A 207,395-nucleotide genomic window follows, 5' to 3' on the forward strand; every position below is an offset into this window, starting at 1 on the left:
CAGTCTTAGAGCAGTGCTTCGCAAAGTGCTGAAATGCACATTCTCGGGCCCCACCTCAGACCTACTGAATCAGAAACTCTAGAATTGGAGCACTGAAATCTATACTCTACTCTAAAAAGATCTCCAGGAAAAGCATAGGCACATTAAAATTTAAGAAGTATTGTTTTAGAGCTTGTGAAAATGCAGGCTCTGATTCTGTTGGTCTGGGGTGGCCAGAGATTCTGCATCTCCCAGCTGATGCCTATGTTGCTGGTTCTTGGACCTAACAAGGCTCTAGATTGTTCTATAAAGTCAGGGATTCTCACATGAAGGGAAGCAACCCTTTAACAGCCAACACTTTAGTTGAGAGTCGTGCACAAGGCCTTTCAGGAATGGGTTGCAGAAAAGACTGAGGAATTCTGGGGACAAGAGAAACACAGGGCAGCAAAGAGAAAGAGGTCTTAAGAAAAAAAGAGGAGGTAGGAGGTGCTAAAAGAAAACTAAATTGCCTTTGTAGAATGTGGCCCGAGCAGGTCTGGGCATCAATTTATCCTTTTACTCGCCAAGTGCCGGCTATGTGTTAGGCACTGTGATACGTTCTTTACGTTCATCGGCTCAATTAATCCACAAAACAACCCCATGAGTTTGGTACAGAGGAATAAACTGAGGAACCCAAGTCACTTACCCAAGTCACTCAGCTAATAAGTGGTGGAGCCGGGATTTAGAACTCAGGCAGCCTGACTCATTAGCACTAATTCCACCTCAAATTTGACCTCTGCCCTCAGGAAGCTTACAGTCCCATGAGGAATATGGGCGAGGACTGATAATGGCCCACACTTGGATAATGCCCGTCACATGCCATATTCCGAGCACCTTACATACAGCTGCTGTTTTAGCTCTTGTAGCAGTTCTACAAGATGGGGGCAGGGCGCTGCTGCATGGGCCTGGCTGTGTGTGGAAGTGCGTAAGACAGGTCTCTCTGTTCCTGTTGGTTTATGTATGGAGGTACTCATATCGCCCAGTGTTCCGTGTCCTAAGCAGGAAAGCTTCAGTCCAGAAATAGCCTCCGCAAAGGGGCCTCCAGAACCGGGTCCAAGCCCCACTTTGTGTCCTCAGCTTCCCACCCCCTCACCACTTCCCAACCCCGCCTCCAGGATGGCCTCCCTGTGCTGAAGAGCAGGGGCACTGCTCTCTTCTGCCCACCTTGGCTCCTATAGCCAGACCCAAGTTCATGCAACAGAAGGCCCTGTCTGCCCCAGGCAGGCCTGGAAGACCAGGCTGTTGCCCCTCCAGACAGGCGCTGGATGAGGGCCCTGCTGAGCTGGCTGGTCACTACTGCTGCTGCTGCTGCGGGCCCTGACCCACCAGAGGCAGCAGCTCTGACCTGCACCCACTCCCCTGCCATTTCTAGCACATGCCCTCCCAACCTCTCTCCTCCACATACCAGAAATCACTACCTTGGCACGGGGGATTCAGAAAGTTGCCTAACAGATGAAAACTGACCTCACATCTTTGCAAACCTATTTGACAATACATTTCAGGAGCCAAAATATGTTTATATCCCTTGATCCGGTAATCCTCCTCCTGATGGATTATTTATATAAATTCTCAAAAGCAGAGGGGGCAGGGAAGTTCATACACAAAGATCTTCTCTGCAGGATTAATGATTTATTCAGTAAATATTTATTGAGTTCCTTCTATATGCCAGACACAGTTCTAGATGGTGTAATCAAGATAAACAGGGTCCCTGCTCTCCTAGGGATTATGGGCAGAAAGATGATAAATATCTACATAAATGAGAAAAATTATCTATTTACTAAATTCTCTGCAGGGAATTAAAATAAAGGTCTGCAACTGAGAATAACTGGGTGACTGCTCTTGATGGGGTGGTCAGGGAAGGTCTCTCAGATGTCACTAAATAACATGACATTTAAGCTGAGATGCTCAGGCAAGAAGGCGCAGCCATACCAAGGCCCAGAGGAGAGCATTCCAGAGGGGAGGCCAGTGGTTCAGGAAACTGCAAGCAGGCTGATGCGGCTAGATCAAAGAAAGCAAGTGATGGGAAATGAGGTCGGAGGAGTGGGAGGGGCCAGATCAATAAGATTTTGTAAACATGGATGAAATGTTTGGATTTGATTCAGTAGAGAGTACTAAGCAAGGCAGGTGAGACCACATTATAGATAAGAAAGGGGCAGGGAGACCAGTTGGGAGCTATTGCAGCTGTCTTGGCAAGAAGTGATTGTAGCTTGAACTAGAATGGTAGAAATGGAGACGAAGAGACATGAATGGATTCAGGATATTTTTGGAGGTAGGGCTGAAAGGGTTTGCTGAAGGAATTGGGATGGGGGTGATGAAGGCGAAGGACTCAAGGTTTACTCATGGATTCTTGGCTCGAGCTGCTGCAGGTGCTATTTATACGGCTGGGGAAAGCAGGAGAAGTTGCAAATTTAGGAAAATAAGAAAGGAAGATGTTATGGTTTAAACTGTGTTCCCCCTAAAAGATATGTTGAAATCCTACCCCCCAGCATCTCAGAATGTGACCTTATTTGGAAATAGGGTCGTTGCAGGTGTAATTGGTCAAGGTAAGATGAAGTCATACTGGAGTAGGGTGGGTCCTTACTCTAATGTCCTTATAAGAAGAGGGAAATTTAGACGCAGAGACAGAGACACACAGACTGGAGAACACAGACACATGAGAGAAGCCAGCCACGTGAAGAATCTGATTCACACAGGAACTAGCAGTAAAGGCACATGGATATTGAGTCCCTCGACCTGTGCATGTGAGGCTCCTTCAAATCCCCACCAGGTAGGGACCTGAAGCCTGAAGCACAGCTGAACGTTCGGGTGATGGTTAAGTGAGGGGAGCACAGGTACTTAATTGCTTTGGAGGAAGTGACAGAAGCAAACACCACAAATTGGAAAAATGTGATGGAAGACAACAACCCATTTTACAGTAGCAAATATAATCAATACACTGAGTAAATAAGACTTGAAGTGTATAATCATAAATCAACTTTACTTTGTCTCCCAACCCCCTCTAAAAATTTGTTCAGAGGACAGGGAGAGAAGCCCTTTTTCTGACCTTTGATGAAAACTCAAGCTTCCTATGACTTTTCTGATCATCTGATCATTCTCAGGACATAAAAACTCCTGTGACCACTTCAGTCACCAAACAAATTCTATTTTATAAATCGGTCCCACACAAAAGCAAAATCCAGGGACTTCCCTGGCGGTCCAATGGTTAAGACTCTTCGCTCTAACTACAGGGGACACGGGGTTCGATCCCTGATCGGGGTAAAATCCCACATGCCGCACAGCACAGCCCAAAAAAAAAAGCAAAATCCAGACTTGATTTAAAGTTCAATCTTTTCTCCCAACCAGGGCTTGCTGCAGGTGGAACCCCTATAGCTGGAAATGGGGGCATGGACAGCTGCTTTTCTTTCCCCAGACTGCCCTCCCCAGTTTGCTAACTGTGGCCTCTGACCTCTCCAGGGCTAAGGAGTTGGTAGTGAGGAGACAATAAAGGGGAGCAGGAGAACTCTTACTCAACAGCACTGTTGTAAGATGGCTTTAAAGCTTACTTTTGTGTGGGCACATCTATGGAATTTTCAGACACTGCTCCCAAGCTCTGAGGACCTCTCACCCTTACACAAGCATCACATTACCTTGTATCCCATTGGTCACCCCTTCTGCAGCCCGAGGAATCCAGCGGTACCTTCAGTTTGTCCCCCTGTTGGACAGACCGAAGAGGCCTTCACATCAGTTCTTCCAGTGTGTGGCCCACTTCTCGTCCATGGGAACAGCATCCTTTGCACAAACCAACTTTGGGAGTTCAGGCTGATCTGAGCAGTGCTATCTCTTCCTTGTCTTATTTGTCTAAGATGACACCCATCTCTCATCCTTTCGATTTCTCTGGTGGCTGTCAGATGAAAGTCTACTATGTCTCCCCATCTCAAACCATCGTAGACATGAATTATGCTCTCTAAGTAGACTCCATGAAGTTCTTTTCTCTTGGTTTCAGAAGGGGGAAGCACAGCAGCTCTCTCCAACACATTCAATCTTTATTCAACCCTAATCTCCTAATGACAGAGCAGAGGGTCTCGGGATCTTTCTATAGCACCCTACTGCCAGGTGGTATAAAGGATGCACACACACACACACACACACACACACACACATACACATGCATGTGTGCCCATATAGGGGGATCAATGATGAATCCAATGCTGTTTCTCAAGGGTCTCAGTCTGTTAGGGAGACTAACACCTGCATCCGTCAGCACAAGGCAGGATGGTTCCTTTTGGGCACAGTGGAGAATGCTCCATGGAGAAGGCAAGTTCTGAGCTGGGTCTTGAAGAATGACTAAGATTTGGACAAACTGAAATGAAGTCTTTTAAGAGAGAGGTAGTAATGAGAGCAAATGCCCAGCATGGGAACAGAGGGAGCTGTGTACAGAGACCCCTGGGTGGCTTATTTCAATGAGACGCGTAGAAGATAAGGCTAAGCCAGACCAAAGATGAACAACACCAGGGGTTTGGATTTTTTCCTGCAGGAAGTGAGAAGTTTTGAAGGTTTGGAAAGGGCAGCAGGATGGAGGGTTGGGGAGGGCAGTGACTAATTCTTGGTGAAATGTGTTCTTCATTTCCTTGAGTCACTAACCAGGGCCCCATTAAGAAGAAAAACAAAACAAAGACCTTCCAGGACCTGCTTTCTTTTCCAGGAAAACCCTTGCCCTTTGGAACCTCTCACAAGTTCAGCTTATAAAGACATCCAATCCTGTTTTTGCTGTTAGTTAAGGGGCCTTGGCACAGCTGCCAGGACCCTCCTCCAAGCTATGGGACCCTCAGCTTCAAGCTTGATGGGGCTGTTTGTCCCATCTCCCCATGGTCCCCAACACTGCCCTCTGGAAGGGGCTGAGGAGAGGGGCTTCCCTTTCTGAGCAGGAGGGCCATGGAAACCTTGCCTTTATGAGCCCAGCCACAGAGGCTCCGCCCTGGGCCCACTGGAGCCAAATGGGAAAAATCCAGGAGGCAGCAAAGCCAAGAAAACAGCAGGTTTGGATTCAATCCCAGCTCTCCCCTTCTTTTCTGATCTTGAGACCTCACTCAGCTTCTATGTCTTAATCTGTAAAATGGAAATAAAGTCATCTACCTCATAAGGTTGCTGTGAAGATTAAATGAGAGTTTGTGATCATAGCTAGCACATAGCAGATGCTCAATAAATATTCTCCCTCCTTCTTCCCCCAGCATCTCTCTATGTCTCAGTTTCTTTGCCTACTAAATGTGGTGGGGATTCAAGGATAAAGTTGAATCTGACGAAGTTCCCAAACCTCTGCCATCTGTCCCACAGGAGGTCCTGGGGAGAACAGAGGGCCTGTCTCTGCCATGTCTGAGCTCTGGGAGCTATTTCTTCTTTTATTATTTTCAACAATCAAAAAAAATCACAAAAGCACTTAGTAGTAGTGCACATTGGCACACACTTGGAATGAGCCCACACCCCCCAACCTCTCCCCAGTACCGCCACCTGACTCAGTTTCCCCATCTGTAAAGCAGTTGTGTCCCTTCCCCCTCTGCAACTGCCCACTAGGTCGGGAGGACGGTGCCCAGCAGAGGGCGCTCTGAGTGTGACCTCCTGGCCACCGCCCTGGGGAAAGGCACCCGGCCAAGGAAAATTCTAGTGAAAAAAACGAAGAAAGGATTCCAGGTTTATGAGTCCCAGACTTTGAAAAACAAAACTGCTGAGTTGTCTCCTGAGTTAGGGAAAAAGAACACCACAGCCGCCTCAAGATTTCCAGGAAACAATTTGTGAAGGCTTTGGGCAAGGCTGGCAGGGGGAGCTGGGGAGGCCTGGCTAGGGATGCTGTGGGAGGTGGGAGATGGGGGTGGGCGTGTGCCTGTGGGAGCTTGAGAGTTGGGATGTTCCTGGGCAGTTTTTGGGGTGGAGTTACGTGACTGTGTGGGTTTACATCTGTATGTGTGTTTGTGTGTCTGTGGGCAATCCCACAGGTATTTATTGAGCACCTTCTACATTCTGTTAGGTGATGGGGATGCAACAGCAAAGGAAACACAGCCCCTGAACTCAGGGAACTGAGTTTACTGAGAGATGCAGAGTAGCAGACATTTCAGTTCACAGTGCAGGCATCCCGGAGGTGAGTGGGGGGCAAATGCTGGCTTTGTGGCCAGGCAGCCTGGGATGTGAGTCCAGCCACCCACCAGCTACATGACCCTGGAAATCCCTGATACTCAGTCTCCTTAGCTGGAAAGTGAAAATATTAAAAGGACATCCTAGGAGATAGCAAGCGTGTGTAAATGTTTGATGACTGGTCTCTATCAGGTGCGCACAAGGTCTAAACCTGGATAAGCATATAAGGTGTGTGTAGTCCCAATGAGCTACGTGCAGGGCATTAGCTCACCTGCTTAGGTCATGTGTGTGACATGCCAGGCTCTACCAGAGGTTGTAAATCATGGCCCTCAGACACAGTTTGTGGGGATGCTTATTTGGTTAGGGTTTGTTTTTTGGAGCGTTCTAAAAATCAAGACATTGCACATAAAAATACAGATTTCCAGGTTCTCTTGAAACCTTGGAAGATGTGGCCATCCTGCAAGTATTTGCATGTGTGTGCCTGTATGCCACGGTCTCTGCTTCCCAGAGATGTGTCCTTTCCAGGAGCACCCTCCCTCCTGGCCGGCTTCCAGGCCTGTCCTTGGAGGGACTCCAAGGTGGCTTGGGAGGGCTCGTGTGCAAACACATTCTCTGTGAACAGAGAAGCAGGACCAGGCAGGGACTGATGCCAGGGCCCTGGCCTCCCCAGGCAGCTCTGGTTTCAGCAATCAGAGGCGATGGAGACCACTGTGGGCCCTCCCCAAGGCTCTCTGGCTGTGTAGCTGGACGCTGGTTACAGAAGATAGCAACCAAGGATGGCAGCCAGACAGACTAACTTTTCTTGTGTATTTGATTTTGCATTTTAAAAATTCCTGCATCCTAGCTCCAAAATGATTAAGGCAATGATCTCCCAGAAAAAGAAAAATTTTCTAGATGTCTATACTATGGTTCTTCTAAAAATGAGCAAATAGCCTCATGGTAGAAGCTAAAAATATAACTGTTAAACACATTTTGGGAACCTACAGATGTGAAAGGTAGGATGGATGTTTTCCTAACATTCCTGGATCCTCTTAAGATGGCAAATCAGTCTCTCTTAATAGATACTTACTAGTATGCGAGATGTAGGCTGGGCACGAGGGGACTACAAAGATGAATACACCCTGCTCCCTGGCTCTCAGGAAATTCAGTCTTGTAGAGAGATGTCCAAGGAGAAATGAATGCAGGAACAAGAAAGGACAGGGGTGTTATTAGGACATTTGGGGTCAAAAGACACCAGAACATAGAAGAAGATGCCTCTGGACCTCTGATTTACAGTGCAAGCTCTTTCCCCAATCGGAGCCCCCGTTTCCCCTTTTTTAGACAAGAAGCTCAGAAGAGATGAACAAACATCAACCCCACGTTCACAACCCCAGCCCCCAGCTTGGGTATTCTTTGAGGGAACACAGGCTGCAGCCCTTTGGTTCTTAGCCTCTTACTCCCTGCCCCACATTCTTGCTCCCAAGTCTTGGCTTGTGCTGGGAATTCATCTGGCTTGAGCTCTGAAAAAAATCCATCAGAGGAGGTTTTTCTCATTGCTTTTTCTTGAAAAAAAAAGTCTGGAGTCCAAAAAGACCAGGCATCTAGTGGAAGCTTCCAGCATCCATTATAGGGGTTCCTGGTCCAGGTGAGGAGAGCAGCCCCTCAACAGGTAGGAGACTTGTACCCCTTCCCCAGCACCAGGGTTTGAATGGTTAAAGAATTTGCCCTGAAGGATTGTTCTGAGGTCATTCTCCCACTTTGCAGATGGGAAAAAGGAGGCCCAAGGATGGGAGGGACTTTCCCCACAGTCCTGAAGTCAATGTCAGAGGCAGATCTCTTGATTCCTGAATAAGGGCTCTGTTCACTCACTGATTTTTCTCTCTCAGGCTGAGTCCTCAGGACGGAGGGAGAGGAGGACCCCCAGGATGCATTGCTCCTCAGGCAGATATCAACTGCTTTGGGGCTAGAACATCAAGATATTCTTGATCTGCTCCAGCAAAGAGCCCGGGAAACCCAACCTCACAAATGTAAGTGTGAAGGAAGAGCAATAATTCTGTAGCCCAGCAAAAGGCATTGGAGGTCCAGGCACCCACCTTCAGAAGAGACTTTATTGCCAGAGTCCATGAAAGCAGGAATTTGACACGTAGCAAAAGCAAACTTTTAGAACAAGGCACACGAGTGGCCAGAGATGGCAAAGAGAAGCAGCAGGTTGACTAGCATTGACCTAAAGTTGTCTGCCTTCCTCATTATTGGCCTCTTAAGAGCTTGTCTTTATCAAAGGGTCCATCTGCCAAGCTCTTTGCCTGGACTACTTTACCATCCCCGTGAGTGTCATTGGTACCCCCATCACGAAGTGAAATCCCCATGGCACTTTCAAAGTGGCCAGCCCCACAAATAATTGGAAAACCCCTAGGGACAGCTCTGGAGCCTACAATTCAAAAAACTTCTGAGGTGCTTTGTTTCTTTCCTTAAAATCTGGAAATCTACTGAGATAGGGAAAAATCACCAGACATAGAAACTCCCTTCAAAAAAGAACCCCAGATTTCTTTTCAAATTTTTGTTAGAATGCTATTTCTAACTTCACAACACCCTGAAAAGGGCCAGGCCAAAGATACTTAATAAACATTTTGTGACGATGGTGAAATCATCATTAATGATTATTACCTTAAGTAAAAATGATTATGGATAGTGTCTTGAGTATTAGTCATTCACTGAACAAATGTTTATTGACTGCCTCCTCTGTGCTAAGTCAGGGGAAAGAGCAATGAAGAAATCAGACACAGCTTTACTTTAACACCTTTAATTAACTTAATTTCTCATATTCATATAATTCACATAGTCTAGTGGGGCAGAAAAAAAGGTGTAAACAGGCACATTTTATAAATTGCCAGTTATAATAAGTATAGTAAAAACCAGATGGAGATTAACAGAAGGAAACTTGGGACATTTTAAATCATCACACCAAAGCGGAGAAGGTGTACTATAGGCTACAGCTTTTACAAGATCATTTGGTATATTTCTTTGTTTTATTGTTGATATCAGCTGTGTGTGAGTTACCACGGGGAGGTATTGAATTTGGGTTGAGGAACCCAGGACAATTTGGTCTTCTAATCTACTAGGTGACTGATAACATGTAATCATCTGTTTAATTAAATTTCCTGGTTCAGGAACCAGAAGTTTACAGAGGAGATTTAGATGATGCTAGCAGGAAAGCTGTTCACTAATTGTTTTTACTAAACACAAGCTGTGAATATGACAGGGACAAAGCCTGCAGCTGGCAATGAAAAGAAGGAATATAGGGGCAAAACGAGGAATGTTTGGTATTTATGAGTAGAGGAAGTAGTAGCCCATTATGGGCTCCACGTCTTAAGGGTTGCTGACAAACAGAAGCAGCCCAAATGGCTGGCATTAGCTGACTGGATATGCTCAGCTGGTGCATTCATATCTAGGAGGCAGCTGTCATGAGAACAGGAGCTCGGTCTGCCTCATTTACCGCTATAATCTGGGGTCTGGCTTTTGGAAAGGAGAAAAACAGTTTTCTCACCTCTTCTTGATGATCTAAGTAAATGGAGCAAGGCATGTGATGTGCTTCGATTAGGGCAGTGTCACTGTGACTGATATTAAATAAAGTGTAGCCACTATTACTGTCACTGTTATTTTTACCATGACCACTGACCTCAATCCTCTAGATGCTTAGGCTCCAATCTGGTCCTGCCCCCTCACCGCCTGGAAGGCTAATGACCCAGGCCAATGTAATCTTTCCCTCCTCCAATGCCCATCTGGACTATAACACATGGAAAGTCACAGTTATTGAAGAAAAGGTTGAATGGCTGGGACACTAGAGGCAAGCCAGCCCAGGAGAGAATCCCAGTTTCCACCTCTGGGACTTGGGAGCATCTCATTAGATCCATGATTTTTTAACCGTGTTCCTAGAGCCTAGAGGTCAGGATGGGGAGGAGAGAAGCCCAGCGCACAGGCTCCCAGCTGCCTGCTCCGCTTAATAGAAAATCCTTGATTCTAGCTGGTTTGTACGTTTGGGCTCTATGTGAAAAAGCATTTGAAGACACAGTCCCACAGCTAATACAAATTTTGAAAAAACCCAATGCATTCTATGATCTTTAAGGTCATTTTCCACTGAAAAACAAACAAACAAAAACAAAAAAACTATGGACTATTATTTCTTGAATTATTGCTTAAGCATTCATCTATTTATCTACCCCCCCCCAAATACTTTAGTAGCAGGGAGAAAAAAAAGAACACAAGTATCCTGACTCCTAGTCCAGTGCTCATTCCAAAATATAAATATGTCCTCCAAAATATCACTATGGATTTCAGATGGGGGCAGAGAAGGAAGACACAATTCCTTTCATTCCAGTACTGAACTGTCAGCGCCTTGTCAGTTTTCACCATTTTTCTCTTCTGCATCTTAGAAGGGATGAAAAATCTCTCCTCTAGGAAACAGGGCAGGCCAGGAGGTGGCCAGACACTTACGGGGCTTGTCACACGTGCTCTACCATCTTCAATGCAGAATGGCTCACCAAACTTTAATTTTCCATAGTCCTCCTAGCCACTCTGTCCCTAGTTCCTTGCAGGAGCCACAAGCTCAAAAGGCTACAAGGCTAGCAGGCAACTTCAACGTCAAGAGCCTGACAGCTGAAGGACTGGGGCAAAACTGGAGAATGGAAACCTTTTGGTGCTTCTTAGAACAAGCAGAGCAGATTATGGATGTGAGTGGGACCGCTGAGGCTCAAACATTCCCTACTTCCCTGTGTGTGCTTTCTTGTTCCCCAATCATGGCCCCAGGTTCATACCACCAGATCTTAGGCATTAGCCAGATGGACTACTTTTCTTCTTAAACTTATTTTTGGAAAAAAAATTTTTTTTTTCTACTGGGTAGAGATGAGTGGTCTCCAAAGGGTTTCGATTCCTCTCTGAGTCAGGTTAAGCCTCACTGGGCTCCGCTTTCAATTTCTGCAGGCTTGCCGCTTGCTGAGTGCTCAGAGGTCCTCTGGTGATGCCCCCTCTATTTCAAGAGCCCCCAAAAATAAGTCGAGTGACTACAGATAAGTTTTTGGTACTTTCCAAAATTAAACTATTTCCCTTGGTAAATTTCCACCAAATGAGTTCATTAATCTGAAAACAGGATGTGGCACATGAAGACAGTAAAGTCAGGTTGCCTGCTCACTTACACTGGCCCGAGGCAGAGAGGAAGGGGGTGGGTGGGAGAGAGGTGGGAGCAGAGAAGGGCTTTTAGAGGTCCCACTGCACTGAGAATCAATGAATTTTTAAATCAGAGACTCAAAGCTCTAAATCCTTTTCTCTTAGAATAGAACGTGACCACAGAGGCCACCTCTGGTCAGTGTCCCACAGATTGCCCGTCTTGGAGGCCCCTGAGACCCTCTGCTTGTCTGCAGGCAGGCGCCTCCCCTCCCGGTAGGACCGAGGCCCTCCTTTCTCCAGGAGGGGTCTGTCCTGCAGCATCAGCTCCTCAGGCAGAGGCTGGGACTTCTGCCCCAGGTGAGTGAGAGGCTTAAATACATCCCAGGTTAAAAACAAACAAAACCAAAGGAGTAAAACACAGTTCCCAACTCCAGTTGGGTGTCAAGACAAAAAATGGGACCCTAATACATCGAGAATGTAACGGGTGCCTCTGAGCAACAAAAAGGAAACAAAACCAACAAAATAGACAGGCTCGCTCCTTCCTCAGCTAACAGTCTTGCAGATGTTAGGTCTTGATGGAGAAGGAGCCTTTATCAAATTCGCAAAAATAAAGGTTGTTCGTAACTTTTAGACAAAAATTCTATCCCAGCACTAAGTACCGTAACTATTTTGATTGATATACACAAAATTCATAGGGAACAAGTGGCTGTGTGTGTGTTTAGACAAAATCAGAAACGGTTCCTGAAAACACCCAGTTTTGTGGAAGCGCTGCGCCTTCCGAACCGCTCTGTACATCTCTTCGCTGATTGCTCCAACCCAGTAAGCTTGGACGAGCCTGACACTGGGCTAGGATCTCTGCAGGAATCTCTGCACTGTGCTAGGATCTCTGCAGGAATCTAAGAGGTCTAAGACTCGGGTTTTGCTGCTGCTCGCCCCACCCCACGCGGGATTGCAGGCAGGCAGGGGACAGGATGGGGGTTCAAGTTCCAGGTCCGTGTTCGTTTAGTCTGCGAATACTTTGAGTACCACACACGTGCCAGGAACTCGCGCGGGGAGAAGGAGAACGGAAGGTCAGTCTTCAGTGGAAAAACAGAGCCTGCGACGCCGTGGATGCCGCCCCGGGCCTAGTTTCCCCATCCGGGGAGCGCTCGCCCCGCCCCCGAGGCCGCCTCGGAAGGCGGCTCGGGCTGCAGGAACCGGCCCCCGGCCCCGGGCCTGCCCTCCCCGGTTTCCGCCGCCTGGACCGAGTCCTCGCGCCACCGGAAGCTCCCGCCAGGCCGCTGGGAGGCGGCGGCGGCGGCGCCAAGGTTGGTTGCGCTGCACCCCGCCCCCACCCGCCCCGGGACTGCGGAGGCTCCCGGCCACCGCCCCAGCGCTCCCCGCCCGGGACAGCCCGGGTCCCGCTCTCTGGGGTGGGGGCTGCCCAAGTGCGGGCCGCCACCGCGCGCCTCCGGGACCTGGAAGCCCGGCTGCAGAGCCCTGCCCCGGACTCGCTGCCCCCGCCCTTCCTGCGGGCGCCCGGGGCAGCCCTGCGGTGGCTCATCCTTGAATAGTCGCGGGCGCCGCTCTGCTCCCATCGCTGCGCACGCATCCGGAGATGTGGCGGTGGCGAGACGGCCGTCACCAGCCCGCGGGGGGCGCACGAACGGGGCTGGGGGACACGGACAGGTCATCCGGCATCACTGAGCCGGGCGGGGGGGCATTGTTCTCCGGCTGCGGGACGCGGTGGGATCGCAAAGCTGGGAGCCCAACCTCATCCTGGGGCGGCCCACCGGGACTCCCAGGGAAAGTGGGGTCTGGTCCAGGTGCGCCCCGAAGGACAAGTGGAAGGCTGGGGAGATGCGGGTGTGCAGCGCAGAGACTCCGCGTCTTCGGGCCCCGCGGGTGGGGCCTCGGAGATGGGGCTGATGGCGGTTCAGAGTGGAAGAGAAGGGGGTCAAGGAGACACAAAGAGGAGCAGCCACAGAAGTGGGGGCGGGGGGAGCATGGAAGGGGTGCAGGAAGCCACAGCAAGGAAGGGAACTGGAAAGGAGGCGCCAAGAGGCATGTCAGGTGCTGGCCACAGGGCTGGTTGGATAGAAACTGGGACAAGCCCCGGGCATTTGGCAACCTCGACCTTGAGAACCTTGGGGAGATGGTTCCATGGAGATTGGAGTGAGGAAGCGGAGCACCCGTGTAGACAGTATTTTCTAGAAGTTATGTTAAAGTGAGAAGGTGTAGATGCTGGAGAGGAATGTGGAATGAGGGTAAAGGGCGTTTTAAAGCACCATGTGTGGTTAGAACACAGGCTCAGGGCTCCCGAGTCCCCACTCACTATCGGGGAGTCCTTGGGCATGTCACTGAACCTCTTGGTGCCTCAGTTCCCTTTTCCGTAAAATGGGGATGAAGATGACAATACCTGCCTCATAGGGTTCACGTGAAGATTAGATGAGATGGTGCCTGTAAAAGTACTTAACACAGCACTAAAAGTACCTGTTACTTTTCACTTTTAATTATTAGAGCGGCTTGCGCATATTTTGATGCTGATAGGAAGGAGCTGGGAGGCATTGAAGACAGAGTGGAGAGAAAAGGGAGCAGAGAGAAAGGGACCCAAGAACTTGGATGGAGAGAGAAATCTTGGGTTCCTGTGCCAAACCAAGGGAAGGAGGGAGCAGGTGGGGATGCAGGGAAGTTTGCAGGTTTGGGGTATGTGGTTAAGTGAGTGGCTTTCTGATAGTCTTTCTCTGAAGTAGGCCTCAAGGTCGTTTGCTGAGAGGACCAGGCCAGGGCTGGCCCAGGTGAGGGTGGAGGTCCTGATTTCCACTGCAGCAGTAGGGTAGGGTGCCATGCCCTCTTTGCCAGCAACCCCTGGCAGACTCAGCATCGCTCCTGGGAAGGTGGACAGTTGAATTTACTAGGGTCAGAGGACAACGTCTGACCTGCCTTGCCCACTTGTGAGGCTCAACTAAAGTTGATGGATGTGAAAACACTATATAAGCATAACTTACCATTTTAATCTTTCTTCGTGACCTTGAGGAGCTGGAAGGGCTGTGGCCATCATCAATATCAAAGCTTTTCGAGCACTTCACTTGGGCCGTGCACCATGCCATGCTTTCACCCATGATCTCATTTAGTTATTGCAAGTCAGGTGAAGTAGGTATTAATATTAATCCCATTTTGCAGATGCAGAAACTGAGGCGCAGAGAAGTTACCTTGTCCCAGGACCCACAACTAGTAAGTGATGGACTCAGGATCCCAACTCAGATCTGTCAGACCTCAAAGCCTGTGATTTGAAACTACTATGAAAGTTTGCAAAACCCCTAGTAGCAACCCAGCAGAATAGAAAGATGTGGAGGGATCATCTTTTCCATTTGATAGGTGAGAAAACAAAGGCTAGAAGCTCTGACCTCCATCCTGGGCTCTGTAGGCTCCACCAAGCTGCCTTGTTTTTGCCCCTCTTGAATGGGAGGAAGAACACAGAGCTTAGAGTCCCACAGACCTGGTGGTCATCGTGCTGTACCACCAGGTGCTGTGTGACTTTGGACCAGGCATCTTGCTCCTCTGTGCCTCCACATGCCTGCGGAATTCCTAACAGGTTGCTCTAAGGAATAAGAAGGAAAATGTTGCCTGGGGCATGGTAGATGTGCCAGGAGCCATGCTTCCCACATAACCATGGATCTGCGTCCCACTTGGCTGCTGAGACCAACTCCTCGTGACCTTGTATTTATTTAGACCTTTGTTCTCCTCAGGGCCAGGAAGTGGTGGCGCCTGATCCGAGTCTGTGGCCACCTATGACTTCCTGAGTGGGGCTGTGGAGGTAGGGCCCGGAGCAGTCCATGGTCCTGAGGCCTCGAACTTCAAAGGAGGGGAGGGCCAGGTGTCACATATACTGACGAAGAACGCCACCAGCAGGGCTGGGCCATCAGAAGCCTTCCTGCTGGCCTTGGCCATGGGGTCCCAGAATTTTAGACCCCAGAGAAGGCTTGGAGATAATCCTGTTGCAATTCCTTTTTTTTTTTTTTTTTTTTACAGATGGGGTAACCGAGACCCGCTGTGCAAAAGTGACTTTTACCTAAGATACTCTGGACAGGGCAGAGCTAATATGCATGGAACTTGCATTTTTGGACCTGACTCCAGAACCCTGGGGATTTCCACTGGGGCACTGAACACCCACACCCACACTAGGCTGCTCGGAGGTTCCAGGGAACATAGACAAGTCACCGACTGGGGCTCTCTCTGCCCCTGTCCCCTGGGGAGGAAGTGGAGGAAGCCAGTGGCAGCCTGAGGTCCTCCGACAGGGGAAACTCTAACTGTGGTTCCTGAAAGTCCGTGACACGGTTCTTTTTTCTCTCTGACTTGCTCTCCCCTCCCTCTTGCTCAAAAGAATGACTGGACACTCCTAGAGCCTGCAGTCACCATCCAGGGGATTTTTTTCACCACAAAGGGTAATTCCTGTCTCATCCCTGCTGTGACTCAGCTGTGACGTTGAACCACACAAGCCAGCGAGAAGATAAAATCATCAGACTCCTGCTCATCAGAGAGGGTGGCCCAGCCAGAACTCACCTCTTCTTCCAGCACAGACTCCACGGAGCTGGTCCCCTCCACAGAGGAGCTTGAACAGGGCCCCCCCACCAGCCAGCCTGGGACCCCGAGATGGCCTCTGGCTCGGCCAGCAGCCCCCGCCCGGCCCCTGATGAGAACGAGTTCCCCTTTGGGTGCCCCCCCACCGTCTGCCAGGACCCACCAGAGCCCAGGCCCCTCTGCTGCGCCGTCTGTCTCTCTGAGAACGTGAGGTGAGGGGTCGGAGGAGAAGAGGCGGGTGGGAAGGAGGTGCCAGGGAGGGACCCCTCACGGGAGGCAAGGGTGAGAGGAACTGTGGTTTTGGGCAGGTGACTTCATCTCTCTGGCCTCAGCTTCCACACCTGTTCCTCGCGGTCCCGGATACTGCCCCGTCTGACTGTTGGTAGAAGGAGAAGTAGCCACAGAAAGACGTCAGCTCCCTTAGCAGAAGGCCATCCGGGGTCGGGGGGAGAGCCTCTGGGTCCAGCTGGGCTACTTGCTGTGTGGCCTGTGCAAATTGCTTGATGTCTCGAAGACTCAGCCTCCTTGTCTGTAAAATGCCTGTAAAGTGATTTTCTACCTCCCAGGATTGTTACAAGGCCCAGTCAATAACATTCCAAAAAATTCTTGTAATAATGAATATAAACACCCTGGTAAATGACAAACTGCTGTACAAATATATCTTCTTCCACAGTATCACCCATCACCTCAGACTGTTTGCTGGGAATGCTTTTAAAGGGGACAAAAATATCTAGTATATTCATGTAATATATATTTATGTATGTATATATAAAATATGTATATATTTGCATATAAATATCTATATATAATGCACACATTTTGCATGTGTATAAAATATACGTATATAATTTACCTTGTATATTATATATTAAAATATGTGTATATTTATATTTAAAATACAAATAACTCAGAGAGGTGTGACATCAATATGATCATCAGTATCCCACCTTAAGCAGCTATTATGTACCAACTGTGTGCCAAGCACTCTTTCCTTGTGTCTTCAGAAGAGCCTTGGAAAGGTGGATACTATTATTACCCCATTTTACAAATGAGGACAATGAGGCCTAATGGACAGATGAGGTCAGTTTGCCCAGGTCAGTTTCCTGGCAAATGTGTTCTTAAACTGCCATGCACCCCCAGCATGACCTTTGTTTGGGACTTTACAGTTTAAGAAGGTGGGAAACTTCTCAGGCAAGCTTGAGGAGTTCCAATGCTTTCACAAAGGAGGAGGCTGAGAGAAGGAGGGGAGAGGTGGTGGTGAAAAGGGCAGGTGGGGGGGAGGAGCAAAGCTTGACTGGTTTTACCATCCTGGCTTCATCTCAGGCTTTTGCAATGGGTCTCTTGGCTTCCTTCGCTGTTCTTCCAAAACCTGGCAGAGGCGGGAGAGGGATCCAGGCCTGAGGCCTGAAGAGCTCTGCCCAGCTCTGCCCCTGCCTCACTCTACCTTGGTTGATCCATACATCCTCTGAGGCCTCATTCTCCTTCCTGTAAAATGGGCCTGACCAGTGGCTCTCACTGAGGATCAGATCGCTTGGGAGCTTTGTTAAAGCACATAGGCCCATGTGTCACCCCATTCAGAGTCTGGCACCCACTCCTGGTTAAGAACCTCAGGCTAGGTGTTCTCGGAGGCCCCTTCTTATTCTGAGAGGCCATGGTCATCTGTAATTACTAAAAATAAGACACCGAAATAAAACAGAGGAAGCTGAGAAGAACTAATATAGCTGCACATCCACAATCCTTTATCTGAACCCCTGGGGTCAGATGTATTTTGGAATGCAGAAGTTTTTCAGATTTTAGAAAAGCAAGTCAGTGCATTACTGTGTAATTCTTCCAGCGGGGATTGGGGATGCACCTTATAATCAAGCAATGAATATTTCTGCAAACATAAATATTCACACTAAGTGGGATAAGTAGGGGCTTTAATAGCCTCTAGTCACTTCAGATCAGGTTTGGCTGCCAGAGAAGCTCACTGCAAACTACAGGAAAACATTGGTTTGGTAATGGTGGGTCTGGGATTGTGGAGCTGCATGCTCATTGGTATCAGCTGCCATGCTGGGCAAGGCCTAGGCTTTTGGAGCTCTGGGGACGGAGGTTGGTGCCATGGAGTCGTGAATGCCTCACTCAGTGGCATTTGTTCATGTTTCCCCAGGAATGTTGAGGATCGGATCTGTCCCAAATGCAAAGGGGATGACACACCATCCGAAAGGCCAGGAAGCCTTCTGTCTCAGGAGCAGGTAAGTTGGCACTGCCAGGAAAGACTGTCTGTCAGTTGTCTCCGTTGGCAGGGGAGGAGGCCAAGTAGGCATCTGCCCACCTAGTCCCTGCCAGGTGGCTTCTTCCTTGTCTGAGTCTAGACTGAATTCATTTTGTCAGCAGTGAGGAGACTGACATTCACGGTGGGGAAGCGACTTGCCCCAAGCCACCTGGCCGACCTGTGACAGACTCAGGGTGAGACCAGCATCTAGACAGGGGTCAACACACCACAGCCTGCGGGCCCAACTCAGCCTGCCGCCTGTTTGTACAGCTTACGAGCAAAGAATGGTTTTTACACTTAAGAGGTTTCTAAAAATTGAAAGGAGAATGAGATTTTGTGACACATGAAAATTATAAGGAATTCAAACCTCCAGGTCCCTAAATAAAGTTATATTGGTTCACAGCCACAACTCACTCATGTATATATGTCTTGTGTGTGGCTGCTTTTTTATTTTTAATATTTATTTATTTATATTTATTTGGTTGTGCTGGGTCTTAGTTGCGGCAGGCAGGCTCCTGAGTTGTGTGGCATGCGAACTCTTAGTTGCGGCATGCGTGTGGGTTCTAGTTCCCTGACCAGGGATCAAACCTGGGCCCGTTGCATTGGGAGCGCGGAGTTTTATCCACTGTGCTACCGGGGAAGTCCCTGTAGCTGCTTCTGTCCTGAAACAGCAGAGGTGAATAGTTGCAACAGAGGCCTCACAGCCCCAAATATTCACTACCTGGCTCTTGACAGAAAAAGTTTACCAACTCTTGACCTAGGCAGTTCTTTCTGGCCCTGTTTGCCCTCAGACAGGGACAGGCCATCCTCATCTCATTTCTCCGGCTCTGCCAAACCGTGCTTCCAGGAATAAGATGCAACTTTGGTAGTGTGAGGGGCCAAAGAGATACCCTCAGGCATCAGTTTAGAACCCCAGCCCTTCTGAGCTGGAGAAGGACCCTCGCAGGTAATCTATCCAGCCCAGAGGTTCCCACATGTTGACCAGTACCGGTCCATTCCCACCAGTTCATGACAAAAATGATTTTAAAAAAATAAGGAAATTGTCATGAGTTTTTCTTATAAAACTAAATTCTTTCCATTCATAGAGTCAACCTTTACTCTGAGATGATGCCCTTCCTATTCATGTCTTTGTATAAAGGAAATGATCGTGATAGGTGATAGAATTCGGGGTAAAGCCTTTGTTTAGTAAAATTTTAAAATGGCAGTCTTTATGTTAATCTCCTAATTTAAAAAGCAAACAAACTGGTATTGGTCTGTGAATCCAAAGCTTTAAGAATCCCTGCTGTAAACCTAACCCCCTCTTACACATGGGCCCCGACACCCACAGGGGCGTCTCATTACAAAGCTCCCTCGTTACCAGGGTCTCGCCAGCTTGGCCACCAGCACTGTCCACACTGTGAGGCACTGGCTCCTTTCAACCAAAGCTCCACCCTTGCCCGAACCATAGCCCAGGGGTCAGGAGCCTGGTGTCTGAGGATGGCTCTATAATTCAGTGCATGGCTGAGATGACTCCCCTGTCTCCACCTGTAAAATGAAGATGCTGGGTTGACTGTGCAGGGTCTTTCCAGCACCTGCAATGTCCCATTGCCAGTCGGTGGCTGGCAGGGCGGCTCTCTCTCCCGCTGTGGAACCAGAGGCAGGCAGGTCTCCACGCCTCCTTACCCCTTCTCTGCTCTGGCCCCTCTCCTGCAGAGAGTTGGAGGAATTTCCTGTCCCACCAGAGCTGGTTTTGAGGGCTTTCCTGTCTTCTTGTCAGCAACCCTCTCCCCCGCAGGTCCTCAAGGGAATAATAGTAAGGATCCAGTGCATTTCCCCAGAACTTTATACTCTACAATGTGGTTAAGAGCTAATAGAATTAACACCCATGGGATAACTTTCCAAGCCTCCCTATTTGAGCATCTTTGTACTCCACCCTCGAAAGAGAGGACATGGGCTAGATGCTTTCTAAGGCACCTGCCTGCCCGAAGGCATCAGGACTATTGTTTTGACTTGTTTTATTCTTGCCTCTGAACAAAATGAATACAGATTCATTGTACAAATCTTAGATAACATAAAGATGAGATATTTTAATATCTCTCAACCCAGTAGTCTTAATTTTTTCATCTTTGTTAATGTGAAATCAGATGAAAGTAGAAGCGTTCTGATTAAAGGGGAGCCTGGAACCCTGTCCTTTTGGTTACCCCACTTCCTTCTCCTGTCCCAGCCCCTCAGAGACACTGGGGATTCCTAGGGCCCTGCAGAGCACAGTTTGAAACTTGCTGCCTTAAACCAAATGAAGTGACCCTAATGATGGAATTACAGGCACTGGAACAGGCTACAGAGTGGGAGGAGGGTACACCCCCAGTGGAAAGCTGGGGGGGTGGGGTGAGCCAGTGGTCTGACACCTGCACAAAGCCACAAGTGGAAAGACCAGGGACTCCTCCAGCTTCTGACCCAATGGGAACTTTGGGGGGACTTTTGACCAAAGGAAAGCAGCTGATTATAAATCAACACTTTGCGTACGTGGTGATTCTGCAGTTTGTGCATCTGGGGAAACCTGGGAAGTGAAGGTGGGGTGGACAGGCCGGGCCGGAGACCAGCTGAGCTAAGCCCCGAGGTGCCCATTCTTGCAACACTTTCCATGCCATCTGCTTATCAGTTTGTCCTCCTCCTCTGACTTCATTAGATTAATGTCTCTCTAAGAAGTGCTCAAAGCCCTATAGACTGATTAGCTCATGTAAGAAGCAGATATTAAAGGATTACTGTTGACCTGGTTAGAGTCTTGGTTCTTGCCTAGAATGACCTTCCTACAGAAGTGACAATGAAGTAGGGGACGACCCGGTGGCTGGGAAATAGCAGTCATTTCTGTCTGCCTGAGACCCTATGAATGGGATTGTTTCTCTCACTCTCTTCCCTCTGAGGTCACCCAGGAAGGTCAAAAGCAAGCTGGCATCTGCTGCCAGTGGCTTACAAGAGTGCCTTAAATTATTCTAGAATCAGAAAATGATAGGAGGTCAAGCTGTCTAGTCCAATTTCCGTTCTGTACTGGATTCCTGCCAAGTGGCTTTGTGTCCTTCCAGTGACGGGGAGCTCACTACTGCATGAAACCACCACTTCCGCCATGGGGAACTATTGTACCATTTTCCTCTTTGTTTGTACTGAGCTGAAGTCTGTCTCCCTTGGGGCCACAAAAAGCAAGTCAGTCAGCCTCCTGTCCCCTGAGGCGGTCCTGAGTCTGTGGAAGGACGCTGACCACGTCCCTCTTGAGTCTGTCCTCAGCCTCTGTGCATATCTGTGTCCTATGAAATGCAATGCCTGGAAATGAACCCCCTTACACTTCTGAGCTTGACAATTGCATCTGTAACCTTATTGATCCCGTGACATCCTGTGTCATGGGCAGTGGTGATACCCCTATTTCACCAGTGGGTAATATATCGAGGTTCAGTGAAGAGGTGTGCCTGCACCAGTCATACAGCAAAGGGGGGGCAGAGCCAGGCTCCCACCCTTGCCCCTTAGGCTGCTGACATCTTCTCTCTGCTGCCTCCAGATGGTGGATCACCCCCAAATGTTTTACACAGGTTTAAATACACAGTCAGCCTTAAGTGCTGGAATCCACCAAATGCTGTGGAAACAGGAATGGACAAGACTACTTTCAACTAGGGGAATCAGGCAGGACTTCCTGGAGGAGGTGGCAGTTGACCCAAGCAGAGGTTGCCAGAAAGGAAACTGACTCAGGTACAGAGGGGGGCAGGAAGTGGCGAGCGGACCGAGTCCACCCTGTCACTGTAGAGTGCCTCTCCCTCAGCACTAGCTGAGACCCAAGCAAAAACAGCCCCTCTAGGCATCCAAGACCTTGGCCAGCCTCAGTGCCCAGCATAGCAGCGTGGGAGGTGCCTGGCACATTGCAGACCCTCCGCTCTGTGCAGTAGCTTCACGGAGGCAGCTCTCATGCTCCCGGCACCCTCTTGACACACACATTCTTGGAGGCCCCCGGGTCCCCAAGTGGGGGCCCTTTGATGGAGCTCTCTGCTGACCCCGTCACAAAGGGCCTGGGTAAGCAGGGAAGCTGGGAACACCACACACCCCCAGACTTCTCGGACGTGGACAGAAGGACAAGTGTTCCTTCAGGGCTGGGATTTTGTTTTCTCTGTTTCCTCCTCAGAGGAAATTCCACTGCGAATTTTATTTTTAGCAGTTTGCAAGCAATGAGACCACTCACACAGGGGCCTCCTGTGGCACCAGACAGGCACAGGCTTGGCTCAGGACAGATGCCCCGTTCTTCCTCTGCGACCCCAGCCCCTTCCCTCTCCAGCCCCCTCGGTCCCTGGACTTCAGATGAGGCTACCCTTTAGTCAAGGTGAGGACTCCTGGTGGGGAGGAAGGACCCTGGACGTAGATTCCAGGCCCCTGGCCTCTACCACAGCTTTGCCCCAAACTTGCATCCTGCAAGTCACCGGCCATCTCTGAGCTTCAGCTTCTTCACCTACACGAGCGAGGCAGAACCTCAAAGCCTCAAAGCCACGACCTCCTCCTTGTGGCCCTGGGAGATCCGATGGGGCCGTGCTCCCACAGGTGTGGAGAGAGCAGCAAGCCCGGAAGGGCTCGTAACTGGGGGACAGAAGACCCGGATTCAGTCGGCTTCTCACACATGCAAGCTTGGTGTGACGTGGAACGAGCTGCTCGCCCAGGTTTCCCACCCTGTATTAAGGTGAAACTAATCCCCCCCTGCCTGCCTCAAAGGATTATTGTAAGGATCCTATGAGGTAACCTGCAAAAATGCTTTGGTCCTGTATAAATACAAATGTATTTAGGGATGTTCCTTACCTCTAGCCACCCCAAAGGAAATCTAATGGGAAAATAGGGTTTTACAGAATTAGTTATTAAGAGTTTTGAGATGTGAGGATTAAATGAGATGCATGTATGTGACAGCCATTAGCAAAAGGAAAAAGATGTCCCAAGGGCAGTGCTTAATCCATAGGAATAATTTTGCTAATAATAGTACTACTACTACTAATCATGGGTAACATTTATTGAGCACCGCATCAGGCAGAATGATGCTCCCCAAAGATGTCCATGTGTTAATCCCCGGAACCTGTGAATATGTTACCTCACATGTCCCTATTAGTCTGCTCGGGCTGCCGTAACAAAGTACCACAGACTGGATGGTGTGGACAACAGAAATTTGTTTTCTCACAGTTCTGGAGGCAAGAAGTTCTAGACAGAGTTGGTTTCTTCTGAGGCCTCTCTCCTTGGCTTGTGGATGCCCTCTTCTCCCAGCATCTTCCCATCATCTTCCCATCATCTTCCCTCTGGATGTCTGTGTCCTAATTTTCTCTTCTTATAAGGACACCAGTCATATTGGAGTAGGGCTCACCCTAATGACCTCATTTTAACTTAGTTACCTCTTTAAAGACTCTGTCTCCAAATACAGTCACGTTCATGGGGGCTAGGACTTCCCCGTATGAATTTGGGGTGGGGAGACACTACTCAGCCCATAACAATGGCAAAAGGGACTTTGAAGGTGTGATTAAATTAAGGATCTTGTGATGGGGAGATGACCCTGGCTTATCTGGTGAGCCTATTGTTATCACAAGGGTTCTCAAAAGAGGGAGACAAGAGAATCAGAATCAGAGCAAGATTGGAAGATGCTCTGCTGCTAGCTTTTAATATGGAGGGAGGGACCCTGAGCCAAGGAATGCGGGCAGCCTCCAGAAGCTGGAAAAACAAGAAAACAGGTGCTCACCTTGGGCCTCCAGAAGGGGCACGATCCTGCTCACTTGAGGTTAGGACTTCTGATCTCCAGGTCTGTAAGATAATATTGGGCTGGCCAAAAAATTCGTTCGGGTTTTTCCATAACATGAAAAACCAGAACGAACTTTTTGGCCAACCCAAAAAATGTGGGTTGGTTTTTTTTGTTGTTGTTTGTTTGTTTATTTATTTGGTTGCACCAGGTCTTAGTTGCGGCTCACTGGTTCCTTAGTTGTGGCTCGCTGGCTCCTTAGTTGCAGCACGTGGGTGGGCTCCTTAGTTGCGGCATGCATGGGGGATCTAGTTCCCTGGTGAGGGATCGAACCCAGGCTCCCTGCATTGGGAGCGCAGAGTCTTAACCACTGTGCCACCAGGGAAGTCTCAATGGGGGTTGTTTTAAGCCAATAAGTTTGTGGTATTTTGTTATAGCACAATAGGTCACTCATGTCAGAATTTACATGTATTATGGCATTTAATCCTCACCATAACTCTATAAGGGGGAGTTCTGTTATTATCCTCATTTTGCAGACTGGGAAACTGAGACATGGAGAAGTTAATAACTCTCCCAGGGCCACACAGCTAGTGTGTGAAGTGACAGAGATGCACTTTGCACCCCGACAGGCTGGCTCCAGAGCCCACCCCCTTAACCCTGGAAAGCATCCCAAGGAATGAGAGACTGAGTGACTGATGGTGGGACTCTGGGCAGCCTGGCTGGCCACCAGCAGCCTCTCAAGTTACCCCCTGCCCCTCCTCTGCCAGACGTGAGAGGCTGGTCCCAGCCCACTCCCATTGTACATGGTAATAAGGATGCCCGCTCCACCCATGTAGCACTTGCCAGCCTGCATGGGCTTTCATTGCACAGACACAACACCACAGGGCTCAGCTGCCAAAGGAACATGTGCCCCTCCACCTGTGGGCGATTCTGGACTCCCACCGTTAGTTTTATCACTTTCACCTTTTTACCTCCCTCGGACTCTCACATCAAGCATATACCCTTAGAACTGCAGAGGATTGGAATCATGGGCTTGTAGGGAGTTTCAGGGCCTGAGAGATGACCCCTCGTGCATTCGCCAGGTTCCTCACTGGCCTCAGGCCCTCCATCTTTCCCTCACGTCGGGAAGCTACCTGCTGGGAGAGGCTGCATCACAGGGCACTTTCCAAAGCCATTGCAGTCTCCCTGACAAGGCTACCCACCCCTCCCCAGTAAAACATCTGTTTTCTATTCTTTGTTGGGAACAACTTGTGCTTGAAGCCCAGGGCAATGGGGCAAAGTGGGGGGTGGCCTTTTGCTGGGCTCTGCTCTGTGTCCCAAACCAACTGTACTCATTAAGCCCACAGCTCTCACTTATTTTACTTTTAGAGAATAATAACTAGTGTGGCTTTGTACTTGCCCAGCCCCAAAGACCTCTGTCCTCCCCTCCTTTCATCCAAATCTCCCTTCACATCACCCCATGAGGTTATTCTTAAAAACAACAACAAAGCTCTTGGAAAATCAAGATATTATTTATATGTAATAAAATTCACTCATTTTAAGTGTACAGATTGATGAATGCCGGGAAATGTATACAATCGTGTGACCTGCAGTCAGGAGGGTGAATGTTTCTGCACCAGAAAAAGCTTCCTTGTTTCCTTGTTTAGTCAGTCTCCCCCAGCTGCAGCCCAGGAAGCCACTGGTCTATTTTCTGTCACTATAGTTTTGCCTTTTCTAGAATCTTGTAAGAATAGAATCCTAGTATGTAGTCTTTTATGTTTGACTCTTTACATTTAGCATATTTTGAGGTCCCTCCATGTTATTGCACATATTTGTAATTTAGTCCATCTGACTGCTGAGTAGTGTCCTGGAGTATGGATATACCACACTTTGTTCATCCATCCACCAGTTGATGGATACTTGGATTGCTGCCAGTGTGGGCCTATTATGAGTAAAGCTGCCGTGAACATTTACATACACCTGGACATATTTTCACTTTCTCTTGGGTAAATTCCTAGGAGTGGAATGTGTGGGTTGTCTGATAACTTGATAAGCACGGTCTGTAAGTAAGTTACTTTGTAAGTATGATTTAACTTTATGAGATACTTCCATAGATTTTCCCAAAGCGGTTGTACCATTTTGCATTCCCACTAGCAACCTGTGAGTGTTTCAGTTCTTCCACATCCTCACCAAAGCTCGATATTATCGTTCTTTGTAAATTTTAGCCATTTAGTGAGTGGACAGTGGCGTTTCGTTACAATTTGCATTTCTCTGATGACTGGTGATGTTGAACATCTTTACATAGGCTTGTCATTTGTATATCTCATTTTGTGAAGTATCTGTTCAGTATTTTACCCATTTTGTATTAAGTTGTTTGTCTTATTGAATTGTAAGAGTTCTTTATATATTCTGGATATAAGCCCTTTCCAGGTCTATGTTTTGGAAAAAATGTTCTCCCAGTCTCTCCTGGGCTTACTCTTGATAAGAGATAGAGATATGGGGTGGGAAGAGCCCTGGAGCTGTGCTGCTTCCTAGCTGTTCCTCCTTGAGTAAATCCCTGCCCCTCTAATCAAATGGGAACAAAAAACCTACCCTGCTATCCCCAAGTGTTGTTAGGGGCCCTAGAAAGAATTATGACTATGAAAGCATTTTGTAAACTCCTCAGACTTATACATAGGTTAACAGTATTGTCAAGTTGCTTGTTAGGGGCCCTCACAGAGCCCCCAGACCAGTGGAGGCAACCAAAGAGTAAATGATGATTACAGGGCTGAGTGGAACATGTCCCATCAGGAGAGGTAGCAGCGCTTCCCAGGATCACAGCAGGGGCCCTGCTCTTGTTTTGAAGGAGGGTTACAGGAGGGCTGAAGCAGAAGGAACAGCATGTGCAAAGTTTTGTGGCCCAGCCCAGCTCATGCCTGGTGGATGCTGGTGCTTTGCAGAGAGCCCCAGTGCCACTGGGAGCCCCATAACATCCAGTGACATGGTTCTTATTTCCAGGATCACCCCGAGGTGGCTGAGGCTGGAGTTGGGTGTCCCTTTGCAGGTGTTGGCTGCTCCTTCAAGGTAAGCATCTGAGTGTGAGAGAGGAGATCTGTACACTACAGTCTCAGACCTTCGCACTCAGCCCCTCCGGGATTTTCCCACAACATCAAGCTACGCCTCTGGATGTACCTTACATGACTTTCCCAAGCAACAAAATCACTAGTAAATCATCTTCGTACTCAGGGAAGTTCTTCTTAATGTCTCACCTGAGCATTGTAGCATCACAAAAATGACCACCGCCCGCACCCCCAAAAACCCCTTTGCCTCTCTCCATGGTCCTGAATCATCACTGCACTCAAGGGCATGGCAGAATTGTTGCTCTGGAGGCTGGGATGGACAGAGCTCACCATGGGCATGTCTGATGCCAGGGTCCTTCTCCGAATCCCTCTTGCTGTACACTTCCCTTGGCCGGGTGAATGGATATGACTTCCCTTGGCAACCTTTGGTGGCAGGACTCTCCACTGCTCCCTGGTCCTCCCTCCCCCTCTCTTTTCACTGATCAGCCCCACTCTCTTGGCAGGGGGGCCCAAAGTTCATGCAGGAGCATGAGGTCACCTCCCAGGCCACCCACCTGAACCTGCTGTTAGGGTTCATGAAACAGTGGAAGGCCCAGCTGGGCTCTGGCCTGGGGTCTGGGCCCATGGCCCTGGAGCGGAATCTGTCAGACCTGCAGCTGCAGGGGGCTGTGGAGGCAGCTGGGGACCTAGAGGTGGACTGCTACCGGGCCCCCTGCTCCGAGAGCCAGGAGGAGCTGGCCCTGCAGCACTTCATGAAGGAGAAGCTCCTGACGGAGCTGGAGGGGAAGCTGTGCGTGTTCGAGAACATCGTCGCCGTCCTCAACAAGGAGGTGGAGGCCTCCCACCTGGCCCTGGCCGCCTCCATCCACCAGAGCCAGCTGGACCGTGAGCACATCCTGAGCTTGGAACGGAGGGTGAGCATGGGAGGCACGTTTACCCTCAAGGCAGCTCAGACACGTTTACCCTCAAGGCAGCTCAGACACGTTTACCCTCAAGGCAGCTCAGACACGTTTACCCTCAAGGCAGCTCGGGGCCCGCCGCCCGCACCCCCCCCCCCCGCCCCATCTTGTCTCCAGAGCAGAGGACCAGCCTTCCTCCTAAGCATTCTCCCTGCACAGACCAGTCACTCCTCCTTCAAAATATCTCTCCTGCATCCCAAAACCTTCTAGGAAGAGGACTGAGTCAGAAGTTATAGTCAAGGTCAAACTCCCCCATCCATTGCTTCCTTTCCTTTGCTTGAACTTCTGCAATAGGCTATTCCCACCGCAAGCATCTCATTCCACAGCTGGACATTTTGCACCGCTAGAAAGTTCTCCCTCATACTTAACTAAAATCAGCCTCCTGTGTCTTCCCTGCCCCTCGGGGCCCCCAAAACATCTGACTTCTAGCCCCCATGGAAGCCCTTCAGAGATGAGCAGTCAGTAATAATATCCTGAGTGTTTCCTTCTTTAGGCTAAACACCCCCAGTGCCTTCACCCCTTCATCAGAGCACCTTGTTTCATGCTGTCCTCATATGTTCTGGCTCAGCCTCTAAAGGATTCCACACACTCAGAGTGGTGGTCCCAAACCACCAGATAATCCACTTATCTGACAGTTCTTGGTTGCGCCAGACTGTCCCCTCCTTTGTTCCAGAGCTTATGCTTTTCTTAATATAACCAGTCACAATGTTAATGTTGCTTTTTGGGGGGGGCAGCAACATTACCTCACCGTCTCATGTTGAGTTAGGCCTGGATTTTAGTTCCAGGTCCACCATTAACTTGCTGTCTAGATCTGAGCAAGTCACAGGACTGCAACTTTCCCATCCATAAAATTAGGGATTCAACTTTCTTTAAGGACACTCACTTCCATTCCTGACTTCCCCACCTGAGTACACCCAAGAATAAATTTGTATTCTTTCAAATGTCAGTGGAGGAACCTACCAGAAGAGCCAGGCACTGGGTTTGAGTGGCGAAGTAAAGGATTTATTTATGTAACTCTTGCCCCAGTTGGAAGGTGATGGCCTCCCCGAGGGCAGTGACTGTGTCTTCAGTTCATTAACGAATTTCCTGGCTCTACTCTCACGTGCCAGGCACTGTGCAAGGCGTGGACACAGATAAAATGAGCATGGGCCCAGCCGTTGATAGGGGAGACCATCTATCCTGTTGGAAAGGCAGAAAAATATATCTCAGATGGTTGTAAAGCCTCTATAAGGTCAAAGATGAAAGAGAGAAACCAGCTGAGCTAGGGAAGTGGTTAAGTGTTTCGCAGAGGAAGAACTCTGTGAGCCAGATTCCTGACGGACGAACAGGAGTTGGCCAGTGGAGAAGGAAGGGAAAGGAATCCCAGGCAGGAGGGACGACATGTACAAAGGCAGATGCACATGGCTGAGGGAGGCAAGGAAAGCAAATTCGGGGGCAGCTCTGTCTCTACATCCCGCCGTCCCCATCCCACTGCCAAGCTGGGTTCTGGTGCCCCTGGCTGAATGGGCTTCCCCGCCCCAGGTGGTGGAGCTGCAGCAGACCTTGGCCCAGAAAGACCAGGCCCTGGGCAAGCTGGAGCAGAGCTTCCGCCTCATGGAAGAGGCCTCCTACGACGGCACCTTCCTATGGAAGGTCACCAGTGTCACCAGGCGGTGCCATGAGTCAGCCTGCGGCAGGACCGTCAGCCTCTTCTCCCCAGGTAAGGCCTCCCCGGGGGCACAGACACCAGCTGGGGGAGGCAGGCGGGGGGGGGGGGGTGTTCCGCTCTGACAGGCGGGCTGCGTCCAGTTAGGCCAGTGTCCGCTTAGGCCCCCGGCCCTACCAGGCCCGCGGAGGTAGTAGGCCCCTCCCCGCTCAGCCGCGTGGAGCAGGGGCTGTTTGCACCAGGCATACCTCCCTGGACATCCGTCACGGTCTGCAACTAGGAATAAAATGATCTACATTGTGTGGCTAGCGGTTGTGAAAGAGAGTGCGCTGTGAACCAAAATTTGTGTAGATGCAAGGGAAGCCCAGGGTGACTTTCACAGGTAAATACCATGGGGCCCCGCCCTCAGAGACCCCGTGGTCTGAAATAAGACAAGTGGAGAACTCTCTGTGTACCACGGTGGGGAGAACGTGATTGAGTATTGTGTAAACTGGGGCTGTTCTGAGTCGATTCTGGGGCCCCTGGGCCTGGCACAGTGTCTTGCATAAAGTAGGCAGTTACTCTGTTGATGTTTCTCTTAATTAACTGATACCTGTTTATGTAACAATGTGTATATTTGTGCTCAGACCTGTGTGCTTTTCCCCTGGCCTCACTCCTGTGCATCTAAGTAAACGGGTGGGTCATTAAGGAGGATTTCTGCCGATGGCAGTTTTAACCACCACTCACATCTGCTCCAGCCTCATGCCTTTCCTGGCCATCTGCTCCTCTGACACACCCAAGGTCAACAGTGCTGGGATTAAGAGGGGCATGGGAGTTTGCCCCACACCACAGAGCAGGCTGGGTCCCGAAGCCAGCCCCCTTTCCTCAGGAACAGGGACAGCCCCTTCAGGGGGTGGCCTCGCCTCCTACACGTAAGCTTTTTTGTCCTGGCTTCTTTCCAAAGAGGGAAAAAGCAAGCAGTGTCTCTGGCTTCCTGTTCTACCAAAACACAAGGGGCACAGATGAGTCAGACTGTCAGCCTGTCCCTCCTCCACTCCTTCCTGCATGCCCTCCACACCCTGTCCCCGCTCAGCCCCTCCCAGAAGGGCCCTCATGGTGACGGCTACTGGAACCCACACTCAGATGGCTCTTTCAGCTGCCCAGGGAGAGAGCCCACAGGCCCCTGTGCCTAATCACCAGGGGAGGATTCATCCCGGGGGCCTTTGCCAGCGGTGGCCGGCAGAACTGTGCGCCACCCCACTCTCTCCCAGCCTCCAGGAGACCCCAACCGCTTGGCCTAGGGCAGCAGAAAGAAGTCCGTGTTGGGAGGTAGGAGGCCTGGCCCCTAATTCTGTCTCTGCCCCCAGTACACTGTGACACTGTGGCCAGCCACTTCCCCTTGCTGGGCTTGGGTTCCCGACTACAAAATGCAGGTTGGTTAAATCAGAAGTGTGATCCCAGGGCCAGCAGCATCTCTGTCCCCTGTTAGAAATGCCAATTCTCAGTCCTCACCCCAGCACTACTGAGTCAGAAGCTCCAGAGGCAATCTGTGATTCTGATGGCCTTTGACAGCCACCAGGCCAGATGATCTCCAAGATTTGATGCTCTATAACGGAGAAGGACGCTGAGCTCCATCCCCAGATTTCGTTTTTTTGTTTTTTGTTTTTTTTGGCTGCATTGGGTCTTCATTGCGGTGCGCAGGCTTTTCATTGCGGTGGCTTCTCTTGTTGCGGAACATGGGCTCTAGGCACGCAGGCTTCAGTAGTTGTGGTGCGCGGGCCCAGTAGTTGTGGCTCGCGGGCTTTAGAGCGCAGGCTCAGTAGTTGTGGCGCACGGGCTTAGTTGCTCCGCGGCATGTGGGGTCTTCCCGGACCAGGGCTCAAACCCGTGTGCCCTGCATTGGCGGGCAGATTCTTAACCACCACACCACCAGGGAAGCCCCGATTTTGTAGTTTTGAGCCATGACTTGGGCATGCCTAACTGCCAGTCCCAGTTTCCTCATCTGCAAAGTCCAGCACTCTCCAGCTGCCTCGGCGCTGACTCTGTCTTCCTCATTTCAGCTTTCTACACTGCCAAGTACGGATACAAGTTGTGCCTGCGGCTCTACCTGAATGGGGACGGGACGGGGAAGAGGACCCACCTGTCCCTCTTCATCGTGATCATGAGAGGGGAGTATGATGCTCTGCTGCCGTGGCCTTTCCGGAACAAGGTATGGGCCTGGGGGACAGTGGGGGTGGGGTGGAGGAAACCTGGGTCCTGGTCCTGATTTAGCCATGAACTTGCCTGTGTGACCTCGGCAGATCCTTTGCCCTCCGTGCTGTCAGTTTCCCCTCTTATAAAACAAGAGCCCGAGTTCACATCTAGTAGCCAAGGCTCTTTGCTGCATTCTGAGTCTAGGAGCTAAAATGTTTGGACCAGCAACCCTGAAAGACATGTAGAGATGAAGTTCACGTGGTGGGTGAATAAGGAAAACTTCTTGGAGGAGGTCCCGTGGGGCTAGCCTGAACTGACAGCATTCTCAGAAAAAGGGACGGAGGCGGCGGATGCCACTGCACACCTTTTAGAATGGCCAAAATCCCAAACGCTGACAACACCCAGTGTTGGCAAGGATGTGGAGCAACAGGAACTCTCACTCACTGCTGGTGGGACTATAAAATGGCAAAGCCACTTTGGAAGATAGTTTGGCGATTTCTCACAAAATTAAGCATACTCTTATCATGTGACCCAGAAATCACACTCCTTGGTATTTACCCAAATGCGTTGAAAACTCATGTCCACACAAAACCCCTGCAGACAGATATTTACAGCAACTTTATTCATAATCGCCAAACCTTGGAAGCAGCCAAGATGTCCTTCAGTAGGTGAATGGATAAATAAACTCTGGTAGATCTAGACAATGGAATATTATTCAATGCTGTAAAGAAATAAGCTACCAAGCCATGAAAACATATGGAGGAAGCTTAAATGCATATTACTGAGTGAAAGAAGCCCATCTGAAAAAGCTACATACTGTATGGTTCCAATTAGATGACATTCTGGAAAAGGCAAAACTGTGGAGATAGTAAAAAGATCAGTGGTTGCCAGGATTTCATGGAGGGGAGGAGAGATGAATAGGTGGAACGCAGAGGATTTTTAGGGCAGTGTAAATACTCTTAATGATATTATAATGATAAGATTCACATCCTTATACATTTGTCCAAACCCATAGAATGTACAATGCTAAGAATGAACCTTAAACTAGGGACTTTGGGTGAATATGATGCGTCAACATAGGTTCATCAACTGTAGCAAATGTACCGCTTTGATGGGGATGTTGACAGTGTAGGAGGTCGTGTGGGGATACTGTACTTGGAAATCTCTGTGTTTTCCATTCAATTTTGCTGTGCACCTAAAATTGCTCTAGAAAATAAAGTTTGTTAAAAATGCTTAAAAGGGCGGCCGGAGGTGGGAGTGTGGCAGGGATTCCCTGCAGGTGAACGGCAGCAGCAAGGGAGTGGGGGAGGGAAGGGGAGGGTGTGGACTCCACACCTCAGCTGGGGTGGAGGAAGATAAGGGCAAGAAGGTGGAGTGGGAGCGGTAGTGCCACAGTGGTCTGGGTATGAATCATTAGGTCAGTGGTTCCCATATGTGCTGGGGGGATTTTCAAAATACTAATGACTGGGTCTCACTACCGTAGGTGGTGAGGCCTGAGCATCGGGAATTTTCAAACCTTCCCAGGGAATTCTAAAGTGCAGCCAAGTTTGAGAACTGCTGCAGTGGGCGATGGGCATTTCAGTGACGAGTGTCGGGGAGGAGGCTGTGTGTCACTTTCAGATCATTGGCTTCTCGGAGGCACACAGGGCCCCTGTACAGACCAGAAGCTGGGTTCGTGTTTCAGGGTGTTGATTGCCATCTGCTCAGTGGAAGGCCTGTCTGCTCTTGGCTGGGAGGGTCCAGCTGTGTTTGAAGGATCAGACAGACATCTCAGTGCAGGAAGGGACATCTTGGGTTACGGAGTCCAGCCTCCTTGTCCGGGCTTAGTCCCACCTTTAGCCCCCAACAGCCAACCACAATTGACAGTGGCATCTGAATTCCCCCTTCCTGTTAGAACACCTGAGCTCTAATCATAGGACACCCCTGAAGCCTGCTCACAGTACCAGGTGCTTCCGTTTCCGGGCTCTTACTGTACGCCATGTGTGGTCCTTACGTGTTTCTTTGACTCCTGATCAGTGTGAGCTCAGGGTTAGAGGGGCTGCACGGGTGACGGGCACAGACCCGGCCCCTGACCTCCCACTGGCCCCTGCCCCGCAGGTCACTTTCATGCTGCTCGACCAGAACAACCGTGAGCACGCCATCGACGCCTTCCGGCCCGACCTGAACTCAGCATCCTTCCAGCGGCCCCAGAGCGAAACCAATGTGGCCAGCGGCTGCCCGCTCTTCTTCCCCCTCAACAAGCTGCAGTCGCCCAAGCATGCCTACGTGAAGGACGACACCATGTTCCTCAAGTGCATCGTGGAGACAAACGCTTAGGGCGGGAGGGGCCGAGCAAGCCGCACCCGGGTCCCGAGGGAGCACCCGCTCAGACGGGGGTTCAGCAAGATGACTGAGGTCCTGCGCTTGGCGCCCAAGATCCCAAGGCACAATGATGGGCCGGGGCTGGCATGATGTGAGCCGAGCTGACAGATTGACCGTGGCTAGCTGTCAGCTTAGTGTGGCAGGACCTTGGACTGGGCCCAGAAAGGCAGAGGGTCCCAAAGGAGGTGTTGCAGGACTGATCCCCCTGCACTGACCATGCAGCACTGGAGCCCTGAGAGCCACCCGGCCCTGAATGTTGAGATGGACTCCGGCCAAGATGGGGAGGGTGTGGGGACCAGGCTGGGGCGTGGATGGGGAGCTGGAGATGTGGGACCTCAGCAAAGAAGCTCCGGGGATGGGAAGACCTCTGCAGGCCGCCATGGAGAGTGAGCTTGCTCTCGTCCTGCTTGGGATCAGAACCAGGACCAGGGGGTGGAAGTGACAGGGTGCCAGTGCGAATTCAGTCTGTCCCAGCCTGGACCGAGTTCCCCAGCACTGGAGGTGAACAAGCAAAACCAGGGGGCTACGCTGCGGGGAGGGCATCAAATGGGGGGAGGGGTGGTTTTGAAGACCTTCATGGTTCCTTCCAACGCGGAGTCTCTGACTCTAGGCCTCCTGGGCCAGATGAGGCCTAGTGCCGCAGGGGGTCTGGAAACATTCAGGAGCCCGATGCCCTCCAGTTTCCTGACTCACCTTCAGTACCGCCAGGTGGGCTGAGCTGGCCCACACGGCACCTGCCACCCTGGGCCCGGCAGTCCGCTTGCCCTCCATGCAGAGCCACGCAGAGGCCCTGCGTCCTGCGCGTCCCCCAGCTGAGCGCCCCTCCACCTCCTCCAGGTGAAACCAGGTCCCTAGCTCCCAGAGGCAGCTGAAAGGAGCGTGGAGAAGGAGAGGGGCACAGACTCTCCACGCTACCTGCCTGGGGGCCCCACTCTCGGCCATTTCCAGAATCCCGTGTCACCCGATGAACGAAGGTAACCACATCTCTAGTTGATGGATCAGGACCGCCGAGCCACCTGCAGATGTTGTCCTTTTATATGTATAAAACCAAAGAAAGAATTTTTTTTAAATCTCTTTTGCACTTTTCATAAAGGGTATGGTTGTGGGAGTTGGTGGTGACTTGTGAGCTCTGGGTGGTGCTACCAGTTTTGCAGGTGGCATCCAAGGCTGGTGTGCTGGCAGGAACATGCCTCTCTGCCTCAGTCTTCTGTCTGTAATGGGGGAACCGCCCCGGCCTGCCTCCCTCGCTGAGTTCTGTGACCTCAAAGGAGATGCTACACAGGAGAGGCTAGAGTGAGAAAGGCCCAGGCACCACTGCCCACCTGGCCTGGCCTGGCTGCGGCCCATGCTTGTCTTCTCACCTTGGAGGTCCCTACACAACCAGTTCCTATAGGGACCCTCGCCCGTCTTTTCAGAGCCCTGAGGCTGCACGTTGCCGCTCAGAGATACAGGGCAGGCCCCCTGCTCCTCTCCCCACCAGCCTTCCCTGCAGCTTACTCTTCCTCTATTTGCCGAGGCTGTGATGGGCTTCACGCCTCACACCCTCAGGGTTCTCATCTGTGAAATGGGTCGGCAGCCCTGCCTGTCCTCTCTAGCCCAGCGTTTGTGAGGATGATGCTCACATAAGAGGTGACGGAGCAGCACGGCCCAGTGGGATCAGTATATCAGAAAACCCAGACCCACCCCTAGTCCAGACCTGGTATCCCATCATGCCTCAGCCTCTTCATTTACAAACACGGGGAAGCATCCTGCCTGGCCCTGCCCAGCTCACAAAGTTTTCACGAGGCCCAAATATGATACCCGAGCCCTAGTGCTTTGTAGTGTAATGGCATCTTGCCACACGTGATAGGCTACAAACGTGTCAGGGCTTCTTTTTCTCGTCCCCGCTGCTGACAACCTGTCATGAGGCTGACTTGCTTCCTTGATGTGTGTAGAAACAAAGGTCTGGCCCAGCAAGTGATGGGGACATCTGTCTCAAAGCTGGTGTCCTGGCCAAAAAAAAAAAAAAAATCATCCCTACTCACTAAGCTAACAAGCGATTTGTGGGACAAGCACTACTAGGGACAAATATCACTCTGTCCCTTTCATCGCTTGTATCTGATGGGAAAAGACACATACTCTCTTCAGACACTGTGAGCTGCAGCCATTCTTTCGGTAAAGCTTTATTGAGACCTACTGTGCTGGCCCCTAGGGTGTGGGGTAAGATGTGCACCCTACCCTCAAGAAACTCTTAGTGCAGTGGGTGAAACAGGTATAAGTAGCTCATTGAAACTGATACATAAGAGAGGCTCAGAGACAGCACAGGAACCCAGATCCGTTGGTTGAAGTACGGAGGGCTTCCTGGAAGAGGTGGCCTGTAAACTCACCCTTAAAATATTTTTGAGATGCAGAGGATAAGGCTGTGAGGGACAGTAAAGATCCAGAGATGGGATGCAGTCTTGCCCTCAGGTAAGGTCTGGGAGGTGGAACCGCGGAGGGGAAGGCAGGAAGGCAGGATGGCATCAGAGAAGCACAGAAGGCATCTAAGGTTGTCCCAACTGCCCGAAAGTAGCAGCACTGGGTGAGAGGTTCCCAAATCAACCTGCGTGTGACCTTTCCGGCTGTTAACAGCAGGATGAGACAATGATTTGAAACCGTTACTAATTTACCTTCCACCAAAGCCCTATGTTAAGTGCACCAAACACCTGATGTCTCACCTCTTACAGATGATTCAAGAAGAGGGGAGGCAAGACGCAGGCAAAGCTGCTGTTTCATTGGATCCTCACAAAACCCTTGTGAGGCAAGCATGGTGTAATCCCCTTTTAGAGACTGGGAAACTGAGGCCAGAGAGACCAGGTGCCCTGCCTAATGTCAGGTGGGAGAAAGGGAGGCAGTGGAATTAGAAGCCAGGTCTTTGCTTCTAGTTACTTTCCTTCTTTTAGATTGACGAATCTTCAGTTCCTTTTGTGTCTTCAGCCAAGATGAGGTCACATCTTCACGGGAATCCCTGGGAGGCAATGGGTACCTCTGCTCCCAGCCAGAGGGCCTGCCCGTGGGAACCACAATGTCACCCCGATGGTGCCCAGGAGGGGCACGTGAGCACAGTCAGCAAAGGGAACGTTTGCTGTCACCCGGCGGCTTACAGGCCACCTCGGGGGTGTCCACAGGTGATCCTTGGACCACCCTGAGCCATATGGACGACTATGCCTTTAATTGTTCATTTCTGATTGTAAGAGACACATACTCATGGTAGAAAAACTGGAAAACTACAAATGTAATATACAAAAAGAAGTAAAAATCAGTCATGAGCCCAGTGTCCAGAGAGTATGACTAGAAACATTTTAATAAATTTTCTATGTCTTTTTGAAACAGTAGATACAAGCACACACACACACACACACACACACACACACGGACTTTAAAAAATGCATTTAAATCATACTAATTACAGCTTTATGCTCTCCTTTGTTCACTTAACACCCCCTTATCCCATTCTTCCGTTAGCCCCCGTTCATAGGCGAAGCCACGGAAACTAAGAGGGAGATATGTGTTCAAGCCCAATCTGAATCAGTGGTGGGATCAGGATTCACACTTTTGATGTGATTCACACTCAGATGGAGAAACTGAGGCACCAAGAGGAGCAGCCTGTCTGAGATCACGTGACTGCAGGGCTCCTGGACTCTTCTCTGCCTTTCATCTGGTGTCTGGGCAGGGCTCCCGGAGATCTCAGGAGAGGATTCGCTCTGTGGGTCTGAAAGAGACCGTGGGTCCAGAAGCCAGTGGGCGGGACGCTGTGCCCACCTGGGCCGGGGAGAGTGATGCTTCCTCTGTTTTCAAGCAGCTGTACCCCAGCGGAGCAGACAGGACCCACTTCCCCTTACTGACCCCGGCTCCCCTACTGAGCTCCAGAGCAGAGACTTGCTAAGCCTCAGTTTCCACTTCTGCATGAAGGTGAAAATCCTAGCCTCACAGTGTTGCTATGAGGATGCCAAGGTTGTGGAAACCACTAGTTTTGGACACTGTGGGGTCCCAGTCTAATGATAACAGAAACAAGAATCCCAAACAGTCATGGAGTGCCGAGCCTACCGGTAGACACTGAGCTGAGGGCTCACAGGCATCATTGCATGAAACTTGCATAAAAACCCCAAGAGGAGGTGTGATTATTATCACCCCTATTTTATAGAGGAGGAAACCCAGGCTCTGAGGGGTAAAAATCACCCACCCAAGGTCACACAAGTGCTGGGAGCCAGGACTTGGACCCAGATCAGTCTATGCCAGATTCAAACCCTTATCCCATGACGTGATCAGCACAATGTTGTGGAAATGGTACAGAAAGGTGAGATCGGTTTTAGGTCTGCACAGACTGCGGGTTCATTTTTAAACAACCATAACAATGATGAGAACTACAGCTTATTGAGCACCTACTTTACTTGCATTACCTGCAAGTACCACCCTTAATATTGATAACTGACCTAGGAGGAAGGCACTGTTTTCCTCACTTTATAGATGAAGAAACAAGCTCAGAGAGGCCAGGCAACTTCCCCAAGGTTACACAGCTAATAGGCAGGTCTCTGCCTCCACAATGAGAGGTTTTACCCATGGTGGTGTCCTCTCCAGTGCTTTGGGGAGCAGGAGAGGGTCAGATGGATGTGATGTCCCTTCTGGACCCACCACCAGCCCTTCTCCTCCAGGGGAGATGTGCCTGCCTGGAGCACTCCACCTGGCGGGACCTCTTGGGTAGGATTGACACAGGCCACGGGGAAGGGGAAGGACGAAGTCAGGGGAGCTGCTGGTGGGCCACTGAGCCTTTGCCAGGAGCTGGATCTCATTTTCTGCCTTGGCATCTGGGACTTGTGTTCATTTAAGCAAAGCACATTCATGTGGCACAGAGTTTGGGGACCATTCCAGAGGGGCTGGGATATTACAGTCATCTGGCTGATGACATTTCTTCCTTTTCAGGTCCTTTCCTCAACTCCCACCTGTCTCAAGGCATTTCCTCCGTAGAAAATCCGGGGTGTATGGTGCGAATGTCATCATAGCTGTCCCAGCCAATCCTGGTAAGGCAGGGAGGTGAAGGTCACCCAGCAGGTCAGTGGCTCGGCTATGGTGGCCTGCGATTCCTCTCTGGTGGGAGGAGGTCAGCTGAGCCATCGTCCCTCCCCGCCTGTTGCTCTCACCCTACTGCCGCCCTCTGGGCAGTTAGATCTATTCTTCCAGCAGTAGGGCCCCTGTTCTCTTTGTACAGATGAAACACAGGAGCTCAGAGAAGAGCAACTACCTCAGGGCAGCCAGGTGCCTAGAGGCAGAGCCTCCTAGGACCTGGGTCTGCTCCACACACCCCTGCCCTTGGGCTGTACCCACTAACTTGTCAATTTCAATATTGAAGGTTCTCTTTATGGAAACAACTGATTTCTATCCCCGCTCCCTCTCACAAGCACAGCTTCATCTGGGGAGAAATCCCAGGGCCAGCCATGGAGTGGAATCCACCTGGGACACGGGTGTCTGGGACTGGGGGTGGTGGGAGAAAAGCTCCTCTCTGCTGCTACTGTGCCCCCTGGGGAGCTGCCTGCCCCTCGGATGTCTCCTGGGGGCAGGGTGGGGGTATGAGTGCACTCCCAACCCCCTAGACCATCAAGTGTCCGGTGTTCAGCCTGCCAGGGACTCCGTACTCTTGCTGTGGGACCTTGGGCCAGTCACCTGCCATCTCTGAGCTCACGTTCCCAGGACTTCCCTGGCAGTCCAGTGGTTAAGACTCCGCGCTCCCAATGCAGGGGACGCGGGTTCGATCCCTGGTCAGGGAAGATCCCACATGCTGCATGGTGCGGCAAAACAACAACAAAAAACCACACAAAGGCAAATCTGAGCTCACGTTCCCATCTGCATAGTGGACAGGTGGGTGGGGAAAGATACAGTGCTGACCATGTGGGATTCTGGGTGCAAAGAGTCAGACCGAAGGAGGCCCTCTTCCCCACGGCACGTGAGCAGCATGCCCTGGTCAGGGCATGCAGATCACTTCAGACTGTCTCCCCCAGCCTCGCACTTGCATTTGGTCAAGAGCAGGTGTTGGAGTCCGATAGTCCAGTTCAAGTCCCAGCTCTGTCACTTAGTAGCTGTGTGTCCTTGGGCAAGTTCTTTAACTTCTCTGTGCCTCCATTTCCCCAAGTGTAAAAAGGTGATAATAAATTCCTACCTTGTAGGGATGTGTGGGAATGAAGCAAGCCAACACATGGCAGGAACTTAGATGGAGCCCCTAGTGTGAGCGTCATGTAGTATTCCTGCTACAATTATTATCAAGGTCTTAACCCGCAAGCTCCAGCCCACTGAGGAGCCATGAGTCAAGGCCATACAGCTCTCTTCCCACTAGCCCTGGCTCTGTCTCCCGATCACTGACCCACCAGAGGCCAGCTCCTTACCCTCGTGGGGCCTCAGTGACCTCACGTAGAAAATGACACTTGGACTTCACTCTGGGTCGCGAGACACAGCACAGAGCTGGCACTTAGGAGACAATCACGAACAGATCTTCCACGGGCTGTGCACCTCTGAGGCTGTTTCTGCAAAGCCCAGCATCATCAGGACTTGAGGTGGAGGGGACATGCACCCCTTCCTCCCTCTGGCATGGAACCCGCCTAAACCGTGTGTTGGGTTCTTAAGATCCAGAGAGTTCCTTTTTGCATTGCAGTCAGGTGTTTTCAGAGCCTCACCACTCACTGATGCCGGCACCAGTTCCTTCCGGCCCAGAGGCCTCTTTGCGACTCCGCAGGACAGCCCTGCCCTCTGCCCAGGGTCCAGGGTGGAGCTGGAAGGCTGGCAGGGGGGTAGAGCCTGACACAGATGGAGGCCACCCTGCATCCCTGCTCTACTCCTGCCTCTCGCCCTGGCTCCCGCCAGCCCGCTGGCCCTGCCCACCAGTGCAGGTGAGAGTTTGAATCAGGAATAGTTTGTCTTTGGGCTTCTGTGAAGACAGTGAAGGGATCCCCAGAATCTTAGGTCTCAGGAGGCCGTGAGCATCTCTGGTCTAACCCCTGTCACCCACTGTGCAGATGGGCACAGGGAGGCCAAGGAACGTGCCCAGGTTTGCACGGCCAGCCAGCAGGGGAGCCAGGCTCCTGCACCCAGGCCTGGAAGAGCACTTACCTGTCCCCTGCCCTGACCAGAGCACAGTCCCCGCAGGAGGAGCAGAGTTTAGGGAGGGCCAAGCCTGGAGGAGGTCACTTTTCAGGAAAGGGCTAAGGGCCCCTTGTCAACAAGGGGAAGGCCTGCCTCCTGCTGCTCCGAGACTTGGTTCTAGAAGTGGGAAAGGGGAAAGATGGAAAGACAGGATTGACACCCTCCAAGGTACCCAGAGCACTGCAGGCCAGGGAGGTAGAGGGTGCAGCCAGCCTTCACCCTGGAGGGAGACCATAAACACCTGTGCCCAGGTGTCATCGTGACCTTCTTTTACACAACCCTCTAGCTGTTCACAGGGCACATTCACACGTAGGAGGTCCTTTGATCTTCATAACAGCCCTGATAATATGCCATCACTATTTGTATTTTATAAGTGAGGAAACTCAGACGGATGGGCAGCGTGATGTGGCAGGGAACAGTTTTCCCACTGGATCCCCTCCCTGGCTCAGCTACCAACTCACTGGGGACCTCTGGCAAGCCTCTTCTCCACTCTGGGCCTCAGTTTTCCCATCTGTAAAATGGGGCAGCTGAGAACCCAATGGCCTCTGAGAACCCGCCTGGTATTCAATTCTCCTACCACAGGGCAGCAGCCTCTCCTGCCAATTGAACTGCCCCTCATTTTACAGTTAAATAAGCATGGATGTGCCTCCTAGCTTGTTGCATTTTCCCAAGCTTGGGTTACTGTCAACCTCACTTTACACACAAGGTAAGTATGGACAACCAGGGACGTGAATTGACTTGCCTGAGATCCCACAGGGGCTTAGTGACTGAGCAGGAGGGTGAAGGTAGAAGCTCTAACTAGATGTTTCCCCTTACTTCCCTAGAGCAATACTGTCCAGTTCAGCAGCCGCTGACACGCGTGGCTGTAAAGCGTGTGTGGCCAGCTGAATAACGCTCTCCAAAGATGTCTACACCCTAATCCTCGGATCTGTGAGTATGCTACTTTACATGGCAAAAGGGACTTTGCAGATGTGATTAAGGATCTTGAGATGGGGAGGTTATCCTGGATTCTTTGGGCAGGCCCAATATCATCATAAGGGTCCTATAAGAGGGAGTCGAGGGTCAGAGTCAGAGAAGGCAAAGTGACAAGTAAAGCAAAGGGAGAGAAGATGTGACAACAGAAGCAGTTTGGGATATGCGCTTTGAAGATGGAGGAAGGGATGGATGGATGGGTGGGTGGGTGGGTGGATGGATGGATGGCTGGATGGATAGGTGGATGGATGGGTGGATGGGTGGATGGGTGGATGGATGGATGGATGGAAGGCGGGCTGGAGAAGACAAGGAACGAATTCTCCCCTGGAGTCTCCAGGACGAACACAGCCCTGCCAACATCTTGATTTTAGCCCGCTGAGACTCATTTCCAACTTTCTAACCTCCAGAACTGTAAGATAATAAATCCGTGCTGTTTCAAAGCACTAAGTGCTAATGTGTTACAGCAGCGGTCGAAAACTAATATGGCACTTGACGTGACCAGTCCAAATTGAGATGAGCCATGAGTCTAAAATACGTACCATATTTTTAAAAAATAAATGTATTTATTTATTTATTTTTGGCTGCATTGGGTCTTCGTTGCTGTGTGCGGGCTTTCTCTAGTTGCGGAGCACGGGGGTTCTACTCTTTTGTTGTGGTGCGCAGGCTTCTCATTGCGGTGGCTTCTCTTGTTGTGGAGCACGGACTCTAGGCGCGTGGGCTTCAGTAGTTGTGGCACGCAGGCTCAGTAGTTGTGGCTCACGGGCTCTAGAACTCAGGCTCAGTAGTTGTGGCGCACGGGCTTAGTTGCTTCGCGGCATGTGGGATCTTCCCGGACCAGGGCTCTAACCCGTGTCCCCTGTATTGGCAGGCGGATTCTTAACCACTGCACCACCAGGGAAGCCCTACATACCACATTTTGAAGACATAGTATGAAAAAGAGAATTTCATTGATTTCCTTAATATTTTTATATTGATGACATGTTGAAATGATCAACATTTCATTATATTAGATTAAATAAAATTTATTAAAATTAATTTCCCCTGATCTTTTTTTAATGTTTGTATTAGGAAATTGACAATTATATGTGTAGCTCACATTATATGTCTACTGAACATCCCTAGAGGACTTTTCTCGTTGTCCTGATGAAGGAGCAGTCTCCACCCCTCTGTTGTAGCTGGGGATGGGGCCTTGCACTGAGTAAGGGAATCACACACCCCCAACACACACACACACACACACACACACACACACACACTGCAGGTGAGGGGCCTTGGTGGTGGGCGAGTGTCCCGGCCCCCCCTCGCCACTCCCATCTGCCTGGGCTGAGCCCTGCCTCTGGGCCAACCCATGTCCCTGCTAGATGTGACTTCTATTTTTAGCAGCTGTACTCGCTGGCTCCGCATAGCTAGCTGTGAGGCTTGCTGGGTGGGGGCCAGCCCCAGGCCTGCCCTCTCCCTGCCAACGGAGTCTCAGGAGGAGCTGACACCCTGGGGCTGGGGCCTCTCAGGGCGCGTAAGTCAGCCTTGCAACATCCCTGGAAAGGAAATGCTATCATAATCCACACGTTTTCTGTGACGAGACCGAGGCTCAGAGGTCTCTCCAAGCAAGGAGGGGGCAGAGCTGAGTCTGAGTCTTCCTCCCCAAGGCCTGACCTCCTCAGGGACTCGAGGAAGTCACCAGTTCTTGGGTGGCATTTCTCTGGAGCGTTTTCTACCTTGGAAAGTATTCTAAGCCAGAGAAAAGGAGAGAATCCATTTGGAAGGAGGGAGGGAGGTGGATGAAGCTTCCAGGTGTACAGCTGACATCTCCTGATGCAGTGGGTCCCAGTCATGAAAGCACCCACACGTATGGAAAGGCAACACGACACGAAAACCAGGATTGCCCTGTGGTTAGAACTCAGGTGCCGGCCTCCAGAACACCCGGGTTTCGATGCTGCCTGTCTGCTGGAGCCCTCAGCCTTGGTCTCCTCCGCTGCACAATCGGCGTGGGGGGGGTCAGAGGACAAAGTGAGGTCATGAATATAAGTGCCCAGCCCCGAGCCAGGCACTGGGGAGCCCTCCTCAGTAAACAATCGCTATTGTTAGTGTTTACCAAGGGCTTACTGTGTCCTCTCAGCAAAACATCCCAACAACTCATGAGGTCACTGCTGTCATCATCCCCATTTAACAGATGAAGAAACTGAGGCTGAGGGAGGTGAGGTCACTTTTCAAGGTCACACGTCTGGTGAGAGGCAGAGCTAGGAAGTTTTTGGTAACAGCTTTAGGAAGGTATAATTAAGATATAACACACATACTGTACAATTCACCCATTTAAAGTGTACAATTCAATGGCATTTATATATTTTTTTCTCTTTCTTTGGTGGAACCCTAACTGATACAGTTGCAGTCTAGAAGACTTGTTTTTAGTTTTAAATACTGTTCTATTTTCCAAATATAAATCTGTTAGGGAATTCCCTGGTGGTCCAGTGGTTAGGACTCTGCGCTTCCACTGCAGGGGGCCAGGGTCCACTCCCTGGTCAGGGAACTAAGATCCCTCATGCCACCGTTGCAGCCAATAAATAAATAAATAAATAAATAAATAAATAAATAAATAAAAACAAAATAAAATAAATATAAATTTGTTTTTTTTTTTGGAAGGGAAGAATGGATTTTATTAGCTACATAACAGTTTATGCCATACACCTCAAAATTACATTAGCCTTCCTTAAAAAAACTCACATTTCTCATTTATTAGATCGCATTGAGTTTATAATAAATTATTTCTAAAAATGTTTTTGGTTTTGCATTGTCTTGGTATGGTTTATTCTCTCAAAAATTATGCAATTAATTTTACATAAAAATATTACATCAATTTATATCATTTCAAATTAGGTCCTGATTCTTCTAAAAATGTGCATTTCTATATTGCAGTCATTTTTATGTATCTTTCTCACTTAGCATTATTTCAGGGACACATTTTCTTCTAATTTTACAGCCCATATAGTTGCTCTTAATGCCATGTAATAGCACTCCATTATCTCTATGGCTGCATATTTCAAGCTATTAATTTGTTTCTTTTTGTAATTTTCCAGGTTCTTTCCCCCAATTCAAGCAAGTAGCCTGCACTCCCCTTGTGCCTCCAGGGAGGTATATATCAAGGCAGAAAGTAGAAGCCATGTATGTAGACTTCTGGATTTTGTTTCTCTAAGCCTAAACCCACAGTGGAACTTAGAATGTTTATTGAGGTGGTGTAAGGGCCAAGGAGATTTGCTAAGGAGAAAACAGAAAGTGCCTCTGAGGGTAGGATTTCCCAAGACCAAAAAGGAGTTTAGAGAGTAGGAGGGAGTATAAGAAAGAAGTATGTGTTCCTGAGTAGCGGGGATCCCATCCTACTGCTTGGCAGCAGAGCCAGGGAGGTGGAAAGTAGGGAGAGCTCGGGCACAGAGTCTTTGCAAAGACCCTATGGCCCAACAGTGCCTGGAGTGGCAGGGCTCCTGCGTCCATGCAGGTTGTGCAGGTAGATGACAGGGGACAGGTGGGGCCACCCTATTCCCCATGTCTCACCACTGTATATGTTTCCTTGAAACTTCCTGGGGTGGTAGAGAATCTTCAAGAATGACTTCGATTAAATTCTCTGCCTGCTTGGCAGATTGAGGTCTCCAGGTTAGAAGTTAAACTGAGTTATAGAAAATAACCAGACATTTCTTGCACATCTAAGTTTGGTGACTGACATTCATGTCTGCTGCACAAGTGTGATTTGCTTAATCATTCTTTGGCTGCATCCAGGCTTTTTCCATAAGCTAAGAAGAAAATGAAGCCCCCATTCTAAATTTATATTATTAAGTTTTAGGACTTAAATTCAGACTTTATATTAAATCCTACTAAGTTTAATCTTGTTGGTTTTGTGTCATTATTTCCATCTACTGGAAAAATTTTAAAGACTGATTTTGTCATCTGAAATATTATCTACCTCTACCAGTTTAGTGTTATCTTCAGAAATGATCAGCATGTTTTCCGTTTTCATTGAAACGGTTATTAGAAATGTTGAACAGTCCAGAAACAGGGGCAGAGCTATGTGGCATGCTATTATGGCCCGGTCTCCAGTTTTAACATTTATTAATTATTCCTTTCTGGGTTTTATTACTTATTCAGTTTTGATTCTACGTATCTGTATTCTTATCCAGTCTACAGTTCTTTATTTTGATCATGGACATTGTGAATGATGTTGTTTATTGCTTTGGTGGTAAATATCTGCTTATCCATCATCTGTTAATATTGAGCAAAACATGAGTGTTTGTGGTGGTGTAGGAAAGGAAATGTGAGTAAACAATGTACCAGTGTAATGGAAATGTCCTGAAGGGAGAACAGTTATTCTCATGAAATGCCAAAAATTCATGGAATAAGCCACATATGTAAAGTATGTGACACTGCCCAATAAAATTCACGTTGTAAGGGACAGTTAGAAAACTGCTGAAAATTATTTTCTCTGGGTGAGGTGGTGGTAGGATTATGGACAACTTTTACTTTATAAATTGCATATTTATGAAATATTTGAATTTTATACTTGAATTATATTTATCCATTCATTTATTTGTTCAAAAATTTAATGAAATATTGTATGTGCTAAGCACTCAGGATACAGTGGTGAGCAAAGTCAGATACTGTTTATTCCCTCATGGACTTTTGTGAAGTAATTAAGTTACTCTCACTGAGTTCTGGAATCAGAGTGCTTGGACTTAAATTCCAGTCTCTTCCTTATTAGCTATGGAATCTTGGTCAAGTCCCTTGACCACTTTATGCCCCAGTTTCATTTATAAAATAGGGATAATAATTGTACCTCTAAACCTTTATGCTTAGTTGGGTTGTGGTGAGGATTAAATGGAAAAAAATGTGAAACATTTAACGAAGCATGTGGAACATAGTAATTTATTGTGTATTTGTATTAGTGAGGGAGATAGATATTAATTACGTGTTCATACAAATAAACATAAAATGGTACTTGTAATAGGTACTTCGTGGAGAGGTACATGGTACCATAGAGTGTATGGTACTTCTTATGGGGATAAGATGGAGGATCTGATCAGATCAAGGAGGTGTTCCTGAAGAAGTGAAGAGTAAGCTGAGATATGAGTTAATCATCAAGAAAAACCAAAGATGTTATGATTCCTTCTAAAAAAAATCCCTGGATAAGATAGGGAGGGAGCAAGCCTGGATAACAGATTGTTTGACTGATTGCCTCTTTGCTAACATCTGCTGGATGTCTGAGCTCTTGTGTAGAGTGGTCTTTGGTGAATATTACACAGGATAGGAGAAGCAGATAACTCAGGAGAAGGAGTCAGAAGGAATAAAGGGAGAGGACCAGGGCCCCAGTCTGTTGTTTGCAGGAGGGTGGGTTCATTTCCATTTGGGCAGGTTGGACACACATCATGAGGTGATACAGAAGCTGCAGCTTGATGCTCTCAAATGGCCTCAGTGTGCTAATTCCAACATCAGGATATTAGATAAAGGCATGGGAACTGCAAATTATTTCTAGGCCATAAGTGTTACTGGGGAGGAAGCTTCTAACGTAGTTCTTGCCAAAGTGTGCTCCTAGATCACTAAGTAACTAGATTTAATAGGATTTTTTAAAAAAGTTTTCACAAAAGAAGTTATTAAACATGGTCAGATTTAAACAAGTTTCCTTATTGTAGGTATTGTCAAAACCTTTAATATGTGAATGGACATTATGAATCTCCTAAAGGGAGTTTCTCAAATTTTAAATAATCAAATCCCCTTGGCCATGGAATGTCATGGATGTCTTTCAGGGATGGTTATGAGAAGCGTGCATTGGGAAACATCCTACTATGTTGTCAGGGCTGGTTCTCAGTGGTCCATGTCAAATAGAGCTGTGACAGAAGGAGTGGGTTGGGGTAGACTAGACCACTGTTGAGACCGGAAAAGGCCAGTGGAGGGAGACTGCAGAATGCTGTGAGGACAGGGAGGAGTGCTGGGAAAAAAAGCTGGCTGGGGCGGGGGAGGGGTGGGCCGGGGACTGAACTTATGCCCCAACTCTCAGATGCCATCAATTATAAGTAGACTGCATTGAGACCCACAGACCACAGGGCTGGGGTCTGTGCGAGCACTGCGTCTTGTTTCTACTGGGTTTTGGTAACAGTCATGGGCAGGACAAAGCTCGTGTTTAGGTGAATGGTGAGCAGAAAAAGCTAAACCTCTTCCTTTTCTATCACCTTTTCCAGGATTTCAAAGCTATTGGGTCAAGATTTCTCCTGAGGTGGGCTTCCCTGGTGGCGCAGTGGTTGAGAATCTGCCTGCCAATGCAGGGGACATGGGTTCGAGCCCTGGTCTGGGAAGATCCCACGTGCCGCGGAGCAACTGGGCCCGTGAGCCACAACTACTGAGCCTGCGCGTCTGGAGCCTGTGCTCCGCAACGGGGGAGGCCGCGGTGGTGAGAGGCCCGCGCACCGCGATGAAGAGTGGCCCCCGCTTGCCGCAACTGGAGAGGGCCCTCGCGCAGAAACGAAGACCCAACACAGCCATAAATAAATAAATGAATTAATTAATTAATTAAAAAAAAAAAAAAGATTTCTCCTGAGATATTGTGCCCAAGGGTTTAAGGTTCTCATAATTTTGAAAACAAGAGCTTCCTGGCCTCTTACTTAATGTTTGTGAGTCCTCAAGTATTACTGATACTGATTCCCTCATTGCAACTCCTGGGCCTGGAATCTTGGCCTCATTTAATACTGGCTTGAAGCTGCTTTATAATAGCCTCAAGTATCTTGGGCTCCTGCTTTTGTGCTTCTTTTTGCTTTTATACTTCTATGTTCTGATTATAAAAGTAACAAATGTTTGTTGTTTGAAGGCTCATAAAAATATAGCATAGAAAAAAATACCCATAATCTTACCAATCAGAGGCAACCAGTGTTATTCTGGCATATAATCATCTGGTATTTTTTCTCTGATTTTATTTTTTCGTAAATCAAGATTATTTGTGATTCAATTTTGAATCCTGCTTTCCTCTCCACTTAATCTTATGCTGTGTTTTTTTTTCCATGCCATTAACAACTCTTCAGAAACATAATTTTTAGTGGCTTTCTAATATGCTAAAGATGGAAATAAATAAATAAATAAATAAATAAATAAAAACAAAATAAAATAAATATAAATTTCTTTTTAAATGAACAAAATACATAATCATTTAAAATAATGTAAAGGTAGGGTGCATTTTATGATAAGTAAATTATATTTCAATAAAGCCATTAAAATAATAATATAAAAGCAATAGCTGCTCATTATTTTTAAAAAGAAGGGAGAAATACAGAAGAGTATCCCACTACTCAGAGATAACTACTATTAACGTGGTGGTGTATTTCTTGCCATATATAGATATATAGATATATATACCAGATACATACACGCACACTCACAGTCTTCAAAATTGGTATCATATACATATACCAATCTTTATCTTTAATTTTCCATTTCATATTATTATTAACATTTTTCCAAGCCATTAAAAATCTATGAAAAAATATTGTCATGACAGTGTTATATTCCATTATGTGGAAGGGACAGAAGTAATTTAACCATTCCCTAACTGTCAGATAATTCAGCTTTTACCCACTGTGATGAATAATCTTTTTTTCTTTTAATTAATTAATTAATTTATTTATTTATTTTTGGCTGCGTTGGGTCTTCGTTGCTGTGCACGGACTTTCTCTCGTTGTGGCGAGCGTGGGCTTCTCATTGCTGTGGCCTCTCGTTGTGGAGCACGGTGTCTAGGTGCGCGGCCTTCAGTAGTTGTGGCACGCGGGCTCAGTAGTTGTGGCGCATGGGCTTAGTTGCTCTGCGACATGTGGGATCTTCCAGGACCAGGGCTCGAACCCGTGTCCCCTTCATTGGCAGGTGGATTCTTAACCACTGTGCCACCAGGGAAGTCCCTATGATGAACAATCTTGACAAGTCTTTGGTGTTACCTCTGATAACAGCCAGAGGAGAGATGTTTAGAAGTGCTATGCCTGGTTCGAAGATGTGAACAATTTTAAGGCTCTTGATACATATTGAAAAATGTTTTGCAGAAATGATGTACTAATTTAAATTTCCCCAAGTAGTGTATTGAAGTATATATCTCATCTCACTCAGTATTGCTATATTTTTAAAATATTTGTTAATTTACTAGATGAGAAATGGCATTTTAAATTTAACACAGTTGCCTTTGGTATCTAGGAAGGATGAACCGGTTTCACATGGTTAGTAACCATCTACATTTCGTTTTATGTGAATTGTCTACACATGCCCTGTGTCCAAATTTCTATATACATGTTAGTATTTTTCTTATTAACTTATCACAAAGCATGGTAATTACTATTCATCGGTCACACTTATTGCAAGTACTTTTCTCAATTTGTTATCTGCCCTTCTGATTTCTTTTATGATTTTTTTAATACACTAAAGATTTTAATTTTTTAAACGGAATTGTATTTCTTATTGTTTAAAATGTCCCCATCCAAATAAGGTCTGTAGTTTCTTTTTTATTTTTAATTTATTTTATTTATTTTGGCTGCCTCGGGTCTTAGTTGTGGCATGTGGGATCTTAGTTCCCCCACCAGGGGAACCCATGTCCGCTGCATTGGAAGGCGGATTCTTAACCACTGGACCACCAGGGAAGTCCCAGGTCAGTAGTTTCTTTTTTTTTAACATCTTTATTGGAGTATAATTGCTTTGCATCGTTGTGTTAGTTGCTGCTGTATAACAAAGTGAATCAGCTATATGTATACATATATCCCCATATCCCCTCCCTCTTGTGTCTCCCTCCCACCCTCCGTATCCCACCCCTCTAGGTGGTCACAAAGCACCAAGCTGATCTCCCTGCGCCATGCGGCTGCTTCCCACTAGCTAGCTATTTTACATTTGGTAGCGTATATATGTCAGTGCCACTCTCTCACTTCATCTCAGCTTACCCTTCCCCCTCCCCGTGTCCTCAAGTCCATTCTCTACATCTGCATCTTTATTCCTGTCCTGCCCCTAGGTTCTTCAGAGCCTTTTTTTTTTTTTTTAGATTCTATATATATGTGTTAGCATACGGTATTTGTTTTCCTCTTTCTGACTTACTTCACTCTGTATGACAGACTCTAGGTCCATCCACCTCACTACAAATAACTCAATTTCATTTCTTTTTATGGCTGAGTAATATTCCATTACATATATGTGCCAGGTCTGTAGTTTCTTAATAGCGTCATACCAGCTTCAATTCCTTGGTTTTGAAAATGCACTATGGTTATGTAAGAGGTTATGATTAGGGAAAACTATGTGATGGGGTACACAAGAATTCTGTACTATTTTTGCAACTTTATGTGAGTCAAATTATTTCCAAATACAAGGTTAAAAAAGTTTTGTTTTTAAGTTGAAAAATATTTATTTAGATTTTCTTCTAAGTTTTATGGACTCATATTTTAACTCTTTCCTCCATCAGAAATTTATTTGATATAAAGTGAGAGATGAGACTGACTTAATTCTTTTCCAGATGGCTGGCCAATTGTCTTAGCCTTGAGGTTGAATCATTCTTCCTTTACCTGGTGATTTGGTCACCACCTTTATTACACACTGAAGCCTGTAAATGATAAGGACTGTTTCTGGGCTATTTTTGTTCTTCTTATCCATTACCATTTCTTATATCCTTACCATGCTATTTTTGATTACTAAAGTTTCAGAGTATGTTTTAAAATGTGACATGACAGGTGTTGGTTTCCTTCACGCATCAAATTAACCCTTTTTTTGTATTACTTGTATTTTTCAACATTTTTTGACTTTTTATTCTTGCAGATGGAACAAACATGATAAAAAATATTTCAGAGACTTTTATGGGCGTCTCATTAAACTTGCAAATTACCTTGAGAAAAGTTGACATCTTTACAACATCCAGTTTTCCTATCCAAGGCCACAGTAGGAATGAAGCTTCATTTATTTATCTTTTTCTGTTTCTCAGTAAAGATGTGTGGTTGTCTTCTTATCAGTCTTTCACATTTCTTGTTAAGGTTAGTTATTGATATGTTATGACGGAAATTTTTTCAACTTATGCTTTCTAATTGGTTATGTTAGTATGTAGGGTGGTACAGATGTGACTGCCTTTTATATCCAATCACCTTGCTGAATTCTCTTATTTATTCTGGTAGCTTTTTCAGTTAATTTTACTGATGGTTTTCAAGATGGACAAACAAATCCTGTTTAAATCAGCATAATTTTGACTCCTTTACAAATAGCAGCAACACTCTGGAGCCACAAGGATCATTTGGTGGATAAACATAAGCAAGTTACTTATCATCTATGAACTTCAATTCCCTTATAAGGAAAAAAATGGAAACAATGCTAATACATAAAATAACTATCTATCTTGTTGAGGTGCTATGAGTATTCAGTAAAATAATATATTTAATATAAAATACATAAAATAACTATCTTGTTGAGGTGCTATGAGTATTCAGTAAAATAAGATATTTAATATAAACTCCAATTTCAGAATCCTTAAGAAGTGGTAGTCTTTTTCCTAAGTCACCTCCTTGCTTCACATTACAGCAATGGCTAAAACTTTCAGATCAATGTTGAATAATAGTATTGGGTTTTATTCTTTATTGAGTTCCTAATTTTGATTGGAGGACTTCCACGGTTTTACCCAAAGAGCCTATTAATCAAGCCACCATGCCTCTAGAGCTATTACATAAACACAACATGAAAATCACAGAATCCTCTTTAAGGCAATTGTTCTCCCTTAAATCTGAAAGCTCAAAACTTCTGTCAGGTTTGTTATTTATACATCAATAAAACTGGGGGAAACAATTTTCAGGTTGCTGGAGGTTTCTGTGCCTTGTTTTCTTAACGGGTCAGTTCCTTACTTTACGAGTCTGAGGAACTCTGGGATCTGAGTGAGGACAAACCCCAGGAAGTCAGGGTAGATTAAAGCTTCAGCAGGACTTCCCTCCCTCTGGAGCTTGGACAGAAAGGGCACTGGACCTGGAATCCTTTAACCTGCTTTCAGATCCTTACCCTTGCTGGCTGTGAGACCTTGGGCAAGTCACATCACCAGCTCTGAACCCAACTGACCTCATGGGCAAAGCTGGGTGACACAGTCCCCAACTGGTGGGGTTATGAGGGGCAGCTGGATGACACATGTGAGGTCTAGACACACAGAAGATTCCCAGGAACGTTAGCTGAAGCTGAGTGCTCTGGGGGATTGTGTGCTGGGCTTATTTAAGAGGAAGAATCCCTAAAGCCTTCTACGAATAAGTTGTTTATTAGGTGTTCACTCATCAAATCCTCCCAACATCTATGTTCCTGGCACCGGGCTAGTCTTGGCAATCAGTGTTCAACATCCCAGCACAGGACGGAGGGGAGACAGACAGTAAATGAGCACAAATAAATGTGCCTTCCTGCAGGGAGGGGCTGGCAAGGGCCTAATGGGGGAGCGGCTGATTGCCAGGGTCCGTCCCCCTCCCTCGGTCCCCTGGGTCGGGCCAGGCCGCCAGCACCCGCAGCCATATGGAATGCATTGAGCAGCTCCAGCATTCCAAACACGCGGTTCTGCTCTCCCAGGCGCCTTTTCCTGAACCGTGCCAGGCCTTCTGCAGGCAGCCAGGGCCTCAGTGCCTGATAAGAGGGCCTCCCGAGGCTGCCTTCCACCTGTGCAACGTCAAGGTCAGCGGGGGGGTGGTGCCGGGTATCCCCGATGCTCTGTAGCTGCTCCTCCACGGCCCTGGCAGGGACTGGGAGGTGGCCTGGAGAGAAGAGACCAAGTGGCCCCAGGGGCCGCTGGAATCACAGCATCCGGTTGCTTTGTTGTAGAAAAGTAATAGAAACATTTAAAATAAAAATTCTACTGTGTAGCACAGGGAACTATATTCAATATCCTGTGATAAACCATAATGGAAAAGAATATGAAAAATTATATATATATATATAAACTGAGCACTTTGCTGTACAGCAGTAATTAACACAACATTGTAAATCAACTATACTTCAATTTTTTAAAAAAAGAAATAATGAAATAAAATAATAAAATAAAATAAAAAATCCTAAATTGGGCATGCAGGTCCCCCACCAACCTTTCTAATCAGGTTTCCCGTAACTTTGTCTTACTTCCCCTCCTTGACAGAGTCAGGAGTCTTGGGGTTCATGATTGATTCTGGGCCTATCACAGAGCAGTGTCAGGTCATACTTGACCCTCAGTGGTTGGTTTGATGAACGACTGGGTGAGGGATGGCTGAGCACCAACCATGTGCGGGCATGAGTCCCACACTAATCTCACTTCCCTGACAGAAGGCCCCTGCCTTAAGCATGGTCCCTGTTTACAGAGGAGATAACTGAGGCTCAGAACTGGAATCCAGGCTTCGCCCTTCCCTCCACTCCAGAGGTCTGCAAACTGCCACTCAGCTGAACCAGGCTGAGGGCTTGTTAAACAGAGTGCTAGGGGAATTTCCTGGCGGTCCAGTGATTAGGAGTCTGAGCTTCCACTGCCAGGGGCCCGGGTTTGATCCCTAGTCAGGGAACTAAGATCCCACAAGCCGCGTGGCATGGCCAAAAAAATTAATTAATTAAAAAAAAATAACAGAGTGCTGGGTCTACCCCCAGATTTTTAAACTCAGTGGTTCTGGGGTGGAGCCAGAGAATTTGCATTTGTCACACGTTCCCAGTTAATGCTGATGCTCTTGGTCCAGGACCACACTTTGGGAAACTCTGCCTACACTATGGTGCCCCCTCTGAATAAATTTTCAGTGATTAGGGAGATGCGACATTCCATGGCAAGGATGTATGATGAGCTGCCTTCCCTATACCGATAGTAGAGGGTTGCATTCCTGACTGTCCCACCCTCAGGGGAATGCCCTGCTCCCCAATACTACGTTCAGTCGTCTGAGTGCTCCTCCTGGACACCACAGGGCACAGACTTCCTAAAGTGGAGGTGCGTCCATTGAGCAATGAGGGCAAGTGATTGTCGATGATGAATTTGCTTCCTTAAGTGATCATCAGGAGAGGGGACAGTCAGAGCTAAAGAAGGAGCTGGAAGGCTTGGAGAAAACTGCCAGCGGCTTCTAAGAAAGGGATGTACAGGACGGCTGGAGAGTTGAGTGATGTGGAAGGCAGGACAGGAGCTGAGCGTGCTGGGAAGAGAGTGATGGGGCAGCTGCAGACTTGGAGAGGAAGCTACCTGCATCACCACTGAAACCAGGGGTGCCCGGGGCCTGGTAAGCAGAGAGCTGGGACAGAGAGCTGAGGAAATCAAGGACTTCTCGGAATGCATTTCCATTTTATTCCGCCAGTGTTTACATGTGGCTTCTTTTTCAGCGTCTAGCCGACCTGAGCAGAGCAAGAGTACCCTTATCCATGGGGCACACCTTATTAATTAGGCTATTAAATAATGACATCGCCACACAAGGGGGTTTTCATAATTAATAATCACGGCTGCCATTTATTGTGTCTATTATGCACCAGGCCTTTTACATACAAAACTTCGTTCAGTCCTCCCAACAACCTCCAGAAAGTGGGTTCTGAGATTATCCCCATTTTTCAGATGAGGAAACTGAGGCTAAGGGAGCTTAAATAACTTGGCCAAGGTCCTAGTCACTAGGAAATGACAGGGCTACTGTCTCACCATCTCTAAACCGTCACTTTCCTCTCTATCACCCTGCCCTTCATTTCCTGAACACCTGCTCCGTGCACAGCCCTGGGAGGGACCGCAGATGAATCATTCAAGAAGTCACTGATTCAACAAGCTTTCTTTTTTTTCTTGTTGAGCACTTACTCTTTTGTATGGGCTTCTTTATTTATAGCATGCCTTACTCCAGAAAGCACTTAACATAACTTCTTGATGTACAAGAGAATAAAAATTTTAGAGGCGTGGTCATGTGACGGTTGCCAAATGGAAAACAGAAGCTGGAAAGGTCAGAGGAACCCGGGAATAAGACAGGCAGACAAAAGGCAGAGCTCGTGGTCCTCTGGGTTACAGGAGACCAGCCCCAAATTGTCCTCTGAGCTTTCTAGCAGCCAAAATCTAATCCCACGAGGTTCAGGGTCCATAAGATACCAACGAATCAGCGGCTGCAGGAAAACATGACTCTCCTGAGCCCTAAGACCAGAGAGGCCTTTTCCTAGGGAGTTGGCGTGAGGAGAACACGGTGGAACGTAGGGAGCAATGTCCCCAAACGGCGTACAGACTGCACGTACAGCACAGGCCCCAGGGGCTGTTTCCTGTGCTCCCCTCCATGCTGGCCCAAGTCCCAAAGCGGAAAGCAGCTCAGGGGAGAGAGCACAGCGCAGGACAGGCCTGCCGGTCTCCGTTCTCTGGTTTAATCCCCACGCAGCGTTTATAGGAAACATTTAGAACAAACTGGCAGGCTGCTAGCTACATGCAGTCCTCAGGTAAGCTCTGTTTGGCCTGAGAAGTATACTTAAACGGTTTGGATTCATTGCCAACTTTAAACTGTTAGGAAATTTCACCTAAAAAGCTAGATTTTGACGGTCTGTTTTAAAAAAAAAAAATGGATTTGACTACATGGGACCCACATTCCCTAAGGTTGAGAATTGGCTTGAGCTGAGTAGTTTTCCGATGATCCCTCCATGGTTCCCTGAGGCCCTTTTTGTTTTCAACTTCCCTACCTGGCTTTGCAAGTTGTCAGGAGCTTGCAGCCCTGGTTTAGGATATTTTGAGTTGTGTCACATTGGTGTGTGTGACAGCAGCAGTCAGTAACTGTTTACAGTGCGGGGTCCCAGGCTGGGCTCCTTGGATCTGGGGTGGGGCTCAGTCTTTCTAACAGGTATTGAGGTGCAGGTGTCTCTCCTGACAGGCTGGATGGCTGGCTGGGGCCCAAGAGTGATTGTATAGCTGCTCAGCACCACCGATCCAGGTAAATGGATGAATAGTGTTCCTTTCAACACAGCTTTTGGCAAGTACAGTGGGGCTGTGAGTTCAAGATCATGCTCCCTGACAGATGCCCAGAGTGTAGCTCCTCTGAGTCTCTGGGGGGAGTCCTGAGTCAGGTGCTGTCAATCACAGTGGTGCTCGCCCTTGGCTGCACGTTAGAACCACCTGGAGAATTTTTCAACCCATCCTCAGGCCCAGGCCACCTCCCAGACCAATAAAATCTGAATCTCTGAGGAGAACACAGGCATCAGCATTTTAAAGCTCCCCAGGTTATCCCAGAGGACTACCAGGTGTGAGGAGCAGGGCTTAAAAAGGACCATGTTCTCTGGGCCAGGTCTGGTATCAGCTGGAGAGATACTGAGATGAGGAGGGCTCCCGGGAGAGCAGAGAGGATGGAGGTAAGTGGACTGTCGGGGTAAGTGTGACGAGTACTCTGGGAACCCAAATGGAGACCCCTAAGCCAGCCTGGGGGACTCAAACTCTCCACCACCCCATCCTCTGGAGGAGAGCCCTGGGCTGAATTTTGGGAATAAATACCATCCAGCCACATAAAGAAGGAGAAGGAGAATCCCAGCCAAAGCAAGGGTACAGTCCAAGACTCTGAGGCCCGAACGGAGAGGGGGAAGAGATAGAGCGGAAGGTTGTCTGGTGCAGCTGAGTCAAGGGTAGGGGGAAGGAATATGAGAAGAGGCCACAGAGGCAGGAAGGGGCCAAATCACAAAAGGCCTTGCATGTCAAGCTAGGGAGATTGAATTTTGCCCTGAGGCTCAGAGGAACTTCTGGCGGGTTTTAAGTCCAAGAGTCATATGGATGAACAAATCCATAATGGGCTGGGGTTATCAAGGAGGGCTTCCTGGAGGAGGTCAGACTTGAGCTGAGGGAGGGGGAGGATTTGGAAAGCTGGCCGGGAGAGAGAGGTGTGGGTATTCTGATCAGCTTGCTACTGTTAAAGCTCTTCAAAACCCTTCCCTCCCCCACGCCCTTTGAAACCATTTGAATCACAAGCTGCCCCTGTTTAGAGATGTGTTTGTCGGTTATTTGAAAGCTGTGGTTTCTCTTTAGCAGATTCTGGGCCCCATCCTTTGACTAGGAACCAGGAAGGAATAAAGAACGCATCCTCTTGCCCAGAGAGCTAATTATTGAAATACTGTGGGCCTCACCAGGGTTTATGGCGTCACTGATCTCTGTCATCCAACAGCTCCTAAATTCTAACTGGTCAAAGTTTTCAGTACATTTTTATGGGCTGCCCCAAAGCCAGCTGGAAGCTTTTTTTCCATAAACTTTCCCTGAGACAAGTAGCCAGGTTTCACATATTAAAATGAAAATGTCAAAAGGGTTGTTGTTTAAAAAAAAAAAGAAAGAAAGAAAAGAAAAGAAAAAGATTCAGCTCAGCTCACAAAACTCACATCAGAGTCCAACAGCATCTGCCTGGGTTTTTCTGCAAAGCTGATGGTCAAGTTAGAACGATGATAATAATCCCATGATCACTTTATCCATTCACTCAACAAACACTTCCTGGGCATTTACTGGGTACCAGGCTTGAGCTGGGCACCAAGCTGAGAAGATGCCTTAGGCATGATTGCCCCATCCCCACTGCCCCCAAGGGCTCAAAATACTTTAGAGTTTACAAAGTGTTTTCACGTGTAATTTTGGGGGCTGTAGGTAATGTTATTATCCCCATTTTTCAGAGGAGGAAATTGTGGCTCGTAGAGGTTAGGTAACTTGCCCAGAGTCACAATAGTAATAAGGGGTAGAATTCAACCTTGGGTCATCCACGTTCAGAACCTACGTTCTGTCCACTCCACCCTGCTCCTTTTTAAGCAACACCATCTAACCGTTATTGGCTTAAGTTGAACAATAGCTCCAAGAGGTTTACCTGCAACTTATAATCTGTCTAGTATCTGCCCTCATCTTAGAACCTGATTTCTCTTTTGAGGGAGTTCCCCCATTGTGAGGAAGGAAAACTAGCACCCACCTCCCATGGCACCATCACCATGTAAGCCTAGTGAAACCCAGTGCTTCCCCAGCATCTCCTGCCCGGGCAGTGGATAGGCACATGTGAAATACAACCTCCGCCAATCAGATACTCCCTCCTGGGACTGACTCTTGAGTGAGTGGTGAGAGGACCCTTGGAGGTCAAAATCACTCTCAGCAGAGGGCCCCAGATCAGACTGCCTGCAGCATTCCCTTGGCTGGGGTTCCTGTGGCTCCCATGGCTGCGCCCTTGGTCCAGACCTCTCAGCCCTTCAAGCTGCTACCAAGCTTGCTCTTCTACGGGATTCCATTCTCATCTGGGTCCTTCTGGCCTTTTAACGGTCATGAGTGTAGAGAAGGAGGCTGAGGTAAAACCCATGGGTGTGGACTGCTGAAGGAGCAATGGGCTGGAGCACACGGACAGAGGGGCAGGAGGGAGAGGAATAAGGGGACCCGAATATGTGCCAGGAGATGGTCTGGGAAGGGTCTGATCAGTGATCTGTTCTCAAGGCTCTGAAAGAGGGATCATCAGTCAGGATTCTCCAGATAAACAGAACCGATGGAGATAGATAGATAGGTACATAGGTACATAGGTACATACATTGGTAGATACAAAGGTTCATAGATACAAAGATAGGTAGATTGATTGATAGATACAGAGAGGATAGATACAGACATAGATACATAGATGGACACATAGATAGATACGTAGATGGTAGATAGCTATAAAATAAATATGTATATACAGTTTTTAAAAGAAATACCTTTATTTTAAGAAACTGGCTCATGGGATGGGGGGACTGCCAAGTCCAGGGCAGGCTGACAGGCTCCAACGCAGGCACGAGGTGATGCTGTGCTCTAGAAACACCATTTCTTCTTCTCTGGGAAACATCAGTTTTCGCTCTTCAGGCCTCCAAGTGATTGGATGAGGCCCTCCCACAGACTACCAGGGTCATCTTCACTGCCTGTAGATGTTAATCACAACTACAAAATCCCTTCTCAGCCCCACCTAGATCCACATTTGATTAAATAACTGGGTGCTAAAATTAACCCTCATGGAAGGGTCATCCCAGGTTGGTACCTCCTGGGATTGTCAGAGGGGGGTGACTACGGACAGGACGGACCAGCGATTGGAGTGAGAAACACTCAAGTTGGCATTGGGTCATCTCCTGACTGCAGACGAGGACATGGCTCCTCAGTCTCACCAAGGGTTCATTGTCAAAGCCAGGTTGGCTGTGAAGGGTTTGCGAACAGATTACTCACGGTTTGAGCCTGTGCTCTCTCTGCTTCCGCTGCGACCTGCACAGACAAAACCCCTCGCTGCGGAGTCCTGTCCCTGCCTCTCCCTTTCCTGGTGGCCAGCCCCCGCCCCTGACCTTTTTATGTCCAGCTGCCGCAGCATCTCTCTTTCAGCTGAATGTTCATACAAACTGTGCCTACTGTTCCCACCAACCTAAGTCCCAGGACCTCTTTCCTGGATGCCCACCGCTCCGGATTCCCTCTCCCTTCCTCTAACTGCCCCCACCTCAGCCACCACACACACCCTGGGCCTGTCGAAGCCTCCCAGGTGGGATCCAGACCCCAGTGGTCTGAGCCGCATCTGAAGTGAACAGCTCTTGGCTCACAGGCTCCTACCCAGGGTGTCTCACAAATTGGGCTCCCTCCACGCAGCTCTGGCCCAGACGTTTCCTGTCCATGGCAGGAGATGTATGGGATCTTGAACTGTAATCTTGGAAGGGGCAGCTGTAAGACACAAATCCAAGTGGTCCCAGCTAAACCTCTCAAAGCCATCGCCCCAGTTTAGGCCCAAAGGTTAGGGAGCAGAACAGACCACAGAGAGAGACCAGCTTTGGGAGTTTCTTCTGAGAGCAGCAAAAGAGTGAAGATTCTCTTTAAATCGCTATAGACTCACGGCCTCTCCAAGTTGATTGTCACCTAGACATTCCCCCACCCAAGCAAGGACTCCCTCAGAAATTCAGGAGAATGTCATATATCACAGAACACTGAACAAAAAGGGTTTTAAAATAAATTTTGGCAGTAGGAAAACCCAAGAGGATTGCTGGAGATCTGACAAAAGCAACAGGGTGTAAATCTCTCAGCAGGGAGGCAGAAACCTTGATCAAACTATGGCTCATTTGCTGATTTACCACTTGACCTTGAACAAGTCTTTCCTGGATGACCTTGAGCAAGCCTCACCTGCTCTCCAGGTACCAGTTTGCCTATCTGAACATGAGGAGTTGGGTAACGTGACTTGGAAGGTCCTCTCCAGTTGTGACTACCTGACCCTGAGACTTGTGTCTAATAGCTTCTAGCTGCATGACCTTGGGTACCTCACTCAACCTCCTTAACCTCAGTTTCATCATCTACAAAATGGGGGATTCGTAATCCTAGCCTTGTTCATCTTGTAGCGTTGCTGTGGGGATGGAATGGGAGATGTGAAAATACCCTGTGTAAACTCCAAAGAGCCATTCATATATGAAGTATTAGTGCAAGATGAACTATCATTGTATGATGTATCTAGGGTGTCTTAATTGCATAAGAAGCTACAAGACCAAATAGCAGCATTCATAGGGGCAGAAGGGCATGGTGGTCAAAGGCTCTGGACCCAGCCTGCCTGAGTTTGTGGCTCAGCTCTCCCACCTTTACCAGTTTCCTCATGAGTAAAATGGGTTAAGAATAGCACATGTGAAACCCAGGGCAGTGCCTGGCATGTGGTGTGCTCTCTAGCAACGCTGATGATTATCATGATTATCTTCCTATCATGAAGCAAGGAGGCAGGGTGGGGCAGTGGGATGGCCATTGGTTTTTTTTTTTTAAACATCTTTATTGGAGTATAATTGCTTTACAATGGTGTGTTAGTTTCTGCTGTATAACAAAGTGAATCAGCTATACATATACATACATCCCCATATCTCCTCTCTCTTGTGTCTCCCTCCCACCCTCCCTATCCCACCCCTCTAGGTGGTCACAAAGCACCGAGCTGATCTCCCTGTGCTTTGCTGGCCATTGGCTTTTGAATACACCGACCTAACTGGGTTCAAACCTCCATTCTACTAGCTGAATCATACAAATGATCATGTGATATCCACTGTCTTCTTTTTTGCTCTCCTCTGATTATTTCTTGAGTAGTTAATAGTTTGTCTCCTTCATGAAATGCCCAGCAAGGGGTTGGCTCCTGGGGACCAGTTCTTGTCTGTTTCCTATCTGCTCAGCTTGGGGCTGGGCGCTCAGCCACCAAGTTGACAGACTCACGGGTTGCTTGATTCTAGAAAAGATGCCTTGTAAATACTGGAATTCACTAATAAAATTTTCCTCTGTATTTTAATATGGGGATAATTTGAAAGATATCTTTACTCTTCCCCAGAAGTATCTGTTGTACAATGGCATAGATTAACAAAAGACACAGTGCCCTTGCTTTGGGCTAGAATTCTATTTACTTATTCAATTTACTTATCTATTTATCTAATTCTATCTTTTATAATCACATTATTTGTATCATACCAATCAAAATCTCTGATTGAATATAATATATGGACCTAATTCATAAAAAAGAAGACAAAATAACTCTCAAATAATAAATGCGATGTTTGGTGGATCAAATCTCTTTTATGGCGGTGCCACGGCATGTGGAATCTCAGTTCCGCGACCAGGGATAGAACTCGTGCCCCGTGCAGTGGAAGCCTGGAGTCTTAACCACTGCACCGCCAGGGAAGTCCCTCAAATCTTTATATAAGATCCTTTGTGTAGCAAGATTAGAAACTACTCATTTGTTTAAACGTTATGCTTTGACCAGTGAGTAAATCTGAAGCCCAGACGGGAGAAGTGATTTATTCAAGGTTACCCAGTGAGGGAGAAACAAAGCTCAGATTAAGTTCATAAAATCGAACACTTTTGTAGTCAGAGGCACTTTAGAGATCATGGGTATTTACTCAGAACCAACCACTCCTTGCCTTGAGCCATTTCTTTTTTTTTTTTAATATATATGAAAAAATTTTAATAGTAATTACAGTAATAAAAATTAAAACACAATGAGAAATAACAATACAAAGTTTGTATTGGCAAAAAAATAAACTTTCTGACAATCCTGAGTGTTGGTTGATCCCATCTCTTAACAGACTATCACAGTGACCTGTTGATGTGTCTGTCTGCCAACCCTACTGCTGGATCTGGGCTTCTTGATGCCAAAGACTGGGATTTATTTATCTTTATGGCACATCTCCCTCTGCCCTGACCCTTATTCCTAGGGGTGCCTGCCCACAGCACATTGCCCTAACCAGCTGCTGAATGTTGCAAGTGTGAATAAAGCCGTACTTTATTTTTAACAGATGGGGAGACCAAATCAGAGAAGAGAAGGGACCCACCCCTGGTTCCATAGCAAGCTTGCGGGGAGGGTCAACAATGCAGGATCTCCTACATCCCAATTGAGGCGCTCCTGGACTCCCAAAGAGGACAGACACTTGATGTCTCTCATTTCCCCACAAAAGCCACAGGTAAAGGTGTTTATGGCTTGGCAGCCAACGAAGGCCACAAGCACTTCAATAGGCCACAGTCTGACCCTGTCAACTATTTCTTTTTTTTTTTTTTTAATTTTTAAATGGTGTTAACAGTCATCCTTTCTACTATAATTTGAAAGCTCTCAGCACCTCCATGCTGAGGCCATTATAAACTGACCCCCAATTTCAGGCAACAAAACACAGGCCAGCCTACCGGCCACCTACTTTCACAGATGAAATCTTAATTATTTCCAAATAATTATTAATGATTTCCAAAACCTTTATTATAATAATAATTATTCAAATTTGTGAAAAGCGTTTTCTTCTTTGTAGAGCACTTTCATATATACTAACTGGTCTAGGACTCAAACAAATATGTCCTCTAGAATTAAGGTACTGTTGCATGTTTAAAATAGGTGGATTTTTTTGTATGTAAATTACCTATACCTCAATAAAGCTGACTTAAAAAGTAAGACAGTGAAAACCACAAGTGACTTTTATTCTCTTCCTTGTGCTTTTCTATATTTTCCATGGTGTCCTTAATTGAAAGCAAAAATAGAAGAGGGCCGCAGATGGAAGAAGAGGGATTTTTGCAAGGTGGGAGACCTTCTCTCGACATTCCTTGGCCTTTGCTGGTCTCCCCTGAGACACAGCTGAGAGTAAGAGTACTCCTCCCTACTTTGCGTGGCCTTGGGGAAGTCACTCCACCTCTCCAAGCTTTTGTTCTCTCCCCTGTGAACAGATCTGATGCCTGCCATGCCTGGTTCACCCCGCCGTGACAAGTCTCAGGGAACAGACATGTTAGGACACTGTGAGGTGTGATGGCCCTGCACATGTGACAGGTTAGTGCTGTGACTAAACCTCCTTTGCTGTAATCTCCCAGCCCCCGCCCCCATCTTTAAAATTACCAAATATTTCAAACGTACAGAGGATAGAGAAAAAGTTTTGGACTTGAGAAGGAGAAGGATCATTGCGAAGAATTACAGACAAGACACCCAGCTTTGTCAAATCTTGACACCTTGCCATATATGCTTCAGATTTTTTTTTCTGAGAAATACAACATTACAGATAAAATTAAATCCCCTGTGTTCCTCTTTCTGATCTCATTTTCATCCCTCCCTTCCCAGAGGTAACTACTATTCTAAACTTAGTGTCTTTAATTTCCTATGCATGTTTTAACACTTTCACTATCTGACTGTATCCCTAAAAATACATATATAGCATAGTTTTGAATTTAAAAAAAAAACTTTTGGTATCACACTATTCTACCACTTGATGTTCCCTTTTTCTTTTTTTTTCTAGACTGTATCTATGTTGAGGCTACAGCCTCAGTTTATTTTCCCTCCCAGTATATTATTCCATTGCACAGATAGATCACAATTTATCTATCTGCACTGCTGTTGATGGACAATTAATCAGTTCCTCATTTTTCATAATTATGTGCTGAGTGAGTGAAGTCACTGAATTGTAGACAAGAGCATCTTCAATTTTACTAGATGTTGCCAAACCTCTTCTCCAGAGAAGTTGTACCAATTTACACCTCCATCAAGACCGTACAAGGGTTCCAAGGGTGCCAGCTCCTCACCCCCTCCACCCTTCTCCCAACATTGACAGAATGCTTACTCCTTGCCAGTCTGGAGGATGTGAAATGGCGTCTCACAGCTCTTTTCATTTGCATCTCTCCCATGACCCGTGAGGTTGAACATCTCTTTACATTTTTGGCCACCTAGGTTTCCTCTTTTGTGAATTGCCTGTTGATAGTCTTAACCCATTTTTTAAAAAAATGATTGTTTGTCTTTCTCTGGTTTGTCCATGCTTTCAACCTACTTCTGCCAGATCCCAAAGCAAACTCAGATCATGGCCCTTCTCAGTTCTAAACTCCCCGAGGCTCTCTAGGATACACATAACTTACAACCTTGCTCAGTGGCCCTGATTTGCTGTGGGCTGAAAACCAAGCTCAGCCCAGGACACTCAGCTCCACCTTCTCCTCCAGCCTTACCGTCTGCACCCTGAACTCCGGTCCAGCAGACACAACTCACTCCGTCCCAGGCCTCCTGCACACACCATGCCCTAGGCCTGGAATGCCTCCCTCCTATCTCCACATTCCCTCTGAATGCCACCTTTTCTGTGATAGTTCTCAATTCAAAGTTGGATTTGCCTCTAAACGGTCAGGTGAAACTATACCTTTCTAGTGGCATTTATCATTTATCCTTTTGTAGTATTTTAACCACTCCTCATCTTGCCCATCACTTTTTCACTGACAAAAACACCTGCCCCTGCATTATGCTATTTTGTCCTCATCTCTGCAATGGCCCTGTGAGATGGGGTAGTACCACTACCCACTTTGAACAGATAGGGAACGTGGCCTACAGGGGGACTAGTTCACCCAACATCTTACTCTGGCTCAGAGGCAGAGCTGGACTTGAAGCCAGGACTCCTCCAATTCCACGTCCAGCTCGCTGCACCACGCCCCTCATGTTTATATATGCATGTTGTTGCTGCTTGAGCCAACACCTGACTCCCCCATGAGACTGTGGGCCCCATAGCTCCCAGTTCTAGTCCTTCCCAGGGGGGCACTCAATGAATATATAATTTCTGGACAAAGTACGATAATCACTTACCGCATACCCACTGGCTGCCGAGGGCTTTGCATACATTCACCCTAACCTTCCCAACAACTCTATGAGGAGACTGGGTTTTAAGAGTTCAAGTGCTATGCTCAGGGTCCCACGGCCGGTAATCAGTGGAGTTGGCCTATGAGACCCAGAGGTAAGTGCTTCCAACTGTAATCTCTGCCCTGTGCATCCTACAGGTAGACCCAGCCAGCCGGAGAGATCACACCCCAAGGCCCAGAGGCAGGGGGCCAAGAGTGGGCAACCTGACAGTCAACAGGAAGGACCGGGGGCTGGGGGAGTATGGTCCACCTGCTACACCCATGATGTCCACACTCCACAGCCTCACGGGTGTCTGTGCAGTGTGATGCTAGCAGGTGAGAAGAGGGCTGAGGGGTAAGGAGAGGGGTTGGCAAGTATTCTCCAGCCCCCAACCCCCAAAGAGTAAGTCTGGATGGGGACATTTCTGCCCATTCTCCCCAGGGCAAGGACTGGATATGACTGGAGCCACGCCCCTTTCCTCAATCTGCTATTCCTATGACTCTGTATGATGTCTTTCATTGTGTGCCACTTATTTAAATGTTGTGTTTGTGTGTGTGGTATGTATTTGCAATTGTATCTTTGTGTTGTGTTTCCGTGCATTACGTTTGTGTGCGATTTGCTGTTGGTGTACTCTGTTTCTCTTGTGCGCCTGTGTTACTGTGTTGTGGCTCTATGCCGGTTTGTCTACTTTATGTGTATGTTTTGTTGTGTGTCCATGCTGTGTACGCGGTGTGTCTCTCCTATGTATCTATGTCCATACTCAGTAATTGCCTCTGTATTGTGTGTTGTGTCGTGTGTATCATGTGTTGTGAATTTGTGTTTGTGCCGTGCGCGTTGTGGATCTGTTTCTGTGTGTGCTCTCTACACCGCAAGTGCAGGATGTTTGTGTGTTTCTGTCGTGCGAATCCCGTTTGGGTTGTTCTAGGTCTGTGTCTACGCAGGGAGTCCGTGTGCATCTGCACCTCCCGCTGTGTGTCTGTGCCAGCTGACGTCTGTGCCCTGCGCGCAGAGTTGTGTTTCCTCAACAAGTGTGTGCCGGCTCGGAGTGCCGCGCGCGCCTCCTCGTGTGCCCGCGTTGTGCCTGCGCCTCCGCCGGGCGGTCGTGCCGGGGCGCAGGCTCCGCGTCCGTGTGCGCTCGCGCCGCTTGTCTGCGTCCGGCGCGCGGTGGCGGCGGAGGATGCGCGCCCGCGGGGGCGGGGGCGGGGCGGAGGCCGGGGCGCGGCGCGGGGGCGGCCCGGGGGCGGGAGCGGGCGAGCCGGCGGGCGGGCGGTGCTGCGGGGCCCCGCCGCCGCGGGCTCCAATGGCGAGGCCGGCGCGGCCCCCGCTAATTACATAAGCGGGACGTCAATAATTCGCGGGAAAACGCGAAAAAGATGGCGCCCCGCGCCCGGGGGGCCCCTTCCTGAGCGCCCCGGCCCCTCCCTCCTCCTCCGCCCCCCCTCCTCCCCGCGGCGCCCCCGCCCCGCCCCGCCCCCGCCGAGACCCCGACCCCGGCCCCACGGGCGGACACTCGGCCGGGCAGCCGCGGGCCGAGCGCAGCCACCTCCGCCGCCGATGCGCCTGGTGGCCAGACTCCAAGTGGGACCGGCGGACACGCAGCCTCGCGGTAAGTTCAGCGCTGCGGGCGGCCGGCCCGGGCCGGGGGACTCCCCGCCACACTCGCCTTTCCCTGCAATCATCCCTCTTTTGGAAATTTCCTGAACTTTGGCGGGTCAAACGCCTCCGGGGGCGTTGGAGTCCTGGGAAGCCACACGCCTGGGGGGTGGAGAGGGGTAAACGGTGTCCGCGGGGTGGCGGGAGCCCCGCCCGGGTCCCCGAGCCTTTGGGGGGGCGTGTGTGACAGGTCGCTAGTCCTGTGCCTAAAATCTTTATTTTTCCTGTTGTGTGTGTGTGTGGGGGGGGGGGTGGCTTGGAGACCGACGACGGGGGCGTTTGGGATTTTGCTCACGTCCGAAGTCAGGCTGCGGCAGGATTGGGATGGGGGAGGCTTGGCGTCGGAGCGACTAAGGAGAGGAGCGCTTGAACCCGAAGGGGGTACTTCTGCAAGCTTTTTCCCCTCCCAAACACCCTTTTTAAAAAGCCAACGGCCGCCCTGGGAGAGGCCCCTGCGCATGAATCATCCTCGCTTCCTGCCCCCGCCCGGCCCCGCGATCCGGGTGCCGCGGATTTGAACTGGACGCCGACGGGAACCCGCAAACAGGCATTTCTTTGCAGATGGGTTTGAATCAGCCAATCACAGCCCGCGGGGGCCCGCTCCGGGAGGATGGAGGCGCGGTTGGGGGGGCCGCCACCCGAGGGCCCCCGCCCCGCCAGGGGGGGTGCGGCGACCGGGCCTGCTCCCAACGGCGCGGCGGGGGAGGAAGTGTCAGTTTGTGAACCTGCCGCGGGCCCGGGCCCCAGGCCCGGCGGGCAGGGACCTTGCAGCGCCCGGGAGCCAGGTGGCAGGGAGAAGGCAGAGATTTGGACTGCACACCCTGCCCGGTGCCTGCGCGGTCTGCCCTGGAGAAAAGAGAGGAATGGGGGGGGAAGGGGCGGGGGGGGTGGGGAGGCAAGAGGGGACGTGGCCGCGCCACCATCTGGAGAGTGAAGACCCCAGCAAGGCCCTGCCTGCCCCAGGGCCCTTGACATGCACACACATGTATTCCATTTCATATGCTCACTGACATAAGGCTGCAGACATCAAACACAATCTCACAGGAGTACACACACACTTAGAGGGAAAAAGACAGGACTCTCTCCCTGTCTACAGGTAATCATAACACCAGATGCCCAGCGCCTTGGCAGAGGAGGAGGGGACCAGAGTAGCGGGTGCAGGGAACAGAGGGATGCTGTGTTTTGGGCTTAGTGGAGAGTGTGTGGAGGGGCCTGGAGCCAGGTGAGCCCAGATTGAGGAGGAGGGGGCCGTGGGGGGGGGGGCTTTGAATGCCACTGAAGGTACTGGGGAGCCACAGAAGGTTTCTGGGAGAATAAGAAGATGGGAATTGACGGCCCTGTGGAAGAGTCTGGTGGGGAGGCAGGAAACAGGGAGTGGCCTGTTTAGCACTGGGCGCTGGTGGTTCCATTCCGAATTCCAGGTGCCCAGCATAGGTGAGTGAACACAAGGCTCAGGAAACAGTTATTGATGAATGAATGGCCCAGGCAAGATGAGGCCTGAACTGAGAGCAGGACAGGGGGATGGAAAAGAGGAGTAGGGTGCCAGAAGTCACTGTGCTTGGCTGCTGTGGCAACTCATCGGTTGGAGAAAGCTAAGATGCTTGGGGGTCTGGGGACCATAGTAGTACCATTAGCAGGAAGAAGTGAAAGCAATGGGAGCGGCACATTTTGTAGGATGGTGAGAGACAGATGTGGAGAGGTTGGCATGGCAATGACTTCACTGCTTGGAGCCGGTTTGCATCTGAGTAAAAGCATAAGTGAGTTTAAATGTCCCAGAATTGGTTTCCATTAAATCATCCCATAATTGAGAACAGAAAAGGAGATTACAGAAGACACAGATGGCCAAGTCTATACCAGTTCACAAGCCACCCAGGAGTTTTCCTCTCCAGGTGAGTTTTCTCTGGCCAGCTCTCAGGGTAGGGGTCAGGGGTCTGAGAACTTCCCGCTGCTCCGCTGGAGAAGGTCCTCCACTCAGAGAACACGGAGTATGTTTGCTTTAGGGATAAAACCTCTGGCTGTGAAGCCAGGGAGTGAGGTTCAGGCCCCCCCTGGGCAGGGAGATTTTGCTCCCTGGTTGGTTGAGAGAGCCTTTCTATGTAGAAGGCTGCATGGTATGGGTGGGGAGAGAGCAGGACTTAGAATCAGCTCGCCTGATTATGGACCATGGCTCTGCCTCTGACCCCATACCCACTTCCCCTTGTCAAACCTCAGTTTCCTGACCAGTAAAATGGGAATAATAATGCCTCCCTCACAGTGTTGTCAGGAGGATCCAGTGAGGTGATAAAAGCATCTGGCACATAGCACAGGTTACATAAATGGTTGTTTCTTTCCTTCCTTCCCCTTCTCCTGAAGTAAGGAGTAAAAACCCCTTTCTCTTTCTCTTCCAGTGTCAGTGGAAGCTGATGGAGAATCGAGGTCTGGACCCAGGGACTCGGGACTCCTATGGTGCCACCAGCCACCTCCCCAACAAGGGGGCCCTGGCAAAAGCCAAGAACAACTTCAAAGACCTGATGTCCAAGCTGACAGAGGGCCAGTATGTGCTGTGCCGGTGGACAGATGGACTGTATTATCTCGGGAAGATCAAGAGGGTAAACCTTTCCTCCCTGGCCCCAGTTCCCAGGCTCAGCATCTCTCTGCTCATCCTCTGGTCTCGGCCTCAGACCAGTGATGGAGGGTGGGAGATTGCTGGGAAATTCCCACCTTGTCCTTATGCTCCAAAGCTGAAAGTGGAAGGAGGCGGAGCCTGCAAAAGCAGGTGCCATCCTTAGGGTCAACATCTTTAGAAAAGTGCTCTGTGAGCCTACAAAACAAAACAAAATCAGGTTGGAGAGGATCACAAACGATCACCTGGCCTGTTCTGTCCTCGGCGTTCCCGCCAAGTTGCCATCCCCCAGTCCCTGACTGCACAACTCCAGTGAGTGGGTGTGCACTACCTCCGGAACTGCCCTCCTCCTTCCCCTTCTAGCCTGGCTCTCCTTTTTGCAGCACAAGGAGAGGTCTAAACCCTCTGACCTGTGGGGACAGAAATGGGAGAGGAAGACCGTGTTCAAGTGGCTTTTCCCCAGCTACTGTCTCACACTGCCCCTCCCTCTCTCTGCCTCAGGTCAGCAGTTCTAAGCAGAGCTGCCTTGTAACTTTTGAAGATAACTCCAAATACTGGGTCTTGTGGAAGGACATACAGCATGGTGAGTATTCCTGTGATTTCAGGCACCCCCCAGCCCCCGCCCAACCCCCGATCCTCTCTCCGCCTCTCCCTCCATTTTTTCCTTCTCTCCTTCTGTCTCTGACTTCTGGCATCTGGCCTTGTGTTTGGAGCCCCAGGCGCACCTGAGATGCTGATCGGATTACCAGCTCTACATTTATGTGGAAACACACTTATGACATCTATCATCCCCTTGAGTACTCCTACCTCATGAGGGAGGCAGGCAGATGGAGAAAGTGGCTCGGGGAGGTACTGGGAGAGCAGGGTTGGGTCCCAGGCCTGTGTTTGCTTCCTTGCTGCCCAAAGCTCTGGGTCACTCTGGGGCTAGGGAACAGGGAAGGGCCCAGGCAATCAGAATTGTCACCTTTCGGTATAAGCACAGTGTCCCCTATCAGCATGGTAAGAAAACTAGGGAGGCAGCTCTCTCCATGGGGGCAAGACCAAACAAGCGGATATGAACCAGGCAGGGTGATGATGGACTTACCTGGATGGAGCTGGGCCAGCTCTCTCCGTGGGAGAAAGACCAAACAAGCAGATATGAACCAGGCAAGGTGATGATGGACTTACTGGGATGGAGCTGGGCCAGTTTTCAGAGTTGAAAGGGAGCTGGGTTGGGTACCATCCCTGCCCTCAGAGAGCTGACACTGTCTTACAGAGATGACAGATTGGGGGCATTCTTGCCACCTTTCTCCCTTGCCATGTACATGACAGACATCACTAATCAATCACAACACTTGTATATTTTCAACATGGAGCTCCAAGCAGCCACTACCAAACAGAGTTACCGTGAGAGAAGAGACTTTTTTTTTGCCATTTATGCTCTAACAGGAGAACCGACATGGCGGTATGTGGGGAAGAGGCAGGTTTTAGGGTCCAGTATTCCTCGGGCCAAGATATTCTAGCTCTGCCACTTACTGCTGCATATCTTTGGGTGAGTGACATAACCTCTGTGAGCCTGTTTCTTCATCTGAGAAAAAGGAGACTGAACGTACTGGCCTCACAGTGTGGTTAAAATGCTTAGCCCAGTGCTGCTGAGTTACAGGGAGGCTGTTTCTGAAGAATTTGTTACCGTAAGAGATGATTTCAAGAGCCTGCCAAGCAGAGGCACAGAACCCAGCCAGTTAGTCGAGCTTCCAAATTGCCTTTTTCTCCAAGATGTTGTGGCTAATGCAGGCTGATGCTTCTCCAAGCCCCTCTCCCCCTAAAGATATTATTTAAAAATCCAAAGCAACGAGGGTCTCCTCTCTGGGCTGCCTTCTTTTTGAAAGCAGAAGGAGCCAGCTGGTGAGGAAAGACAGTCCAAACCATGGATAGAAGTAGCACACCATGAATAGAAGGCCCACTGTGTGCCAGGCACCAAGGAGGTGCTGCAGTGCTCACCTGGGGAACCGTGTGGCTCCCCAGCCGGATCACTGCTCCTCACAGGTAGGAGAGCAGCCCTCTGGGGTCGCCCAAGATGAGAGCATAAGGCTGAGCACACTATAGTTACTGATCCATCACTTCATTACGCCAGTGAAGACTTAACTGCGACCCACAGTGGGTCCCGCCTTCCTGGGAGCATATTCAGGGATAAGAGGCAAGAGACCGTTTATTCAACAAACATGTCTTGAACACGTGTTATGTGCCACACCCCATAAGAGGTCCTGGGGACACAGAGATGAACAGATACCTTTTCTGCCCTTACAGAACTTTCCGTCTGCTAGGGAAAATGAGACAGAAACACACATCAAAATGTATCTTACTTTATTCACTCAAACCCTTTAGTCATAAGTACATATTTCTTCTTCAACAACGCCAAATTGCAAAGGAAAACAAAAGATGGAGAGGGAACCTGTAGATTAAAAGCAATTGACCAAACTTAAAATTGTTATGACTTTTTTGAGACAATTGGATATGTGAACACTAACTGAATTTGTTGATATTAAGAACTTATTTTTAATTTTTAGGTGCAATAAAGGCGCTGTAGTTATTTTTTTTTTTTTAGAGTCCTGAACTTTCAGCGATATGTACTGAAATCTTTAATACAGGAGGTGGGGAAGTGAGTGGGAATATAGTCAAAACAAGATTGGTCGTGAGTTCATGATTGTTGATAAGAACGTGGAGTTTCATTGTAACGTTCTGTTATTATTCCATAATAAAATTTTTTTTTAAATTATTTAACATAAAAAACTTTAACAAATCAAGTTAAATTAAGCAGGAGAGGCAGCATGACGTGGTAAAAAGGACAAATAATTTGATGTCAGATAGCTGCGGGTTTGAATTCTCCCCCTCCTACTTACCAGCTGAGCATGGGACTTAACCTCTCCGAGCCTCAATTTCCCCATCTTTAGAATGGGCTAATGGTAATAGGCAGCTCAGACTGGTTGGGGAGATTCAGTGAGTTGGCCTATGGGGCCCAGCACTCAGTAGAGGCTCAGCACCTGGAATGTAATTTTAAAACTGCTCTTTCCTGTGAGCCCGACCTGACCCTAGAGGGCCTCTTTCTTTCAGCTGGTGTTCCAGGAGAGGAACCCAAGTGCAACATCTGCCTGGGGAAGACATCAGGACCACTGAATGAGATCCTCATCTGTGGGAAGTGTGGCCTGGGTGAGTGTGATGAGCAGGGCGTGGAGAAGGCCCAGACCTGTGGGTCCCCATTCACCACTGGATCGAGACCTGCATCGCCTCAGACCACTGGGGCCTTAGCTGGCTTCCTCTTTCTTTTGGAGCTCCAGAGTGACAAGGGGCCAGTCTCTGGGAATGAGGGCCCAGGGAGGTGATCCTTGGGGAGAGCTGGGGCGTCTGGAAAGTGAGAGAAGTTATGCACTTTGGAGCCCCCGTGGGTGGAGAGGATGGGTAGGAGAGATGGGGCACAGAGGCTGAAGCCAGACCTTTGGTGCTTCCTGCACTGGGCCAATGCTGGCTCTTAGTGGCCTGCTTGGACACCAGCCTGGCTGCCTGGTGAGCATCACCAGCCAGTCCCCTGGCAGCTGGCAGGCACACAGCTCCTAGGACTTGCCACAGCCCTCCCCAGCCTGCCGCCTCTGGGCTGACTGGCCTCGGGCCACTGCTTCCTCGTGGGCACTCACCCCCTCTCCTTTGCCATAGGTTACCACCAGCAGTGCCACATCCCCATAGCGGGCAGTGCCGACCGGCCCCTGCTCACACCTTGGTTCTGCCGACGCTGCATCTTTGCGCTGGCTGTGCGGGTGAGCCCTCCATCCTTCCCACCCTGCTTCTCCCCATCCTCCAGTCTGGAAGCCCAGAGACTCCCTGGGCTCGGGCCTCACTCCCGGTCACAGAGCCTGGCTTTGGAGGCAGACAGCGACTGCCACTTAACCAGCTGTATGTCCTTGTGCAGGTTCCTTAGCCTCCCTGAGCCTGTTTCCTTGGCTGTTAAATGCATACAGGTTTGGGGACTTCCCTGGTGGTCCAGTGGTTAAGACTCCGCGCTTCTAATGCAGGGGGCGTGGGTTCGATCCCTGGTGGGGGAATTAAGGTGCCACATGCTGTGCGGCCAAAAAAAAAAAAAAAGTACTCTTTAAATGGATACAGGTTTGGTGTCAGGAGTAGGAGGCCCCCAACAAATAGTGCTTTACTATTAAGAGAGAAAATCCATGTAAGCGCCCACTCTCAATATGTGTTGGTTATTATTGTTACTTTTATTGTTGTGCTTATTACTATTAATATTACTGAAAATGCAGCTCCTTGGGGATAGAGAGGGGATGGATCTGGGATTGATGAGAAGAGGCTTTGTGTGTTTCTGACTACATTGGAATATCTTGTTCCACCTGGTCGGCACTAGCCTTGATAGGGAGCCACGTGTGGCCCAACCGGGACCCCGGCGGGTAACTCGGCCCTCATCTTCCCGCAGAAAGGCGGCGCGCTGAAGAAGGGCGCCATCGCCAGGACCCTGCAGGCTGTGAAGATGGTGCTGTCCTACCAGCCCGAGGAGCTGGAGTGGGACTCGCCCCACCGCACCAACCAGCAGCAATGCTACTGCTACTGCGGCGGGCCGGGAGAGTAAGGCCGCGGGGGCGGAGCGAGGCGGAGCGAGGCGGGGCCTCCCCGAGGGGCGGGGCGCGGGGCGGGGCCCCAGGGAAGCGGGGTGGGCGCGGCCGGCTGAGGGAGCCGGGCCCCCAGGGAAGAGCCCGTATCCTCCCTCAGGCCTCGGGGATGGCACCTGAGCGCGCGCGGGGCTCGAGAGCACAGGGCTAGCGCTCTCCGCAGGGGGGTGCGGGGGAGTGGAGGTGTTTTCTTTGGGCACCGTGGAAAAGAAGTCAGTATTGAAGAGTGGTTACCAGACTGGCCCCCAGTGTCCAAATTTTCCCAGCCCCTTAGAGCTGTGCTACCCCTGAGCCTCAGTTCTCATCGTAGTTTTCCCGTGACATGGTGGTTGTGAGCGGTGGGTGAATTAGGTCATTCAGGTGAAGCCTCACACAGTGCCTGGCACTTGGTAAGCCCTTTAACAAGTGTGAGCTGTTACTGTTGGTGCATGGACGTTGAGATAAACCTTTCCGTTGCCAGAGTCAGTGAGACAGGCTGCTGATGAGATAGGAAGGTCCTTTTCCCTGGAGGTGCGCAAGCAGGGGTTGGGGGGACTACCTTGGGGACGCTGTGGAGGGGGTTCTTACCCTGACTATATGTAGGATGGGAGTCTTTGATTGAGTCTTCCTTGTGGCCTGGGTCTCCATGCAGCCATGGCTGATTGAGCCTGTTCCCTTGGGCTGACTGCACCAACACTGTGGGAGGAACCACAGAAGTGAGAGATGGAACCTCTGCCCTCAGGAAACAGCCTACCCGACACCCTGAAGTCCTGAGTCTCATCCCCAAGTTCTGCTGACAAGCACTAGGGGTCTGGAGGCTGTGTTTACGACCTAGCTGGGTGATTTGGGCAAATCACTTGAAGTACTTCATCTCTCAAGTGGGATTAATAACCTTGGCCCCATCATCCTTCCGTGGGTGTTGAGGCCTTTGGGATAACAGATGGAGAAATGCTTATAGAGACCTTTGCAGCATTGAGGTGGTGGTTCTCAATGCTTACTGGGCAGAGTTGCTCAGGTGATTGTCAAAAGTGTGTCTCCCAGGGGCTACCCCAAAGATTGAGTAGGCCTGGAACGGGTCAAGGAATCTTCTGCATTTTAACCTGGACCCCAGGTGATTCTGATGCAGGTGGTCCAAGGACCACACCTGACAAGGTGTGAACAAAGCACTGACTGTTAATTAAGAAAACACCTTTTTGGTTTTCATTCTTATTCAATGCGTAGTTGTTGAATGGTTGTGATAGGGTAGATACATTACCAGGTGAGGGGCTTATAGGAGCCTTTATTCTCCCATGAAGTCTCCAGGGCAAACCTTTCCCCATCAGTAGTGTTTGGGAAGCAGTGTGTGAGGCACAGACCAGAGACGGGGGCTCCAGCGTGGCACAAAGAGCATGGGCTTTGAAGTCAGGGAGGCTAGGATTTGAGTCACCATCCACCACTTGCCTCCTGAGTGACCTTGAACAAGCTATTTAACCTCTGACTCACCTGTAAAATGTGGACAGCAGCCCGTGTTTGACCAGATGGTGAGATCAAATGATATAGCTTATGCCCTGCTGCCAGGGCTTCCCCTGGCACAGCCCAGTGCTCAGTAACTGTGAGTTCTCTTCCCTTTCCCCCGCTGGAGGGCGAGTTTGTGTTGGGAAAGGTTGCTGAGGCTGATCCCTGGCTGGGAGTGTGGGCCTGGCTGACCCTGGCTCCTCTGGCTCTCCAGATGGTACCTGCGGATGCTGCAGTGTTACCGGTGCAGGCAGTGGTTCCACGAGGCCTGCACCCAGTGTCTCAATGAGCCCATGATGTTCGGAGACCGGTAGGTGCTAATCTGGTCTGGCTCAGCCTTGGGGGTGAGGTGGGGGGATGGGGGCAGCAGCTGCAGCAACTCCTTCAGGTTGCCTGCCAGGCCCTAGACACCCAGTGGGGGGCTGGGACAGTGTGTCCCTGTCTACAGAGGCAGCTCAGGGTGAGGAGGCCTTCCCAGTAGAGGGACACGCTGGGCCACATCCCCAGTCGCAGCCCCACCTTCCCTAAGCCCCAGATGCTTCAAGTGTCTGGGGAAGGGGGAGAGACACAGGCCCTGCCCCAGCCCTGACCAGGGCTGTTGGAGGAGGCATGGGGGAAATGGATGACTTGATCTGGCTTCTAACCAAGGGGGCTAAGCTAGTGGAAGGCTTATGTGTGTCTAACAGGATACTGTGTGTGTCTTGGTTGGTGTCTCACGTGGTTTGTGATTGAGTGTGTGTGTGTGTGTGTGTGTGTGTCAGGCAGAGGGGAAGAGGGTGGTCCCTGCAGCCCAGCCTAGTTCCGCTCACTCTGAACTCAGCCACACTCCAGGGCAGTGATATTTGGGAAAGGGTTTGAGGTACAGGTTAGAAGGGGTAGGGGAGTAGTTCTTGGTCCCTGTTCTGCCCCATCTTTATCCCCTCCTCAGAAGGAATGAGGACAATGCTGACTATGGGAAAGCAGGCGGGGGGTGAGGGCGCTGGACCAGGGTGGGGTGTCAGAGCCGCTCCTACCACAGGCCCCCTTTTCAACCACCCACAGGTTCTACCTGTTTTTCTGCTCCGTGTGCAACCAGGGCCCAGAGTACATCGAGAGGTTGCCCCTGCGATGGTGAGAGGGTGGGGCTTGGCCCAGGCCCACTCCTGTCCCTTCCCAGTTTCTCCCTTCCCTCCTCCCTCCGGGAACAATTCCATTTCCAGCCACCAGGTCCCAGCCTTGCCCCTGCCCTTCAGCCTGGACCCAGGATGCTCCAGCCCTGGCTGGACAGGCTGCCACCTCACTCTGGGCCCGCCTCCTTGCACCCTTGCCCAGGGTCGATGTGGTTCACCTGGCCCTCTACAACCTGGGGGTGCAGAGCAAGAAGAAGTACTTTGACTTTGAGGAGATTCTGGCCTTTGTCAACCACCACTGGGAGCTCCTGCAGCTTGGCAAGGTATGCAAGACCATGGGACATCAGAATGGCGAGAATCCGTTCCACAGTGGGGTCCCCTAAGTCCAGAGAGGTGAGAGGTTTGCCCAGGGTCACAGAGCGCCACACTAGGATCTGGGTCTCTGAGCACAATTCTTCAGGAACACTGGCTGTCCGTGAGGGCTGCTGAGTGGGGACAAAGACCCAGAGCCTTTGAGCCGTTGCATCTCTGAGTCCAGGCATCTGAGCCTGTTCCCTGCAAGGAGCTTCCTAACCCAGGCTTTGGTAGTGGGTGGGTTAGGGCCTCACCAGCTCAGCTGTAGGGAGCTGTGGGTCGAGTCTGGCTGGAGGAGATCTCCCTACAGAGATGTGTGACCCACTCCAGATTACCTGGCTAGGATGGAAAGTGAAGCGGGCCTGCCCTCTGCCGGTCGTACTCTGAATAGCAGAAGAGATCACCAGGGGTCTGGGAGCTGGGATTCACGGAGTGAAGTCACAAACCAGAGACTTTCAGCATGTCAGAGGTGGAGAGCTGAGCCAGGGCTTCCCCAACCACTTCCACGGCAGGGCCATGTGCCCTTTAATGACACCTTCTGAATCCTCTCCACCACATCCAGAGTGAGGCATCTTCTCTGCTGACTGCCCCAAATCCTTTAGTGAAATAGGGCTTTTTTTTTAAAGTAACCTTTATGCTCGGCAGAAGTTCTTCATATAGTAACATCTTCATTTATAGTGTTTGATAATTTATAAAAGGCATACATATTATAAAGCCCTAAAAGATAGGTAAAGCTGGTATTTTTTTAAGAATTTTTTTCCTGATTTATTAAAAAAAAAATTGTACATATTCCTGGTAGAAAATTTTCAAAGTGTAAGAAAGTATACTTAAAAGAAAACCATCCATACTCCTGCATCTCACCACTCAGAAACATCCACTGCTAACACACATAGGTGCACATAGTTCAATCCTCTCATTTATGTCTATTTTTCTTTTTATATGGCTTAGATTATACAGTATTTACAATTTTTAATTGAAGTATAGTTGATTTACAATATCATGTTAGTTTGAGGCATACAGTAAAGTGATTCAGTCATATATATATATGTGTGTATGTGTGTGTATATATATATATACACACATATATATATATGTTATCCAGATTATTTTCCATTATAGGTTATTACAAGGTATTGGATATAGTGCCCTGTGCTATACAGTAAATCCTTGTTGTTTATCTATTTTATGTATAGTAGTGTGTATCTGTTAATCCCATACTCCTCTAATTTATCCCTTCCCCCTCCTTTTCCTCTTTGGTAACCATAAGTTTGTAGGAATGTAAATTGGTGCAGCCACTATAGAAAACAGAATGAAAGTTCCTTAGAAAACTAAAAATAGAGCTACCATATGATCCAGTAACCCCACTCCTGGGCATATATTCAGAAAAGATGAAAACTCTAATTCGAAAAGACACCTGCACCCCAATGGTCATAGCACTATTTACAATAGCCAAGACATGGAAACAACCCAATTTCCCATCAATAGATGATTGGTTTAAGAAGATGTGGTGTATATATACAATGCAGTATTACTCAGCCATAAAAAGAATGAAATATTACCATTTGCAGCAACATGGATGGACCTAGAGAATATTATACTAAGTGAAGTAGGTCAGACAAATATTATGTCACTTGTATGTAGAATCTAAAAAATAATACAAATGAATCTGTATACAAAACAGAGACAGTATATACAATTTTAAGTCATTTTTTTCAGTTTACATTGTATCATAAATACTTTTCCATGTTATGAAAGAGTTTTTAATCAACATTTTTCATGGCTGCATGGTTTCCACCGTAGTTTACTTACTTGTTTCCTTCCTGTTGGGCATGTAGTTTCTTTCCCATCATTAGGAAAATGATGCGGTGAACTTTTTTGTACATAAAGCTTTATTTGTGTGTCATGTCTGTATGATAGGTTCCACGGAGCAGCATTACTGGGTCAAGGGCATGGACATTTTTAAAGCTCTTGATACATTTAGGACAGGAGTTATTCTCCTCATTTACAGATGGGGACGTGAGCTCAGAGGTGAAAAGACTTGTCTGAGATCATGGAACAAGTCAGTGGTCCTCACCTGGAGGACTCAGAGCATCAGGAGATTGAGGGGAGGGTGGGGACAGGGGCTGAGGCCTTCTCAGATGCCATGTGCCAGGTCTGACTGCCCTCTGCCCTGCCCCCCGGTAGCTCACCAGCACCCCCGTGACGGACCGAGGACCGCATCTCCTCAACGCTCTGAACAGTTATAAAAGCCGGTGCGTGCAGGGAAGGGAGGGAGTGCTGTGGGCTCCCCGACAGGTTGGATTTCAGTTAAAGTGTCTTCCTACCTCATAACCTTTGTACAAGCTATGCTCCCACCTGGGTCTCCCTCCACTTCTCTTTGACTATATGAATATTACCCATCCTTCAAGATCAGGGAGCACCCACTTCCTTTGGGATGCCTCCCCTGACCACTCCAGCAGCCAGACACATTTTGATACTGGACTCAGCTCCATAGGGGGCTGCAACCCCTGCTCTCTGAGGTCTCCCCTGCACTAGCCATCTATGGTTCTGGGCCAGGCACTGAAGCACGGATTCATCACCTGTCCCCAGCCCATGTCTGCCCATCCACTCTACTGAGTTCTTCTCAGAACACACGGCTGGCATGCCCCTCGCTACCACCACGGAGAATGCCCAAGCTCCTTAGCATGGCATTCAAGGCCTCTTATGATCAGACCCTGCCCATACCTTCTGCCACGGACCCTTTGCTTTATTTATTCTGGGCGTCAGCCATTCTGAACCCTTTGCTTTCCTACTCAGTGCTTTTGCTCACACTCTTTCATCACCTAGGATGCTCTTCAATGCCTTTCATTCATTTGTTCCATCAATGACTATTTATTGAACTGCTCTGTGTCAGCCCTGTGTAGGTACTGAGGACACCGTGAATAAGACACGGTCCCTGCTTCTGTGAAACCTCCCCAGACATCTCTAGACAGAATTATCCACTCTCTCTTTCATCTTGTCACGGTTTGGGGCCCAGACACAGCCCTCTACTTGAGTGCATGGGGCCTCCTGACCTCTCTGTGGACAGTCTCCTGAGGGTAGGACTGTGGCTAAGTCACCTCTGCAGCCTCATGGCAGCTCAGCCAGTGATGAAAGGGTGAGGGAAGTGCCTGGAGGTGCTTTCAGTCTCCTTGGGGAGAGCAGAGAACAGAGTGGTGTGGAATCCAGTGTTTTGACCATAGCGTTCCACAGGGAGCTGGAGGAGGGCTTCCTGTAGGCAGAGGCCTTGGGGCTGGTTGAGGCAGAGAAGAGGAGAGGAGCAGCAAGAACCACACACAAGACAAGGAAGGACAGGGAGGAGCCACCAGCTGCATTCTCGGCTGCCATCTGGAGCCCCTGATCCCACAGGCTTTGAGGAATCAGTGTCTCCACGGGCCACTCTGGATTTTAGCTCTGGGTCCTGGGAGGCAGAGAGGGAGGTTTTAACACTTGACTCTCCTCCCCAGGAGGATGGACGGACAGGCTCCAGAGCTTTCTCCTCTCCCTGCCCACCCCCAGGTTCCTCTGCGGCAAGGAGATCAAGAAGAAGAAGTGCATCTTCCGCCTGCGCATCCGCGTTCCGCCCAACCCCCCCGGGAAGCTGCTGCCCGACAAGGGCCTGGTGCCCACTGAGAACGGCGCCTCTGAGCTGCGTAAGAGAGGAAAGAGCAAGCCTGGGTCAGTGCCTGGGGCCCCGGGGCCGGGGCCGCAGCCGACCTCGGGTCCTCTGCTCCCGGCTCCAGCTGCAGCCCCCTCCGATGGGCTGTGTGGTGGCATCCAAGTGATCAAGGCAGGCCTCCAGCCAGTTAGTCCCAGCTGGAGGCACCCTGAACCGGCCAGTCAGTGGCTGAGCTGCGACCTCATCCCACATCCCCGCTCCTTCAGCCACAGCCCCTTGTGGCCTTGCTTTGACGGAAAGCCAGATCACGGGACCCAGTCTTGCTGGCTTAGGGCTGAGGCAGAGAGGTCAAGGGGCAGTCAGTGTGTAAGGGGTCCCTAGCGCTCCCGGCTGAGCCCAGCGCCCTCTTCCTGGCATTGGGGGGTGGGGGGCAGAGCACCTGGATGCCCGAGGCAGGACAGGCACCTCCTCTCCTGCCTGCCCACTATACCCTGCCACCCTCGCACACCTGCTGCCCCAGAGGACACCCCCCCCCCAGGTCTCCTTGTAAAGGAGAGCCTGTGCCCACTCCCACGCTGTGACTCCACTCCTGCCCAGCCACTCCTCTCTCGGGGCCACCCTCTGGGCCTTCAGGCTCTGACTGGGCCACCCTTTCCCTTTTCTGTCTCCACAGTTTGTTGCCTCATGAATTCCAGCAGCAGAAAAGGCGAGTTTATAGAAGAAAAAGATCAAAGTTTTTGCTGGAAGATGCTATCCCCAGTGTTAGTTTCTCGTTTTCTCACTCTCCACTTTCACACTCAGGGTCAGCACATACTAGGGATTCCTGTGCAGAAAACTAAGTCCCCCAGGCTCAGGGGACTCTCCCACGTCCGCGAAAGGATCCTTTTACAGCTGGTTAAACAAGGAAGGGCCAGGCACTGCAAGACTCCTCCTTTATCTCCCCAAGTTCTCCCAAGAACCCAGAGCGGGGCTGGGCAAGGGCAGGTAATATCCTTGCCTCCACTGTCCAGGTGGGGAATCTGAGGGCCCAGGAGGGCAGTGACCCTCCTGAGGTCACACCTCAGGCAGTGGCAGAGCCCAGCCCAGAACCAGGGCTCCAGAGCATTCTTGCCTTCTTCAGTAGCCCTGCATCCTCACTGAAGCCCTCGCTGTGGGCAGTAACATTAGACGTTGTCTCCCCTGGACCATTTATAAGGCACCTTCACAACTGTCATTCCATTCTGCCGCGCCCCCTGACACCTCTAAGAGTGAAGCTCACAAGGGGTTACTATCCACCTTTTGCAGTTGAGGTAACTCAAGCCCAGAGATGGGACAGTCAGACAACTGGCCAGAGACAGAGCCAGGACTAGAACTGACATGACCTGGCTCCCTGGTCAGGACTGGAAAAAAGAGGAAGTGACAAGTCTGACCCTCAGAAGGCCAGCTGGCCCCGCGCAGCCTGTGCGGCCCTCAGCGGGGAGGAGGGCGCTGTGGAAGGTGGAAGTGATGCTTGCCGGCTGACTGCCCCTCCTTCCTGTGTCCACAGAGTGACTTTACCTCGGCCTGGAGCACCAACCACCACCTGGCCAGCATATTTGACTTCACGCTGGATGAGATACAGAGTTTAAAAAGGTAACAGTGAGGGACCCGACAGAGAGGTCTGCTCTGGAGACTGGGATGGAACCAAGCAGGGAGACCACCATTCCTCCAGCCCTGGAAGATGTGAAGCAGAGAGCCTTTGGAGGGAGGGGAAGCTCCCTTGGGGTCACTGAGTTAAAGGGTCCGCACTGCAGAAGGCTGCCTGAAAGGTCTGTCTGCATTAGGGCTTTCAGCCTAACACCCACGCTGTAAGCCTGCAGGGCTCCCGGGGACAGCTCCGCAGGGCAGCGCTCAAGGCCTGCCGAGCCCAGCCCTCCCTACCTCTCCCATTTCTCCTTGCCTCACGCCTGATACCAAACTTGCTGTGATCACCCCACATTCACGTTCCTCCAGGGAGCCTTCCCTAACCCTCCCCAGGCTGTGGCGGATGCTCCTCGTGTATTCCCACAGAGCCTCGTGCTTGGTACACCCAAGGGGAGGGGCTGCATCCATCGTTTTATTTCCAGAACTATTAAAGGCCGTTTCGTGCTTTTCTGTAGGCATGGAGGAGAGAGCAAGGGCTTCAGTCAGTCAGGCCTGGGCTCCAGCCCCTCCTTAGCAATCGCCAGCTGTGTAACTTTAGCAAGAGTCTTTAACCTCTCTGAACCTCTTCACCTGGTCCTGCGTGGTTGTTAGGAGACTCCAAATCCTGTGCACGAAAGCACTCCCGGCCTGTAAGGTGCTGCACGAGTGCCTGGGATCATGTTCATTATCATCTCTAATGACTGTCACAGTGCTGATGTCAATGCCAGGGGAGGGCGGTCAGGGAAGGCTTTTGTGACTCCTTGGACTTTGAAGGCTGGATGGGTAGGAAACGTTCAGGAGAGAGGAGGTGCCACTGCAGCTGTGGTGGCGGGAAGCTCAGTGGGAAGGTGGCTTCGGCTGGGACGAAGGATGCATGTGAGAGGGACCAGGAGATGACTGGGAGGTCCCAAGGGGCGCTGAGGATCAGCGGCTGGCTCACCCTCTCCTCCCTCTTAGCGCCAGCTCAGGCCAGACCTTCTTCTCCGACGTGGACTCCACTGATGCTGCCAGCACCTCTGGCTCCGCTTCCACCAGCCTTTCCTACGACTCCAGGTTAGCCTCCCAGCACGATGGATTCAAGTTCCATCGCTCCCCCCAGAACCCCCAACCCCATTTGTGATGTGTGGCTCACTCTGTGCATCTGAGTCTCAGGACCTGGCCGCCTTCAAGTGTGTGAGGGTCTGGGACCCTCCAGTTCTGAGTTGTGGGCATTCGGGCTGCTCCTCTTAGCCTGCTACAGGTTATGTGACACCTCTTGCTGGGCAGTTTCAGATCCAGGGTTCTTCCATTCTGGGGTTCTTGGCCTCTGCTTGCCATGATTTTGCAATGTCTGTGCCTCTGACTGCAGGGTCCCCTGACCCTGGTTCTTGGCTGTCTGAACCTGGTGTCTGTCTTGTGGGTCTTTAAGGAAAAGAGCCTGGTAGAGGGGAAATGGCATCCTGCAAAGTGTAAGGGCTAGGAGAGGGGATAGAAATCCCTGGAGGCCTAGCTAAGGGTACAGCCTGCTTGGCAATAGCTGGTCCTCAGCAGCAAAGGGAGGGTGGTGCTGCAAAGCACACAGACAACTTTTTAACCGAGGCTCTTTTAACTGTATTTAGGATACTTGAGGCCCTTGCAAAAAGTAGAATTTAAAGTATCGATGTAATGCCCATTGAAGCGTGTCTTGTCTCCAGACATCTCTTTCTCTGCTGTTGCCTCTGTACTTTATTTCTTCGGTTCTCACTAGCTCTTTGGGTCTTGGTTTGTTTCGAAGTATCTGTGAATGTGTACCTCTTCTTTTGTGTGTGTGTTTCTTTCCCCCCCTCCGCCTCTTTCTGTCCCTGTGGAGGGGAGAGGGGAGGAGAGGGGATACATGTCTGTCTCCCCATCCCTACCCCTGTGTGACGCCTCCAGCTACAGTGAGTCCAGGTGACAGACTAGGCAGAGTAAGCAGGGCCTCTGCACTGCATGGCTGCAGGAAGCACAGAGGACGGTGCTCCTGGACTCAGGCAACACTGAGCTCCTCAACATAAGAAACACGGTTTTAGAGCTGGACACACCTAGGTTTGCATCCGGGCTCTGCCACTCCCCGGCTGGTGGTTTCTCCTCTGGGGCCTCCTCAGGGCTGTTGTGGGGATCCAGGGGGATCATCGGTGCCCAGGGCCTGGTGCCCGGAGTGCTCAGGGACAGGGACTTGGTGGGATAATCCCGTTTCATTCCCGTCGTCCTCCTCCTCCCCTTCCGGTGCAGACGGACAGTGGGCAGCCGCAAGAGGAAGCTGGCAGCCAAAGCGTACATGCCACTGCGGGCAAAGCGGCGGGCGGCCGAGCTGGGTGGACGCTGCCCCTCCGACAGCAGCGCAGAGGGGGCCTCAGGCCCCGAGCGGCCCGACGAGGGCATCGACAGCCACACGTTCGAGAGCATCAGTGAAGATGACTCGTCCTTGTCCCACCTCAAGTCATCCATCACCAACTACTTTGGCGCAGCTGGGCGGTTAGCCTGTGGGGAGAAGTACCAGGTGCTGGCTCGGAGGGTCACGCCCGAGGGCAAGGTTCAGTACCTGGTGGAGTGGGAAGGGACTACCCCTTACTGACCAGCCCCCACAGGATGCCAGCAGTCCTGGAAACCAAAGGGGAGACAGCGGAAGCCACAGGCTCCCCAGTTCTCTCCAGGCTGGGGTAGGGGAGGGAAGCAAGACGGAGCTGCAAGTGCCTGGCCAGAGCCCTGCCTGCCTGCCTGCCAGGGCTGTGCCCCCGCTGTGCCCGTTCTGCTCTCCGGCCTCCTCAGGCTCACCACCTCTTTGCCTGTGTCTCTGAGGTCCCGCTGGCTACTTCTCAGTGTCTCCACACACTCCCTCAAACTGTTTACCTGTTCCTCTGAATTAGTGTCCTGCTGGCTCTGTGGCCTGTTCCTGAGGCCCGAGTCTTTGTCCCCAGTGCGTCCCTTTACCTTTCCTTCCCCTTTTGGGTGTGTGTGTGTGTACACACCCAACCCTCCACTGGACATCCTTACACCTGACCCATGCCAGGGACCACATAATGAGAACAGAAACCTTTGAGAAAGACTGGGTGAAGGTGGGTAAGAGAATGCCTTGAGGAGCCTTTCCCTCTCACTTTCCTGCCTCTCCTTCTGCCCTTGGGAAGAGGTGGTGAGGGTGGGAGAGAGAATGCCTCTGCAAAGCCTGTGTGGCAGAGGCCCTGGGACTCTCAGGATCTGAGGTGTGAGGAGGCTGGGTCTCTGCCTCCGAAGGCACCAGCACCAGAGCCCAGTTATTAAGGCCCAGAGTGCAGGCTGCAGGCGTCAGCTTCTGAGACCCGTGTTCCCTCCCCTGGCCACATCCCTCTCTCTCTTACCATGGAGCTGGGCCTGGCCTCGCAAACCTGAGGCTGGAGGAAGGGAAGCCGTGTCCTGCTACACCTCAGACTGTCTCCTCTGCCTCCCACCCTCAGACTCACCCCCCACACATAAGCTTCCATCTGCGTGTGTGCTTTCACCTCCAGGCACACACACGGGCCCCGGCCTCCAGGTGTACACACACCACACACACACACACACACAGCCACACATTCCTTCGGGTGCCAGCGTGGCTCCTGCCCTTGGCTTTTCCTTGGCCCTCTTCTGGGGGCCACGTGCTGCAACTCAATGTGAACGTCCAGCACCTGCCCGTGAACCAGCTGTGACCCTAGAGGGAGGCACGGGGGACTCATACCCTCTTCCTTATCCCCTGCCCCGTTCTGAAATTGACAATCACTTGTGGGGCAGGCTGGGATTTTTTTAAAGGGCCTGAGTCATGAAGTCCCCTCAAAGGGAAGCCTTTGTCAGTGGGAGTATACAGAGTTCTTAGAACCAACATCAAAACTCAGACCCACCTGGAGGGAGACCAAAAATGGGAGGGGGAGGAAACCCCTCATTTTTGCTGCTTCCAGAGGTATTAGAAACTGACTCACTTGATTGGAACAAGTGCCTTGACTGGGGCAAGGGCTGTACCAGATGGGGACCATCCTTGCCAACTGCTGCTGTGGCCTCCAGCTCGGCTGGGTTTCGGAGGCTGCCGGCTGCAAGGTGAAGGGGGATGAACAATGAGCTGAGAGCAGCAGGCCTGGAGCTGGTTCTTCCATTAGGCTGACCCCCTCCCCATCTGTGGGCATTCAGGGGGGTCCCTGAGAGAGTTCAGATGCCCCTTGCCTCAAACCTCAGCCCCAACAGTGCCTTTCAACTGGGACCTCACCTCCTGTACACAGCCCACCCACTTCCTTCTGCTTCCCAGCATGGTCCAGGCAGGAACAAGCTGGTTGGGCCCAGTTCTCTCCCTTCTCAGCTCCACAGCTGCTGCCACTGAAGCCCCCAACTGGGGCCAGGTGGAAGGGGAGCTGAGAAGGCAGCCCCCAGCCGCCTGAAGTATGTGGCCAGATCTAACCGGGGGCCTCCTGCCTGGCTCCAGAGAACACAGCAGCCTCCCAGGCCTGCCTTCCAGGCTTCTGAGAAAGTGCAGGATGAACACAGCCTGTCAGTGTACCTGCACCTCCTCTACTCAAGCTCCAGAGGCTCTGGCCTTGAAGAGGAGGAAGGAGGGAGACAGTGTCTTCTTCACCTGGAGGTCAGTGTTAAGGCCTGGCAAGGTCACACCGACTCCACACCCCAGCGTTTCATTCATACCTGAAAATAGCTGCATTACTGCCAACTGACCTTATCATAACCCTGTGCACCTTCGAAAAGATTTATGGTTTTGAATTGCTGCTTTTAATAACATTTGTTATATTAAAATTATAATTAATGTGTCTGATTTACAATTTAAAGGCTCACTTTGAAAAACTGCCTGTCATTCCCCTAGTGAAATATCAGCTATTGGGTACCAGGACGAATTAGCTCTGGTTTCCTGGAAGGTGAAGAGGAATGGTGAGACCCCATCCTCTCTGGCCACCGTGCCACTCCTACCACCACCACATTCTCTCAGCAATATTCTCACCTTTGCCACCAGAAGGATGTGGAACCTTTTTTCTGTGAGTACCTGACCCATGGGGGCAAAAAACATTTGCTGAGGGCCACAGAGAAGTGAAAGCTGGGGACTGAATTTAGAATGTGACCCTGTGAAGATGCTTATGTACAGGCACTGTAAAACTTCATTCAGAGTTCGCAAGCACACAGTTGTAGAAATCTGAAGTGCATTCCTGGCCTGGCTTTGCTGGTTGGAACCTGCACTACTTTGTCAGGTTCCTTTGCTCCAGTTCCTCACCCTTCACATGCCTGGGAGGATCCCTGCTGTATTCAGCACCCCAGATATTGAGGGAACCCTCTCACATATAAATGTGATGGATTACCACCTTAAATAAACTTCTCTAAATCGGGGGTAGTAGTTTAGAGAGAAAAAGAGGCAGCATGAAGGGATAGGAAAAAGCTACAGGGAAGTGAAGGCTATGAGTTCAACTGAACTCTGTTTTCAGAGGTTAGTGTAGCATGTTAAACCCCGAGTGTTAATGTCTGCCCTTAAAAATCTTTAACTACAGCTCCCGCTTTTTCCTACCACTCTTTCTGCTGCAACCTTATAACTGCCCTTGGAACAAAACCACAGTTGGAGCTGGGGCGGGGTAGAGGATGGGATTATTCTCTGGGCTGAAATCAGTGTAATGGAATAAAAAGTGAATGGCACCAAGCATCCAGAGATCTGGGCTCTAGTCCAAGTTCTACAGTGAATAGGCCTATAGACCCTCCTGAGGTCAGTGGTCCTCCCCAAGCTGGGGAGTCCCTGTTCCTGTGTGGTCTACGTTAGTGTTTACAAATTTACAACACATATCTATCTACCTTTAGAATTTAGGAGCAAGAAATTAGAATTCTCACAAATTCCCTAAATCATAACTTATTCTTAAAATACTGCGAACATTCTTCATACTTTCCCCGTTATTACAGACATCTGAAAAAAAAAATTAACAAATAGGAATATTAAGCTTAGTAGAATTTAGAAAGAACTACAGCCTCTAGGGAATACTTAAACACTGGAAAACACCGGGGAACATTATTGGATAGTATTCAAATAACGTAACATTCAAATATCCTAACGAGGTTAAGAGTATATAGAATCATGTGTCAAAATTGCCAAATTAAGTTTATTTTGCTTCCAAAGCTTATTTCTTGGAACACTGCTCATAGGATTTGTATAAAGTACACTATGTGTATAAACTTATCTTATTTGCAAGAATAACTCACAGTTTGCGCCAGACAGGGCTAGACACCCCCTCTTATGACATGCCAACAATCACAGGCAAGACTGACTAGGTGGAAACCATTTCTCTTCTACATGCTCCCGTCCTGGTTCTCTTAGTCTTCAACTCTATGTTAGCATTTCTTGCTCTAGTTTTTTATTTGATGAAGCTGGATTCCCTCAAACCAGCAACGTCTCTATGCTTTTAAGCTTTAGTATTCACAGATAAAATTTTAATACTCTTCCACATTTCCTCAACTGACTCTCCCAGGGATTCTGGGATCAAAAAACATAAGTTTCCTGAGAAATGCTGGGAAGGAATTCCCACGTGGAAACCCTGATGAAGGTCCTAGCCCCAGCTCCCACAGCATCATCTGGGAGGACAGTGTGGTACAGTGGCCAAACCATGTAAGTTGGAGTCACACAGACCCTAAAAATCATTAAACTCCTCTAAATCCGTTCCCTCGTCTGTAGAATTGAAGATATTATCACCAACATCCAGATCTGTGGGGAGAAGTAATGCAATATATCAATACCAACTACCACACAGATGTTTTAGGAACAAACAACTCTTCCTTAGAGTTGGCTACAGCAGGTTCTCTGGGTCTTTGGCCTACAAAGAGATACATCCAACCTCTTTGAAAGAGGCAGTAAGAGCATCAGATTTAGAGTCAGAGACTTGGGTTAGGAGCCTAGTTCTGCCATTTACTTTAAGTGTCTCCTGCTCTCTGACCTCAGGTTTCAACTGCAAAATGAGGATAGCATTGACGTGTAAGGATAAAATAATGTTAAGAACCTAGGGCAGTACCTGGCAGAGAGCACTGGTGTTTTGTCCCTGTCCTCTCCTATTTCCTATAGTCAGCTGTGACACCGTGACAAAGGAAGGCCACCAAGAAACAGTTTTCAATGCACAGTCAGCACAGAAAATGAACCAATGAAGGCCAGAGATAGAAAGAAAAACCTCCTTTGGAATTAGTCCCACCTAAAAAAAGCTGAAGGAGAAAAAGTTGGATTTTGCCAACTCCATAAATTAGGAAGTAATTGTGGACCATAGAGAAAGCTTTAGCTATTCAAATCCTTGAAACATCAATTCAGGAAATATCTGCCAAACCCAGTGCAAGAGACCAAAAGGATTCAAACATATCCCTCACCTCGAGCAGCTCACAATCTAGAAACAGGAGACTGACTGTGACGCACAAGGATAACAGGACATCAAGGCAGGAGAGATTCCTTCCAACTGGGGATGCCAGGCCTTGCCAAGGAGACTTCTTAAGCACTCATGCAGAAGGGTGATCAGGCAGAGGGGACGGCCTGAACACAGGAGTAACAGCACAGCATACTGGAGCACCCACATGCCAGAGTAGGTGAGGATGGAAAACTGAGTTGAGGCAAGGCTCCGAAGGGCCTTGAAATCCAGACCAAGACATTGACTTTATCGTGAAAGCAATACGGACAGTCCATTTGGGGTCCCCAGTACATTTTCGGTAGGGTTTACTTTACACAAGATTTTCACATGCACCAGAAACATCTGTCGTAAAAAAAAGGACATCACCATTATCATTTTCTTTCTTCTCCTGAGGCAGCCCACCAAACTCCCCACTATCACAAACAGGATCCTCTGGACCTCTGGAAGGGGCTCAGCCTGAAGTCGCTACAAGGTCTTCATGGAAGGGCCCTTGCAGATCCTCCCTCATTTTATATCTAGAGGAACTAAGGTCCAAGAAGCACAGAAGGTGTCAGAACCAGAGCCTGGCAACACCCTTCCCACACACCCTTCCCTCTTGAGAAGGAAGACCTAGGATACCGCAGATGTCTGTGGACTCCCACCCAAACTGCCCATGGTGTCCCCAGAGTGGAGTCACCTTGTGACAGAGCCATGGAAGCAGCCTAGATCAGGTCTCTCTTCTCACCCCACAGGGATCTTCCCCATGGAGAAGACACCCGTGGAGCAGGTTTAGGAGAGCACCAGACAGAGGGAGCAGCCTTGGCTATCCCGTCTGTAACTCAACACGCCACCCACTTTCTGGACCTCACTGCAGTTCAGTTTCCTTTCCTATAAAATGGAGACTGGCTTAGGCCACTGGTTTACAAACTTTTAACAACAGAAACTTAGCTCAATACATAAAAATAATAAAAGCACAGTTGCACTGGTTGAAGTATGAGTAGCCCCCAGGGTACCTTCTGTGAACCCCTGGGGTTCTGTGGGGCAAGTCTGAAAAACACTTGTCTAGCAGTCCCCCTGGGTTCTTCCTACTTCAGGATGCTCAGTTTCAATGCTCAAGTGGAAAGGTTAGTATGGTGGGCTCAGAACCCACATCTCCACTGAGCAAGGCACCAGAACCTTCTGATATCTGCCCCTTCAGGCTAGGAAAGAGTCAAGATCTACTCCCAATCCGTGAGGCTATGTCTAAGCCCTAATACTCCCCTAGTCCTACGTGCACTCAGGAAGCCCACTCCTAGTCCCACTTCCTCAGGACTCAGGAATAACAAACACCATCTTTAGCTAGAAGAAATAAAATCCTGCTTGTCCCTGCAATTCCACCATTAGCAATTCATGCTTTTGGATAAAGCACTTCCAGTTCCCTTAGGAGGTGGCATTCACCCCACACACTTCTGGGTGACAGGTCAACAGGTCCATTCCTCATGAGAGGCAGGAGAGTAATAACATACTAGGCACTCAATATAGGCTCAGTGAACGTAGATGACAAACCTCACCCTCACTGCCGCCTCCCCTTGGCCCCCACACACACACACCCTCGCCCTCCCACCCCCAGCCACCTTTACGCATGATGCACTCAGAGACAAGATCCACTGGGTTCTTGCTTGGCCTGACTGGCCCAGCGTCCTCTTCCAGCCTCAGAAGCCTTGGACCTTCACTCTCCACAAGTTACTTAACTCCTCTGTGCTGACAAAAGCATGGAATCCAGAGATGCGAGGGGGCAGAAAGAAGCCTCCCCTCCCCCAGAGAACAGCTGATGAAGGTTAGAGTCAGCCAGCAGGAGGCACAAAAAGCCCCCACTCATTCCTCCTCCATGCCCTCCTCCAGCCACTTTAAATAGTGCACATCTCCTTGGTCCATGGGAAGACTGAAGACCTCCGGGATTTCAAAAGGATGCACCAACCTTTGGAAAGAAAGCAGAGCTCTGTGAGTGACTAGGATTAGCCAGCCTATGCAATAAAACCCAACTGGGCAGCCTCACTTGAGGCCCTCTGCAATATGCCTGCAGCCCACTGCTCCAGCCCCACAGCCCACCACTCCTACGCCTGTTACCCATCTGTCACCAAGTGATGAGTTAGGCCGGATGGCTTTAGAGTCTCACAGACATGGGTTCAAATTCTAAGCCTGCCACTTACTAGCTATGTAAGCACGGACCAATCACTTAATTTCCCTAAAGGCCCTGCAAAAGAGGGGATAAAAATAGTACCTATGTGACTGGATTGCTGAGGATTAAATGAGACAAGGTATATAAGGCACACACCTGGTACACTGGCGCTGTATGCATTCAGTAAATGTTAGCTACTGTTTTTATTACTATCCTTCACTCATCACTGTGCCTTCCCCAAACAACTCCCCCTTCCCCTGTACCTCTGTATTCTCTTCTCCACCTAGAAAGTTCTCCCTGTTCCTGCTGATAAATCAAAAGCCTCTCTGTTCCTCAAGGCTCAACTCAACCACTGACCTTTCCCCAGGGATCTTCCTTGGCCATCCAAACCCACAGCAATCTCTCCCTTTTCCCCATTTCTTTCACCTAGTCCTCGGCACAAAATGCCAGTTCTCTTCACTTTCCAAACTGAAAAAACATAAGGCCTTGGGCCTTGGTCCCATCTGTCACCCAGGAGTAATAATCCTCTGCTTCTTTTTTGCTGAATTAGGCACTGTAAAGTTCTCATGAGATAGGATGCTTACTAAATCACAACATGTGTATGTATAGGTGCTTAAACATTAGCAGTAAGCTGGGTAATTTTATCTAATGCCTGAGAAAAATGAATTTTCTTATTTCATGGATACCTAGACCAGTGTATGTGTTTTTATAAGCAGACATACAGAATTCAGTGTATGTATGTCTGAATAGCATTCAGTATAAGACATTTTAATAACACTTTAGTAGTAAGAGCTGTCACTGATACAGCAATTCATGTGTATACTTGACATAAATTCTTTCCAATACGCATAACAACCCAAGGTACTAGTATAGTCCCCATTTTATAGATGGGGCAACTGAGGCACAGAAAGTAATTTGCATGCACTTATGCTACAACCAGCAAGTGGAGGAGCCAGGATTTGACGCTGGAGGTCAAGCTCTGGGGTTCACTGTCTTAACCCTGAAGCTGTCTTTCACCAGTCAGGCTGTAATTTCTCAACAGCACTGGTTCTACCAAAGATGCCCTATTTCCACACCTGCGCTAAGGCAGTAACATGAGGGCCTTCTCTACCAATAGATCTGAGACCCAGTATAGCCATATAACCATAGAATCCTGCCTGGTTCCCTAAGATGTGAAAGGAAAGGGTTTTATCATCCAGACAGGTGACCTGCATCCTGGCTGCATAGGAGAGTCAACCAGGGTGCTTTGAAGAACACCATATTTGATCCCCATTCCAGATGAATTAGGTCAGAATCTGAGGTGGAGCCCAAATTGGTAATTTGAAAAAGTCTCCATGTGATTATAATATGTAGCCAACATCAAAAATCACTGGTTTAGACCAGAGAATCTCAAGCTTTTACTGTGCATAGGAATCACCTGGGGATCTTGTTAAACTGTAGTTTGATTCAGTAGGTTTGGAGTGAGTGTGAGATTCTCCATTTATGGCAAGCTTCCAGGTGATGCCAATTATTACAAAACTATACTCTGAATGATAAATAAGGATTTACACCAGTGGTTCTCAAGTGGAGTCCACTGACCACTGGGGAACTCCAAGCCTCTTTCAGGAGGTCCATGAGGCCAAAACTATTTTCATAATAATACTGTTATTTATCTTTTCACTTATGTTGACATTTGCACTGATGGTGCAAAAGCAATGATGGGTAAAACTGGTGGCACCTTAGCATGCATCAAGACAACGGCACCAAACTGTACTAGCTATCACTGTAGCTATCACCACAATACTTGCATTTTAAAAAAGTCAAATTCACTTAAGAACATTCTTGATAATATGGTAAAAATTACTATTTTTATTAAAGTTTGACCCTTGAGTGTGCCTTTTTAATATTCTGTGTGACAGAATGGGAAGCATACATAAAGCACTTCCGCTATATACCTAAGTTCAGTGTTGTCTTAAACTTGTATGATTGAGACACAAGCTAAACTAGACTTTTCCCAAAGAATACCATTTTTACTTTCAAGCCTGAGTAACCATCATTTGTCAGATTTACAAATTAAGGTTACTCAGGTTTGAGTATTAGGTAGACATTTTCTCAAATATGAACAAAGTGGGCCCATCACTCAAATGAAGACAATTTATATCATTTAATGCCAATCAAAAAATTCATGTTTTGGGGGTTGGGGAGGGAAGGACTGGGAGTTTGGGATTAGCAGATGCAAACTATTATATATAGGATGGGTAAACAACAAGGTCCTACTGTATAGCACAGGGAACTATATTCCGTATCCTTTGATAAACCATAATGGAAAAGAATATGAAAAGGAATATATATATATATAAATGAATCACTTTGCTATACAGCAGAAATTAAACACAATATTGTAAATTTAAAAAAAAATTCATGTTTTTAAGCAAAAATCAGAAGTTTGGAAAACCTGAATTTATCATCATGAGCTTAAAAGTGTCCCAACACTTAAAGATGCTTTTGACGAGATCCAGCCTCTTATTAAGCCAGATTTTGCAAAAATGTAAAATGATGCCATTCTTCTCACTTTTTTGTTTTTTGGAAACTATGGTTACTTTCCATAAAAATACATTACTAGCATACCTTGTTTTATTGCACTACACTTTATTACAGATACTGTGTTTTTTCAGAAATTGAAGGTTTGTGGCAACCCTACATCAAGCAAGTCTATTGATGCTACATTTGCTCACTTTGTGTCTCTGTGTCACATTTTGCTAATTCTTGCAAAATTTCAAACTTTTTCAAGATTATTTTATTTGTTATGGTGATGTCATCAGTGATCTTTGATGCTACTATAATTGTTTTGTTTTGTATTTTTAAATTAAGGTATATACATTGTGTTTTTAGACATAACGCTATTAACACACTTAATACACTGCAGTATAGGTTGAACATAACTTTTATATGCACTGGGAAACCAAAAAAAAAAAAAACCACATGATTCACTTTATTGCAGTGGTCTGGAACCAAAGCTGCAATATCTCTGAGGTATGCCTGTATTTATGTTAATATGTAATTGTTCTATTACTGTTATTTTAAATGAACTAAAAATACATATTTTAAAAATTTCTCAGCTTTAATTTCTAATACAGTAAACTTTGATATAACCCACATAAACAAAGGTCTTTTGGGTCCTTAATAATTTTTAAAAGTGTAAAGGGATCCTGAGACCAAAATTTTGAGAACCGCTGGTTTAAAACTCACTCACTTTACAGATGGAGAGTCTGAGGGACAGGGCCATACCCAGGGTCACATGGGAGGCTGGTGACTAAGCTCTAGGTCTCCTACTTCTCAAGCTCATTCACTTAGTTCCCAGCATGTCCCGGCTGGGAAGAGACTGCACTATTACCTGATGTAGCTGGATAGCATATGGACCTTGGAAGTCTTTGTCTTTATTAACTGTAAAAGAAAGAAAAAAAAATCACTGCTTCAGGAGCTCAGCCCCAGCTCTGCAGCTGCTCATTCATCTGGCTGTTTAGGAGACAGCATTCCTCCGGGTTCCCAGGCCCTGTTAGTAGCTTACAAATGAACCTAGGGCATCGTATGTGGGGCAAGAACCTCAGTTAATTGATCTTTGCTAATTTTTAATTGGAACCTTGCTCTCACTCTTTCCTTATTAAGGCCGCATCCCCCGATCCTCACTCACCAGCAGGATTTCAGTGGCTTCTTCTATTTCTCCATTCCAATAGTATCTGGAGAAGAGAACAACAACAACAACAACAATTATCATGCTTCCAAGATGAGTTCAGTGAAATAAACCTGGCCCAATGAGGTGACTTACTAAGGTGGAAACTTTAAAATCTTTCCAAGCCCATATAAAAAAGCCTAGAGTTGGCCAAGGCCCTACAGGTCATCTAGTCTAAACATTCTAATGCACGCTTCTAGCACCTGCCTTAACTTTCCTGGAGGTGAGAGGCTCACCATCTCCTGAAAGGTTTTCACATGAGATGGTTTTTCTTATGGTGTGCCAACATTTGCCACCCAGTTGTTTTCCCCAACTTCCACATGAAGAACCACCTCAGGACAGCCCTAGAGAAACTCCTATATGTTCTCTCCTCTACAATGGGCATCTCCAGCTTTTTCAATGCTCATCGCATACTCTTGGCTTCCAGGCACCTCCCCATCCTTTGCACTGGTGCTATCTGTATCACTGACTCTCAAAGCTGAGTGCCCACCAATGGGTAAATGAAAAAGCACAGGAAGAGTCAGGGAAGAAGTAAGCCTTATAAAATATGGAAACAGGTCCAAAAGTTAAAAACAAAGTCAGTGACAATGTTTAGAAAAGAGTACGAGAACAGCATCATGGGAAGGGAAAGAAATTCGGCCTGAGAATGCCTATGCTGACCCAGGACAAATCTAAGATGACTTAGGCCATTGGCCTCATCTCACAGAGCTGTGGTAAAAGGATGAATTACAAGGAAGGATGAACATATGACGGGAACAGTAGGCTAAAATTCTGTTCTAGCTCCAAAGCAGTAGCTCCCAGACTGGCTTTATGTGAATCACTTACATAACCTCTTAAAAATTCAGATTCAAGCCCCATCCTCAGGGAGACTGATTGAGTAGATCCAGGAGGGAGCTCAGGAATCTAAAGCATAGCCAAATTTGGGAGCCCTAGCTATAGGTGATGTGAGCCACTGAGGGAATGACACTGCTGGGCAGGGGAAAGCTTTCATTATATAGCACTTTTCTGTTCTGACCTCTAGAGCAGACGTTATTTCTCTCCCTCCCTCCCTCCCTCTCTCTCGCTCATCAGGGGAGGAAGGAGACGAGAAACAGGCTGATCAGAGAGATTAAGGCACAAGACAAATCCTGCACAGCTAGTACTGGGATACTGACATATTTTGATGAGGGAAATGGTGCAGACCAGGCTTAAGTAAAGGAGCTGATGAAATGAAAGGCAGACAATACACAGAAACAGCCTGTCGCATATGCTAAACTCTCAAAGTTTTCCAGAGAATCCAAAAGTAATGGAAATTATAATCTTTGATATCCCTAGTTGGGTTACTCAGGGATGGAATGCCCAGTTTGACTTCTTTGCTAAAAGCAAGCTAATTGATTTAAACAAAGAATGTGCAGGCAAGATTCACTGTTCCTAAACTGTAGATTTTTTTCTCCCTTCTCTAAACACAGCCTGTTTTTGCTTTTGTTGAATGACATAAACCTGCTGGTTGATTTCCTCTGAATAGAAATTGACAGTGAACTATTGATTAATTAAATGCCTTTGAGTTGTTCTTTGACAGTTCCCCATTAGTTCAGTGCTCTTTCCACCAGGCAGGACCTGACCTAGCACTCCCACACCCTTCCACAGGCCATAGCAAAACTCACAGTGAGGATGCCTTAGGCAGGATGTTCACAGAGGCAGTCAGCTTCTTATCCAGTATAGCCCTAAAGCAAAGAGAGAGTGACAGTTACTGGGGCAAGTGTCCAGGAGTTCCTGGGAACTACTCAGGAAACCTAATTCTAAATAGATAACCATTTAGAGTGCCCCTCCCAACTCAAACCAACATGTTTCATAACTACTGTGCACAGAACCTCTGAAGACAGAGTTGTTTATAAGTCCTTCCCTGGGTGGGGAGAGAAGTAGGGAAGGCAGTTTTAAAGGACAGGCCTAGTCTGCTTGGGGAATGGGAATTTATTAGCAATGGACGGAGAACAAAAAGACCTGGATTCCAATCCAGCCCTGCAGTAGGATGGCTGTGTGACCTTATGCAAGCTCTTTCTTTCATTCCAGAAATAAGTATTTGAGCACCTATCCAAGACAGGCACGACCCCCTCACTCAACCTGACTCCTGCTGTACAATCAGAGGATTGGTTCAGTCGGTGGTTTCCAACTCTTTCCACTACCAAAAACTCCTTTTATTATGTCACCTTCTTCTCCTTTTCTCTCTCGGATATGTACTAGGCTGACAGGGTTTCTGGTCTGTAGATATCATGTGACCACATGGAACTGATATAACTCCAAGGAAAAGCAAAAAAAGGCATCCTATCCTATGTCTGTCTTTGGCAAATACAGGCTCTTTTCACTTTTTATTTTTGTGAAGGTTCCTACCACAACCCTAAGAGCACAATCATCATCACCTTTGCAGACCTCTAAAAACTTCCTTTGACAGACCACAGGTTGGAATTCCTGCTCTGATAGTCTGATTCCTGGGCAGAGCCCTGGTGAACACAATAAAAAGTGCCTGAACTAGTACAAGTGTCATAGAAACAAAAGCACCACCAAGTCATCGATGCAAAGAAGTGTCCCCAAGTATCAAACCTCAAGCCCTCGGAGTCAGGCAGGCCCTGACAACCCCCTCTCAGGTCTCAGTCAGCCAAGGGGGCCTGGTCTCAGTTCTCTGAAGTGTGTGGCCCCTGCCAGATAACCCTAATCTGAGCCCTGCTTACTGATCTCTCCTTCCCTTGACCGCTGCCAAGAGAACTGACCTCCTTTCTCTTCCCCCGAGTTCCAGGCTGAACAGTGCTCTATTTAAGGCTCCACATTAATGTGGTATTACCACCACCCTCATTCCCTTGGAAAGTTCCAGGTGGTAAATAAATCTCTGACGGTAAGAAGAGGCACACGGCACAAATTTGTTTAAGCAACTGCTGCAAGTCTTGCTCACTCAATCAAATGATCTGCTGAGAAATGACACTTCATTGGTTCTGAAGGTGGCACGCAAACACAGGGAGTGAGTTAAACCTCTAGAAAAAAATAATCCATTGCCTCACGGGCCTCCAATCTCTTTGGTAGTGTGAACTCCTCAGTGAGTAATCACAGCAACCTGTCCTTGGGTAAAAGACTGTAAAGTTATGGAGGACTGTGCTATTCAAAAAGCTCCTGTGGCCAAACAAACAAACAAAAAACAAAAACACACACACTAAAGCCCAGCAGTGAGTCACAGACGGAAAGCTCAAGCCCTCATGCTCATCTGAGTAAAGCAGAAGACAGAGCTTCTGGGGTCTCTAGAAACTGCAAAGTTCACAGACTAGAGGCTCACAGACCAGATACATGGTTTGGCTCTCACGGCATTTAAAAAAAATCTTGATTTTGCTACCAATATTTACTATCAGGGTATTTCACATTAAAAAAATACACATTACCTAGCTTCTCACCAAAAAATGAATCTTATAACATTTTGGACCTGTAGTCCTACAAGGTCAGATTTAGCTAGAGCTGAGCAGGGGCTACTCCCTCGAGGCATGACATATGCTTCTCCGGTCAGTCAGTTTCCACTGTTCTCCCTCTCAACACCTGGGACGAGTAAGGGTTGCTAACTACAGTCATTCTTCAGCGTGACACCCCAGCCCACTTCACTCATTTAAGTTGCCTGCTTGTGATATCTTTGTCTGTGACCCTGGCCTAATCCAATTCCCGCTCCCTACGTATGAAATCAAAGTCCAGAGAAGGAAGACTTGTCTAAGGCCATATGTGGTGTTGGCAGCAAAAAGGACACTAGAATCCAGGTCTCCTGGTTCAACATTCAGGTTTTCACCCTAGCCCCAATAAGAGATTCTTCCAGTTTAGAATGTATCTGTCAATGAAGAGCTCTAAGAACACTGCCAGGAACCAGAATGGAACTGAAACAGAATGGAACTGAACCAGAACTGAGAGGCAGCAGACTGAACGCTGAAGAGCACTAAAGAAGAAAGAGCACTAAACTGGAGCTGAAAGACCTGGTCCCAGCACTAGTTCCATAGGCAGAGCTGGGGTTCCTGCCGGCTAACATTTGTGGGGCCCTCCCCACCATGTACCCACTTACTCTCCTTCTACAAATCCTGGAAGCGAAACCTATTTGCCTCTCTTCTACCCAAATCATTCATGAAAAATACAGAACAGAACAGCTGAGGGGAGAGCTCCACTGCCACATCACTCAGAACTCCACTCGAGACTTAGAGCTCAGCTGGCGGGCTGCACACACACTGCAACCTCCCTTTTACACCCCACACCAGAAACAACAAAACATTTCTTCGCCGTGCCAGAGCACAGTAAGGAGAAAGCTTTATGTACTAGCAACTAGGAGGAGACCCTAAAGAAAAAAGGCAGCCCTGAGACATGCATGGGAGCATGTAGGGGGACTTCCTAACTTAAGAGCCTTTGAATCTTTTAAACATTGGCAGTGATCTGGTTTTCTTGGCCTCCAGCAACCTGGAGAATTTTGAAGAATATAAAATTATAATTTTTTCATTAACATAGTCATAGTTTGAATCATATAAGTTGACCATCCTAAAAATTCTTCTTGAGGTGATAAATTATTCTTAGAAACTGATTTTAACTGTTAAATACTAGATTGTAGAAGTATTTCAAGAATCTTCTTAGTAAGTTTTGCCTACACCTGCTATGTAAATATGTATGCCTATTATTTTATTTCCTTTGTTCCTTATTACATTTATACTGTTCCTTTGTAAATAAATAAATGTGCCTTTTTGAACTTGGGGCAGGAGTGGGGGGAGAGAAAATGAAAGCAACAGTCTGTAATCTAGATGTAATGGGAACCAGAGCAGGCAGGAACTTGGAGGCAACCATCAAGGTAAATAGTTGGAATGCCACAGCAGGAGCAGGTAGACCCCCTAAATCTCCCATGGCCCAGGCAAGAGTAATGGGATGTTTGATACAGGCAGAGCAGCGGGCGTGGGAATTTTGGACAAAAGGCAAAACACTGTCCTAGTGGCTGGCAACAGCCAAGGACAAAAGGGAGAATGCATGCCCAGAAGACCAGTTACTTGGGTACCCCAGCCAGTAGAATGTCCACCTGCCCCACATGCACACTGCAGAGTGCCACCTAAGGTCAATTCCTGCAGCTGTTTCTGCACTTCCCCATAAGCATAGCTAAGAAGATGAGAGAGGTTACAATTAAGAATTACAAAGTATTTGAGGAAAGTCAACACCATGAGAGACTAAAATTCAACAACAAAAAAGAATTTACATGAGAAGGATAATTGAAACCAAGATTTTAAAATAAGTACAATTATGTATACTTGAAAATTGCCAAGAGAGTAGATCTTAAAGAGTTCTTATCACAAAAAAAGGTAACTGAAATGATAGATGTTTAACTAACCTTACTGTTGTAATCATTTTGTAATATATACACATATAAAATCATCATGTTGTATACCTTAAACTTACACAATGTTATATGTCAATTATATCTCAATAAAGCTGGAATAAAATTAAGCATAAAATAAGTATAATTACTATCCACAGAAAGATAAAGCAAGATTATTGCATTTATAAAACAAGATCAGACAATTACAAAACAAGAGCAGTTGGTTATTAAAAACAATCTGAAATCTTGAAAAGGAAAACTATAAAATTCAGTCTAAAGAAAACTAAAAAGTTCAGTCACAGAAAACAAATTCAACATCTATCTATAAGGAGTTCCAGGAAAGCGCGATGCAGAAAGAATAGAGAGAGTAGAGAGACTATATTTAACAAGTAATACTTGAACATTAAGACAAAGAGAAACTCCTAAAAACCAGGAGAAAAACCAGAGAGAAAAAGCATTACCTATGAAGGAATGAGACCCCATTCCTGACCTCTCATCAGCAACCTTGGATGCAAAGACAATAGAGACCCCTCTCCAAGCTGATACTGATCCATTTACCTGAACTGGCCTTTCAACTACTGTATTTAGAATCCAGGCCTTAGAATCCTTCTCCTCCTGATACCCAACACCTCACAGATGTCAGCTGAAGTTGTTCCCTGACAGGACCCAGAGTGGCTAATCCAGGGGTCCAGTGAGTTCAGCACAGATCCTGGGTATACCAGAAGCACAGAAGGGATTTCAATTCCTAGCTGCTAAATATAATACTAGGTCATATTTCTGGAGTAATCACATGTTCTTTTAGACAAGAGCTATTCTCCAAAAGTAATGTTAATAAGGAAAAAATAGGGGCTTCCCTGGTGGCGCAGTGGTTGAGAATCTGCCTGCCAATGCAGGGGACACGGGTTCGAGCCCTGGTCTGGGAAGATCCCACATACTGTGGAGCAACTAGGCCCATGAGCCACAATTACTGAGCCTGCGCGTCTGGAGCCTGTGCTCCGCAACAAGAGAGGCCGCGACAGTGAGAGGCCCGCACTCGCCGCAACTAGAGAAAGCTCTCGCACAGAAACGAAGACCCAACACAGCCATAAGTAAATAAAGAAATAAAGAAAAATTAAAAAAAAAAAAAAAAGGAAAAAATAGACATTCTGGTTAGGGGCAGGAAAGATGGAATCAAATGCAAAGTTAACCTGTGACCATCAGTTTGGAGGCTATGTGCCCCCAAAGACCAAATTCAACACATAAAACACTATAACTTAAGCTATCATCAAACTTCAAGAATGCTGAGTTGTAGAGCAAGAAGAAAGGGAGCCAGGAGCCAAATCCATTACCCCTCAGCCCCACTAACCCTCTTCAAAGCTGCAGCTATAAAGGAGTGAAGGGCAGGGGAGCTTCCCTAGCAGTCCAGTGGTTAGGACTCAGCGCGTTTACTGCCATGGCCCTGGGTTCTATCCCTGTTCAGGGAACTAAGATACCGCAAGCCGCAAGGCGCGGCCAAAAAAGAAAAATAAATTAAAAAAAATAAAAGAGGAGTGAAGGGTGGAAATTCAGATACAACAAACATTTTTTGAGCATCTACTACATTTGAGTTACTGGAATAAGGACTGTACATATATCATATAATTTAATCCTCTCAACAACCCTGTGAGGTAGGTGACATTATCCTATTTTATAATTCAGAAAACTAATGCTTAGAGAAGGGAAGCAACTTGCCCGAGGTCACACAGCAAGTGGCAGAGCCAAGATTCAAATTGCTCTGATTACAAGTCCAGTGCTCTTTCCACCACAGCACAGCTGCTTTTAGAAATCTGCCATATACTTGGAATTGGTCTCCTCCTCCTCTTGTCATGGTAAGCACCTCTGGGACAGAGCAAAGACTATCTCCAAAAAGAGAGCTGGGTCAGGAATTAGGATTCTTAAATTCTCAACCTGCGGCGTTCCACTGTTCTCTTATCTTAACACCTTGCACAAGCCACCTATCTCTCTGGGTCTCATATCCCTTTTACGCCCCCATGTACCACTCAGCATTTTCAGGCCCAGCAGCAGGATCCATCCAAGTGTCATTCAGCCATGCTTCTCATATCACCCCAAGCAGACAGCTGGGTAGTTCATCACTGGACAGATGGGGTTGTCAAAAGCAAGAGAAGTACCCCAAAGTGGCCCCTCTGGAGCATCCTGGTAGCTCCTGAGCCTCCTGGGGCAGCACCTAAGCCCCTTCACCATACCTGGCAATATCTCTGGCAATCTGCTCGTTGGGACAGTTGACAAAAACGATGGAGTAAGTGCCGGAGACATAGCTGCCAGTGACAACTGAAAGGAGCTGCTGGCTAAGGGTCCTGAGCATGGGGTATGTCAGGAAAGAAGCAGTCAGGATCTACACGGTGGGAAAAGAGAAGCACAGATCAGCAGTGACATGGCCAACTCACTATTTGCCAGCTCAAGCAGACTGGAACCAAAGCTGAGCATCATATTTTCATCCCTATTTCCCATCCATAAAATAATTCCTGGGATCTGTATTGAGTTTTAGTGCTTAAAGTTTTCATGTCTAGATTATTTGCCTCTGCATTTTACAAATGGTAAAAAAAAGAAAAGAAAAAATAGAGGCTCAAAAATCAAGAAACTTGCTCAAAATCACACAGCTTTGGGAATTCCCAGGCGGTCCAGTGGTTAGGACTCAGTGTTTTCACTGCCGGGTTCGATCCCTGGTAGGGGAACTAAGATCCCACAAGCCATGCAGTGTGGCCAAAAAAAAAAAAAATCACACAGCTTTTAACTGAAGCCAAGATTAGGAGTCGTGTCTGGATAACTTGAAATCCATTCCTACTGTACAAAACTGCTACTGGAAGTAACGCCAATTGGCATCGACTGAACTGCTATCATCCTATGGAGATTATTATGAATGATAAGTTCTTACACTTGTCGATGTTTTAGGGAGTTAATTTCACCTTCGTTCAATTGTGTATGTGCCAGGTGCTACAGGGAGTCTAGTGGAAAAGGAAGGCTAATTCTAAAGCAATGTGACCTGTGCTACTGTGACAGACAATTGGAGGGTCCAGGAGGAAGGCTCTACCTGTTGGGGACAGGAAAAGGCTTTGAAAAGAAGGTACTATCTAAGTTGGAACTGAAATAATAAGCAGAATTACAAAAGAGGGAGATATGATAATATGTACAAACTCAAGAGGTATTTAGGGACAGATAAGCTATCTAGTCTGCATGGGTCTTAGTCTGTGGGTAAGAGATTGGGAGGAAAATGAGACTGGCTAGAACTATAAAGGGTCACGCTAAGGAACGTAGGGTTTGTACTCAAGTGATAAGGTGCTTTTGCAGGTTTTAAAGTAGAAGAGTAATAATATGATCAAGCTGAAGGAGGATGGGGAGTGACCAGAAGGTAGTCTATTCAAAAGGCCATTACAATGTTCCAGGAAAAAGACATTAAGATCTTGAGCTAAGAAAATGGCAGTGACACCGTGAGAGGAAAAGACAGTTAAAATATCATTTTTCTTGCTTTTTTAATGACAAACTTTTTAAATAAGAGGAAATGAAAAGAACTGGAGGACATCTTCTATTCCAGGGTTCTTTGCTGGGGGGATACAAAGGAGTCATTAATAGGGATGGAGGCAACTTGCAAGGAGTCCCACTGTGACTCAGGCAAGACTGAACAAGAGCGTGCTTCTCCTGCCTCCCAGCCCAGGGCTCACATCTCGCTCAAATAAACCTCTGTCCTCCCACTCCTATGGTATTGCCCGGCCCTGCCTGGCTCCTACTTCTTGGCAGGGCCTGAGTAGCGTTTTTATGTCTTTAGCTTCAGTTTGACTAGAAGCCTGTCTGGGGTGGGTTTCTCATTCCCTCCCACTACCTCCACCAACACCTCCAATCCAACACACTAGTCCTCTGAACTAAACCAGTTACCACACAAGAAAAAAAGAACCAGGCTTTTCAATGAAGCTTTTCGTGACAACTCAATTAGATTATATAGGAAAAAAATAAAGGCACTGAAGAGCAGGATTTAAATCCTAGTGCCACTACTGCTGCCTGTGGTCTTCAACAAGTTACTTCCTTTGCCTTCTATAAACGTTACCTAGAAATTGGAGATTATGACATCTGTGCTGCCTGCCTCAGAGTTGCCATGGGTTCAAACAAGATAGGAAAAACAATATAAAATCACTAATCCAATAAAGGAAGGGACTGTGGTTTGCTCATCACTGTGTCCCCAGGACAGTTCACGGCACACAGCAGGTTCTCAAGAAATAACTTGTACACTGGTGAAATAGTACACCAGCAAGATGTTGATATTGAGACAAAATAGCCTTGTGAAGTAAGTAGGGCTTTTGGGTCACCCACAGAGCTTTTGGCAGAGAATTGGACAAACTAAAAAACTGTAAGGAGTCAACTACATGACTCTAAGGTGGCTTCCTGTACAGACTCTAAACAAAAGGAGTAATGGTCTGTCCCTCAACCAAAAAAACCATTCCTAAGGAAGATCTAGGGCATTTCAGCCAGCAGTTATCATTGTTACACAGAGCTAATAGGATTAACTATAAACTCACCTAAAATGTATTGAAACTCTTGTATGAACTCATAGCCAAAAAATACTAAGAGATACTTTGGGCCCTCGGGGATTATCTAAGATAACCCTTCATTTAACAGATAATGTTACTGAGGCAGAACATACAGAAATTCTGTGACAGAAGCAAGACTTAAATCCAAGACTCCTGACTCCTTTTCTGGGCTCTCTGAACTGCAAGGAGCACGACTAGGAATTGATACAGTGGGCGTACTTCAGCTTCACTTAATCCAGAGCCTCTCAACTTGGGGCAATTTTTCCCCCCAGGGGACATCTGGCAACATCTAAGGACAATTTTGATTGTCATGACTGGGGAGGAGATGCCATTGGCATCTAGTGGGTAGAGGTCAGGACTACTGCTAAACATCCTTCTATTGTACCATCAATCACACTGAAATACAGACAGTTGTTTACATATGTCTCCCTCATTGGACGTGAGCTCTCTGGCCTCATACATTTCTGTATCCCCAGCACTTTACAACCCGCTGACAAGGAGTATGGGCTTGAGAAATGTTTGTGGACCATATCAACAAAGAATCAGAAGCATGAAAGGTTGGTTTGGAACCAAAAGTGGACTACAGTATATTAGAAAGTGATATTACATGAATGCAAAATACACACATCACCATATTCCCTAACAGAAACATTATAACGGGAAAAGATTTACTGTAAGTTTATAACATTTTCATATTTACGTCTTTACTATATACCTTTTCTAATTTTACATTCTTTTAAAATATTTTATGTACCCTTTCAATTATTTCATTCTTTTTTCGTCCTGCAGTATTTGCCTAGACTTCAAGAGATTATGGTTGACTTTACGATCTGTGTTAAGGCAGAAAGGGCCTCAGAAACCACCCAGTGGTTCTAAATTTGTAATCCATCTAGTTTTAAGGAATCTGTGAATACTCTGAAATTGACATTGTGCTTATACACTTTCCTTGGGTGCAAATCCAGACTTGCACTCACACACATACACACACACACACAAAATCAAGAAATGTCCCCAAAATGTTGAGCCACTGATTTGTGCCAGTTAATTAAGGGCCAGAGAGGGGAAGAAATCACCAAAAAGTGAGCAGCAGAGCTGGGCTAGACCCCTAGGCTTGTGGCCCTCCCACACAGCTCTCCCTTCCACCACCCCCGCACCCCACCCCACTCAGCCCCCGCCCACTGCGACCACCAGCACCACTGTGGGGACTCTGTAGCCACTGCCAACCTTAACATTTTAACATACTTCAGAGATGAGAAAACAAAGCCCCCAGAAAAATGAGATGGTAACTGCACTGGAAAGAGGGAAAGAACCTATCATGTGACCACATGAGAACTCACCAGCAGACACCCCTCACCACCCCAAGGACCCTGGCAGTGAAACACAGCCCAGTCACTCCTCCTCACAAGGCAGGGCATAAAGGGGTGCTGGTAATCTTCACATTCACACCACAATCTCCAAGACACAGGGTGGTGCCTCCAAGGATTTTACCGTCCACCCACTACCTGCCCGCCCCCAGCTCAAAATCCCAGGAAGAGTAAAAGAGAAATGCACTTTCTTCCCTCAATCCCCAGGTTGGAGGTTTAGAGGTGAGAGGGTTCATAGCACTGTAGCATGGAACACTCACCAAGAGGCATAAAAGGACAGAGGGCCGTGGGCAGCCTGGCAAAGGGCACCGTGAGCCCAGCCTGTCCATGGCGTCGCTGGTAATTTAGCAGCACAGCCTATTGGAACTGTGGCCTGAGGCCGAGTTGCTGGCTGATGGGCGGGCACGAAGGGCCTGAACTGCCCTCTCCCCTTACCACCTGCTGCCTGCCCCACTGCCCAGCCAGGTCCCAGCCAGGCTGGCCGGAATGAGATAGTGGAGGGGGCGGGGAAAGAGGGAGTAATTTTTCATTGGGCAACTCTCCTTCTGGAAACATACAACCCAAGCACCATATGCAAACCTCCAACCCCTGCAAAAGTAAAAATACTAATTTTCCCTTCCCATTCTAACATACACATACAAAAAAACCATAAAATCCCCAGAGATGTACAGATTAAAAGACCTAAGTTTCTTAGATATATAAAATCGTCAGCCCAAACACAAATACACATACACAAAACTCTTCCACTTTGCAGGGGTCCCCAACCCCCGGAATCTAATGCCTGATGATCTGAGGTGGAGCTGATGTAATAATAATAGAAATAAAGTGCACGATAAATGGAATGCGCTTTAATCATCCCGAAACCATCCCCCCACCCCGGTCCTTGGAAAAACTGTCTTCCACGAAAACGGTCCCTGGTGCCAAAAAAGTTGGGGACCGCTGTAGAGGACCATCCCACCAAAAAAAACCCAAATAAATGAAGCACACACATGGCTGCCTTCCCTTCCCTGTCCCCCACACATCACTCCCTCCTCCTAGGATCTCCCTTCTAATCCTCTCTGGTTTAGAGAGGTTTAACATCAATTATTAAACAAATCTTTAAAAGCAGCAAGCTAAGGACTGACTGTTGCCCTTTGGGGATGCAGAGTCCACTGTTGTCAGGGTTTCCAATTTTTTAATCCAGCTTTTTAATGTGTAATATCTTAATTTTTAAATGACGACACTTCAGGGGAAGAAATTGAATACACACGGCCATAAGTAAATTTTAAGCCAAGGAAACTATTCTACAGCTTGACTGTGGTAGTGGTTACACAAACATTAAAAAATTCAACAAACTATAAACTTAAATTGGTTAATTGTGTTGTATGTAAATAGTACCTTAAACAAAGGAGGGGGGGAATGCTGAAAACCAATTCAAAATTGTTTTAAACTGGGCAAACGAAACAAAACACACCTGTTAGCTAAACTGGCCTGCAGGCTGCCAGTTCACAGCCTCTGTGTTTATTTTAATTACCTGTTTATCTGTCTGTCTCATTCCTTGGGACTATAAATTCTTAAAGGCCTGATACACTTCCTGGCAAAGTGTCTAACAAAGTCAGCTGTAGCCCTAGTCCTATCATTTACATCAATAGCTATGTGGACTCAGGCAAATAACTTAACCTCTCTGAGCTTTTTGGGGTTTTTTTGGTAAAGGAATGGCTAATACCTCCTTCATAGGTCTAAAGTGAGGATTAACAGAGAAGATTAATATAAGAATGCTTTATAAAATGTAAGACCATGTCAGCGTTTCACGAGCAAGTAGTCTCATGTCAACTACCAAACAAGGTTAACTCAGAAAATCTCCATTTGTGATTGAAAAACTTAGCGTGTGTGAAAAAAACAGGGTTAGAGAAAATGAGGCTGAGTGATCCTAAATAAAAACCTCTATATTAAACGTCCACTAAAATAAATCAAGGCTACGATCTTTTAAATCTATTACATTAATAAGAAAGGCCACTGTTAATGACCATTTTACCTTAGATCCTGAGATGATGTCCCAGAGTTTAGCACAGGATCCCACAGAGATTATGCTCAATAAATGTTTGTTGATTTGGTGATTATAAGGATGGTCATGATGAAGACGATGCTGGGGCAGCAGGGGAAGGATGGCAAGAGATGAACTGTTACTTGGAAGAAACCGTTTCTGGATTCTCTTCTTCCTTCAACTCAGGCACCTCTACTCTCTTCAGATTCAATTCCAAGGTTAGATTCCAAAAGTCCAATTCTGCATTTATGGCCTTGGCAGATTCTTGAGATCTAGTAAGACCCTCAGTGCCACTGCCTGAGATTATAAGCTCTTCTTCTGGAGGCTTCTTACCCTCTTTCTCTCCTCCTCCATACTGGATTCAGATATGGACTCAGAATCCTCTTCAGAGTCAGATTCTGTACCCATCTCTTTCACCCACACTACCTCGTCTTTATTGTTTGTGTCTTCCTTCTCTTTCTTCATCTCCTTTGCTTTATTTTGAAGGTTCTTTTGGGCCTCTTTATAGGTATACAACAATTTATTGAAATCTTTTTTAAAGGCCAAACTTCAATCCAGTAAAGAACCCATATCAATTGCAGCTTCAAAGAGGTCTGACACCTGGTGTAAGACAGAATTGTTTCCTTAGATTCAACTTTATCTCTGGTTCCAGAGATTTGCCTTCTTCCTCATCTACAGATATAGACTCTCTGTGTTATTGCCAAAGCTTGAAACTTAAGTAGCTTATTAATTTCACTTTCATCAATATCGATGAATTTAAAGCCCATCCATTTTCAGACTCTATTTTTTTCAACTTCTTCATTAGCTCTAGGGAAACATGCATAATCATTCACAACATCATCCCAAAGGTTCCACCAGGCTTTATTAAGAGAGGCTGGTTTTTCTATCATCCATCACCTCTTTTATTATTACCAAAGCATCAGCAAAGTTGTACTGTTGCCATGTTTCTTTCAAAGTGAGGCAAGGGTTTTTTTCAAAAAGTCTGCAAAGTAGTCAAATATATGCTTGGTGTATTACCTCCTGAATGCTTCAATTATACCCTGATCCAAGGGCTTAAGATAGCTACTGCCCTCCAGATGGAGAAACACAATATCATCATTGGGATGAGCAAAGAATGGAGTCTGGGTGACTGAGACCTCTGTCCAAAAACAGCAACACTCTGAAGGCAAGATTTTTTTCTGTTAAATAACTCCAGGTTCAATGAATAAAACAATTACGAAGCCAATCCAAAATGAGGGCAGCTGTTAATGATACTGTTAGTGATCGCCGGAAAATAGGAAGGCGTTTTATATTTTTTTCCATAAAACAGGTGCTGCTTCATAAAGCAGCAATGGTTTTGTCACCTGCGGCACTGGCACAAAAAATGAAAGAAATCCGGTCCTTAGCTTCCTCTAAGCTTTCCGCATTTTTGTCTTTTTCCCAAAAGTACGCGAAGGCAAGCACTTCCAAAACAGGCTCCTCTGCTTGGCGGTGAAGACCTGCTGAGGTACAATGCCACTAACTCTGATCAGTTTCTGGCGTTGCTTGGAATACGTGGGTGCCGACTGGATATTTAATGGTTCTTCCTCCCCTATCAACCTGAATTCAGCAGCCTATAGCGATTTCTAAACTTCTCCAACCATCCCCTGCCCGCATGAAACTTCTCTGGGTTGCTCTTGCCAGTGGTTTCCACCAGTTGCCTGTAAACCCGTTTGGCCTGGCTGCAGATGGCCTTCAGCGTCAGAGGCTACCCCCTCCTCCTGTGGTCTAATCCTAGACCCCAAAGATTAATTCGTCTCCATCTTCTCGATGTTTACGTCCTGAGGAACGCACAGCACCTAGAAGCAGACGGGCGAAACACTCTCCATGCTGGTCCTGACCGCCTTCTCGTTTTGCGTAAGGGTGCGCAAACCCTTCTTCCAGCTTCTCGAGAATTTTCATCTCGCCTTCCAGAGACATGACCCTCCGCCTCCTCTTAATACGTGTCTAGCCCGGGAGCAGGATGCCCACCGCCTCCGCCCCGCCCCGGGAAGCCTAAGCCCCTGCCCAAGCCGCAGCGGCGTCCACCATAGCCGCTGCCGAGAGCCTCGTTTTAGAGCTAGGGGGCCGCCCCCAAGGCCGTTCAACCTTCGGCTGGTCCTCGTTCTCACCACTCCGCTTGCCGGGCATTTACCCAGCCTTCGTTCTCAGTGGGACAGAAGCAAACAAACCGGAGAGTCGGACTGCAGGACCAACTGAGCAGCGCCCAACATGACGCCGCGCTGCGACCCCGTAACCACCAGCGACCCTAGTCAGCCCCGCTCTCGCGAGGCTTGGCAGCCCCCGAGCGCGCGCTGCCCGGCAGCTCCGCAACTCTATTGGTGCCGCCCGAGCCGTTTTGGCCCAGCCAAAACTCGGGGAAGGGAGTCTGCGCCGGGCAGATCTCGCGAGGCTTGGAAAAGCGCGCCGGGAGCCGGGAGCTGGGCGGGCTGACTGGCGAGCCCCGGTGGGAGGGGGCGTCATGGCGGCCCAGGCAGTGTCGCTGCTGAGGGAGGTGTCTCGGCTGGAAGCGCCGCTGGAGGAGCTGCGCGCTCTGCACTCGGTGCTGCAGTCGGTGCCTCTCAGCGAGCTCCGCGAGCAAGCGGCGGAACTGCGCCTTGGCCCGCTTTTCTCCCTGCTCAACGAGAACCATCGGTGAGATGACCCTGCAGCTTGAGCGGGGGAGAGCGACACCCCCAAGTATGGAGACGGGGATGGGGGTGGTGGTGACGGGGGAGGCTTTTCCCAGTCGCAGTGAAGGTTGACTATCGCTGAAATTTCAGAGAGGGAAGGATCCTGGGCTGAGAGTCTAGAGACGGGGTTCAAGCCCAGGCTCTGAGGTGGCCGTCTCCTGGCCTCACTGCCTTCATCCTTGAAATAGGAGGAAAGCAAGGTTGCCCGCCTATGGGGAGGACTCCACAATCACGTATCCAAGTTCTTGACTTTTTCCCACCTCTTAAGAAGGGGTCCTATCCTGGCAATTTGGAAGCATCCATCGATATTTTAAATTCACATACCTTTGATCCAGTAATTCCTGTTACAGAAATTTAACATGCAGGTATACTTACACACAAAATGTACTGTATATACAGGAATATTCATAACAGAAGGAGGCAGCAAAAAAACAAAACAAAACAAAAAAACTAGGAACCACCTGAATATCTATTAAAAGGGGATTCTTAAATTATGACACATGACTGTAATACTATGCAGCTCTTAGGAAAATTGAGGTAGATCTATATATGTGGACATAGAAGGATCTCTAATATATGTTGCTGAATGAAAGAAGAAAATTGTAGGAGTTTATAATCCCGTTATGCGTAATTTTTAAAAAGGATTACCACCCCCCACACCCACTTGAACACAGGCCAGTGTAGCTTTTGGAATATCTGAAAGATACATCAGAAACTATTAATATGGTAGTGGGACTTAGAATGGTAGGATGGCAACTTTTACTTTTCGTTTTATGTACATCTGTAGTATTTGATTTAAAAACACTTTGTATTTGATCATCTGATAACTTAAAAGACTTTTTAAATGTTTGTGATCCAGAAATTTAAAAGTGACCTTTCTTCTTGAAAAGATAATGAATCACTGAATCAACACTGGATGATTTCAGAGGGCTTTCTTGGCTCTGACCGTCTAAGAATCCTCCCTTTTGCATATGTGTTCTCCCTTCATTAATTCTGTTAATTAACATTATTCAGGTGTGCCTATGAAATCTCTATTTGTCCATTTTAATTCAGGCCCTCATTTTCTCCCTCTCGCTAGGTCTGTTGCATTAGTCTGACTTCTCATTACCTCTGAGTTTCCTTTTCTAGTGTGTCCTTCCCACGTTGCAACCACAGGGAACTTCTCAGGATATTTGACTCACATCTTTGCCATGGTTTCGCATTGCCTCCAGTGTAAAATCATGACTTGTTAGTCTGGCACTTGGACCTTTACAGTATATTTCCATCCTACTTTTCCAGCCTCATCTTTTTCCACTCTACACATATTTCATCTGCTCCAGCTACCAAGTGGCACTACTTTCCCTTGAGCATGACTTGGCACTTTCCTAACTTTATTCATGCCAGTCCTTCTAACTGAAATGCCTTCCCCTCCAAATCTGTCCATCTTTTAGGGCTCAGGTGAAGTGCCACCCCCTCCAAAAAGTCTTTCTTGGTCACTCCAGTTGCAAGTGACTGGCCTTAGATCTCCTGAAGGACATTATCATTACTTCTCGTAATAATACTTGACACTATTGCCTTATGTTGTAATTTCATATGTGTTTCTGTCTAGTTTGTAAATTCTTTGAAGAATTCATCTCTGCATCCCTCTTAGGGTACAGCACATAATACAATATATGCCAAATAAAAGATTAAACTCATAAATTTTAGAGAGCCCACCTAGTCCAACCACTTCATATTATAGATGAAGAGACTTTCAGTGATCTATAAGTTAACACCAGAGATGCAGTAGGAACTGAAATGAAGGGGAGTTTGAAGAATAAGGTCTGTGGGGTGGTGGTTTGCTGAATGAAGGAGCAGCGCTCTAGGAAACAATTTTAATGGAAATTTAAAGACAAGGTAATTCAGAACTTAGTACATTGTAGATACCAATTGCAATTTGTGGGAATAATTCTCTGGATAGTGGATTGGCAGTCTCTAGATATATTGCTGTTTTCCCACACTATATATTGGTTCGAGATCTTTTCTGGTAGATGTAAACCTAGAATCTTTTTTTTTTTTTAATAAATTTATTTATTTATTTTTGGCTGCATTGGGTCTTCGTTGCTGTGTGCAGGCTTTCTCTCTAATTGCGGCGAGCGGGGACTACTCTTAGTTGCGGTGTGTGGGCTTCTCATTGTGGTGGCTTCTCTTGTTGCAGAGCACGGGCTCTAGGCGCGCGGGCTTCAGTAGTTGCGGCATGTGGGCTCAGTAGTTGTGGCTCGCGGGCTTAGTTGCTCCGCGGCATGTGGGATCTTCCCGGACCAGGGCTCGAACCCATGTCCTCTGCATTGGCAGGCAGATTCTTAACCACTGCGCCACCAGGGAAGTCCATAAACCTAGAATCTTGACCGGAGTTTTTGTGAGAGAAAGTAAGTCCTAAGATTACTGCTTTACAACATGGAAGGCAAGCAAGACTGATTGTACATTATTAATTCTTTGGCTTCTTGGTACCGAAGGGCCGCATGTGACCTTAAATCTGTGCAATATACAGTTTAACCTACCATTGCTTTAAAAAAAAAAAAAACTTTATTGAGATATAATTTACCTAAAATAAACTGCACATAATAAAATATACAGTTTGACAAGTTTTGACATGTATATACTCATGAAACCATCACTACAATCAAGGTAGCAAAGATGTCTCTATAAATGAGTTTGCCTTTTTTTTTTTCAGTAGTTTCATATAAGTGGTGTCATACAGCATGTACTCTTTTGTTTGCTTTCTTTCACTCAGCATAATTATTTTAAAATTTATCCATGTGGTGTGAATGAATACTTCATTCCTTTTTATTTCTGAGTAGTACTCCATTGTATAGATGGATCACAGTTTGTTTTTGAACCATCTGTTGATGGACATTTGAGTTATCTCCGTGTGGGTATATTACAGTAACACTGCTATGAACATTTGTGTACAAGTCTGTACATAGACACATTTTTTTCTTTTCTCTTTGAGTAAATACCTAGGAGTGGAATGGCTGGATCATATGGTAGGTGTATGTCTAACTTTGAAGAAACTGCCAAACTGTTTTCCAAAGTGATTATATCATTTTACATTCCTACCAGAAGTGTACGAGAGTGGATTATAAGCTTAAATATAAAACCTAGAACTATAAAACTTCTAGAAGAAAACATAGAAAAAAAATTTTGTGACCTTGGCTTAAAGATTTCTTTAATGTGACACCAAAAGAATGATCCATAGGAGAACAAATTCATAAATTGGACTTCATCAAAATTAAACATTCTGCTCTTCAGAGGTCACAGTTAAGAGAATGAAAAGGCGAGTCACAAACGGAGAAAAGTCTTTGCAAAGAATATATCTGATAAAGGACTTGTATTCAGAATATATAAAGAACTCTCAAAACACAGTAAGAAGAACCCAGTTTTAAAATGGGCAAAATATTTGAACCAGAAGATGTGTGGATAACAAATCAGCAAATGAAAAGATACTCAACATCATTAGTCATTAGGGAAATGTAAATGAAAATCACATTGAGATTCTACTACACACCTCCTAGAATGGCTAAAACAAACAAACAAAAACATTGAGGGAACCCAAGTGTGCATCAATGGATGAATGGTTAAACAAAATATGGTATACATGTATACACAATGGAATATTATTCAGCCTTAAAAAGGAAGAGAATTCTGACACATGCTACAACATGGATGAACTTTGAAGACATTTTTAAAAAAAATTTTTTTTCTCTATTTCTTTATTTTCTTTCTTTCTTTCTTTCTTTGGCTGTGTTGGGTCTTTGTTGCTGCGCGTGGGCTTTCTTTAGTTGCAGCGAGTGGGAGCTACCCTTCGTTGCGGTGTGCGAGCTTCTCATTGTGGTGGCTTCTGTCGTTGTGGAGCATGGGCTCTAGGCGTGTGGGCTTCAGTAGTTGTAGCACGCGGGCTCAGTGATTGTGGCTCGCAGGCTCTAGAGCGCAGGCTCGGTAGTTGTGGCACACGGGCTTAGTTGCTCCGCAGCATGTGGGATCTTCCCGGACCAGGGCACGAACCTGTGTCCCCTGCATCGGCAGGCGGATTCTTAGCCACTGTGCCACCAGGGAAGCCCCTGAAGACATATTAAGTGAAATAAACCAGATACAAAATGGTAAATATTGTATGATTCCACTTATATGAGGTACTTAGAGTAGTCGAATTCATAGAGACAGAAAGTGGAATGGTGGTTGCCAGGGGCTGAGGGGAGGGGAAAATGAGTTGTGTTTAATGAATACAGAGTTTCTGTTTGGGAAGATGAAAATGTTCTGGAGATGGATGGTGGTGATGGTTGCACAACAATGTGACTGTATTTAATGCCACAGAAGTATACATTGAAAAATGGTTAAAATGGTGAATTTTATGGCATAGACAATTACATTTCTTTTAAAAAAGAAAAGAAACCTATACCTATTAGCAATCACTCCCCATTCCCCTTCTCATCTCTCCCTCAGCCCCTGGCAACCCGGAATCTGCTTTCTGTCTCTATGGAATTGTCTGTTCTGGACATTTCATGTAAACGAAATCATCACATCAAAAGGAAGCCTTTTGTGTCTGGCTTTTTTAACTTAGCATAATATTTTCAAGGTTCATCCACGTTGTACCATGTATTAGTACTTCATTCCTTTTTCATGGTTGTATAATATTCCATTGAGTGGATCTACCACATTTATGCATTCATTAATTGATGGACATTTGGGTTTTTTCCACTGCTATGAAAAATTGGCGTACACATTTTTGTGTGGACATATGTTTTCATTTATCTTGGGTATAAAAACATTCTTAATTACTCCCTTACCCTTGATTGTGCAAATTGCAATCGCTAAGTTAAAAGGATATGTTCATTTGCTATGTATTGCTATGTACTGCTTCATCACCTTTTAGGAAGGCCCCAATTTAACCGTATACTCCTATTAGCAATATATGAGTGCTCATTTATTTGTACTGCCTATTAAGAGACAAGGAAGTTATTAGTGAAACACCTCTGTATCTACATCTGGTAGTCATCAAGTTCTGCTTAATTTGCCTCCTTAATAGGTCTTGAATCTTTTCCCTCTTCTCCATTCCCACTGCTACTTCCCTGTTTTGCTCCATCACCTCTCACCATAAACTACCTTTTAACTGAAAATTCTTTCTCTAAAACTGATGCAGAGCGATTTCTATAAGTCAGAGCTCATTGTGTTCCTTCTCTGCTTTAAAACCACTTCATGGTTTTCCATTGCCTTCTGGGAAGAGGCTAAATTCCATAGCAGGACATAAAAGACCTATCAGAATCCAGCTTCTGTGCATCTTTCCTGTTTCATTTCTTGTCATTCATCCTTCTCCCCACCCCATCATACCAAGCAACTTGTGGTTCCTTGAATGCATAACACTGTCTCATTCCTCTGTGTCTTTTATGTGTGACTACCCCCTCTACCCGGAACACCTCTCTTCTCTTAGATAAATCCCACATTTTAGCTCAGGTGTTACCCTCTGAGAGGCCTTCCCCGAACCCTGTGTTCTTTTCTGAGCTCCCTCAGCTTCCAGACCTAACCTATAGCATTTATCTACTTGGATTATAGTTGCCTTTTTATTTTTCTGTGTCATCCATTAAACTGAGCTCCTTGAGATTAGAGAATATATCTTATCCTTAGAGAATATGTCTTATATATATTATCCTGGCACAGGCATGGCACATAATAGGTACTAGGTAAGTTTGTTTTTTGTTTAGTTTTGTTTTATTTATTTATGGCTGCGTTGGGTCTTCATTGCTACACACAGGCTTTCTCTAGTTGTGGTGGGCGGGGTCTACTCTTCATTGTGGTGCGTGGGCTTCTTGTTGTGGAGCACGGGCTCTAGGCATGAGGGCTTCAGTAGTTGTGGCACGTGGGCTTCAGTAGTTGTGGCTCGTGGGCTCTAGAGCACAGGCTCAGTAGTTGTGGCGCACGGGCTTAGTTGCTCCGAGGCACGTGGGATCTTCCCCGACCAGGGCTCGAACCCATGTCCCCTGCATTGGCAGGCAGATTCTTAACTACTGCACCACCAGGGAAGCCCGGTACTAGGTAAATTTGAATAAACTAGTAGAAGCTGGTGTTTCAAAGGGAAGTCTGTGTGGAGGAGAGCCTCATTAAGCTAGGTGTCAGATATTAGGTTGTTGCTTCCTACCTGGTGGGACATGATTGATGAGATCTGTGGTGTCTCTTTTAGGGAACAGACTACTTTGTGTGTATCCATCCTGGAGAGATTGCTGCAAGCTTTGGAGCCAGTTCACGTGGCCCGGAACCTCAGGGTTGACCTGCAGAGAGGACTGACTCACCCCAATGATTCTGTAAAAATCCTCACTCTGTCCCAGGTATGAAATTTTACTAGCACATAATAAGGGAATCAACATTTAGTGACCACCTGCCCTGGGCCAGGGTCTATGCTGGGAGTCAGAGACAGAGAGGTGAAGAAAACACGTGCTCTCTCTGTAGGGAGTATCTAGTCTATTCTAGTATGCGTAGCTAATTATAACCGGCAGATACAAGCTCAAGTGAGAAGTTCCACTGAGTACCGTCTGAATCAGTTAGTCATCAAATACTGAGTTCCTTTTATCAGGCATTGTACCATATGCTGTTAGAGCTACCAAGATAAATAAAGCCTGTTTCTTTCCTCCAAGGAGCCTCTAGTCTAGAGAGAAAGATTGCCATAGTAAGTCTTATTATAGTGGCATGAGTGAAGTACTATTACAAAGGTCACTATACCAACAAATTAAGACAGTAACTCTTACCACCCTGGTAACCAAACATGCTAGTGTTTGGGTGAAGAGCTGCTGCCGAGGATTATCTTGAAGGGATAGAAGCTGAGCAGTTAGTTATCCACTAGATGTTCAACTACTATTTTTTCTTTTCTTCTCTAAAGTATTTATTTAAGAAAAGGAGAAAGGATCGATTTATCTATTGACCATTTATGTGCAAAACTCTGTAGAAGGTGCTTTACCTATTTAGTTTCATTTAATCTTTATTACTATCCTGCAGTTAAGTATTGTATTCCCATTTTACAGACAAGAAATTAGGCTCAAAAAAAGTTATTTAATTTGCTCAAGATCAAGAACTGAAAGTTGGTAGAACTAAGATTTGTATTGTTTTCACTCACTGAGGTGTCTCAAGTCTTAACTCACCTGTTTTTTGTTTTTTCTTTCTTTTCAAAGATGTGAGTATACCATCTGTGTGTTTGGCTTTAATGAATTTGGGTCATTTGGAATTTTTTAATGACTCATAGCTGTAGTCAGTAACTCCTAAAATAACTGCACACTAAGGAAATTTGACCATCATGTGTTTCCATGTTGCCCTACCTTGGAAGAGTATTTCTGATTGTTTTTTTCCTTTCAGGTTGGAAGAATTGTTGAAAATTCTGATGCTGTTACTGAGATTCTAAATAATGCTGAATTACTAAAACAAATCGTTTATTGTATTGGTGGAGAGAATCTATCTGTAGCTAAAGCGGTGAGTCAGCTACAACCATCAGCCTAAACATGCAGAGACATTAATGTCCTAAAAGACAGAGAAAGGCCTTCTGGATTGAGAGGTGGAGGTTTAGAATGAATGATTTGCGTAATTGAATTTGCAGCCTCATATCGATGGTATGGAATAAATAAGTGGCGTCAAAATAAAACTAGTAAACCCCTATTATTTTCTAGAATGCACATTTCTAAATTAACCATCATAGAGCTTACACTGGGTTGCTTGATAAGAAGCTTTTTCTATTTTCTGTTGGGAATACTATGTATTTTTTCCAATTATAAGTAATTATAGCTAAAATGTAGTGAATGCTCCTTGGGTAAGCTGCATTCCATACACTAATTTTCACATAAATCTTATGAAGTAGAAAGTACAGTTCGGTATTTTTATGACTTAAGAGATATTTTCTTTCCTTATAAGGCCATTAAATCCCTGTCAAGAATATCACTGACCCAGGCTGGACTGGAGGCTTTATTTGAAAGTAATCTGCTGGATGATTTGAAAAGTGTAATGGAAACAAATGACATTGTTCGATACAGGGTGTATGAGGTAAGACTGAAAGCGTACTTTCTGGTGCCTGTAATTGAGAATGCATCAAGGCTTACATCAGAAGGCGAGATGGCTCATTTAACATGTATTTATTGAGTATATAGTCTATGTTAGGCCATATATATACCAGGTGCTCAGGATGTAGGGATGAACTCCCAGCCTAGTGTGTGAGACAGTCATATAAAAAATATTTACACTGCACTCTGAGTACTATAATAGAGGAGATACCATTGAAATTAGACTTTGAAAAAATTAGTGTAGTAGTGGTAGTAAGAAGAAGCTTTGTACTGAGCAGTGTGCTAAATCCTCTCATATGTATTCTCTTCAATTCTCACAGTAAACCTGATACTTCATTATCATTAATCTCGCTGTTGATGGAGTCATTGACCCAAGGCCATGCAATTAATAGACTGTATATTCAAAACAGAACCGTCTACAGTCTAATTCCCTCTTCAGAACAATGTCTTACTTTGCATTGTTAGTATTATGCAATCTTGATTTTCCTTATGCTTCTGTAGCTGTTTCTTTTTGGTCTCCTTGCTCCTTAGCCTCTATTGAACCTTTAATTGTTGGAGTTTGTGAAGGCAAGCTAGGCCGCTTATGCTCATGTTCAAACCAAACTCCTGATCTTCTCCATCCACCTCATGCCCCTAATAAAAACAGCAGCAACAAACTGGCCCCGTCTCCCAGTCCACGTGGCTGGCTGTTGGACCTCCAGCTCATTCTGTGTGAGGCCGTGTCCTCCCTGCCATGTATCCACTCAGTCATCACATTGTGTCAGTTTTACGTAAACTCCTGCATTTCTCTGCTTTGCTATAGCCACCACCACCCTAGTCTAAGCTCCCAGTATCTCTCACCTGGACTACTGTATTTGCATCCAAACTGGTCTGCTCCCATTTTTGTCACCACTAGTCTATCGCCACGTGTAGTCAGAATGATCTTTTAAAAACCGAAATCTGATTCTGTCTGTTCCTCTGCTTAAAACACTCGGTGTCCTAGATCTCTCAGTAAGCCCTCAGAACATACTTGTTGAACGAGTAAGTGAATGGCCGACTGATTGAATGAATGAATGAATGATTTTTACAATCTGTTTGTTGTTGCTGATAGGGGCTTTTGTCCTGATTGATGGTTTCTTTTTAAAAAAGGGCAGATATACCCAGGTATATCTGGGTGAGTGTTTCTGTGCCAGAGTAATTTCTTGTGTGTTCAGTGAAGTTTTCCTGCTTGTGGAGACAAATAATGGATTTTTTAAAATTCAATTATATTAAGTATATAATTTATACTAGTATATAATAGTATGTAATATACTTCCTAGTCCTGCATTTAACTTAAAATGCCATCTAACAAGTTTTGGGTTATTTTGACCTTTCTGCTTTTTCTGTTTTCTTTCAGCTAATTGTGGAGATTTCTTCTGTGTCACCAGAATCTTTAAACTACTGTACCACCAGTGGATTGGTAACGCAGCTCCTCCGAGAACTGACCGGTGAGGATGTGCTAGTCAGGTATGTTGACGGAGAGAGTTCTTAAAGCAAAATGTCCTTTCTTGGCGGGCCAGGAGACAACCTCGGAACTTAGTGTGATCTCCCCTAGTGGAGCCTATGCTCAGGTTGCAGTCTCATGACCGATTATGTCCTGAAGAAGGGGCTTTTTGAAAATTGCTCAACTTACATGGTGACAACATACTGGAACTTAGCACTTAGCATGACAATTCAGCTACTTTTGAATAACAGTGTTCCCTGTCCTTAGGCATGTGTGCTGTTTAAAAGTTGCCAATCACATGGTAACTGTCATTTTGTATTACTTAATGTGTTAACATGCACATTTTATATATATATATATATGTATATAATTTTTTTCTTTTTTTTGGCCATGCCGTGTGGTTTATGGGAACATAGTTCCCCAACCAGGGATTGAACCCAGGCCCTCGGCAGTGAAAGCGCCGACTCTTAACCACTAGACTGCCAGGGAATTCCCAACATGCACATTTTTTGATGTCGTTAAATAATAGCACTACAGCATGATAGAAGAAACATGGACTTTTGAAAATGAGAATTGGGCTTACATGCATCTCTACTACTTAGTAGCTGTTTGACCTTAGACAAATTATTGTAACCTTTCTGCACTTGAGTTTCCTTATCTCCTAAATGGAACAATGACAATTCTGTAAAGAAGATAATATGAGGATTAAGTGAATTGGCCATAGAGACCAACACAGTGGCCGATATAGGCTCTCAAAGATATGTTAATTCCAGTCTCTTTACTCCCAGCACCTACTCCCTAAGTCCCCTTGAATATCTACCAAGTGTTTCCTTGGATATTCCACAATTTACTAACGCATCCCCACTGTTGACTACTTGGTTCAAGTATTTTGCTGTTATAAGAGCACTATAGTTACCTTTGTGTACACAGGACTTTGTTTTCCTTATCTTAAATGATTTTCTGATTGTCCTATGTTCTTTAAATGTGATTGAATTTGTTGAACTCACATGCATAAACCTGTCCTCAGTCATACTGTTTCAGAGCATTTGAGTTACATTGTTTCAAAGCCTTCCTAATAAGGAAATTATTTTGTTAAATTTCTTTAACTTAGTATCAGACTTTGTGACATAGGAAAAAACCTTGCAAATAGTCAATTAAAATACCTTAGGATCAACTATAAAAATACTTTTTTTAGTTAATTGAGGAAATTTGGTCATGGTTAGGCTTTAGATGATACCAAAGAATTATTTTTTAAATATGTGGTAAAGGTATTCTAATTTTGTGAGAAAATATTCATGTTTGACATTTCAAAATAAAACAAAGGTTTAAAAACTCTTTGAGGAGGTAGTTGTGTTATAATGGAAACAATAATGGGCCTCAAGTCAGAAGGTCATGATTTAAGTCTTAACTGCCTTGTAAAAACAATGTGATTCTGGACAAGTTACAATTTTCTCATCCTTGTGTCTTGATCTGAAAAGTAGAGCCAGGATCAGTCACCTTTCACACTTGGTGGGAAGAATTAAATAAAATAACCTATATGAAAACAGTTCATAAACTATACTAATCATATGCAAAATCTTGGCATTTCAGAGCCACCTGTATAGAAATGGTGACATCACTGGCATATACTCATCATGGACGACAGTACCTCGCTCAAGAAGGAGTAATTGACCAGATTTCTAATATAATTGTTGGGGCAGATTCAGACGCTTTCTCTAGCTTCTATTTGCCAGGTAAGAAATACTGACACTTGTGGAAATGACAGTGTATGTTTTGTTTCAGAGTTATCTCTGACAGGGGAGTCTAGGGATTGTTTTCTTTAGAGCTGATTCCCTTAAGATGATACCCATAGCCCCTTAATGAGGTGGAATCTATTGCTCTGGGAGCCATGCACTGTTGATTCTAATTTTCTGGAAATATTGCTGTTTAGAGCATTAGGCTGTTTCCCTTGAACCTTAGCCAAAAACTACTAGTAATGATACTTACAGTATATTTCACCGATTCATCAAATCTTGAGTTGGAATCTTTATCTAATATAGAATTATTCTAGCCATTCTGTTCTAGGACATGGTTGATTAGTTTTTCTTGAGCACTTCCAGAAATTGGAAATTAATTTTAGATAGCCTCGCTCATTTCATCGATGAACATCTCTGTTTAAAGATTTCTTCCTGATAATGACTCCAAACTTGCCTTCCTATAATTTGTATCTGCTGGTCCTTGTTCTTTGTTCTCCCTCTTGCATATGACAATGCTTCAGTATTCGGACCCAGCTCCATTGACACCCTGGGATTTCTATTCCGTCAGGACCACACATCACAGGTCCTTCAGTATCTCCTTATGGTCTGTCTGATTTCCAGGCAACACAGTACTGTAACCTTTCTCCTCTTTCTGGCCTGAAGTTTATTACTGTCCCATGAAAACCTAGGGCCCACAATTTATGCTATCTTCTTTTTCTATTAAAATATATTCTTGTAAATATCTTTAGGATTTGTGAAGTTTTTTGGAAACCTGGCTATCATGGATAGTCCTCAGCAGATCTGTGAGCGTTATCCTGTCTTTGTGGAAAAAGTCTTTGAAATGACAGAAAGTCAAGACCCCACCATGATTGGTGTAGCAGTGGACACGATTGGAATTCTAGGATCCAATGTTGAAGGAAAACAAGTTTTACAGAAAACAGGTTGGTATGACTTGTTTTGGCTTTCCTTAAGGATATCTCTTTTTTTGGGGGGGGGGGTGACAAGAATTCATCATGTAAGTTCATTTGCTTGTATGTTAACTGCATAGTAGAAACTGCTTTTACAGATGGCAGTCTTTTTACCATGACCTTGGACTAATCCCTAAAAAGTCTCATAATTATTACTGAATTTTTTTTAACTTGGCTGGACCAAGCACTCTTTCCCCTCTACATCTTTCTTAAATAGTATTCATAGTACAAAGGCCATAGTCTGGAGTCAGAAAGACCTGGATTCATGTCCCAGTTCTAACACTAACTTAGCTTATTGAGCTTCACTTACTCACTTCACTACTCTAGGCCTCACTTTCCTTATATATAAAAAGAGTATAACAGCTACTTCTCAGAGTTGTTGTGAATATTTAATGAAAAGACACATTTGTTTTATATTTATATGTCAAGGAAGGAAAACAAAAATATGTTACAAGATTTTATGTTAAGAGTGATACTTTCATGGCACATCCATGAGTATCTTGCAAGTACTATGAATTCTACACACAAAAAAATGTACAGCACTGTTAAAACCCTTGTGAAATACATGTTGAAAATTATATATGCTGTTGTGTATCACAGCTAGTATCCATGTTATGTGTACTTTTCTAACTGCTTGTACCTATGACATATGATCCTTTTACAATCATGCAAAAAACATACTATTGTCATTCTCATTTTACAGATAAGGTAGGTGACACTCAGAGAAGTTAAGAAAATTTTCTAAGATCATTCAGACTGTGGGGCAGCTGCTACTCAAATCCAGGTCCTTTGTTTCCAGAGCTCTACACTTTAACTTGTATATGCTGTATTGCATATGAATGTGCTTTAGGCCTGTCACTTGGTTTCTGACCACATGTTTATTTTTATATTGGTTTAGGTTGGTGGCAGTCATAGTATATGAAAGCATACTTTTAAAAATCTCATTGTTCACTTAACACCCACTAGGATGGCTATTATTTTTTTAAAAAACAGAAAAGAACAAGTGTTGACAGGATGTGAGAAATTGGAACCCTTGTGCATATCTGGTGGGAATGTAAAATGGTACAGCTGCTGTGGAAACATGGTGGTTCCTCAAAAAATTAAACATAAAATTACCATATGATCCAGCAATTCCGCTTCTAGGTATATACCCAAAAGAAAGCAGGGGCTTAAATAGATATTTGTACATCTGTGTTCATTAACAACATTATTCACAATAACCAAAAAGGGTAGAAACAACCCAAGTGTTCATTGATGAATGAATGGATAAACAAAATGTGGTATATACATTCAAAGGCATATTATTCAGTCTTAAAAAGGAATATAATTCTGACACATGCTACATCATGGGGGAACCTTGAAGATATAGTGCTAAGTGAAATAAGCCAAACACAAAAAGACAAATATTGTGATTCCACTTATATATGGTACCTAGAATAGTCAAATTCACAGAGACAGAAAATAGAATAGTGGTTACCAGGGGACGGGGGGTGGGGGGAGAGGAGAGTTGTTGATTAATGAGTACAGAGTTTCAGTTTGAGATGATGAAAAAGTTCTGGAGATGGATGGTGGTGATGGTTGCACAACAGTGTGAATGTACTGAGCTGTATGCTTAAAAATGGTTAAAATGATAAATTTTATGTTATGTGTATTTTACCACAATAAAAAATATCTTGTTATTCTTCAAAGGAACTCGCTTTGAACGCTTGCTGATGAGAATAGGATATCAAGCAAAGAATGCCTCAACAGAGCTCAAAATTAGGTGTTTGGATGCAATTTCATCTCTTTTTTATTTACCAGTAAGTAGATTGGGAAATTAATGAAGAACAGTGGTATATCTGGGGGAGAATAAATCTGTATAATACTAGTTAACTTACTGTAAATGTTGACCAAATAAATGCCATCTTTCTCACTCTTAGTGAAAGAAGATAACCCTCATTATATGACTAGTGACATTTTTAAAGTGGAATCACAGAGTATTAGAACTGGATAGGACCCTAGAGATTGCTTAATCAACCCCATCAGAAAAGAAACAAGACAAAACTGGGGAAGTCTGGGCTGAGTTGGGGAAGAATGCTCCAGACTTGGCAGAGCTCACACAGCTAGTTAATGACAGGGTATGATCAGAACCCAGGTTTCCTGACTTCCTAATGTCTTGAGGTTTTCCTTTTCTGTCTTGTAGCCTGATCAGCAGACTGATGACCTCCTGAGGATGACAGAATCCTGGTTTTCTTCTTTATCTCGGGACCCGCTGGAGCTCTTCCGTGGCATCAGTAATCAACCCTTCCTTGAACTACACTGTGCTGCCTTAAAAGTGTTCACGGTAGGCATCCTCTTCTTTTCCATGCCTTTTGGGACTCTGCCAGTTCAACACATGCGTACTTAAAATGAGCCAGTCTCTCTGCCATGCCCTGGGGATGCACAAGTGCATAGGAAGTTTCTGCCCTCTACTATTAGCGTAGACTAATTAGGGAGACAAATATGTAAACAGATGGTTTCAGTAAAAGGTATTAGGTGCTGTGGCAAAATGTTCGAGGGTGCTGTGGGATCACAGAATTAATTCCTCATTCCTTATCTGCCATCAAGCAAGCCCTTACTACCTTAGCCCTGGTCTTCCTCAGCCTTATTTCCTGCCATTCGCTTCGGCACTGGCAGCTCTAGTGATAGCAGACTGCTTGCTTCATATCTCTGGACCCTCATGTATGCTCTACATTCAACACTCTTCCCTGACTTTGCTTGTTAACCTCTTATTTATTCTTCAAGGACTAACTCAGGTGTCTCTTCAGCAAGCTTTGCCCAAACCCACAAGGTTGAGTTAAGCAGTGCTGGCTTTCCTACTTTGCATTTATTCATTTATTCAGCAAATATTTGTCGAGTTTCTTTTCTTTGCTAGGTTCTGGGCATATAATAGTGAACAAAAGATACAAAGACCTTCCTTTCATGTAGCTCATCATCTGTTGAAGGACCCAAGCAGTAAATATAATTATAAAGTTAATTGTATAATTATAGTTTTGGTAAGGATCATACCTCTGTGTTCTGTTTATTACACTTTGTTGAAAATGTTTATTTATTGACCTATTCAACAGAGTTTATTGAAAATAGGAGCCATATCTGATTTAACTTTGTAGCTTCAGCACTTGCTGTGGTTCCCTGGGCTCATGGAAATGTAGTCATCACTTTAGTAATCTTAATAATGGGATCTCAGGCAGCATGCTTGGCCTAGAGAGGGAGGGAACAAGGAGAGTGGGGGTGACAAGAGAGGGAAGTCTGGACTTCCCTGGTGGCGCAGTGGTTAAGAATCCGCCTGCCAATGCAGGGGACACGGGTTCGAGCCCTGGTCTAGGAAGATCCCACATGCCGCGGAGCAGCTAAACTCGTGCACCACAACTACTGAGCCTGCGCTCTAGAGCCCGCGAGCCACAACTGCTGAGCCGCGTGCTGCGACTACTGAAGCCCGTGCACCTAGAGCCCATGCTCCGCAACAAGAGAAGCCACCACAGTGAGAAGCCTGTGCACCGCAATGAAGAGTAGCCCCCGCTCGCCGCAACTAGAGAAAGCCCGCGCGCAGCAACAAAGACCCAATGCAGCCAAAAATAAAGAAAATTTAAAAAAAAAAAAGTGGGAAGGCTTCCTGCAGGATGTGATACAGGATCTGTGTCTTGAAGGATACAGGATACCTGTCAACTTCAAGAATGTTGTTTTTAGACTGTTTCACCCTTGTCAGTAGTCACTGTGATGGTCATTTTGGCTCCTGCACTGGTATTCTCATTATTTATTTTTTTCCCACTCTTCTACCTTATGCTCCACTTAGCCATAGTTGTAGAGATAATTTTTGATTTACTGGTTTGGGCAGCTGTTTTTATTTCAACCCACCCATCCTCAACTATTGTTACGTAGGCTGATGTTTCTCAAACTGTAATGTCTTGTTAAAATGTAGATTCTCATTCATTGGTTCTGGAATAGAGCCCGAGATCCTGAATTTCTAACAAGTTCACAGGTGATGCTGAAGCTGATGGTCTGCAGAACACATTTTGAGAGGAAGACATAGGCTGTAAACTTGATTGTGCCTTGTTCTTCATTAAAATACAGTAGTGAGGTTTTTAAAAATATTTTTTATAAACGTTGCTTATTCATTATTTTTAAATTTGGAAAAGATTGAGAAGTAGAAATTTTTTAAAGCACATAGAGTCATACCTGTTTGGTATGACTTTAAGGTGTTTCCTTTTAGTATTGGTATTAGTATTTATCTATTTATTGGTGTAATATTTCAAACATGCAGTCATACCTTGCTACCTCTGCCCAATCCAATTCCCCTTCCTCCCTCTCTGAATGTAATCACTGTCATGAATTCAGGGTTTACAAGTGCACGCGTGATTTTATACTTTTACTATCTATGCATATATGCTTAAATTACAGTATTTTAAATATTCTTAAACTTTGCAAATGGTATCGTGCTCTTCATATCATTCTGCAATTTCCTTTTTCTCCCTAATGTTATGTTTTTAAGATTTATCTATATTTAAAGAGGCAATTAGAAAATCATTAGTATTTCATTGTATAGCCACAGTGTGTCATTCTCCAGTAAATGAAGATTTAGATAGCATCTATTACAAATGATGCTACAATGAACATTCTCGAAAATATCCTCTTATGCACATGTATGAGAGTTTCTTTAGGATAGTCTTTTCTTCTCAAGTCTTTGTCTTGATTTTTCCACGGTTGTAATTATGCCATATGTATAATTTGGATCTACTTTTTTCATATAACAGATTTACCTATCCTTTATAAACTTTATTCTTAATGTTTATTTAATTTATTATTGCTATATACCGTAATTTACTAACTCATCTTCCCACTATTAGGGATTTATAGTGTACCTTTCACAGTGTGATGAGCATCTTTGTTTACAGATTTTTAAAATATTTTGATTATTTTCTTAAGTTAGAGTTTCAGGAGGGGATTTACTTGGGCAAAATGTAACATTTTTAAGGTTCATGTTGCCAAATTTCTTTCTAAGATTTGTGCCATCCCATTAACAAACTTAACTTAAGGCTCAGAGGAATTGTGTTCTTTTCCCCTTCTATTTCAGGCCATTGCAAACCAACCCTGGGCTCAGAAACTTATGTTTAACAGTCCAGGTTTTGTAGAATATGTGATGGACCGGTCCGTAGAGCATGACAGAGCTTCAAAGGATGCCAAATATGAACTGGTGAAAGCACTTGCCAATTCTAAGACAATTGCAGAAATCTTTGGGAACCCAAATTATTTGAGGCTCAGAACTTACCTGAGCGAAGGTCCATACTATGTGAAACCTATTTCCACAACAGCAGTGGAAGGAGCAGAGTGATTTCTTCTAGAGTCTAGACCATTTATTGACCAAAATTTCTCCTGAGGCATTTGACTCCATCTGTATTTTACAAAACAGACTTCCCTCCCACCATAATTATCATGGAGTGTCTAATGTAATTTTGTCACCAACATTTGTTGTGTTTCTACATTGAAATTCAATGTAAAGCCAGGAAAGCAGGCAAACCTGATCGTAATTGAACCAGATGTTTCTCAGATTCCTTTGACTGCCTTAATCTTTGCAAGAAGATGGAAGTTTTGTTCTTCTCCCAGAAAATTTTCATGGACTTACTCACCATCTTATTTTAAAATCCACTTTAACTAAAATGGAACCAAATTGTTTCTGAATTCTTTCTATCCCCCCACTCCCTTATTTTTTTGGTCTTTTTTCCCCTTCTGATTCCACTTTCAAAGTCTTGGATATAAATATTCTTTGAAAAACAAGTAATACGCAATCTTAAAATTATGTTCCCTATATTAAGAATAAATACTTTTAATAAGGTCTCTTTTGCTTTTTTGTTACTATTATTCCTTTGAAAAATAGATAATAAATCTTTTAAAAATGTTTCTAGTGTTCCTTGATACTTTTTTTTTTGCTGTTTATCAAGGCATCTTACTGTGTTGTGGTTTTGGGTGGGGAGGAGTGATAACATGCTAAACCAGAAAGGTCCCCAAACTGTTATTTTATTTATTGGTGGGTCATCGTTGTTGAGAGCTTTGCTTTTAATTTCTGAGATCCATCAGGTCAATATTGAGTTGATCAGAGAGAGGGAAACTGACTCCTAATAACTAGAGTCAGAATGGAGGGGTCACTATGCCTAAACCAGGATACCATCTTAGTGATTAACAAAGGATGCACTTGCTTTTCATTGACAAAAAATGTTCCCACCTGTTTTCCAGTGCTCTGCTCTCTAAACAGCAAAGCGATCACCAATCCAGAGGTTTCTACATGACTATGTTATCAGAGTGTGATGGTTCAGAATGGAGAGATAGGTTTCTTTCAAGCCATGGTGGTGATGTTGATAAACCAGCCCTGCTCTGTTACAAAATGATTCTCAAGTGACTGGAATTTTCTTGTCCCCAGATTAGTCATCTCTGTTCCGCCATCTCTGGTATCCGTGAGTCCCCTTTTTCCATCTTTCCATATGGGCCATTTTCCTACTGCTAATACCACTAAATTTCTATTGTTTTAAGCCACCTAGTTTGTTGTACTCTGTTAGGCATCTTTAGGAAACTAATAGAGTGTATACATAACATGAAATGTGTATTTGTTGCATCCCGTTTGTAAAATACTGCCTAATTAGGACTTGATGAAAATTGTTTCACAAAAAATTAGAGATCCAAGTCTTTACACTAGTGAGATTTAAGTTAATATATACTAGGTAGCTAAAACTTTTAAGTGTAATTCCACCACCCAGATTACTAAAATGTTTCCTCTTACAGACAAGATGAACATTTTGTTAAATTCCTTATTTAGTGTTTTCCTTTAATTCTGAGAATGCTCAAAAATCAGTCACAGCTGCTATCACTGAGTCATGACAGTTCCATAGAATGTGATATTTAGAAATCCATTAATTGTAAAGAGAAACAAGACTCTTGGTTATAATTAAATTTAATGTTCTCTCTTTTCTAGACAAAAGGTATTATTTTGAAAAGAATCATGCTACACCAACTTAAATTTCTTAATATGAGATCTCAGTTCAATGTAGTACATCAGAGCACTAAGAACACTGCAACTTGCTGAGTACAATTAAAGATTCAGAGAAACTACATAAAACACAAGGAAGGAGGGACACTTTCTGTAACAAGGTAAGAGGTAATTTTTAAAGAACACACTTTTAAGAAAAACAAAGAAATCCTAATCACCATAATACATGACATTATTTTTTATGGTACCCATGTGAAAAAGTTTAAAGCTGTCAAGGTATGTCAGAAGTTTGCAGGAAATGAGCCCATAGTAGGTTTCAAACAGTGTACATTCTTTCCCACTGTTAATTTCCTTCCATGCCAGGGGCATTTCAGCATCTGTAGTTTCTGAGGATGTGAAAATGAACTTAAAGCAACATCTGTTGTATCTGATATGGCTTTTCCCAGAAAACCTTGAACTGTGTATGGGTATTAGGCCAATGGATTTAGCACAAATTCCTACAAACACATCAGCAGGCACCATAATGGGGACTTCTTTGAAAACTATGTACATCATCCGAGCCACATCTTGGGACATAACAAAGGCCTCACCACTGCAGTAATCTGGGTAGAACTTTTCTGGGTACTCACTGAAAGGGACAAATTCTTGGCTATTAGGGTCTCTGTTGGGTGTATCCTGATGGATAACTCTTCCTACATAGATATCTTCAAGGTGTTCTTTCAGATTGAGGAGGTAGTCTACCAAGCTTGGTAGATTGACAAACATCTCTTCATCAACCTTAAGAATGAACTGGGCGTTAGGGCAGAAAGTCACAGCCCACTGCGTCATGGTGATAATCTTCAGAGTTTGGTTCTCAGCACTGTCCAAGAAGATTCCTTCAATTATATCATTATTCTTTTGGGACTCTTTGTCTATCTCTTGCTGGGCAGTCACCAAAACAGGCATTCCCAAAGCAAACAGTGTGAGAATGGGATGCCCTCGGACACTGGTCACGTTACCCCAGGTTTTCCTGATGAGGTCCCGCCTTGTTCCATTTCCTGGGCTACTGAAGATAAGAGAGAGCAAAAATATGTTCTTCCCTTTACACACCTCCGACTGGCTCAGGATATAGTATTTGGAAAGATTACTTCTTAGGGGCTCCATGTTCAATTTTCTTGCCTTATCCTTAATTTCAAGAACTTTCATATCTACATAAGGCAAAGCATGCAGAAAATATTCTTCCACAAAATCAGCCCCAAAAAGCAAGGCATGAAATAGAATAACGTTAAACAGAATGAAACACCACTGGTGAGTCCGAAGTCTGCAGAATGTCACCTAAATAAAAGAACACACATTCATTCAAGCTCCATCTCCATTTCTGTTTTTGTCCCCACTGAACACTATATGTACCTCTCACAGCACTTAGCGCTACACTGTTTTAAGTGTTTATTATTTAGTTCTGTTATTTGTCTCTCCCACTATATCATGGCCCCCTGGACAGCAGGCATCATGAATAAAATGTTGGTTGTTTTCTTGCTTGGAGGAAAGCCTACTTACTATATATGAGGCACTGTGTTAGACACTGGGGAAGCAAAGAGAAATCAGACATAGACACATGGATATAAAGTAACAAGTGCCATGGTGCTAAAAGCCTACAGGAAAATATATGATATTCTTTCTGGAATTGAAGCACTTGGATCAGTTTCTTCTCTAACTACAAAGGTCAAGGGCTGTTTTTCAATGGAGTGGTAGCTTTTGTTGGCCACTGAACAATGGCTACTATCAAACATTTACATTCTTCTAGAATGACTTTTCAATTTAATAATAAATTCTGACATTGTTTTGACAATGTCCCCTAATCCATCTGACGCGTCTATCAATATGGGCAGATTCCTGCTATCTGTATAGCACCTCTTCAGAGATCTAGGACATACCTGTGCCAAGCTTACTCCATCTCATCAAAGGAGATGGAAACTTTCCATTTGGAAGAGCATATACAATGTAGTATTGCAATATAACAGAGCCAGGGGACATTGGAGGAATTAAATCTCTATTCATTGGAGCTTCAATCAACAAAGACTCCCCTAATGACACTTACCTCTTCCTGAGCGCTTGCTGGGGGCAAGGCGCTGCGCTAAGCACTTTACATGCCTTAACTCATTCAGCCCTGGTAATATCCCTTTCAGATATGTTATCTTCAAACTTAAGCTGAGCGTACAGGCAGTATAGGAATTTGCCCAAGATCACTCAGTGAATAAGAGGGTGAGGTAGGGCCATGATTTGAACTGAAATCTGTCAGATTTCAAAGCTCACTCTTAACCACTAGAGAATCCTGAGTTCCACCTTTTACTTTCCCGTGCCTATTGAATAGGAAAAACCAACAGAGCAAAACAAACTCTCACAATTATAATCTGAACTCCTTTCCATTTTCTCAGTTCTGATGATTTACACACAGAAGAAACTTCAGCCTACTAAAAGCTTATTTTAATAGATATAAAATACTTCAAAGATTATAAGAAACTTGCCTGCATGTTGTCTGTGAACGATTTCAGGGCTTTGGAAATTATTGAGTCCAGATGCCAAAGTATGCCCAAATGTATCTCAGGATCACTCAGTCTAACAGCAATTGAGGTACAGTACCTTGTGCCTGAGACTTTAAGGATAAGGTTTCTTGTCAATCAACCTGAGCTTTTGTCCCAGAATACCTGCTGGCTCCATAGGACAGCAAGTGCTGATCATGTTACAGCTAGAGTGAATCCAGAACAAAGACTAGAAAGCAAACCTCTTCAAATGCTTCCAACCTTATTTACCTCTTGAAAATGACCCTGGTGAAGTGCCTGGTGAAGTATGTGTGGGAGTTGAAAGAACAGTTAGTTCACGCATATCATCTCTCCATAGCGTCATCACAGAAGGAGTGCATCTCAAGAAACTAAACAGTTGGGAGTAGTTGCTGCTCCCTGATACCTGCACATGCAACAAATGTGTTAAATATCAAGGGATACTTGTCATCCCTAGTGGGTGCATTTTTTTTCTACCCAAAGAAACTTATGGTGTGGTTTGGTGTATGTCTCATCAAGAAGGATTTTGAATTCCTAGTATAGGCCATGGAAGAACATTCCTAAATAAATTATATGTCATCCATCTACCTTTCCCAGGCAACTTTATCTCAAAATGGAAAACAACGTGTAGTCCATTTTAGCCTGAATCAGAGAAACTAAGCATTTGATGTTTGCAATTTTCCTATTGCGTCAATGTGTAGGAATTACTCCAAATACCATTTGAGCAGCAAGTTTATGAAAGAAGGAAGGAAGGAAGGAAGGAAAGAAAGAAAACATCCAGCATATTTTTATGTTCCTGTCACATAAGCAGTTGTACTGAACATTCTGTTCCTACGCCAGGCCATATTTCATGTTTTTCTTTTTATGTGTTGATCTTCCTACCTGCCATTCATAGCAGTTTTTGTAGTTATTTGGCTAGGAATAATTCATTACATTTTAAAGTTGGCTGTGTTTTCTCAACAATCATTGTGCAATCTTGGAGATTTTTACAAAGTGGGAATATATATCCTAAAAAAAATTCAAATGAGAGGGAATTTTTACATATACTAAATTGAATGATTACACAGGTGTTGGATTTAATTAAATACAAATTCTATTTTGCAATTTTCTTTTCATTTTTTAATGAGCCATAAATTTTGCTCCTGGATAGCCTCTAGGCTTAAACTTAGACAATTTGGTTTCTTTGTCCACGAGAGGTTGAAACAATGTTGTCTCTGGGGCAGCTCCATCTGGAATTTTCTTTCATAAAGCTTATCCAATCTGTACCCATGTCTTCCTAAATTTTCTTGTAATGTTGTCATCAGTCACTCTCTGGCTTCGAAGTTCACAGAGGCTTCCTGTTGCCTACCAAATCAAATCTGCTCTCTTGAGACCTGACTTTCTGGACTCCATACTTAGTTTCCACCACAAAGAATCAACTTTTTATTTCCCATGTTTCAAGTACCCTAGATGTGCTCTACCACTAACTGGACATACGGGTGTCTTACTGTCTATATAAATGTTATGTCTATGCGTTGTTTGACTTTGGACACGTCTCTTAAATTCTCCCTCTCTCCTCCGTAAAGTGAGCATAATAAGAAAAAGTGCCGCACAGTCGGTGCAAGATCACATTGGATGACGGACATAAACCTGCGAGGCCTGGAAGCAAGCCTTGGTCCATGCGTCACAGGTCTAAGCGGACCTACGCATGCTCCGCCTCCCTCTACGCTCCTCGGCTCTCCCACTTCCCCTTTAAGGCGGGGCCGGAAGTGCAGCCGCGTCCGCTCGGCGCCGCGGGTGGAGGGACGCGCGGAGATGACGCAGGCAGCACCGGAAGCCGCTCCCCTGTGAGGCTGCGGACCCCGAGCGGCGGCCGCAGGTCCAGGTCTGTATGTGAGGCGGGGCCGGGTCGGGGAGGGGGTTGCCTGGCGCCCGCGCCTCTGCTGACCCGCCGCGCCTCGGGCTGTTTGTCTTTCTCTCCCTGCAGGCGCCATGGCTGCGGAGCGGACCCGGCCGCTGCGAGGCTCTGGCGGCCCGAGCGCGCCTAGTCGGTGTGAGCCCGGCGCGAGGTCCCGGGCCCCGGGGCGCTCGCTCAGGTCAGTGCCGCGCGGAACACGGCTCCGCGAGCAGGGGACCCGGGAGCGACGAACGGGTTGAAGGGATCTGGAGTTGATTTTAGAGATGGGAGAATTGAGTCTCGGAGTGACTGCCTCCTAGTGCCTCAGTTTCCTTAGCTGCGAAATGAGTTAACAGTGATGTCCCAGGGCCGCCATGAGTTTGAAAGATGATGAAGTGTGGAGAGGTGGTTTATGAAGTACAAAGCGCTGTACTAATGTGAGGGACTGCGCCGTAATTGTGGGTATGCCATGGAAACAGGTGTGTATGTGGACTGCTGCTTGCAAGAAAGATAACAAGGTTAATGCTGAATAATGGTAACCGGCATTTCTTGTAGGCTTACAGTGTGCAGGTACTGTGCTAAACGTTTTAAGTGCATTATCCTGTTTATTCCTCGTAAAAACCCTTGTAGGGTTACCTGTTCGTGGTTACCTTTTATAAGTGAGGAAACTGGGCTTGAGATCGGGGAAGCGATTTGCCCAGGGTCACCCAGCAACAGGTGGGGTTGCAGAGCCCTTATTTTAGAAACACTATTTGTATTCTTTCAAAGCTTTTAAAAATTCAGCTTAAAACTGAAGGCGGATTTACATAGAACTGATATTCACACGGTTTTAAATTCATAAAGGGACCCTCACGCCTATTCCTCAGCCCTCCAGCATTCTCTGGAAGCAACCAGTGTTACTAGCTTCTTGAATATTCAAAATATAAGTATGTAAGTTCATTTAGATAAGTTCAGAGCCTCTGTACTCTTAAACTGCTGGCTATACTTGATAACAAAAGAGAAGGAAGATGAAGCCAAGGGCAACAAGTGTCTTGCTTTCTCTCTTGATTAGGCCGGGTCCTGAGGGAGGAGAGGAAAATGCATTCATCATGTTTAATCGAGAATGTTGTATCTTTAGTAAGACCTGGGAGTATAGGTTTGGTTTGGTTTTGGTTTTGGAGGGTGGGGGCTGGGAAAGATGTTGCACCTGCTCCTTCCTGTGGGACCCTGGGACAGTCACTCCACCTTTGGGGCCATAAATTTCCTCATTTATTAGTTAAGGGCAGTTCTGATACCTTCCACGAGGTTGTGAAAATCAAGTGAGGTAATATCTATGAGTAGTACTTTAGTCTGTCAAACCAGTGCAAAGATGAGAGTTGCCTAAGAGAACATAGGGAGTTAATGGCAGAACCAGAGACCAAACCCAGGTCTCCCATCTCCCAGTTTAGGAATCTTTTCATCATCCACCTGTTTCAGAGCTTTGTGATTGTTACTATTGAGGGCAGAAGGGCAAGTTTAATGTTTAGTCTTAAGTGAGGGGGAAAAAAAGCATGAGACACCATGGAGTGTGGAGAGGGTGGAGAGAAAATGCACCTAGTGGGAAATCATAGCCTCAAGTCAGTAACTGCCCTTAATTATAAAATTAAATTCCCAGTAAGTTTGAGCACTTGAGTTTTTTGGTCTGTATATTTTACGCCATCTTAAGATAAACTGTGGTAATGTCATAGGGTTGAAAGGGATGTTAGTGGAGCTTTCCTGCCAGGTATTAATAGTAATAAAACTTACAAGGGCTCTGTGCTAGGCATGTCCCTACTCTGGTCCTGATTCTCACAGCCCTCAAGGTGAGCTAGCTTCCATTTTACAGATGACAAAATGGAAGCTTAGAAGTTAGTTGAACATGTCCATGATCACATAGGAAGTGGCTGAATCAGTAAAAGGTTTGACTGACTCCAAAGCATTTTCATTTACCTCATTCTGCCTCTGTATCCAACTGTCCTTGACCATTCCCAGTAATGGGAAGCTCACCACTCTGGAGGCAGCTGTTCCATTATTGGAAAGCTCTGGTGTTTTAAAAGCTCCTCCTTCAGTTGAATTGAAATCCCACTTCCTGAAGTTTTCCCCATGGGACCTTTGCTGCCAGTACATGATATTCCTAGAGGCTCTCTAAGAGTTCAGTTTAGACCGGTGACCTTAAGAAAGTCCTCTCCAGAGTCAGTTAATTTTTTAGAGAAACAAAAGCTGATTTTTTTTTTAATAGTGCATTCTGCAAAGTTAATGGGACCTGCTTTATTTTAAAAAGACGCCTTTTTCATGACAGTGAAAGATGAAGAACTGGAAAAGAGCCTCCCATAAAGGGTTCAGTAGCTTAAAGGGCAATTTCTAATGTAAGAGCGGGAAGAAAAATTCTTATGAGGAGTTAGGAGAGTATATAAATATCAGAAATGGCTGGGTTTTTAAAGGTGCTCGTTGGAAAACTCGTCCCGTAATCTCTGTGGTGTCACGGGTACATTGATTTGGCATGCTGTATGATGTCTCTTAGTTATTTTGGAATGATATTGTTTTCACGGGTATTATAAATTTGCGTTGTGTCCAGTTCATCTTACATAAATGTCAGCGTTTCTGTGATGGACCTGTGGCATACTGTGTGTGTGTGGCGGTGCAGGTGAGATAGAGGAAGCCCCCCTGCTTCTTCACTGTAAAAACTGATGCCTGGGCAGATGTTTTGGTTATGTTTTTAATTGGCCAGTATTAACTAATTAGCTGTTGTGACATTTTGTCAATGTCCACAGAAACTTTTTTTTGGTCTTGCTGTGAATGATTTTTTTAAAGTAAAACTTTTCCAGAAATATTATAGATAAAAGGTTGTTAGGATACAGAAAAAGGAGGAGGCTTGTTATTTTGGTTTTTTGTTTGTTTGTTTGTTTTGTTTTGTTTTTTGGCTGTTCCGAGTGGCTCGTGGGATCTTAGTTCCCCGACCAGGGATCGAACCCAGACCCTTGGCAGTGAAAGCGCAGAGTCCTAACCACTGGACCGCCAGGGAAGTCCCAGGAGGCTTGTTATCTTGTGTTAAGTTGATAAAACTTTTGGTAAAATCATCGTTTTTCGGCAGCCAAGTAAATCCTTAAATTAATAAATCCTACCTAGCCCAAACCCTCAGGGTTAAAGTCCATTCACTGTTCAAAAATATTAGACAACAGATGATGTGATTGGAAGAGGTTTATTTGCTTTGACTGCTTTTTGTCTGATAACGTTCCCGCCAAATTAGATATTGGGAAATTAATGAAAATGATTTTTACATACCATAACATTAACAAAGTTGGACGATGAGATCTGGATATTTGTGTAGACCTTGATCTAGGTGACATATATGGAAAGGAGTTTATTTTCCTCTTTTACCTTAATTTGGACTTAAAGTTTTTTTTTTTTAATAAATTTATTTATTTTATTTATTTATTTTTGACTGCATTGGGTCTTCGTTGCTTCGCGCAGGCTTTCTCTAGTTGCGGCAAGCGGGGGCTTCTCTTCCTTGTGGTGCGAGGGCTTCTCATTGCGGTGGCTTCTCTTGTTGCGGAGCATGGGCTCTAGGCACACGGGCTTCAGTAGTTGTGGCTCGCAGGCTCTGGAGCGCAGGCTTAGTAGTTGTGGCACACAGGCTTAGTTGCTCCGTGGCATGTGGGATCTTCCCGGACCAGGGCTTGAACCCTTGTCCCCTGCATTGGCAGGCGGATTCTTAACTACTGTGCCACCAGGGAAGCCCTTAATTTGGACATAAAGTTTTTAAATTAGTATGATAATCTGATGGGAAACTGAGTGATCAGATTAGAAGGAAAGTTTTTATTCTTTTTTTTAATCATTGAAATGTTTCAACATATGAAAATAGAATAAAAAACCTCCATGTACCCATCACCCAGCACTAATATCTACCAACATGGCCTATCTTGGGAAAGATGGTTTTTACGTGATTTGCTTTATTTTTTGTTCTCTTCCTGTTAGTTTAGTCCCCGTTGTTAAGAGTGTGTTGACACCTTGACATAGTATGTGTTGCTGGATACTTGTAAATTTTTTTTGTTGTATTTAGCCCTAAAGGGGAAGGTGGTATATAATCAGGCTCAGTGCTCCCAGATTTTATCGCCAGGTTGCAGTTCTCCTGCAACCTGATCAGAAGAGTACTGATCTTGAGAGCACTGGCTTTCAGTCTGCTCTGTTGGCTATAGGCAAATTGCTTACCTTCTCTGACCTGCAGCTTCCTCATCTGCAAAGTGAAGATGATGGTCCCTTTCTTTGGGTGTTTTTTAAGCATCAGGGTTACTAATTTGTCTTATTTGTGCAGGCCTCCAGGACCCTCATGGCTCTCTGGGGTACATGAGGTTAAGAGTTGTCACCAGCTCATATGAGGCTTATGAAAACAGACTATGTAAGGCCAGATAAGGCCTTTGGTAATTCACGTTATAACAGGCAGTGCCATAAAGGAAGTGGAAGAACCAGAATACATGAGCCGTATAACTTACTGCATCTGCTTATTTTTCTTCCCCAAACCTTTTTGCCTGAACATCTATTGCAAAAGCCAGTAGTCAGTTCTGTGATTCTAGTAACAGGTCAGGTTGTACCTAGCATGATGACCAATGTCTCAAATTACTGCTCCGGAGACATGCTTTCTGGTTGTCACATCCTTGTGCTTATTTTTGTGATTTTAGTGCCCAAATAGAGTGTATTAAGGAAATGGTATTATGATGGTTTTGACGGGGGTTCCATTGTATAGAATACACTGTTTCATAAGGAATGAATACTCTGTAAATCTTTTACTGTGAAGATGCATGTAGCGTGTGCTAGACTTCAAAAGGAACAAATCACGCACACACCAGCATAAATTTCATTGAGTTATGTTTTGGAGGTCATGATTTGTTAAAGTATGATTTCACAAATGTATTTTCTTTTGTGTGCATGGAAATTTTTCAGATAAATACAGTGTATTAACTGTAAAGTTGTAATGTAACTAAGCATAATGTTGTAATGCCAGGTTTTTTACACTAATTTTTAATACTTCATTTGTTAGCAGTCTTGCTTGAACGGTCATTTTGAGCAGAACTAATACAATATTTTGATGTGCCACAGGTAAATTTTTCCATAACCTTATGGAGAGAAAGGACTTTGAGACATGGCTTGATAACATTTCTGTTACATTTCTTTCTCTGACGGACTTGCAGAAAAATGAAACTCTGGATCACCTGATTAGTCTGAGTGGGGCAGTCCAGCTCAGGCATCTCTCCAATAACCTGGAGACTCTCCTCAAGCGGGACTTCCTCAAACTCCTTCCCCTGGAGCTCAGTTTTTATTTGTTAAAATGGCTCGATCCTCAGACTTTACTCACATGCTGCCTCGTCTCTAAACAGTGGAATAAGGTGATAAGTGCCTGTACAGAGGTGTGGCAGACTGCCTGTAAAAATTTGGGCTGGCAGATAGATGATTCTGTTCAGGACGCTTTGCACTGGAAGAAGGTTTATTTGAAGGCTATTTTGAGAATGAAGCAACTGGAGGACCATGAAGCCTTTGAGACCTCATCATTAATTGGACACAGTGCCAGAGTGTATGCACTTTACTACAAAGATGGACTCCTCTGTACAGGTAAGAGAGCCTGGAACTTTTTTTTGCATTTCATAGAGTGTAATCTTACAAATAGAAGAAAATACTCCTCAGGTTTGAGAATGGCAATTGTTAATTATATGAGATATCTATAATGGCATTATCCCTTCATCCCCAACTGGTTTTTCTCCTCTTTATCCTTTTTCACTCTGAGAAGACAATTATTTTTATAAAATTTTATGAGAAGAAAGCTCCAGACATTTTTTTAAACATGATGTGTGTCAGAAAGCTCTACTTGTTTCTGTGCTTTTCTTCCATGTACGGTCCTCCATGTTGGGGTTTTTTTTTTTTTTTTTCTATCAGCTATGATTTTAGGGGAAAAAAAACAGTAGAAAAGTTGCTGTCTAGTCCTAGCAAATAGGTCATTTTGGAAGAATTATGTAACCTCTCTGTGTTTGTTCCCTTGTCTATAAAATATGGAAAAGGAGATATTTCTCTCCTGCTCTAAGATCCTGTGGTGAGAAGAATTAGAAGAGTTTGGGCATGGGAATGAAGACAGTTGGGTATTTTAAAACTAAGCAAGTAGTTAGGTAACTTTTTATAACAAATGTAATCATTAAAATTAGAATTATGTGTATCTTCCAATTATAATGGGCATGTGTTTCTACATGCGATTATAATTAGTGCCTATGTTTTAGGCAATACATTTTGATAGGTGTTGTAAATAATTCTCAAGCAAAGTTTAGAATGGCTCTAGGCAGTTCTTAATTAATGATAGCAGTGCCTATTCACTTCCATCGTATATAATATATATAGTATAGGGATACTCCGTGTTCTGGATGATTAGAAATCATCCAGGATGATTTCTAATAAGCACTTGAGTATTACCTAAATTACGTAGTTGTCATTTTTAATAGTATATACTGTTCCTGTGTGTAAATATATCATAATTATTTAGCCATTTCCGTATTATGCATATTCAGGTTGTTTCTATTTTTATAAATATTTTTGTTTGCATTATTTTTTCCCCTTGAATTATTTATTTGGGGCAGAAGCCTCAGAGTAGAATCACCAGATCCAGACGTATGAATGATTTTCTAGCTCCTCTTAAGTGTCCTTTCCAGATATATTGGATTGATGCTATGCCCACAGCAAAGTCTAAAGTAACCTGCTTCTCCCTCAGAGTCCTACCAGACTCAGTTTTAATATTTTTAATAATTAAGAGAGGTATGATTTCTCAATATTGTTTTAAAATGGCATTTCTTTATTCATTGAGGATGTACATTTTCTCACATGGTGACATTCTCTGAAATGCTAGATACTTTGTCAGTTTAATAAAATAAACATTAAATTTAAGGCATTTCATGGTTTTGTTTGTTTGCCGTCCTGAAATTACTCCGTGCTTACATTATTTTCCCTGTCCTATAAAAAGCCTGATTACTGGAACAACATCATCTGTTCTTTTATACTTTGATGTACTTTCCCAGCTGTGGTGATGGCTTTTCAATATCCTTTTCGCCTCATGATCACCGGCAGGTAATTTTTTTTTAAAGATTAAGATGCCATATTGCCTTTGAGCTTGGCATTTATTCACACTTGGGGCAATACTGGCAGTTGACTCATTTTCAGAACCAATTCCAGCTTTTTTTTTTTTTCCTTAATTTCTTGTTAAACTTCGCATTTAAAATGCCATAAAACCTGTTACTTGGCACAGAAGTAAATGGAATACATTCACTGAATTCCTTAACTACCTGGAGAGTTAATATCTGCAGATAACTGTGGACCCAACCCTGCATTTTAAGATTATTCTCCAGGTGGGTCTATATGCTGTGTTATTTTTAATATGATTAAATTCACCAGGTTTGCATATGGAAAATTATGCTTTGTTTATTGAAAATGATCCAAAGCATTAGTTTAAAGCAGCATTCCTGGGACTGTTACTAGTGAGAAATATTTGTTAATAGAATTAAACATGTGTTTGTATCACTTTGTTACTTAAGAGCTTGTATTTTCACTGTGGTTGAATTGGGAAATTCTGAATTTGGCAATAAATTTACAGTGACTCTCAGATTAGCCCTTAAGCAAGCAATAAAACAGTATTACCAAAAAGATCGATAATGCTAAAAATTAACATGGTATGGATTGAATGAGGTGGTTATTCTCCTTATTTCTGAAATGGTAAGAAAGGAAACTATTGTGCTTTGTGCTGTTCAGTAGGTATTTATTTATAAAATGCCTACTGTGTGACAGACTGTGTGAGGGCATGCATAGCTGAATTAGAGCAGTTCTTTCCTCAGAGAACATACACACTGGGATCAGGAAGGTAACCTGATTAAGTAAAAGTCTCCGTGTGAACTGTGGCTGATAAGAAAACACTGAAGTGGATAGCTGCTGCTCCGCTGTAGTAAATTATTGCCATGTGGGATTCACGCTCAGAGTTGTCAGATCTGACTTTTCAAGAGAAGCCCCAAGTCTAAATTTTTGTGAAATATCCTCGTTTTTTAAAAAGTATTAATTTTTAAGTATTATTCAGAATTTTAAAATATTGTGGTTGGGTCATATTCAACCTGTAAGTGGCTGTGTTGTCACCTCTGGCTTACAGTCGAATGGGAAAAACGAGAGCTATAAAAGAGGTACGATCAAATGATATATTTAACTAGGCTTACTGTGATGAACATTTCACAGTATTACAGATATCAAATCGTTACGTTACACCTGGAATTAATATAATGTTATATGTCAATTATATCTTAATTAAAAAGAGACCAACCAAAAAAGTGATACCATTGAATTGTATGAGGGAATAAAATTACGTAGTTGTTCAGAAGAAGGAATGATTTCTTCCATTTGGGAAAGTAGAGCAGTGTTTATGTTGGGTCTTGAAGAATGTATAGATTTTTGGAGAGTTGAGATACACAGGGCTTTCCAGTAGGAATATCAGCATTTGAAAGGGCCAAGCATGAAGCATGGAGGATGAAAATAAAGAAAACCCATATTGGCTGAAATCTTAGAATATAATTAGGGAGAGACTCCTAGAGTATAATCTGAAGAAATAGGCTTGAGCTGTGTTTTCACAAGCCTGGAATGCCAGGAACATGTATTTGGACAGTTTTCTATAAACTATGAAAGATTTTTGAGCAGAAAAAGGGCCGAGTTCAGAGCTTTCCATTTCAGATAAACTAGTGTTTCTTGTTTCTGTCAGACCCAGGTCCTCTTTTGATGACATATTTTACAGTAGTCTCCTATCATGAAGTAAAAATCATGGAAGTAACTTATCTATAAGTACACATTTTAAAAATCAATATAATACCCAAACTTTGATCCAGAGGAAAAGTAAGAGGACTGTGACTTAAAGTAATACATATTGAACACGTGCTCAAGCATGGCTTAGAAGGTGGTAAAGTAATCAGATGTTTACACCTATGTGTACCATCATTGTGAACATGACAGCTGTGAATGCAGAATGTTGTGTTTGTGTCACAGATTCCATCTGTGACGCCATCTTTTCAAATGGTGAAAGACTCTTAGAGTTCCCAAGAAAGTACGTCTTTCCTCAATTTACCTGGTAGTTACACTCATAGAAAATTAGGTATACAGTTAAACTGCTAATACTCTTTGTAAAACAGATTTTAGGCTCAGTCAGATAACTAAGATTTTCACTTAGGAATATCTGGCAGAACTTTATGGAATGTCATGCAGAATACAGATTCTTTTTGTGCTCTGCAAACATTGCAGGATGTCCAGCATTCCTGGACTCTGCCCAGTAGATGCCAGTAATGTCTTCTCATTGTGACAGTGAAGCCACCCTAGAAATTTCTGAAGTGTTCCCCCTAGGAGATGATACTAATTCTATTGATACCCTTTGACATAGACACATCTTGTGCTTCCCATTTAAATTACTAGTCTGTTGCAGTTTAGATGAGCTTAAATAGGTCTAGATATAGGATAGTAAGGGTAGAGATTTTTAAAAGTAGCAGTTGCAGAGAAGAGCAGCTATTGAAATAGAATTGACAGGATTTGGCAATGAATCGGATATGTGGTAAGGAATAGGGAGATTTCAAAAATGGCTGAAGGCTTCTAGCTGCGTGTATAACTGGGAAGATAGTAGTAGTAGTAAAAGAATAGAAAATGAAGGGATAAATTCAAGAGGATAGATGGAATTCAATTTGGGATGAACTGGATTCAGTTGGATGTCAAAGTGGAGATTCCCACAGTATCTGGAAATGCTGGGTGAGAGCTTTGGAGAGTGCTCAGGGCTAGAGAGAATGATTTAGGAATTAGTCACATCACAGCTATGGCTGTAAGTGAAATTTTAAAAGGAGATGTAGAGAAGAGAAGATAGAGCATAGGGGGGATCCTTTGAGTGTGTACTCAGAGAAAGGGGAGAGGTAAAGAAACAAGGGTAATGAAGAGAGTTTCAAGAAGGAGAATGAAAGTTGCCTGACTTGAAGAGGCACTGGTAAATGTTTATTCAGTTGGTTAACAGAGTCAAATAACTCAGAGGGGTGGTTTGAGAGCTGAGATCTGATTCTACCAGTTAAATATTTAAACTTAACTTGGTAAGATAGCTTACTCTATTTGGGTTACGGCTCATTTTTCTACTTACCTTTGTTACATTACCCATCTCTGTAATTTTTATATCAAAGACTGTTTTCACCCTGTTTTCTGAGTTGAGAGGGCTTTTTCCCCCTTTTATATAATGAAAAATAGTCTACATTTAGTCCCCTTTCACTTTCCTCTACGCTGTATCATTTACAGCCTCTTTACCCAACCTGGTTGTTTTCTGATGTTTATTAGGGTGTAAAACTGAATGGCCTAATGTTTTCCTATATAAACTAGTTTAAATAATTAATTTAGATAATCTTCCCTTTTTTTATCAGATTGTGGTGAAGTATATATGATTTATCATTTTAACCATTTTAAGTGCATTGTTGTGCAGACATCACCACCATCTATCTCCAGAACTTTTAGCATCTTCCCAAACTGAAACTGTGCTCATTAATCACTGACACCCTATTCCCTCCTCCGCAGCCCCTGGCAACCACCATTCTACTTTCTGTCTCTGAATTTGACTACTCTAGGTACCTCATGGGTAGAGTCTTACAGTGTTTGTTCTTTTGTGACTGACTGAATTTCACTTAGCATAATGTCTCCATGGTTCCTCCATGTTGTCACGTATGTCAGAATTTCCTTCCTTCTTAAGGCTGAATAATAATCCTTTGTATGTATAGGCCACGTTTTCTCTATCCTCCCTCCTAGTTTATAACTGGCCTTCCTGCTTCCAGTTTTGCTCCCCTTCAAACCATTTCCTTTGATGCAGCCATAGTGATCTTTCAGAAATGCAGATAAGGTCATAGTTAAACATCCTCCCGACTGAGTTCTCCAGCCTGACCTTGCCACTATTTCCTAGTCATACCGAACTGTTATCAGTGTCCATGTTTTAGGCAATGCATTTTGACAAGCATTGTAAATAATTCCTAGGTAGTTTTTAGAATGGATTCAAGTAGTTCTTTATGAATCGACCCCAATGCCTATTCACATATATTTATGTAATATATAGAGATATTTAATAGGTGCTTTAATAGTTATATTCCAGCGATTGGTAAACCACAAACTGCAGGGGCTGGATCCAGCAGAGTGGAGTAATTACCACAGAGACTCTATGGCTCAAAAAGCCTAGTATATTTACTGTCTAGTCTTTTACAGAAATTTAGGCTGAGCTCTGGCATATACTGCTTTTTTCGGTTGGGGAGAGGGTGCTGATTACTTTATTCATCCTTTAGATTTCAACTAGTTAATACCTGAAAGTTTGGGGGTTTTTTTAAGCCATGAAATTCCTTCTTCCAACAGTCCTACACCACAGCCTGGCTTAACAACAAAGCAGAGGATATAGCTGTGGAGCCAGTCGCTCCATCTCCTGAGGCATGTTCGTGGAACACCTCGATATTGAGGAGCACGATTGTAAACTCAGCGGAGCTTCATCTGCGGCGCTTTCTCCTTTTATCCCCCCCTTGTATTTGCTATGGGCTTTTGTACTGCCCACCACTTACTGTACTGAATTATTATTGTTTGTTTAGCCTTTTTGTCTTCCTAGGAAGACTAAGCACCATAAGAGCAAGAGCCCTACCTGACACAGAAGTTCTCTAAATATCGGTTGAATGAATGAATGAATGAATGAGACCCTGGCTGAACACTGGCAATAAATCAGAACCAAGCTCAGATAGGATCTGAAATGATTTCTTTTCCTGCTTTGCTTCCTAGAAATATAGTCACAAAATGCCGACTGGACCAAAAAGCTGAGAGGACCTTAAAGATTATCTAGACCTGTGCTGTCCAGTGTGGTAGCCACTCAACACGTATGGCTTTTGAGCGCTTGAGATACGGCTAGTTCAAACTGAGATGTGAAATAGGAAGGACTCACTGGATTTTGAAGACTTAGAATGTAAACTATTTCATTAATTTCTATATTGATTACATGTTAGATGATAATATTTTTGGCATACTGAGTTAAAAATATTAAATTATTTTCCCTTTTTTGTACTTTTTGTTAATAAATTTATTTATTTTTGGCTGCGTTGGGTCTTCATTGCTGCGCGTGGGCTTTCTCTAGTTGTGGTGAGCGGGGGCTACTCTTCATTGCGGTGTGTGGGCTTCTCATTCGGTGGCTTCTCTTGTTGCGGAGCACGGGCTCTAGGCGCGCAGGCTTCAGTAGTTGTGGCACGTGGGCTCAGTAGTTGTGGCTTGCGGGCTCTAGAGCGCAGGCTCAGTAGTTGTGGCGCACAGGCTTAGCTGCTCTGCGGCATGTGGGATCTTGCCGGACCAGGGCTCGAACCCATGTCCCCTGCATTGGCAGGCAGATTCTTAACCACTGCGCCACCAGGGAAGTCCCCTTTTTTTTTGTACTTTTTAAAGTAGATATTAGAAAAATTTAAATTGTGTATGTGTCTTGCCTTGTATTTCTATTGGACGGTATTGTTCTAGATCATTGGTTCTCAATGCATTGCTAATACATTAGAATCACCTGGCAAGCTTTTACAGTAATTAGATCCTACCTCAGATGTTCTAAGTTAGAATCTCTGAAGATAGGGCCCTGCACGTGTGTTTTGATAAAGCTCCGCAGATGATTCTGATGCCTCATATGCCCATTGAGAACCACCAGCCAAATCTCGCCTTTCATTTTATAGAGAGAAAACTGAATCCTTAAATAGTAAAATAACAACAAATATAGTCTTCATTTCAGTATGCTCTCATAGGGTTTGCCCCGGTTGAAATTCATACTCTGCCTCTTTCATAACTGATAGCTATTTTTCCATTGTCTGAAACAGTGGCTCTTGATCAACCCTTAAAGGTGGCATTGTGGCTAACTTTATTTAGTCATTTAAGCTTTTTGAAAACTGATCAGTTGGTGCTTTTCCAAGATACCATGTCCTTATTGCAGGGACTGCATTTTTGTAGCTTCAGAATGGTTTTTTCTTTGTCAGTTCTTTTTTTTTTTTGGCTGCGCTGTGCAGCATGCGGGATCTTAGTTCCCTGACGAGGGATCGAACCTGTTTCCCCTGCAGTGGAAGCGCAGAGTCCTAACCACTGGACCGCCAGGGAATTCCCTCTTCGTCAATTCTTATTCTTACTTTTATACAGGTAAATTGTGAGACATGAGTTCATCGTTAGGATTTTAAATGTGATTAAGACAAGGTCCTGAATTGTCACCATAATCAGTATAATATTTTCATCAGAGGCAGAAGTAAAACCTACCCTCTTTTCTGCAGAATCTTAAGAGGCTTTACAAGCTCTTTGTTGAGTTGTTGTGAACGTCTGAGAATAATTTATGTCTAGTTTTCTTTGAAGTTCCTTCACATATTTCAAGATGGCTCAAGAAATTAGCAGTTAGCCTTTGCAGAAGTTAACCAGTGATTGGAGGCTTATCTATGATTTGCCTTAGAGTAGAACATGTTCCAGCAGACAACTTTACTATTCAGCATTCTTTATTTGTTCAAAATTGTTGGGTAATGGACAGGCATGCAAGTGTACACATCCAGTCATAGGTGGTACCCACCATTTTAAGCTTAAATCAGAGAGCTCATGATAGCCAAAGATTTGGGAAAATTTACAAGTGGAAGCACCAAAGGGTGCTTTAGTCTAACACCACGCTATAACCTGGAAAGTTAAGGGAAAAGGACTAAACCAAAAGGCTTGGACTCAGTCCCAGGGCTGTTAACAGTATTCTGGTGACCCAGAGCAAGTTGTGTTACTGTCTCCATGCTTTGGTTTTCCCAGCTATTAAGTGAGAGTGCTAGAGGAGGTGACTGTTAAGGTTCTCCTTTAAGAATACCATGGTTTGGGGAATTGATTTTCCTTCTTTAGTGTTTGTTTTCTTACTAACCTCCCTGTTTTTCTCTTGAAGGGTCAGATGACTTGTCTGCAAAACTATGGGATGTGAGCACAGGGCAGTGTGTTTATGGCATCCAGACCCACACTTGTGCAGCGGTGAAGTTTGATGAGCAGAAGCTTGTGACAGGCTCCTTTGACAACACTGTGGCCTGCTGGGAATGGAGTTCCGGAGCCAGGACCCAGCACTTCCGGGGGCACACGGGGGCGGGTGGGTTGCCTTTCTTCAGGATTTCAACAGCTACTTTACCCTCGTTCCTTAAAGCCAGGAGCCAAGAATGTGATCCCTTTTTTGTTTTTTTTAATTTAACCTGTCTTTCCCCCAATTTCTTTCTCAGTCACTACAGTTAATCCCTTTATTCAAGTTATTCTTTTTTGGAATTCTCCCCCTAATTTTGCTTTTCCTTGGCCCATTTTTTAACTCTTATGTCCTTTATACCCTTATGCTAGGAGAGGCAGTTCTTCTTTTCCCCTGTTTCATTTATATCCTGCTGAACAGTCAGCCCCCTCTGTTTTGATCGGATTCCATACCTCCAAATTGAATAAGTGCTACACTTGTAAATTCAGTCCACTTTATTTGTAGAATTAGGACTGGAAATCATTTGGAGTGACTATACAGATTATATCAAATTGGAGCTTGGTTGACAATAATTTTACAGCAGCCTTAGTTTGTAAAAAACTGGTCATTTGAACATAGCCTTCAGATCTGAGCTTCTCCCTCTGCTTCACTGTATTTTGGAGCTCTGTGCAGAAATCATGTTGATGAAGTTCCCAGCCTCTTGTGCAGCTGCTCCCTTCTTCCTTTCTGCCCTTTACCCACTGCATTAGCCCCTGAGAATCATAGTCTATGCTCTTGAGACACTTATGAGCAGCCTTCCTGGACTCCCTGAACAGGTTGAGTTTCTCTGTTGTAGGTTTCCCAATACGTGTGTAACACTTATCATATCAATACAAGTAAGTATGATAACCTTCTTTCCCCACCAACCTGTAAGCTCCAGAAGGACAGGGATCCTGCCTGTCTTATTCACACTTAAGTCCTGAATTCCTTGCACCGTACCTGGTACTCAGTAATTCTTTAATGTAAACCTAGCTGTTTTATGGCAAAAAACCAAGTCCCCCCCCATTTTGTTTGTCATCCTGTACATTTTTCTTCAGTCTTCTCTGCTACCACTTGTTTGTTGTAGAAATTAATATTTTGAAGATATATGATTTAATGTGGAACTTATATATCAAACTGAGTGTAATATTTCCACAGTGTCCAGGGTTGTACATTGACTTCCAGGTGATTTTATACCTGGTCAGCTTTGAGAGCCCTGTTCTAAAAAATTTCCTCTTTGCTGTTCCCTGGACATTGCTGTGGCTTTACCTAACTCCATGCCTTTGCTCTTCCCTCTACCTGCAGTATTCTCTTTCTTTTCTTGATAAATTCTACTCATCCTTCAGGGCCCATCTCCAATATCGCCTCTTCCCTGAAGTCCTCCCTGATACCCCTGGGCAGAGTTAGTCATTCTCCTTGGTGTTTCCCTAGCAAGAGGTAAACATTTATTTTTTTTTTTTGGACTTCCTCTTCCACCTCTCACTTAGTCTGAGTTCCTTAAAGAAAAGAGCAGTGTCTTCATCTTTGGGTCCCCAGTGTTCCTTTAGAGCTTGGCAGGCATTTAAAAACAAATATTTGAGTACTTGCTATACTCAGGCACTGTTTTAGGTGCTGGGGATAGAGCTCTAAAGAAAATCAGACAGTTTGAGAGAATGGCTCAGTCTGACCTTTAAGATCTTTGTTTTGTTTTTCTCATTACACTGGCTTTTCTTGAGTATGGGTATTGTTTTGCAGCTTATACTCTTGACATTTTATCTTACTGCAGTAAATAGTACAAATATGAGTAGGTCCACCTATGTTCTGTTTTTCCTGCATAGGCTAGATAAGTTACGTGTAGTATCAGGCAGGCAGTCCTGAGGAGAAATGCCGTTATCTCCTACACTGGTTTACCTCTCACTCTGAAGCTAGTACAAGTATGAGAGATTGTATTATTCCAGGAGCTTTTCATCCTTAGAATTATCAGCTATGATAATAACAAGAATTTTGAAATGGATATATTTTTTAGCATAAAATTGCTAGTTGAGAAAGCATCATTCCTACAGTAGTTCTGGTTGAGAAATTATACAGTTGGGCAGCTAGGGAGAGTAAATGTAATTGAACTCTACTATGAAAGACCCACAGGCAAAGGCGTATTTTAACTTTGTGTGTGTTGTATATACTAGTGTTTAGCGTCGACTACAATGATGAACTGGACATCTTGGTGAGTGGCTCTGCAGACTTCACTGTGAAAGTATGGGCTTTATCTGCTGGGACGTGCCTGAACACACTCACCGGGCACACAGAATGGGTCACCAAGGTAGGAGGACCTACAGAAGAAATGTTGACATCAGTCTTGCTGAGGGTGGGGGAGCTGGGGGTGGGATGGGGGATGGTAGATGCTGCCTCATAAGTGGTAGATGAGTCATAAGATGGGATAGATACAACCACAAAGCATGATGGTGTATAACAGTGACCAGCATGTAAAAGACACTCAGTAAATAGTTTAATGAATGAGTGACTTATGGACATGAAAAGATGCCCACTATATATTAGGTGGGTAGAGGGAGCAAATAAAACAGGTTACATACAAAAAACTATGTAGAGTATGACGACAGTTTCTAAATGTGTTTTTGCACTAAAATGTTGAAGATGATTATTTCTTGTGGAATTGAGTACTTTTTTCCCTTTAGGATAAGCATATTTTTAAATCAGAAAAGTAATTTTCATTTTAAAAAAGAAAATGCTTGCAAGAAGTGGAAGAAAAATGTACAGGCTCTTTAAAAGAACATTGTGCTGGTTTCTAGCCACTTTTATTCAACATATAATTGGAAGTCCTAGACAGAGCAGAAAAGGAAAAAAAGGGATCCATGTTGGAAAGGAAGAGGTAAAACTGTCAGTATTTGCAGATGCATGATATTTTGATGACTCCACCAGAAAACTGTTAGAACTTGTAAACTACATGTAAAGTTGCAAGATGTAAAATCTATACACAAAAATCTGTTGCCTTTCTGTACACTAATAATGAACTATCAGAAAGAGAAATAAAGAAAACAGTCCCATTTACAATTGCATCAAAAAGAATAAAATACCTAGGAATAAGTTTAACCAGTATATAACAGAAAGACCTGTATATTGAAAACTGCAAGGCATTAATGAAGGAAATTGAAGTAGACACAAATAAATGGAAAGGTATTTCGTGCTCATGGATTGGAACAATCGGTATTGTTAAAATGTTCATACTACCCAAAGCAATCTACAGATTCAGTGCAATCCCTATCAAAATTCCAATGGCATTTTTCAAGGAAATAAGACAAATAATCCTAAAATTTGTATGGAACCACAAAAAACCTCAAAAAGCCAAAACAATCTTGAAAAAGCACAAAGCTGAAGGCATCATGCTTTCAAACTATATGACAAAGATATAGTAGTTAAAACTATGGTATTGGCAGAACAGACACATAGATCAATGGAACAGAATAAATAGCCCAGAAATAAACCCACGTATATACGGTAAATTCATTTATGACAAAGGAGCCAAGAATATACAATGGGGAAAGGGCAGTCTCTTCAATAAATGGTGTTGGGAAAACTGAAGAGCCACATACAAAAAAGAATGAAACTCAACCACTGTCTTACACCATACATAAAAATTAACTCAAAATCGAGTAAAGATTTGAACTTCTTAACACCTGAAATCATAAAACTCAAGACTAGACGAAGACATAGTAAGCATCTTGACATAGGTTTTGGCAGTGATTTTTTGAATCTGACACCAAAAGCAACAAAAGCAAAAATAAATAAGTGGGACTACACCATACTAAAAAGCTTCTGCACAGCAAAAGAAACTGTTAACAAAATTAAGAGGTAACCTACTGAATGGGAGAAAATATTTGCAAATTATATATCAGATCGGGGCTAATATCCAAAATAGATAAATAACTCATACAACTCAATAGCAAAAAACCAAACAATCTGATTAAAAAATGGGCAGAAGATCTGAACATTTTTCCAAAGAAGACATATAGATGATAAATGAAGACAACAACTAACAAGTAAATGAAAAGATGTTCAACATAATTAATCATCAGGGAAATGCAAATCAAAACCACAATGAGAGACTTCTGTGGTGGTCCAGTGGTTAAGACTCTGCGCTTCCAGTACAGGGGGTCCAGGTTCGATCCCTGGTCAGAGAACTAGATCTTGTATGCCGCAACTATAAAAAAGATCCCGCATGCTGCAACAAAGATCCCACACGTGGCAATGAAGATCCCACATGCCACAACTAAGACCCAGCACAGCCAACTAAATAAATAAATATTAGGGGAAAAAAACCCACAATGAGATATCATGTCATACTAGTTAGAATGACTATTATCAAAAAGACAAGAAATAACAGGTGTTCGTGAGATTGTGGAGAAAAGGGAACCTTTGTTCACTTTTAGGGGAATGTAAATTGGTGCCGCCACTACGGAAAACAGTTTGGAAGTTCCTCAAAGGATGAAAAAGAGAACTTCCGCATGATCCAGCAATTCCACTTCTGGGTATTTATCCAAAGAAATTGAAAACACTAACTCAGAAAGATACATGCACCCCCATGTTCATTGCAGTGTTATTTACAATAGCCAAGATATGGAAACAACCAAAGTGTCCATAGATGGATGAAGGGATATATGTATTGAAATGTTATTTAGCCGTAAAAAAAGAATGAAATCTTGCCATATGTGACAAATGGATGGACCTCAAGGGCATTATGCTAAGTGAGGTAAGACAAAAAAGAGGCAAATACCATACGATCTCTCTTATATGTGGACTCTACAGGGGAAAAAAAAAGCCAAGCTCATAGATACAAAGAACAGATTGGTGGTTGCCAGAGGCAGGGGGTTGGATGTGGGGAGTGGGAGAAATGGGTGGACAGGGGTTTTTGGTTTTTTAGTTCAAATAAATTGCGAAGAAAGGGAAGGAGGAAGGAGGAGAAAATAATGCTCGCAAGAAGTGAAACAAAAATGTACAGGATCTTTAGAAGAATGTTGTGATGTCTTCTAGTTTTCAAAAAAACGATTGCTGTGAGGATCAAAAGCCATTTAAAAAATGGAAATGCCATGCAGAAACACTTTTCTTGAGCTTATCATGCTATTCTGTGAGGGGCTAAGGATGCAAGAGTGAGCAAAACAGACCCAGGCTTGATGCGAATGTTAGTCTAGTAGGAGGAATAGTTATTAGTAATTTCACAAGTTCACAAATTGTGTTAAGTGCTATGGAGGAAAAGTGCAGAGTCTAATTCAGTTTGATTCAGGGAAAGCTTTTAGAGAAGGGGCCAAATGTGAAGAATAAATGGGAGGTAACTGTAAATGGAGTGTTCCAGAGGGTGCCGTATGTGCACAGGCCCTGGGGTGGGAAAGAGCCTAGAACATTTGATAAGCTGATGCCCTGGAAGGCCAGCGGAGCTGTGCTGCAGTTGGGGGAGGTGTGGGAGAGGGGCCATCACGTACGCTTTACTAGACCTCATTAAGGATTCTGGATTATAGTAAGTATAGTAGAAAGCAATTGATGCGTTCTGAGCAAGAGTCTGGTGTGATTCATGTTTTAAGAAGATAACTGCTGAGTGAAAAATGGGTTAGAGTGGGGCACAAATGGATGCAGGGTGGCCAGTTAGGCTTTTGCAGTAGTCTAAGCGAAAGAGACCCACGGCTTGGACTTGGGTGGCAATAAAGAAAGAGAAGGGCGTACACGAAGGATGTGTCTTTAAGGTAAAGCCAACTGAACTTACTCATGGGGAACCAAGAAGAAGAAAGAATCCGATGACTAGTGGGTTTTAGACTGGGTGGGTGATTGTGTGAGAAGACCAGTAAGACCACCGAACTGTACACTTAAAAATGGTTAAGATTCTACATTTTATGTTACGTGTATTTTACCACAATAAAAACATTGGGGGAAAAAATTCTGTACTGGGTGCATTCAATTTTAAATAGAAAAGTTATATAAGACAAGTTGGTGTTATGTTAAAAACAGTGGACTTGGGGCCAGGACACTGACTGAGATGTCTTAGATAGGTTACTCTTCCCTTCAGGGCCTGAGTTTCATCATCTGCTAAATGTTCCTGTGAGTACTAAATGAGATGATGGGACAGAACCCAGCAAGGTGCCTGGCACTCAGTAGCAGGTCTGTCAGTTTCATTTGAATCTGCAACCCAGGCTTCTGAATGAGTGAGCCTGGCCTCCCGTCTCACTTTATGCTGATTTATTCCTAAAATAACCAGAAGCTAGTGTTCACAGATTATCCCACATGCTAATGGAATGTTAGCTTCTGTTACATTATTATTTTCATTGTTTTATTTCATTTTCACTACAATTATCTGAGATAATAGGTGCCCCATCCCCTATTTTAAAGATGAGGAAGCTGAGAAACGAAGAGGTTAGATGGTCCTGCCCAAGGCTGCAGAGTCAACATATGACAGATTCTGGTCCCAAGTCGAGTGCTTTTCCCTTTATGATGCACATGCTTATGAAAACAAGTCATTTGTATCTACTATGTGAATGGACTTTTTTCTTTCCTATCCCTCACATTTTTTATGAAGTCACGTTTTATAATTTTTAAAGTCAGTCCTAATGTTTGCTTCCAGACTAAAGCTAAGAGTAAATGCTGGCAACATTAGACACTTTTAGGTCTTGCTAATAATGTAAAGAATCTGGTAATAGTAAAACTCTTAGTAAAGGTTAACTTGTGTTATAGTTAACATAGAGTTATAGATTACTCACATACCATATCATTTTGAGCTCTTTTTCATATTTTAATTAAAAGGGATAAGAACAGTACTAAAAGGATCTTTTTGTAACATGGATATTTATTATTTCTAGGTGGTCTTGCAAAAGTGCAAAGTCAAGTCTCTCTTGCACAGCCCTGGAGACTACATCCTCTTAAGTGCAGACAAATATGAGATCAAGGTGAGGTTTTTTTTCCTCCATTAATTTGCCTTATGAAAGAGTGTAGCACAGGGGGAATATTTCAAGGGAGGAAGGAATGTCTTTAAGCCCTCTTAAACCCACTGGAAAGAGAATTGTTCATTTTCCTGTGTTCCAGGCAGTTTCTAACTCTGATTTGTAAATGAAAGGGGAAAAAAAATCCACAGAAATTTATCTTCGATGCGTTCTTACCTTTTCTTAAGACATATATCTCCTGCTCTCCTCAGTTCTTAGATCTAAAGTATGAAAACATAAACATTTACTTGTATAATAATAATAGCAATTTGCAAACAAGTTTACAGAGCACTGTTACATGTATTTTTATTGCATCTTTTAAACTGTTCCGTATGGTAGGCACTAACCATCTTCACGGCAGGAACTGAGGTTCAAAGAGGTTAAATATTTTACCCAAGATTACACAACACATATGTGCCAAATCAGAATTTGAACCCATGCTTCAGCTGTAAAACCTGTGGTCTCTCCAGTTTACTTCACTTTGTATTTGACGTCAGCAAACACAAGCCACATTGTTTAAGGACAGGCTTTTCTATGGTGATGTGATCTCTCATCTTTCCTAATTTTCTCTTATCTGTAGATTTGGCCAATTGGGAGAGAAATTAACTGTAAGTGCTTAAAGACGTTGTCTGTCTCTGAGGATAGAAGTATCTGCCTGCAGCCAAGACTTCATTTTGATGGCAAATACATTGTCTGTAGTTCAGCACTGGGTCTCTACCAGTGGGACTTTGCCAGTTATGATATTCTCAGGTAATATTCCCTTGGACCTTTACCTTTAACAGTTTGTTGCAGTTTAATAATAAAGACAAGACTAAATATTTCCATAAACCAGTTAGTAACTTGCTTTGGGGAAACGTTTACTCCATCAGTTCTGTGCTGAAAATCTCACACATAAAAATGTTTTAAAGGTAGTAATTAAATTAGAAAGAGTTGTATGTTAGAATGTAGAGGGTCTAGATTCTAAGTCCTCTTCTTACTCTGAGTTACTTCCACTTGAACAATTTCTGAATTCCCCTTCCAGCTTCTCTGGAAAATGAAGAGTTTGAATGAAAAGATCTTTCACATCTCCTCTAGTTCTAATATTTTAAGTTCTACTTCCTGGTCAGTTGAAATTCTGTGTTGAGGGATTGAGTGGCTTTCCGCTGACTAGCAGAAAGACAGAGAAACTTGGAGAAAGTTACAACCTGCAGAGTTTCTCTCCAAAGAAAGAAATAGAGGTCTATAGACAAATAATTTTGTGATTCACTGTATATCATAGACCCCTCTTGGAGACTGACGGTATCTGTTAGCATATTGGAGGCTGTTGGAAGCCAGTGACATGGTGATTAAGACAACCTACTTTGGTGATAAATAAACCTTGGTTTAAGACCTAGTTCTCTTTCTTATGAGCTGTGTGATTTTATGTAAGTTTCTTAACCTTTCTGTGTCTGAATTGTCTCACTTGTAAAGTAAAGGTTAAATGAAATGCCTGTAATGAGGACCTAGCAGAGGACCTGACAGGTTTTTATTACTAATAGGTGTGAGAAGTCCTACATAAAGAAACATGTTTTAATTTGTTTAACCTACTGTACCTCACAAGTATCGTGCACAGAGCCCTTGTTTTGAGGAGCACATGTTAACAGCTCACAGAATTAGTGTTCCATAGCATGCTTCAGGAAGTGCTGGCTTGGGGACAGAAACTGAACATTTTCTTCATTGTTTTTATGCATGACTGTTTGAGGTCAACTTGTATGGGATCTGATCCTACTAGCCAGCAGGACTTTGGTGGGCCCAGTCTCTCTGGTCATAAAGTTACAACCTCATTTATGTCTTCCTGGAGTTAGACCTACATTTCTAACCAGTTAGATTTCCAAGCTTTCAGAATAATTTCTAGAAATGATTGATAATTACATTTTGACAAAAAAAGACTGGAACAGATGCCAGAAGACATTAGTCCAACCTCTTCATTTTATAGATGGGGAAACTGAAGCTGAGAGAGGATAAGGGCCTTGCCCAATATCCCACAGCTCACCCTAGTCCAGCATCCATCCATCCATCCCTCCATCCATCCCTCCATCCATCCATCCATCCATCCATCCATGGTTGGATCATCGGGCAGGCATATGCTTAAGGAACCAGCAAGCCAGAGAGAAGGAACTTTTGAAAGGACTTGATTCTTTGCAAAGTAAGAAATTGAAGTACATTTGGCCATGGGTTCCGCACCCACAGATTCAACCAACTGAGGATCGAAAATATTTCTTTAAAAAAATGTCCAGAAAGTTCCAAAAAGCAAAACTTGAATTTACCGTGCACCAGCAACTATTTACATAGCATTTGCATTGTATTAGATGTAAGTAATCTAGAGATGATTTGAAGTATACGGGAGGATGTGTGTAGGTTATATGCAGATACTACACCATTTTATACAAAGGACTTGAGCGTCCATGCATTTTGTTATCCAAGGGGGTCCTGGAACCAGTTCCCCGCAGTTACGACCTTAGTCACCGTGGGAAAATCAGATCTTTGATAGTTTAATATTGTTTTTGTTTTGAATTAAAATTTGGGAGACAGGGGTGAAGAGGCGAGGTGGAAGAGAGGTATTATAATCTGATTAATGCTTAGAGTTTGGGAGTCTCTAAAGGTTTAATTTGATCCTATATTCTCGTGTGTGCTTCTTACTCAGAATGGCATATAGAGTCCAGAGTCTCAGATGAAAGTTCTGTTAATTTTTGATGTTTGGATATACTAGCTGTAACCAATAAACCTGCAAGATTGTTTGCTGCTAGCAAGCACTAAGTTCAGATTTTTTTTTTTTTTCCCGAAAAGGGGCTATTTTATCTCTTGCTTTTTCCCCTCAAACATGAATATAACAGCCTCTTTTTGAAATCTTCGTACAAATCCTGTGGCCTCAGTTGCCAGGACCAGGTTGCATTCTGTAAGCTTTGATGCTAATTGAAAAGAAAGCACAAATAGTAGCATGTTGCTCCATAAAGCTAAGTTATGGTGCAATCCCTTGAGCTAGGTTATCTCAGTACAGCAGGTGGGGTCTTGTAGGTTTAAGGGCCCAGAGTGCACAGCAGGGACGTCTGTTTACAGTTCTAAAGTAATCAAAGTAGAAGGTGCTGTGAGCCTGTCAGGACCTGTGTTCTGTCCTGCAGCACATTTGTGCTGGGGTCTTTGGAGTCAGCTCAACTTCCTCAGGCTTAAGTCCTGTCCCCTAGCCACTCTGTTTTCCAAGTTTCTGGTCATTTTCTGCTGGTGTTGATGATGTGGGACTTACTAGACTTTCCTGCTGCTTTCCCCAGTTTCCTTTGGCTCTCTCTTATAGGAATTTGTATTTTCCCATGCTTACTGCACCACTGCTCTAGTCGTTAGCAGATACTTATTTACTTAACCTGTGTGTTAGGCACTGTGATGTACGCTGGGAACCAGCAGAGATACTTACCAAATGTGTGGAAATGGCTAACCAGGGAAGGCTGACATTAAACAGCTGACTACATGCAGGTGTTTTCATGGTTGGGATAAGAGCAACATGGTTCGGGGTACTTTGAGACCCTGCCTAGTTTGAGGAGTAAAGGAAAGCTTCTTTGAGGAGGAGATTCGGGCCAAGCTCTAAAGGATGAGTAGATGCATTTAACTAAGTGCCGGGGGCGAGAGTGCAGTGAGGAGCGTTGTAGACTGCGAGGGCAGCCTGCTGAAAGGCCCTGAGACTGAGGAGCCCGGTGCATTTGAGTGACTGAAAGAAGGCCGGAGTGGCAGACGTGCGTGCAGTAGAGAGCCGTTGAAGGGTTTAAAAGTTTAAAATCTGATAGGATTAGATTTTAGTGTGAGGTTAACTGATTGGGAGGGGCCAAGGGCAGACGTGGGGGCACCCATTGAAAACTCTTGGTAGCAGTGCAGGCAAAGGTGATGTCCTGGGTCAGAGTTGGGGCAATTCAGGTAGTAGTGAATAAGTTAAAGGAAAGTTTAGGAGGTAAAATCAGTAGATCTTGGTGATTGGATTTGTGGTTTGAGATTTGCATGGTTGCCATGTTTCCTAGCTTGAGCAGCTGGGTGAATGAGCAAGCAAGGAAATGAAGAAGAGAAACAGGTTAAGAAGGTTGTTTTGGACTGGTTGAGTGTGAGGAACAGGTCTTATTCTTCACTGCTAAATCCCCTCCCTTCCTGATACCAGACTGAAATCTGCTCCTTTGTAACGGTCTTTCCCTTTGACCTTCGTTCTCTCTGCTAGAGCGCCTAATGCCTGGCCTCTCACGCGTCCTTCACTATTGAAAGGTGATGATCGTGTATAGCTTCCCTGTCCCTGCCACTGCTTTCTCCCCACCTCAAGCTCATATTCTTCAGCTGCTCCTTGCTTGTCCTGGTTACCAGACCCTGTCCCTTCTGGTTGACCTCTTGGACATAACACTAGTTGGTAGTGTCCTTGTTAAGATGTAGGATAAACTGGAGTCTCACCTAGGCTCAAATGTATTGTCACAGCAGAATTTGAATATCCCTTGTCTTATAGCTCTTTTCCTAGTGCCTCCAAAGAGGACATCAACTTTTCGCCTTACTAAATGTGCAGATAAGAGAGACGGAGGGTTTCGTTTTGTTTTGTTTTTTTTCATTTGTGTTCCTGTTTGGCAAGGCCCCTCCCACTTTCTGCCTTTGTCATCGATGTTTTAGGAACTGCCAACCTGAGAAGGTTAAGGCTGTCCTCCCAACTCTCCCAGTTTTCTCTAACTTATTATCAATCTATTAATAAATGTTTCTGAATTATTTGGGGGAACTTTATATTTTCAGCCTCTGCTGTTCTTAGAGAGGAACCTGTGTTTGCTATGTGCCGAATAGAGAAGCACTGAGTCTGAGTCACTTGGTTTTAGTCTTTGTTCTGGGCTTGGGGAGGTTCCCCTAGGCCAGTACCATCGACCCTCCATATCCATGTGCTCTGCATCCATGGATGTGGAGGGCCAGCTGTACTACGCCATTTTATGTAAGGGACTGGAGCATCCTCGGATTTGGGTATCTGAGGGCGTCCAGGAACCAATCCCTTTGGATAACAAGGGGTGACCATATAGTAGATTTTACCATATAGTAGATTTTACCTAGTGGTAAGAGTTGAGTGTTACCCTCTTGTTCTGACTGGTAACTAACTAGTTGTGAATGCTTAGCCAAATTATTTACCCTGGCTGTACTTCAGTTTTCACATCTTAGAAGTGAGAGTATTAAACGAGATAATCTGTAAGATCCTTTCCAGCTTAGATGGGCATTTTGTGCTTTTATAAATATTCATCTCCTTATATGCCTGTGTTATATTACCTTATCATTATGAAGGGTTCTTCTCCCCGGCCTTTTTTCTAAAGGAGGGTGAGCTTTTTGTCCTCATATTTTCCTTTTTATAAAAATGTTTCATTTAATTCTAAATTTGCTTGAATTTTGCATTGGTTTTAAATGTCTCCAGAAAAGATTACAGTAGCATAAACAGAAGCACAGTTGCCTTCTGGTTCATGTTTATTAACTTTCATCCTTGTAGGGTCATCAAGACTCCTGAGATAGCAAACTTGGCCTTGCTTGGCTTTGGAGATATCTTTGCCCTGCTGTTTGACAACCGCTACCTGTATATCATGGACTTGCGGACAGAGAGCCTGATTAGCCGCTGGCCTCTCCCGGAGTATAGGAAATCCAAGAGAGGCTCCAGCTTCCTGGCAGGCGAAGTGTCCTGGCTGAATGGACTGGATGGGCACAATGACACGGGCTTGGTCTTTGCCACCAGCATGCCTGACCACAGTATTCACCTGGTGTTGTGGAAGGAGCACGGCTGATGCCGCGAGCTGCGCCGCTGACTGACTTCCGGCACCGGGGCTGCGGGTTTTGAGTGCAACCTCTGTGGCAGCCGACTGCATGAACCAAAGTTCTCACCTAATGGTATCATCACGCAGTGCACAATCATTTATCTCTCTTTGCCAGGGGGCCAGGGCTCGGGGTGGGGGAGGGCTCGTTTTGTTGACCTACACCGCAGCATGCTGATGGGGTGCACCATTGACTTCATTTGTACTTAGTTATGTTGGTCAGTATAAGAGGCTGCATTTGGGGTTCATCTTTCTTGAATATTGGTTTTAAGTAAAGATATTTAAATGGCTCATTAATCTGCTAATTGGTTGCCTATGAAAACACATTCAGTCTATTATTAAAGCTTTTTACCATTGCCTTTTTCTCTTTTGAAGTTGAAGCAAAGGTGCTATGATGTTGTTACAGCAACTTTTCTCACATGGGGCTTAGCTTTTATAACAACCCGTGTTATAAAGACCACCAGGTTCTGTGACATTCATACTCTCCACCAAATACCAGTTCTAAAGAAAAGTTGTCTTCCAGTGCAAATCCAGTTCTATAAATTGATGGTTTGTAACACATTCTAAACCCTAGTTCTTGACAGAGTGAAGGTGGGCCATGTCTGAGATGTGAGGAAGTTATGTAGTTTTTGTTTCTAGGTGGAGCAAGCTGGTCCTTGGTCCCCCACAGCCTAGGTGACTGCACAGAGGTGACATGGTACAGTAGAAAGAGCACTGAGCTGGCAGGTTGAAGACTGGCTCTGTTACCTAGGAACCCTGCACCCCAGGCATATACTTCTCTGGTCCCCATTTTCCCTGTCTGTATAGCTAGTTGTTAGGCTGTCACTTGGTTTCTAAGATTCTTTCTGGTCCTGTGTCTGCTGAGGTGTGCAAAAGTTGATATATCAGTTTTGTCTGATGGCTGATTCATTGCTTCTTTAGGTTTGGAGATAATATATGAATGAAATCACTGATAGAAAGTTGTCATCTATAAGGAAATCCAAACGTACAAAAAAGAAAATGGATAAGAGGGAATGTAGAAAATGTTACATGTTCCACTTTAAAAATGTAAGTGATTGGTAGAAGAAATGCTGAGAGCAGCTGTGGTCCTCTAGAGAGGCAGTGTGCCATATTAGAAAGAAAGATCCCTGACCCTGACTTTCGTCCTCCTGTGCCTCTAACTTGATATGTAGCCTCAGGCAGGTTAACTTTCTGTTGGAAATGAAGGAATTGCCCTAGATTAAGGTTCGCAAAGTCACACGCCCAGGGGAGCCACGCAGATAAACATAAGTGAGTGCAGCATGCTGCGTAGGATGGGGCTGCACCAGGGGAAGCTTATCTGGCAGGGCAGTTATGGAGCCCTAAGTGTTAGGCAGAAACAAGTCCAGTGTTTGGCAGGTCTTCTGATTCTTCAGGAGGTAGAACTCCAGAATTGTATTTCTAATTCCCTAATTTTAAAAATGTTGACAACGACTCGAAGATCATTCAAGATGTTGTGGGCTAAACAAAGCATGTCTGCGGGCTGCCAGTTTATATTCTCCACCCTCTCATTCCTGTAAATTAGATAATGCTGTGATTCAGCAGTGGAACTGTTTTAACGTAACTGTCACAAACATTAGGGAGAAAGTCGAGGGAGCAAGTAGTAGGAAGAATTCAGCTCTTCCCCGTTGTGTTACAGAGGAGTGAGGGGAGCATTTCCTTCACAGACCGACAGGAAGCTAGTTTGAAGATGAACTTAACGGGAACCGGAGTGAGAGCCTTTGCCTGGGAATATGAGGTATTCATTCTTCTTCTTAACTCTGATACAAAGCACATATGTTTTTCAGGTAGGAAAAGGGTTGCTGGCAGAGCTGAGAATGATTCAAAGTACAGTGGGGACACAGCTCTCCCAGAATCCTGTCAGCCTAGAGTCTGACAGTGGACCTCTGAATGCTGCCAAGTTAGGGTTTCAGAGAATTCTGATGGTTGGTTTCAAGGACAGGTTTAGTTAATATCCATGTTGAGGCTCTGAGGGAATTACGTAAAAGAACAATTATCTTTCTCCGTCCCCCAAATCCATTTCACATTGAGTTCTGTGTGTGAGCTCTGCTCGGTCCTTCAAGAAGTGGAACCAGATTAGAAGCTGGAATCTATCTTGCAGGAACCTCAGGAGGCTTTGGGCCATGATAAGGGTAAACAACTTAACTCCTTTTCATCCAGCCAGAACAAAAAAACTGAGATTACTGATCTAATGACCTTCCGTATTCCCACCTCACCATCAGATATATCCAGTAGCTTCAAAGACCAAGCGATTATAACTATAGTCATTTGTGGGAAAAATTTTTTGAAAATGACAAACCTGAAACCTGTATGGCGTGTCCCATTTCAGTTTTCAGAGGTGAATACCAAAGTTATCATCAAGGTGGTACAGCTGATTTTGACAGCAGTGCTTAGAGTCCTAACTTTGATCCTCCTCACAGAGGTCTCTGTTTCACCTGAGCATTTTATTTAATTGCTTTATGGATGCTAGCTTTATTCATAGTATTGTCAGCTTTTATACAAATGGAAAACTTAACTTATCCTTTAAAAAGAAATAAAGCAAGGTGGGGAGTCAGTGAGAACAGTGGGTAGGGGATAACTCAGTCTCCCTTCATGGAGTTAGGGGGCTCTCTCCCCTACACACTGACTTCTGCTTCCTTAGCTCAGAGGCAAGGGATTTGCCTTTGCCCCTTCTTTTGTGAATATTCTCATTTCTGAAAAATTCTTAATCATAAGCAGGTAGACTCCATCTTTCTTTGTGAGTGTTGGATTTCTTGAGTGGCCCTGGTGCGGTAGAAGGGGGGCTTCTTTCCTCTCTGGTTTGTGTAGGGAACCATAACAACTTCAGGCTCCGGGGGAGGATGGGGTCCAGGAGAGCTGAGCGAGTGTGGTTTTAGCAGACTTTGTTCCCATTCCAAAGGAAGCTAGTTTCCTCCAGCCAGCCCCATTATTTGAAGTAGTAAGTGTTGTCAAACCTGACCTCTTAGACCTATCAGAGAAGTAGGAAGAAGGACTTCCTCCAGGACAGGGGCTAGACTTTGAAGACGTTCCACAGGAAGTACACGTGTTTGAATAGCTTTTAAATGGAAGATGGCGAATATTGCTATTTTAAGCTGTGTACTTCATTTTTCATAGTTTAAAATTAATCTGTGCTGGCCACTAAAAATGCGCAGTAAAATGTGAATGAGGGTTATGTAATCATTCTAGTATTTGCTCTCAGGAGAATGATTACTGCTCTGCATTTGTAAATCTTAGGGAGAAAAGAAATACTTCTGGAAACAGTATTACATTAGACATGAAGAATTTGTTAGGTGAGGCTTTTCAACCAAACAGAAGTAACTAAGGAGAGTAGAGCCTGGCTTTACACGTTGCTTTGGCCAAACCCAGCCAACTCCTTGAAGCCATGACTGTTGCCCTGGCTTCTTGGGAGCCTAGAGGTGAATCTTCCCATCGTCCCTCTTCTAGTTCTCCGTGCCTCCTCCTTGTCTGGGCCTCTACTGGGCCTTGGTGTCTGAACCACTTGCCATCCTCTGTAGGGAAGTGTGTAGTCAGATTGCTGCCGTAGGATGCAGCCTGGGCCAGGGCACACTGTGACCTTTGCCTTTAGGGCCATAGAGTTGTCAGTATAGGGGAGAGGCCCCTTAGGTCTGTCCCCTTGACACAGCCTTCCTACCTGGTTATGCTGGTGCTTGCCAAGATACTTAAGACAACCAAGACACTCGAGAATTCTGCAGTCCCCAGGTAAGATGTCTCATGGAGAGAACAGGTTAGCATTCTTGACAGAAATGCCTACCAGCCGTCTTTGGCAGTGTCCTGATCCGTAGCTCCCTGTACTTACTGTAGGAAAGTGAATTTCTTTCAGGATAAATCCTCACATGGATTACTGGATAGTCTTTGTATCACTCCCTTCAGCCTAATCAGGCTGAATGATCGCGCTCAGTGCAGAAAGGTGTTTTGCTGTCAAGTCGTTTCAATGCGTTTCCAGTCTCCCCCAGAATGGTATAGTTGCTTAACGCTAGTACTACGGTCTTGACCAGTGTAAACATCCTTAATTGTCGCAGCTTAAAGAATCCAGCTACTTCTACTCTTCATGAATATGCTCAAATAAAAATGTGTTTTTCTGTATTTAAACCTGGCAAATTATGAATTCAGATGATAAAAGCTCACAGTTGTTTGGTGTTCATATACTCACATTGTGAACATATCTCACTCATTTAGACTTAGTACTCTTGATGAGAATGCTCAGGTTGAAAAAGGCTGGCCTCACCAGTCCAACATCTGTGGCAACATGGAACTTATGTTTCACTTATTTGATGTATGTTGTGATCTAGGGGGAATGAAATGAAGTTTATATTTGAACTGTCTGTGGGGTGGGTGGGCGGGGGAGAAGGGATTGCTTAAGCAAATAGTGGAGTGATTGTGGAACAAGATGTCTCTATAAGACGAGAAGTTATTTTCATGCATCATAGAAGCATTCTTCTACCTGTGAGTGATTGTGCTAACTGTAAATCATTTATATCTATACATTAAAGCAGGTTCCCTTGATTAGGCAACATTTGGTTAGCCAAGCCCAAGTTATTGTTTGTACTTGAAAGAAATAAAGCTGCATTTCCTTAAAAATTACATTCTGTAGTTAAGACTACTTTCTTACTTCTTTCCCCCAACCAATTCCAAGGAAACTTTTCAAAAGCGAGTGTTTTAGAATGCATCTTTAGAAATGAACTGCCCCTCGAGTGATCTAAAGTGACTCTGTTCTTCTACTGTTTCTGCATGTTCTAGAATGTAAGTCTAACAATGTAACAATTTCTGAATGAGATCCAAGAGGGAAAACAATAAATTTAAAAGTAAAATGCAGGAAGGATTTTGGTGACCTTCATGAATAGATGCAGATGGAGGGAAAGTACGTTTATGCAGGGTCGAGACCTTGGGATCAGCTTCCTCTCTTTTGCCCTCCTCTGTTCAGCACATCCCCAAGTTGGTTCATTCTTTCTTCTTAATTTAAACTTGTAGGACTCCTTGTCATCAAACATGGTCCTGTACTTTTGATCCCCAGCAGCGCCATGACAGGGCAGATTGTCCTTCCTGTTTTACAGATGAGAAGTTGAGGCTTGCGCGGAGCAACTAAGCCCGCGAGCCACAACTACGGAAGCCTGGGCACCTAGAGCCCGTGCTCCATGACAAGAGAAGCCACCGCAGTGAGAAGCCCACACACCACAACTAGAGAAAGTCCGTGCGCAGCAACGAAGACCCAATGCAGCCAAAAATATAAATAAATAGATAGATAAATTTATTTTAAAAATAAAAGAAGTTGAGGCTTGAAAGAGTGGCTAATTGCTTAGAGGAGTAGTAAGTAGCGAGGATGAGGCTGGGGCCCTGATGTTTAGCCTCTGCAGACCTGGATTTTTCCTGCCTTTCCTTGTTTCCCTTCCCATTCTCTCTACTTCAGTCTCTTCAATCCAGACCTGGCCCTCTGCCCTCTGCCCTCTGCCTTCACCACTCATGTGCACCTCTTGAGCCACCATGGACTCTGCTTCCAGGGCCTCTCCCCAACCACTCTTTTGAGCACGTATCTCTGTTCAACAACCTTAATGACTCCCTGTTATCAGCAGGGGGTGTCTAGATCTATCAGTGTAATTGAGTCCCAACTCATCTCTTCAAAGGACTCTTGCTCTTTCGTTTCCTGCCTTTGCACCGTGGGTCTTCCCACGTCCTTGTGGGGAAGCCCTCTGTGCTCTTTCCAACCTGTCCTTGGGCCAGCCTGTAGGATCCCATTAACCTCCCACCATCTTTAAAGCCTCTGGTGACCACCACCCCCACTGGGCCTGACTCAGTGTTTTGTTCCAGGGTAGGTAGGTGTGCAATTCATTTGGCAATTCATCATGTAGTACCTTTTGCAGTTGGTAAACCATTAACTTTTACCCTTAAGCCATACATTCTTCAAAATTTAGGTGAATGCTTTGTCTCTCCAGTAACATTTTAAGATTGAGTTCTTACAAGATGCTCAATAAATTCTTGATATTTTAATAAATTCCATGACTTATCTTAGGGGCTACATGTTATGGAGGAAAAATAACTTTTGAGAATGTCAGAGCCTTGAAGCAAAATGAAAGACCAATTACACATAGCTCTCCCTCTCTTAGACTTCCCTGCTCTGCCGTATTTTTTTTTAATTAAAGTATAGTTGATTTACAATGTGTTAATTTCTGCTGTACAGCAAAGGGATTCAGTTATATATAAATTCTTTTCCATATTCTTTTCCATTATGGTTTATCACAAGATTTTGAATATAGTTCCCTGTGCTATAAGTAGGACCTTGTTTATCCATCCTATATATAATAGTTTGCATCTACTAATCCCAAACTCCCAATCCATCCCTCCCCTACCCCACTACCCCTTGGCAACCACAAGTCTGTTCTCTTTGTCTGTGAGTCTGTTTCTGTTTCGTAGGTAAGTTCATTTGTGTTGTATTTTAGATTCCACATATAAGTGATATCATATGGTATTTGTCTTTTTTTTTAATTTTTTAATTTTATTTTTTTATATGCAGGTTCTTATTAGTTACCTATTTTATACATATTGGTGTATATATGTCAATCGGTATTTGTCTTTCTATGTCTTCATTTAGTATGATAATCTCTAGGTCCATCCATGTTGCTGCAAATGGCATTACTTCATTATTTTTTTATGGCTGCGTAGTACAGTAAGTCCCTTGCACACAAACGAGTTCCATTCTGAGAGCGCATTCTTAAGTTCCATTTGTTCGTAAGTCCAACATAGCCTAGGTACTCAACTAACACAATCGGCTATACAGTACTGTACTGTAATAGGTTTATAATACTTTTCACACAAATAATACATAAAAAACAAACAAATGGTTTTAATCTTACAGTACAGTACCTTGAAAAGTACAGTAGTACAGTACAACAGCTGTCATACAAGGGCTGGCATTGAGTGAACAGGCAAGAAGAGTTACTCACTGGAGGAGGGAGAGGAGGTGGGAGATGGTAGAGCTGAAGGATCGTCAGCAATAGGAGTTGGAGGGCAAGGTGCGGTTTCGCTCACGCCTGACGTTGATGACACAGGTTCTGGTTCCTTGCTGGATTCAATTCTACCTACCTTCTTGCTTTCAGACATCCTGGGCTTGAAATAAAGATACTGTACTACTGTACTCTATTCAGGACTGTACAGTAAAGTACACAAAAGCACAACCCCTTGTAGAGGATGCACGCACATTCACATCTTTGAAAGTTTGCAACTTGAAGGTTTGTATGTAGGAGACTTAACTGTATTCCATTGTATGTGTCTACCACATCTTCTTTATCCATCCATTTTTGGACATTTAAGTTGTCTCCATGTCTTGGCTATTGTGAATAGTACTGCTATGAACATAGGGGTGCATTGTTCTGCCGTGTTCTATAAACATCTAAAGTGTTCTGAGTACACTTGAACAGAATGTTTGACAATCACTCTGTGATTAGACAAGGGTAGTCCTTGCCAGTGGGATGTTCCTGTCCTTTGCATTTTAACCACATGTTCTGTTCTCTTTGTGGCAAAGATCATCTAACAATAACACAAACTTTTGGAGAAAATTACCCAGACTCCTTTATCATAACAATTTTTAATATTCTCTTCTAATCCTTATGCATATATGTATAGATTTATGTAATTACAAATCATTGTTTTGTATTGTGTTGTCAGAATTGTGCTCTGTCTTTGCAATTACCATAATACTTTGTAATATTCCTTTATTACATATACTTTGCTAAACCATTCCTGTTTTGGTGAATAATTAGGTAGTTTCTAGTTTTGTTTTTTAGGTAATGCTACAGAGAACTTCTTTGTGCATGATTTCCTTAGAACAAGTTCCCAGTAGATGACTTATTGGTAAAAGCAAAGGAAATTTTTTTCTTAACATTTTTCTGTTATAGACATGGACGAGACCATAAAACACACACAGTTTATTGAGTAGTTATAGAGTGAACGCCTGTCTAACCACTGTCCAAGTCAAGAAAGAACATTTCTGGGTTCCCAGAAACCACCTCTGTTTCCAGGAAGGAACACTTTATGGCTTTTGCTTCATATTTATCATGTGGCTTTCCAAATGGGTTAAAGGGATTTATGTTGTCACCTTACTGGATTGAGTGTACATGTTTCAACACAATATCATCAGTGTTGAGTGGTTATTTGAAACGGCCAATTTAGTAGGTACAAAGAAGGTATCTCAAGGTTGCTTTAATTGTCATTTCTTTAACATGTGAAGACAGATATTTTTATGTCCTTATTTGTATTTCTTCTGAACTCTTCTTCTTTTACCCATTTATTTTTATTACATTTTCAAAAACTTGGGAAACATTGAGATGAATTATAGTCACAAATAAAATTTCGCTAATCTAGGCATCACTTGAAAGTAAGAATTCAACCCAAGGCATGCATTGAAGTTTTCTTTCATTCCATAAAAAGGATTCGTGTTAAGCAAACCTATCAACAATCGCTGTTTACATCCCAGCAATTAACATGATATGTCACAAACTGCATTGCCTGTCAGAGTAGGTCTAGAACTTCAGAAGAGGGCCAGTCAACATTACTGGATATATAGAGCTGTCTTAATTTAAACTTTTCCTAATGAAGATATACCACAGGTGATTAATAATATTTAAAGGAAAATGTGGGCAATCAGGAATCAGAAGGTTTTTCTCCAAAACTAATGTGTTGAAATTTAAAATGAGGAACTAATTCAGAAGGCAACCAAGTGCAGATTCCAAGAACCTAGTCATCCTAGTGTTTTATTTTTACTCATTAATGCAGAGGGTGTTGTCAGGTGTGCTTTTATATTTCAGGCCTCTGTGAATTTGGTGAGGAGATTTTCCATCTGTGAGGTTTTGCAGGAGAGCAAACATTCCTGAGGTTGTTAGTTCAGCAGACTGAGCTTGTTGATCATTCAAGCTTTAAGGTCATAAAGCTTGATCTCTTTTTTTTTTTTTTTTTTTTTTTTCTGGCTGTACTGCGGGGCTTGCAGAATCTTAGTTCCCTGACCAGGGATTGAACCCAGGCCACAGCAGTGAAAGTGCTGAATCCTAACCAGTGGACCGACAGGGAAGTCCTGCTTGAACTCTTTGAGAGGGAATCGGAAAAAAAAAACACTTAGGAAGGCTATGTGTCAGCTTAAGCTGACAACACTAAGCATTGTTTTCTTAATTTCTTTTTTTCTACCCCATAAGACTATGTCTTGCGAACAGGAACTGTGTCTTACTCTTCTCTGTGCCCATATTGCCTAGAACTGGCTTAATATAAACTCGGAAGGAGGGGCTGGATGGATGTGTGGGTGAATGGGCTTTGGATTGGTCTGCATTGATTCCTATAATCCAATGTTCCCAATGTGTGTGATATCCTTCCAGCACATTCATATCACCTGGGAACTTGGTAGAAATGAAAATTATTGGGCCAGACCCCAGACCTAATGAATCAGAAGCTCTGAGGCTGGAGTTAGGCAGGTGGTTCCTGCGCCCACGAAGGTTGAGAACCGTGGCTATTACCTAGCCTGTTCTGCCATCTAGTGGAATCCTTGAGAATAGCATCTGGCAATGAGTTGAGCAGAAGTCGGTTGCTGTAGAATACATTAATTATACTAAGGACTTTCTTGCACTTAAAATTACAGCCACTCTGAATGTGTTCTAAAACTGGAGTTGGCTTCTACTTTATTTTCAGTTATTATAGCGCATTTCATGTCAAGACATCAGTAGGCAGACTACATAAACTCTTCCCTATTGTTTTATAAATAAATACCTTTAATTTTGTATTAAAATTTCTCTTATCATACACTGGAATAATACACAGCTGTCAAATAATGCTATGAAGAATAATTTATGGGGGAAATGCAAAAACTTAAGGTGAAAAAAACAGGATTAAAAATGGCATACACACCCTGGGAAAACCATAATTCAAAAAGAGTCATGTACCATTGCAGCACTATTTACAATAGCCAGGACATGGAAGCAACGTAAGTGTCCATTGACAGATGAATGGATAAAGAAGATGTGGCACATATATACGATGGAATATTACTCAGCCATAAAAAGAAACGAAATTGAGTTATTTGTAGTGAGGTGGATGGACCTAGAGTCTGTCATACAGAGTGAAGTAAGTCAGAAAGAGAAAAACAAATACTGTATGCTAACACATATATATGGAATCTAAAAAAAAAAAAAAAGGTTCTGACGAACCTAGGGGCAGGACAGGAATAAAGACGCACACGTAGAGAACGGACTTGAGGACACGGGGAGGGGGAAGGGGAAGCTGGGATGAAGTGAGAGAGTGGCATGGACATATATACACTACCAAATGTAAAATAGATAGCTAGTGGGAAGCAGCCGCACAGCACAGGGAGACCAACCCGGTGCTTTGTGACCACGTAGAGGGCTGGGATAGGGAGGGTGGGAGGGAGACGCAAGAGGGAGGGTATATGGGGATATATGTATACATATAGCTGATTCACTTTGTTATTCAACAGAAACTAACACAACATTGTAAAGCAATTATACTCCAATAAAGATGTTTAAAAAAATTGTTATAAAATTTTTAAAACTGGCATACACCATGATTCAAATTAAATGATTGAAATATGCACAGGAACAAAGTGAAATATACCAGAAGGGTAATAATGGTTCTCTCTTGGGGATGAGATTATAGGTGAATATTTTCTGTATGCTTTTTTCTGGGAGGGGGGTTGTTTTCTAAGTGTTTTATGATGAGCATAAATTATTTTTAAGAATAATTTTTAAAAATTTTAGTATGAGTATGTAATATAGCTGCAGGCATCATTTAGCTCAAATTCCTTCTATCAGGAAATGTTAGGTCCCTACTCTGTACCAGGCATTGTGCTAGGGCCTGGGGATACAGAAAGAATTGTGTATGGGCCCTGCTTCTAGGGGCTCCCGGTTCTCTGGGATAGTACACACAAAATCCCAAGAGGTGTAATGAAGGAAGCTCAAAGAAGGGAGATGTTCTTCTTGGGGTGATAACCAAGATTTCCCAGAGGAAGTAACCCTCCATCAAGTTCCCAGGCTAAGATGAGGAGTCTAGATGGAAACATCCTGTAAATTACCAGCCTTTGTTAGAGGGCTCCAGGATACATGTGGTTGGCTGGACTGTATTACTCACAGGGGTCTTTACAATCAATGTAAGTACATATAGGACACTACCAGAATTTGAAGACAAAATCATTGTAAACAGCTGGCACTCAACACAAAAGGAGCAGGTGGTTGGTGGTAGCGGCATAGTTCTTCAATCTTTTCGAATCCCCACATAAAAATAACAACTAAATAGCAAGACCAAAAAACCAGACAATACTTAACAACAAAATTGGTAACAAGGTAACCCCATAAGCCCCAAAATACAAGCCAGAGGGGCAAACCAAAAACTGCCACAGGAACAGCATTTGTGTAAGAGGAGAAAGAAAAAAAGAAAGAAGGAACAGAGCTAAGTATATCATGGACCTGAGAACAGAACCCAAAATGGGCAACGGTGATCACTGGAGAGTTGGGCAACCAACCTGAAAATGTCAGCTGAAGCTGGGAGAGGGTTTGTCCTCCCCAACAGTAGATGAGTGCAAGTGCCTATGGTAAGAACACCTGAAAGGACTGGAGCAGCGTAGCCCTTATAAGCTCATGAGGCTGACCTGCTGTCTTCTAGGACTAAAATCAGAATTGAGCAGGACTGAGATGAGAGAAGAGAAACCGAGAGAGACACAGAGAGAGAGAGGCTGTATCACTCATGGGGCGCTGGGGGGCGAGGGAGGGTGGTCTTTGTAGCTGATAGAGGAACATGGAAGACACTACCAGAGTTTGAGGACAAGGAAAGAATGAGATGGACCAGACCCAAGAAGGGGTAAAGACAGAGGCAGGAAATCCCAGAAATCAAGCTGCTTTATTTTTACACTCCACACAAAAACAACAAAAGAGTGGGCTCTGTGAAGGTTGAAAATCTTTCCTGAATATAGCCTCATTCCAAAAAGTCAGGGAAAATAATTTCGCATAAAAATAAACAATAGGAGGGCTTCTCTGGTGGCGCAGTGGTTGAGAGTCTGCCTGCCAATGCAGGGGACACGGGTTCGAGCCCTGGTCTGGGAAGATCCCACATGCCGCGGAGCAGCTGGGCCCGTGAGCCACAACTACTGAGCCTGCGCGTCTGGAGCCTGTGCTCCGCAACAAGAGAGGCCGCGATAGTGAGAGGCCCGCGCACCGCGATGAAGAGTGGCCCCCGCTTGCCACAACTGGAGAAAGCCCTCACACAGAAACGAAGACCCAACACAGCCATAAATTAATTAATTAATTAATTAAAAATAAATAAATAAACAATAGGAAAGTATCAAGGCCAATTTCCACCCAAAATTATTAAAAGGATAAGAGGGAGCAGAATGATAGCCCCATAGACGATGAAAGCACACCTCGGAGATGTCAGAAACAGTTCAAAACAGTCAGTTATTTAAAAACAAACGAAAATACATTGAACAAGTGGCCTAAGACATGAAAGAACTGCATAAATCAGAATTAGAAAAACTCAAAAATGAAATGAAGAATTCAGAAAAGAATTAGAAATTATTTTAGAAGCGACGACTAAACTAGAAGCAACATAAGAACTAAACACAACAGATGATGCCTTGTGAGCTACCGCCTACTCATCCTGGGGGTCAGTGGCACAGTCTTTCACAAGGCGGCCTTCCTGACTTCTAGGCTGGCTGAGCTCAGTGGGCCCTACTGGGCCAGAGCCCCTGATCTGAGTCGTTTGATGTCTGCCTTCCCCATTAGACTGTAAGTTCCTTGAGGGCAATGGGTGTGCTTTTCTGTTTCATGTCTGTGTCCCAAATGCCGGCCACAGTGCCTGGATCAGAGGCACTTGGTACTGCTGACTTTGTCCAGTGGTAGGATCTGTAGGTGGCTGTCCCAGGACCTAGGTTACTAGACTGTTCTGTGCCTCAGGGCTAGTGGCGCCAAACTTCCTGACATGCATGACATGTTCCAGCACAACAAAGAACTGCCCCATCCGGAATGCCAGGAGCGCCTCCCTCAAGAAATGCCGTGAAATCCTTATAAAAGAAAAATCATCCTTTCAAAAATACAATCAGCATTCAAGTAGGCATCTCTTACTTGCTTATAGACATCTAACATCTTCAGCACCACAACATTTTGATAGACATGATTTTGAGAAGAGCTTTGATATAGCAAAGTCAAAGACTTTTTCTAGAGAAGTATTTAATGATCTAGGTCTCAAATACAAGGTTTTTCTTTTCTGCTTCCAATAACATTATTCTAAAGACAAAAAGAAAGAAAAATTGAAATACTGTACTTTTAATTAAATGTCCTTGGAAAAGAATGTCCTTCAAATATTTATAGAGAACCTGTTAAGACCTAGGATCATCTCTTTCCCATAGATTCAGATGGATGAATCTGGATGTTTCTGTCAGGTGACTGCTCAAATTGCTGACTTTCTCTGCTCTTCTAGGGAGTTTTCCACTCAATAGTAATTGTATTTGAGAAGTCCCACTAGAGTCTGGTTTAGCTGTATTAGATGACTTGGAGCATCTGGACCTGACTTTGGGCCTCCTGTCAAAAGTTAACTCATGTTCTCTCTCCTTTTAACAGGAAATCTAGGAACTTTTTTTGTCAAGTATAATTTACTTAGCACAAAGCCCACATTTTAAATTACAGACTTACTACTTTGCCCTATTGTGTCGTCCCTCAGGAGGGGCTTTCTGCAGTGGTAAAGGAAAGCCAGCATCTGGATCTAGGGGCACATCAAAGGAGGGACCACACCTCTCCAGGACAGTGTGTGCTGAAATTTGAACAACTTTCTTTGGCTTAACCAACATTTTCTTGGATTTCCATGACTTCAACCAGTTCTCCTCCTTATAAGTAGACTGCAGCACACTCACCCCCAAGGAGATGCTTCCATGAAGACCTGTAAAACTGGGATTTATGTTGAACAGTACTGGGGAAGACTAAGTTTTTAAACAGGAAAATCCCCCCATCTGGATGTAAATGCCTGAGCTCCCCCACCATAGCCTTCCACTCCCGGCACCTGATCTGCAGCACCGTCTCTTCAACGTCCATGAGCAGCGCAAATGGGCTCCTGTGCCTATTTCCATAAATGCGCTTGCTGAGGGCTGTCCTCCGGCTGTAGTAAGCAAAGTCACTTTTCGTCAAGAAGAAGTGCCAGGAAGGAGACATGTCAGGCCGTGAATTACCTCTCCTGACCCTACTGTGATGTAATACTGCAAGATTCTTCCCAGAAATTTGCTGCCGCTGGTTTTGTAAATTATCAGGTTTGAAGAGCCAGAAGTTTGCACATCTCTATGCTTTGTATAAATTGTAGAATATTCTTATAATTTTCCCCCCAAAAGAGGTGAAATGCACACAGTGAGCTCTGCAGGATCCACGGGATCCTGGGTTTCTGATTTCAAACCTTGGTATGTGGCTGTTTGTCATCTTGGCCCCGTGAATTGATACATCCCTGAGCCAACAGGGAGGAATTCTCAGGACTCTCACACAGCACACGAGCTGTATAGAAAATAAAGCCACTTGCTATCACTGTGGAACACCATTTCTGCTCTCATGACGGAAGTGTTACCAGCAGGCAGGAAGCGCAACAAATAATACGGCTCTTGCCCTTCTCCATGGTGATCGATTCCAATGACATGGATGAGATTTGGTTGAGATGGATTAACAAAAACCAGGGGCTATTATAAATGTCCTTTGATCTCTGAGAGGTGTGCTTTTATCTCTGGCAAGCTCCCCTCTGCAGCCACAGATTTCTTTTTTTTTAACTTACTAATTTTCTTTTATTAATTAATTTATTTTATTTCTGGCTGCGTTGGGTCTTCGTTGCTGTGAGCGGGCTTTTTTTCTCTAGTTGCGGCGAGCGGGGGCTACTCATCATTGCGGTGCGCGGGCTTTTCATTGCGCTGGCTTCTCTTGTTGCGGAGCACGGACTTTAGGCACACAGGCTTCAGTAGTTGTGGCTCGCGGGCTCCAGAGCGCAGGCTCAGTAGTTGTGGCGCACGGGCTTAGTGGCTCCGCGGCATGTGGGATCTTCCCAGACCAGGGTTCAAACCCGTGTTCCCTGCACTGGCAGGCGGATTCTTAACCACTGCGCCACCAGGGAAGACCCTGCAACCACAATTTTAATTTTCCTTAATTCTCTTTTGGTTTTATCATATAGAACTGTATGATGTACAGAATCAAAACGAATTACGTGACTGTAAGCAAAATCTGTAGTAAAAAAACTAGAGGCATCCTGATTTCCTGGACACATATGAGAGAAAAAGGAGAAGACCAGGTCACCATAAATGTAGTTAAAATTCATTCCTCCCTCCAACAAACACTGGGGTAGCTTCTTCAGGATGAAGCAAGGCCAGCATTTTCTGGCAGTTGGCACTGATTGGCTAATGTTGATCACGGGAGTAGAACCTGAGATAAGACCAGAACAGTCCTTCTCCTGAGGGTGACTTCCCCCAGGTGTAAACTGTGCTGCCTCCAATACGGGTGATGCCAGGGCAGAACCTTCATGACAAAAGTCTTGGAGATGCCAGTCCCAGGAACAGACGCCAGAGAACCGGGATTCAGAGGGATGAAGACACAGTGACACGCTGCATGGGGAATTGGCAGGCTTCCTTCGTTTTCCTTTCACACAAACAAAATGTGTGAGCTGGGAAAGTCATGTCTGCTCTCTCAGCCTCAGTTTCCCTGTCAGTAAAAAGAGGAGACTTGGGCTAGGTGGCTATTCAGAGCCTGTCCAGATATAACATTCTATGAGCTCTCTGTTTTGGAGCTTTCAAACAATTTTTCACTCATCTCTATTCTGTGCCCAAAAGATTGGCTGAAAGCTAGAAGCTACTCAATAAATATTTCTGGAAAAAATAAATGAACTAAACAATGTTTTCAAGACCTTTTGGTATTCAAATACCACCCTTGAGTTTTTATCATTTCTGCACACTTAATGTTTTTCTTTGAAACAACTGCTTTTTCTTGTATGAATTTATTTTAAAGGAAAGCTATTTATCACTTGCCATCAAGTCGTATTTCTAAGAATCCCTCAGTCAAATGTCCCTTTATACACTGAAAGCTTCCTGACACCCAGGATATATTTAAAATCTTTTCCTGTCTCTCAGGGAAAAAGTGGGCATAAATTATGATTGTTCTCAAACTAAGATACATATGGACCTTTCTCAGAACGATCCATTTTACATCATTGCCACAAATGAACCATGTAGCGTTTGCAAAGTTTCTGTGAGAAATTTTAGCCCCCAAATTGTGCCTTCTTACTGTTTAAAGTTGCTACTAAATAGCAGAGAATGACCTGCCCATTTAACCTGCTGGAAATGAAATAAAGGAATCATGACTGGAACTCTGTTCCTGTCTCTGATGTTATAAATGGGGCCAGGACGCCTCCCCCCAATTTTGAAACAGATTGACAAAACTGGCTTTCCCCTCCAAATTGATGAAAGGTTTAGATCTGCTCTAGTATGGAGAAAAAAAACAAAAGCCCTCTCCCAAGGGAGGGCTGAAACCAGTGAGATTAATATCTGACTTTTGTAAAACACTTTTTTGGGTAGAGAATAAAAAGCAACAGAAGTCTTGGGACTTCCCTGGTGATCCAGTGGTTCAGCCTGGGCATGGGTTTGAACCCTGCTCAGGGAACTAAAATCCCACATGCCACGGTGGTGCAGCCAAAAAAAAAAAAAAAAAGCCATAGAACACTCTTTAACTGGTCTCTAGCTATCTTGGGGTCCGGATATTTCCACCCCATTCCTTATTTTAAAAGAAAAAGTCTAGCCTAGAGAAAGTTAAATGATCTCTGATTTTGGCAAATGCCAAAGTTAGAAGCTACTAAAAAGAAATATAGTAGGAATCAAATAAGGCTATTCATCTCTTAAATTACAAATTTTAAATTCCAATAAATTGCAAGTGATAACAAATCAATTGACAAAAATGTATACCTGAAATCAGTTCCTTAAGAGAAGGAATTGTTTATGATCAGTTAATATGAAAGGAATGTTCAGTTCAATATTAGTTGTGTTTTTTTAAAGATGAAGATAAATTCTTCATCAGTAATCCAATTCAAAATTTTAGTTTTGACGTTAACCAGATTGGAGAATCTCAACTCATGTATATATATTCAGCAAGGGCAAAAGATATTTAACCACAGTTTCAGACTTAATGACCAAGAATTAACTACTCACCAAAAATAATGTAAATGACTTCTTTTTTTTTCAATAAAGTTTTGTTCCAAGAAGCTCTCTCATGGGGCTTCTGTTTAAAAAGATGGCAAGTTCATCTTGCCTTTATTTTCTCCCCTTCTATAGACCCAACATGATAGTAAAGAATAAAAAACAGTCTATAAACACACAAGGGCAAAGGGAGCTGAGGAGAACGCATCGATAAATGGGAGACTCCTGAGAATATTTTTGAAGTTAAAAGCAGTTGTGTATGGAGGAGTGATGACTAATTTAGCAGATGAGGATGCTGAAAGGACAGTTCATTCAACAGTGCTAAATCCTCACGTAGGAGATAAATTCCTAAGAAAGAAATAGCTGTATAAAAACACATTATTTAAAAATATAGAGTTAAGTATGTGGGGGGAGGGGGCAATCAGCTCTGTGGCTCTCTGTAGAGCAGGACTCAGGGATGGGAAAGAATAGGGCAGAAACTGCCAGTTTTATTCCAAGCGTATTATTTCATTCTGAGTGTAAAACTGTTTTTCTTTTCAAGCTCTATTTAATTTTATTTTGAATATTTAAATTTTTTTTTAACATTGTGGAAGGTAGATTTGGATTTAGCATGGGGAAAACTGCTTAGAGCTATCCTTCAGGATAGGATTTTCTTCAGGGTAACAAGAAAAGAGCCCCTGTGTCCCCAGAGACTTTCAGCACTGGCGTGTCAAAAATGTGGTCAGTGGAATTAATATTGAGCATACAGTCTATGCCACACACTTCTACAGATGTCATCTAATGTTTTGTCCCCACTAACATTTGGGAGCTGAGGCTTAGAGAGCTAAATTTGCCCGAGACCAAGGGGCTGGTAGCAAACATAGGTCTGTTGATCCACAAACCAGAGGTTTTCCCATCCATCTCGTGGCTTCCCCATCACAGAGATTCACTCATGCCTTCCTGGGCATTTGAGTGCCTCAAGGTTTCCCTCCAGCACCTGGATGAGATCACAAGGTGGTGTGGTCCAGGTAGGAGGTAAAGGTGCCCCTCGGGGAACCAGGACTTTCCGGAACAGCATGCACTTGAGTGGAGCACTATTGCAGATCATGGGGACAGCCCTGGCCCAAGTTTCTCTTTTCCTTGGATGCTGGATCTCTGGCCAGGCTGCCTTCCTGGGTTTCCCATTAGCGTCTCTCCACTGGGGCAGGGGGGAGGCGTGAATGCCTCATATGACTAAATACTGTCAGATTATACCAGAATGGCTGCCCCCATCTACTCTCCCACCATCAATGAATGAGGGTTTCCATATTCCCACAATCTTTTCAACACTTATTAACGTACAATGTTGTGTTAGTTTCAAGTGTACAGCAAAGTGATTCAGTTATACATAGGCTTGGGGCAGGAGAGAATGAGAAGTTATTGCTTAATAGATACAGAGTTTCTGTTGAGGGTGATGAAAAATTTTGGAACTGGATAATGGTAATGGTTGCACAACATTGTGAATGTGATTAATGCCACTGAACTAAGATGGTTAAAATGGCAAATTTTATTTTATATACTTTACCACAATAAGAAAAAGTACCAAAAAAGCAAGTTAGCATCATATATAATTGCAAATCTGGCTTTAGAGCTCAGTAGTATAGGCGTTTAATTCTTTCATTAATTTTTTTTTAAAGAAATGCTGCAAAACCAGTGCTCTTGATATCGTAGGGGAAGATATTATGTGGAAAATCACAGACATTGACAATCTTGACTTGAAAAGTGATTTAGAAGAAGTAGACTCAATGTGCAAAGTTTTAGGAGTACCTTGACCGATGTGTTTTACTGTTTTTAAATGGATAAACAAATTGAGGTATATCCATGTGGTAGAATTCTACTCAGCAATAAAAAAGGAAAAATTATCATCATATAACAACATGGATGAACTTCAAAATTATTATGCTGTGTGAAATAAACAATACTCAAAAGAATGAAAACTATATGATTCTATTTATACAAAATTCTCTATGTAAAATCAAACTAACCTCAAGAGACAGAAAACAGATAAACAGTTGTATGGGGATGGAAGTGGAGGGAAGGATGGATTATAAGGGGCAGGAGGAAACTTTGGGGAGGTGATGGAGATCTTCATTATCTTGATAATAGTGATGGTCTCACAGACGTATATTTATATCAAAACTCATCAAACTGAATACTTTCCACATGTGCATCTTATTGTATGTTAATTATATACCATTCAAGTTGTAAAAAAATGATTTCCTGTTCTTGCTTTATACTTTAAAAGCCCTTATTTTCCTAAGTGTATTTATCAAGCATATTCTTGGCCAGTCTGTTCCAATCATCTTGCTTCAGAAGGTAGATGTTTGTCCTGGTAGATGTTTGTCCTCTTTTACCGTGGTTGTGTTTCTCAGGTGGCTCATTAGTCTGGTCTATGAGCTCATGGTCCCCTGGGACAGCAGCTCCTCTGTAGTGTTTTGAGGGGGAAGGGCTGAAGACCAGGCTCTAGTCTCTGTCTCTCCAGCTGGGTTTAAGGAGAGAGGAGGGGATAAGCCCCAGAACACAGGACCCCAGGACCCACAGAATCACTCTTGACCCCTCTGGTTTAATACCACCTTTCTAGGTGGGATTGATTCTCTGGGCAGGGACTGGGAGGGGGCAGTCTCTCTAGGGTGTCATCTCTAGTTCCATTTTATTTTTTTTCTCATTGGGGGCTTTTTGCGTTTCTGATAGGCTGACCATGTGGCTACCTGTGCTGCTGGTTTCTAATGGGAAGGGGCAGGCACAGTTTATCCCAAGACAACGCCTGGGTGAGGCAATCGCTGACCTTAAAGGCCTCTCCTCCGGCCTATCCTCTCTGCTCCCTCCATCAGCCTTTTCCCCAGGCTGCAGGTACCCACCTCCTCACTCCCAGGTACACATACCAGATCCAGACAGACTTCTGTCTCCACAAAGGCCTCTTCTTTTTTTTTTTTTTTTTTAATAAATTTATTTATTTATTTATTTTTGGATGTGTTGGGTCTTAGTTTCTGTGCAAGGGCTTTCTCCAGTTGCGGTGAGCGGGGGCCACTCTTCATCGCAGTGCGCGGACCTCTCACTGTCGCGGCCTCTCCTGTTGCGGAGCACAGGCTCCAGACGCGCAGGCTCAGTAGTTGTGGTTCACGGGCCTAGCCACTCCGCGGCATGTGGGATCTTCCCGGACCGGGGCACAAACCCGTGTCCCCTGCATTGGCAGGCGGATTCCTAACCACTGTGCCACCAGGGAAGCCCCAAGGCCTCTTCTTATGTTTTGTTTTACAAGTTCCACCCTTCCATTTCACTTAAGTAATTTCTGCGGAATGGATTTTGAGGGAGATAAAGAGATTAAGGCAGTGGTCCTAAACTTTAGAATGAGTATGAGGTATATAGGGATCTTATTAAGAACAGAAGATTCTGACAAACACTTTCAAAATAAATCTGACAACTGATTTAAAAAAAGAAAGAGCAGAAGATTCCTGGGCCCCATCTCAGTAAATTCAGTAAGTCTGGTTAGGTCCAAATTTATTGAGTCCTGGGCTTTTATTTAGGCTTTGGGATGAGTGGTGCTGGAGGGTGAAGCTCTGTGTAGGCTACAGGACCCTAGGTTTAAGGGCAGAGAGACATGCATTGGAAAACAGCTCTGCCACTAATTATCTGTGCAATCTTGAGAAATTCTCTTTGTCTCTCTGGTTCTCAGTTCTCTCATCTGTAAAATGGGGTTAATGATAGCTGTTTCATAGGGTTGCTGTGAGATTCGAAATAGTGTCTATGTAACCATGCATAACAGTTAGGCCCTAACTCGATAAGTGGGGATTAATACTATTGGTGTAATATGACAGAGAGATGTCTGTGAAAATGTATAGTGTATAATAGACATTCGGCAACCATTAGCAGACTTTAAATACTGTAAGACCAGAAGAGCAAGAACCATATCTGTTCATCATTGATTACCAGGATCTAGTATGTCAAAAACATCATATAGCAGGTGCTCACAAATAGTTTTTTAATGAATGAATGAAGTTCTCATCTCCTATCTCTGCTGATGTCAATGTTTGTTTTCCCAGGGTATATTTTCCCATTAGCACTGGTTGTATCGGAAGTTTGGGGAGTGTGTGCGTGTGTATTTTAAGTTATTTTGAGTCCTCCATACACGTTTTGTTTTGTATTCACCTCAACACGGACTAAGTTGTCAGAGGTGAAATTGTTTTTAGAAATTTGAGGGAGTTATTGCCGAGGAGCCATCCTGCTCTAATGTGTTAGGATTCTGTACGCCTGATTCAGCGTTTTAAATAACCCCTTTATGATAAACGTAACATATATTCATTGCAAAAAATTTGAAAAATACTAAAAAGAAGAAATAAGGAAGTAAAAATCACTGCTTACACCACTCACCCACAAGAACCACTGTTAACATTTTGGTGAATATTCTTCAAGCCCTTTTTATAACTCTGGATAATTTTAAGTGAAAAAAAATTGGAATTAGATGATAAAAGAAATTTTCACAGTTTGAGGGTTGGGGAAGTAATTCTGGCTTATACACGAGTTAACTTGAATTTTCTGCTAACTAAAACAGCCTGTTTGTACATTGTACATCTGCTTTAATTATTAAAGGAAAGGGCACATTGACCAGAAGTAAAGAATGTCCATGTTAAAAATCAAGATTAAATGCCTTCCTTCCTGGGACACCAATGCCAGTCCTCCTTCGATAATAAGACTTCCTTCCTGGGTGCCAAGGCCATCCTGACTTGCTGTGCATGTGCTGATCTGCTTTTTTTGAAACCTTGAAAGAAATAAATCCCTGACGTGTTTTTTTTGTTTGTTTTAATATTTATTTGGCTTCTCTGTAAAATTAGCAAGCTGATCCTAAAAATAATATGGAACCTCAAAGCACCCAGAGTAGCCAAAACAATCTTGGAAAAAAAAACCCCAAGTTGAAGCACTCAAAGTTCCCTATTTTAAAACTTACTACAAAGCAACCATAATCAAGACAATGTGGTATTGACAGAGGGATAGATGTACAGATCAATGGAACACAATAAAGAGTCCAGAAATAAACCTGTAAAAAAAACAAAAAATTTTTTATTTATTGGCTGTCTCGGGTCTTAGTTGTGGCACGTGGGATCTTCGTTGTGGCATGCGGGCTTCTCTCTAGTTGTGGCGTGTGGGCTCCAGAGTGCACAGGCTTAGTTGCCCTGCAGCATGTGGGATCTTAGTTCCCCAACCAGGGATTGAACCCGTGTCCCCTGCATTGGCAGGCGGATTCTTAACCACTGGAGGACCAGGGAAGTCCCCCTGACGTGTTTGATGTTCCTTGTTCTGACAAGACATAAAGCTGGGCTGAAAACCATGGTTCTCCAGAGCAGTTCCTCAGAGTAATCTGAGAGGCTGTCTTCTGGCTATAGTTTTCACTTTGGCTCAAATAAAACTCTTTTCTGTTCCTATTGTAGATTGTTTATTGATTATTTTCATCAACACAGACCACATACGCTCTTTTGCAATGTGTTTCTCTCAGTTAATATATTATCATAATTTTCATATCATTAATGTTCTACAAAAGCATGATTTTTTTTTTTAGGTATCTCAAAGTTTCTTTTTTTAATTTTTTTTTATGGAAGCGTAGTTGATTAACAATATTGTGTTAATTTCTGCTGTATAACAAAGTGACTCAGTAATACACATATATATATTCTTTTCCATTATGGTTTATCCCAGGATATTGAATATAGTTCCCTGTGCTATACAGTACGACCTTGTTGTTTATCCGTTCTATATGTAATAGTTTGCATCTACTAACCCCAAACTCCCGGTCCATCCCTCCCTCACTCCCCCTCCCTCTTGGTACCCACAAGTCTGTTCTCTACGTCTGTGAGTCTGTTTCTATCTGTAGATAGGTTCATTTGTGCCATATTTTAGATTCCACATTTAAGTGATATCATATGGTATTTGTCTTTCTCTTTCTGACTTACCCAAATCATGATTCTAATGGCTGTGTGGTAGTCTTATCGTATGGATGGATGGGTCATAATTCATTTAAACAATTTCCTGCTGTTGATTATTTAGATTGGTTCAGTTTTTTAGCACTATAAATAAGGCTTTGGTGGCTAGCCTTTTATACAAATCTGTATACACACCTCTGAATTTTCCCCCTTAAATTTGTAAAGCCTTTGTGATGTATCATCAAATTGCCCTCCGGAGAAGTTGCACAAATTTACATCCTCATTAGTAATATTTGAGAGTGGCTATTTCTCCATCGTTTCCCCATCGTTGGCTACTGTGTTTTAAAAAAATCTTTGCCAATATCACAGATGAAAAATAGTATATCATTTATTTTAATCATGTTGTTTTATTCTAGCAGAACGTAAATTGCATAGACACTATTTCTACAACTTTGTAAAAAGATATGTACATATCAAGTGTGGAAGGAACCACAGAGAAATGTCAGCAGTTGTGTGAAGTGATATAATTCTATTGTTACACATTTTTTTAATTAAAAAAAAAAAAAATCTCTTCTGCCGATCCCTAGTTGTTCTCCCAAATCCCTCCTCTCCCTCTTCCTGGGCAGAGTAGAGAGTCCATTTCTGAGCCTTGCAGCTGGATGTGGCCATGATTAAGTTCGGACTAGTAAGATATAAAAGGAAGTGATGTGCGCATTTTCTGAGTCATGTCTGACTTAAGCTCCTTATTTTAGATGCTGGCTCCTTCCTCTTTCCCAGGAGTAGCAACCCAGCTTTGATTAAGCAAATAATGACCCCCTAGGGGATGGCAGAGCAACAGAGAACCTCGTACCTGTCCATAGCAAAGTCACCTCACCAGCCCAGACTGGCCGACCTGTTTTTAGGAGAAATTAATTTCATCGCGTGTGGGCCACTCTATTTTAGTATCTCTTTGTTATAGCAACTTAGCTGTGACCCTAACAAACACAACCTTAAACCTCTGCCAAAGATTTGGGAGATTTTGGAGGTCATTTCACAGTTCATGGAGCTGAGTAGAGGCTAATAGCAGAGCATGGAGCTGATTGGAAGGCACTATGCACTTTACAGAATACCATAAAATATTGGTCTTTTCTATTCCTTCATATAAACTTTGATTTCACAAAAATTATATATTTAGTATATTTTAAGTTTAGAATGTTTAGAAATAACACCTGTAATCTGTTGCTATTTATTATAACTTATAACCTAAGACATAATAGATAATCAATATAATCTAAGTGTATTGATAGAACCCATCACAAAAAATCACAAAAATCACAACTACGATCATACAACCAACATCCTCCATTGGGGCTAAATTTTTCCCATTAATATTTTAAAGACTGCACGTTCATCACTGGTTTTGCTACATTGTATATTCTTTTTTTAAATTTATTTTATTCAAATACAGTTGATTTACAATGTTGTGTTAATTTCTGCCCAGTGATTCGGTTGTACATATATGTACATTCTTTTCCATTATGGTTTATCACAGGATATTGAATATAGTTCCCTATGCTATACAGTAGGACCTTGTTGTTTATCCATTCTATATATAATTGTTTGCATCTGCTAATCCCAAACTCCCAATCCATCCCTCCCCCACCTCTCCTCCCCTTTGGCAACCACAAGTCTGTTCTGTAGCTGCATTGTGTAGCTTTAATGGCAATGACTGTAGTATACATGATTATGACAATAGAAAGCATACATTGAAAAAAAGAGATCCACATGAATACATTCACAACTGCTACAGTTGAATGTATTTGCAATCACTACTCTGGACAGTACAGTATCAAGCAGCACTCTAAGAAGGCAGCCTTTGTCCCAGATGCTGAACGCTGGCAAGAGACTCCAGCATAGCACATGGGAAGTTCAGAGGGTACCCATCACAGCAGGTCACCCATTACCTCCACGAATGACTGGTTCCACAGCCCCAAGATGACCTTGATCCATGATGCTCATCACAGCTACCCAGCCAGCTATGACCCACCCTCTGACAACATAAGGAGTTGGCATCTTAAATCTAGGGAAGGCACTGTGACTGCCGCTCCTCCACTGCTGAGTGATCCTCTCATGGCACCCTCAGCAGTGCAGGGTGGCAGTGACCCCCAGTCTGCTCCTTAGAGAGGAAGCCCAGCTTCTGTTTGTCATGGTGATGCGGTAGAGACGGGACACTTGAGGACAAAGGGCATGGGTGTGCTTCCCAGCCCCATGTCTTGCTATTGTGAGAACCAGCGTGGGCAAGTGATGCCATTTTGCATTTCGTTGTATTTTCTTTTAAATTTAAGATCATCATTAGCAATTCACTTGTTGCTCCATTGCCTTCATAATTCTTATTTTTACTGACTGTACATTATTTCATCAAATAATAGAACTTATCGAAAGAGCTCCTTATTGTGGACTCTTTAAGTAGTTCCATTTGTGTTACTGCAAAAATTGCTCCGATTAATATCTTTGTCAACATAACTTTTTGCTTCAGTTGAATAATTTCCTTAGGAAATGGGGTAAGTTTTGACTACCTGTTATGGAAGACCAGAAGGATGTTGTGGCAACATTTTTTGCATTAGCATTTTGCACCGGCCCCAAATGGCAAAGACCAGAACTATTCTTAAGTAGGAAGTACTTAAATAAACTATGTTACATCCAATCAATAGAACACTATGCATTAAAAAGAATGGGGATTACTCAGAATAGCCCAAAAGTAAAAACAATCCGAATGTCCATCAAATAATGAATAGATAAACAAAATGTGGTATAATATCCATACCGTGGGATCTCATTCAACCATAGAAAGTAATGAAGTTCTGATACATGCTACAACATGGATGAACCTTGAAAATATTATGCTAAGTGAAAGAAGTCAGACACAGAAGGCCTCAGATGATTCCATTTATATGAAATACCCAGAATAGGCAAATCCATAGAGACAGAAAACAAGCTAAGTAGTCACTGGAGGTTGGTAGGAGGGAAGAATGGGGAATGATTGCTAATGGGTACAGGGTTTCTTTGGGGGATGATGAAATTGTTCTGGAATTATACAGTAGTGATGGTTCCATATCCTTGTGAATATACTAAAACCCACTGAATTGTACACTTTAAACTAGTGAACTTGGGACTTCCCTGATGGCGCAGTGGCTGATCCTCCTGCCGATGCAAGGGACACAGGTTCGATCCCTGGTCTGGGAAGATCCCACATGCTGCAGAGCAACTAAGCCCATGCGCCACAACTACTGAGCCCGCGTGCCACAACTACTGAAGCCCGTGCACCTAGAGCCCGTGCTCTGCAACAAGAGAAGCCACCACAATGAGAAGCCAGCACACCACAACAAAGAGTAGCCCCCACTGGCCGCAACTTAGAGAAAGCCCACGCCCAGCAATGAAGACCCAACACAGCCATAAATAAGTAAATAAATAAATAAATAAAATAAAAAATAAGTGAACTTTATGGGATGTGAATTCTATCTCAGCTAAAAAAAGAATGAGGAAGCTGTCTATTGACATGATCTCTTATTCATTGAAAAAAGCAAAGTTGCAGAGCAATATCTAAAGTATACCATTTTGGTGAAAGTCTTTTTTTCTATCTGTAGCAGTTGATATTGCGAGGCTTCCCCAGGACTATGTCGGTCCTGCCCCGATTCTGCGATAAGTTCAGCTGCCAGAGCAGCCCCTTGCTCTTGGAAGCAGGGTAACTGCTGTGTGCTAGGAGCTGAGATGGTGTGTAAGGACCTCTACGTACTGTGTCATTATTCCCATCGTTTCAGATAACACAACTGAGAGATGAGGGGCTCTCAGTAGAGAGACGAGGGGCTTGCCAGGGTTATACAGCAAGGAGAGCAGCTCCACCGGGAACGAAACCCAAGCTTGTACAACTCTGGGGAAGGTGAGCCAGAGGCTTGGATGCCTGGAGGAAGCTCTGAGCTTCATTTATTCTCTGTAGACCGGCCGGCCAGGGGCGTGGAGGCTGCTTCCCTCAAGGTAGCACAGATTGTAAGAATGCTGGTCTATGAATTTACACTAAGTCCATGAGGGCCCTTTATTTGAGAACAGTAGAAAGGGGATTTCAGAGCGTCATCTTGCCTGAGGCAAGGCCCTTATCTCTTGATGGGAATATTTCAGTAGTTCCTGACTGGTCCTCTTATGCTGCCTGAACATTCCATGCTCCTTCACGAAGCTGCTCTTGTTGTTGTTCTAACTAGAAAGCTCTTCCTGCCCACCAGCCACTCAACAGACTCCTACTTACTTGTCAAAACCCAGCTTATAAGTCTCTTCTGTTGTTGTCTCCTTAAAAACACCATTTATAGTTGCCCCTCCTAGAGCCTTTACAATAATGCTAGTAATATTAATAATAGTAATTATCATTCAGTGAGACCCCACTATGTGCTAGGCAGTTTTAAGTATTGATGTACTTTGTCCTTTTCATTCTTACGGGAATTATGCAATAAAAATATAATTATTTACATTTCTTTCAGATGAAGAAACAACCTAAGTGAGGTTAGGAAATTTGCCCGAAGTCACACTACCAGGATGTGAGGAAACGGGTCTTTCTGACTCCAAAGTTTATACTTGCCCCCTTTCCCCACATCCCCTCTCCTGCAACAATCACCTTGAATTGCAAATGCTACTTGTCACTGTCTCCATCATTCCCTGTGAGCCCTAGAAGGCATTTGGTGGCTCTGATTCCAGGACTGCGACCCCACTGCCCAGTACAGGGTCTGCTCCCAAGTGCCCAATCCTAAAAGTGTAGTAGGAGTGAATTGTTCCATTTGCAGAAACCCAGCCTGGAAAGTAAAAGCAGTAAGTTTGTCCAGTCTCTACAGATGGGACAGGCCCGCTATCTCCTCTGGAAAGGTGATAAAGGAGCAGGTCTTGCCTCCTTGAGGACTTGCAGATGTTTCCTGAGGCCATGAGAGCATTTCTGCTTTTTGCCAGTTCATGTGGCTGCTGGGAAAGCTGGTTCCATGGTTCTGCTGGTGGGAATGTCAACAGCCACCTCTAGCCAGCCCTCTGGAAATTGCCCTGAAGTATGAAGGCCAGGAGAGGCCCCCAGAGGATGGAGGCCCCTTCGCCACTTTGGTGGATTCTTGCTGAAGCCCAGAAGGAGCTTTGTTGTCGAGAGAGCAGGACCTGGCAATGCAGACCTCCAGCTTTGTAGTCTGTTCTAGCTTTGAAAACCGTCTCCACCACTTACTAAATCTCTGGCCTTGGGGCAAGTTTCTCAACTTTTCCAAAGCTCGATTACTTCATTTTTACCGGGGAGGAATTGCCTCCTTTTCAAAGTTATAGATAAAAAGAAATAATGCATTGAAAACCCTTACCACCAGGCCTAGCAAGTGCCCGCATATAACAGCTGTGACACTAATGATGAAAATAACAATAATAATAGTTGTTATTATTAAACTATCCAGGGTAGATTTTTGTTGTTTGCAGCTAAGAATCCTAACTGATACAGTTAAGGTTATTACTTGGGGGAGCAAGGCAGTTTTCTAGGAGGACAGGCCGCTTGGGCCAGATGGGCAGTTTCCCCAGGTCCAGCACAAGTGTGACGGAGAAAGTGACCTCCCCTCCTTTGGGTGTGAGCATGCACTATTTCTTCTCTGTAACCCAACTCCCAGAGTAACCTGGGAAGGGGAGGCCTGGTCAAGACTCCATCCCCACTCTTCTGAATCTTGGGTAGCAAACGATCATTTTTCTGTCCCAGCCACCTAATGCAGAATTGAGCACTTAGCAGTTATTAAAGTGATGTTTTACTTTTTGAAGAAAGAGAATAGTAATTTTATATTGAATAACAGTTAAAAGTTAGAAAGCATTTTCACAGGGATTATTTTATTTACCTTATCTAAGCACACAAATACCCATGAAAAAGAAGATGGGCTTTATTTCAGTTTTATTTAAATCTTTCTTGAGCTCTTCAGGTTTTCATCTATAGGCCTCCAGTCAGCTCTCTGTATCCGAGGATGGGAAACTTGTAGATTCTGAGAGCTAACTGTTTATTTCTTTCTTTCTTTATTTTTAAAAATTTATTTATTTATTTATTTATTTATTTATGGCTGTGTTGGGTCTTCGTTTCTGTGCGAGGGCTTTCTCTAGTTGCGGCAAGCGGGGGCCACTCTTCATCGCGGTGCGCGGGCCTCTCACTATCGCGGCCTCTCTTGTTGCGGAGCACAGGCTCCAGGCGCGCAGGCTCAGTAATTGTGGAGCACGGGCTTAGTTGCTCCGCGGCATGTGGGACCTTCCCAGACCAGGGCTCGAACCCGTGTCCCCTGCATTGGCAGGCAGATTCTCAACCACTGCGCCACCAGGGAAGCCCGAGAGCTAACTGTTTATTAAGGACAAGTCTTAGAGATGGTAAAAAGTAAATCGGAATTGGTACTGGCTGTTTTTCTTCATCCTTGAAGAAAACCCTAGTCATGGGGCCCAGTTCACACGGGGCAATGTCTCCCTGAATTCAGCCATGAACAAGAGGAAACGAGAACAGTAGACAGGTGGCCTTTCAAGGGCCTCTCAAGGGCACAGTGAGGAGGCTTAAAAAAAAGAAAAGAAAAAAGATAGACTTGTACAGTTTGGGTTTCCAATATTTTCATTGGACATTCCTTCACATATATTTTTCCATGTCTCGACTAGATTTATCTTTATCATTTTTAAGCTTCTCATAGTATTCCTTCAAGTGAATGGGCCAGAGTTTGTTCATCCACCTGTCATTTGGTGCCTGGGTAGTTCTAACTTTCTGCTATTATATATATACTATCAACCTTTATTAAAACAAGATTTTCAATCAATCTTTGTAAGTATGTCCTTGGCATAAATTCCTGGAAGCAGACTGAGGAGGCAAAGGATAGGAATAGGGCTTCTTGGCCTTTCCTGAAGGTTAGATCATCCCGAAGGAAGATAAAACCAATGCGTGGAGATTGCCCACATGTTCTTTCCAGTCTGAAATGGGGAAAAAATGCAGAAGCAGTGCCAATGAGGTGACAGGACAATCTGCTGAGCCAGGCAGAATTTTCTGGAAGGGGCTGGATTTTTCTTTTCTGTGAGAACATCCTCAACTGATATCCCAGTCCTTAGACCCTCAGTCTATCCAGGGCCACTCCACCTCCTCCACTACCTCTGCTGGAATTGTACCTTGGCAGTTAGCACAGAGCTGGGTGCTCTCTAGAATTTCCCGTGAATTCCCAAGAGAGAGTCAAATGCCTGTTTGGGGTGGGAATCAATGTTTTACCAGAACAAGGCAACATGGTGGAGGGAGCACAGCACCCACCCTGGAGTGAGGAGCCCAAGCTCCAGGCAGCGCCTTGCCATCAACCTGTTGACTCAACAAGCGCTCCCTCCCACCCCAACCTTGGAGTGCTGATGACTGAAATTACACAATTTCAGACGCATTCCTCTGGATCAGGACTTTGAGTCTTGATAAAACACAGGAGAGGGCACAGTGCCATTTATACCCCAGGGTGAACGACTGTATCATCTCTGGCTCTGAGAACAGGCCTGATGGGGGAAGGAGGTGAAGAGTCCCAGTGAAGACCCTGAAAGCAAGAGAAAGGGCTCCAGGAAGAAGCAGGTGAAGCTGAGTCCAGCCTTTTACAAAATCTCTTAAAACCTAGGCTTCCTTCTCTACTGCCTCTGACCTGTGGGACTCCCCCAGGGGTGCAGTGCCCCCAGGGGAGTTGAGCTTCAACAGAACCCTGGGATGGATGTTTCCTGTTGGATTTGAGACTAGAACCGCAGGCCCCAGTGGAGTTTTCCAGTGACCCCATCCCAGCCACATTGCGTGTGAGCACCGGCCTTCACAGTTATCCTCACAGTGATGCTGTGATCCCTGCTCTGTGGAGGCTCCGCTACTCTGGCAGGAGACTTGGCACCATGATTTAATCTTTAGCCAAGCCCAGTGCAATACGCTGTGGCTCAGACCACGACCGCCTCTCAGATTTTATCTCCTCCCCCGCTTCCCATCATTCACAATGCTCTATCCTGGCTTTTCTCTTCCTCAAATACACTAAGCTTGTTCCTGCCCCAGAGACTTTGCATGCCGTGTTCCCTCTCCTTAGATCATCCCATGCTCACCTCCTTGTCCTCATTCAGCCTTCAGTTCAGTGGGCACGTTTCCCAAGAGGTCATGCTGCCCCTTGGGTCCTTTTACTATCCCGTCATCAGCCTGTGTTTTCTTCTTAGCACTGTCATTTCCTCAAACTATTTTATTCATTTATTTAGCCACATACTGTCTGGCTCCATAGCCAGAACATCAGCTCCACAAGGGCAGGGTCAAAGGCTATTCTGTTCTCTGCTGAGAGCTGGCAAATACAGCGGAATCCGTCCAAGAATCCCAGGCAGAGCTGCCCTCGCTCTTCTTCATTCAGTTTTCTCATTCCTCTCCTGAGTGGGATAAACCAGGGGAGAGAGCCCTGGCTGGATGGCATGCAGATCGGGGTTCCTGCCTAACTTGGTAGTTTCACTTACGGGGTGACTTGGGCCACCTCCTCTACCCAAGTCTGAAGAAGCAGCAGACTGGACCCATTGGGCAGAAGCTCATAGGGACAGACTTGAGGTGGATGTAAATCGTACTTTTGAACAGAGCTGCCGGAGGCCGAAAGACCATGCTGCTGCTTACCTCGGCTAGCTCTACACCTGGTCCATCCCTCCACGGCCCATTCGCAACCCTCTGTGTCCATGGGGCCTGCCTGCCAACCTGCAAGCTCGCTGAGCTCACAGGTACTTGGAACTGGCCTCAACACGGATGCTGGGGACTTTGCATTGCTGAGGGAACTAGATCAGATGATCTTTGTGAGCCATTTCATCTCCAATTTCAGGGCCTTGGCAGAGAGGAGTTTATTTCTAATCCTCGGCCTGTGGCCTGCAGGGCCTTCAGGGAGTGACAGACTGGATTAAGATGCTAATTTTGTGCCAGGGTTAAAGTTCGGTGACCCACAGCACCAGTGCACCGGTGAGTAACCACGTCTGTCCCACCTGCTCTTTGCTTTGCACTGAAAAGCTGATCGACTGAATCAGGAGTGCAGCACCTTGAAAAAATATGAGTTCCAGGCCTGGTTCTGTTGCCAAGTTACTGTGTGAGTTTGACTAAGTTCTTTCCCTCTCTGAGCCTTGGTGTGTATTTCTGGAAAAAAGAGAATATTTGGATTAGACCTAGATGCTTTCTAAGGGCCTCTCTTGGAATCCTAACATTCCAGGAGGCTACCCAGTGAACCTCAGACCTGTGGCCAGGGCTCGTGCCAGGCTCCAATTCTTCAGCAGGACATCTTTCTTAGTGGGCAGCCTGGCAAGGAACCAAGACCCCCGACGTCCGTCATCAGAAGCTCAAGTCTTCTCCGAGTGTCTGTGTTTAGTCACAGCGTTGGCTGGGCAGATGACATCAGCATGCAAGCTTCTCAGTGGGCAGAGCCCGGGATGTCCATCAAGAGAGAGATGAGCTGAATCTGGTCCAGAATCAGCCTGGAGGCTGTCCCTCCAGCGCCCCTGACTGGGCTGCTCATCCAAGGGGCAGGAGAGGGAATTTAAAAAAAAACTATTTTTAATTGGTGTATAATTGATTTACAATGTTGTACTAATTTCTGCTATACAGCAAAGTGACTCAGTTATACATACATACATACATTCTTTTTTATATTATTTTCTGTTATGGTTTATCCCAGGAGATTGGATATAGTTCCCTGTGCTATACAGTAGGACCTTGTTGTTTATCCATTCTAAATGTAATAGTTTGCATCTACCAACCCCAAACTCCCAGTCCCTCCCTCTCCTTCTCCCCCTCCCCCTTGGCAACCGCAAGTCTGTTCTCTATGCCTGTGGGTTTGTTTCTGTTTTTTAGATAGGTTCATTTGTACCCTTTTTTAAGATTCCACTTATAAGTGATATCATATGGTATTTGTCTTTCTCTTTCTGACTCACTTCACTTAGTATGATAATCTCTAGTTGCATCCATGTTGCTGCAAATGACATTATTTTGTTCTTTTTTATGGCTGAGTAGCATTCCATTGTATATATGCACCAAATCTTCTTTATCCATTCATCTGTCCATGGACATTTAGGTTGTCTCCATGTCTTGGCTATTGTGAATAGTGCTGCTATGAACATAGGGGTGCATGTATGTTTTTGAATTATAGTTTTGTCCAGGTATATGCCCAGGAGTGGGATAGCTAGATCATATGGTAGCTCTATTTTTAGTTTTCTGAGGAACCTCCATACTGTTTTCCATAGTGGCTGCACCAACTTACATTTCTACCAACAGTGTAGGAGGTTCCCTTTTCTCCACACCAGGAGAGGGACTTTGTGCCTCTGTCACTGACAGTGTAAGGACTCCTTGCGTGGCCTTTATCCCAAGACCTCCCTGGGTGTGGCAGCCTCCCTGTGTTCCTGCACCTGGAGTGGAAAGGGGATGTTGTGAAAAGGAGACTTTTCATGATGCCCTGTGGTGATTTCATGATGTTTTATAGTTTCATTCTGCTTTCCTGAAATTCATCTGAATTAATCTTAGGCACAACCACTTTGGAAGAACAGGAAAGCCTAGTACTGGGTTCCTGGGCATTCTCTGTCCTGAGCCAGCTCTTCCTTTCACCCTGTAGTGTTCTTATAAGAGTGAGAGGCTCAGAAAACCCAGTTGTTGAGTAAACATTTCCCAAGTATCTTCTCTGAGCTAACTCCAGGCTGGGAATTGGGGATTAAAAATGAACCATTACCTTTTTAATGCTCTGTGTAATACACATACCTATGCAAACACGGGGGTTAGATTCTCAGAGGAAAAGACTTTTCATAGTACATAAATCTTTCAGATCACCACTAAAGGAACAGATACACTGGTTTCATGAGAATATACCTCTTCTGGTTACAAAATAAATGAATACTAAAATTTTAAAAATGAATCAGACATAGTCCATGCTCTCAGGGAGTTTGGATAAATACTTTCACCCCACTGAGCCCCAGTCCTGCAAAATGGGGTTAATGTTCCCTGTCCAGGGTTGTTAGACTTCGCAACAATTTGAATTTCAGATAAACAATGAATAATATTTTAGTATAGGTATGTCCCGTACAATATTTGTGATACACTTATGGTAAAAAAATTCTTCATGGTTTATCTGAAATTCAAATTTGGCTGGCATCTTGTATTCTATCTTGCAACCCTACCCCTGTCCAAACTAGTTCAGGAATTTTATAAGGTACAAAAGGAATAATATGTGAATTAATAATGTATGAATGTGCTTTACACTTTACAAAATTCTACATCAGCAAGACAGCATTGGATTGCATTGTTTTGATGGAAGAGGTTCTCTTGCAGGCCTGTGAATCTGTTCTCACTATGGAGATCCCAAGACATGAGGAGAAAGATCCCATGCTGCATCCAGATGCACACTTTTTACTCCAGGGCAGTGGACCCAAACCAATCACGCAGATGGAGCCTGGAGCAGCACATGCAAAAAAGCCCCGAGGGTTTGGTTCGCAGAAAACTCAAAACAAGACCCCCTAGGATGTAAAAGCATCTTCTGGCTGCATCCTCAGAAATATACTGTCTAAAATGCTGTCTGTGCTTCTCAGACCCACCCCTGGAAGATTAAAAAGGATAGGAATATAGCTGGATTTGGGCTGGGCGGGGTGCTGGAAACCAGCATCCTGGCAGGGACAGGAGGGATGAGAGGGGTTTAACTCAGAGGTCTGTGGACTCAGGAGGCATATGTCATAGGCTTCTCATCTAGCATGGGTCCTGCTTTCTGGAAGGTGCCACTCCCATCTGAGGTGTCATTTTTGCTTTGGTAAAGGGCTCCAAGCAGACATTCCTTTTTTGTCTAGTCAAGAAGCAGGGCACCAATAGCAACAGCAATTGTTCAAAATGTGAAGACTGGACAGGCCCTTGGAATCCCCACTTCTCCTTCCTTCTGTCTTCCAGATGGGGAAACTGAAGACCAGGCTGAAAAGTGACTCACTTGAAACCATGTAATAAGTCAGGGGCAGAACTGGGGCTGGACCCCACACCTACTGCTTCCCAACTCAGGGTTGGATTCACTTCAGCCCATCCTCTCCTGAGATCCCCTCTCTTTGGGCAGCCCCCCAAGCAGCCACAGTCCCCCAAGGCCAATAATCCAGAGACACTGCTGAGAAAGCTTTGTCTCTCACACTGTTTTATCACAGTGGTGATCATCCGCTGGGGGACAGTGCTTACTAGTTTGCAAAATACTTTCAGGTCATTTATTTCCCCTTCCATCCACTTCTACCTTCCTACGCCCTATACTTTCTGCACTTGTCAACCCCTTCACATGCAGTGCTCTCCCAGGGAGAGGCAGTTTTTGTGGTGGTGGGAGCCTGACCTCTGGAGCCAAACTGCATGAGACTGAAGCCTGGTATGAGATGGTGTGGCCTTGGGCAAGTGATAGAACAGGGGTTAAGTGTGTCTCAGTCTCCTCATTCATGAAGTGGACATGATTATAATAGTATCAATAGTATCTACCATACAGAGTTCTTATGTGAGGATTAAATAAGTTAACTTACACCCATATTTTTTAAGGGTTTTTTTTTTTTTTTGGCTGTGTCACTTGGCTTGTGGGATCTTAGTTCCCTGACCAGGGATTGAACCCGGGCCCTCAGCAGTGAGAGTGCACAGTCCTAACAACTGGACCACCAGGGAATTCCCTTAACTTGCACTTACAACAGTTCCTAGCACAATGTTAGGGCTTTACAAATATCACCTACCATTACTATTATTGTTGTTTTTGTTGTTACTATTTCAGACCCCAGAGCCCTTCTCCTCCTCATTTCTGTTCTTCCTTCAAGACTCATCTCAAGGGACTTCCCTGGTGGTCCAGTGGTTAAGACTCCGAGCTCCCAATGCAAGGGGTCCAGGTTCGATCCCTGATCAGGGAACTAGATCCTGCATGCCACAATTAAAAGAGCCTTCATGCTGCAACTAAGATGCGGTGCAGCCAAATAAATAAATAATTAAAAAAAAAAAAAAAAGACTCATCTCAAATTCCTCTCCCCTAGGAAGACCTCTTTGATCTTTTCCCTTAGCAGAGTTAGATGTTCTCTAACATCTACTAAACTTATTTAAATGCATGCATTTGCCTATTTTCCGGTCTACCTCCCTGACTAAGCTATGCTCTTCGTCCCTGTCTTTGTCAACAACACCAAGCATAGGGTCACGCAGATCTACGTGCTTCATTGATGATTGTGCAATGAGTGATCCTATTGATTTCCCCATCTAGGAATCATTCTTGTTTTCTTTCTTTCCCCCACCCCACACCCAACCCAATAACAAGTCTTGACACCCCACATCTAAAATTGATCCTGAATCTCCTCTAGGCCAGTGCAGGCCACCGCCTACTCACACCTGGACCACTCAGCCTTCTCACCGTGCTCCCGCCCTTGCCGCCCTCTAATCCACCTCCATCTCCTCCTGAAAATTCTCCCTGGACTTCAAACTGCTCTTAGAAGAAAATCCAACCTACTTACATGGCTACAGAGCTCTGCATTTCCAGCTCCCACCTTATTTCGTACCACTTAATACGCTCTCCCTCAATATGCTTTGTCTGTTCTGGCCTCCTTTCAGACCCTTTCCCACCTCATGGCCTTGCACTTGCTGTTCCTTGTGGTTTTTGCAGAACCAGCTTCTTTTGATTTCGGATTGAATGCTACATCCTCAGAGATGCTCTCCTTGACCACCCTAAGGGAATGTTTCCCAGTTTCTCTGTGTCACAGCACCCTTTTATCTCCCTTGTAGTATTTATCATAAGCTGTAAATACCTTGCTTATTTACCTGTTTATATGTTAATTGGTTATCTCACTTGATATATTGTAAGCACCATGAGTGCAAGGTACTCTCCCTTTTTCTGTGTTGCTCACTAGGGTATCTCTCGATCAGTGTTTAATACATTTCTGCTGAATGAATGAATGAATAAATGAATGAATGAATTGAATCCTCCTAGCAGCACAATGAATAGACCAGGCATTATATGCTCACTTTACGGATGTCAAAAATGAAGCTTAGAGAGGTGGATTCTTGCCTTAGTCACATAGACTGGAAGTAGCGTAGCCAGGCACTAGATTATGAACTCTTCCCGCTAGACTATTTCACCTTGAGGGGAGATAGACTCTGGGTTGGGAACCCACCTTGGCTGATTCATAGACTAATTCCACAACATGGGACCAGATGGCAGAGATTCCAAAGTTCCTATCTCTAAAGAGGTGCCTGTATGTGGCTAAGGATTACAATCAATTCCGAATTCCAGGCTGCATTGAGGCATCACACACACCTAATAAACACCCAATGATCACAAGAAAAGTTCAGTGACTGCTTGAGGAAGAAAATCAAACCCACAGGCCTGAGAGCTGGCCTGATCTCCCAGGGTCCTCTTCAGAGCTGTTCTAATTTAGGCCTGGTGGAATGGGAAAGATGTTGTTTCTAGTTCCTTCAGTTTCATGTGGCCTGATTTGGCAGATTTTGCCATTCTTGAGGTCTCAAATACTGCCTGAGAGCAGACCTTGATTATTGTTATCATTTAAAATACTGCCTTGGCCATTGGTAAAGAGCTGACAGCAGGGTACCATTTCTTTGATTCCAGGAGTAAAGTTCCTGGTGAGGGAGCCTGGTGACATAAAAAGCCCTGGACCAGAAGCCAGAAGGGCAGTGACGTGGGTGGGAAGGCCCTGGATTTCCCAGCCAGCAGACACTTGGTCCCTCGCTGGCCCTCAGCTGCCTCCTTTGTAAGGAAAGATTTGGGTCTGTTGGTGGCCTGAGAGGCAGAGGGTTTGGATCTGACCCCGGCTCTGTCACTAATGTGCAGCATGGAATCTGGTCAAGGCCCTTTCCTTCTCTGGGTCTTGGTTTATCACTGGTCCAAGGACAGGTTTGGAGGGGCTAATTCCTGAGTCCTCTTCCTGCTCTGATATTTGCTCTTTCTGTGGCTTTTTCAGGAAACATTTGCTCCCCACTAGGACTGGGTTTCCTTATCTTCCAGCCCTCAGAAGTCAGCATGAAATCAACATGGCTACCTTAAAATAATTCAACAAAGAGCATCTTAGTCCCAAAGGCCTGGGTTTCTCAGGGACACCCGGGGAGTCAGGTGTGCACTCCTGCCACTCTCCTAGTCCTAGATACTAGGTATACATTCCAATGACAGGTACTCACTCCAGTGAAGGAGGCTCTTCAATGGGGCCGAGGTCATGGGGAGTATGAATACTGGGCATTGACCCCCAAGGTCTTTGTATTCTCCTGGCCTTGACCCACTATGTGAAAAGACAAGGTTTAGGAAAATCAGATATGTTCCAATGTCTTCTGAGTGTTTACTATGGGGCAGGCTTTAGCTCAACACTTTGTATACATTGCTTTGTTTGACCTCGACCTGTGAGATAGATATTATGGTCCTCATTCTACAGAGGAGGATGTTGAAACACGGAGCTAAAGTGACTTGTCCAAAGTTATACAGCTAGAAAGACCAGGATTGAGCCGGGCACTCTTTTTTTTTTTAGATTTTATTTATTTATTTATTTATTTATTTATGGCTGCGTTGGGTCTTCTGTTGCTGTGCGTGGGCTTTCTCTAGTTGCAGCGAGTAGGGGCTCCTCTTTGATGCGGTGCGAGGGCTTCTCATTGCGGTGGCTTCTCTTGTTGTGGAGCATAGGCTCTAGGCGCGCAGGTTTCAGTAGTTGTGGCACGTGGGCTCAGTAGTTGTGGCTCGTGGGCTCTAGAGCGCAGCCTCAGTAGTTGTGGTGCACGGGCATAGTTGCTCCTCGAGCCAGGCACTCTTTACTGCTGCACTAATGTCTCTCCTAATAACAATAGCAATAAAAATTAAAGTTGAGGAAGTTCAGTAAGCACTTGTGGCAATCACCCTGGACTTTTGGACTAAAAAAATGGCTATGAATCCTAGTTCTTCCATTTATTAGTTTGGTGACCTTGGGCAAGTCATTTGCATTCTTTAAGCAATAGTTTACTGACTTATAAAGTGGGGATAATCACTCCTACCTCACAGTATAAGATTAAAAGGGATAATGTGCATGAAGAGTTTTGCATGGATGTCTGGCATATAATAAGTGCTCAGTAAATGTTAGTCACTATTATTATTATTACACTACTACTAATATTACTACTACTACTACTACTACTAATACCACCACCACCTTCTCTCCAGAGTGGTTGCAAAGCTCGAACAAGACAATGATTGGGAAAGCTTTGTGTGTTCTGCACCTGTCAGTAATCCCCTGTATTATAATTATAGCAACCTAAGGGAAAGAGTTATCTGTGAAGCTCTGACCCCATTCCTTCTCTAGATGGTTCAAATTCTTTGCTCTGCAGCCAGTGCTGATGACGAGTGAGGGTTTGATTTGGTGCCCACTGTGAATGACGTCCTTCAGTGGATCTCCAAGAACTGCAGCAAATGCTTTTCTGAGCTTATTTTAGCATCAGAAGGACTTTGAAGCAGGATTTCAGCATTTAGCTTCCTTGGGGAAGGCACTTTGCAGTTAATGTGAGTTTACAACTTAAAACTTTCTCTTCCTCATCATCTTGAGAAGGGATACCATGGAGGCAGATCCAGTGTGGTTGGCAGACATATCCCCAGATACAAATGAGTTCTATTGTGGGTTATTTCTGATTATTTAAGTAATATGTGCTTACTCCAAAAAAAAAAAAAAAATTTGAAAAATGTGAAAAAGTATGAAGGAGAAAAAAATGTAAATACCCATAATACAATCATTCAGAGACAGAGATTGTTAATGTTTTGGTATATTCCCTTTTAGTCTTTTATGTATATATAAAATGTTATATTCATATTAACATATAGTTAATACTATATATAATTAATAATATATTCATATTATATATAATAATATATTCATGTATTATTTATACTATGTAAAACAATATATGAATATAGTAATATATGAATATATATTTGCCTATTATTTTACATAATTGAGATCATAGTACAAATAACCATGTAACCTATTTTTTAATAAAACTGTTCTTTTATTGCAGTTTTTGGTTCACAGCAAAATTGAGAAGGTATAGAGATTTCCCATATATCCCCTGCCCCACACATGCATAACCTCCCTCACTATTAAGAGAGAGCGGTACACTTGTTAAACTTAATGAACCTACATTGACACATCATATTCACTCAGTCCATTATGGTTTACTCTTGGTGTTGTACATTCTATGGGTTTGGAGAAATATATAACGACATGTATACATCATTATAATATCATTCAGAGTAGTTTTGTTTGCCCTAAAAATCCTCTGTGCTCCACTTATTCATCCCTCCTCCCCCCACCGCACCCTGGCAACCACTGAACTTTTAACTGTCTCCATAGTTTTGCTTTTCCCAGGATGTCATGTAGCTGGAGTCATACAGTATATGGACTTTTCAAATCGGCTTCTTTCACTCTGTAATACTCATTTAAGTTTCCTCCATGTCCTTTCATGGCTTGATAGCTCATTTCTTTTTAGTGCCGAATAATATTCCATTGCCTGGATGCACCACAGTTTATCCATTCACCTACTGAAGGGCATCTTGGCTGCTTCCAAGTTTTGGCAGTTATGAATAAAGCTGCTGTAAACATCCTCGTACAGGTTTTGGTATGAACATAAGTGTTCAACTCCGTTGGGTAAATACCAAAGAACACAATTGCTGGATCATATGGTTAGAGTATGTTCAGTTTTGTAAGAAACCACCAAACTGTCTTCCAAAGTGGCTGTACCATTTTGCATTCCCACCAGCAGTGAGTAAGAATACCTCCTGCTCCATATCCTCTCCTGTATTTAGTGTTGTCAGAGTTTTGGATTTTGGCTATTCTCAGAGGTGTATAACCTATTTTTTCCACAATTTTATATTGCAAGCATTTCCTTCATGAATATCATTTTTTATAGATGTATAGTGTTCCAACATAGGGAGGGCATAACAGCACAAGGTATTTAACCTCTCCCTTACTGTTATCTGTTTATTTATTTATGTTTTGGCCGAGCCACTTGGCTTGTGGGATCTTAGTTACCAGATCAGGAATTGAACCCGGGCCCTCGGCAGTGAGAGCGTGGAGTCCTAATCACTGGACCGCCAGGGAATTCCCTGTTATCTGTTTAGATTTTTCTAATTTTCATTATTATCCATAACACTCTGATGAACATTTTCATACATAAAGCTTTATTTACATCTAATTGTTTATTTCTCTTGAATGGATTCTTAAAAGTGGAAATAACGAGTCAAAGAGTACAAACACTTTTAAGGTTTCCTGGAAAGGTTGTATCATTTTACATTCTCATAAATTATGTGAGGCATTCCCTTGCCAGCAACAAGTATTACCAGTTTTAAAAAATTCTTGCCAAATCAATAGGTTAAAAAAAATGGTAACTTATTGTCTGTTTGCAAATCTTTGATGACTTAAGTTGAATACACAGTGCTTTATGTGTCTTAGCCATTTGTATTTCTCTTTCTGTGACTCTGCTGAGCAGACTTTGCTAATAGTGGCCCCAATAACTAAAGCTGTCTGCAGATGATGCCAAACCTTGCATCTGGCCACATCTTATAGGAGCCCAGGCTCTGGCAGGATTAGAAATAGTCCATGACACAGACGTAGAGAATGGACTTGAGGATGTGGGGAGGGGTAAGGGTAAGCTGGGATGAAGTGAGAGAGTAGCACTGACATATATACACTACCAAGTGTAAAATAGCTAGCTAGTGGGAAGCAGCTGCATCGCATGGGGAGGTCAGCTCAGTGCTTTGTGACCACCTAGAGGGGTGGGATAGGGAGGGTGGGAGGGAGATGCAAGAGGGAGGGGATACAGGGATATACGTATACATATAGCTGATTCACTTTGTTATACAGCAGAAACTAACACAACATTGTAAAGCAATTATACTCCAATAAAGATGTTAAAAAAAAAAAAAAGAAATAGTCTATGTCAGCATTGCTGTTTCAATGAAACCAGAAAGGGGAAAGTTTCTGTGTTTTATTGAAATCTGGAGATGAAGTTATTTTGCTGATTATATTATTATGCCTTCTTTCCTTACTCTCAAAGCTTCTCTTTTCTTAAATGCTGCTCTAGCAGGAGGGTTAAATTTGGTGTATACCTGTTCTTTCTTTGTGTTCATTGAGCTCCTACTATGTGCAAGGCATAGTAGCCACATAAATGGCCTGTGGAGTCTGGAGAAGAGCCTGGATTTTGGAGCTGGGCAGATGTTGGGCAAGTCCCTTAACCTCTCAGAGGCTCCGTTTCTCCTTCTTTCAAGGACAGATGATAGTCCTACCTTTGGGGAATAAATGGGTTACGAATGCAAAACTCCTGGAACGGTGTCTGCCACATCATAAGGCCTTGTTTAGCTCAACATACAATTCACTTCTCTGTATTTGCCACTGTGCTAGGTGCCGAAGATACAAAGAGGAATCAGCCCTCTCTGCCCCCTGCTGTTCTGCGCCTCCTAACCACCCCCCATTAAGTCCAGAGGCCCCGGATACCATGGATGGGTTGACAGCTCTCTTTAGAGCCCTGGGCCTCAGCTGCAATTCTGGAGCCACAGGAAAAGTACCAAACGACATTCTGTTACACAGAGAGTCATAGCTCCAATTTTTATTTTCAAATTTTCTTAAAATTATTTCATAAGCATTTTCCCTTTAGAGCAGAGTTGTTAAGGGTGCCGGCTAGAGCCAGCCAGCCTCATTTTGATTTCCGGCTCTATCATTTACTCAGTGACCTTGGGCAAGTTGCTTAACCTCCTTGTGGCCTAGTTTCCTTAGCTGTAAAATAGGGATAATAATAGTACCTACTTCCTGGGGTTGTTCTTAGGATTAAACAAAAGAATTAATGTGTAGCTCTTAGTATAATGTCTAGCATGTAGTAAGAGCTCAATGGTCGATTATTAATATTCACTATAATGTCTTCATAGCCACCCTTACAATGACTTTATATGATTAAATTGAAGAGATTTAATAACAACTTTCCCTGATTTGGATATTTGGAGCATTTCCAATTTTTAAACACAAAAATAAAATACTATTCCTAAGAAACAAACAAACAAAAACGTTATCTTGCACTTTAGAGATAAAGGCAGAACAGGAAATTTAAGGATTAAATGTTGAGTGGATCAACGTTAATACACTTAAATCACCTTTCCAAAAAATTCAACATTTTCTATACTTATTACAGGGTAATTAACTCGTTTTAGAACCCATGGTGGGGGTGATCCCTGTCTGAGGCAGGGAGCTGGCCTGGATTACTTTGGCAAGGCCTTCTAGTCTTTTCTCTGTGATTCTCCAGGCAAAGAAGCTGCATCAGCTTTTCTCTCCTAGTGCCATTGAATCTCTGATATAGCACAGCTTAGGGCCAACCCAGCATTTTTCAGCTGTCACTTGGGATATCTGGTAGGATGACTGTCAGGCCATGTCACCTGATGGGGAAGTTGTTTCTGGTTGTGGTCCTTAGGCCAACAAGACTCAAAGTTAGCACTGGTATAAATGAAATGACCCTCCACAGATCGGACAACTTCTGTGTGCCAGGCTCTGTGAAAACATTCTCTTCAGGCCTCAGCTCAACTAAGTGAGACAGAATTCATTGGTCCCATTTTATAGATGAGGAAACTGAGGCTCAGAGCGGTGAAAGGTTTCTTTCAAGGTCGCACAGCTGGCAGAATCATGACCCAGATCTGTCTGACGCTAAAGATACAAGCTCTTCCCAGGGCACCACAGGATCTCTTTTCAGTTTAATTCAATTTAACCAGCATGGGTCAATGCTCACACATATTACCCCTGCTAAGCACTGAGAACAGAGAGAACAGCCTAATGGGAGAGACAGACACAGAAATCACAAGTTCTAGTATTCCCGCTGATGCAAGCCTGTGAGAAGTAATAAAATCACGTGGGCAGTTCTATTTATCCTGTTGTATGTATTTCTGAAAGCCATCCTTAATCCTTTTAGGAAGAGGCAGGGGAGAGATAGATTGATAGATCAGGGCTATAATCAATGAACAAACAAACAGCAGTGGGAAAATGGGGAGGGGGAGATTAATTCCCACTCAGAGATCCAGAAGTCTCTTAGAGGATATGGTATTTGGGTTGGGGTTTGAAGGGCTAGAAAGATTCAGCAAAAGAATATAGGAAAGAGGCATGACCTGTCCCCTCCCTTCCCCAAGAGAAGTAAAAACAGAATCTTGATTTGTGCTTCCTAAATATTGGTCTGAAACCAGAACCCATACACAGCCCTCCCAGTTTGCCCCCTCCCCTTACATATATAGATGGACCTACCAAGACACACTCATAGGTACTCACAAATGCAAAAACACACAGAAAATACACATAAAACACACATCAGAACACATGCAGATACTTAAAACATACAATATGCAAAAATAGATACTAGCTCCCATACTCATAAGCTCATACAAATACACATAATACTCATACACACAGACTCACAAAC

General features: G+C 44.9%; 6 protein-coding genes across 14 annotated transcripts; 4 read left to right on the forward strand and 2 right to left on the reverse strand.

Annotated features, from left to right (window-relative positions):
- The first annotated feature begins 8,076 nt into the window (after window positions 1-8,076).
- TRAF1 (TNF receptor associated factor 1) lies at window positions 8,077-35,037 on the forward strand. 7 transcript variants are annotated; one of them, XM_061200007.1, is made up of 9 exons: window positions 12,193-12,566; window positions 14,422-14,472; window positions 15,271-16,031; window positions 17,969-18,053; window positions 26,769-26,834; window positions 27,334-27,744; window positions 29,311-29,488; window positions 31,474-31,622; window positions 33,704-35,037. In XM_061200007.1, the coding sequence occupies exons 3-9, from the start codon at window positions 15,892-15,894 to the stop codon at window positions 33,920-33,922; spliced, it is 1,248 nt and encodes a 415-aa protein (XP_061055990.1). In that variant the 5' UTR covers window positions 12,193-12,566; window positions 14,422-14,472; window positions 15,271-15,891; the 3' UTR covers window positions 33,923-35,037. The 7 variants fall into 7 exon arrangements, with proteins under 7 accessions (XP_061055995.1, XP_061055990.1, XP_061055996.1 ...); XM_061200013.1 differs by having other exon boundaries at window positions 15,623-16,031; XM_061200009.1 differs by lacking the exon at window positions 12,193-12,566 and adding an exon at window positions 12,636-12,927.
- Window positions 35,038-67,443: 32,406 nt separating this feature from the next.
- Window positions 67,444-87,962, forward strand: PHF19 (PHD finger protein 19). The gene is given in 16 exon segments (XM_061200014.1): window positions 67,444-67,696; window positions 70,131-70,331; window positions 70,847-70,928; window positions 73,436-73,531; window positions 74,033-74,133; window positions 74,799-74,947; window positions 76,679-76,774; window positions 77,506-77,574; window positions 77,776-77,896; window positions 80,112-80,179; window positions 81,465-81,623; window positions 82,238-82,325; window positions 83,090-83,175; window positions 84,163-84,258; window positions 85,435-85,684; window positions 85,687-87,962. Coding segments are annotated over 15 exon segments (1,827 nt in total). The 5' UTR covers window positions 67,444-67,696; window positions 70,131-70,145; the 3' UTR covers window positions 85,867-87,962.
- Window positions 87,963-89,265: 1,303 nt separating this feature from the next.
- LOC133097789 (protein CutA homolog) lies at window positions 89,266-112,039 on the reverse strand. Its single transcript, XM_061200015.1, has 7 exons — window positions 109,691-112,039; window positions 103,979-104,127; window positions 98,056-98,115; window positions 96,374-96,419; window positions 96,077-96,126; window positions 92,159-92,502; window positions 89,266-90,908 (listed from the first exon to the last, which is right to left on the reverse strand). Exons 2-6 carry the CDS (start codon window positions 104,095-104,097, stop codon window positions 92,400-92,402), a joined length of 378 nt encoding a protein of 125 aa, XP_061055998.1. The 5' UTR covers window positions 104,098-104,127; window positions 109,691-112,039; the 3' UTR covers window positions 89,266-90,908; window positions 92,159-92,399.
- Window positions 112,040-112,118: 79 nt separating this feature from the next.
- On the forward strand, window positions 112,119-130,428 carry PSMD5 (proteasome 26S subunit, non-ATPase 5). Of its 2 annotated transcripts, none has more exons than XM_061200993.1 (10): window positions 112,119-112,351; window positions 118,580-118,724; window positions 119,743-119,856; window positions 120,292-120,420; window positions 121,813-121,922; window positions 123,490-123,632; window positions 124,385-124,576; window positions 126,293-126,402; window positions 126,786-126,926; window positions 129,693-130,428. In XM_061200993.1, exons 1-10 carry the CDS (start codon window positions 112,179-112,181, stop codon window positions 129,948-129,950), a joined length of 1,515 nt encoding a protein of 504 aa, XP_061056976.1. In that variant the 5' UTR covers window positions 112,119-112,178; the 3' UTR covers window positions 129,951-130,428. The 2 variants fall into 2 exon arrangements, with proteins under 2 accessions (XP_061056976.1, XP_061056977.1); XM_061200994.1 differs by lacking the exon at window positions 129,693-130,428 and adding an exon at window positions 127,920-129,086.
- Window positions 130,429-131,807: 1,379 nt separating this feature from the next.
- On the reverse strand, window positions 131,808-136,107 carry B3GALT9 (beta-1,3-galactosyltransferase 9). Its single transcript, XM_061199177.1, has 2 exons — window positions 135,820-136,107; window positions 131,808-132,911 (listed from the first exon to the last, which is right to left on the reverse strand). Exons 1-2 carry the CDS (start codon window positions 136,105-136,107, stop codon window positions 131,808-131,810), a joined length of 1,392 nt encoding a protein of 463 aa, XP_061055160.1.
- FBXW2 (F-box and WD repeat domain containing 2) lies at window positions 135,897-167,431 on the forward strand. Of its 2 annotated transcripts, XM_061200016.1 has the most exons (8): window positions 135,897-135,998; window positions 136,101-136,209; window positions 141,102-141,611; window positions 149,971-150,165; window positions 152,214-152,347; window positions 156,885-156,971; window positions 157,585-157,754; window positions 162,496-167,431. In XM_061200016.1, exons 3-8 carry the CDS (start codon window positions 141,122-141,124, stop codon window positions 162,782-162,784), a joined length of 1,365 nt encoding a protein of 454 aa, XP_061055999.1. In that variant the 5' UTR covers window positions 135,897-135,998; window positions 136,101-136,209; window positions 141,102-141,121; the 3' UTR covers window positions 162,785-167,431. The 2 variants fall into 2 exon arrangements, with proteins under 2 accessions (XP_061055999.1, XP_061056000.1); XM_061200017.1 differs by lacking the exons at window positions 135,897-135,998; window positions 136,101-136,209 and adding an exon at window positions 136,220-136,489 and having other exon boundaries at window positions 141,194-141,611.
- The last annotated feature ends 39,964 nt before the right edge of the window (window positions 167,432-207,395 follow it).

This window comes from Eubalaena glacialis, chromosome 9 (assembly GCF_028564815.1).
Source record: "Eubalaena glacialis isolate mEubGla1 chromosome 9, mEubGla1.1.hap2.+ XY, whole genome shotgun sequence".
NCBI classification, from domain to species: domain Eukaryota; kingdom Metazoa; phylum Chordata; class Mammalia; order Artiodactyla; family Balaenidae; genus Eubalaena; species Eubalaena glacialis.

Bases quoted from the DNA above. Each gene is read 5' to 3' on its own strand.
- TRAF1 (XM_061200012.1), top strand. From the start codon at position 15,892: ATGGCCTCTGGCTCGGCCAGCAGCCCCCGCCCGGCCCCTGATGAGAAC. The intron at 26,835-27,333 runs GTAAGCATCTGA...CTCTCTTGGCAG, and splicing joins GTGTTGGCTGCTCCTTCAAG to GGGGGCCCAAAGTTCATGCA. The intron at 27,745-29,310 runs GTGAGCATGGGA...TCCCCGCCCCAG, and splicing joins TCCTGAGCTTGGAACGGAGG to GTGGTGGAGCTGCAGCAGAC.
- LOC133097789 (XM_061200015.1), bottom strand. From the start codon at position 104,097: ATGCTCAGGACCCTTAGCCAGCAGCTCCTTTCAGTTGTCACTGGCAGC. The intron at 98,116-103,978 runs GTATGGTGAAGG...TCTTTGCTTTAG, and splicing joins ATTGCCAGAGATATTGCCAG to GGCTATACTGGATAAGAAGC. The intron at 96,127-96,373 runs GTGAGTGAGGAT...TTTCTTTTACAG, and splicing joins AAGCCACTGAAATCCTGCTG to TTAATAAAGACAAAGACTTC.
- PSMD5 (XM_061200993.1), top strand. From the start codon at position 112,179: ATGGCGGCCCAGGCAGTGTCGCTGCTGAGGGAGGTGTCTCGGCTGGAA. The intron at 112,352-118,579 runs GTGAGATGACCC...TGTCTCTTTTAG, and splicing joins CTGCTCAACGAGAACCATCG to GGAACAGACTACTTTGTGTG. The intron at 119,857-120,291 runs GTGAGTCAGCTA...TTTCCTTATAAG, and splicing joins ATCTATCTGTAGCTAAAGCG to GCCATTAAATCCCTGTCAAG.
- B3GALT9 (XM_061199177.1), bottom strand. From the start codon at position 136,107: ATGGCGCCTGCAGGGAGAGAAAGACAAACAGCCCGAGGCGCGGCGGGT. The intron at 132,912-135,819 runs GTAGGTCCGCTT...TCTTTTATTTAG, and splicing joins TAGAGGGAGGCGGAGCATGC to GTGACATTCTGCAGACTTCG.
- FBXW2 (XM_061200016.1), top strand. From the start codon at position 141,122: ATGGAGAGAAAGGACTTTGAGACATGGCTTGATAACATTTCTGTTACA. The intron at 141,612-149,970 runs GTAAGAGAGCCT...TTTCTCTTGAAG, and splicing joins AGATGGACTCCTCTGTACAG to GGTCAGATGACTTGTCTGCA. The intron at 156,972-157,584 runs GTGAGGTTTTTT...TCTTATCTGTAG, and splicing joins CAGACAAATATGAGATCAAG to ATTTGGCCAATTGGGAGAGA.